General features: G+C 56.7%; 9 protein-coding genes across 23 annotated transcripts; 4 read left to right on the forward strand and 5 right to left on the reverse strand.

Moving 5' to 3' along the window:
• Positions 1 to 3218: 3218 nt before the first annotated feature.
• On the reverse strand, positions 3219 to 11940 carry TRABD (TraB domain containing). 4 transcript variants are annotated; one of them, XM_032644544.1, is made up of 10 exons: positions 11875 to 11940; positions 6868 to 6935; positions 6464 to 6542; positions 5895 to 6061; positions 5560 to 5700; positions 4901 to 5011; positions 4666 to 4805; positions 4249 to 4421; positions 4053 to 4164; positions 3219 to 3932 (listed from the first exon to the last, which is right to left on the reverse strand). In XM_032644544.1, the coding sequence occupies exons 2-10, from the start codon at positions 6898 to 6900 to the stop codon at positions 3755 to 3757; spliced, it is 1134 nt and encodes a 377-aa protein (XP_032500435.1). In that variant the 5' UTR covers positions 6901 to 6935; positions 11875 to 11940; the 3' UTR covers positions 3219 to 3754. The 4 variants fall into 4 exon arrangements, with proteins under 4 accessions (XP_032500435.1, XP_032500432.1, XP_032500434.1 ...); XM_032644543.1 differs by lacking the exon at positions 11875 to 11940 and adding an exon at positions 7597 to 11559 and having other exon boundaries at positions 3713 to 3932; positions 6868 to 7459; XM_032644542.1 differs by lacking the exon at positions 11875 to 11940 and adding an exon at positions 7283 to 11559 and having other exon boundaries at positions 3713 to 3932.
• Positions 11941 to 16269: 4329 nt separating this feature from the next.
• Positions 16270 to 24745, reverse strand: PANX2 (pannexin 2). Its single transcript, XM_032644540.1, has 3 exons — positions 24527 to 24745; positions 17076 to 18506; positions 16270 to 16723 (listed from the first exon to the last, which is right to left on the reverse strand). Exons 1-3 carry the CDS (start codon positions 24720 to 24722, stop codon positions 16401 to 16403), a joined length of 1950 nt encoding a protein of 649 aa, XP_032500431.1. The 5' UTR covers positions 24723 to 24745; the 3' UTR covers positions 16270 to 16400.
• Positions 24746 to 29684: 4939 nt separating this feature from the next.
• On the reverse strand, positions 29685 to 74317 carry MOV10L1 (Mov10 like RISC complex RNA helicase 1). The gene is made up of 26 exons (XM_032644147.1): positions 74221 to 74317; positions 72409 to 72593; positions 67483 to 67645; positions 66096 to 66208; positions 65486 to 65673; positions 62405 to 62548; positions 61909 to 62153; positions 61412 to 61523; positions 59913 to 60107; positions 56109 to 56223; positions 52322 to 52499; positions 51956 to 52026; positions 48787 to 48878; positions 39234 to 39292; positions 38683 to 38780; positions 38181 to 38289; positions 37743 to 37912; positions 37096 to 37242; positions 36505 to 36626; positions 36229 to 36328; positions 35958 to 36122; positions 34453 to 34626; positions 31925 to 32074; positions 31063 to 31170; positions 30370 to 30507; positions 29685 to 30278 (listed from the first exon to the last, which is right to left on the reverse strand). Exons 1-26 carry the CDS (start codon positions 74315 to 74317, stop codon positions 30183 to 30185), a joined length of 3534 nt encoding a protein of 1177 aa, XP_032500038.1. The 3' UTR covers positions 29685 to 30182.
• A 4111-nt stretch (positions 74318 to 78428) lies between these two features.
• On the forward strand, positions 78429 to 98717 carry MLC1 (modulator of VRAC current 1). 4 transcript variants are annotated; one of them, XM_032647085.1, is made up of 12 exons: positions 78429 to 78501; positions 78756 to 78924; positions 80361 to 80450; positions 81789 to 81842; positions 82085 to 82186; positions 87400 to 87498; positions 87868 to 87939; positions 88773 to 88889; positions 90823 to 90879; positions 91514 to 91636; positions 95708 to 95857; positions 97385 to 98717. In XM_032647085.1, exons 2-12 carry the CDS (start codon positions 78760 to 78762, stop codon positions 97463 to 97465), a joined length of 1110 nt encoding a protein of 369 aa, XP_032502976.1. In that variant the 5' UTR covers positions 78429 to 78501; positions 78756 to 78759; the 3' UTR covers positions 97466 to 98717. The 4 variants fall into 4 exon arrangements, with proteins under 4 accessions (XP_032502976.1, XP_032502977.1, XP_032502978.1 ...); XM_032647086.1 differs by having other exon boundaries at positions 97391 to 98717; XM_032647087.1 differs by lacking the exon at positions 80361 to 80450.
• Positions 98718 to 99498: 781 nt separating this feature from the next.
• Positions 99499 to 174510, forward strand: TTLL8 (tubulin tyrosine ligase like 8). The gene is given in 16 exon segments (XM_032645318.1): positions 99499 to 99865; positions 100135 to 100233; positions 107695 to 107786; positions 111200 to 111338; positions 111987 to 112060; positions 113892 to 114020; positions 114893 to 115007; positions 116583 to 116708; positions 123636 to 123822; positions 135122 to 135270; positions 136404 to 136647; positions 138649 to 139084; positions 139556 to 139842; positions 139844 to 140048; positions 162759 to 162786; positions 174466 to 174510. Coding segments are annotated over 14 exon segments (2607 nt in total). The 3' UTR covers positions 140007 to 140048; positions 162759 to 162786; positions 174466 to 174510.
• On the forward strand, positions 158950 to 179599 carry IL17REL (interleukin 17 receptor E like). Its single transcript, XM_032647084.1, has 16 exons — positions 158950 to 159051; positions 162759 to 162786; positions 174466 to 174615; positions 174786 to 174895; positions 175170 to 175284; positions 175526 to 175570; positions 175827 to 175963; positions 176097 to 176168; positions 176250 to 176304; positions 176827 to 176990; positions 177059 to 177103; positions 177390 to 177447; positions 177615 to 177772; positions 177963 to 178043; positions 178238 to 178295; positions 179507 to 179599. The coding sequence occupies exons 1-16, from the start codon at positions 158950 to 158952 to the stop codon at positions 179530 to 179532; spliced, it is 1404 nt and encodes a 467-aa protein (XP_032502975.1). The 3' UTR covers positions 179533 to 179599.
• An 18824-nt stretch (positions 179600 to 198423) lies between these two features.
• PIM3 (Pim-3 proto-oncogene, serine/threonine kinase) lies at positions 198424 to 201493 on the reverse strand. Its single transcript, XM_032647066.1, has 6 exons — positions 201130 to 201493; positions 200914 to 201023; positions 200775 to 200825; positions 200319 to 200688; positions 199628 to 199804; positions 198424 to 199548 (listed from the first exon to the last, which is right to left on the reverse strand). Exons 1-6 carry the CDS (start codon positions 201212 to 201214, stop codon positions 199361 to 199363), a joined length of 981 nt encoding a protein of 326 aa, XP_032502957.1. The 5' UTR covers positions 201215 to 201493; the 3' UTR covers positions 198424 to 199360.
• A 28307-nt stretch (positions 201494 to 229800) lies between these two features.
• CRELD2 (cysteine rich with EGF like domains 2) lies at positions 229801 to 238004 on the reverse strand. Its single transcript, XM_032644879.1, is given in 12 exon segments — positions 229801 to 230079; positions 231324 to 231376; positions 231378 to 231468; positions 231895 to 231990; positions 233002 to 233085; positions 234022 to 234117; positions 235487 to 235529; positions 235531 to 235664; positions 236299 to 236390; positions 236697 to 236801; positions 237326 to 237393; positions 237732 to 238004. Coding segments are annotated over 12 exon segments (1035 nt in total). The 5' UTR covers positions 237855 to 238004; the 3' UTR covers positions 229801 to 230029.
• Positions 238005 to 238257: 253 nt separating this feature from the next.
• On the forward strand, positions 238258 to 247645 carry ALG12 (ALG12 alpha-1,6-mannosyltransferase). Of its 9 annotated transcripts, XM_032644873.1 has the most exons (12): positions 238318 to 238381; positions 239041 to 239125; positions 239512 to 239683; positions 240704 to 241041; positions 241115 to 241247; positions 242608 to 242781; positions 243390 to 243584; positions 244051 to 244154; positions 244724 to 244947; positions 245427 to 245596; positions 245685 to 245760; positions 245837 to 247645. In XM_032644873.1, exons 4-12 carry the CDS (start codon positions 240874 to 240876, stop codon positions 246066 to 246068), a joined length of 1476 nt encoding a protein of 491 aa, XP_032500764.1. In that variant the 5' UTR covers positions 238318 to 238381; positions 239041 to 239125; positions 239512 to 239683; positions 240704 to 240873; the 3' UTR covers positions 246069 to 247645. The 9 variants fall into 9 exon arrangements, with proteins under 9 accessions (XP_032500760.1, XP_032500768.1, XP_032500769.1 ...); XM_032644874.1 differs by lacking the exon at positions 239041 to 239125 and having other exon boundaries at positions 238320 to 238381; XM_032644875.1 differs by lacking the exon at positions 239512 to 239683 and having other exon boundaries at positions 238332 to 238381.
• The last annotated feature ends 2530 nt before the right edge of the window (positions 247646 to 250175 follow it).

Here is a 250175-nt window from a genome sequence, read left to right on the forward strand (position 1 = left end):
GAGCTTGGCCCCTTCCTGGCCCCTCCCTGCAAAGAAGACTCAGCCGACAGCCAGGCTGGCCTAGGCCCTGGGGGTGGCAGTGCGAGTGCGCAGCCTGCTAGAGCGCAGGGCCGGTCCACGGTCGTCCAGCGCGTGCCTGAGTCGGCCCCGGTGCGCTCCGGCCTCGGTGTGTTGAGGTTGGTCTGGTCACCATCGCTGTACCACCAGCTGGCGCGTGAGGGCTCGCGGCTGCAGCTGGCAGAGGTGTGGGCCACCGGCGCAGGGCGTTCAGCCATGGGGCGTGTGGTGCAGCGTGCTGAAGCCACGGCCCTCCCGGTTGTGGACACCTCCGGAGCCCTGGAACGTGTACCCTGTACGGTGTGGGCCGTGGCACTGCAGCCCTTCAGCTGCACCCCCGTCCTGGATCCTGGCCATCTGGGCCCCCCGGCAGGTGGTCCGGGAGGAACATCCTTTCCCGGAGAGCGGAGGCTGGCAGAAGTAGGCTGAGAAGTTGGGGACTCTGGGGTCCCAACCTCCTCCCCAGCCCCTAGCCCGGGAAGCACGTCAGCACACCATCATGCTTGTGGGCAGGGGGGTGGTACGAAAGCCCCCAGCCCTCCCAGGCACTCACCTGCGGCCCTGAGTACAGGCTGAGAGGCAGAGCCAATAAAACCGGTCTCCCTGGTCCACGCGGAAGCTGGCACAGCGGACCCGCAGCGAGTGGTTGCCCACGTCCCGCAGATCCACCGTCAGCTCGCTGTGCAGGCCGGGCTGGGAGGTCAGGCCCAAGATGTGTTCCAGCCCCGGCCAGCGGTCTCCCAGGCTCAGGCTCAACAAGGCCCCGGGGCCCTGGCTGCACGGCCTTCCTACCTCCCCAGTCTCCAAAGCCCTCTTTGTACTCCTGCCGGCACCTCTCAAATTCCAGCAGCCTCTCCCCGCCCGTCTCAACTCTGAATCACCGTCCAACCACTGTCTGCACGCTTGTCACAGAACCTGGGGTGGGGCGAGGACGTCAGCGCCTCCCGTGCTGGCTGGGCCTGGCTGGGTCGGAGGGGCCTGCCCCTCCACGGTCCAGGCGGGAGGGATGTCCGCTCTCCCCTAAGCACTCTTTATGTTTGAGAAATGAAACCTTGCTGTTTTTCTGCTTGTCAGTGTAATACAAGCTTGCATTGGAATACATTAACATTCTCAGAAATAGGGTGGGGATTCACAGTAACTCCCCAGGCCTCAGGCCTCAGGCTTCAATTTAACGGATGTTATTTTATACTTAACTTGTATCCTGGGCATCTTTGTTCCCTTGGAAGTAGACTTCTCCTCTCCTTTCCTGACTGTAGCCAGCGCCCAGAGAGCAGCTCTGTTCCAGGTGCAGGTGTCTGAGGATGGCCTCTGGCCTGGCCCGGCCCTTCCCTCCCAACAGCCCACGGTAACATCTGTTTTTGCCAAAGTGATACACGAACTGCAGGCTGCTCTCCTGGACGGGGCACTGGCTCCTCTGGCTGGCTGGCGTACACACCTCTGGGGCCCTCTGGTTCTCCACCCAGATCTGAGAGCAGCCCCTCCCTGGGGAAGACTTGGGCCAGGAGGGGTCAGAGTTCTCCGGGTGACCAGACCCAGAACCCGAGAAGGGCCCGTGGACGGTCCAGCAGGTGACTTACAACCTTGGTCCTGGCAGACGCGCAGCCACTGTCCTCTCGCCTTGGGCCACACCTGCCTCAGGCCTCTTCCCTTCTGGAAGCGGCTGGCCTTCAGGCTCCTAGCACTTGCCGGCCCCCAGCCCTCCGTCAGACCCTCGATTCCTCCCGCCGCCCCTGGACCCACCTCTCCCTGTGGGTCCAACATGGCCTTCACCTGCTGCCCTAGGAGGGTCTGCCTTGGCTTCCCCGCCTCCCTCGCTCGGCCCAGCTGGCCCCCGCTAACACCAGCCTGGAGGGGGCCTGGTCCTTGCCTGCCCCTCCCCCAGGCTGTTTAGGGCAGCTACCCAGGTGGGTCCTCACGGGGAGTCGCCTGTGGGTGACAGCTCCGAGGCCACCCAGCCATTACGCACTGGGCCCCTTCCACTCCCCCACACCCGGCCAGACCCTGGGGTCCCAGCAGGACCGCCTGGACCTGTGGAGAGAAGACCCCGGGCAGAGGGAAGCTCAGTAGCCCCTGGAGCCCCTGGCCCACCATTGGCCCGCCACCCACTCCTACCAGCCTTTGAAAATGTGCCTCAGAGCTGGCCCACGGCAGAGGCACAGAAGAGCCCCGAGACTCAGCGCAGGGCAGGCGGCCATGCTTCCTGGGGGGCAAACACCGTGGAGAAGCGCCACCCCGCCGGCCTCCTGCCGTGCCCCCGGGGCGGCCCACACGCCTCTCCATGCCCACTGTCGCCTTTCTGGGCAGATGTGAGCCGCCGGTCCCCACTGAGTTTTGTTCAAGCTGCTGGGCTCGCTCCCACCTCCTCCCCTCCGGCATGCCAGGGTGGGGGGCTGGGCAGGGAGGGGAGCCCCAGGGTGCGGACTAGAAGGGAGGGCAGGGGTCCACAAGGGATGGGTGGGTGCCACCAGCATCCTGATGCCCTTCCCCACCCTCCCTGTCACTTGAGTCCCATCCCCGCACATTTCACAAAGCCGGCTTCCAAAATTAGATTTTATTTCAGTCTCTAAGGGACGTGTACACGAGCGTGTGAATGACAAGGACATGGCCCAGCCCAAGGCTCCTCGGGCCAGATTGTGGCCATGGCTTTCACCTGATTTAGACACTGAGTCAACACAGACACAACCAAACGTGGCCCTAGGCCCCTGGCGGGATGCACAGGTGCTACGTCGAAAACAGGTGACCAGGACACGACGCAAACAGGTGATGACCGGGGTCAAGTGCTGTATGGGGCCAGCTCGACCTTGGGCCCAGCTGCACCCAAGGCGGTTCCTGTGCAAACTGGCAGGCCCTGGTGGATAGCTGCCAGCCATCCACTGAGGGTCGGGGTGACCCCCAGGTCCCACCACTAGCTGCACAGGAAGCAGGTTCAACCACCTGCAGGCCAGGCAGGCTCCACCCCGAGAGGGCGGCGGCCCTGCAGCCCCCACGGCTGGAGGTAGACCACGGGGGCAGCTGGACGGGCAGCCTGGCTGCCCATGGCCGAAACTGACCCTCGCCACACCCCTGTCTTCCTGGGACCGAGACTCCAAGAGAAAGGTGTTCTCTTTGTCCCAACCAGATTTAAGGCTAATATTTCCTGACATTTGCTTCGGTTTGTTTTAAGTTAAAAATACCTGAGTAGAAAAGTTTCAGACACTTTTAAAAGCCAGAAATGCACAACCTCTGTAGGCACAGCCATTGCTGGCGCTCACCCGGGGCCGCCGCCCCCTCAGGGGGCGCCAAGGAGCCACGCGAAGGGCTGCACGGGCCAAGCTGCCCTTCCCCGGGGTGCTGGCCCGGCACCCCCGCGAGGCGCCCCCTGCGACGCGGAGAGAAGGCACAGTGAGGTAGGGGCTGGCCGGCTGCGGCCCACCGCGCCTCACCCCTCCCCCGCCAGCTCATCCCGGGCCGGTGAACTTCCCAGGGGCCGCAGGGAGGGAGTGGAGGGGGGCTGCTGGGAAGCCCGAGCTCAGACAGTGAAATAATTCTTTATTTGGGCGGGTTGGGAGAGGGCAGGTGAGGCTAGGCCGGACCCCCATGGGGGGTGGCACCCAGGAGCTCCTCAGGCGGCCGGCCCCCCCCCGGTGCCCCTCGGCCGTGTCGCAGGAGCAGCCGCGGGCGGCCCCCTGGACGGACGTGGTGGCTCCCTCTGTCCTTCCTACTTGTGCGGCCAGGCCTCGGAGGCCCTCTGCAGGCAGTACTGGGCGGCAGGCAGTGACAAGACCAGGCTGCTGACACGGCGCCCCATCCAGTACAGGCCGTAGCCCAGGAGGCCCAGGAAGGCGGCCTTCGCGGCCAGCCAGGACACTCTGCCGCAGACGGACGGCGGGGGGACGCTGGGGAAGGGAGGGCGGGCTGGGCCTGGCTGGGGACGCACGATCCCCCAGCCCCCAGCCCAGCTCCACGTGGGAGGGGTGGGGTGGGGCGGGACGGAGGGCTGGGCGGGCGGCACTCACGTCATTATCTCCTGGATGTTGAGGTCGGTGGTCCAGTTCTTCTCGATGCCGGGGACGTGGCCCATGCCCACGACGCCCACCACCACGGAGGGGACGCACTTCCTGGGCTCGGCTGCGGCGGGGAGAGACGCATCAGCACCGCCCACCCGACTGGCCCCGGCGGGTCCCCAGCGACTACCCCGCAGCCCGTCCTCACCGTCAGAGGCACGGGGTAGCTCCAGGCGCCGGGCCGCCTGCCTCAGCATGTAGGTCAGATAGATGTCCCGCTCAGACACGATGGTGCGGTGCAGGTCGGGGAACTCGCCGATCATCTCGGCCATCATCTGCTCCAGTAGGTCCTTCTGCTTGCAGCGCTCCACGTCATCCTTGCTGCGGGAGAAGGGCGTGCCGCCAGCCCGGGGGATGGCTGACCCAGGGCGGGGGCCTCGCACCTTCTGTCTGGGATCCTGGCAGGAGGAAGGGCTGGGGAGGCCCTTTGAGAGGAGGCTCCACCCGAGAATGAGAGGAGCGTGCCGCGTGGCGGTCTGGGCCAGGCCAGGTGTGGACCGAGTGCTCTGTGGGTATCTCAGGCCACTGGTCAACGTTCCCGGGCCGGGAGGCCGAGGGGCCCTACCTGATAGGGTCCGACAGGAAACACAGGCCCCAGGCCAGCTTGATCTTCTGCCAGAAAGAGAGGGCGGCGATGGCCCTCTTGAAGGTGACGGGGATAGGCCGGTCGCCCAGGTGGAACTTGCAGAAAGGCACCTTGCTGGCCTGGGCAGAGGCTGGGTGTTGGCGGGGGAGCCTCAGGCCCCGGATAGCTCCCAAGCGCCGAGCCCCCTCCGCCCCCCGGCCGGGCCCGGGCCCACCTCCTTGAAAGCCTCCCTGAACTCGCCGCCAGGGGCCATGCCCAGCTGCTCGGTGATGTGGGCGGACACCTTCAGCAGTAGCGTCTGCATGAGTCCCGACAGGACCCCGTTCTGCAGGGAGAGGCCCGCTCAGCGGCGCGCAGCCGCACACGAGGTGCCTGCGGCCCTGCGGGAGGCCCGCCCTGTGCTCGGGAGGGGCGAGGGCCAAGCGGACGTCCAGCAGGGCCGCATGGTGGGCGCCTCAGCCACGGTGCGCGCTCACAGGCCCCTCCCGGCCCTTCAGACGACCTTCCCAGAGCAGGCCCACCGCAGGCCGTGCAGTCTCAGACCGGCTGCCTGGCCTCTGCCCCACGGGTGCCCCCTTTCCCCCCTCACCCCTCCAGGCCAGACCCCCAGCTCCTCTGCCCACATCCCCCTTGGGGCACCTGTCAGTGTGAGTGGACTTGGGTCCTGGGTCCAGAGCCCCTGAGCGAGGCACACTGGGGTCGCAGCTCTGGGCCACCTGACACGCTGAGGCCCCGCCCCCGCCCCTGGTGACCTGCCAGGGTCCCTGACCAGCTCCTCCCTTGGGGCTGGGGCCTCAGCCGCCTCTCCTCACTGTCCCTCGGGCCAGGGTGAAGGGCCCCGGACCAGAGTCCCCACGGGGCGGGCACGCGCACCTGCCTGACAGCCTGCTGCAGCTTCTCCAGGCTGATCTCCTTGGCCTCACGCAGCAGTGTGTGCTCGTCCATCTTCAGCATGGACACGCGGTACTGGCACAGCTCGACCACCACCACGTCAGGCTGCACCTCCCGTATGGTCTGCGACGGACATGCCAGCTCACCGCGGGCCCCACGGGCAGAGCCACGCCGGACCCGGAGGCCCACCCCCAGGTCGACCCCACCGCCACTCAGCCGCCGTGGAGACGGCTCGGTGCCGGAAGTAACTACGGCGGGAGGGACGGCCCGGGTCTGCGTGTCCTGCCGCAGCAGCAGTGGCGGCTCACGGGCCTCACCTTCGCCACGTCCTTCTTGCTGTCGTCGCTGAAGTGGGCCGTGCCCACCACGTACACGCGGCTCCCGTCCTCGGCCACCAGCTCGGTCACCGTGCGCGGCAGGTTGGGCCGCTCTTGCCGCCTCTTCAGCTTCATCTCCAGGAGCAGGTGGAAAGCGTCCACGTCGGCTGCAGGGACAGCAAGGCCCGGCTTGGGGCCATCCTCCCACACGGGCAGCCTGGGCCTCCGGGGCGCAGGGACGGGGGTCCGTGCTGCCCCGCGGAACGCGGACGCACGTGGGGGCCTTTCTGGGCCTCGAGCCACTGGTACTTGCTCACCAGGACGTGCGGCCAGGCCCCACACCAAGGGGAGCCCCCAGGCCGCCGAGGGGCCCAGGACGGGGTGGGGGGCTGTGCAGGGCACCCGGCCTCCCCACCTGAGGAGGGGGCTCCTGCCACAGCCCTGCTCGCGCTCAAGAGCCCCCCCGCCACCCCCCCAGGGTGGGCTGGGGCCCCTGGTCCACCACAGGCTCTGGAGATCACCCAGCCCAAGACCCTCCCGCCTGGCACGGTGACCCAGGGAGCACGCACACAGGTTCTGGGGCTCTCCGGGGAGCACCCTGGGCACCACCTCCGAACCCCCTGAAGTCACGATGGGCTCTGTGCTGGCCTGCGGAGGGAAGGGGAGTGTTCGAGCAGCGGCGCTCGCCTCTCCGGGGCTTGCCGGGACTCGTGCGGTTGCTCCATCAAGCCCCAGAGCCTGTCAGCTGTGTTCCCCCCAGACAATCTCCTCACAGGTGGCCCACCCTCAGGGCACCCTGCCCCGGGCCCCTCGGCTGACTAGCAACATCCCAGGAAGACCAGTGAAGGGCTTCTCTGCACAGAGGCCAGAGGGACCCCAGGGAACCTCATAGGGGGGAGCCCCACTCTCCGCGGGGCCGCCCCGCCCCCCGCCCCCGCCCTCGCTTCCTGGCCCCCCGGCCCAGGGCTCTGACCTCGCGAAGGGGCTGTTCGTCCTGCCCCTCCATGGCGGGCGGTGGCTACCGGCACCGACGAGTGAAGCCTGAGGAAACACAGGAGCCGCGTCCTCACCTGGAGCCCCGGGGCTGGGCACGGGGGTCAGTGCCCCGTGGTGCTGCGTCCATCGGGAATGATCCGTGGGCAGGACCTCGGCCCCGGGCACAGGGGATCTCGGGATCTGCGGTGCGGGGCTGAGAGCAGGCTGGGGACACCCGGGCGGCGAGCGTGAGTCGCCCGAGAGCAGGATGTGCCGCCCGGTCCCCCGCTCGCCCAGCAGGGGGTTACCCCCGGGGGCAGCCGGCCAGACCTGGGGGCCTCCTCTTTGACTTTGGAATACAACACAAATTATAAAATTCCCTAAAAAGACAAAACCAGGCGGCAGAAGGGAACCTGTGTGCTGGGCTGGCGCGGAAGGCGGTGCGGCTGCAGCCCTGCTTTCAGGAGCCACGTGTGGCGACAATACGTGTCACCAGCAGCATCACACAGGCGTCGGCACAGACTCAGGAGGGGCAGGGGGAGGGATGGCGAACAGCACAGGTGTGTCGGCGTCACTGAGAACCGAGACTTCTTCTGGTTGAAGAAAAGAGGCACAAACTCGAAGAAGCTGAGCTAGGAGCCGAGCCCCCGAGGTCACGTGGGAGCCGCTTGTGCTGTCCCTTCCGGAGGGGAGACGGGGTGCAGGAGCCCAGCGAGGCTGTTCTCACCAGAGGGAAGATCCCCGCTGGGCCCGGGACACGGTGTCCTGGACATCCGCCACACGGACTTCACCCGAACCTCCCAAGGTCCTGCCGGAAACTCAAAGCAGAGTCTGACAGAGCCTCCGGTTCCAGCTCTGAGTTTAGAGCCGGGGTCTGGCCACCAAAGGACAGGGGGCTTGGCACCCGCGGGAGAACCTGACAGATGACTGGAGGCCGTCCCGTGAGGAACGAGTCTAATTTGGTTTCAGTCGTGGGTGCCCTATCGTGGGTTTTTAGAGTCCGTGTCTGTCACACGTGAACCGACGGGACGTGCCGGGAGGCCCCATGCGGGCCGTGGGACACCCCCGGGGCGCCTGTCAGTTTCACTGTTGCACTTTCACAACAAAGAGGAAAAACAAATAATAAATCCACACGATGCTAGGTCAAGTTCCTTCCCCCTCGCCCCGCCTGTACCCGTGACCCTGAGCCCAGCCCTAACCCGGGCTCTGTTTCCAGCCCGCTTGGAGCTCCGCTTCCTCGCCTGCGGCCGGCAGGACCGGCTCGGGCAGGTGGCTCAGCGCAGGGGCAGCCCATCCCGAGGACGAGGACGGCTATGCTTTCTGGAAGAAATGAGGTTGGGGGAAGGGTCTGGAAGAGAAACTGGCTCAGGACCAGAAGGGGGCAGGCCCGCCAGCGGAGAAGGGCGGCAGGCAGAGCCATGGGCCTCCGCACGGGGCAGGGGAGCCGGCTCTGGGGTCTGAGCCCAGCCTGGGCCCCCGGGCGCCCCGCCATCGGGGAAGGAGCCACAGCACGGGGGCGCCCGGTCCCCACGGGCGGCGGCTCACCCAGCCTCACCACTCCCAGGGCCTCCTCCTTCCCACTTCACAGACGAAAGCGCTCCACTGATGCAAGGCACCGACCGAAATAGAAACAGGAAGCTGTGTCTGCTGCCGGGCTGGGGCCCGCCTGCCTCTCAGGTTCCCGAGCGGGCCCAGGAGAGCGTCCCCCCGGTCCGCTTCACACAGGCTGCCAAAGTACTAGAGAAACTTCTCAAGGAAGCGTCCAGGGCCGTCCTGGGAAGCCTGTGTGACAGGCGGTAAGAGGAGGGCCACCGAGGCCTCAGCCTCCCTCCCACAGGGGTGGGGGTCACAGGTCTGGGTCGGCCTTGCCCTTGCCCTCCCTGCACTTGGCCTGGCCAGGCCAGGCCAGACTCACTCTGTCCCCAGGGGGCAGACGAGCCTTGAGCCCCGAGATGGCTGGGCCACCAACCGCAGCACCAGGACCCAGGTCCCCTCGAGCTCGCTGGGGTGGGTGCCTGGCCTGGGAGGGGTCAGGCAGGAAGGCCACCGAGGCCCCTTCAGGGCCAAGAGCCTGTGATTCTGAGAAGCGTCTCTGATGTTATCACATGCACACCCTTCCCAATATCCCGGTTTCCTGCAACCTCAGCCAGGGTCCCTGCTGATACCCTTGTAGGACGTATCAGTAAGTTCAGTGGGTCATCAATCCCTCCACCCCTAGGGAGCCCCGCACACCGTGATGCATTTCCAAATATTAACGGCTGGGATCCGAGCCTCTCTAAATATCTACGGGAGGGGAGCAAAGGGCCCAACGCCATAGAACCCTGGACCCGGCCTCCATCTCCCACACCCGCAGGCTGTGTTTCTGGCCACAAAATCTCTGGACGACGGGTCCTGGCTGCTCATCACACCACCACAGGCTGCAGCGACCAGCAGACCCCAGGCTAACACCTCGTGGGGAGATCGACGTGCCCCCTCCTAAACCCAGTCTCCAGCGCCCAGCTCCCACCAGCCAGCACAGCCCCAGGGAGCCCGGAACCAGGCTTCCGCCCGGCAACCTGGCCACGCCGCGGCCACCAACGCCGAGACCCTGGGGAGCCCGGCACAAAGGAGACCCTTCTGCCCAATTCAGGTGCTCACCCCACCAACAGGCGTCACTGCTGAGCCGGACTGTCCACGGAGCACGGCCTGGGGAGGCATCAGGCTCAGTGGCAGGAAAGGCCTCCTGAGCCTGGCCACCAGAGGCCAGCCCTCTAGGCGGCTGCCAGCACCTGTCCCGCGGGGGACGGCCACAGGGTCGGCCAGATCTCTGGCTGCTGCTTGGCGCGGCACGGCCTTGGGCAAGTCGTTCCAACCCGCCAGGCTCTTAGCTCCTGCCTTTAGGGCCGAGGTGGTTAGAACAGCCACCCAGCCACCCACGAGCAGCGCCACACTGAGATGTCACCTCAGCTTCCCTCTGCTGGGGCATGAAGAGAACCAGCCACCTGGTTTCAGGAGACTCGTCCACAGAGAGGGACACCACCCTTATCTGGCTCCACGCAGATGACAGCGCCACCCACGCGCTTCCAGGAAAACGAACTCCAAATCCGAGGGAATCCCTGACCCCCGTGAGGACCTCTCTTGTCGGGTTCACCAGAGAATGCACCTGCTCACAGGGCAGGGAGAGCCCCACTTGCATTAGGGACCCCCAGGGAACGTGTCAAGGTGCTCTTGTTGGATGGGGTGTTAGCGTAGGAAACGGTTTGCTGGGTGCCCCTGGCAGGACAGACCTGAGGACACCGGACAGTGCAGGCTGCGTGGCAGGCCACGGGCTCCCGTCTGCCCAGCCCAGGCAGCTGTCCCCTTCCAGGGACGGCTATGGACTGAATTGTGTCCCCTCATAGTTTGAAGCCCTAACCCCAGTGGGGGTGAAATTGGGAGGCAGGGACTTTGAGAGATGGTGAGGGTTGGGTGAGGTCATGAGGCTGTGCCCCAGGATGGGATCAGAGCCTTCCTGGGAAGAGACCCGGGAGAGCTGCCCAGTGAGGATACAGCGAGAAGGCAGCTGTCTGGAGGCCAGGAAGAAAGACCCCTCACCAGCTACCAAATCAGCCAGCACCTTGATCTTGACTTTTCCGTCTCCAGAACTGTGAGAAAACCGTTAAGCCCCCTTCAGTGGTATGTTGTCATGATTGCGGAGCAGACTGAGACAGCCATGCTCTCTCGTTCACCCCTCTAAAAATTAGGAAGCCAGAAACTGCCTCCCAGACCAAGAGCTTACCAGCACCAGATGGAGTTCCCAGAAAAAAACATCTCCCAACCAACCCACTGGGCCTGCTCACAAAGCCAAAGGTTCCAAACTGGACAGACTAGCGGGCTGGAGGCCTGGGAGGCAGCAGGGTGCGGCCCAAAGCCCTGACCCCCTACATCCATCCCCACTTCTGAAGTCTGGGCACCCTGGCCACCGGAGACCCTCCTGGGTCTGGCAGGCTCTGCTTTATGGAGGTGTGGCTGAGGGTAGGATGGGGGTAGAGGGCACATGCCAACTCACACCTGAGCCGGAGGCCTACCACACCCGGCCAACCCTCTTGGAAGCCGGACTCTACCCAGTGCTGGGTCCCCACACTGACCTCCACTGCAGGGCCCGCCCACCGTGCCAGGCCCTCTCCTGGCTGCAGCATCACCTCCGTCCTGTAAGGCTGACCAGTGGCCCCAAGGTCAGGGCTCCCTCCCAGCCACACAAGGGGGGCAACAGCGGCAAAAGGGAGAGGCCCAGGGAGAGTGGAGCCTGCACAGGAGCGCGCCGAGCTGGTGGCCCGGACATCTTCCTCTCCGGGGGACCCCGAAAGCCAGGAGTACTCAGCCTGGAAACCACCAGTCTCCTGAGGAGGCTGCCCTGACGCCCAAAGTCAGCCGAGGACTTCTGAGCGAGTTCCTCGCTGAAGGGTGCGCTTTGCTTTCCTTTCTCGGGACAGTTTTCACAAAGACACATACGTGAACTCTGGTGCTTTGTGGCACGTAGATTATGTATCAATATAGCTCTTCACAGAAACAAGGTAAGTAAAGACCTACAAGGCCTCGGAAGTTTGGTCTCCTTTGCCCATATGGCAGCCCTGCTTGCTCGGCTTGAAGGGCAGAGGCCTGCGGCACGCAGAAGGACCCAGGGTCTCCACTGAGACCCTGCCGCCGCCGTCTGGGGAGGAGGGGACCCTGCCCCTCACGCCCGGTCCCCCGCCCCCGACTCCGGCCGACCCCGCCCCCGGCCCCGACCCCCGACTCCGGGCCCCGCCCCCCGGCCCCGCCTCCGGCCTGCAACCATCCGAGCCCTCGAACCCTCGCGGTCGACTCCGGCCCCGCGCGCACTCCTCGGAGATCGGGGCTGATCCTTCCGGCCCGAGACCTCACGCTTGGGAGCTGGCTGGGCCCGGCCCGATGCGGGGCAGCATCCGACCTGGACCGCGGGCTGACCTCGACCCGCCGGGGCTCCCGCGCGCCGCCCCCCGCCCCAGGCCCGTGCCGCGCGGCGTACCAAGGCGGGGCGGCGCTCCTCAGCCGGCCTCCATGCGGCTCGTCGCTCCACCAGACGGGGCGGACCGCGGCCGCGGGGCGGGCCGGCCGGACGGGCCGGGGCCGGAGGGCCGGGCGGAGCGCGGCATGCCGGGAAGCGTAGTTCCGCGCGCCTTCGGCCCGCCCTTGCAGCGAGCCCGTGGACTACAGTTCCCAGGGGGCCGCGCGCGAGCAGCCGCGGACTTCACTTCCCAGGAGGCCGCGCGCGAGAAAGCCCCGCCCCTCCCCTTCCCGCCTCCAGCGTCGGGATTCGAGGACTCAAGCGGCGTCTAAGAACCCGGGTTCGAGTCTCAGGCCTGCCTCCCGACTGGGGCGGCGTTGCGAAGCGCTCCAAAGTTCTCTGGCCGCATCTCCCGGTCAGCAAAAGGGGGTTGACGTTCATATGGCCTGCTGTGATACAGAACCGTCAATCCCGCCCGAAGGGGTCAGCGATAGTGCAACGCGAGGAGCAGAGAGTTCGGGTCGTGGATTGCACCCATGTGAGCACCTGGGCCACCCCTCGGCCTGGCGGCTGGGGTCCGGGGAGGCGCGGGCGGGGGCGGTGGGACGGCTGGAGGGGAGGGGGGCACAGGGTGGGGGCGGGGCCCCAGGGTGACGGATAGCCCCGTCTGGCCCGGGCCTGGTCTGGGCCTGCCGGGCCGGCCCACCAGCGGTCCGAGCTGGGCGCCGGGCTTCCCCTCAGGTTCCAGGAAGGGGGTGCTGGCCCAGCCCTGCTGTCCCGCACAGGGTCCGGGTTCCCACATTCTGAGCCTGGGGGTGGCCCTCCTGCAGGCTGGCTGACGTGGGAGGTGATGCCCCGTCCAGTCTCATGCGGGGCAGGCTCCTGTCGGCAGGCGGGGCTCTGTGAGGCGAGAGGCTCTGGGTTGACGTTTATCTGCCCGGCTCGTGGTCCAGGACCCCTGTCCCGCCCTCTCGGTCTGGTTCCTACTGTTCATCTCCTTTGTGCTGGCACAGATCGCTTCTGCCCGCCCCCCACCTTGGCCACCCACACAGGAGAGCTGGAGTGAGCGCAATGTTGTCCCCTCGGGGCACCTGCCCCAGGACCTAGAGCCAGTCTGGCTGAGATGTCCATGCTGGGCTGTGTAATGGAGAGAGGCCTGGGTTCCAGGCCTGGCTGTCTGGGGTGGGGTCTGAGCTTCTCCCACAGCCCCTCCTCTTGGGAGAGGGAAGGCACCTCTACCTGCCCTGCCCGGGGCTGGAGGGAAGGAGCAAGGAGGCAGGTGGAGGGTGTGTCAAAGGAATGCTGATGCCCACGGTGCGCCCTCTGCCCCCTCCGGGCAAGGTGGCATCCCTGGCATCTGCAGGAAGAGGTCTGCTTCTGTGGGACGCTGACTCCCTTCTGTTCCCCAGGGCAGTGGGTCAGTTCACACACCAAGGAGCAGGCCTCTGGAGGAGACTGGTCTGAAATGTCCTGCTGGGCCTTGGCTCAGGGGGCAGGGCTGGGCACAGCAGTCCCGCCGAAGACAGAGACCGGGGGCGGGGTGGGGCTCAGTGGCTGGTGTGCCTTAGCCCCACCTGGACACGTGTGCATGAGGAACTTCTGTGGACTCAGCGCACGGCCAGGCAGCGCGCCCCGCAGGTCTCTGGGAATGTCTCCACTCTGAGCAGAGCCCCTGAGTGTGCATGGGCAGGGGTGGGGAGCCGGTCTGGGCTCCAGCCCTGCTCAGGGATTGCCGGGGGGCCCGTGGCAAACACTGCTGCCTGAGGTGAGTGGGAATTGGACTCCTGGGTGGGCACAGCAGCCCCTACCCCTGCAGGGTCACCTTGGCCCCAGTGCCTGGCTCACCACCACCACAGAGCTGGCTGCCCATGTGGGACCGAGGGGCCAGGGGCTCATCCCACCCTGCAGGACCTGGTCCGCCTGCCTGGGTCCTGTGGGGTCCCTTCCCCAGATGAGTGGAAATGGTGACTGCCAGCCCAAGAGGCAGCTGGCCATATGACCTGGGATGCTGGGCTGGGGAGAGTGTCCTGACCCGGGTGAGGGTGAGTGCTTTCTGGGGACAGGGGGTATGAATTGTACCGTTTTGCCATCTGGGGCCGCGCTGACCCTGGAGAGACTGCCACTCCCAGAGTCAGCCAATTCCTAGAGACAACAAACAGTTTCACAAGCAAACCAGCCACCCACAGCCCCAGATCATCCCTCCTCTACGAGGTGCACTATGTCCTCGGGGCCACCCTCTGCCTGCCCCAATCACCTGGGTAGCCCCTCCGCCCTGAGCCCCCCGAGATTATTCACGCTGGCCGGTCCTGAGCCTGCTCACCCGGCCTCACACCTCTCCCTGCGGAAACCCAGTGAAGGCTCCTGCCCACGTGTCCCCTCTCCCTGCCTCCTGACCAGCCCTGGGGCCCCCTCCTCTTGGGACCTGTGATAAACTGTCTTTGCAGTGGCAGTCGTCTCCTGATCTCTTGGCTTCACCATGCCTGAGTGATGATAAAAACCTACATCTAAAACCCAAGTTGGGGGACTTCCCTGGTGGCGCAGTGGTTCAGAATCCGCCTGCCAGTGCAGGGGACACGGGTTCGAGCCCTGGTCCGGGAAGATCCCACATGCCGCGGAGCAACTAAGCCTGTGCGCCACAACTACTAAGCCTGTGCTCTGTAGATCCCGCAAACCACAACTACTGAGCCCGCGCGCCTAGAGCCCGTGCTCCGCAACAAGAGAAGCCACTGCAACGAGAAGCCCGCGCACCGCAACCAGAGGAAGCCCACACGCAGCCAAAAAGAAATAAATTTATAAAAAACAAAAACAAAAACACCCAAGTTGGGATGCAGCCCTGGATGATGGATCGGCTGCACTCCCGGGAAGCCCAGCCTGCCCAGCTCAAGGCTGCTCCAGGGAGGGGCCTGTGGAGGGGCTTCGAGGAGGCCAGACCAGTCAGGCCTCCACAGGGTGCAGCAGGTGGTCCCACCCCGATCTCGCCTGAGCCCCCTTGTGATTGAGGCCCGCAGCCCACCTGGTCTAGCCCCCAGGGGTTTCTGGCCCAGCTGCCCCAGCTACCTGCCTCCAAGGAGCCTCTCTTCAGACCCTCGGGGTCTCCTGCTGTGGCCTGTGGGGTGTGTGACTCCTTGGTGCACGCCCCGGGGCCAGCCTCATCCCCACCTGCATCCTGGGCCTGGTGAGGAAAGCACCCCCGCGCCTGCGATCCCCATGACATGAACACCTCCAGAGCACATCAGGGGCACCCCTTCCAGGAAGCCCTCCTGAGTCCTGCCAGTTCTTGCTATTCCCCCCAAGTGTACCTGGCAGCCCCTGCCCTCAAGCATCTGATGGGGGGGCCGGCTTCCTGGGAGGGCGCACTCCATCTCCACTGAGTCTGTGAATCACCCCGTGGCCCAGCATGCACGCACGTTAGCTGGAGACCACGGTGTGTCAACCGCACGAGGACTGTGTGTTCTCGTTCAGCTGTGGATGCAGCAGGGCCCCCAGGCGACCTGGAGGGCATCGGGGCGCCTCCCACGGCCCTGCCGCCCCCCCGCCCCCAGCACCTCCACCCCGTGCAGGTTGGGTGGAGGCCCTGGACACAGGAGGCCTCAGCTGGACCACAGGCCTCCGGCAGGATGGACCACTCAGGACTCAGGGGTATCAGAATAATCTTTATTGATATGCTCGGTGCTACCTTGTTAATACTGTCACGTTGTCGCCGTGGCTGAGGTAATAGGGGTGGCCCCGCCCAGCGCCGGCCCTGGGCTCCCACGGAAGCGTCGTGGACCCTCGGGCGGGGCGGGGGGGGGTGCTGATGGCCTTGGAGGGGACGTGGTTATTGCGTTGGATTCCTGCCCTCGCTGGCATGCTGGCGCCCTCGCCCAGCCTCACCCGTGCGCACTCACGCACACACTCGCACGCTTACCGCTAATGCACACACCCACTGGCACGCTGGCGCCCTCGCTCTCTCTTCCGCACGCTCCCACACTCACACACACACAACATCCTTTGTTTTGAATGCGTCTGAAGCCTCCTGGTAATAAATATACTCGCTAGTTACAGTAATCATAGTAAAATACAGGTTTGTCGGGATACGAGGAGAAAGTGCACGTTGACCTTTGGAGGGTGGCCCCTCCCACCGAGGGCTCCCGCTCCCTGCAGGGGGCAGCCCTGAGGTGCCACCACCCCCAGCTCTCTCCTGAGTTGTCCTGCCACTGCCCAGCCCCTCATGGGGCCAAAATCAACTAAAAAAATAAATTCTTCATTTCACAGCCGAGCGCCTGATGCAGGGGGCGGGGGGGGGGGGGCGGTGTGTGGCTCTGGGCCTTTCTGGCCACGGGCTCTACGGGCGGGGGTCACGGCCAGCCCCTGGCCCAGCCAGCGCCCCGACGGTGCCATCTGAGGGGCCGGGTAGGCGAGGTGCTGAGCCCCGTGGCATGCGGACAGGAGGCCAGGGTGCGGGCGGTGCCGGGCGAAGCAGAGGCCGCGTCCACAAGGGCGCCGGGGGCAGTGGCGCACTGCAGTCATGCAGGGGGGCCTGCGACGGCCTGGGCAGCCCTGTCCCCTCAGAACTCCACAGCACTCACTGCTGTCCTTGTCTCCTCAAAGGTGGCAATGAGGATCTGCTGTGGGGGAGGGATGGTGAGGAGGCTGCCCACATCCGGGGTCGCTCGGGGGGCCACGTCCTCCTCCTCCCGTGCCTCATACAGGGTGCTGATATGCAGCAGCGGGCGGGTGGTGTTGCGGCTCAGGACGGCGAGGGGGTCAGGCTTGCCCAGGCTGGCTGGCGACAGAGGGGCCGTGGCGGGGGCGGCGGAGGGCGAGCAGATGTGAAACGGGCCCCCCGAGGGCAGCGCGGCCCGGGCTGGCTCCGTGGGGAGCGGCGCATCTGCAAACAGCCCAGAGCACAGAGCCTCTGCAGGCGCCTCTCCCCACCCGCTGCCCCCCCTCCTCCCGCCTGGCCCGCTCAGGCTCTGAAGCTCCCGCACACAGCGGCCGGCCTGGGGGGGCTCCGGCCGCCCCAGGAGCACAGCGCCCGTTTCCAGAACCTTCTTCAGGTGCCGCGCAACCTTACCGTGTGTCCCCGCCAGCCCTTCATCCCGTGTGCTTCACAGGGCCCTCGAGTGAGGGTCCCGCCTGTCGTCACCCCGGCAGCTGGCTCCCCTGCCCACCCCCTGCTTCCACCCAGCTGGTTCAGTCCTTAACCCCTTTCACACCCCTCCAGCCCTGCCCGTCCCTACCTGTGGTGGGTGCCGCGGTCAGGCCCAGCCCGCACTCCCCTGCCTGGGACAGGAAGCCTCCTTCCTGGCTCCGGGAGGCTGGCAGGGCGGCAGGCATGGCCTCGGCCTTGGACTTCTTGGTGCCCAGGATGTAGGGATGCACGTCCAGGGAGAAGTGGCGGGCATGCTTCTTGTCGGGGGGCGGGCCCGTGTCGCCCCCGCCACCCTTATAATGGTGCGCGGCGCGTGCGCCCGCGTCCAGCAGCGGCGCAATCAGCGTGTCGGTGGCCGTCTTGCGGCGCACGGGCTTGGGCTTCTCGGCCTTGCTGTTCTCCACGCGCATGATGGCCAGAGGCTCCTTGAAGGGCTGGGGCAGCGGGTTGCTGGTGGGGATCCACTTCATCTTCTTGCGGGGCCGCTTGACCACGGGCGGCTCAGCGGCGCCCTCGGGCTCGGCGGGGTTGGCGCTGGGGTCCACGGTCTGCACGCCCTCGTCGCGCACGGTGGGCGTGGCGTCGTGGTTGGACTGCGCAAGCGCGGCCAGCAGCTGCCGCACCACGTTGTCGTACATGAGGTCGCTCTCGTTGGTAATGAAGTCCAGCCGGTTGAGCGACTTGATGTGGTCGCGGTTCTCGTTGCAGAACATGGCCAGGATGTTGATGTCGCAGAACTGCGAGCGGCGCCACTGCCGGCGGGTCTTGATGCCCACCTTGTGCAGCTTGTCGAAGATGAAGTTGCTCTTGCGGAAGATGAAGAGGTGGATGAGGTTGACGAGGATGATGAGGTTCATGGAGCAGAGCAGCACGATGTCCACGCCCGCCACGATGCGCTGCAGCTGCACAGACGGCAGCTTGCAGGTGACACGCACGGCCGGGCCGCCACCCGGGGCCGCGCCCAGCGCGCAGGTGAACTCATTCTGCTTCTGGGTGGCGTAGTAGGTGCACAGGTAGGAGATGGGCGCCACGCTGAGCAGCAGGATGAGCAGGTGCCGCGCCAGGTAGAGTTTGGCCAGGAAGTTGCTGCGGCCGCGGCGCTCCAGGTACTTCTCGAACAGGTTCTGCTCGGGGCTCTTCTCCTTCTCCGCGTTCTCGATGATCTCACGCCGCTCGCGCTCCGTGATGCCGGGCCCCTTGGACTGGATCTGCTTCTCGATCTTGGGCGCGCGGCCCTCGGCGGCCCTGTGGTAGCAGTTGTCGATCTCCTGCAGCAGGAAGTTGAGCTCGGAGGTGAGGCGCGTGGACGCCAGGAACTCCCAGCCCAGCGCGGGCACGTACATGATGGCCGCGAAGGCCAGCAGCGAGTAGGGTAGCAGCTTGTGCTCAAACAGCGACGGCCATAGGCTGGCGTCCACGCCGGGCAGCGCGTCCCGCAGCTCCGTCCAGCAGTAGCCGCGGGCGTACAGCGCCTGGTCGCGGGTGAAGTTGTGCGGCGTGTAGCAGTAAATGGGCTCCTCTGGGGGCAGAGAGGAGAGCGGGCTGGGGGCGAGCCGGGCATCGGACCCCTCCCGCCTGCCCCGCGCTGAGCCCCCTTCCGCACATCTCAGCGTGGTGGCGTGCGTCTCCCCCCGGGTACCCTGCCCCCCACGTACTGCAGTCAGCTGTGGCACAGACAGAGGTGGGTTGGAGGTGGAGGGTACGGCCGTGCCCACCCCGCCCTGGGGGGCCGACCTGCACTTGGAACCTCAGGCCCCCCTCCGAGTGCCATAACGTCCCCATGTGCACACAGGGACGAGTCCTAGAGAGGGCGGCACAGGCCACACCACTCAGCTGGGGCTTCTCTTCCAGTGGCACAGCTGGACCAGCCCCCAGCCTGGCACTGCCACGGGCTCCATCTTGAGAAGGGCAGGTGTCCTGGCCGGGTCCTACCTACCCAGAGCCGGTTATGGTGGCACATCTAAGGAACAGCAAAAGTGGCCCTGCCTGCTCTTGAGAGTTGAGGAGTGTCCCCCCAAGACCCACTGTCCTGGGGAAGGGCAGGCCTGGGGTCCCCGGACACTTGGGTGGGCAGGGGCAGCCACCCCGGGGATCCGACAGGAAGGATTCACCATCCAGCCCACAATGTCACGCAGGAAAAACGGTCGTCACTGAGCTGTCTCCCCCAGGTAAGGACAGGTGCCAACCAACAGCGGAGAACGTGGGACGCTGTCCCCACCCACCCTGCCCTCCAGCCGGGCCTCCCGTTGAATGCTTCTCAGAGGGAAGAGCTTGGCCGGCTCGGAGCCGTGCTCAGGGCAGGCGTCACCGTTCACAGCCCCTGAAGGCGGGGCCGCTCGGCTGTCAGGCCAGGCTCCAGTCCTCGTCACCACAGACTGGGCACGTGTGCCCTCTTGCAAGTGGCAGAGCCCGGGCGCCCGCCCAGAGCGCAGCGTCCCACTGACAGGAGGTCACTGCCCCCAGCCCGACCACAGCTAGCATACATGCCAGCCCGCCCTAGCCTGGACCCTCCCTCGCGCCCCGAAGAACGGCCCCCAGGGCGGGTCTGCCGAGTCTCCCTCCGCTCCAGCTTATGGCCCTCACCCCACGAGGCTTGAGACCAGGAAGCAGCGGGGACCAACGCACCTCTCTGTCTGTCTGTCTGTGCAGGCCCCTCCCAAGGCCTGCCCCACGTTAAGCCCGGCCTTTGAGGTTACTGCTGGTGCCTCGCAGGGGCCGAGGGGGCCAGCTACACATCTGGGCACAGAGACCCCCCAAGTGTCTTCGGTCCCAGCGCACGGAGGTCACCTGGCCTCTTACATACGCAGAGCCCCAGCCATTGCCACCAGCGTGGCAGCCCCGCACCGTCCTGAGGGTTGAGGGGGGCTTGAGGTGGGCCTCAGGGTCACCGGAGTGGGGCCCACAGCTCGTTCCAGGTGGTGTGGTCCAACGGCCACGGCAGCAGGACCTGGGGCTCCACGTGGCAGGCACTGGGGAGTCACGGAGGGCTGGGGGCAGGAGTGACGGGCGGTGAGCTCTGCTCGGCTGTGGTGGCGAGGCCAGGGGCTCCGTGAGGAGGCTGTGCCGTGGGCACACGAGGGACAGGCTTGGCCGAGGATGGGGCTGGGTCAGGAAACGCTGGTACCCACATCCCAAGGCCCCTGACAAGGACACAGGTTTGGGGCCCTAGCGGTGAGTTGGGCTCAGAGAACGTGGAAAAGGCACAGGATCCCCCCTCGTGGTTGAGAAGACAGCATTTTATTCACTTGCTTTTTGTCCTCACAGCCAACTCCAGGCCAAGGAAGGGCAGACGCTCTTCTCTGGGGGAAAAGGACGGCGGGGAGAGGTCCCTGGGACCCCCCCCAGGGCCCTGGTCCAGGCCCCAGGGGAACTGGGAGGGTGCCGCGGCTCTGGGGCACGGAGGGGGCCTGTCCCCTGGCCGTGAGTGCTGCAGGCACAGGGGAGCTGGGTCACCCGTGGATGGAAGCAGGGCCCCCATGGGTCCCCACATCCTCTCACGTCTGCCACGGCCCCCTGGCTGCTGGGAGGGGAGGAGGGATGAGCCCTGGCTCAGGAGAGGCCCAGCTCCAGGGCCTCTCGGGCTCTACACCGGGGTCTCTGTCTTTCCCTGACCTGCAAAGCAGGTCCAACAGCCTAGCAGAGACCGGATGTGTCATGCCGGTGCCTCAGGACACACGTGTGCAGTGACCCTGGCCTGGAAGAGCTGTGGCCACATGTCCTGACTTGAGCTGCATGCAGGGGCCTGGGTGCTGGGCCGGACTCTGGTTGGGGGCGAGGGCGACCGCTGAGCCAAGGGGCCTGGGCACCGGGCGCTCAAACACTGCGGTGCCAGCACGGGTGTCCGACAGGGACCCGCAGACCCAGCCAGCTCGCCCAGGGCACCTTTCCTGAGGATGGCACTGTGTGGACTCCGGACCCGAGCGCCCCTGGCTATGCCCCGAGAGGACACCGGGGCCAGGGCCCTCGCAGCCCCGGGTGCTCCCAGAGACCCCGTCGCGGAGCGCGCGGGGCCGACTGCGCTGCCGTGGAGAACATCGAGCCAGAGCAGCAGCCAGGGCTTGCGAGGCCGCTTCGGGGAAGGAGCCGCGTGTGCGATTCTGAATTCGCTTGCAATCCCGGGGCTGCTCCCGGTCCCCAGGCCAAGCCCAGCCCTCGACAGCGTCCCCTCCCAGCGCGAGCGCCCCCAGTTCCCTTGGAGACCCTGCCTGACTGAGGGTAGAAGAGGCACACCCGTTACAGGCATCTCGGAGATGTCGAGGGTTTGGTCCCAGACGCCCGCGATAAAGCAAGGATCTACAACGAAGCAGGTCACACGAATTCTTTTCTCCCCCAGCGCGTATGAAAGCACTGTTTATACTCCACTGTGGTCTATGTCTACACGCTACGCGTATGTCTAAAACCACGTGCGTACCTTGATTAAAACACTTTATTGCTAAAAAATGCTATCCACCGTCCGAGCCTTCAGCGAGTCGTAATCGTTTCGCAATAGTAATATCAAAGATCACTGCTCACAGGTCACCGTAACAAATGTATTAATAAGGAAAAAGTTTGAAATATTGTGAGAATTACCAAATTATGGCACAGAGACACGAACTGAGCAAATTGCTGTTGGAAAAAATGGCACCAGGAGACCTGCTCGTCGCAGGTTGTCACAAACCTTCAAATCGTGAGAAACGCAGTATCTGCGAAGCACGATGAAACGAGGTCTGCCTGCGTTTGGCTATTTTAGGAAAAAGCAGCTGTTGGTCCCCCCCTTCCCAGGGCCCACATAACATCTGGAGAAGCCGGTAGCCCTTCAACGCCCCGCTCCCCCGCCATCCTCCTCTGTTGGCCGCGCGCCTGGCTGACCCTCCATCCACCACCGAACGGGTCTGCACAGCGCGGGTGTCTGTGGAGCCACCGGGGCCTTCCCGCCACCTGCCACCCTCCAGCCCGGGGATGCGCACAGGCCCCGGCGTCCAGGAAGGTCCCCGCCGGGCCCATCTCCTCACCATGAGCCCAACGGCCAGCATGTGCTTGCTTGCCCACGTGTCACCAACAGGCAGACACGTCGGACCCCCGCCCCCTGCGCCAGGGCACCAGGTGAGGATCTGGGGCGCTGGGTGGGCTGGTGGGGGTGAGCGCCGGGTCCCCTCGAGCTGAGCCGGGCTCCGATGGATGGGACGTGGATCCTTCCAGCAGTGGCAGGACATACTCTGGGCTCGGAACCTGAAGATGGATGGTGACCCCAGTGCTGAGAGGACGGGTCGGGTGTGCTCCTGCCTGGGGGCGGGGGGATGCAGCTGGAGGGGCCTCCAGCGCCCTTGAGGGTCAGAGCTTCTGACCTTGCTTCCTCTTGCCCCCCTTTGGTCCACTGCAGTGGTCCCCTACTGTCCTCAGATCTGGAGAAGGGACCCGGGGACGATTCTGAGCTCTGTGAGGAGCGCCAGGCAGACGGACCCTGATCCAGGAGAGCAGGAGAGGCAGCCGCCACTGCCCCGAACCGCGGTGGGAGCAAGGGGACTCCGCGGCCTCAGTCACTCAGCAGCGGGAGAGCTTGTGAAGCCACCGCCACCCCCCATTTGCTCTGTGACCTGGAACAGGATTACCATGGGGCAAACCTGGGCCCCGCGCGCCAGACGTGCTCCACCGAGTGGATTTTTGGGTCGCGGGGTTGCTGGGCCGCAGGACCGGCACCCGCCTGCCCTGGCTCAGAAGGCCTGCCTCACCCTCGCTAGGGAGGCACCGGGCCCCTCCCGACCAGCATCGGGCCCAGGAGTGTCCCCAGACACACGCAGGTGGGTGTGAAAGGGCAGGCGGCAAGGGAGGCCAAGGGCACCGCCAGGAGCAGAGATGAAGGACACACTCGGGGAGACCCAGCAGCCCAGCCTGGCTGGATGCAGAGGTGCTGAGGCCCCCCCACGTGGGGGGAGCTGGTTCACAGCAGGATATCAAGGTGGGGGCCCTGTCCACAGGAGGTCGCCTGACGGCGACTGAGTCCTCAGCCTGCCCCACCATGTGCATCTGGAGTGGGTAGGATTGTTCCCCCAAAAGATGTTCTAGCCCCAAGCCCTGGTCCCTGTGAATGTGACCTTGTTTGGAAAGAGTCTTTGCAGATGTGATCAAGTTGAGATGAGTCACGCTGGATCAAGGGGGCCCCAATCCAATGACTGGTGTCCTCATAAGAGGAGGGAAATTTGGACAGACACCCAGGAGGAGGTGTGAAAATGCAGGCAGAGATCAGGTGATGCGGCCACAATGAAGCCAAGGAAGGCGCAGGACTGTGGAGCCTCCAGAACTGGAAAGGCAAGGAGGGACTCTCCCTGGGGCTTCGGGAGCATGGCCTGCCCACACCTGGATTTTGGGCTTTGGGCCTCTGCACTGTGAGACGATAAGGCTCTAGCATTTGGAGTCACAAGCTTGTGCTAATGTGTCAAGGCTGCCCCAGGAGACACCTGTGCACAGCCTGACTTCCCCCCCAGGCTCCTGGGGAGCGTGCTGACGCCGGGAGTGCCCCCCCCGGGGTGGGATGAGGCAGTCTGGACAACGTCCACCCTCATGCCACAGGGACCCCTAACGGGTGAGTCCTTTGTGCAAGGAAGCCTGTCCCACGTCCCTCAGGGGAGAGGCGCCCTCCGTGCCACGGGCCGATGGGCCTGCGAAGGGGCCTCCCTGGACATCTGGGCCCTGAGACCGCTTGCCAGCCAGACCCTGCGTGGGGGGCCGTTTCCCGTCTCCAGCCGCCCACCCACCTGCCGCGTGTGGAACCCTTGGGCCCCCGGGAGCCCACTCCTCCTTCCTTGCCTCAACTGGGGTCACCTCTCCTTAGGAGGCCCTCAGGTGCTCCCCAAATGCACTGAATAATCAGGACCACGTCTGTTGACGGCACCTTCAACCTCTCATCCCGTCCACGCTGCCGTGGTCACTGCCCTTGTCCGATTTCTTCTTCTACCTGCATCCAGCCTCACAGGCGCTGGGCCTGCTGCTGAGGCCAGGAGGGTCCACTGCCCACCAATGCCTGCTGCTCCTCCAGGCCCTGCCTGCCCTGGGGAGCCTCTGCCCAAGACCTGCCCAGGCTCCAGTGCCCCCCCCCACACCAGCCGACCAGAATCTGCCCACTTCTCAGGGTCTTCATCCCACCACCTGCCCCAGAACCCTGCCCAGAGGCCGTGCTTTGGTGTCCACTGTCCCATCACCTGTAACTTCCTTTCTTGGTCCCCACCTGGCCACTCCTCCTTCCCTCAGACCCTGCCCACTCCCCCTTCTGGTCGCCCCTCTTCCACACCAGACCCCACATCTCCTTGATGCCTGGAACCGCCGGGTCCGCCAGGTGTGAGCCCACGGAAGGTAAATTCAATACATCGGAAGAGAGGGGTCAGGGAGGCAGCCCCAGCGACCGGCGATACATGCAAGGGTGGGGGAGTGTTGAGGGTCTGCGGGGAGACCCCGGGGCACCGCCCACACGGCCGGCCCCAGTGGGGAGGCCCGCGGTGGCGGCTGGCGCAGCGAGGGTGGCCCGGGAGGGCACGCGCCCCTCCCGCCGCGCGCCTCCGGCCTCACCTGCGAAGTTCTTGGTGAAGACCAGGGTGACCAGCAGGATGGGGACCAGCACGGTGCCGATGGTGACCACGCGATCGAACGGCAGCTCCAGCTTGAGCTGCAGCAGCAGCGCGGCCAGGGCGCCCGCCTTGTCGTCCTGCGCGCCGGGCAGGATCAGCTCGCGCAGCTTCTCGCCGGCCAGCAGCGCCGTCGCCATGTCCGCGGACGGCTCCAGGAGGTGTGCATGGGGGGGCGCGGGGGACCCGGGGCGCGGGGCCCGCGGTGGGGGGCGGGGGGCGCTCCGCCGCCTCCCCCCGGTCAGGGGTCGGGCCGCCCGGGCCGGCGCGGGCTGCGGGGGGCGCAGGGGCCGCCGCCCCGCCTCGGCTGCAGCCCCGGACGCGGCCCCCGGCGCTTCTTTCCGGCGGGGGCGGCGCGGGAACCCCGCCCCGAGCGGCGGGCGGCGGCTGCGGTCCCGCCGCGGGAGGGGGGCTGTTTACCTGCGGCGTCGCGCGGCGTGGCTCCGCCCCCCCCGCCCCCCCCCCCCCCACCCCCGCACGCAGATGCGGCGCCGGTGATGACTTGGCAAAAAATATTTAAATAAAATGAATGAACAATGGTTCTTCCTCTTCCTCAGGGCAGGGAGGAGAGGGAGGCCGAGTGGGGGGGCTCCCCTCGCCCGAGGGTCGGCGGTGGCTGCACGCGGCGGAGATGCGGTGGGGCCGGCCGCGTCCTGGGCTCCCGTCTTCCAGCCCCGCGTCCGGGAGCCGCCCCGCGGAGAGGGGTTCCTCCCTCGTCCGCCTCCCGCACCCGCTCTCTGCTCTCTACCGAAGCCTGGCCGCCACCGTGGGCGCTGAGGCTCCCACCCACCCGGGCTGCTGCGGACGCAGACGGGGGACTGCCGCCCCCCACGCAGGGCAGCCGGCCGGCGGACGCTGCGGGGCGTCTCCTCACGGCCTGTGCACTGCAGCCGTCGCCCCGGTGCCCTCCCTCCCACCCCGCGTCACCTCCACGCGGTCCCGCGGCCTCTCTAGCCCTGCACCTCCTCCCCATCACCCCATCCGTTTGCCTTGGGCAATGGCATTCTCCCGGTCGGCCTGTGCCCACATCTTCCTGACCTTTACCCCCTCCGCTCCGACACCCCCGTGCCCACCTTCAGGCACCACCCCTCTCGCACCCTCCTGGGTTCGGTCTCTGGCGCAGAGCCCAGCTGCCACCTTCATGCAGACTGCCTGCAAGACTCGCTGTATCACCTCTTTTTCTTTCATAAAAGGTCCCCATCCCACTGTAATAGGATCTACACGTGCTCTTTGTAAAATATTTAGTATAGCTGGAGTTTCAACTTCACTCAGTAATTCAATCCGGGGTTTCCCTGGTGGCGCACGTGCTGAGAGTCCGCCTGCCGATGCAGGGGACACGGGTTCGTGCCCCGGTCCAGGATGATCTATTTAGGCTGCGCCGGGTCTTAGTTGCAGCATGCACGCGGAATCCAGTTCCCTCACCAGGAATGGAACCCGGGCTTCCTGCATTGGGAGAGCGGACTCTTAGCCACTGGACCGCCAGGGAAGTCCGGGGGTCGCTGTGCTTTTGAAGACTCACCAGCGTTTCTGAGCGACGCCCACCCGTTCTACCTGTGTACTGCTCACTGAGGGAGTCGGGCTGCTTCCATTCCCAACAACCCGGACACCTCCAGTCAGGGGCTGGCCTCTCCCCTGCAGCAGCACGTTTCCGTGATCCCACATGCTGTTGGAGGTCCCCCACATTCTCCTTTTCCCTTATTTAATGACTTAGGTATTCATGGCCTTTCCTTTTCCGAATACATTTTGGAGGATGGGGAAGGTGGAAGTCTGCGCTGCCTTAGGCTGTTCCATGCATGGACAGGGCGCATCCCTCCGTTTACTTACACCTTCTGTGCCTCCTGTAACAGAATCATTATTTCTCTGTAACGTCTTGTTGGTTCTTCAGGCTACTTCCAAGACACCCTGTAGTAGTTCCGCTGTAAACAGCCGCCACTTTCTGAGGTGTATTTCAGTTGGTTAGTCTGGTTAGGAGAAAAACCGCTGGTCTCCACGTGCTCTCAGAATTGGCAAGTGGCTATGGCAGGTGGCAGAGTTGCCACTGGAGCACAGCGGGTGCGCGGCGGATGCTGGCAGGACGAGCGCACGGGACCCAAAGGACAGAGGGCGCAGCTGGAGCTGGCGGCCCTGCACCCCTACCCCATTACGGCAGCCCCTCTGACGCTGTCCTCATCTCAGAGAGGGGCCTGGGTGGGGAGGTGACACCTGGACAGGGGTTCTGATCTGGCAGAGGCTCCGAGCTCCACCCTCCCTGCCGCTTGGGCAGGGGTGGACAGCAGGGGCTGCTCCGGTCCTCACCCCCGGCCAGCCCAGACTGGGAGGCTACTCTCCCCAAATCCTGTCTCTGGGGCAGGATGGCATTAGGGGAGCAGCCTGCCCTTTCTCGTGCTGATCCATTGACATGTGGCTTTTGACACATGGAAGGGCTTTGGAAGCTTGAGGGACATTACTACAGTAAAACCTTCATTCTCATCTCTATTTAGGTGACGATTTATCAGCTCGCATATCAATGAAGACGAAAAATAGGAAGAAAGCCTAACGCTCGAACCATGTCTTATCACTTGGGCGAACCCCAAGTAATGTTCGCCCTTGAAGACGGGCGGCTCAACTGACGCATTTCCAATTCTACTTTCACGTTCAGTTACGAAAATTTGCAATGTCTGTGCATCATGTTGATTGAGTACGTACCTAACGATTCTGAGAACACAGAGGAAGTTCTTGTTCCCAGGTCTGGCCTCAGGGTCTCACAGATTAGGACAAACGACCCTCTCGATGTACTGCAGGTATTTTGTCTGGGAGCAGCCGAGGGTGCTGGATAGGACAGGCCATGGCACAACACGGCGGAGGGTCATCTCACCCCACACTTGGACAGCAGGTGGGCTGGGAGCTCTGCCCCACCGGCCCCCTCACTCTGGAGACTGGAGCCACCGCCCTGGGGTGCCCAGACACCTGGTGGAGGAAGTGGAGCTGGTGAGCTGGTCCACTCGAGTCCTGTGGCACTTCTGTTGGCCCTTTGTTGGCCAGAGCTCTCAGCTGGCTGGCCCCGCGAGGCTGGGTGGGGAGGCGGGTCACAGCCCACCGTGTGCCCGGGAGAACAGACCCTCTGCGACGCCATAACTTTCAACCCAGCACATTCTGCACTGGGGTGCAGTTCTGCGGGAAGGAGGAATAACATGACGCTTACAGCTGTGAAAGGACAGCTTGCTGGGGTCCTTTTCCAGTGGACGAGGGCGAGCGTCAAATTGCAATGGCATTTTGAATCTGCCGGAGATGCTGAAAAGGCTGCTGGAACTGTTCTACTTTAAAATGGCAACAGTTACAACACGCTGGGCATGAGCAACTTTAAAAGATGAAGAAGCAGCTTGGGTAACTTACAAACGGGCGGGACACACAATTTCCAAGTTTCACTTAGGGGATCTCTGTGCAGCCACACCTGCCCACGGTGCTTTTTTTTTTTTTTTTTTGGCTGTGTGGGGTCTTCGTTGCTGCACGCAGGCTTTCTCTAGTTGCGACGAGCGGGGGCTACTCTTTGTTGCAGTGCGTGGGCTTCTCATTGAGGTGGCTTCTCTTGTTGTGGAGCACGGGCTCTAGGCACGCAGGCTTCAGGAGTCGTGGCACACGGGCTCAGGAGTTGTGGCTCACGGGCTCCAGAGCACAGGCTCTGTAGGTGTGGCACACGGGCTTAGTTGCTCCACGGCTTGTGGTATCTTCCCGGACCAGGGCTCAAACCCATGTCCCCTGCATTGGCAGGCAGATTCTTAACCACTGCGCCACCAGGCAAGTCCCCTGTGGCGCCTCTTACCTCTGCTTCACGAGGTGTCCATGCTGGTCTAGGTGGCTCGGCCTCCCACAGACTGACCCTTGGAGGGCAGGCACCATGCGCTTCTGCCCACAGGCAGCAGACGTCCCTGCTTGGGCACCGGCCCCCATCCCCATCCAAAGGTCACATGGGGGCTCCTGCCTGTTCTGGCCCAGCCAGGCTGCGCAGTGCCCTCCTGCCCTTGGCACACAGGTGTGCCCCGAGTACTGCCGCCCCAGAGACACCTCTGGGTCCCTGCTGAGGTGTCCCCGGCCCGCCCAGCCCCTTACTGCCTGCAGCCCCTGCCGCTCCTGCCCTGGCACGTGGGGGTGACCAAATCCCGCTACCCGCCACGGAGGATGGAGGGTGGGACCCAGCCACGTGTGCTCAGCCAACACTGGTTCTCCCCCCACCCCCGGAATTTCTAGGTCTCCACTGTCACCGGTTGGTGTCAGAGGCCCGGCTCCCAAGACCCTGCTCTGGAGAGGGTGGCACGGCAAAGCAAGGTGTGCTGGACTGGGACTCGGCCACGGAGAAGACCAAGGGGGGCAGAGCCAGGTGGCAAGTGGGCAGGAGGTGCAGACCAAGGGGGTTCAGTGGGACTGACTTCCACTCAGACTCTGCCAGGTGGGGCTCGAGGCTGCTCAGAGTGACCTGGCAACCGTCCTGGCAGCCCATGCATGCGGTCAAGGCCAAAACCTTCTCATGTCCTGACGAGCTACTGGCTCTGTTTCTGAACCCAGACATTCCCCCACCAACTGACCCACAGCAGCCATTTGTGGTGTGTCCGCAGTTAGGAGAGCCCAACCCCAGGCCCGGGGGCCCCTGTGGGCTCCGGGCTGAGCCACTGGAGCCTCAACTTCCCCACCTGTGAGCCAAGAGACGGCATTTCCAGTGCTCACAGCTGCCGACAAAGGGACAAGGCCCTGAGGAGCAGGGGCGGGGGCAGCCCGTCACGGGGGGTGCTAGGGTCCTGGGATGGCCTTGGGAACCCTGGTGCAGACACTGTCTGCCCTGTCCCTCCCGCCACGCCCTCCACCTCTGCAGCACCCACGGGAAGGTCTCTGTGGCCCTGCCTGTGGCCTCCAAAGGCTCGGATACAGGCCCCGCCCAGCTGCATCAGGATGCAGGGCGGGGAGGATGCTGACCCCCACCCCTGCCCTGCCGGCCCAGCCCTGGGCAAAGAGCCCCGGAGCCCCCAGGCTTCACACAGCTGGCGTGTGAACTGAACGTGGCTCAAGGGCCTGGAGGCCATGTGAAAGCCTGACCGCCAACCCCAATATTGGATGCGGAGGCCACACAAGTGTCCCACTCAAGCATTTATTTCGGTGACAGCTGCAGAGACTGCCCAGGGGTGGGCACAGGCTGCGTGCAGAGCTGACAGCAGCGAGAGCAGACGTCAGACCAGGGGCCCCAGGCCCGTGGCCACGGCTGGAAACTAGGCAGGCTGCAGCCCAGATGGCGTCCCTCGGGGTGTGGAATGTGGCCTCCGGCCACTGCTTCTCAGCAGGGGCTCTGCTGGGCAGAGAGGGGCAGCCGCACACCCGGCCATGGCAGCAGACTTGGAAATGCGGGGTCCAGTGAGTGGGGTCCCCATGACAGCTCAGGCTCACACTCAGGGACCACCGCGGCGGGGGGGGGCTGGCGGCCCCCTCTTCCCGGGGTGGTCTTACGAGGGGCACTGAAGTTTGCTCATTAAGCTGTGAAAGGAAGGAAGCGCTGACCCCAAATGTCATCCCAGGACCGGGTGGAGGGTGGCTGCAGCCCAGAGGCAGGACCCGCAGGGGCAGGAGACGGGCAGCGCTCACTCCTGCAGGGGCTGCAGCTCGGGCGGCAGGTTGCATCCCGTGTAAACCCCATTCGTGATGCTGTACTCCAGCAAAGCCCCAAAACACGGATCCTGATGACACACAAAGGGGCGGGGCTCGTACCTGACAGCCATCCCGCTGCCCCCCTGGGCCCCTCTCCCTGAGCCCTGGGCCCCAGCTCACCCTGACAAGAACATGAGGATTTCCCACCACAATCAGCAAGGCTTTGGGTCTGGTGATTGCCACATTAAATCTTTTTGAGTCGGCCAAGAATCCCAAAAAATATCTATCATCTTCAAATATGTCTTCATTTGATCGCACCTAAGAAACCCAGAGATGGATAAAAATAGTGTTTAAAATTTTTCGGTGTGGAAAGAAACTCAATATATAAAAAGCATTTAAAAACGTTCAACGTCAGTATGACTCCATCTGTGGTCACAGAAGAGAAAGGCAGTGGGTGAGGAGCAGGCCTCCCGGCGTTCTGCCTACAGCCAAGGGGGCACTCCACACGCCAAGGGGTGACCTCCGGGGCGGGGCTTGAGGCAACGCTGCTTTTCCTCCTACCTGAACTCCCCAACCTGCCAGCAGTTAACACGCACTGTCCATAAAGGGAATTTTAAAGAGAAGAACAGACTTCCGAGAGCCGAGCCAACCTTCCCGGCCCGCAGGCTCCTTGCCAATCCCGCCCCTTCAACATCCCAGCCCTCCTTCTCCAACATTTAACTACTTCTTCCTGGGTTTCTGTACTTCGTTTTTTTTTTAAGAAGAACGCCCTACAGTTAACTGCTCAAGATGATGGTGCAAGGCCCCTCCTGCCCCCGGGAGGCCCCGCACAGCAGCCAGCCTGGCGCAGGCCCCTGGGACGGGGGTACCTACAGTTGACATGATGATAACCAGATACTCTTGCCCTTGAAACTCCTCCACGGATCCAACCTTTATATCCATCAGATCAACATTTTGCAAAAGAATTCTGATTTTCTCCACCTTTGAAGGAGATGAGATCAAAGATAAAATTTCACAAATCTGACCATTTCTTTACATATTACAGCATAAGCTGAACGTTAACCACTGAGCCCCATGGCCTTTCAACCCCTGACCTCGGCTCATCAACTCTAAGCCGCTCACGGCACAAACGCCGATCTCAGGTGGGGTGTACGGGGCCGGGCAGCACCTCCCAGGAGCAGGGCTTTGCGTCAAGAGGCGAGGACTCCCTGTGCTGAGAGTGGGGGTGGGTCCAGAGCGCCTCCTGGGGTTGGCGGGGAGAGAGCGCCATCCAGAGGATCCCACCCCCGGGGCCTGAGTGGTTATGACAGGAACCAGGCTGTGTGGCCAAAACAGGAAAGCCAGGAGGAAGAGGACGAGGGGGACGGTCCTGAAGGGGGGGGCAGCTGATGAGCTGAGCAAGACTGGGGGTGTGTGAAGGTCTCCAGAGGTGCTAGTAAAGGAGAAGCAACTTGAAATGGTGAGAAGGACAAAAGCTCAGCTCCCGCCAGCACAAGGGGCTGGAGGGTGCGGGCCAGAGGTGGCTCCCTCAGCACCCAGGGGACGGGCCTTCTCACACGCAGTGACCGCATGCGCGCCGAGGTGAGATCACCACGTGTCCCCAGCCCCCGCCCCCCACCCCGTTTGGGGCACAGGCACAGCGGCTGTACAGATGCAGAGAGAGCCGTGTCCACCTTCATTCCTCAGACCCCACAGACAGGAAGGCGCAGAGGAGCTGGCTGGGGCAGACCCACACCTGCTTCCGGTAAGGCGTGATCACGCCGATGTCGCCAGCGGACACCTGGCTGGAGGTGCTTCTGGCCAGCAGGCAGCAGTAGCGCATGACCTGGACGGCCTCGGCAGGGTTGAACCACGATGGGCTTCGCCCCTCTCGAGCTTCCTCGCCCTGAGTTAGCAGGAAGACAAGAGAATGGCACGTCCATCACAAAAACGTCATTTTCTCGACAGGAGCTTGTGAAGGGTCTATGAACTAGGGAGAAGTCAGGGTGGGGACTCAGCAGAGACAGACGAGCACTGCTCTCGTGCAGACTTGTGGTCCAGCAGGACAGACGGATGCTCAGCAGTAAGGACTCGCTCTGGATGCACAGATGCCAGGGGAGGAGGGTTGGCTGGGCGTGTCTCTGAACTGGGACCCCACCCCCTGCCAAAATGCCCGTGCGTCCTGGCAAGAGCAGACCTCGTGGCCTGGGGGAGGCGGCCGGCCGGCTGATACCTACGTGGCCACAAGTTTTTAAAAGCAGAATTTACAGGCCCTTGTTCTTGATCAGAGCCTAGTACACTCAGAAGTAAAATATAGGTCACCCAAACATCCATAACCATGTGGAAACACACTTCTTTAGAACTCCTGGGTCAAAAGGGAAAATAAAGTCTCAAGCGCCTCGAAAGACACGAAGACGCGCGTGGAAGGGCAGAGCTGGGGGGCGTGGCCACCCGAGCCCCTGCGAGGAGCACAGGGGCCACGAGCCCGCCTCGTGGGAACTACAACAAGCGAAGGAAAGGTGAGCAAGTCAGCGAGGGGAGGAGCAGAGATAAAGCTGAGACGAATGAAGCAGAAAACAGGTGAGAATAAAGTCCAAAGCTGGTTTTCCAATTAGATCAAAGGCTGCTGCCTCTCCTGTAACAGGCCAGACGGTCAGAATCTGAGGCTTGGGTGCAGCCACGCTGCCCACTCAGCCCTGCCGTCTGGGCGCAGGTTCCCGGCTCCCGGCCGCACTTCCTTTAGGACAAGACCCCAGTTACCTTGGGCCCAGCCCCACTTGGGCACTCCGGGGGCGCAGTTGCCCCCTCGACTGGGCCCCTCTGTGAGATGCCCTGGGCTGGGGACAGAGCAGTGAGGCAGACGGGGGTCTTTCTGGAGCTCTGGGGGAGGGGCTGACGAGGGGAGCATACAGGTGACACCTGGAAGTCTCATTCCAGGGATGGAGTGCCCTGTGGGGGTGCGAGGGCCCTGGCAGTGCTGCAGCCTCGAAACAACGGACGACAATGCCCTTTGCTCCAACGGTGGGAGTGGACCCCGCTGTTCCCTGCAACCCAGCCCCAGAGGCCTCACCCTCATTTTCTTCTGGGGGCCCAGAATGGAGCCAGTACACAGTCAGGCCCCAAGAAATACCCACTAAATAAGGTAACCTTTCTGGACTCTGTCCTTTTCACAGCGAGCACCTCCGTCTCCACAGCTCCATGGTAGGTTATCCAGTGGACCTGGAGTCTCCATTTCCTTCTACACAATGCTTTTGCACATTTACCACTCCCTTCTACACCCAGTTTTTGTCGCGAATGAGCCTATTGTGACCCTTATGTAGTTTGCAGGAAACACATGGGTTGCTGTGGGCAGAGCTGACCTCTCCTCAAGGCCAGTCCCTCCACTGGGAGCGTGGGTGCTCTCGGGTGGACCTCCCCTTCTTGGCTGACTGCTCTGCTGCCCCCACCGCGTCTGCTTTGCTGCCCCTGAAACCTGGGGAAGCCTTCGAGCAGAGGCTGGCGGAGCGGCATTCCTGGAGGGGCCTCGTGCCAAGCGACCACGCTGGTCTCCCCACAGGGCCCCCTCTTCCTCCAACTCGCCCCCATCCAGAGGATGGGCACCCCAAGCCACACCTGGACACACGAGCCCACCGCTGACACAGCGGGTCAAGCTAAACGTCGAGGGGCCGAGTGCTGTCCCCGGGAAGGCAGGCTGCTGAGAGGACGGGCAGACACCACTCCAGCCCCAATTCTGCAGGAGAGTTTGGCGAGGGAGGGGCTCACGCCAAACCTGACTTCGGCTTCTAACCACCAACCTCCCAGTACAAACTCCCTGGTTTTAGTGAGCGCTACCGGGCGTCTAACACCTCCCTCTGGGGACCCCCCACCCAGTGAGGCCCTGGGGGAGGGCAGGCTCTGTCCCCAGGATTGGTCCTCCCCCTCGACACCATCGAATCACAGGGGGAAGGGGTGGGGCGGTGGCAGGAGCTTCCCCAGGTCTGCTCACCTCCCAGCCCCCGATCGACCCGTCAACTCCCTCAGGATGCCCCCCTTGGGCCATCCCCCCTCCGGGGCCTTCTGTGCAGCCACCCGAGTGCCGAGGGGCTGGTCCTGTGGGGGCAGAGCCCCTTCCTCACTGGCTTTTCTGCCCCGGGACCAGCAGGGAGCAAGCCCACCACAAGCTCTCAGGAAATGCCGGGTTAATGATGCTGGGTTAACGACCAGATTCAACATGGTAACCAGGAGACGTGTAACCGTAGGTAGCACTGAGGGGTCGCCCTCCTGCCGAGCCCGGCCCACACTCACCCTCACTCCGTGGAAGATGAGGGGGAAGCCCTTCCTGGGTAACTTCTCCCAGCCCAGCAAGGAGGTCACCACCCTGGGGTCTGCGCAGACTTCCAGCTCTTGGTGGTAGAACAGTCTGGATGGTAGGGCCAGCAGAGCTGAGTGGGACCTGTAGTTCTTCACGAGCTTCGTCACCTGCAGGTAGGAAGCAGGGGCAGGTCCAGGGCCAAAGCTAGCACGCGCACCCGACGTGCCTCCAGGGGAAAGGTGCGTGGTCACCTCAAATCACACCCGGGCGGCCCTGCCTGTGACGCCCGCCCCCGTCACCTCCACTGGACTTGGAAGCGCTCTTGGCACCTCCACCTCGGACGACTGGGCTCTGACAGAAAAGAACAGGAGAGAAAGTGTCCCTGTGTGGGGCTGCAGGCTGTCTGCAAGCTGCACCCTGATTCCCTGTGTCGCGATCCCGGCCGTTAGAGCAGCCCGGGGAGCCTGGTCCTGGCTTGGCTGCGGTGGGAGCCGGGCCCTGGGCCCCGAGGTAGGATGGCTACCCACAGCCAGCTCCCCGAGGCGCCGGGGGACGAAGCACCAAGACGGGGAGCAAGGACAGCTTTGTTTCCTGCCTCCAACTGGCCAGGAAGTTCACCCTAGTCTTTCCTTTTTCCTGGGGTGAGAAGGCCAGAGGCCCAGGACTCTCCTGTTGACAAACTTCAACTCAGTCACCAAGACAGGTCCAGCCTCTGAGACACTAAAGCCCAAACCTGACTCAGCAGCACGGCTTCTCCCTGGGCCGCGCCGGGCCCCGCGGTGCTGGCCTGGACACCTGCCTGCCGCCCCATCCGCCCTGTGCCCACGTGCCCTCTCTGTTCTCCAGGGGGAAAGGGCCCGGGGCTGACAATCTGGAACATGGAATAGGCCCCAGGCAGTTGCCCTGACCATCTGCCCACGATCACCGTACCTGGCTTGCTGTTCAAAGTCTAGAGGGGAACCTCTCCTTGTCTCTATACTGGGGGAGCCCAGAGGATAATGTTATTGGCTCACCTCAACAGGGGACCCCATGGACACAAAGCTCCCGAGCTCCAGGGTGCTGGGGGCTCCTGAAATGCAGACCCTGAGGCCCATCCCTCTGTGTCATCAGAGGTCGGCTGAGAAACCAGGGACTGGCACTTCCACCAGTACCTCGGGAGACCGCAGACACGCTGCCTTCTCTTCCAGGTAAACTTCCAGAGCTCCCTCTCGTTTCCCACAGTGACACAGACTGAAGCTCTCTTACTGAGGGGCTGGCGCTGCCTGCAAGGGCCGGCCCCCCAGGGAGCCCCTCAGCAAGCCCTGGAAGCAGTTCCTGAGTTCCTGGGACCGTGGAGTTGGTGAAAGTGCCTCAGGTGCACTTTGGGGGTGGTGGCAGAAGGAGGGTGGGCTGCTTGGGCCCTGCCCCTGGGTGTGGCTCAGGGGACACAGGGTGGTGAGCTCCCCCGTGGGCCCCTCTGCTCGAGTCCCACCAAGAAGCACGTGGGGTCCAAGCTCACCAACAAGGGGTTGTAGGCACCACAGGCTCCAAAAGCATCTTCGTCTCGCAGATATGCTGGTCGGGACATCAGTCTCTCCAGCATAGAGATGTGCAGCCCATAGGCCGTGGCAAGTCTGGACTTGATGACCGGTCCGAGCTGCATGGGGTCTCCGGCCAGGATGATCTGTGACACGAACGGGATGGCTCTCGGCATCTGTCTCACGAGCGAGTCCCCTGGTGTGTGGCGCGCAGGGGCCAAGGTTGGGGCGACTACAGCGCGTGAGCCTCACCTGGCCGCTGACGTCTGAGACCAGCCCCAGGGGGATGAGGCACTCGGGCTCACTCGCCTGGCCCGCTTCGTCCACAAACACGTGCGTGAAGTGTCCGACTCTAGAGAAGGCACATTCCCGGGGTCACTCTTGTCCATGTGTCCTGCCCAGCAAGGCCTCGCCTCGCTGCTGGGGCGCCTGCCCCCCTGCTCCAGCCCCCACCCCCGGGTACCTCCCGACTCTCCGCGAACACGCCACCTCCTCCCCGCCTCTGCCCGGGAAGCCCCGAGAGCCCACCTCAACCCTATCTGGTAGAAGAGCCCCGCGCTGCTGCACGTGGTGACGACCACCCTGAAGCGAGAGGCCTTCCAGATGTCCTCCCCATCTCTGCAGTACGGCCTGATGGTCTCTGTGATGCTCTGTGAGGGGCAGGCCACCTGCCAGGTTACTGAGCATTTCTTTCAACTGGACGTAATCACAGAGCTGAATGGAATTCTAAATGGTAACCTCATCCTGCAGCCACTTCTTAGTTGTGACTCAGTACTGACTTAAGATTGTTTTTGATATCAAAATGTCTTATGTTTTCCTATCAATTTAGTCCATGTTTTACAGACTCTAGAACCACGAATATAACAGTGAATCCTGCAGCTCCTTCCCCAAAACAACCACATACATTTTCTAGATTCAATCTCTTTTGTTAACCAAACTGGGAGCTTTTATAGTAAACCAACAGAACCAAAAAGCAACTGTACCTTTGGGGAAAAATAAGAGAGTAGCATCAGCGTTTAACATAGCTGGGAACGCCCAGGACGTCACTAAACCTTCAGGAAGGAAACAGTCCTCGTGCTCTGCTGTGGTGCTGGGACAAGGTCGGGGGAGGACGCTCACCTCCTTGAACCTGCAGGTGGCGTTCACACGGACCATGGTGCCCAGCCGCAGTGCCTGGCTCTCGTGCAGCCGCAGGCACACAAGGTCGGCCGCGCTGTTGGAGGGTGCGCACACCAGGATCCGACTGTCCGGCAGAGCGTGGAAGACCTTCCCCAGGACACACGGGAGGCAAAAGGGGACGGGTCAGCGGCCAGTGCCAAGCCCACCCGTGAGGGCTCCTGACGTGGACTTGCTGCATGGGCCCACGTCACCCCTCACGCGTCTGAGCCTGGCCCTGCCACTGTGTGCAGGTGGTGCAGTCCCCGTCTCCCAGACCCTAAACTTCCCGGGCCTGGGTACCCACGGGCGACCCGAGTCCCCAGCGACGCAGGACACTGAACACAAACAATGTCCACAGCTCAATTTAAATCTCGATGGAGGCGCCAGACACTTGTGCAGTTTCTATTCTGAAGTGGAGCAATTCCTGTCTAAACCTAGGAAATGAGCTCTTAAAGTCCTATAGCCACATAACAAACTTTGCTAAATATGAAACAACTGGGATTTTTCAAACTCTTTCCAACGTTCTGATCTATGGTTTAAACCGATGCTTCCGGATGACAGGAGCACACAGCTCTGTTTACGGCGACCCCGTCCCCACCCACCATTACCTGTAAAACAGCCTCTATGATGGTCACCGTCTTCCCAGTCCCAGGAGGCCCGAAGAGCACGTAGGGGATCGGGCGGCAGTCTCCACTCAGAATCCTCCTCACCGCCAACTTCTGGTTTTCGTTCAGCAGGGGGTTGAAAAACTCCTCTCTCGCTTTCGGGGCTCCGCTGACTGCATCCAAAGGGAGAGACAGGGTCGGCGGAGGTCGCGGCCGGTCCCCTCACGACCCGTCCCAGCGTCACTCGCTTCGGGACAGTCGGCTGAGAGCAAAAGCACAGGCCACTCCGCCCGCTCCCCGCGTCACCTGTGCAGTGTCACCAAGGTGTTAAGAGTGGTTGTTAACAGGTGGACAAGAGCAGCCCACCATCAGGAGGGTCAGAACACTGCCCGAGATCCCCCCACCAAGTCCTGCAGGAGCTGGCTTGGTCCCCAGACTCACCCAGCCTGCCTGTCTCTGTGGCGAAGGCCCACGGCCCTGGTGTGTCCTGGGCACCCGCTCGCTGCTCCTCTGGGGTGTGCTTAGTTGGGTCCTTCAAGGTTTTCCTATTCTAGAAAAATCATGCAGAAAAATGGCTTAAAAAGAAAGCTTTGGGACTTCCCTGGTGGCACAGTGGTTAAGAATCCGCCTGCCAATGCAGGGGACACAGGTTCAATCCCTGGTCCGGGAAGATCCCACATGCTGCAGAGCAGCTAAGCCCGTGCGCCACAACTACTGAGCCTGTGCTCTAGAACCCGTGTGCCACAACTACTGAGCCCGCGTGACACAACTACTGAAGCCCGTGCACCTAGAACCCGTGCTCCACAACAAGAGAAGCCACTGCAATGAGAAGCCCGCACACTGCAAGGAAGAGCAGCCCCCGCTCGCTGCAACTAGAGGAAGCCCGTGTGCAGCAACGAAGACCCAGCACAGCCATAAAAATAAAAAATAAATAAAGCAATACCTTGGAGGTGGGCTGTCCGTGGTTTTTGATGTCTTGTGCGTGTTTCCAATCCCATGTCACTTGGGGAGACTGTAAAATGATTTCTTCTGGAAACAACACTTTTAGAACAAGAAAAAGCGAGAAGGTAGACATTACTGAAAAGCTTAAGAAAGATGAATAGAGGCAGCTCGTCCTGAAGAAATTCATGTCTGTGTATTCCTCTCCTCTCTGGCCCTGTGCACTGCTTCTCACCTACAGCATAGTGCCAGCACCGCATATTCTTGACAACAAAGCCATTTACTTGTCTATTTGTAAGTACAAAAATGAGTTACATTTAGGGGGGAAAGCAGAGTGCAATCATTTTATTTTTAATAACTTAAGCATGCTATTTCTACGTAGCTGAAATTTTAAGAAAACACTGAACGTCCCCAATAGAAAGGAAAACACTGGGTATCACATAGTTTTACTTCTAATGTATGAATGAAGAGACTGTGGTTTAGACAAAATTTTACGTGATGCTTCTAAAAATACTCTGGGAAGATGTAACACCGTCATTCCACAAAAGTTAATACCTTTTACGCCCAAGTGGACAACTTGTTCAAGTGCAAAGTGACACCGTCTGCTGGTGGTCCTGTGGGAGAGAGTGATGTGGGTCAGCACCCTGGGACCCTTAAGAAACACTCACATGAGACCAGGCTGGAGGAACCAGCAGGAGTTTTACGAGAAAACTCTCAACACCTGTCAGGACAGCAGGGATACCTTCCTTTCTGGGAATATTCCTGTTTTAATGTATAAAATGGACAAGTAGAAAAAAGAGGAAATACAGCCTGTGAAGTGTCAGAGCTGCATCAATAGGAAAATAACTTTGATGGTAAAGATTCACTCCTGTGAAATTTACTCAGAACCACAGTAAAAAAATAAACTGAAGCATGTTAAAAATGCTAAGTATTGGGGCTTCCCTTGTGGTGCAGTGGTTAAGAATCCGCCTGCCAATGCAGGGGACATGGGTTTGAGCCCTGGTCCGGGGAGATCCCACATGCTGCAGAGCAACTAAGCCCACGAGCCACAACTACTGAAGCCCACGCGCCTAGAGCCCACGCTCTGCAACAAGAGAAGCCACCGCAATGAGAAGCTCGCGCACTGCAACGAAGCGTAGGCCCCACTCGCCGCAACTAGAGAAAGCCCGTGCGTAGCAACAAAGACCCAACGCAGCCAAAACTAAATAAATTAAATAAATTAAAAAATTATTAGACAAGCAAAACAGCAGGAAAATAAGAAGCATCCTCATGGGAAAAGTTAAAAGAAACAGACCCAGAAATGAACTAGACACTCAATTAGCATACAAGAAGTTCAAAACAGTTGTTATAAATACATTTAAGATTTAAAGATGGACATAATGGTTGAGCAGACGGGGAATCTCTATAGAAAAGACCCAACACAGCCAAAAATAAGATTAAAAAAAAATTTTAAGTTTATTAGAGCAAAAATTGATTCGAGTCAGGCAGTAAAGCATCCCATTAGCAGACAGAAGAGCTCTGAGGAGATGTTCAAAATGAAAGACGTCTATAGGTAGAAGGGACCAGGGACAGGAGTGATTTAGGCCAAAAGGCGGGTTGGGGCAAAGGTCACTGTCCTTGAGGGGAAGGCAGGGGTCATTCAGGGAGACGACCCCCCAGCGCTAATCAGGGGGTTCCTGGCTGACTGGTTCACAATTCCATTTCTGGGACAGCCAAGACTGCAATTCAGTAAAACCTCAGTTTGGTGACGTGGGGCTTAGTATAAGCGACTCCACTGTGGGCCTGTTCTCCATTTTTTTTTTTTTTTTTTTGGCTTTGCCGCACGTCAAACGGGATTTTAGTTCCCTGATCGGGGATAGAACCCCTGTGCCCACTACAGTGGAAGCGTGGAGTCTTAACCACTGGACCGCCAGGTAAGTCCCTGTTCTCTTGTATTTTAACACAACAAAAAGAACAAAAAATGGAAAATAAAATTCCACCTTCAATGGAACAAGATGACCAAAGCTCCAAAGCACAAAAGAAGAGAATGCTCGGAAAGGAGCATCTGGCCTCGAACAAGCAAAGGCACGAGAGCTGGTTCAAGCCACCTCAGAACTCCGGCCACAGGTGGATTTCCGGATTTCCGGAAAATGCAGGTCACCGTCAGGACCCGCTCCCACAGCGCAGCGTTCTGTGGGCGTGTACGGGAGCCTCACCTGCAGGGCCCCAGGCTCCTGGCAGCCCCATCACCCCTGGGATACAATAAACTCCTCTCAAGAGGAGCAGCAACGAGAAAAGATCCTCCTAGGACTTAGCAAGGCTGTGACTCCAAGAAAGAAAAGACAACTTAAAGCAGATGAATTAAAGAGGAAGAAACCTTCCAGTGGGAAGTCACCATAACAAAGACTCTAAAACGCCTGAGGCAACCAGATGTCCCGCCAACTTGCAGCCCAGCACCTTACCCCTAAGAGCGTGAAACAGCGTGAAAACAGGAGCCAAACGTTCCCAGGAAACCCTTGGAGCACATTACGGGAGGAAGTCACCACACAGAACACCACGTTTTTCATCTTAGGCCTATAAGAAAGGTTCGACAGAAAGTTATCCAGTCGAAATATCCATCTCCTGAATAGGCTGAACAAAAAATTATTATCTCAAGAAATGCCAAAAAGGAAATGAATGTAATAGCTCAGAATAGAAACTGACCCTTAAAATTCCTTAACACAATTAATCGGAAGGACAGCAAGACACTAGATGGTAAAATACCAGCAGTATTTACTAAAACAAAAAACAAGACAAAGACACGGAGATGCAAGCCACGAGAGAAAAGTAAAGCAGCTGGGTGGGAGCTAACACGACAGACAAGGATTCCAAAGGAGGACAAAGAACAGAAAGAAAAGAGGACTTAAAGGAAACTCTCCTAGACCCCATACGGCAAAGATGACAATTCTCCCTGTTTTTACCATCATGGTACAAAGATGTAAGAATGTTTATTGCTTCACTGTCTGTGACAGGAAGAAGCTTAGAGCCTAAAGGTCCAGCAGGGATAATAAAGACCAGAGCAAAACCCAACGGACTGGGAGTACCCTGGTGGCCCAGTGGTTAGGACATGGGCTTTCACTGCCGTAGACCCGGGTTCGATCCCTGGTTGGGGAACTAAGACCCCACCAGCCACGCAGTGCAGCCAAAAAAACCCCCCAAAAACCCGACAGACTAGAGACAGAAACACACGAGAGAATACTGATGAGGCTGGAAGTCCATCCTTCAATGAGATCAGTAAAGCCGACAAAGCTCTAGCCAAACTGACAGGAAAAGAAAGGGCAGACGTGTTGCCAGTCCTGGGAACGAGAGTGGTAACGTCAGCAAAGACTCTACAAACACTAAACGAACAATAAGGAAATATCATGAGCAATTTCACACAAATACATTAGATAACGCAGATGAAACGCACAAATCCGTAAAGACACACACACTACCAGAGTCCACGTGGCAAGAAACTAAGGTTCTTAATCTCCTAAAGAAACTGAATTTGTAGTCAGGAAGCTTCCCACAGAGAAAACTTCAGATCTAGAAGGTTTTGCTGGTAAATTCTACCAAGCATTTAAGGAAGAACTGATGAAAGTCATATTTTAAGGCAAGACAAGAAAAATTTTTCTTTTTTTTTTTTTTTTTTTTGCGGTAGGCGGCCCTCTCACTCTTGTGGCCTCTCCCGTTGTGGAGCACAGGCTCTGGACGCGCAGGCCCAGCGGCCATGGCTCACGGGCCCAGCCGCTCCGCGGCACGTGGGATCCTCCCAGACCGGGACACGAACCCGTGTCCCCTGCATCGGCAGGCAGACTCTCAACAACTGCGCCACCAGGGAAGCCCGAGACAAGAAAAATTTAAACACAAACTTGTTCTCTGCCCTTTGGCTTCCTCCCTCCCCACTAGTGTGTACCTGCATCTGCGTTACGTGTTAACCTGACCTCCCCCATGGCAGAAATACCTGCTCAACCAAAGACTGATTTTTCTCCTTCTGGAGCCAGCCATGTAACTCCTTAGAAGATAACATTCCTTTCTCAGTCCTGTGAGGGGTCACGGTAACCCACCACTCACCTTGTACACGTGCAGACATCTTTGGTGGACTTTACGGACAAGGCCAATGTGTCGTTTCCCTTAAAGACAGTGATTGGTGCAGAACAGACAGGTCAGACGACCTGGGGAGACTCTGGGCTGCAGTGAATGGCAGTTCTCAGCTTAAATACCTATGACCTTATTAGTGTTACCAGCTCTATTACCTGTATTCTTCCTATTCTTCCTAACAACAAGATTATTGCTTCCTGCATTACCAAATGTGTGACTGAGCCCCCGATAAAAATAATGACGACTAGGTGACCTGAAACAATTGACCAAATACATAGTTCCATAAGCTCAATGACTGCAGCAGAGTAACTCTAGATGTGGGAAGAAGCAACCAGAGGGAACCATTTCCTGGACCACAAATGACTAGAGCGACAGGCGGTCCGGAGGCTTTGGGCTATACTGTTAGCAGGGCCTAGTCCAGCACACTGAGGGCCCAGCAATGAAATCCCCATCTGAGCTGGGAGTGAGCATTCCTAGCACCATGGGACAGAACGGTCGCTAAGTGCCTCCCAAACCTCGGCTGAAATTAAGACTGAAAGGGAGGGGGCTGTAACATAAAAAATGTTGTCCACCCTCCAGTTCTCCAAGAATCAAGTCGCTAACCACTGCACAGTACATCCCCAAAGGAATTCAGGGACGATAAGGATGAAGCATTTGTGCTCTGGGAAAACTGGCAGAACTGGTCCCCAGATAGTTAGATATTTTCAGGAGAAAATTTATAAACCCAGTATTCTGCTTCTTCCCATGTTTAGAAAAGCACTAAAACCATTAGCTAAGGCATCTGTTCCGTGTGAATTGCAGTGACCTCCCACCAAGCTGTGTGCTTGGTTGCACGCACCCCTTCAAAATCACACCTATACTGGTCTCCTCCCTACCTCTTGGGAACAGTCCTCAGAGCTTCTGAAAGACTGTCCCCCAGGTTATAATCCTCAGGTTAGCTCAAATAAAATTCTTCATTTGTCTTAGATTGACTACTGATTAATATTTTTGTCAACATAAGTAATACCCATTCTACACAAACTGTCCCAGAAAATGGAAGAGGAGGTGACACCTTCCAACTTACTGTGCGGCCAGTGTTACCTCGTACCAAAATCAGAAAAAGATACTTCAAGAAACTAAAGACCAATATTCCTCATGAACATAGACGAAAAAATTAATACAATTTTAGAAAATCAGATCTAACAATATATAAAAGGAAATTACGGCCAAGCAGCGTTTATTCTAAGAATGCAAAGTTGATTTTACAATCAATGTAACTATCTTAATAGACCAAAGCTGAAAACCCACATGATCATCTCAATAGATATAGAAAAAGCATTTGACAAAATCCCATATCCATTTTTGATTAAATAAATCTCAGCAAACTAGGAGTCTATCTCCTTAACCTGACATGGCCAGATACAAAAACCTGCAGCCCACACAGCACTAGATGGTTCAAGAGTGAACGCTACTGGCCTCAGATCAGGAAAAAGGCAAGGACGCCACTTCCCGCCACTTCCTACTTAACACCATTCTGGAGGCTCTAGCCAGTGCGAGGCGAGAAAAAACAAGATGCATCCAGATGAGAAAGGAAGCAGCAAAACTGTCTTTACTTGAATACATGATTTTACTCTATACACAGAAGATCCTATGTAATCTGTAAAAAGCTACTAGAACTATCAAGTGAGTTTAGCAAGCTGGCAGGATACAAGATTAATATACAAACATCAATTGCATTTAAAGAGTCAGGGACAAATTTGACAAAAGATATACAAAACCTGTACAGTGAAAAGTACAAAGCACTGCCTAAAGAAATGAAAAATTGCCTAACTAGATGGAGAGATATACCATTTCCAAGGGTTAGAAAACTCAATATTAAGCTGTCAATTCTCCGAATACCACTCAGCCATAAAGAGTGAAGTAATGCCACTTACAGTAACATGGATGGACCCAGAGATTATCGTACTAAGTGAAGTCAGACAGACAATGACAAATATTATTTGATATCACTTATATGTGGAACCTAAAAAGTAATACAAATGAATTTATTTACCAAAAACAGAAACAGACTCACAGACATAGAAAACAAACTTATGGTTACCAAAAGGGAGAGGGGAGAAGGATAAATTAGGAGTTTGGGATTAACAAATACATACTACTATATACATAAAACAGACAGCCAACAAGGACCTACTGTATAGCACAGGGAACTATGTCGAGTATCTTCTAATAACCTATAAAGGAGAAGAATCTGAAAAAAATATAAACTGTATATAACAGAATCACCTTGCCGTACACCTGAAACTAAAACAATATTGTAAATCAGCTATACTTCAATTAAAAAAAAAAAGATGTCAATTCTCCCTTAAGTGGACCTAAAGAGTCAATGTCGTCCTGATCAGAATCTCAAGAGGCTTTTTGTAGAAACCGACAGGCGGATTCTAAAATCCACATGGGAATACCGAAGATCTGGAACAGCTACAACTCTGCAAGAGAGGGACACAGTGGAGGCCGTGCCCTCCCAGATTTCAAGACTTATCACAAAGGCACAGTGACCGAGACTCTGTGGTGTAGGCTGCAAGACTGACAGACGCACCAGTGGAGCAGAATGGACAGCTTAGGGATAGATCCACATGCGTAGGCCAATTGGCTTTCTTTTCTTTTCTTTTTTTTTGGTTTTTATAAACCTTTAAGTATTTTAATATATGTATTTTAATTGGAGTATAATTGCTTTACAATGTTGTGTTAGTTTCTCCTGCAGAACAAAGTGAATCAGCTATATGTATACATATATCCCCTCAACTGGTTTTCAAAAAGGTGAAAGGGTCACTCACTGGACAAAGGACAGTCTGTCTTTTCAACAAATGGTGCTGGGACAACTGGACAGCCCCTGCCAAATCAATCCATACCTTGCATCACTTGTAAAAATTAACTTGAAACAGATCACAGCCCTAAATGTAAAACTTAAAGCTGCAAAATTTCTAGAGAAAAATGTAGGAGAAAATCTTTGTGACCTTGAGTTTGGCAGACTTCTTAAATGCGTCACCAAAAGCATGATCCATGAAAGAATAACCGATAAACTGAATGTCATCAAAATTAAGAATTCCTGCTCTTCAAAAGGCACTGCTAAAAATGAAAATACAAGCCACAGTCTGAGAAAATATTTGCAAAAAACATACCTGATAAAGGACTTGTACTGAGAATATGTGAACAACCCTGAAAACTCAACAATAAAGCAAACGATACAGAACCACAGACCTGAGCGGGCACCTTCACGAAGGCCGAGTGCCGGCCAGCGAGCGGAGGAGGCGCTCGGCGTCGGTCATCACAGCAAGGTGAGCCCTCACTGCACACCGAGCCTGAGGAGGAACCACCGAGCACCCCAGGGGCTGTGCACGTGGGGAGCACGGTGGGAACACAAGCAGTGCAGCCACTTGAGGAGAGTCTGGCGGTGTCTCAGGAAGCTCAGTGTACACCTGCTGCCGTGTGCAGCCATGGCACTGCCAGGCGCTTACCCAAGAGAAATCAAAATGCCTGTCCACACGGATGTTTACAGCAGCTTCACTTCTAACAGCCAGATCTGCAAACAACCCAGCGTCCACCCACAGATGCCTGGATTAGTAACCTTGGGTATGTTCTTATAATGGAGCATTACTCAGTCATAGAAAGGAATGAATTCATGCAAAAGCAAGGCTGAATCTCAAAGTAATTAAGCTGAGTGAAAGATGCCAGGCAAAAAGGAGTAGGTCCTCACGTAAATGCTACAAAATGCAAACTAATGTGTGGTGCTTGGGAGCTGGGGCGCGGAGAAGGAAGACAAGGGCAGCAGGAAACCCCTGCGGTGCCAGACCTGCCTGCCGTCTTCACCGTGAAGCCCGTTTCACGGGGCACAAATGCCAGCACCGCCAAGCCGCACGCTTTAAACAGGCATAGATTACTTTACGTTCACTACCTCTCAGTAAGCCTACTTTCTAAAAAAGGAAAAATGCCTGCACGTAGCATAAAGGTGCAGCCGTCCGCCCGTCCAGAGGGCCCGGCCTCTTGGCTCTGTCCCTCCTGCTGCACTGCGGTGCCGCCCAGTCCTTCCGTTTGTCAAAATAAGTGGTAAATACAGATTTTTTAAAGTGTGAAATCGCTTGATTTTGAGTAACTTAATGCAAAACCACCAAAAACTTATGTGGGGTGAGCAAACCCTCTGTGCGGAAGCAGCAGCCACTGGCCCTCGTTCCCGCCTCGCTCCCCACTTGGACGGCTGCAGACAGCATCCCCTCTGAACTCAGATTCCGACATCCTGCCTCGACCTCAACTTCCTGTCTTTCCAACACTCTGGGTCAGGAAACTGCCCGGTGGTCTTCAGCCCCACGGCCCTCTGGCTTCTTCCTAGGCTCACGCCCCACGGCGCATCCGTCCGCCCACCTGCCCGTGTCCTTCCGTCGGGCGGCTCTTGCACCGACTGCAGCAGTGTTTCCTCTGCCCCCGCCCCCGCCCCAGGTCCACATCCTCTTCTTTCTCTGCAAACATCCTCACCTCACGTCCTAGAGCGACAAGGAGCCCTTACAAATTCCCACTCACCATCGGCTCCCATCTCATGTGTGCCCAGCACAATGGAGGACGTGTGCCTTTGCCAAAGACCACAGCCTCGGCCCGGGTCCGGAGCCCGCGACCCCATGCGTCACTCCTGCTGCCTGGTCGCCACACCCACCTCACTGGCTTCACACGAGCGGTGCTGGCTCCTCTCACTGTCAGCAGCAAACCAGGCAAGGCCGCCCGGACCCTGGGCGCCTCCTCCTCACTCATCTCTCTGTCCTGCCTTCTCTGCTTTCCCAGCCAAACACCCTTCTGAAGGGCCAACTCCACGCCTGCACCATCCATTCACCTACAACACCTTCCAACCTGGCTGCAGCCCAAACACTGAAAGAGTTCTTAAACAAAACACAAGAAGCACTAGTATACAAAAACCCTGATAAATCCCACTATCTTAAAACTACCACCTTCTGTTACTCAAAAGATATTTTAAGAAAGTGAAAAGACAAGTAACAAACCCAGAGACGCTGTCTGTAACAGGTGTATCTAAGAATAGTCTAGCATAAAGGATACAGAAAGGACAGCTACAAATAATTTAAAAAATCAAATTATAGTAATAAAAGACATGAGGAAGCATTTCACAGATGAAGGAATTTTACAGCCAATAAACAGGGGGACTCTTGACCTTAGAAGTAGTCAAAGAAACACACATCAAGACCATAGCGAGACACAGCTCACACCTACCAGGCGGGCACACGCCGAGGATTTCACATCAGGTTTCGGGAGGGCATTACAGACCCTGAGCCTGTGGGGCACTTCTGCCACCACGTGTACAGCTGGAACATTAGCATCCCCCAAACCCCGAGCCCACCCCGAAGTGCGCAGCCAAGAAAACCTGGGGGTGGGTGTGCACGAGGAGACAGCGGGTGTCCACAGTAGCCGCCAGAGCGCGGGCAGCGCTGTGCCCACCGGCAGGAGGGCAGACACGTGCCCGGTGGGGCACAAGGAGACTGCGGACACAGCCCGCAGACCTTGTGTCAGCAAACCCACAGCTCCAGACCACAGGCGGCAAGTGCAAAACAGCTGCAACTAACGCAAACACTTGCCCGCTTGTGTGTCTGTGTGCAAACACACCAACTTCTGTTTTAAAAAGTAAAGGAGAGAGAAACACAAAATCCCAGCTAATGGTGGGGGCTTGGTGGAGGAGGGGGAGAGACAGCTGGTGGTGGTGCCCCCGCCTCGTGACACGTGACGAGTGAGGTGGAGGAGGAGCGGCTGGTGGTGACGGCATGTGAGGGACCACGGATTCTCACTAAGATCCAAAAAGGAACCGACATGCAAACGCTTACCAAACAGCTGGTGACAAAGCTGTGACCAGAGGCATGTGACACGGGTGCAGGGAGCCCGCTCACAACCCACGAGCACGCATGCCGCCCCCTAGGTATCAAGGGACCGAGGAAGGTGAGACAGCTGCCCACCCAGAAGGAAGAGGCTCTGGAAGCGTTACCTGTTGTATGTAAATTCCACATCCATAGGTTCAGAGTTATATGCTTGTTCAAACTCTGGATTAAGTTTAAGGGTTACATCTTCTTCATGAATCTAAAAATAAAACAATCATTTCCTTTTTATACTACGTACTTGATTTCTTGGGACAATCTCCTATTCACGCTCAGCAACTCATCATGAAGCATTCAGCCTACAGATCTGAGCTGAAATGAGTACAAGATGATGGGAAAGGACTCAGTCACCACACTGTTCCGCCCCCGCCCCCAGCAGCACACCTGCCGACGCTTCCGCCGGGCGTGCGGGCTCGCGAACACAGGGTGTGCAAGACAGGTCGCCACCTCTGAAGGAGACACATGATCGACCGCAAAGAGCAGGGGGTGCCGGCCATGAGCCCCCCTCCCCCATCAGGACAGGGAAGCAGACATTCAGGGACCCTCCAGCCAAAGCTAGGTCCTGCATAAGAATCCTCAGAGGCGCAGGAAGGAAACCCCACGCTGAGAGGAGCTGAGACAGGACGGAACACTAGGCAGCGGGGCCTCCCAAGAGCTGGGGGCCAGCAAGGGCAGAGGCTGCGACGTGAGGCTCACAGTACCCCCTGCTCCCGGCAGAAGCAAACACAAGCCCCTTAAAAGGAAAGCAAGCCCAGCACAGGGTCCTGGGTTTCCCAGAGTTAAGACAAATGAAAATGAATCTGTAATCACAGACCATCAGGCACACAAGGAAACCACCAGCAGTGAGGACTGACTTGAATTGCTATCAACAGATTGAGGCCCCAAGGACATCATCTACTGATGCTATCATTTACAGAAATTTGAAAAACCATGCAAAAAAAAAACCTGGGAAAACCAAGATAAGCAAGCATAAGATAACATAAAACTACACAACAGGGCAGCTTTCATGAGTCAAATAGCATTTAGAAACAAAAACTCTGCTTATGGAGCTAAACTCGGAGAGAAGGGAACAAGCGACCTGTTTGCTCCCAGCAGACAGGGAGGCCCTCTGCAGAGGTGCGGGTGGGCCAGGGGCAGTGCTGGCTCAGCTCAAGGAACCTTCCATCCCCCCCCCCCCCCGCTCCCCGAAGCACCACGCTCTGCCTGCCCCACCATCCGGGGGCGCTCCTGAGGGCCCCGGTGCCTTCATGGCACCCAGGCCACTGCGCTGGCCACGGGGTTCCGGAGAATCACAGAAAGCAACGGCCAAGACCCGAGACAGGACAGCTTTAGCGGGCACCCATCACTCAGGAGCGGCCAGCTTCACGGACGGTCCCGCGGGAAGGTCGGCAGGGCAGCTTCAGCTCTGGACTCGCCAGCCTGGGAGTCGGGCCAAGGGGGCCTCACCCCTGAGATCGCTGGTCCTGCTTCTTCTGAGGTTTTAGTGCACAGGGCAGTCCTAAGGGCACAACTGGTCTACTCTCTGGAAGCTGAGATGGTCACTTGGCCATTCTGGGCTACTCACACCCTTGCCAACAGCTAGGGGGTCTCACGCTGGGGAGGGTGATGGGCCCTCTAGCTGAGGCTGAGTGGCTCCTGCCCTGCAGTGGAGGGGGCACCCGGCCAGGCCACCTGTCACCAAGGAGAGTGAGCTCCTGCCCCAGGAAATCCCGGCTCTGCTTTCACAGGCGACAAGAGCTGCAGCTGTGGCCATCTTTCTACAAACACCCCGAAAACCCCCTACCCACACCCGCCCCCCCCCGTGCTCTCCCTCCCTTCCCAGACGTGGGCCCTTGTGGCCATGGTCACGGGCCCTGAGCACTACCCGAGCAGCACAGGGACAGGCGCGTCCCGAGACGGGGCCTTGGCCCTGTGCGGGGAGTGCTGAGAGAGGGACGTGGGACTGCGCCCTCGGGGGGTGAGGGCCTTGTCTGCAGAACTGGGTCAGTGCAGGACGTCAGGCAGGAGCAAGACGCTTCTGAAGGGAGAGAGTGACGTGGATGCCTGTGCGGGCAGGGAGGCTTCCGGTGCCCAGGACACACGCCCTCCAGGGCGGCGACTTACTCTGGGTAAACCACAACACGCGAGGCCTAAGAGGCTCGCCTGACCTTCAGGCCTGGTCCAGCGGCCTGGGGCATGGGGACAGCGCATCCTGTCTCGAGGGTGGTGGGAGCATCCGCGTCCAGGCTTCTCTGACTCGGTGGGAGCAACACTACCATGAGGCCAGGCGGGGGCACACTACTGCCGCGGACCAGCCTGCACCCCGACCTTGTTCTCCAGGCGCAGCTCGCCCACCTGAGAGGCCCACTCGACTCAAAACACCACCTCTTCTGCTTCTATCGGCCCCAGCGGGCTCGTGTGATGCTGTGGTCCTGGCTGGCGCCCCGGCAGCCCGTACGGCGAGGTCTGCGGAGTCCGAGTCCCCAGCCTGGAACGGCGGCCCCTGCGATGTGCTCACGGCCTCTTCTCTCGCCTTTCCCAGCCTGGAGCGGCCGCCCCTGTGATGTGCTCACAGCTTCTCGCCTTTGGAGACGCTTTCTGGGCCCTTTCCACTAACAACATCTTTGCTGTCTTTTACGGTGATCAGATGCCACTTCCTCGTCTTCTCGAGGAGATGAACGAGTCTCCACACTGGCTTATTCATGCCCGTCTTCCCCTCGTCCCCGGGGGCACATCGCCTGCTGCCCCAGAGAGGGCCCGGCCCCACCCTCGGGGGAGACTCTGCTGGTCCTCGTACCCCCCAACCCCGGCTCGGGGCTTCGGTGCCCCAGTTCCCACATCAGGCAGCATGCGGGCTCCGTGGGTCCCTCCACGCGGCCCCCGAGCTCTGTCCCTGCGCTGTGCCCGGCAGGGAGCAGGGAGAGTAGCTGGAGAAGCCCTGGCCGCGCTCAGAGCCGCATGGGCACGGGGCCTTAGACCAACACAGCCTTCCCCGTGGAGACACCAGAGCGTTCAATGCGTAGGTGTGTTTTTCCTTCACAGGCTCTCTCTCCTAGAACATGTTCAGAACGCCGAATCTGACTAAATGCACGCCTTATATGTGATGTACTCAACAGGTAAGTGTGTTTCACACGGCTGAAACTGATGTCTTTACACATCACATTTATTTAAATATTCATTTGATCCTCAAATTTTCCAAAATACCATCAACACCAGGGGACCCCCACCCCGAGCTGAGGCAGGAAGTTTACCTCTGCAACCGCTGGGCTAGCCCAACATGAACTAACTGTGGCCTCTCACCTCAGTCACATAGCCGATGTACTCGATGACGTGTCCGCTGTACTCTTGAGTTTTTAAAATCAGTTTATCACCTAGTTAAAAAACATTACCTCGTGTAAAACTACAAAATCAATAAGTTTTTTTTGCTGTACTGTAAAATCAAACACTCTGAAGAAGTGGAGTAAGACAAAAACATTACTGGGATCAACAGCTTAAAATCACGTCAGTGTGAAGAGAGAGAGGCTGGCCAAGTTCTGAGTGAAATTATAACCCAAAGCAAAGAAAATCAGTGTGACTACTGCGTTGCCAGTTAAAAACATTCTTCTTCCTGACTGTGGTTCAATGTTTCTAGTCCATCTAGGAAAACATGACACGTAACAAACCTACCTGTGTAAAGAGAAGGTCTACTTTCAGCTAATCCTGGGACCTCCAGAACCAGCAAGTCCCCGTTTCTTTTCAAGGTGACCCCACTCATACTATACTCTTTCAGTTCTATTTCTGCATGAATCTCCTCAAGCCAGAGCAAAGTTGAAAACTTCTCCTTGTGATTTGACACGTTCAAAAGCTGAAAAAGAAGCCAGCAAGTTAGCGAGTGCTGAGGACCACTCCACACACACCCACATCAGGAAGCCAGCAGCTCTGGGGTGGGTAAGTCCCACGGACAGACGAAACAGCCTTCAAACACTGACGACTGGGCAGCTCAGGGCAGTGGCCCTGAGATGGGGAACCATCTGAGTGAAGCCCCAACCGCCCAGCTCCTATCAGACAGAGCCTCCAAGCTCTGCTCAGAGCGAGCCCGGGGCAGACCTGTGAGCCCTCCACCGTGCAGAGGTCAGCACACGAGCGTGAGAAACCACATCGGATAGGGAGATGCACGTGATGGGAGCAGAACGGGGCTCCTCAGCCTCGGCACTTCTGACACCGGGGTGGACCGGTCTCTGGGGCAGGGCTGTCCCGGGCACTGCACAGTGTTTAGCAGCATCTCTGGCCTCCACCCACTAGATGCTGTTCACACTCTCAGTCGTGACAACCAAAAATGTCTCCTGGGAGGAAAGTTCACCTCTTGAGAACCACTGGGTTGGAGGTAACAAATCCCAGAACTCACACAGGGCTGAGAATGCTGTGGGTCCCACCAGCCCAAATGGAAAGGCTTCGGATAAAGGGGCACTGGGTAGAGTACTCAGAAGAAATCAGCCCTATATTAGAAACAACTCTGGTCCCTCCTAACAAGACTTCTTTTTTTGTGGTACGCGGGCCTCTCACTGCTGTGGCCTCTCCCGTTGCGGAGCACAGGCTCCGGACGCACAGGCCCAGCAGCCACGGCCCACGGGTCCAGCCGCCCCGCGGCACTCGGGACCCTCCTGGACGGGGGCACAAACCCACGTCCCCTGCATAAGCAGGTGGACCCCCAACCACTGTGCCACCAGGGAAGCCCCTAACAAGGCTTTAAAGCCAGGCTTAAAAGTATCTGGCCATTTCCAAGTAACTTAAGTGCATCCCAGAACAAAGTTCAAAAATATTTTCAAGAACAGAAAAATATGAAATACCCAACAAGGTAAAATCCAGAATGTTTAGTGTCCAAACAAAGATGGCCAGGCACGGAACTAAGCACAAGCTACAACCCATAATGAGGAGGAAAACCTATCAACAGAGACAGAACCAAAAATGACACCTGTGATGTAACCAGTATCACAAGAACATTAAAACACTTGTTGTAACTGTACTACATACATTCAAAAAGTTGAGGAAAAAAAAACTGAAGAAAACAAAGGTGAGGAAAGACTAAGCATATTAAGTAGAGACAGAAAATATAAAAAAAGAACCTAATTGAACTTGTGGATATAACATCAACAATGTCTGATAATATCAACAATGTCTGACATAAAAAAATACTGGGGCTTCCCTGGTGGCACAGTGGTTGAGGGTCTGCCTGCCGATGCAGGGGACACGGGTTCGTGCCCCGGTCCGGGAGGATCCCACGTGCCGTGGAGCGGCTGGGCCCGTGAGCCATGGCCGCTGAGCCTGCGCGTCCGGAGCCTGTGCTCCGCAACGGCAGAGGCCACAGCAGTGAGAGGACTACATACTGCAAAAAAAAAAAGCAAAACAAAAAAAACACTGGATGGGACTGCACACTGCAAAAGAAAAAATCAGTGAACTCGAAGACACAGCAACAGAAACTACTCAGAATGAAACACAGAGGAAAAGAGACCGAAGAGAAATGAACGGAGCAGCCGTGAGCTGTGGGGCAACTTCACGTGGCCTCATACACATGTAATGGGAACGTGGAGAGCGGGGCAGAAAGAATACTTGAAGACGGAATGGCCAAGAACTTTGAAATTTGAGAAAAACCGTAAATTCACTTTCTCCAGTAAGCTCAAAAAACCCAAGCCAAGGAACGTGAAGAAAACTACAGCAACTCACACTGTAAATTAAATTCCTTAAAACTAGTGAAAAAAAGAAAATCCTAAGAGGAGCTAGAAAAAAACAGACTCTGTGCAAAAGAACCAAGGTGAGAAGGAAAGCAGAGCCCCCGGAGAAACGCCAGGAGGGAGGACGTCTCTGCAGCGCCTGCCCAGAGGTCAAGACCGGGCGAGACCCGCAAGGCTGACAGACCAACCACTGCAGGGGATGCTCAGGTCCCCCAGAAGGATGGGAGGAGCCCCAGGAAGGGGACCTGCGTCGGGAGGCGGTTACAAGGGCACAGGAAGTCAGGAAGTACTGGGGTGACACATGCGTGAATTAAAGAATCACAAAGGGGCAAGTACTCTGGAACCTTAGACCATACAGCACCTTTTCATGACCATTACTATCATACTCTTACGAATGCTAAAGACACCCACTTTCTTCTGGTAACTGCTACGCTCACGAGGAGATCCCTTCCCGGCACCCAGGCTGCGTTACAGGAGAGGTGCAGGCATGCTTCCGGCACACGATGGTCCTGGAAGCTGCATTCACATCGGCCTCAATTTCTCAGCCCCGAAGTTCTTCTCTAAGGTGTTTTAGGGCTGGTTTGCTGCTCCGGCCTCAGTTCAGGCCCTGCAACCATCACTGCCACAACTGCCTGGCGGATCTCCCCGCTTTCAACCCACAGTCCTGCCCACATACCCTCCTTGGTGCTGCTCCATCTGTGTGGTCGTGCCGTCCCTGGACAGTGCCCAGTGCCCCTGCGGCACCCTCCCCGCTGCAGGACGCCAGTGTGACCCTGGGGTGGGGCACCTCGGGCCGGTGGCACAGGCAGCATCGCAGCACCAGCACCGGGGGCAGCTTCTGGCCCAGCCCTGCCGCGGGCCCAAGGCCCAGCAGACAGACGACTCTGTCCATCAGTCCCAGGGCAGGCGTGCTCCTCGGTGCCACCCAGCTTCCTCCCAAGCCTCCTTTCCTCTCCGCCTGCCACCCCAGCTCTCCCAGATCAGGGCTCCCTCACCCTCCACAAATCTCTGGCGAGCCCCAAGTCTCCCTCCAGCCACCATCCAGTCTCCTCCCTCCTTGCCCTGATGCAGCACAGGCCCCAGCCCTCACTCCACGCACCCACTCCTCAGGCAGCAGACACCCAAACCCTCGGGAAAGTGCCCTCCTGGAAAGGGGCCGCGCTCCGCCATCGCTGCCAGCGGAACAGACACTCTCCCTCCCTCCCTGGACCCCTGCCTCAGCCTTGCTCAGCGCTGCCCCTGCCCTTGGCCTCCTCTGGCAGGTCCACCCCTTCTCACAGCTCTGACCACCACCTGCCACAGCGGGCAGGCTCAGACCAGGCCTCCCCCAGCGGATCTGAAACAGCCCCACCAGGGAGGGTGACAAGGAGACGACCTGCCAGAGGAGCCCTACGGGAGGCCTGGCCTCCTCCTCCCCCACTGGTCTGTGTGGCTATAGGCCTTTTCCCGGTTCCCCTGCTTAGCTGCTCAGAGCTCTGTCACAAATGGAAAGCTGCTGGGAGGCTCGGCCACGGGGTAGAAGAGAGGCCGGGATGGGGGAGCAGGGGGTCCCCCCACCCCCGCTTTGCCCCCAGCCCCCAAAGTCCCGACAATCTGCAAAGGGACACAGTGATGGGCCCCGCCGCTCCCGGGGTGAACACAGCCCACACCAGGGCTGAACCCAACAAAGGTTCACCCTGAGTTTGTTCAGAAAACAACTCGAGTGTGGTGAAGAATCAGTACTTCACGTGAGACACTTTTCCTACCTCTGCGAGTAGCGGCTGAAAGGTCAGGATGTCGATTTTCTGCCCCACGCATTCTTTAAGCCTGTCTGGTATCGGGTACTGCGGGAGAAAACTCGGAAGCTGTCGTCTCAGGTTCCTTAAAAGGAGATTCGCAAGTTAGAAACAACCCTTCAGCACCAGGTACTTCACCCCAGACGTTTCCACTTAAACATCCTTTCCTATTTCAGGAAGACAGAGGTTCAATCACCAAAAACAACTGGTACGTGAACTGCTGGCCTCAGGCAGTGGTTTGCAAAGTGCTGTTTAGCTTTGGGGCCGCTCTCCCGGGAGCTGCTTTGCCTCCAGCAGAAGAACATGCCAAACTCCCAAAAGCCCCTGGGACCAGTGAGCTTGAAAACACTGTTTCCAAGCTTCCAATAAGCTCAACTCTTATGCTTTATTTTTTTCCTTCCAGTTTCACGGACGTGTAACTGCCGACAGCACTGTAGACATTTAAGGTGGGCAGCATAATGATCTAACTTACATGCATCATGAAATAATGACCACGGTAAGTGTAGTGACCACCCACCTTCTCACATGGATACAAAACTAAAGAGAGAAAAAACGATCTCCTTGTGACGGGAACGCCCAGGATCACTCTCTTGACACCTTCCACGTATAACATACAGCCGTCCGTGTTCATTACATGTGTCACGCTGTACATTATATCCCTAGTACTTATTCATCTTATAGCTGGAGATTTGTACCTTCTGACCCCCTTCATCCAATTCCCCCCGCCAAACCCCACCTCCGGTGACCACAAATCTCATCTCTTTTTCTGTAAGCTTGTTTTTGAAGTATAATCGATCTACAACACTGTTATTCCCTATTACACAACACGGTGATTTGATATTTCTGTACATTTCAAAATGATCATCACAGTAAGCATAGTTACGATGTTGCCACGCAAATATATTACCTTGTTATTGGCTATATTCCCCACGATGTGCATAGCCATCTATCCCTCCATCTATCCGTCATCATCTATTCATCCATCCACTCATCCGTCTATGGTTATTGAGGTTGCTGCTCTCTTAAGTTCAAATGCATTTTTAACAACCCTGCATTTTTACTCTCCTCCCATCATGATTATTGTTTTTTTTTTTTAATTATTTTTTATTTTTGGCTGTGTTGGGTCTTTGTTGCTACATGTGGGCTTTCTCCAGCTGCGGAAAGCAGGGGCTACTCTTTGTTGTGGTGCACAAGCTTCTCATTACGGTGGCTTCTCTTGTTGCGGAGCATGGGCTCTAGGTGCGCGGGCTTCAGTAGATGTGGCTCACAGGCTTTAGGGCACAGGCTCAGTAGTTGTGGCGCATGGGCTTCGTTGCTCCGCGGCTGTGGGATCTTCCTGTAGCAGGGCTCAAACCCGTGTCCCCTGCATTGGCAGGTGGATTCTTAACCACTGCGCCACCAGGGAAGCCCCATGATTATTGCTTTTGACATCATATTTGACATCTTTTTGTTCTGTGTATTCCTAAACTCCTTATTGCGGATATATATGATTTTACTACTTTTGTCTTTCAACCTTATTACTAGCCTTATACGAGGCTGGCTTTACTACCTTTACTGTATATTTCCCTTTTCCTATAAGCCTTTTCTTTCGTAATTTTTATGTATGTAGTTGTGGTCTTTTCTTTTTGGCTAAAAGAAGTCCCTTTATCATTTCTGGTAAAGCTGGTTTGGTGACTCTGAATTCTTTCAGCTTTTGCTTGTCTGTAAAGCTTTTAATTTCTCCATCAAATCTGAATGAGAGCCTTGCTGGGTAGAATATTCTTGGGTGTAGGTTTTTCCCTTTCATCACTTTAAATATATCATGCTACTCCCTTCTAGCCTGCAGAGTTTCTGCTGAAAAGTCAGCGGATTGTCTTATAGGAGTTCCCTTGTACCTAATGTGCTGCTTTTAATGTCCTCTATCTTTAATTTTTGCCTTTTTAATTACAATGGGTCTTAGCATGGTCTTCTTTGGGTTGATCCTGTTTGGGACTCTCTGCGTCCTGGACCTGGATGTCTTGTTTCCTTTCCCAGGTTAGGGAAGTTTTCAGCTGTTATGTCTTCATGTATGTTCTCTGCCCCTTTCCCTCTCTCTTCTCCTCTGGGACCCATTTGATGGTGTCCCAGTGCTCTCTCTTTTTTTTCTAAATATAGATTACTTGCATTTTCTTTTTTTAAATTTATTTTTGGCTGTGTTGTGTCTTCGTTGCGGTGCGCAGGCTTCTCATTGCAGTGGCTTCTCTTGTTGCGGAGCACGGGCTCCAGGCATGCAGGCTTCAGTAGTTGTGGCATGCAGGCTCAGTAGCTGTGGCTTGCGGGCTCTAGAGTGCAGGCTCAGTAGTTGTGGCGCACGGGCTTAGCTGCTCTGCGGCATGTGGGATCTTCCCGGACCAGGGATCGGATCAATGTCCCCTGCATTGGCAGGCGGATTCTTAACCACTGTGCCACCAGGGAAGTCCTGAGTGTTCGCTTTAGGGACGCTCCTGTACAGTGACAATGTATTAATGTTCAATGGGGAAAAACTTACCAGAGGATTAAATACTTGGGCTGTTGCTCTATTTCACTCCTCTAGTTAAGCCAAACTGTAATGGGAAAGCCGCTTGGTGCACCACTAAACGACAGCCAGAGGTTCTTAAAAGCTCCTGTAACTGGAGTCCAGCCATGTGGACCTGCCGCCCACAGGCCACGTGCCTTCTTGCTCCTGTGTTCAGGTTCCATCCCTAGAGCCACTCAACTACTGTTTACACGCCCAATGACTGTTCTTACTGATCGCTGTTGACTGCTCAGTGCCAGAAATGGCACGTGTGGGGCGGGGGGGGCTAGCACTTTACAAATGAAACTAAGGCTCAGAGAGGTTGAGAAACTGGCCTGAGATGGCACAGCTTCTGGGTGGCAGTGCTGGGATTCAAACAATGGTCTAACCCCAAAGGTCAATAAGCACACAATACTTGAACAGATTTCCCTTCAGCCCACGAATTAGTGGAAGCCCACAGCACCTTACCTTCAATTGTTCCCAGGTCAGATGTGATCTGAGATTCAGGACTTCCCACCACAGAAAAACAGCATGTGCCATCCCAGTGAGTTCTGGGCAGCAGCTGAGGGGGCGTGTCCACACGACTAAGTCGTGGAATGTTCTCCAGCCTATAGGTCATGATTTTTTGGCACCTAACTTAAAAAAGCAGAATCTGCTTTCCAGAGCTTTTGGGATTTATAACTGGAGACGAGAAAGCGTGGACGCGCGGCACTTTCTCCAGACGACACCCCAGATACAGTCAGGTCGTCCCCAAGCCCCCAGCCACGCGTCACTAGCAGATTACATGCTTTTTCTTAATTTCATTTTTCAAAGGTGTCACATCTTCAGATGGGCTTCAAACAGCCAAGCAACCCTCCTGCCCTCGACAAGCGACACTCGGGTGCTGTGAATGGCCCTCGAAAGCCATGCCAACCACGTCTCACTGACCCCTCGCTGCTTGGTGCCCTGGGTGCCCACGTGGGACACGGGCTGTCTCGGGAGGTGGGCGGGCTGGGCTGATGGGAACACGAAAGGTGGCAGGAGCCGAGGGCAAGGGTCAAATCACATCCTGCACTGTGAGTCACCTTGAGACTAGCTGGGGTGCTGCAGCCCCCACCGCCCCCACCGCCCTCACAGCGTGTCCCCAGGACAATGGTGGGCGCTGGGCCTCAGCTGCACCCCTTTATCCAGGATGTCCACCTCCCTCCGACAACAGCAGCTACGTGCATCCCTCACACCGTGAGCCCAAGATCTGGGCTTGCATTGTCGTCTGCTCATGGTACCTTTTCTGCATGGTCACGACAACTGTAGTTTTGGTGGAAGCTAACACTTGGGAACTTTTAGACTTCTTCCATGAAAAGGGTTCTCGGACAGCTATCAGTGATTCCTCCTCACTTACGACGTTCACTTCAAGGAATCGCCCGATTATGAAATTGGAGAAGCAAAGCAGAAGGAGCTCCTTGCAGCGGCCAGAATTCCTGGAGAAACAAGACACAGTTTAGTGTGAGTCGTAAGTAATAGAGGCAGGTTCAACACAATCTCCCTTCGTTCACACAGGGAAAGTCACAGAGCTAGCAAACCAGTCACCCTTAGCTTTTTTATTATTAATTTAAAATTAATTTATTTCTTTATTTTTTTCTGTGTTGGGTCTTCGTTGCTGTGCGTGGGCTTTCTCTAGTTGTGGCGAGCGGTGGCTACCCTTCGTTGTGGTGCATGGGTTTCTCATTGCGGTGGCTTCTGTTGTTGCAGAGCACGGGTTCTAGGCGCACGGGCTTCAGTAGCCGTGGCACGAGGGCTCAGTAGTTGTGGTGCACGGGCTTAGTTGCTCCGCGGCACGTGGGATCTTCCCGGACCAGGGCTTGAACCCGTGTCTCCTGCACTGGCAGGTGGATTCTTAACCACTGTGCCACCAGGTAAGCCCACCCTTAGCTTTTAATAATTCTTTTAGAGGGAAAAAATGGACGTTCTAAAATAAGCAATGCTAACATTTTCCCAAGCTAAAATCACACACTTGAAATGGTATTGTCTGTAATTCTCACGCTTAAGAATGGAAACAATATTTCTAGTACTCCCAAGTTTAAATCAGAGCTGTGTAACGTGACCAGAGACACCACCTCCCACTCTGCCTTCTGCCCACTTTCCGCTGCTGCTCGAGTCCCGGCCCCACTGTCACATGTTATGGAGGCACCACGGGGGCTGCATCACCAACCACTGACTCGAGGACTGCCCTTGGCTCAAAGCGTCACCCGTGGCGTGAAGCAAGGCGCTGATTTAATCAGAGCCACCCTCTGACAAATTTTAAATCACCAAGTGTAGATGAGATGAGGGAGGGGAGAAGGACTGCACCAAAGCACCCAGCTGACAGGGGACCAGCAGGCAGAGCCGGGGGTTCTGGACACGGGGAAGGAGGCAGGAGAGGGAAGGGCCCACGAGGGCTCGGGAGCCTGTGTCTGGCTGGGCTGCCTGGGTGGAGGGAGAAGGGCAGGCAGGTCTCAGGGCCGAGCTGAGGCCAGGCCTGGGGAGCAGCAGCAGGGGCCTCGGGGCCCCAGCTTCCCAAGGCTGTGGGGGCTTGGCCGTGCCCGTCCTCTGTAGTCAGGAGTCAGCGGGGGTACCCTTACTCAAGCCACTTTCTCCACTAGCGCTTTTCCTTGTGATTTCGTCCCATCAAAATAGTTACCCATACTTTTTACATCCAACCTATAAGTACCATAAGTGAAACCGAACAAGACAAACGTGCAGATGCCTGCGAAGTCAACTCCCTCCATACCCTCCAGCCACGTACTTTGCATCACAGGTAACCACGATCAGGGTTTTTCCACCTGGAGGGATGAGCCCACCAGGTTCGGGCTTCTGTGACACATCCTTCTCCTTTTCTCCTTTACAGGCATAGTCATCTGGGAGATGAAATTTAAATCCAAAATTAGACCAAACGTGAACTGTTCTGACAGTGGTGGTGCCGGTGGAAGGGACTATCGCACACAGACGAGTGGCCGAAGCCCCCGACAGGTGAGCGACAGGCAAGGGGGCTGCAGGCATCCTCTTCCTCATTTAGAATCATTGCAGGAAGCAGCTCGTGTAAAGCACGAAGCAGCTCGTGTAAAGCACGCCGGGCATTTCTCCAGCTGTTTTAGCCCCAAGTATCAGAGAAGGGTCCAGACCAAAGAGCCCACAGGGTAAACACTGCCACTAGCCTGCCCAGACCCTGGAGCAGCTGCACCAGCTCCCGGACCCGACAGGGCTCGCGCAGCTGATCCAATGGCAAACAGCTGAAACGTCTACCTGGAGAGGCTTCTCTGTTGTTCACCAGACTGCTCTCCAATGTCTGATAGGTTTTGTTTTTCCTGCAGCTGTCTAATGAGTTAATATTTTCATCCGCAAAATTCTTCTCCTTCTCAGGAACGGAAACAAGAGACACTTCGGGGCACGTCTGGATTTTATCCAGCATCTGAAATCTGAACTGTTTAGCTTTATCCCAGCCACCCAACTTGCAGCTGACTAAGTTTTGAGGAATGTCTCCTTTATTCCTGGAAAAGGAAAATTAGCCATGAACAGAGATAGGATTTCTAAAGCTAAAATACTGTTACCATAAAACAGAATTCAGTGTAACTAGTGAATGGCAATTGCAAATACTTTTATGAGTATAAGTAAAAAGGCTATTTCAGGGTGGAAAATCTAGAAAGATATACATAACGGAAAAACAAGCAAGCAAAATAAAATCGGTTCTACAGAAATTCTTAAATCACAGTTTGTACTTCTGTTTGAGTGGCAAACTTACTCTATCCAGATCACCACATTTTTGCTTTCTCCTTCTTTCAGCGTTCCAAAATTTGTCATCCTCGTGACTTCAATGTCACCTTTGTTTTTCAGTAAAAGGGCTCCACAGGCCTCGTCAGCAGCCTCCTGGACCGCAGAGGTGCCCCTGGATAAAGCAGCCACAGGACAGTGTCGGGGTCAGCGTGGGCGGGCGGTGTGTCCTGAGGCCCCACCTGCCTTCCCTGCCCTTCCGGGCCGCACCAACCACAGGGCGAGGGGATAAGGGGCCAACCCCAAAGAGGCGACCAAGTAAGGATGACACTTAGAACTTCTGAGTAAGACAGCAGATCACCCTGAAGAAGAAACAAGCCCTGCTGAATCCAGAGGAGAGGAGGGCCCTGGTGGGAGCTCTGGGGATCTGAGAACACGGGCGGCCTTCGCCAGCTGTGCACCCCCCGAGCCCCGGGACTCCTCGCCCCCGCACCCCCCAGCCCTGGTCACAGAGGGAAGGGTGTTCAGTGCTCCTCCCCAGACCCTCCCCAGCTGCCGCAAGGGGCTTTGCTCGTCAGGGACCCGCTACTAAGCTTTCGTTGGAAAAAGAGTGTGGCTTCAAAATATTTGAAACTAATTAAATGAGAATTTTTATCTTTAGAAAATGAGCAGATTCCACCCTCCCGTGAGGAGGACCATTCGTCCCCCTCTGTCCTCCTGACGCTGCCATGAAGCCCGGGCGCTGTGCCCACCGCTCACCCTCAGCTCCTTCCTGCCCTCCCTGACCCTCCCGTAGTGCCATCTGGAAACAGGCTCCTTCACACCTGGTCCCTGTGCACTCACCCACCCAGAGACACCCTCCACCACAGCAGCCACGCCCTCTCAGCCAGCCCCCCTTAACTCTCTGCTGGCCACACGGCCCTGCCCGCCCCCCACTCCCCACCTTCCTCTCCTCATCCACACGGCCAGGGCCGCCCCGAGATCGGACAGCCATGCCTCAGCCCCCGCCTGGGGCGGCCATGGGAGCGGTCATCTGTCCTGGCAGACGGCCAGCCGTAGCGGCTTACGGGCAGGCAGGGGAGCACCAAGACGGGAGTCAGGAGCCCCCTGTGGGTTCTGGGCGGAACCCACCCGGAGCCTGGAGGGGGGATGCTGGACGCCGCTACAGGCCTGGCCCGGAGGAGTGCAGGTCCCTGCTTTGCACACGACACTTCGCTGTCCTTCAGACCCTTGAGCGGGCAGCCGGACGGTGCGTCCGAGTGCAGGGCAGCATCCTCCACTTGGGGCCAACGCCGTGGAGCTGGGACCAGGACGGGAGGAAACCACGGTCAGGATGTAGTACAGGGACCACAGCATACAGGGCATCTGCTGGGCGGACAGGATGCGGGGCCTGACTGCTTACCGGGCCAGCGACCCCTCCACCGCTCACCCCAGCCCCGCACTGACGGGGGGACGATGAGGGGCTGCACAGGAGCTGGGGATGGCTCACGGCCAGTGTCTGCAAATGAAGGTGTGACGACTTCCCTGGCCCCGTGAAGACGGCTGCTCGAGGCAGACGCGTGGAGCTCAGGGGAAGGGCCCGACTGGTCACCCTTACGGGGACCAGCTCCCCTCACTGGAGGGGCCAGAGTCCACTGCAGCCGGGCCACCAGGGGAGGCTCACCCGAAGCTCACCGCCCACTGCCAGGGAGCCCCCCGCTCCTGCCCCCACCCACTCCATTTGGCAGACGCGGGTCCTCTGGAAACACGGTGAGTCACAGAGCAGGTTAAGGGAAGTGCTGCGAAGAATCAGACAGACAGGGCAACAGGGACCCAGACTCCCTTCCGACGAACACGCCGGCCCTGCGGATGAGATGGCAGCTGCTTCTCTTGGATGGCCAGCTTGCACCAGTCCTGGCTGCCCTCCCACGATCCGCCCCTGCCCACGGCCATCAGGAGCCCAGTTAACTGTGCTGTGAAGACAACGATCAGGAAGCCCGCGTCCCAACAACACGGAGCTCTCTTAAAGTGGCAGAAGGTTCCGAGTGACGATACCCAATGTGGGCAGGGCCGACGGCCAGCAGGATCACAGAGCCAGCAGGGAGCCGAGGCCCCGGTTCGGCCTCCAAGATCCCGGCACAGATGCCTGGCAAACAAGCGCCTGCTTGGCCTCACATCCTCACATCCCTGGGCCCATCAGACGGACTGAAGCCAGAACTCCCGGGCCTCCTGGGCCTTCCCGGTGGAGGGGGCAAGGGTATGCATCTCCCGCACTTCGCTGTTCCAAGGACGGGCAGAGTCATTCTCCAAAAGGAGAGCAGGTCCCGTGGGGCAGGAGGCCGTGTCCACCAGACAGCCTGGTCACGGCAGGGCCCACCTCACCATGTTCCCCTTCTGCCCACACCCCGCCCCCAGCACATCCCTCCCAGCTGTGCCAGGCAGCTCAGTCCTCCTGAGATGGGGCTCCCCTGCCTGCCTGTCCTGTGGCTCATGAGACACTCCTCCCTGCAAGCAATCTGCTCCGCTGAGAAGATCAGACAATAAACAGAATGACTTCAGAAACCACGTAACGAGCTCCCTAAGACGAGCACTACGGAGAGAGCAGCAGAGACGGGGCGGGAGCTCGGGAGGCCTGCCGTGCTGCATAAACACGCGTGTTGGAGGCACGAAGTCACGGGCGCACAGAAGGAAGAGCCAGATACAGGAAATTCAGTAATTTTAAGAACCGACCAGGACTTCCCCGGTGGTCCAGTGAGTAAGACTCCACGTTCCCAATGCAGAGGGTCCGGGTTCGATCCCTGGTTGGGGAACTAGGTACTGCATGCGTGACGCAACTGGCATAGCCAAAATAAAACAAAGAACTGACCACGTCCAACGTGTTCTACAAAATGCCAACATGTGAAAGAACACAACACACAAAGCCCACGAAAATATGGAGATCATCACCATGAGCTCCAGGATCGAGAGGCAGCCTCTCACTCAGCCTTCAGGCAGCTGTGAGGACCCCCAGCCCCCAGGAGGGCTCTCCCTCCAGCCCCGCCAGCTCAGGGCCTGGACGGTCTGCTACCTGCCTTGTTCAACCGGCTCTCAGACGCACCCCAGGCCCCCGCCCCCTGAGCCGCCGCCTCCTCACCGCCTCTGCACTGGGGTCACGCACAGGGCCCTCCACGTGTAGCACGACTGGCTGCTCTCCACCACCACTGCGCTGACCACGTCGTGCCTCTGTGGCACGTAGCCTTCCGGGAGCTTCAGGGAGTCCAGGGAGAAAAAGATGTAGTCGTTGATCACCCCGTTCCTCCCACAGAGGCTGGACACGCAGACCTGCAAGCACAGCACCAGACGCTGGCAGTGTGCACGGGGCTGCCGCAGCCAGTGAGGCTCAGGCCTGGTCTCGGAGGAGGAGCAATGCCCCCAGCGGGACCGGCCAGGCAGGGAGCAGGGCCCAGCACACACCTCCACCCGCAACCTCAATTCCCTCCTCTGTTCCAGTCCCCACTCCCCAGACCACAGCCGTCGCTACGAGCGAGGGCAGAGCCCACACCCCACTCCACGCATCCCCACCATCAGACGCTTTAACACTCCTCGTCCCTTCGCGACCTAGAATTTAACTATGTGAGTGTGCAGGCCGGCCGCCGGTGACCTCGGTTAAGACATCAGGGTCTTCTCTGCCCGAGACGGACCCTCATTTATCCTGACCTCCCATCGCACCCAGGACCCCGGGCCGCTCGAGGCTCAGCACCTACCCGGTCCACGCGCTTGTACCTCAGTGGCTTCACCGAGATGGCCTCACTGCTCCACGTGCCCGGCCGGATCCAGTACTCGGCCTCCACCCAGTCCCCCTTGCAAGGCTTGAAACCTCCAAGGCAGGGAAACCGGGCATGTTACTTGGTGATGCAACATCAAAGTGTACAATTCACTCTGCAGTTATGTTTCTGCTCTGAGACACACATGACTGGTTGAGAAAGGTGCTCTCTGTTCCTGTTAGGAACCAGCGTATCCACCTGGATTCTTTTCCAGATTTACCCACGCCAACGAAGCAGAGGCTGTTACAGGCCAACCTGTCTTCCTGCCTACAAGGCAAGGGCAGGGGACCTGGTCTGCACAGTCTCTGGACCCCATCTGATTTCAGATACTCCCCAAAGTTCAAACAAAGAAAAACATAACGAAGTGTCATCAACAACTGCAACCAAGTGGGCAGAACGGCAGCCCTCTACCCACAGCCCTGGCCCCAGGAGGTCCGGGTGCATGTGGCACTCCTCTGCCAGCTCCTTGCAGACACTGTGAGTGCCCTCCCCATCAGGGACACCCAGGGAGCACGGTGACACAGGGAGATGTGCTCACACCTGAGGCCTGGGTGGCTACGGGTATCCCAGCTCAGGAGAGGGAGCCCCTCGGTGTGCCAGGGAGCTGGTAGGGTGGCCGGGAAAGCGGGGAAACGGCAGGGGCAGTGACGTGAGGTGGCAGCCAAGCCGTCCTGACGTGAAGCGGGGAGAGAGTGGTCTGGACAGGTTGGGCGTGGCGCGCGGTGTAGCCACAACCGGTGATAACCTTTTGGTTGTTTCGTAATAAACATTTTTGCAGCAGTTAAGCTCAAAAAACAACAGTGCCTAATGAAATATGGAGTTTGTTTCTCAAGAATGCTGGTGACGAGCACACAGCAGCCCAACCACCTGCGGACACTGCTACGCAGCAGCGGCACAAAGCCACTGGAGGCAAAGCTCCTGAAGCACCAGCTTCCAGGTCGGTGGGTGCTTTAGGCAGACTGACAGACGCACAAAGGCAACCCAGCTACAGAGCACCCACAGCAAAGCCACTGCTCAAACAAACAGACCAGAAGGGAAAGGGCCAGCAAGGCTGGCTGGTCCATACAGGGCAGGCCTGGGGGCAGAGCAGGGGGGCATCTGGGGTAAAGAGCTCCAGCCTCAGGGTGGGGTGGGATGTCAGAGGCCTGGGATGAGATCCAGACAGGAGGAACCAGATGTTGGGCAGAGGCTTTAAGGGCAACACTCTGAGGACCTGGCAGATGAAAACCGGTCCCTGGTCCATCACAAATCTCGTTATGAACATTAAAAAAAAAAAAACCCCACAAAACCTAATTTTAAACATGAAGCAGAAACGCATCCCGTGTACCTTCACACACACTCTCCAGGGAGAAGTACGTGGTCTGGTTGATGTAGCCGGCGCCGTCCATCAGCGAGGTCACGCAGCCGACCAGCACTCGGGTGCTGGAGTCGGAGAGCCCTCTGCCGTGGCTCTTGCTGTTGTCTTCCCATTTATCTGAGACGGCTTCCACCTGCAAGACAGGCAAACTGCTACTTAAGACATACTGAGGACTCCAAGGAAAGCAAACCTCTGGCCAAGACCCCCTTATGAACACTGAGGCAAAAATCCTCAATGAAATACTGGCAAACTGAATGCAGCTGCATAAGAAACGCCCCCACCACGATGGAGGGGGGTTTACCCCAGAATGCAAACGTGGTTCAACAAATGAAAATCAGTCAGTACCATCCAGCACACTGGTAGAACAAAGGAAAAAATATATGATCATCTCAGCTGATACAGAAAAAGCATCTGACATAACTCAACACCTTTACACGATAAAAACACTCAATCCAATAGAAAGAGACTGGAACTTCCTCAATAGGATAAAGGCCACGTGTGAAAAACCCACAGCTCACATGACACTCAGTGGTGAGAGACTGAAAGCTTTCCCCCGAGGATAAGGAACAAGGCAAGGATGCCTGTTTTCACCACTTCTGTTCAACATAATACTGGAAGTCCCAGCCAGAGCAATTAGGCAAGAAGAAGAAATTTTAATATCCAAATTGGAAAGGAAGAAGTAAATTATCTATTTATAGATGACATGATCTTACAGAAAACGCTAAAAAATCTACAAAACACCTCTTAGAGCTAATAAATGAATTCAGCAAAGTTCCAGCATATGAAATCAATATACAAAAATCAGTCGTATTTCTATACACTTGCAATGAACAATTTAAAAAAGGCAACTGAGAAAACAATTCCATTTATGATAGCATCAAAAAGAATAAAACACTTAGGAATAAATTTAACCAAGGAGGTGGAAGACCTGTACACTGAAAACTATAAAATGTGGCTGCAAGCAGTCAGAGAAGACACAAATAAATGGAAACACATCTCACGTTCACGGATTAACATTAAGACATCAATACTACCCAAAGTGATCTATGGATTCAATGCAATCTCTATCAAAATCCCAATGATATTTTTTGCAGAAATAGAAAAACCCATCCCAGAATTCATATGGAATCTCGAGTAATGCTGAATAGCCAAAGCAATCTTGAAAAGGAAGAGCAAAGTTGGAGGACTCACACTTTTTGATTTCAAAACTTACTACGAGGGCTTCCCTGGTGGTGCAGTGGTTAACAATCCACCTGCCAATGCAGGGGACATGGGTTCAAGCCCTGGTCCGGAAGATCCCACATGCCGCAGAGCAACTCAGCCCATGCGCCACAGCGACTGAGCCAGCGCTCTAGAGCCTGCGAGCCACAACTACTGAGCCCACGTGCCACAACTACCGAAGCCCACACACCTAGAGCCCGTGCTCCACAACGAGAAGCCACCACAATGAGAAGCGCATGCACTGCAACAAAGAGTAGCCCCTGCTCGCCGCAACCAGAGAAAAGCCCACGCGCAGCAACAAAGACTGAATGCAGCCAAAAAAAAAAAAAAAAAAGTAAAAAACAAAACAAAAACAAAACAAAAAAACCCAAAAAAACTTACTAAAAAGCTACAGTAATTAAAAGAGTATAAAGACGGACAAAATACCAATGAAATAAAGAGCCCAGAAATAAACCCTCACATATCCGGTCAAAGGTGCCAACAAAGGTGCCAGGACCCTTCAAGAGGGAAAAGGTCTTCTCAAAAAACGGTGGTGGGAGAACTGGCTCTCAGCGTGCAAAAGAATGAAGTCAAACCCTCATCCAATACCATATTCAAAAATTAATTCAAAAATGGGTCAGACTTAAATTTAAGAACTAAAACTATAAAACCCTTAGAAGAAATCACAGGAGAAAATCTTCATGATCTTGGATTAGTTAATGACTTTTTTAAGTGTGACATCAAAGGCATAGGCTATTAAAAAAGGATAAATTGTACTCCATCAAAATTTAAAACTTTGGTGCATCAAAGGATATTATTGATATTAAGAAAAAGTTTAAAAATTCACAGAATGGGAGGAAATATTTGTAAACCACATATCTGATATGGGATTAATATCCAGAATATATAAAAAAACTTCTACAACTCAACAAGAAAATAAACAACCTGATTAAAATATAAGCGAAAGAACTGAAAAGACATTTCTCCAAAGAAGATATATAAATGACCAATAAGCACATGAAAAGATGCTCAACATCACTAATTATTAGGGAAATATAAATCAAAACCACAAGAAAACACCCCTTCACATCCACTAGAGTGGCTACTATCAAAAAATGGGAAAATAATTCACCTTGGTGGAGATGTGGAGAAACTGGAACCCCTGTGCTGCCGGCGGGAATGCAAAATGGTGCAGCCACTGGGGAAATTTTGGCGTACCCTCAAAAAGTTAAGTATGGGATTACCATATGAGCATGCAATTCTACTCCAAGGTATAGACCCAAAAGAATTGAAAACTGGGACTCAGTAAGGTGCTTTTCACAGCAGCATTATCCACAACAGCCAGAAAGTAGAAACAACGCAAGTGCCCATAAACAGGTGAGTGGAGAAACAAAATGTAATCTATGCATACAATGGAATATTATTTAGCCATAGTAAGGAATGAAGTTCTGATACATGTTACACGGATATGCCTTGAAAATATTATGCTAAGTCTAATACGGCAGACACAAAAGGACTAATATCATACGATTCCACTTACGTGAGGTACCCAGGATAGTCAAATTTATAGAGACAGAAAGTAGAATAGTGGATTACTGTTTAATGGGTATAGAGTTTATATTTGGGATGATGAAAAGTTATGAAAATAGACAGTGGGTATGAGCGCACAACAACATGAATGTACTTAGTGCCACTGAATGGCATTAAAAAATTTAAATTAAAATTAATTTTATGTTATGCGTATTTTACCACAATAAAAAAACCTGAATAAAAAATGAGCAAACAAATCCAGAGGGTAGAGCGAATGAGCCAATTCCACAACTTTCAGAAAGGAAGTCAGTTAAAACTGTTAAATGTTGGTAAATCAAGTGATTCAAGCATCTTCCAGAAGAGCTAAAAACAAACAAGGCAAGTACTTGGCCTGCAGAGTCCAAGTGCAGGTGGAGAGCAAGGAGGAAGCGTCTGTTCCTCGTTGGCGGCACGTTCCCGGCCACAGCGGCCCTGCAGGCCCTTCAGCCACCACACAGACGTTCTACATTCGCGCCGTCCAATTTGGTGCCACCAGCTACGTTCAGTGCTTGAAATGTGGCTCGTGAAACTGAGGAATTAATTCTAAATTTTATTTAATTTTAATAAATTTCAATTTAAATAGCCACACATGGCTGGTAGGTGGCATTTACTAAAATGTAATGGTAACAAAGTATGTCTTGACCATTTTAAAAAGTAGTGGAGCTCAGTAAATTTGCAAGATACCAAATTACATAACAAAAAAAAATCAACAGATTTCCTAGAGGGAAAGAAAAAGATTAATTTGAAAATACAAAGAAAAATTATATTGATAATGGAACAAAAACATTACAATTCTCAAAAATAAACTTCACAAGGAATCTGCAGAACTGAAGTGAACAAAAGAACACAAAGGAAGGCTTAAATAAGTGGACGGACATAATTTGTAGCTGGAGAAGACCTGCTATGATCCACACGTCGCTTGACCTAAATGGATCCACACACTTAGCGCTGGTCTGGGTGAGTCTGAGCCCAGGAGGAGAAATGGCAGGATTACTCTAACGTTTATCTACAGTGAGGGGAGAGCCCAGAGAAGTCCATCCACAAAGAAGAGGAAGAGAGAAAACAGCCTGCCACCTGAGGACACAACCGTGCCACGTGGGCCACGTGCAGGCATCAGAACCGACAGGGAACCGACAGGGTCCAGGCGGGGTCCCAGGCAGATGGGATTCTGGTGTGTGAGAAAGGGACCTTCCCACTCAGTAGGAAACAGGGGACCACTCAGCGGATGACTGGTGCGCTACCGGGGAAGAAACGTCTGGCTCCTTCTTTCAGTCTGTACATCCAGTAAGTTCCAGGTAAATTAAACATTTAGATGTCCATAAACAATTTTCACAGGAAAACCTGAGTGCGTGTCGAATGAAAAGTGGGAAAAGCCTCTCTAAGGATTCGTACAGAGCCCGAGAGCCACATGGAAAAGACAGACACGTTAACTACATAAAATGAGACTTTATAAAACAAAGTCAAAAGATGATCTTGGGGGGAAACATTTGCAACACTTTCATATAATAATTTTGCTTAAAAAAGTCTAATTTCCAAAATGTAGAAAGTTTAATTTTAAAAAGTTGAACCCAACAAAAAAATGACAAAAGGACACTAAAATAACTCATAGAAAAAATGTGAAAATTTAATCTACTTTAAGGCTTAAGTGCAAATTAAAATTATAAGATCCCTTTTCAAAGTGATTGGTGCAGATTTCGAAGATCAATAACGTCCACATCCTTTTGCCAACGTGGGTAACAAGTGTCTCATCCTGCCCCTGAGTGTGATTAGTGCAGCGTTACTGAAGGATAATTTGATGATAACCATTAAAACGTTAAATGTGCACATACTCTCTAACTAACAATTATACTTCCAGGAAATCAGAGCACAAAAACACAATTTTTTTAAAGAAACAGTTGCTGAATAGTAGAGTTCATTAATTATCTTGGCTAGCTGGATAACAAAGTATCCAAATAGTTATTTTTAACAATACTTTTTAAAAAGACTAGAAAAGTGGATACAGAAGTGGTAACAGTGTTTCTCTCCACGGCATAAAGCTACAGGTTGTCTCTGACAGGTAACTGAAGAGGAGGACAGCGGCGTGAAGCCCAAGGTGTAGAGAGGCTTCCTCATGAACTCAGGCCTTACCCGGATTGCTTTCAGTCCGTTCGACACCTTATTTTCTTCCACAACCGCAATAACTTCCTGTCCAACATTTAGAAGCACTTTGCTAGTCAAAGCCTCATTGGAGAAGTAGATCAAATCATCAATCATGCCATAATCGCTGCAGTACCTTGTCACGACACCCTGGACAGTTTTCAACTTGGTGTCACCTAAGACGGGTAAACAAAGAGGTTATATTGACCACAAATCAAGTGCACACTACAGTTAAGCCCCCCAGAGCATCCGTGGGGCTAGGAGCCCTGTGGGCTGAGAACCTCCCTGGAGACTGGGGTGCTCAGAAAGCAGGGTTTTAGAGGCAGACTACCCAGGTTCCTCCCAGGGGCACAGGCAGTGGGCTCGGTGGGGAGAGCCCATCTGCATCTGACGGCCAGCTCTTCCCCAGCCATTTGTGGAACCCTGGGCTAGGTCTTTAACCACCCCGTGCCTGTCCTCACTTGTAAAACGGGGACAGTTATGGTCTCTGTCCGAGAGCTGCGTGAGGGTTATTACGTGACAGAAGCGTGCAATGCGTAGACCTCTGAGCGGCTGGCACAGGCCGGGGGCATCGTAAATTGCTGTTAGCGTTATAGCAGCATCAGGGGAGTGGCTACCGTGTATCCTCATCACCGCTGTTATCAATACCACCAGCAGCACGGTCAGGCGATTCCGTGTTATTTCACCAAAGCAGGCGCTGGAAGACGTTCTGGGCCTGGGGGGCAAGTCTGGCGTAGAGCAGGGCCTGCCCTCATCCACTCAAGAGACCCCGGCCAGAACCCGTGCTCCGAGTCCGCACAGCACCTCGTCTGCTCCTTGTCAGACACAGAAGACACCCAAGTGCCCGGGGCACGGCTCAGCCACGGAAGCCCGTGGAAGCCTGGCTGGAACTCCGACAGCTGTTCAAGGGCCACATTTAACAGACAAGATCCGCGCGGACGAACGAAGCGACTTACTCCAGGCGGCAAAGAGGCATTAACAACTCTGGGCAGAGATGGCTTTTAGCGTGCTGCCCTGACAAGTAACTCCACGGCTAACGTTCTGGCTTCTCTTGCGGAGAATTTCGTCTTTTTAGAGGTTAGAGAAGGCAACTAGAGAATCACTAGCCGGCGTTCAAGTCTCAGATGCAAAGAGGAATTGGGAGGAAATGCGAAAAGCCTTGGGGAAAAGCAACTGTGTAATTCTGGGTGCAGGGAGGGACGCTGTGGCAGAAACAGAAGTACGTACAGCTTGTACTTCGGGAAGGTGGGTGCGAAAACAATTTCAAGTAAACAGGAGGAGGATGCCACGAGACTCTAAAATGACAGTTTAAGACAGCCAGATTACACTTTTCAGAGCTGTCGAAGCACACAACCGCAAGGGACACTGACACAGAGAGAACGGGAAGCCGTGCAGGGACGACGTGTCAAGGCGCTCCCGGCGCATGAAAACACAAAGCGGAAACAAGGAGGCACAGACCCCAAAAGCCGTAAAATGCTATTACGTACTGAGAAGGCCTGTTTAAGTTACACTGCAAAGAAGAGATCATCACGGGACAGACACGCCTCAGCTTCGAGTTAGAAAACAAGCAAAAGCTCTCAAATCCCGACCTCGTCACACTAACGCCCTGGGACCCGGCTCGGACCACGCTCCTCCCCCACTCCCGCCCCACCAGGCGCAGGAACCGGGCTTTGAGGGCCTCAGCGGCTCTCACTACGTCACCAGCCGCCCCACCCCCACCTCCGCGCCCGTCCACAGTCCCGGCCCACCGTCTGGCTGGGCGGCCTCAGGGGGCCGCGCGTACCAGCCCTTCCCGCGAGGCACCTTCTGCAAGCTCGGGCCCCGGCGGCCCGGCCTCCTCCTCGGGTTCTTCCGCCCTCCTCCAGAAGAAACCCACCACCTTGCCCGCGAGGCGCAGCATGGCTCGGCCGCTCGTCTCCGCCGCCACGCCCTCCGCCGCCCTAGGCGCCCGCACGCGGCGCGCCGCTCCCGCCGCCCTCAGCCAATGGGGTTGCTGCGCCCGAGCCTGCGCCTGCGCGCCCTCGAGCTTGGCCAGTAGGGTTGTGGCGCCCGCGCCTGCGCCCACGCCTCGTTGAGCTCGGCCAATGGGGGTGTTGCGCGCGCCAAGCCTGTTAGCTGCGGGTGGTTGGCGGTTGCTGACCGTTAGTGCGCGGGGTGGGAGTGACGTCATGCCTGGCGCTCAAGGCGTGCACTGGCGGGCAGGGCTTCGCGCAGATGGGCGGGGCTTCGCCTAGGCCTCCGTCCATCGGGGGAGCGGGGAAGGCAGAGCATCTCACAACTCTGTGCTGTTAGGTGTAGCTTTGGCAGATATGCTTTATCAAGTTGAGGAAGTTCCCTCTGTTCCTATTTTTCTGAGAGTTCTTATCGCGCTTGGGTGTGGAATTTTATCAAATGCTTTTTTCTGTATCTGTTGAAGTGATCATGTCGTTTCAGGGTGTTAATGAGAGTGAATCATTCTGATTGATTTTTCAAATGTTAAGCCACCCGTGCTTTTCTGGGAGCAGTCAACTTGGTCATTGTTTATTATCCTCTTTGTGTATTGATTCAACTTGGTAATGTGTGGTCAAGGGTGGCATCTTTGCTCCTGAGTGATGAAGAAATTTTCACATATTGAGGTGTGGGGAAGTCCTTCTGGCTTATACCTGATTTGGCTTGAACTCTACGCTAACTAGAACAGCCTGCCTTGTGGCCTATCAGACATACATTGTACATCTGCTTTAACAAATTCAATAAATTCGATAGTTAAAGGGCTATTTAAGTTACCAGTGTTGAGCAATATTGCATAAACTTTGGTAATTTCATCTTTTACGGGATTTGTCCATTTCATCCAAGGTGTCAAATTATTAGCATAAATTGTTCACAGTATTTCCTTACCATCCTTTTTATGTCCGTGTGATCCACTGTGATGAACCATCTTTCATGCCTGATGTTGGAAATTTATGTCTACCCTCTTGTCTTCATCAGTCTAGCTACAGGTTTATCAGTTTTATTTGTCTTTTCAGAAAACACCTCTTGGTTTCATTGATTTTTCTCTATTCGTTATTTCCTGTTTTTGTCTTCTTCGTCCTCCCCTACCCCTGCCCCCCTCTACTGCCTCTCTCCTCCTCCTCCACCTCCTTCTTCTTCTACTTTGATTTGTAGTTTTCTAACTTTTTAAGGTAAAAAATTAGATAATGAATTTTGGGACTTTCTTCATTTTTGAGATAAGTGTTTAAAAGTACACATTTCTGTAAGCTCCGACTCAGCTGCATTGTACAAAATTTGACGTGTTGTATTTTCATTTTCCTTCAGTTTCTAATTTCCTTTGTGATTTCTTCTTTGACCCATGGGGTTATTTTAGCGGTATATTGTTTAGTTTCTAAATATTTGAGGATTTTCCAGATACTTTTCTGTTAATAATTTCTAATTTAATGTTGTCATGGTCAGACAATAAAACTTGGATGAATTAATTTAAAAAAATGTATCGAGGCTTTCCTCCTTGTCTCCTTCCACAAATGTTCCACGTGCTGTTGGAAACCAGGGGTATCCTGGTATTGTTGGCTGGGGTCCAATTTAGCTTTGCTGGGCATGTTTTTGTTTTACTGGGTCAGATCCCTCAGTCTGATCGACAGCCTGGGCCTCGCCCCTCCGTAGATGCACAGTGTAATTACAACCCCTTCCTGAGAGGTGGGGAGATACTTGTTCCTTAAATGATACGAAACACTGCTAAGTCCCTGTCTTGGGCTCATTGCTGGGAATACACAAGGAAGTGGGAAAGGCCCTGGGGAGTTATTGGATAAGTGGGGAGAGACGTCCCAGAACAAGAGCGTGCAACACGGGGGCTGGGAGCTGGGCCGGGCTTCCTGCAGGGTGCCAGAGCCAGGGTGACGTGCATGGGAGCTTCCACGTCACAGGGCTGCCCTTCCCATCCAGCAGCCCGAACCTCCCCTGGATTCTGGACTCTTCCACTCCACCTCATCGGCAGATCCACTTGACATCCAACAGACACCTCAGCCCCATCATCAAGACGAAACTCCTGACCTCTGTCTTCTCCATCCCAGGTGAGGCAGCCCCAGCTGCACCGCTCAGGCCGAGAACCTTCCTGTCTCCCGAGCTCCTGCCCTCCTTGCCCCACGTTGCTGGGACGGCAGATCAGGTTGGCTTGTGAAAGTCTATTGAGAATCCTGTCACTTCTCACCACCCCCACCGCTCTACCTCCATCCCCGCCAGGACCTGCTCTCACCTGCTGCCCCGCAGCCTGTGCTCCTCCCAGCTGGACTCTTCTGCCCAGAGCTTCCGAGCAAGTCCATCTCAGAGTCAAAGCCAAGCCTGTCTCCATGTCCACAGGTGCCTCGTCCCTGGAGGCTTCACCTGCACCTTACCTCATGTGATCCTCGTGCCCACCATCCTCCAGCCTTGCCGCCTCAGGGCCTTTGCACCTGCAGCAACTCTGCTCCCTGCCCGCCTCGCCTCCTTCCCAGTGAGGCCTGCCTTGTCTCCCCAGGTAGCACCTTCATCCCCTCCCTGGACTTATTTGCTGTCACAGAGAGAGTCAAGTACGTCACCATAGAACACACCCATTTATTCTTCTTGTGTGCGCCTGTCCCCCCATTAGATTGCGGACTCCATGTGAGAAGGACCGTGGCCTGCCCTGTTCACGTTGCAGATGTTTGCTGAACGGCGAGGTGAATGTTGAAGCATGAGCGGGACCTCGGCAGTGGAAGACAGAGGAAGCGCTCTTGAGGAACCATAGTTTGTGTGAGGGATTGGGGCTTGTTCTAGAAACTAGTGTTGCCACCAGAAACGAGGAAGTTCTTCCCAGGACCCTTTGGGTGGGGTTTGTCCTACGATCTCTAATTCAAGGCAGCTTGTTTGATTTCTTAGAGAACAACTTTGGAAAGTCACAGAAATGGTGAAACCTGCTTAATGCTTTTCTTCAAACAAAGAGAGAAGTGAAGAGTTCCATTGGTCGGACATTTCCTGCTAGTTCCACTTACTGCTTTAAAAGACAGTTAATAAGGAGGTTTGGGAGGTTTTTCAATCTATTTAAAATCCCTTCTTGACTTCACAGTTTGTGAAAATTAATTCTAATCCTTCTTGATTGGTTGATAAACGAAGACAACAGAGCATCCCATGATGGGAAACTAAAGCCTTTGCTCAAGCCTGATGTGGGCTTGTGGTCTGAGGAGCCAGCTTTGCAGAATGCTTTGGTTTGAGCCATTTAAGCGCTCCTGTGAGCACAAAGACTGGTGCTGTAATTGTGGGGCGCCAGTGTCTCTGGGCGAAGTGCCCTCCCGTCCTTTCCCTCTGCTTGGTGAGCAGAAAGAAAGGGCACAGTGGGACCCGGCGCTGCCCACAGGAACCCGCGGGTCAGAATCCCCAGCAGTTCAAGGGCCAGGTCAGCCACGTTGAGCGCAAAAGTGTGTGAGACCGTGTGTTCCTTGTGTGATCACAGGGGATGGAAAAGGGCTGCCGGAAAGGATGGAGAATAAGGCTTTGGATAAAAATGTGTTTGTTTCCAAAACAGGTACCCGGCCCTCCAGCCCGCCAGGATCCTGTGCTTGGTGCAGTTCTGCACTCGGGTACACCTCTTCTTCCGAGATGCCCACCCCAGCGCCTGCAACCTGTCTGCCTCCAGGGGACCTGACGAGGCCCCTCTGCTCCTGGCGGGGTTGGCGCAGGACGGAGCGGAACTCTGGGCCAGCAGTTATACAACCACCAAGAACTTTCCAGGATCCCTCGCTTCATGTCCTCATTGAAATTCAGGAAGCGGTCCTCCTTGCCTGGCTTAAGTGCAGTTCTGCCAGGCTTTTGTCCTGTCTGTGAATAGTTCTTGCTGGACGCCCAAGGCAGGGTGACTCGGTAACAGGAGCCCCTCACCCAGAGGCCGGCGCTCCCACACCAGAACCGCCGCAGAGGTAAGTGTGCAGACGGGAAACCCTCGTGTGGAGCACATCTGTGATCTCTTGTCCAGTTTGGACTTTGGAGTAGCCAGCACATCATGAGACTCATAGATGAAGCTGCCAGTGGAAGTGAAATTGAGGGGGCGGTGGGAGGGCGAAGCGCTTAAAGCCTGAAGTCCTGCTGTGGATCTAGACTGTTCAGGTTTGTTTTCCGGGGAAAGTGATTTTATGCACTCGTGGAATCACCTGCTTATTTTCTTCTTACAGTACTTTTATACAAATGATATCTCTTTTACTGAAAACAACTTAAAAACAAGTATTTATTGAAAATCACTTCTTTGGGAGTCTTTTCAGAGCGATCAGAAGTGAAATTTGTAATCTTATCACAAATAAATAAGTGGCGGTGTGGTGAGTGCAGCGCTGCGGCCGCTAATGTCAGCCTTTGCCCCCCGGCAGCGCCATGGCCCGGGAGGAGCTGGGCTACGACCGGATGCCCCCACTGGAGCGCGGGCGGCCGGATGCGGGGAGCTACGCCCCGGACACCAAGCCCAGTGACCTTCAGCTGTCTTCCAGGCTGCCCCCGTGCTTCAGCCACAAGACGTGGGTCTTCTCCGTGCTGATGGGGGTGAGCAGCTCCGCGCCAGGCCCACGGAGACACCGTCCCCTCCGGGGTCCGCTGCCTGGGTGCTGTTCCCCGATGGCCCGGGGAGGAGCAGCCCCGGGCTACTTCTGCCTCTGAGAGACTCACGGGTGCCGATGTGCTTGTTCGCTCTGCTCTTTGAGTTATTTTCCTCAGCTGGTGAGGCTCTGTCCTGCTGGCCCCGCTGGCCTCTGGGCCGTGGTGGCTCTGTGTCCTGGCAGGGGTCGGACAGCCCAGGGCCCACGCTGAGCCTGCCGGCTCATGTATTGTACCAGGGCGGCCTCCACGACCCTCACCTCCTGGGGGTCTGCAGTGGTGGGGAGGAGGGACCACGCTCGCAGGAGGGGCCTCTGGGGGGTGGACAGCAGGACGGTGCCCTGAGGCAGGAGCCCAGGGCCATGGGACCAGGGAAGGCTGAGGGGCCAGGGGACAGGGCCAGCAGGGAGGAGGGGGCAGGCCTGAGGGCACCTTGCCTGGGGTCCTGGGACATCTCCCTTCCGATATGCTTGGATAAGCACTTGGACTTCAGAAGAAGCCCTTTTGGCCCGAGCGGGCGCGGTCACCTGGGCTGGCCACTGGACGCACCTCTCTGTGGGCGGGAGCTTGGGGGTCAGCGTGCCGGGGGCCGAGGTCCAGGATCCGGGCTGGGGCCTTGCCTCTCCCTGGGCCCCGGGCTCTGTGGGCCAGCTCCGCGGCACCCTGGTGGTCCTGCCCACCCTCTCCCCAGCCGCTACCCTGTGCCACTGAGACGGGAACTCCCACTGTGTGGGTCGAAGAGGACACTCCTCCCTCCAGCCTCCGGGTGGGCGGTGGGCGGCTGGTCAGCCTCCTCTCACTCCCAGGTCCTCGACTCTGTTGCCCGCAGCAGCCCGCGGCCACAGCCCTTGATCCTGCTGCCCTCTTCTCCCTGAGGGGTGCGCCTTGGCCTCCCCCGCCCCCCGGGCCCGCGGGCCCCAGTGCCCCCATTCCATGGGGTGTGCACGGCCCTCTGCCCACACCCGGGTCTGAGTGACCTTATACCAGTGACTTCGACTCCGTCGCCTCACCCTGTGCAGTGAGTTTCCGCCTCTGGTGCCTTGAGCAGGATGGGGTTGTGTGCTCGGCTCTGTGCCTGGACCTGGGGGGCCCCGAGGCCCCTGAAATTGCACATGTGGGGTGAAGGCATTTTCTGGGGAGTGGAGCCGCCATTTCTTGCTTTGAATTTTGACAGAGTCTCCTGTCCCCCAAATAAGTGTAGATCCCATAACCTGCCCTGGGGGAGGGTGGGCGGCTGCCGTCCTGCAGGGAGGAGGTCTGGCGGCATCCAGGCGGGGATGTCGGTGTTGCACAGAGTTAAGCTGCGGTCGGAGGGCTAGTTGCTCAGCCTCCGCGTCTCCAGGCCCGACTGTGTCGTCACCCGCATTTGTGCTGCTGTCTTGCAGAGCTGCCTGCTTGTGACCTCGGGCTTTTCCCTCTACCTGGGAAACGTGTTTCCTTTGGAGATGGATTACCTACGCTGTGCTGCAGGTTCAGTGAGTAGCAGCCCTGTGCCGGCACTGATGTTTGAGGTTACGCACCTGGGTTTTTTGCTCGGAGATTTACCCGTTGCTGTCACCCGCTCCTCATTCAAACTCTCTTCCTGTACTTTGCCCTCGAATAGCATCTGTTGCTTTTGTAAATGATCTATGAGGCAAGTCTGTCTTAGCCCACAGACTCCGGAGCAAGAAACGGCGCTTTGATTTCCAACACGCAGGGGCACGCTGCTCCCGGCTGCCCCATGAGCCGGCAGGGAAGCCCCTCTGTGATTTGGGGGCCACACCTCACCCCTCCCCGAAGCTTGTACCTGCTTCTGGACTCAGAGCCGAGGCCTGGGGAGCCGCCAGTCCTCATGGGGAGACAACCAGTGACTCCCACCAGCTCAAGCACAGGGCACATCCCCTGGGGTTTGGGGGGGCCCTCTCGCCCATCTGCTCTCCTGTTCCAGCCCTGTCAGCATGCCCAAAAGTCTGAAAACACAAGACAGATGCAGCTGCCCTTACCCTGTACCCACCGCCACAGGTTGCCCCGCCTCCACTCCCTTAGAAGAAAGAATTTGACCCGTTTCCTGCCCTTCTCTCTGGAACCTCCTAGGTGGCCCTTTGCTCACCACCGGAGCAGCCCTGGTTGGGGGTCACAGGGACCTCTGACCTCTGACTCAGACGGCTTCAGAGCCACGCTGACCTAGGCCGATGTCCCAGCAAAATCTTCGGTTACGTCCTTCACCCCCAGGGGTGACGGGCTAGGGAGACCAGTCAGGTGGTCCCACTGGGTCCTCCGTCGGTGCCCAGCCCCCATCCGACCCCTCTTGGGCTCGCCGCGCCCCGCCCCCCAGATCCCACTGCAGGGTCTGGGCGGGGAGGTCCTGTTGCTGCAAGAGTGACACCGGCATGGCCCACGGGACCCAGGCTGGCCCCCCAACTCTGCCCCGCCCTGAGCCCAGGCTGGCCCTCTCCCTTGTCCTCGGCTCCGGGGACGCAGTGGGGACCTCTGACGAGGACCCCGGGGGCTCTGGGGCCCCTGAGCGTTTCTGCTCGTTCACAGACAGATGGTTTCCCCTTTCTGCGTGATTCTTACCGAGACGCGCCTGGTCTCGGGCCACAGGAAGCTACATCCGCTTCTAAGCGCGTCCAGCTAGGACAGTCTTCATTTCGGTGTCTTTTTCATCATCAGAACAATTAAAACTCTTTCCAGAATTATTATTTTGAAAGACCAGGACCCTTCAGCGTCGAGAGGGACCACTGCGTCTGATGGAGGGGGACATGTCTCGGGCCATGTGGGTTTTCAGGACACAGAGTGACCAGCAGGGACGCTCACCTGCTCTCTCTTTTCAGTGTATCCCCTCAGCCATAGTGAGCTTTGCTGTCTGGAGGAGAAACGTCAGCGCGGTGAGTCCAGCCTTCTGTCCGCACCCTCTGCAGCCCTGCACCCGCACCGTGGGGCTTCCTTCAACCCCCCTCCCTCTGCCCCCAGGAGGGCGGAGGGGCCCGAGCTCACAGGCCTCCCCGCAGCTGACTCTAGGTGCCCCATCCTTGGGATGGGTGACGAATGCCCGGTTATGTGGTTGAATGTCACTTGGTTTCTTTCTTCACATAAAGGAGAACGAAACCCCTCCTGTCTTGTTTTCCAGATTCCCAACTTCCAGATACTGTTTGTGTCCACGTTTGCTGTCACCACGACGTGTTTGATCTGGTTTGGATGCAAACTTGTACTGAACCCGTCAGCAGTAGATGTGAGTCCCTGGAAAGCCACGTGGGTCCTCCCGGGGTCACAGGAGCCGAGGGCTCTGGTTCCACTGGGTCTGCTGAGCTCTGTGGGCTCGGAGCTGGCGTTAGTGAGCTATCTGCCGGGTAGTTACACTGGAGATGTGTATCGTAGCTCTTGAGTTTGAGAATTTCATTTAGGCTTCCGAAGAAAAGAATTGTCTTTAACGCTTTCACGGATTTCAGCGGACGAATTCACTGATTTTTGTATCTCTTTCACAACAGTTCTTAAACATTAACAGTAATGTAATAACATCTTTCATCAGATCTGCGATACTGCTGACGTAAGTTGCCCTGTTACTTTATGTTCCGTTAAGAAAAATGGAAGAGTCTTGTCATTTAGATTACAGTGCAGCAGAGAAAACATCTCTAGGACACAGGATCTGATCAGAGATACCTCTGCTCTGTGTTCAACACGTTTTCTTTAAGATCGGGAAGAGGAGGTGGTGGCCCGAGGACGTCTCAGCCAGGTGTGTTAGGGCATGCAAAACGGACAGACATGCGGATCTGAAAGGAGCACCTGTGCTGCCATCTTCTGCAGAAGAGACGATTTTCTCCTTTCTTGACGTTTGCATCATTAAGCCCATGTAGCATGGTTGCTGGATGTGAAAATCAATGTAAAACAGTTGTTTGTGCCAGAACCAGAGGTTTTGGAAAATGTTATTTAATTACAGATATCATTTTATAAAGTTCCTGGGAATAAACCTAACAAAAAGTCTGGAGACTCTTGTAGGAAATCATAAAGCCTCGCTGAGAATTACAATGCTTCTTTACCAAAGAAACCCTACGCAGAAGTGGGCGCCTGTCCCATGGGTCCAGAGCAAGTGCGCCTGCAGGCAGGACCCAGCAGGTTTAGGTGGTGACCAAGGGCTGGGGTGGAGCCCCCTTGAAGAACATGTTTGGGGACTCACCCGCACCCCACAGCCGTCCCAGCAGGACAGGAGAGCCGCCCCTGACCAGTCGGCCCAGGCAGCCCCACGTGCGTGGCCGTAGCCCCGGCCCGGAGCACAGCCGTGACCAACCTGGGGGGTCCCTGCCCCCAGCCCGCCCACCACGAAGCCGCGGCCAGTCGTCCCGCAGACACAAGGAGCACACTCTGTACGGAAGGGGACGCGTTCTCTTGGAGTGGCCGGCCAGTCCCAGGGTACGTGAGGAGCCTTGGGAGAAAGTGAAGGGCAGCAGGGGACCACGCGGGCGCTCACCAGCAGGAAGCCACAGCGCCAACGCGCAGCTCGGAGGAGCCACACTTGTAATCAGAGGAGGTCAATGAAAGCCACAGGAGATGCCGTTTCCAGCGTCGGCACGGGCGGGAGCCCCGCGTGTTTCCCTCACGTCCGGCAGCTCCTACGCGCTGCTGCAGGCTCTGTGGAAAAGTCTGGAATTTGCAGGTCCTTTTTGAAGAAGTCCATACACTGGGGAGCCCCATGGCACAAACCCTGGAGAGACACGCACGCATGTGACCAGGCGGTGTGTTCCTAGCAGCCCTGTGGATCGTGGCAAAAACTCCAAACCAAAACAGTTAATCCAACGTCCATTACCTAGGGTGGTGCCCCCCAAGTGCACAAAATGGATGAAGAAATTGTGAAAGATGCATGAAGCTTCATGCTCACAGCCTCCTCTTACTGGATGGCCTCCCCTGGAGCTGGACCTGCATCGTCCCCCAACCCAGGCCCCAGCGCCAGAGCCCGCCGTTAGCCAGACCCTCAGGCTCCTGCCACCTCGAAGGTCCAGCCAGGTCACGTGGAGGACACGAAGCTCGGACACCTAAACACGTAGAAGGACCCCAGGACCACGATGTCAGGACCACCGGTGTCCAAACACAAGGTCACAAATGGTGAAACAGGAAACTGCAGCTGCTCCCCTCCCCTGTCTCCCTGTGGAGCCGGGCGCTGGACTTGAACCTCCGCCCTGGGGACAGCCACGCAGGGCTTCGCTGTAGAGTCTCTGCTCCCTCTTTCCCACCTGCCATCCCTGCCTGGGCTGCTGTGTGTCCGCCGTGGGCCCCGCTTTCTTTAGGGAAGGATCCAGCTCCACGGCCTCCGACGCTCCCCTTCCACAACTGGGCCGATGTGGGCACATGCCTTCAGGGTCCTCGTAGGCCGGGGAGGGGCGTGAGTCCACCTGGATTCAGCTAAGCCCAGGACACACCCTCACCGCCGGCGGGAGGCTGCCAGGTCCCATAGCCTTTCCCGCACTTGGCGTCCCCAACAGCCCCCGTTTTCCCGTCTGGTGACAGTGCTGTGGCTTGCTGTTACCTCAGGTCACGCTCTCTGATCACTAGTACTTTTGAGCCCCTCCTCCTGGGTGTTTGCCCTCTTGGGCTTCCTTCCCGTCCTTGGCTTGTCCTAAATCAGGGGTCTCTTCCTGTGAGCCGCAGCACTTGCGGTCACACCGTGTGTCAAGCTCCCCGCGAGCTGCTCGACGCCATGCTTTGTATTGTGGCTTCGTGACTCCAGTTGTCTTCCTTCTTCAAAGCTGACAGCTCCTATTTCAAATATATTTCAGGATAAGTTTATTGAGTTCCTCAAAAAAATACAGCTGGGATTCTATTACGATTACTTGATGTTTACAGAGTAATTTTGTGAGAAGTGACCTCTTTATTGTGTGGAGTCATCCCACTGAGAGCATAGACCGTCTCTCTACTTACTCACATCATCTCTGTCCTTTGTTAGGGTTGGAAAGTTCCGAGTATTCTTGGTTAGATAATCCCTAGATGATTCACAGATGTGTTGCTAGTATGAATGGCGTCTTATTTATTAAATTATATTTTCAGATGGCTTATTGCTAGTGCAGAGAGAGGCTACTGATTTCCATTTTTTCTTTATTTTGAAATATTTGAGACTGGAAAGAATTTGCACAAATAGTACAGAGCATTCCTGTGTATCCTTCATCCAGTTTCCCCCAATGAGAGCATCTTACATGGTCAGATCAGGAGACTGACATTGGCACATGTTAACTTAGACCTTATTCATATTGTACTGGTCTTTTAAAAAGGATTTTTATAAGTGGACTTTGTGTCTGGAAGCTTTGCTGGACTCGTATCCTCCGAGTTTTCTGTAGGTTATGTTGGTTTCTCTATGTAGGTCACCCTATCGTCTGCAAATAACGACAGTTTAAACGCTCCTGTTCAGTCTAACCCTGTTGTTCCTTTCTCTCTATCGCTTTGGCCAGGACTTCTGCTACCGTGGGACTCTCCGGCTTTTTCCTGATTTTAAATAGGTTGTATCTAAAGAGTTTCCAATAAGTTTTTGGTTTTTTTTTAAAATTTATTTTTGGCTGCTTTGGGTCTTTGCTGCTACTCGTGGGCTTCTCATTGCAGTGGCTTCTCTTGTTGTGGAGCACGGGCTCTAGGTGCGCGGGCTTCAGTAGTTGTGGCTCGCGGGCTCTAGAGCGCAGGCTCAGTAGTTGTGGCTCACGGGCTTAGTCGCTCCGCGGCATGTGGGATCTTCATGGACCAGGGATCGAACCTGTGTCCCCTGCATTGGCAGGTGGATTCTTAACCACTGTGCCACCAGGGAAGTCCCCTTTGTCCGGTTTTAGAACCAGGGTTATACTGGTCTCATAAAATGAACGAGGCAGCCCTCATCTCTTTTGTTTTTTGTAAAACCTTGATATGATAAGAAGTCACTGCTTCTAGAAAGTATGGTAGAACTCACCTGTAACATCATCTCCATCCGGGGCTGTTGGTGAGGGGTGGCCTTCCATTATTGGTGTTAAAGTTTTCTGTCTCTTCCTGTGTCGAATTTTGGGTTTTATATTTTTATCAAAAGTTTATCTATATCGTGCAGGTTTTCGAAATTATTAGTTTAGAGTCGTTCATCTTGCTCACCGTTTTTAATTCAAGCCAAATATTTTAGTAATTTCTCCTTTTCGTTCTGAAATGTAATTTATATCTCTATCGTATCTCTTAGTAGTCTTTTCGAAGAACTGGCTTTGCTCCGTTAACCTCACTTTGTATTTCCGCTTGTCAGTCTCTGCCTAGAACCCTGATGAAACAGACATGTGGGATTATCTTAAAAGGTCACACATTTATTATTGGCTTCTAATATCACTACATTAGGGTCAGAATGTACAACCTATAAGGTATTGATTGTCCAGAATTCACCAGGGTTTGTTTTGTGGCCTAATAGATGGTCAATTTTTGTTAGTGTTACACAAATGCTACAAAAGAATGAAAATTCTATGTTTTATTTTGCATGTACAATTCTGTAGATCCAACTTATTAGTTGCACTTGTTTTTAAATGTAGAATTTTAAAAAATCATCATTGAGGGTATATTGAGGCCAAGAGATCAGGAGACGACTGCCACTGCAAAGACAGTTTATCACAGGTCCCAAGAGGAGGGGGCCCCAGGGCCGGTCAGGAGGCAGGGAGAGGGGACACGTGGGCAGGAGCCTTCACTGGGTTTCCGCAGGGAGAGGTGTGAGGCCGGGTGAGCAGGCTCAGACCTGCCAGCGTGAATAATCTCGGGGGGCTCAGGGCGGAGGGGCTGCCCAGGTGATTGGGGCAGGTCGCGGGAGAGGCCCATAGAGGCTCTCGATTGGTTGGTTTTATTTTATTTTATTATTTTTTTGGCCGCGCTGCATGGGATCTTAGTTTCCCGCCCAAGGATTGAACCTGGCCATGGAAGTGAAAGTGCTGAGTCCTAACCACTGGACTGCCAGGAGATTCCCGATTGGTGGGTTTTATATCACACAGTTAAATCAACTTTGTTGGTGTATTGTCCTGTGGATTTAAACACAGGCATGGATTTCCGTAACTGCCAACGGTCAGGACGTGCATCAGCTCCGTAGCCCCCAACCCCCTGGTGTTTTCTCTTCGGGACAATTATGCACAGAGCTGCTATAAACGTGGGCAGGTTTTGGTGTGAACGTAAGTCTTCATCCCTTTAGAGTAAATACCCAGGAGAGACCAACCACCAAGGAAGGTTGAGATCAGGGCAGACTACAACCCGAGGGCCAAATCCAGCCCTTGAGCCAACAATAATTTAAAATCAAAAATCCACCAACCAACAAACAAAAAGACATACGTGAGTCAGAGCTGTGTGCCCGGCATCTGGCTTTGGACAGAGAAGTTGCCGAGACTTTGAAGAGGCGTCTAAGCCCCTTCGTGGGATTGTCCACGCTTACGGGATGAAAGTGAAGAAGCCGGTTTTACAGACGTATGTGTTCTCCTTTGGCAGATCAATTTCAATCTGATTCTGCTGCTTCTGCTGGAGCTTTTCATGGCAGCCACGGTGATCATCTCTGCGCGGTCCAGCGAGGCGCACTGCAGGCAGAAGGTTGGTCCGGGCTGAGGCACGGCTGCACCGCAGACCCGGCTGTGGAGCGCGGGGCCAACGGCCCCAGGGAGGCAAACCTGGGGATGCAGCACCATCTCCTCCGTAGCCTGATCCTGACCAAGTAACACCACCCCCACCCCCCAGGAGTGTTACACGCAGAGGCCAAGTCCGCCTAAAGTATCACCTTGTAAACTAGGACTTCAGCAATCAAACACATTTTCACATGCAACGAGAAGGTCCGTGTTTGAGCTTTTGCGCTGAAGCCTGGAGATCCAGGAGCGTCTTCCAGATGCTCACATTTCAGACCATCACCCGAGCGACGGCCTGGACGGACGGCCACCCCTGTGATGAGGCTTTGTTTCCTTTCAGGGCTCCATCTCCGAGAGCACCAACATTCTGTATGAAGTGACATTTCCTGCTCGGGTCCTGAAATCCTATTCCGTAAGAAAAGCTTTTCTTTCTCCTTATTTTATTTCATTGTGGGGGGAGTACTAGATAAATATGGTGTAGGCGTGTCCCTGGTACATGAACTGTCCTGGTTGACAGTACACCCCCTTTGACTCTCAATGTGTCCATAAATTATATGTTAATTGTGTTTTCACTCGTTTACGTCCGCTCCAAAATTTTTTAGTCTACTCGTTCTATTACTGAAAGATCTGTTAAAAACCTCCCAACCTGTGGGCATTATCAATTTGTCTTTGTAATTCTGTAGCTTTTCACCATAGAGTTTTGGAGCCTGGGTTTTTAGGTACAGGAAAGTTTAGAATTCCTTCCTTCCTTCATTTTGTTTTTTTTTAATCATCACGAGCAACTCTCTTTAGTAATGGCTTCTGCCATAGAACCTATATTGTTAACTACGTCAGTTACCTCTCGGTTAATATTTTCCCAGTGTATCTTCCCCTCTTCCTCCAGCTCTTCCTGTCCTTACATCTGGGCAGTTTCGGTACAGAGTGTTGGTGCCGTTTGAATTGAGCTGGTTCACTCAGAGCGCAATTCCTGACACTTTCATATTTATTTCTCCATCTTTTTGCTTCCTATTTTCTATGCCTTTTCCCACCTTCCTTTGAATGGGCAGGAGCTTCTTCCTTCCCTTTCCCACGAATTTGGGTTGGAAATATGCGTTTTCGATATTCCCTTGGAGGTTATCCTCAGTGTCTCAGCACGGGGCGCCCTGATGCTCTGCCCTGAACTCACGGGACCCTCCGCACCCCGGCCCCCTTCCAGGGACCCCGGGGAGCCTGCCCGTTCCCCTGGGTGACACTCTCTGCCCCCAGGTCATCGAGGTGATCGCCGGTGTCTCCGCCATCCTTGGAGGGGTCATCGCTCTGAATGTGGATGACGCCATCTCAGGCCCGCACCTTTCGGTGACGTTCTTTTGGATCTTAGTGGCCGTGAGTACACCCTGGGTGGCCCTCATCAGTGTGGCCGACCTTTGAGCTCGGTTTTGGGGCAGTCAGGCTGGAAAGCAGCGGGAGGAGGGGCGGGGGTGGGGAGTGGGCGCTGGTGGGCCGAGCAAGATGCTTCCCAGGTCCTCGTGGGCCCCAGACCAGGGCGATTTGGGAACCGAGGATTAAATGAGTCGGGATGTTAGCTGGTATTATTATTATTATTTTAAACTGGCTTGAGGATGCCAGTACCTCATACAGATGTATTTTTGTAATCATGATACTATTTACTCCCTCAGATTAGCTATTTTTTTAAAATATAAATTTATTTATTTATTATTGGCTGTGTTGGGGCTTCGTTGCTGCGTATGGGCTCTTCTCTAGTTGCGGCGAGCGGGGGCTACTCATTCATTGCGGTGCGCGGTGGCTTCTCTTGTTGCGGAGCACGGGCTCTAAGTGCGGGCTTCAGTAGTTGTGACTCGCGGGCTCTAGAGCGCAGGCTCAGTAGTTGTGGCGCACGGGCTTAGTTGCTCTGCGGCATGTGGGATCTTCCGGGACCAGGGCTCGAACCCGTGTCCCCGCACTGGCAGGCGGATTCTCATCCACTGTGGCACTGGGGACGTGGTAGCTGCCATTAGTATTTTATAATTTTTGTATTAGTTTCCCTGAAAAGTACTCGTTTTATTATTTTATAACATATGACATTCATATTGTTTTATAATACGTTTTAAAATGTAATACATTTGTATTATTTTACACTGAAGACGACTACCGTAAATGCCTAGCACCATACCTGGTGCTTGGTAAGTGCTTACTGACTACACGGTCACTGTTCTAAACATGGGCCTTTCATCCTTTTATAAGTAAGTCCGAGTTGACTTACGTAATTTAATGTTGTTTAGCGTTTAGCTGAAACGCGGCCCGGGGAACACACGGCCCCCAGGCTTCGGCCCCCCTTTGTGCTGCCGGCTGGGTGTGGGCCACACATCTGCTTGGAGCAGCTGCGATGGGCCCCTGCACACCCGAGTTTCCACGTGTCACGTGATGCCCCCAAACCACAGGCTCCTGTGCTTGGTGCTCCCACACCAAGGGCCTGGGCATTTCCTTTTCCTCTGTGGGCGTGTGGATGGGTAACTGGGGCCCGGACACACCTGGGCCCAGCAGGCTGTGCTGGGCTGGGGCGGCGGACCCCTGGGCGCCTGGACCCCCAGCTGGGGGGCAGGTGGATGGCAGGGGGCTGGGCCCAGCACTCAGCAACCTCGAGGAAGCCCTGTGCTCCCCTGAGCCTCCCTCTGCCCGAATCGTGTAGAACTAAATCAAGCTCCTTAAAATAAGTGGGAAAAGGCATTTATTGATTACAAAGGGACAGGAATGCTGGTCCAACGGAGGAGCCCCCAGTGGTCAAACACGGTGGGCAGGGGCGCGGTGTCTCCAGGGGCCCTGAGTCTGATAGCCCAACCGAGCCCGCCAGCGGCCCCCTGGCGCTCCCTCCAGAAATGCGGCATCGTGAAGGCGGCACCGCTGAGCGTCAGCTGAGGCCTCCCCGTCAACGAGGCCAGCGAACTGACAAGAAACATGAAGCGTGATCATCGACTGGGTCCTGAGCTGGGAACAGACCCAGCTGGACCAGGACATCATCGGGACGATTGCAAGTTGGAACACAGACCCTGCCTCGGACAGAGCTGCTGAGTCTGTGTTACGTTTCCCCGGTGCAGTGCTGAATCGAGACGGAGCGGTAGACACGCACACGAGCGTTTGGGGGCGGGTGCCACACCTGAGAGAGCAGGTGTGCGGGTTCCAGGCCGCTCTGCCTCTCTTGCACGGATCCTCGGCTCTCCTGGCGACCAGGATGGCCCGAATCAGAACGGGAGGGTACACGTTTGGGATCTGACTTGCTGGGCTCTCATCTCTGAAGCCTTTCTTTTTCCTTTTCTCTTAGTGTTTTCCAAGTGCCATTGCCAGTCATGTGACGGCAGAGTGTCCCAGCAGATCTCTGGTAGGTGAAGCCCGGCCGGGTTCCAGGCACCCGCGGAGCGACCTGCCGGGCTGGGCGGGGTCGGGGGCGAGCATCTGAGGGGCGTCTGCAGGCTGCAGGCTTGAGGGGCCTTGCGACTGTCCGAGGGCTGGGCCATCTGTGGAAGTAAGCAGAAACGGCCCATTTGGCATAAGAGTCGGGAGAGATTCCTGGGACTCAGCAGAGGCGGCGTCCTGTCCGGCTGTGGATGTCAGACAGTGACAGTCGCTAAACCGGCCCAAGTGAGCTTCCGAGCTGGTGCCGAGCTCAGCCGACACCTGGGCCTGCGTGGCCTCTGGGCCAGGCATGGCTCTCCGACGCGGGAGGGCCTTGGGAGGTCGCAGGAGCAGGTCAGAGGGCACTGGGAGGAGGCCATCAAGTCCTAAGTGCTGTGTTATCAACAGAGCAAATTGCGCCTAGGTCGAGAAAACTTGCGAGACACATGGTGAGCTTTGAATTAACGGGCAAATCGAGCACAGAGACTCAGCAGGTGCCCCAGGCTGGACGCAGACACACGCCAGCTCGTAACTCCCGCTGTGTGATTGCCGGGCCGCACCCTCTGTCCAGGCAGTGGCTCCCAGACCCCGACCTCCCACTCTTGTCTGCTTCCCGCCAGGTGGAGGTGCTGATAGCCATCTGCAGCCTCGCGGCCCCGCTGCTGTTCACGGCCTCGGGGTACCTGTCCTTCAGCGTGATGAGAATCATGGATGTCTTTAAAGATTACCCGCCAGACTTCAAGGTGGGTGTTCTTTTATTTTATTTTAAACTCTATAGAAACACGATGCCGCTGAGCGGCGCTGAGCCGCTGCCCACGTCGGGGCAGATGGCCGGAGCTGGCTTTGCACACGGCCTGACGCGCATGGAGCTGGTTCTGCTAACTTGCTTTTCTCCGTGCACTGAGGCATCCGTGCACCCTTCTCTGATTCCCGTTCTGCCCGGCATCGCTCAGCTGCTTCTGTTCTTCTCCTCTGGGCTGCTCTGCCCTGGGCACCCCCCAGACACCCCTCTTCACAGGCGCCTTACATTTTCTCGGCCCTGTTCCCATCCACTTGCATTTAAGAGTCACCGTTTGTCCAGTTTCATGAGAGACCCCATTGGTTCCTGGGTAAACTGAGGAGAGTGAGGGCCTCCCCTCTACGCGGGCTTCTCGGGGGTCCAGCGTCCTCCCCGCAGGCTCGGGTTCCAGGTGAGGTTAGTTTCAGTATAGACAGTGTTTGCCCCCAAATGTTTATCATGAGAAATTTCAAACATGCGGAAGAGTTGAAAGGTTAATGCAGTAAACACTGAGATTCCCTGGTGGTTTACGTGTGTGTCCGCGTGCGTGTTTATGCTGACGGGTGGGTGGAGCGCACACACGGCCATCGTTTTCCAGAAGCATCTGAAAGCGAGTGGCAGAGGTTTGAGGTGACCCTTTGCCCTTAGGTGCTCTGGCATCTCAACAGTAAGGACAGTCTCCTGCACAGCTGAGGTGGCTGACGTGCTAGGTGACAGCACATTGTCCCCTCAGACCATCCCGAGAAGACGCTTCGTGGGCTGAGGTTCTCAGAGCTGTGAGGGTTGCTCAGTCTCTTTGGATCCGGGACAGTTCCCACTTCTCCCCCAGGACACTGACCTTTCGGAGTCCAGGCCAGTTGTCCGGGAGATGGTCCCGCCTGTGGATCTGTTTGCAGTGGCGTCAGCGGGAGCGAGTCCAGGTGCACTGGTGCTGCCATCCTGGCCGGCTTGCAGCGGCTGCCAGGGTGCCTCTCGGAGGGCAGGCGATCCCTCGCAGGACGGAAGTGCCTGTGGGCAGCACTGAGGGCTGCTCGCGGCCTGGGCCACAGGGGAGGCCGGGGCGCTCACAGCTGCGCCTGCCCGAGAACCCCACGGAGGACGTGTGCTCGTCGTTGGCGGCAGAGCGCTGCACCCTTTGTTCTTTGACGCTCAGGGCGACCCCACCCTGGGCTCCCAGATGCCAGCACATCCTCCTCTCCCGTCAGACGCTTGAGATGGCCTGGGCTCACCTGGTCCTGGTCCTGCCGTGTCTCGCCCTCGACCCTGGAGGGGGCCCGTGTACCCATTCCTGTGGGGGCATCATTACTCCTGAGCCCCGTCAGTGGACAGAGCTGAGAAATGTATGTCCACTTAAAGATCCCTGACATCTATTGCTATTTCCAACTCAAATTTTACATTCTAGGGTTTTTTCCCCCTTAACCTCTGTTATTATATACTTGCATCATTTTTCTCTTAGTCCAAAAATCCTGGTAACATTGAATATAGTTACTGCTTAATTTTGCCTGACAGCTCACACGTGTTCACAATTACAGGACCCATTTTCGACCAGCAGCGCACCTGCTGGGTGAGGGACGGCTCGCTGTACTCGGAGGTACGGTCATGTGCTCTGCGAAGGAAGCCCCTTCTGTGAGCGGTCCTGCTACACAGTCAAGTTTAATGGTTTCTCTTTGTATTCAGTTTTAGGCTCTGATGCTTTTTTCCCTCTCAATAGTATTTTTGAATATATAAAACTTTCACGTGGTTCAAGTCAAACCTCCCCGATTCCTTCTGCAGGTAATCTACAGCGCATATTATTATTTTCCTTCTTTCCTACAAAGCAGGTCACTCTAATCGCGCTTCTACACCTTACCTTTTTTTTTTTAAACTTAATTTCTCCTGGGGGCTCCCGTTTTCCCTCCCACCAACGGTATGAGGGCACCTGCTTCTCCGGAGCTGGGGAGCGTTGCCACGCTGGGCTTTGTAACACAGGTGAGAGACAGGGCCTCGGGTGGGGCCGTTACGCGCATCTCTCTGAAAATGAGTGACCTCTTGCGCGCCTACAGTGCTGCATTTCCCCAGCAACCTCCGTCCGCGTCTCCTGACCGTTTTCTAGTGGGCTTTGAGAACGCTGCGAACACAGGGAGCCCAGTCCTCCGTCAGACACAGAAGATGCAAGCGGCAGCCTCAGCTTGGCAACTGTTTTCACTGCCTGTTGTGATTTTTGTCATGTGGAAACTTTGTTGTCGTCGTTGTTGTTGTTTGTTTTTTCTGCGGTACGCGGGCCTCTCACTGTTGTGGCCTCTCCCGTTGCGGAGCACAGGCTCCGGACGCGCAGGCTCAGCGGCCGTGGCTCACGGGCCCAGCCGCTCCGCGGCATGTGGGATCCTCCCGGACCGGGGCACGAACCCGTGTCCCCTGCATCAGCGGGCGGACTCTCAACCACTGCGCCACCAGGGAAGCCCCGTTGTTGTTTTTACGTAGTTAAATTTGTCAGTATTTTCCTTTGTTGCTTCTAGATTTTAAGTCACAATTAGAAAGGCTCGTACTTGTGTTTCCGCGGGAGTTTAGCCTGGAGTGCAGCACAAGGAGTGGGCCCCATCGGACTTGCCTCAAATGGCTTGTGGTTCAATACTGTTTATTGAAAAGCCCACCTTTTCCTCAGTCATCTGAGACTCTGCCTTTATCACGCACTGAGCTTCGGTCTGTTTGCGTCCGTTTCTGCCCTGACTGTCCCCTCTCGGCCGGTCTGTGCCGCCAGGTGCACCCCGGAGGTTTGCACCAGGCATCGCCACCTGGCCCGCTCGATGCCTCGCGGCCGGCTGCGCTGCGTTTCGGGGCTGACTCACTTCTGTCACTTGCTAGTTCTTCTTTATGAATGCTATTTGTTATTTATTTATTTATTTATGGCTGCGTTGGGTCCTCGCTGTTGCGCGTGGGCCTTCTCTAGCTGCGGTGAGTGGGTGCTACTCTTCATTGCGGTGCGCGGGCTTCTCATGGCCTCATTGCGGCGGCTTCTCTTGCTGTGGAGCACAGGCTCTAGGCACGCAGAGCTTCAGTAGTTGCGGCACGTGGGCTCAGTAGTTGTGGCTTGCAGGCTCAGTGGTTGTGGCGCACAGGCTTAGTTGCTCCGCAGCATGTGGGATCTTCTCGGACCAGGACTCGAACCCATGTCCCCTGTGTTGGCAGGCGGATTCTTAACCACTGCCACCAGGGAAGTCCCTCTATGAATTTTAGAATCACCCTGCCTGGCTCTAGATAGCCAGCCCAATGTTGCATTTTTTAAAAAACTCGACTCACGGTTAAATGTGCATATAAACTTCAGAGCTGTTGAGTCTTTTTGGTTTTTTTCTAACAGTGACATTTCCTGGGCTCTTCTTTGTCTTAACGTCACGTTGTTTTGTATTTCTGAGGCTGGAAGGACACCCCTGCAGTGTGGGGAGGGGCCAGTGCTCTGTGGATGTCCTTGCAGCCACTGGGGCTTCCTCTAGTCCCGGGCAGACCCCTCCTCGCCAGCAGCCAGTGCCGCACCATCCAGCCTCGAGACGGATCTGTCGACCGTGCCTGTGTCCCGCCGCCCCGGAACCTGCCCCTGTCTCTCGTCCGGCTCGGGGCCTCCACAGCAGACCTCCGCCCCATCTGGGCACCCTCGGCGAGGCCACGGGTGGTTTCAGTGGCTCCGCTGTGGACACGAGTGGTTGTTGGGAGGCCTGGACGACTTGACCCGGGCAGCGGCACCATCACCCTGTCGCCCCACGAGGCGGGTCATCTTTGTGTCCCTCTGTTAAACCCAGAGCAGAAGTGATTTCCTCAACTCTCTCTCACTGAGACAGAATGTTCCTGCTCAGGCTGGTGACATAACAGGGCACAGTGGGGTGAGAGCCTGAAACCGCTCCACACAGACTGCGGCAGGGCTCACGGTCTGTGCTTCGGGGCCACGGCCTGGGAAGCCTGTGCACTGCCTCCCTGGGCAGCGGGCCCACGCGGTGGGGCCTGGGGGCGGCTGAGAGCCAAGAGGAGAGGCCCCGGGCTGCTCACCGCCTGTCTCCACCCCCGGCAGTCCTACGACGCGCTTCTGTTGCTACTGATGCTGGAGCTGCTGCTGCAGGCGGGCCTCAACACGGCCACGGTCATCCAGTGCGTGCGCTTCAAGGCGGGCGCATCCTGGGACGCCGCACAGACCGGCCCGCAGGGACGCCCGGCGGGAGAGGTGAGTGGCTTCCAAGCGAGCGTGGCTCCCTGTCCCGTCCCGTCCCGTCCCATGCCAGCGGGGCTGTCTTCCCAGGGCCCTGGGCAAAGCGACGCCCACCTGCGCTGACTTCTTTCAAGACCTGTTGGGTCACTTCGTATTTTTTAAAATGCCCCAGAAAAATCTTGGAAAGGTACAATACGTTATACGCTTTTTAAGCCAGCCAGGCCAACACAAATCCATTTCTGGAAAGGTGTTATGGGCTGAATGCTTCCACTTCTACTCTTACAAATGTAGAAGAGAACTTGGCAAACATCTGCATGGATCACAGACAGAGCTTTCCCTCCTGCGGCTCGTCAGGGTGCCCACTACAGACGTGGCGTCAGCGACCCCTGGCCGGCGGGCTCTGAGGGTCACGCCAGCCCCTCGGCCAGGCTCAAGGCCTCTGCACTTTCCCCAGGCCCTGCCTCTTGTCCCCCACAGCTGAAAGGCTCCTCCCCGTGAGCTGCCCACTGTGGTGCTTTTACTGGGCAAACCTGCCCCCTGTCCTCCAGGTGCACGATGCCCCGTGTACCTGGGAGGCTGCTGCAGGGCCCTCCAGGGCCACCCTGGGTGGACCGGGCGCCCCTCCCGCCCAGCCACCACCCGGGCCCACCCCGTCTCACGTCCTGCTCTGCTGCTCTCCGGCAACACGTCCAGCGCGGCCAGCCTCCCGCCTTCGTCACCCTGTCGCCCCCGAGGCTTCTCCCACCCTTCCCAGGGGATGCACTCCGGCCGTCGGCCCCTCCTCAGCCACCCTACCCGCCCCACCTCTCCCTTCGTTGCACTTCTCATATGGCGTCGTTTGGTTGTTGTTTTTACCCGGTTGTGGTCAGTCCCCGGCGGGGTTGGCTTTGTCCCTGGGTCCCACGTGAGGTCCCCCTGGTTCTGCGTCAGGACGCCAAGGTGCAGTGTCAGGCCAATGAATCCTCCCCCCACGTTCCAGAACTGCCAGTTCTGGGGGCTGAGGGGGTGCTGAGGCGGGCAGCTGTCCTCCCTGTTTGGTGACCGTTGCCTCAAGCGTCCTCCCTCCCCTGTTGTCATGCCCCTGGAGATGCCTTCACAGCCTCCGGGGCCAGGTCAAGACCGCTTCTCTGTGGAGGGTCCAGCCTCTGCCCCCAGGAGGAGCTTGGAGGGACTTAGCCCTGCACCCTGGTGTGTACCACTCCACAGTCAGCAGTATTTACTGAGCACCTGCTGAATGCAGATGCTGCTGTGCCAGGTGCTGGGATGCAGACCCATAGGAAGAGGCCTCACAGGCAGGGGCAGGTTCCACCCGAGCCCCCGGCTCCCCGGCTGTTGGGAGGATGCCCACTCACGGCAGCCTCCCACCCCCCATCCAGAGCCCACCCCGCAGCCCAGCCCCGCCCCTGCGGAGGACATGTGCTCTGGGTCGTGGCCGGAGGTGCCGGGGCTCTGGGACAGCAGAGTAGTGAGAGGGAACTGAGCCTCCTTCCTGCTTCCTGTCGCGTGGGTGGCCCAGGACAAATAACTCTTTGCCTGTCTCAGTCACAGGTGGCCAGAAGCCCCCTGAAGGAGTTTGACAAGGAGAAAGCGTGGAGAGCCGTCATGGTGCAAATGGCCCAGTGACTGCGGACCCAGCTTGTTAACTTAACGCACAGGCGCTAGTCGTCCCTGAGCCGCGACCTTCCAACTCGCCCCTCCCCTTTCGTAGGGCAGGCTGGGCTGCAACGTGGAGTTTTCATTTCTTACGGTAGTTTAAACTTGAAATAGGCAAACGTTGACTATTTTGCGCTGACTGGGGGGGATGGAATCAGTTCAGTGCTCCGGAGGTGGCCTAACCCCAGTGGCACGGGGCCCCCAGGTGAGGGAGGGGCCCACGCTAGAGCTGACTTCTCCAGGCGCTGACATTCGGGCAACCACGGGTCTCTGGGTTCCCGGTCCGACCAGTGACCGGCTGCCGGTGTCTGCTCCTCCAAACCTCGCCCCGCCTCCCTGACCTGCTTTTGTTGAGCACCTACTGTCCGCAGCCAGCAGACACACCTCACTAAGCCGTGCGTGGATCTCATCCATTTCGGCCCTTCTCTTCTTGGGGGCCCAGCCCGCTGAGTGAGCATGGATTCCTTGACGAGGGCAGAGCTGCTTCCGCCCTGTCTCGAGAGCCCGTGGAGCTACTTCCCCCAGAGCCGGGGGTGCAGGGCAGCCCCCACCCCCAATGCGCAGCCTTCCCCACGTGAAACCCACCTGCCTGCGTTTCTGCTCTCTCTATACTTAAACCCAGTCTTTCCGGAAGGGCCCCCGTTCAGTGGCGCTGGTCCATGCACGGGTGTCCTACACGGCCAGTGGAGACCCAGCTCAGCAGCGGTCAGCCTGCACCCGTCCCAAGCCCTCTGTCAACAACACTGGGGCCGCTCAGTGTTCTCTGGGGTAAGGTCCTTGTCCAAGGCTCTGAAAACTGACAGCTCACATCTCCACGTCTCAGTGGCCTCCGTGTCCCGGGCGGGCCAGGAAGACGAATGCCTTGGTCAGGCCCCCAGACAAGCACGGGGGCAGCAAGGTGGCTCTCACCTGCACGCCAGCAGCCCCCACCCAGCCGCAGCCCACGGGGCCACCTCCCCTTCCTGCAGCTCCCCAGCCTGGACGGGAGCCAAGGGGACAGTGCAGGTGTGGCTGATGTCTCCTGGGGGTCCAGAAAGTCTGAGTCTTAGAGCTGGAATGAGGTGCCTGGGGGCTTAACACAGGCCTGCACTTTCTTATTTCAGAGAGAGCTTGAAAAAGCCACACAAATGGGGTTTTAAAAGTGTATAGTCCTGTCTCTGTCGATTTACATTTTTGTGTGATATAGTTTAATACTGAGCAATAAATGCTAACGTCAGTGTGGCCCAGGTGCCTGTTTAACTCTGGGTCTCTGGGTATTTCCGGGCCCAGGTCTGAAACAACTGAGAGGTAAAGCATAGGAGGCGGGTGGGGGCGAGGGCCACCTTTTAATTTATTCATGGTTTATGTTGCCCTGAGCCAGTCTGCAGTGGGATCTGGTGGAGACGGGAAAGGCACTGGGGCCCACCCAGGGGAATGCCCACCACCCCTCACTGAGTGGGCGCAGAACCTCACTTTCAGGTTATCTTGGGAAGTTAGATGCAAAATAAAGATTTTTAAACCAAATAAAGATGACATGTAGATTTGGGAAAGTTACCAGGAGGAAAGGCACTGATGGGGTGGGCGGGTCTTTCCTACTCACCCCTCCCTCCGCAAAGATACTGGACCAGAGACGCAGGATATCTGGGTGGGCTGGGACACTGACCGATGCTGGGAATCCCCGGGGCGGCGGGTCAGGCCCCTCGAGTGACCCTGGGGACACCAGAGCACACTCCCTGGTGGGCTGGGGGCGTTCTGCCCCTGGGGGACATCGGATGTTAGGTGCGGAGGGAGGCCCGAGGTGTGGACCAGAAAGAGGCCCGAGGGTCCCAGGACACAGCCTGCCCTGGACAGCCTGGCTGGTTCCGCAGGGTCGGGGGCCCGGGTGTGGCCCTCGGGTCTTTATGACCTGGGGGGCTCTGACTGCCAGGGCGGGTCTGTGTGACTCTGACACCCGGGGCGGGGCGGGACCGCGTGATCCCAGCCGGGGCGCGCGCCACTCGCTGGCCCTCCTCCCCGCGGACACCATGCCCGGCCCCCGGCGCCCCAGCCCCCGCGCGGGCCGCGGCCGCGCCTCGGACTGCAGCCCCTGCCGGGGGCCCCGCCTGGGTACCCCCGAACGCCGCCTGTGGGACCCCACGGCCCCCGCGCGCCGTCGTCCCCGGAGCCGCACTCTGAGCCACTCCCGCAGCCGCTCCCGCCGCCCCCTGCCGCCCGCGCGCCCGCGCAGCCCCACGCCCAGCGCCGGCCGCCGCCGAGCCGCGCTCCCCGGGCCCAGCTGCCGGCGCCCCGGTGCTACCGCACAGTGCGCCGCGCGGCCCGGGCCCGTCACCCCGGGCAACCGGAGGACGCGGGACGGCGCGACGGGGGGCGAGGGCACGGGCCCCCGCCCGGGTGAGCACGGGGCCAACCGCTCTCCGCCCCTCCGCCTCTGGGATTCTAGACCACCCCCGCGGAGTCCCGGACCTACCCTTCCTTCGGAGCTCCTGACCGCCCCCGCCCTGCTCCAGACCTGCCCAGCCCTACACCTCTGGACCCCGCCTTCGGCCCCCCACCCCGACCCTAGCCTGCGCCCCCCCAACCCCAGACTTCCCCCTCCACCCCCGCCCTGCTCTCGCCCCTCTGAGTTCCCTTCCTCTATCAGCACTGATACCCCCTTGCAGGGGTCCAGGCAGTGGAAGGGAGGAAAGTTGAGGTGCCCGAGGCAGAGGCCGGAATGGAACCGTCTGCGTCATCGGAAGGGGAGCGGAGAGGAGAATCTAGTCAGTATTGTCCTGGGCCCGCCGCCCTGGGTTTCCTGAAAGGGACGGCCAAGCTCAGGCTTGGGGAGGGGGCATCCGTCTGTTCTGTTGATCTGTCTGCCCGTCCTTATTCCGAAGTACCTGCTTTAATTCCAGGAGCCTCGTAATGTCTTAATATTTCTCTGACTTTGTTCTTCAAGATGTGCTCAGGTTTTCTTGGACTTTTGCATTTTTAGAATTGATTGCTAATATAAGCCCCCCCCAACACACACACACACACACACACACACACACACACACACACGAGTCCTGCTGGGATTTTGTGATTCCATTGAATGTGTAGATCAATTGGGGTGAGAATTAACATCTTAATACCCAGACTTCTGACCACGAACATCGGCTCTTTCATTCTTGTCAGTAAGGTTCCCACTTTTAGTTACAGGTGTACAAGACCTTTTGTTAGAATCACTCCCAGATAATCCGTGCTTAATACTGCTGTAGGTGGCATTTTTGAGTTTCATTTTCTAATTGTCTCTAGTGCATAGAAATACAGTTGAATTCATTTTCCTGGCTTGGTGGTTGGTGACCTTGGTAAATACACTACTAACTCATATAATTAGATTTATTACATACACAATCATCACCTGCAGATCTTTTCAGTCTTTATATCTCTTATTTCCTTTTCTTGCGTTATTGCATGGGTTAGCACTTTTGAGTATAATGTTGAATAGATATGATATAGTGGACATCTTTTTTTGTTTACACACTCAGGAGGAAAGTGCTCAGTGTTTCACCATGAAATATGATGTATAAGTTTTTTTAAATTTTTTAAACATGATTTTTTTCACATTTCTTTGACTGTCAAGTTTTCTTTGGCAAATTTATCTAAAATATTGAATTTTCATTTTAGAACCTATTTTATAGTTATAATACAGAGGCCCTAAACTGATCCAGGTTCACCAGGATACCCTTCTCTAAGCCCTAGTGGTTAATATTTTCCCTATAAAATGTACTAGTATCTTTTAATTAAGTTGTCATTCACAAAAATTATAAATTAAACACCTATAAATTCTTGTTGCTATACGTTTTAAAGGAAGTTCCCTTTATTCCTAGTTTACTGAGAGTTTTAAAACAAGTAGTTATTACATTTTATCATATGTTTTCTTCTGCATATTTTTTCCTTTAGTCTATCAAATGATTACCTTATGGATTTTCAAATATTAAACAAACTTTGTATCCCTAAAACAAATACCACATGGTCAAGTGTACTGTTTTATATGTCACTGGATTTGATTTACAAATATTTTAAGATTTTTGTGTCTATTTTTATAAGCAAGATTGGCTTGTAATATTTCTTTCTTTTAAAAAGGTCCTTGTCAGATTTTGGTGTTAAATGTATGACCTCATAAAAAAAACTTGAAAAAGAAAACAAAAGAAAGGGTTGAAAAGGCTTTTCTACTTTCCTCTTTAGTGATAGGGCTTATGTGGGGGTTTTTGGGTTTTTTTTTTTTTTTTTCTGAAATATTTGGACAGGTTGACCTGTAATGCCATCTAGGCCTGGCTTCATTGTGGGAAACATTTTAAATATGGAGTTAATTTGTTTAACAGAAATAGGCCCATCTGGATTTTCTATTTCTTTTATGTCACTTTTGATAAGCAGTGTTGTTTAAGGAAAATGTCCATTTCATATGAATTGCCAAATTATTGACATGTGGATGTTTATAATATCTTTTTTTATTGAAGTATAGTTGATTTACAATGTTGTGTTCATTTCAGGTATACAGCAAAGTGATTCAGATATATATATATATATATATATATATATATATATATATGCTTTTTCAGATTTTTCCATTATAGGTTATTACAAGATATTATTCCCTATGCTATACAGCAGGTCCTTTTTGTGTATTTATTTTGTAGATAGTAGTGTGTATCTGTTAATCCCAAACTCCTAATTTATTCCTCCCCCCACCTTTCTCCTTTGGTAACCATAAGTTTGTTTTCTATATCTGTGAATCTATTTCTGTTTTGTAAGTAAGTTCATTTGTATCATTTTTTTAGATTCCACATATAAATGATATCAAATGATATTTGTCTCTCTCTAGCTGACTTACTTCACTTAATATGATAATCTCTAGGTCCATCCATGTTGCTGCAAATGGCATTATTTCATTCTTTTTTGTGGCTGAGTAATATTTCATTGTATATGTATATATATGTATACCACATCTTCTTTATCCATTCATCTGTTGATGGACATTTAGGTTGCTTCCATGTCTTGGCTACTGTAAATAGTGCTGCCGTGAACATGGGGGTGCGTGTACCTTTTCAAATTAGAGTTTTCGTCTTTTCTAGCTATACACCCAGGAGTGGGATTGCCAGATCATATGGTAACCCTATTTTTAGTTTTTTAAGTAACCTTCATTCTGTTCTCCATAGTGGCTACACCAAGTTACATTCCTACCAACAGTGTAGGAGGGTTCCCTTTCCCCACACCCTTTCCAGCATTTATTATTTGTAGACTTTTTGATGGTGGCCATTCTGACTGGTGTGAGGTGATACCTCATTGTAGTTTTGATTTGCATTTTTCTAGTAATTAGTGATATTGAGCATCTTTTCATGGGCCTATTGCCATTTGTATGTCTTCTTTGGAGAAATGTCTGTTTAGATTTTCTAAATCCCATTTTTTGATTGGGTCGTTTGTTTGGTTGATACTGAGCTGTTTATATATTTTGGAAATTAATCCCTTGTCAGTTGCATCATTTGCAAATTTGTTCTTCCAGTCCATAGGTTGTCTTTTCATTTTGTTTATAGTTTCCTTTGCTGTGCAAAAGCTTTTAAGTTTAATTAGGTACCATTTATTTATTTTTGCTTTTATTTTCATTACTTTAGGAGATGGATCAAAAAAATATCGCTGCAATTTATGTCAAAGAGTGTTCTCCCTATATTTTCCTCTAGGAGTTTTATCCAGTCTTACATTTAAGTCTTTAATCCATTTTGAGTTTATTTTTGTATACGGTATTAGAGAATGTTCTAATTTCATTCTTTTACCTGTAGCTGTCTAGTTTTCTGAGCACCACTTATTGAAGAGGCTGTCTTTTCTCCATTGTATATCCTTGCATCATAGATTAATTGACCATAAGTACATGGGTTTATTTCTGGGCTCTCTATCCATTGATCTATATTACTGTTTTTGTGCCAGTACCATACTGTTCTGATTACTGTAGCTTTGTAGTATAGTCTGAAGTCAGGGAGTGTGATGCTGCCAGCTCCCTTCTTCTTTCTCAAGATTGTTTTGGCTATTCAGGATCTTTTGTGTTTCCATACAAATTTAAAAATTATTTGTTCTAGTTTTGTGAAAAATGCCATTGGTAATTTGGTACGGATTGAATTGAATCTATACATTGCTTTGGCTAGTGCGGTCATTTTAATATATTGATTCTTCCAATCCAAGAACACGGTATATCTTTTCATCTGTTTGTGTCATCTTCAATTTCTTTCATCAGCATCTTATAGTTTTTGGACTACAGGTTTTTTTGCCTGCTTAGATAGGTTTATCCCTAGGTATTTTATTCTTTTCAATGCAATGATAAATGGGATTGTTTTCTTAATTTCTCTTTCTGATCTTTTGTTGTTAGTATATAGAAATGCAACAGATTTCTGTATATTAATTTTGTATCCTACAACTTTGTACTGAATTCACTGATGAGCTCTAGTAGTTTTCTGGTGGCATCTTTAGGATTTTCTACGTATAGTATCATGTTGTCTGCAAACAGTGACAGTTTTACTTCTTCCTTTCCAATTTGGTTCCTTTTCTTTCTTTCTCTTCTCTGATTGCTGTGGCTAGGACTTCCAAAATTATGTTGAATAAAAGTGGTGAGAGTGGGCATCCTTGTCTTGTTCCTGGTCTTAGAGGTAGTGCTTTTCACCACCGAGTATGATGTTAGCTGTGGGTTTGTCATATATGGACTTTATTATGTTAAGGTAGGTTCCCTCTAAGCCTGCTTTCTGGGGAGTTTTCATCATAAATGATGTTGAATTTTGTCAAAAGCCTTTCCTTCATCTATTGAGATGATCACGTGGTTTTTATTCTTCAGTCTGTGAATGTGGTGTATCATGTTGACTGATTTGTGGATATTGAAGAATCCTTGCATCCCTGGGATAAATCCCACTTGATCATGGTGTCATGGTGTATGATCCTTTTAATGTATTGTTGGATTCAGTTTTCTGGTATTTTGTTGAGGATATTTGCATCTATGTTCATCAGTGATATTGGCCTATAATTTTCTTTTTTTGTAGTATCTTTGTCTGGTTTTGGTATCAGGGTGATAGTGGCCTCATAGAATGAGTTTGTAAGTGTTTCTTCCTTTGCAGTTTTTTGGAATAGTTTCAGAAGGATAGGTGTTAACTCTTCTCTAAATGTTTGGTAGAATTTACCTGTGCAGCCATCTGATCCTGGACTTTTGCTGGTTGGGAGTTTTAAAATTACTAATTCAATTTCAATACTGGTAATTGGTCTGTTCGTATTTTCTGTTTCTTCCTGGTTCAGTCTTGGGAGAGTGTACCTTTCTAAGAATTTGTCCATTTCTTCTAGGTTGTCCACTGTATTGGCATAGAGTTGCTTGCAGTAGTCTCTTATGATCCTTTATATTTCTGTGGTGTGGGTTGTAACTTCTCCTTTTTCATTTCTGATTTTATTGATTTGGGCCCTCTTCCTTTTCTTCTTGATGAGTGTAGCTAAAGATTTATCAATTTTGTTTGCCTTTTCAAAGAACCAGCTTTTAGTTTCATTGATCTTTTCCATTGTTTTTTTTTTTAGTCTCTATTTCATTTATTTCTGCTCTGATCTTTATGATTTCTTTCCTTCTACTAACTTCGGGTTTCCTTTGTTCTTCTTTTTCTAGTTGCTTTAGGTGTAAGATTAGGTTGTTTTTTCTTCTTTTTCTAGTTGCTTTATGTGTGAGATTAGGTTGTTTATTTGAGATTTTTCCTGTGTCCTGAGGTAGGCTTGTATCGCTACACCTTCCGTCTTAGAACTGCTTTCGCTATTATGTCTGACAGAGTTTGGATTGTTGCGTTTCCATTTTTATTTGTCTCCAGATATGTTTTAATTTCCTCTTTGATTTCTTCAGTCACTCATTGGTTGTTTAGTAGCATATTGTTTACCCTCCACCTGTTAGTGGTTTTTGCAGTTTTTTTTCTTGTAGTTGATTTCTAGTCTCATAGTGTTGTGGTCAGTCTATTTAAAGGTTTATCAATTTGAAAAAAAATGTTTCAAAGATCCAACTTTTGGTTTTGCTAATTTTCTCTATAGTACATTTGTGGGTTTTCTTAAAAAAATTATTTATTTTTAATCTTGGCTGTGTTGGCTCTTCATTGCTGCACGCAGGCTTTCTCTAGTTGCGGAGAGCGGGGGCTACTCTTCATTGCGGTGCACGGGCTTCTCATTGCAGTGGCTTCTCTTGTTGTGGAGCATAAGCTCTAGGCGCAGGCTCAGTAGTTGTGGCACACGGGCTCAGTAGTTGTGGCGCACGGGCTTAGTTGCTCCACGGCATGTGGGATCTTCCTGGACCAGGGATCGAACCCGTGTCCCCTGCGTTAGCAGGCAGATTCTTAACCACTGTGCCACCAGGGAAGTCCCCCCAAAAACATTTTATTAATGTATCCTCTGGTAATATCTGGTATTGATAATTTGTTTGGGTTTGAATTTGCTGGTAGTTTTCTGGTGATTTCTTTGGGTTTGACTTTGAGGTGATCTTTCTAGTATCTGAGATGGATGCTTCACTGACTGTCCTTAGCCTTTATTATTTTCCACAATTTGCGTCTACAGCTAAAAATCGCTTTATAAACAGAACCTAGCTACAAGATTCGATACTTGGTATTTTAACTCTCATTTAGTTAAGAAACATGCATTACTTTTTATCCCGATCTCCTCTTTGACGCGGGTTATTCAGAAGCACATCTGTGAAATGTGTGTTAATCTCCTGTAGTTACTTTGTCTTCTGATTAAACTCCCTGACTTCACGGCTCTGTGATCAGGGGACATGATCTATGTGGCTACTGTCCCTTTGAAATTGGTTAAGAACATCTCCGTGGTCAATTTTAATAAATGTTCCCTGTGTCCTGGAATGGGCAGGATGGCGGCCACTGAGCGAGGTGTTCTGTGTGCGCGTGAGGTGAGGGTCGGACAGTCGCATTCAATCCTCATCCGCACTGACCTTTGTGGTTGTGTCAGTGACCGAGGGCAGTGCCTGTGACTATCTGCAGCTGAGGCTACTGTGTCCTCCTGGTGGTCCTGCCAGCCCTGCTCTGGTTCGTAACTGACTTTGCCCAGAACCCCCCACGTGTGGAAGCCCTCAGATGCATCTTGGTGTCTGCTTTGTCAGTTGAATGTATTGTATTTTTTTCCCCCGAGTCTAGGGTTTGCCTTCTCGTTTTCTTAGCCGAGGAGAACATTTCAATTTTGATAAAGTCTGATTTGCCCATTTTAGCTTCGATGGTCAGTGCTTTTGTGGAGCACCTCGGACTTGCTGCCTAGCCCGAGGCTCTGAGAGCCCCTCCCGGCTCCTGTGCGCGCTTCCACACTTGCGCCTGTGACCCACGTCCAGTTCCTGTGTGTCCCCAGGTAGGGCTAGGGCTCCCAACTCCGTGTGGACGGGCCACTGCTGCAGCCCCACCCCCGCTCAGGGCCTCGGTGCTCTCCCTTGCCTGCATCAGTTGGCTCCGAGGATGTGGGTCTCTGGGGTCCACGGGGTGGAGGGAGCTGCACGTGGAGCAGGTGGGTGGGTGGCCTGCCTGCCCACCTGGGATGCTCTTTGGACGTCCAGGGACCGTGGGTCCAGGAGGCGTCGGGAGGTCGGATGGTCTGCCGGGGTGTGTACGTTGCAGGAGCATCTGCCCCGTGGAATTCAAGCCACCATCTGGGATGAGATGGCTCAGGGTGGACGGGGAGGTGAAGCACAGATGTCTGCGGTCCAGGCCTGGGCCTGGCCACAGTCAGGGCGTGGGGAGAGAGAAGGGGTGGCAGTGAGGGGAGGAGAGCGGAGCTCAGGGGAGCAGGAACTGGCCGGCTGAGTGTCCAGTGCTGGCAGAGACCTGGACGCAGGGAGTGACCACGGGATTGGCCTGTGCATGTGTGACCTTGGTCCGAGCTTGTCTGTGGCGGAGCCAGCAGACGGGCTGTGGAGAGAGGAGAGACGAGAGGTGGAGGAGGCAGTGGGCAGGGTGCAGGGATGAGGGTTTTCATTGTAATGTTTATATGGATGCTGCTACGCTTGCTGTGTGCTGATGGGAGTCTGCTGGCCAGGGTCCAGAGAGGACCCCAGAGGGGCTGGTGGCCAGAAGGCTGGCCCAGGCAGAGGCTGAGGGCTGACCGAGTGCTGTGGGGGGCTGGACATGGGGATTAGGCTGGTGTCTCCTGAGTCCGAATGTCACTTGTTCGCTCTTCCCTTTGCCTTGATGTCTGTTTCTCTTTTGTAGAATTAAAACGAGGAATTTCCCAAGACTTGATTTCTTCCCCCAAATTAGACAAATACAAAATAGCAAGACAATTAACGGACAAGGCAATCAAGGTAAATGCTCTTTGGGGCTCGGGGGGAGGGGTACTTTTAAGAACAGAAATTTGTTTTGGAATTTGGAGAGTGAGTTCGCTGCCTCTGACGCCCCCCTGCCCATGTGAGGCGGCCCCCGCAGTCCTGGCCCCCGCGTGGAGGCTTCTGCCAGTTACTTTATGTTTCAGCTGTACTTTTGAAATAGGTAATGCTTTCAAAATTCAAAAAACGCAGACACATACACGGTAAAAATCTCTCCTGCAGCCATGCAGTCGTGTGACTGCAGCTGTGGACACACATCCCAGACAAAGGGACAGACTCCTAGTGACTCACAGACCCCCTCCCATCCACTCCCCCCGCCCCAGGCTCCCGGGTGACAGGGTGAGGACACTTGCATGTGAGAGGGGTTTGTGCCCAGGAGAGGAACTCTGGGGCTCGAGTGGGGCAGCTGGCATACCCACCCACTTCCTCAAGGGGGAGGCCTACCTTTCAGCTGAATGGGAGAATTTGGGGGAGATAAAGAAGGAAAAGCGTTCTTCAAATGGGGGCAGGTGGCTCCACGGCTACCACTTTGAGAACGTGATCCTCTGTCCTTATCACGCGTTTGCGTTGCTCAGGCCGGGACAGTGGGGAAGCACTGACAAATCCAACACACATTAACACGTGGAAATGTGCTCATTCCCTTAACTTTCTTCTGAAGCACAGCACACACACGCGAGTGTACAGATCATGAATGCACAGCTCAGGCTGTGATGGGCTGGATGTACCTGGAGAGAGAAGCACAGCACAGGTGACGTATGTAATCAGCATGAACCCCTGCAGACATGACAGCACCTCTGCCCCCTTGGAAGCTGCCTCCCGCCCTAGTTATTCCCAAATCCTGGCAACCACGGATGTGCCCTTTGTGCTTCCTACCACTGTCCTTTCTGGGGCTTCATATAAGTAGAATTTAATTTTCAGATTTTCTTCTGAGACCTTAAAACATATAAACATTCAGGGCTACAAACATCCCACTAAGTACTGCTTTAGCTGCATTTCAAAAGATTTCATTTTGTAGTGTTTTTGATGAGATTCAGTTCAATGTATTTTCTAATTCATATTATTGCTTTTCATTGATTGTGTGTTACTTAAAACTATGGTTCTTAATTTCTAAACTGGTGGCTACTTTTCTGGTTATTTTGTTATTGATTTCTAGTTTGATTGCCTGTGGTTGAGGATGTAATGGGTACAATGTTATTCTGTTGAAATGTGTTCAGACCTGCTTTATACCTAGCATTTTGTTAATTTATATAAAAGTTGATGTAGGGTGCTATATTCACAGCCATCAGGGTAGAGCTTGTTATTTGCGTTGTTGAAGTCTTCTAGCCTTATTGAAATTTTTTGTCTCTGTGTTCTCTAATTTACTGAGAGAAGCATGTTAAATATCCTATTGTAATTGGGGATTTGTCTACTTTGTGTTTCTGCCACTTTTTGCTCTATATAATTTATAGCCATCTTAATGGGTGCAAATGTATCTTTCTGGTGAATTGAATGTTTGCTTTAAATTATGGGATGATTTTCTTTACTTTAGTGATGTTTATTTGTCCCAAAGGCTATTCTGTCTCATATATAGATCCTTTAATTTTTTATCTATCTGTAGGGTTGTGCTTTTGATTTTCTCCTGTAAACAACATAGATTTAGATCTTAAAAAGATATAGTCTGGCACTCTTTACCTTTTAACTGGAGCATTTTGTGTATTTATCTATAATTAAACACTGGTATATTCCCATCGTGTTTCATTCATTTGGTTTGCACTGTCTGCTCAGTTTTCCTCTCCTTTCATGCTTCCTTGTGGACTGACTACTTTTTATTATTCCATTTTCCCTCTCTTATGTTAGAAATCTTGTACTCTTTTTTTTGTCCTTTTGTAGTTCCCTTATGTATTGTCCTGTGCTGACTTACTAAAGTTAATCAGATTTTCTGAAGTCATTCAGTTTGACTCCAGTTAAGGAGCGGATTGGACGCAGCTGGGAGGTCTTGCTGGAGCTGCAGGGCACTGACATTCCTGCTGTTGTCATACTCCCTGCCCGCCTCTCCTCACAGTGGCTCCTGTCGTGGTGCACGGCCCTGTCGAGGGTGAGGCCAGGCTTTGGACTGAGGTTCTGATTAGAAGGGGGCTTGGAGGTCTTTCATGTGGGCGCTGGGACTTGAGCTCTCAGCGTCTGGCCACAAGCCCACACGTTCTTGGCACGTGTTCCCAGTCTTCCCGCTGGGACCCGTGTTAGCCACCAATGCTGCTTTGACAAATCACCATGAATTTAGCCGCTTAAACACACCACGTATTATCCCCTGTGGGTCAGGGGTCCAGGCTGGGTCCTCTGCTCAGTGTCTGTCAAGGGTGAAATGAAGCATCAGCCAGATGGGGTCTCATCTGAAGGCTCAACAGGGGAAGGACCTGCTTCCAAGCTTCCTCAGCTTGTTGGCAGAGTTAATTTCCTTGTGGCACCTTCTTCAAAGCCAGCAGTGGAGAGAGACAGTCTCTGCTGTTTTCAATCTCTGACTTGAGAGGATCCTGGACCCTCTTTTAAGCAGCACACCTGATTAGGTCAGGCCCACCCAGGATAATCTGTCTTTGAAATTCAGAGTCTAATTAGGGACCCTAGTGAGTTTGAGCTGCCTCCCCCTGCTGCCCTGGCCTCCCCTCCTGCCCTCACAAGCTCATGTGGCCCTAAGCTCACTGCTGACCATACCCCTGTTCCCTGCCCCTGCCCTGCAGCTGCTGCCCTCTGACCCTGTCCAACGGTTGTGTTCAGGCTGTGTCCTCAGCAGCATGGGCCCTGGGGCTCCAGCATGACCATCACTCTCCTGCCCCCTGTCCCTCATCTGGGAAGGCAGAGGATGCAAGCTACCAACTCCCTGCCTGGCCCCTGGCAGCTGGCCTCATTCCCACAGTGATGGGCAGAGCCCCCAGCTCCCCTGGTGCTGGCCCTGGGCAGTTCGCACTGCCCCTCCAGCCATTGGTGGGCATTTGTTCCCCCCTCTCCTCTCAAACCTCGAGCAGCTCCCCCACCCCAGGCATGAGGGGCGGTCACCTTTGCAGAGAAAAGAAAGCCACAGAGCACAGGCCCTCGGGCCCTGTCCTGCGTCTCACCTTTCAGACCTGGAGCTGCCCTGAGCTGGGGTCTGAGCCTCAGGAAGCATCGAGGTCCTGGCTGTGCTGTGCCTCCTGGCCTCCACGTTTGGGGCAGCAGGCACACACACGGCGGAGTGGGCCTGCCCGGGGGCTGCCCGGCCCCAACCCGTCGGCCGTCCCAACGCTCCTGGGTGATTTTCTCAGAGCAGAACACAGGTGTCTTCCCGTTGGTGCAGCCTGTGTCATCCTGATAGTAGACTCCTCTTGCAGAGATAAAATTAACTCAATTCTTTAATTTCAAATACACTCTTGCAATTCAAGGAAAAGAAGATCTTCTCCATCTACGGACACTCCCCGGTGATCCGGGCCTCCCTGCGGAGGAAGGGCTGGGTGGAGAAGAGGTTCCACTTTCTGCCCAAGGTCGTCCCGAGTGTCAAAGACGAAGGGGAAGGAGCGCCAGGTAGAGTATCGGAGGTGTCTTGTGTTTCGGTGTGAGAGGTTTGTGTGTATGTCACGAGGACCCAGACGTGAGTCGGTTCTGCGGGTCCTGTGCTGTGGCCTCACCCTTGGGGACGGAGTCACCTCCCGGCCCCCACCCCAGGCGTCCGGGCACTGGCGAGCCCTTTCAAACCCTGGTACTGGTCACTTCTTGGTGTCCCACGGTCCATGCCCAGACCTCCTCCTGTGTCTGGATGGTGTTCATCGTCCTTTAGCGGCCTGGCCCTGACTGTCCCTCCTCTGGCCCCATGCTTGGCCCCTGGCACTGCCCGCTGCACCAGCCCCTGGTCACGGGTCCTCCCTGACCCCACCTGTGCCTGTCCCCTGCTCTGCACAAAGTCTTCATCCTCTTGGCCCCAGGGTCTGCGCTGGGCCCTGTCCCACACGGTGCTTGAGACCCAGCTCACGGCCCTGCCCACGTCCCGGGTCCCCGACCCTGGCACGGCCCCTGGCGGGGGTGCCATGCGGTGGACACCCGAGCCTGACTCGACCCTGCTCCTTTCGGAACCCACGGGGGCACCTGCTCCGCACTGGGCCCCGTCGTGGGCCCGGCTGTGGTCACGCCTTCCCGCCATGATGCACTGACATCTCCTGTGTGTTGTGTTTGCAGAAAACAAACGTGCTGAAGGCAAAGAAAGTCAAGAAGTGGCTTTGGGGAAAACAGACGACATCCACGATGTGATGGTAGGTCCCGTGGGCTCTGGAGGGGCCTCGGCTGATGTTTACCTGCCTTTGTGCTGCGTCCTGCGGGGGGAGATGTGGCAAAGCCATGGTCACGCCCGGCCTCGAGGACATGCGCGCGAGTGCATGCGTGTGCACGTGTGCGTCTGTGTGCCCCGTGTTTCTGAGCGTCCACGTGTGTGCCTCCACGTGTGGGCAGGCAAGCTGGGCCTGTCGTCTGTGGAAACCCTGTGGGACAGGATCAGAACAGCCCCCAGGCGGCGACGGTGGCGGTGGAGTCTGCTGGACGCAGCGCCTGCCTGTGGGGCGGGGCAGCTGCCACAGGGCCCAGCTCCCGGGCCTCGATGCTCCCTGGTGGTAGGTCAGCCATCAGGGATGGGCTCTGCAGAGCTGTGCTGCCCTGGGAGGGCTCTGCTGGCCGGTAACAGAGGGTCACTGCGACTCAAGGGGAGGGAAGAAAGTTAAAACAAGACCAAACAGCGTCCACCGTGAGCAAGCGTGACGCGTTGACCACGCTGAAGAGCTCCTGTCCCTCGTGTGACCCCGTGAACAGAACGAAAAGACGAGCCACTCAGGGAGGTACTTGCAGGGCTTACGAGTTAAAAGATCTGATACTCAGAACATGTGACACGCTCACAGGTCAGGAGCAGATGACGATCCAATAGAAACGGGCAAAGCCCCGACAGGCCGGGGAGCCCATCACTGCAAGTTCCCAGAGCAGATTCCTTTCTGTGAAAGTCGACCGTGAGGCTGGGGGGCCGTCCGCGGGTAGGGGGCGTGGGCAGTCGGCAGGGGTGGGTGCAGGGGGCCGGGCCTGTGCGGGAGCGTCACCTCTGGACCGAAGGCCGTTTCTCACCCCGGGCGCCCGGGGAGCCACCAAGCTGCTGTCTATGCTTCCGTGTACGACGGTTCATCACACAGTGGGACAAATGACACTTACACGGGAAGGTGGCAGCAGGAGCTGTACATGTCACTCTGAGAGCGGGAACGAGGACCAAGGGCTCGAGCCCAGCGTTCAGGGAGCTGGGTGGGTGCGTTTTGGAAGTGGCGTTGGCGGCCTGGGCCCCAGCAGCCCCCTCCCTGCGCCCCCCCAGCAGCAGTGCTGCTGTCGGGTGGGGGGAGCCAGTCCTGCCGGAACACAGGGGTCAAGGTGGATTGACCTGAGTCACGGGGGGCTTAGGTGGTCCTGATATGCTGTCTGTGGACAGTGACCACAAAGGGTGTCCGGGTCATCTCTAGGGGTAGGATTTTGGAGAATCTTTCCCTTTCCTAGTATCTCTTTGTATGGTTAGAAATTTTGACCAAAAACATGCCATTTTGGTAAACACAAAAGCGCAGACACCAAGGACACCCCAGTCACCCACCTGTTTCTCGTCCCGGGCGCCCGGGTGGCCACCAAGCCTGTCTAAACTTCCGTGTACGACGGTTCCTCACACACTGTGACGAATGACAGCTGCTCTCATGGGCCCCTGCGTTCTGAAGGTGCGGGGGCAGCGGAGAAGCCTGTGTCCCGGCGGCCAGGGAGGGGGACTCTCCCAGGTCCACACGTGGTGTGTCCCTGCGGCCGGCAGCTCAGACCTCAGTCGGGGCCCCTGCAGCCCAGACCCCGAAGCCCCCTACCCCTGTGCCATCGGAAGCCCTGTGTGGTAGCTGCTCCCACGTGAGCCCGCAGGAGACCCTCGAGGAACGTGCAAGGCCGCAGTCAGGATGGGAGAGTCACAGAAATCACACACTGCTTCTCACCTAAACCCCGGTTCCTTTAGTCTTGGCGTGTCCCATTGTCAGAGACGTGAGCCCTGGGTGCTAGGTGTGGACAAAGGCTTCTTCTTGCCAGTCCAGGTTGGTAAAAAATGAAACACCGCACTTCCTCTGGACAATCAAAAGGGACATCATTGACTATCACAGTCTGAGCTGCGACCAGATGCTGAATCACTACGGGAAGACGGCGTCCTTCACCACCAAGGTGAGTGGGAGGGCTGGGGGCGCAGGCGGGGCAGCACCCTGCCTCCTGAAATGCCAGTACCTCCGGAGCCGGGAGCGCCACACGGGGACTGGTTCCCTGGGGCCGCCTCTCCAGGACTGGAGCCTCCTGCTGGCCTGGCCCAGCAGCAGAGTCCAGAGCCGCTCCATGCTGCTGCCCTCAAACCGCCCCCCAGAGCCCCTGTGCCCCTCGCCCTGTGTCCCTGGGCGGCCCCAAGCGCACAGGCCAAGCCCAAGACAGGGCAGGTGACGGCTGCCACCGCAGCCCGACCCAGGCTCTGGGCCCTGGAGGGGCTCCGGATCCCAGGGGGGCCGGGCCACCCTCACCTGCGCTGTGACTTCCAACTGCAGGGGGGCATTGCCACACGGGCACTTCCTGCCCTCTCCCCCTTTCAGCCGCCAGCCCCTCCAGGCAGCCGTTCCCCATTTACCCTGAGGGCTGAGGTTAGGGGCGGGGCCAGCCCGGGAGGGACAGGCCTGTGTGTACCCCCTGGGAGCGATTGGGTAAAGGGGCTTCCCTGGCAACAAGGGCACCGTCCCCTAAACCCTCAAGGGTGACAGAGGGGCAGGGACGAAGTGCACGGCCGCCCCCGGGGCTCCCTGTAGGGCTCCGCCCCCCCCCCCCCCCCCCCACTCACCCTCGCCAGGCCTTGGGCCGCTGGTGTCCTTCCGGGCGTGGGCGATGCCTGCGGACGGCCCAGTGGGGCCGGGCGGCTGGGGAGGGGCGGCTCCAGGAGGTGCCCTCCCGGGAGCCCACTGGAGCCAGTGCTGCCCAGCCAGGCCCGTGGGCACTAAGAGTGGTCCAAGCTGGCCTGGCGCGTGGCCGGCGGGCCTGACGTGCCGCTGTCTCTGGAGATCGGGCTGTGCGTGAGCCTGCGGAGCCTGCCGTGGTACGTCCAGGCCAACCCCGACTGCTTCTTCCCACGCTGCTACGGCCTCTGCACCGAGAGCGAGAAGCGAGAGTTCCTGGGTGAGTGGCTGGTGGCCTGGCCGAGGCGCCTGGCATTGAGCGTTGGGCCCGGAAACCCGGCGGGGCCTCTTTCTGGCCCACCTTCCTGCAGGAGGGGCCCCAGGGCTGGGGGTGGGGGTGGGGTGATGGCGGGGGGCCCGGTCCCATCCCAGCACCTGGGACCTCAGCTCTGTTTCACGTGGTAGGAGCCAGTCTAGAAACTTCCATGGGCAGCGTCTGCAAGGCAGGAGGCCAAGTGTCAGCAGCTTGGTTCTGACGGGGCTTCTGGGAGAGACCGGCATGGGGATGGTGCTGGGCCCGGGTCTGGGTGCCTGGGGCACACGGGGACGACCGGCTCTGGGCTGGGGACAAAGGCTGGTCCCTGGTTCGATCTGCCTGGAGGCACAGGAGAGAGAAGGAGATGGTCAGGGCAGGCAGGGGAGGGGGTCGTTCGGGGGGGACCCGTGTTTCCTGAGCGCCCGTCTGGGGGGCTGTAGAGAGCGGCATCTGCCCAGCACCCCTGCCGGCCCTGTGCCCTGACCCCAGGCCGGGGCTCCCAGGAGCCAATGGCCGGCTGCAGGACAAGGCAGGGGCGGGGCGGGGGCAGAGGTGAGAAGCGCAGTGGGGGCAGGGCCGTGAGCAGGGGCCTCGCAAGATGGGGTGCCGGGTGGAGACCCAGAGGAGAGGGGGGCTGAGGGCGGCTGGCTGGGGAGCTCCAGACCAGCCCTGCAGCAGGCAGTGTGCCCGCACGTCCTCGGGCAGGGGGCTGGTGATCTCAGGAGCATGTGTTCTGATGGACGGAGGGGGGTGGGTGAGGGGCCGCGTGGGGGGCTCAGGTTCTGGGTGTTTCCAGGGCAGCAGTAGCTGCCAGGCCGGTGGATGCCCGGAAGGGTGGCCTCAGCTGAGGTGGGGAAGGAGCAGGTTTGGGAGAGAAGTTGCTGGAATATCCAGCTACTTGGGGTGGGGAGCAGCCTCGCCTCCCAGGCCCCTCATGGAGGCGAGCTTCCCCTGGCCGCTGCCCCTGGCATGTGACAGGCGCTCAGAGGCAGCCTGGCTCCAAGCCTGGGTCTGGGGGACCCTGAGCTGCCTCTGCGCTGGTGGATACAGCAGGGCCCCCAGCCACCCACAGTTAGAGCGGTGGGAGACAACATGTCCAGAAAGGTCCGGAGGGGCTCGTGTGATGGGGAGGTTCCCGGTGCTGTCAGCAGGGGGCTCTTCTAGAAGGATCCCTCTGTGCAGGGCTGAGGACACAGGGGCAGGGAGAGGTGGTGACGGTGCCCACAGACCGTGGCCCTGGGGGTGCAGGAGAGGGGCAGGAAACGGGGTGCGTGGATTCTGCCTCTGGGCCTGTAGGCAGGGTGGATGCACAGCTGGGGTGGAGGTCCTGGGGTGGATGAGACTCCCCTCCGCAGAGGAGGGAGGATGAGTGTGGAGGTGGAGGGTGTGGGCAGTGGGGGAGCGCCCGGCCCCCCGAGGGCTCTGAGGCAGGAGTGAGGCCCCCTCACGCAGTGGGATGCCCGGGCAGGGAATGGCTGGCGCTGGCTGAGTTCCCGTCCCCAGCGCAGGCACGGGGGCGAGGCCTTGGTGTCCTTTCAGATGACTTCCGGCGCACGGTGGCCTCCAGCATCCTCAAGTGGGTGGTCAGCCACCAGAACTGCAGCAGGAGCTCACCCAAGGGCTGGAGGGAAGAGGCCGGTGACAGGGACTCCAGCAACAAGCAAGGTGCGTGCCGCCTTGGTGTGGCCAAGGCCATGGCACCCCGGGAGGACGGTGACGGGACGGGCCGTGGAGCTGTGCATCCAGGGTGGGGCTGCAGCTCTGCCCCGACCCCAGTCTCTTCCAGCAGAATGCCATGGGAGTGGCGCTCCTGGGTCATGTCGGGAGTCGTGGGCCACCGTGGGTTTCGGCCTACAAGACCCAAATAAGTCCTTTTTGTTGTTATTCACTTTCACAGAACAGTTTTAGGTCCACAGCGAAGTTGAGCAGGAGGTACAGGTGTCACGTGTACCCTCTGCCCTTTCCTCCCCTGTGTCAACATCCTCCTCCAGATGGTCCATTTGTTATAAGTGATGAACCTACATTGACACGTCATCATCACCCAGACCCCACAGTTTACATCAGGGTTCCCTCTTGGTTTGGACAAATGTATAATGACATGTATCCACTGATGTAGTATCTTTCAGAGTAGTTTCACTGCCCTAAAAATCCTCTGTGGTCAGCCTGTTCATTCCTCCTTCCCCCCAACATCTTATCTTTTTGTTGTCGCCACAGCTTTGCCTTTTCCAAAATGTCATGCAGTTGGAATCATACAGTGTATATGACTCAGACAGGCTTCTTTCACTTACTAATGTGCATTCAAGGTCCCTCCTTAAATCCCTCCTTAAGTCATGCCTTGATAGCTCATTTCTCTTTAGCACCGACTAACATTCCACTGTCTGGATGGAACAGAGTTTGTTCATCCTGTCACCTGTTGAAGGACATCTTGGGTGCTTTCGAGTCTTGGCAGTATGATTAAAGCTGCATACGGGCTCTTGTGCAGCTGTAAGTTTTCAACTCACTTGGTAAATACCAAGGATCACGACTGCTGGATAAGATGGCAAGAGTACGTTTAGTTTGGTAAGAAACTGCCTAACTTGTTCCAAAGTGGTTGCTGCCCCGTTTTGTGCTCGCGCCAGCAATGATGAGCGTTCCTGTTGCTCCACATCCTGGTGAGCATTTGGTGATGTCAGAGCTCTGGACCTCGGCTGTTCTAACAGGTGTGTAGTGGTGTCTCATTGTAGTTTTAATTTGCGTTCCCCTGACAATATATGATGTTAAACATCTTTTAATATACTTATTTGCCATCTGTATATATTCTTTGGTGAGGAGTCTGCTCAGCTTCCCTCCAGTTTTAAATCGGGGTGTTTGTTGTATTGTTGAGTTTTAAGGGTTCTTTGCATATTTTGGGTACCAGTACTTTAGTGTATGTGTCTTTTGCAAATATTTTCTCCAACTTTACAGCTTGTTTTCTAATTCTGTTGATGATGTCTTCCACAGAGCAGAAGTTTTAAATTTCAGTGAAGTCCCACTTATCAATTATTTTTTTCACGGATTGTGCCTTTGGTGTTGTATCTAAAAAGTCGTCGTCATACCCAAGTTCATCTTGGTTTTCTCCTATGTTATCTTCTAGGGGTTTTATAGCTTTGTGTTTTTTTTTGGCCTGCACATATCCATTTGTTCCAGCACCATTTGTTTGAAAAGACTATCTTTGCTCCATTGTATTGCCTTTGTGCCTTAGTCAAAGATCAGTTGACTATATTTGTGTGGGTCTATTTCTGGGCTCTCTATTCCACTGACCTAGTTGTCTCTTTTTCACCAATACCACACTATCTTGATTATTGTAGATTTATTGTAAAGCTCAAATTTAGATGGTGTCAATCTTCTAACTTTGTTCTTCTCCTTCAACATTGTGTTGGCTATTCTGGATTTTTTTGCCTCTCCATATAAACTTTAGAATCAGTTGGTCAATATCCACAAAATAACTTGCTGGGATTTTGATTGGGATTGCTTTGAATCTATAGATCAAGTTGGGAAGAACTGACAGCTTGACAATGAATTTTTTCTATTCACGACCACAGAATATCTCTCCATTAATTTGTTCTTCTTTGATTTAAGTAATCAGAGTTTTGTACTTTTCCTCATATAGATCTTGTACATATTTTGTTAGATTTATTTAATTATGTATTTATTTCATATTTGGAGTGCTAATGTAATGGTACTTTGTTTTTAATTTCAAATTCTAATTATTAATTGCTGGTGTATAGGAAAGTGATTGACCATAACCACTTACTAGTTCCAGAAGTTTTTTTGTTGTTAATTCTTTTAGATTTTCTACCTAGACAATCATGTCATCTCTGAATAAAAACAGTTTTATTTCTTCTTTCCCAATTTGTTTACTTTTAATTTTCTTGTCTTGTTGCATTAGCTGGGATTTCCAGTATGATGTTAAAAAGGAGTGGTGAGAAAGGACATCCTTGCTTTGCTCCTGATTTTAGTAGGAAAGATTCTAGTTTCTCACCATTAAGTATAATGTTAGCTGTAGGTTTTTTGTAGATATTCTTTATCAAGTTGAGGATATTCAACTTGATGTTCTATTCCTAGTTTTGTTTTGTTTTATTTTGTTTTTTTGGTGGTACGTGGGCCTCTCACTGTTGTGGCCTCTCCCGTTGCAGAGCACAGGCTCCGGACACGCAGGCCCAGCGGCCATGGCTCACAGGCCCAGCCGCTCCGCGGCATGTGGAATCCTCCCGGACCAGGGCACGAACCCGTGTCCCCTGCATCGGCAGGCGGACTCTCAACCACTGTGCCACCAGGGAAGCCCCTCTATTCCTAGTTTGTTGAGAGTTTTTATCATAAGTGGATGTTGAATATTATCGAGTGCTTTTTTTGCATCTATTGATATGATCATGTAATATTTCTTCTTTAGCCTGTTGGTATGATGGGTTACATTAATTGATTCTTGAATGCTGAACCCGTTTTGCATACCTGGGATAAATGTGACTTGGTTATGATGTGTAATTCTTTTTATAAATTGTTAGATTTAATTTGCAAATATTTTGTTGAGGATTTTTGCAAGTATGTTCATGAGAGATTTTGGTCAACAGTTTTCTTTTCTTGCGATACCATTGTCTGGTTTTGGTATTAGGGTAATGCTGGCCACAGAGAATGAGTTACAAAGTACTCCCTCTGCTTCTGTCATCTGAAAGAGATTGTAGAGAATTGGTATACATTTTTCCTTAAATGTTTGGTAGAATTCACCTGTGAATCCATCTAGGACTGGTGCCTTCTGTTTTGGAAAGTTATTAACCATTGATTCGATTTCTTTAATAGGTATAGGACTATTCAGATTGTCTATCTCTTCTTCTTTGAGCTTTCGCAGATTGTATATTTCAAAGAATCAGTCCATTTCACCTAGATTATAAAATTCGTCGGCATAAAGTTGTTCATAGTATTCCTTTATTATCCTTTTAATGTTCGTGAGATCTGTAGTGATGTCTCCTCTTAGTTTGATGATATTAGTAATTTATGTCATCCATCCTTTTTTGTTTTTAGTTAACCTGACTAAAGGCTTATTAATTTTATTGATGTGTTCAAAGAACCAGCTTTTGGTTTCACTTATTTTCTCTATTGATTTCCCGTTTTCAATTTCATTGATTTCTGGTCTAAGTTTGTGTTTTTTTCTAATTTATTTATTTTATATTTTTGGCTGTGTTTGGTCTTCGTGGCTGCGCGTGGGCTTTCTCTAGTTGCAGTGAGTGGGGGTTACTCTTTGTTGCGGTGCACAGGCTTCTCACTGCAGTGGCTTCTCTTGTTGTGGAGCAGGGGCTCTAAGCGTGCGAGCTTCAGTAGTTGCGGCACGTGGGCTCAATAGTTGTGGCTCGCGGGCTCTAGAGCACAGGTTCAGTAGTTGCAGCACATGGACTTAGTTGCTCCGTGGCATGTGGGATCTTCCCGGACCAGGGATTGAACCCATGTCCCCTGCTTTGGCAGGCGGATTCTCAACCACTGTGCCACCAGGGAAGTCCCTGGTCTAAGTTTTATTATTTATTTTCTTCTGTTTGAGTTTGATTTGTTCTTCTTTTTCTGGCTTCCTAAGATAACAGCTTAGATAATTAGTTTCAGATCTTTCTTCATTTCTAATATACGCATTCAGTGCTATAAATTCCCCTCTAAGCACTGCTTTCATTGCATCCCACAAATTTTGATGAATTGTATTTTTATTTTCATTCAGTTCTAAATATTTAAAATTTTTCTTGGGATTCTTTTCATTGACTCATGTGTTATCAGATGTATGTTGTTTAGTCTCCACATACTTGAGGAGTTTTCCAGCTATCTGTATCTTCTGATTTCTAGTTTAATCCATTGTGGTCTGAGAGCATATATTTTATGATCTCTGTTCTTTTACATTTGTTAAGGTGTGTTTTATGGCCCCAAAGTGGCCTATTTTGGGAACCGTTCCAAATGAGCTTGAGAAGAATGTGTATTCTGCTGTTGTTGGATGAAGTAGTGTATAGATGTCCATTATATCCAGTTGATTGACGGTGCTGCTAAGTTCACCTACGTCCTTACGGATTTTCTGCCTGCTGGATCTATCCATTTCTGAGAGAGGGGTGTTGAAGTCTCCAACTTTAATAGAGCCCATCTATTTCTCCCTGAAGTTCTATCAGTTTGTGCCTCATGTATTTTGATGCTCTGTTGTTAGGCACATACATGTTAAGTGTTGCTATGTCTTCTTGGTGTATTGACCCCTTCATCGTCATGTAACATTCTTTTCATCCCTGATAGTTTTCCTTGCTCTGAAGTCTGTTCTGTCTGAAATTAATATAGATACTCCTGCTTTCCTTTATTAGTGTTAGCAGGGTATATTTCTCTCCATCCCTTTGCTTTTAATCTATATGTGTCTTCATTTACAGTGGAATTCTTGTTGAAAACACAGTTGGGTCTTATTGTTTGATCACTGTATAATCTCTTTTAATTGATACATTTAATCGTTGACATTTAAAGTGATTATTGATATGGTTGGAGTAACAGCTACCATATTTGTTACTGTTTTCTATTCGTTGCCCTTGTCCTTTGTTCCTATTGTTTTCTACTCTTTTTCTGCCTCTTGTGGTTTTAATTGAGCATTTTGTATGATTTCATTTTCTTTCTCTTCCTAGCATAGCAGATATACACAGATATATATAAATTTTTTTAGTGGTTGTCCTATAGTTTGCAATATACATTTACAATGAATCAAACTGCATTTTCAAGTAACATTGACCACTTTACAGTAATGGGAATATTTTATAACAAAATATTCCTAATTCCTCCCTCCTGTGCCCTGTATCTTTGCTGTCATTTATTTCACTTATCCATAAGCTATAATCTGGATATATTTTTTCTATTTTTATTTTTAATAATAATTATTAAATTATTAAGTTCTGTCAGATCAATTAAGGATTAAAAAAGTAAAGCTTTAATTTTCCCTTTATTTACTCCTCCTCTAATGCTCTTCCTTTCTTTATGTGGATCTGAGTTTCTGATTTATGCCATTTCTTTTCTCTCCTAAGGATTTCTTTCAACATTTCTTGCAAGCCAAGTCTACTGGCAAAAAATCCCCTCTTTTTTTTTTTTTTTTTTTTTTGTCTGATACAGTGCTTTGTAGTCCTGTGATCAGGTCTCAGTCTTTGCTGAGCCTGTGCCCTTGGACTGTGAACTTCACCACCGCTTTTCCTTTTTCCCCCGCTTTGGTGGGATAGGATGGCTAGAGGCGGCGGAGCTGGGTATTTTCCTGCCCCAGCGTTGATTAGGCCCTGATCAAACCCTGGCAGGTCACACTCTGGTGACTGTTTCTCCTGAGGGCAGCCTTGTTAAGAACAGAGTGTTCCTTTCCTCCTCTCCCTGTCAGAAGCACAAGGGGATTTTCTTCCAATACTCACTGTGACCCCCAGGTCAAACTCTTGGAGGTAAAACTGACAAAAGTATGGGGCCCCCTAAAGGTGAGCCTCTAGCAACTTGTCCATTGCAGCAGGTGGGTTTCCTTCCCTGGGGCTGGCTCCCACACAGGTTTCTGCTCTGGTGACTCTCTGTACCCGCCCATCCCTCTCGCCAGTTTGGGGCAGGCTTTTGCCTTGTGACCTCAGTTCTCGGACAGATCTAAGAACAGCTGGTGATTTTCCGGTTTGTTCAGGTTTTCACCTGCTGTTGGGGTGGAGTGGCAGCTTCCAGGCTCCTTACATGCTGGACACCAGAAGTGAATTTTCACTTTAAAATGGTTATTTTTATAGTTTGTGAATTTCACCTCAGCACATTTAAGAAACGCATGTTGTAATCTCCGCAGCAACCGCAAAGCTCGAGCGCTTTCTCCCGGGTCCGTGCTCGCTGGCGGCCGCTGGGTCCATCAGGGCTGCCATCTCAGTGGCTGTGCCTGGGGCTTGTGCAGGTGTCTCCATACACCTTCCAAGCAGCCTTGTCTGCAGGCTCCTGCCCCATAGCCCCACGACAGGGTTCAGCTCTCACCCCATCTCCGCATCCAGCCTGGGGACCGCTGGCTTTGTGTGGGGGGCAGGCCGCCACGTGAGGTGGGTGCCAAGTGCATGAGGTCTGCCTTCACCTGGGCGGGGGCCTCCCTGTGTTCAGTGCTCCCCAGACCAACAGCGATCTTGGCTCACGGGCTCCAGAAGGAGAGGGTGCTGTCTGAGAGGTCGGATGCTCAGAGCCACGAAGCCCACACCTGCTGGGGCTCTGAGAAGTGCCAGACGTACAGGGAGGTGCTCCCCCCAGCCTCCCACAGGGCTGGCAGGCATCGGTGCAGGGCTGTCCACGAATACCTGTTCTTTTCTCACTGAGGACCAAGTATGTGCTCAGAAGCAGAGGTTTTGTGGAGAGCTCATCAGAAGTGCTGTTTCACTCCCACCCGAGGGGCTGAGAGTCTAGTCGGAGGGTGCGGCGGGGAGGGGGCACGGTGCAGTGGGGGGCAGCTTCGGGAGGGGAAAGGTTACCTGCCCAGGCCCAGGTGTGGCGTCCAGGGCGGCTGCCCTGGGGTGGCCTTTGCCTGTGCCCCCAGTGGTGCCACTGCATGGGGGCGGGTGGTGGCCCAGGCCCCACGTGCTTGTTCTTGGGTTTCAGTTCCTGAGAGCACGGGATCGAGGCTCACAGGCCTCTCAGGGCAGCTGGTGGACATCGCGTGCAGGGCGTGCGAGGCCTACCTGGGGCGGCTGGAGCACGAGGACATCGACCTCTCTGAAGACGCCGCCAAGGACCTCACGGAGGACGAGTGGAAGGACCTGACCCAGCAGTACTACAGGCTCATTCAGTAAGAAGCCTGGTCGGCGCCCTCTGGGGCCTGCCCGCTGCTCGCGTTATCCAGGGGACGCCGGGCGGGCTTTAGGGGTTGTCTGGGGACGTTGGCCCCTGGGACGTCTGGGGTGCCTGTCTGGGAGTTGGGGTGCCTTTTGGGGTGCCTGCCCAGGCCCTTGTTGGCTGATAAGAGGATGACACGGCCGGGCGAGCCTGTGGCACCTTGCGCACCCTGCGTGTCCTTTGTGTCATCTGGGGCCACAGCAGCCCTGGGCGTCCCCTTCGCGGCCAGGCTGCCAGGCTGGCTCTGGGTGGTCGGGACCGGCAGGGCCGTTGCTTGGCCCAGGCCTCCTGACTCCACGACCTTCAATTGCCCCCCACTACCCGGGGGCCCTCTGCGGAGGGCTGCGACCTCTCACAGTGGCCGACAGCGAGAAGCTGGGGCAGGAGCGGGCCAGCACCCGCGGCGGGAGCAGCTGTCCGCCGAGGGAACACGGCAGCAAAGCTGGAGCGCTCATTTCGGAGGGTCTGCCTGCAGTGCACACGCACCATCCCGGGGTCGTTTCTGTTGTTTTACTCCTTTCCTTCTTTGGATCAAGTACTTTCTTCTTTACTGGATGTAAATGCGGTAAAGGGCGTGCCACGTGCTGTTGGTATTTGTCCGGGAGGATACAAGTCTGCATATGTGCTCACTGTGTAGCCACCGCCCAGATCAAGATAAAGGACACTCCCAGCCCCCCAGCCCCCCTAGTAACCCTTCCCAGGCAGGACCCCACCAAGGTCACACCTCCTCTGACTCCCGCCACCTCCAGCAATGTTGCTGTGGAATTTCATATTCATGGAATCATACAGGCCGGGCTGTCTCGTTTGTGACTCTTCTGTTCAACACAAGACCTGTGAGATTTATCCAAGTCAGTGCAGAAGCTCATTCTTTTCTGTTGCTGTGCGGAATCCCATCCTTTCAATAGACCACAGAGCCCTTATTCCTTCTGCTGTGGGTGGGCAGGTGGGATGCCACCAGTCTTAAACAATTCCCAAGGTGGCTGTGCAGCTTCATAAGCCAGCCGTGATACGCGTCCACGCGCCCCACTCCCCGCGCCGCGGACAGCCCTCGGCACTCTCACACTTTTTCATTTTCCCTCCCTCGTCGTCTCATCGTGGTCTCAGTTTGCGTTTCTCTGATGACGGATGGTGATGAACATACTTTCATATGCTTACTGGCCATTTGGCTATGTTCTCTCGTGAAGTGCTTATTCAAATCTTTTGATCATTAAAGAGAAAGAGGTTGGTTCTTTGATTTCTAAGAGCTCTCGACATTTTCGTCACCAAGTCCTTTGTTGGAGATGTGCATTAAGCCTACCTTCTCCCGGTGCATGACTTGTCTTTTTACCTTTCAGTGGAATTTCTTGATGAGGTCCACTGTTTTCATTTTTTCCCTATTATGGTAGGTCGAGTGCTGGTTAAGAAATCTTTGACTCTTCAAGGTCATGAAGATGTTCCCCTATGATTTCTTCTATATGTTTTACTGTTTTCCCGTTCACTTTTAGCTTTTCATGATTAATTAATCTTAACTTTTGTGTAAGATAAGAGATGAGGATCAAGGTTCTTTTTTTGTATACAGATATTCACTGTGAATAAAAAATAAACATGAGTTTTGGCGGAACTTGCTTTCAGCCCTGATCAGCACCGATCTGTTTTGGTAACTGTGTCATTTACACCTGAATACGATGCGTATCTGCATTGCTAGGTGGTGTGTTATTAAAAGTGTCAATTAAGTCAAGTTAGTGATTCAAATCTATATTCTTACTGATTATTTCGCCTGCTTGTTCTCTGAGATACTGAGAGAGCCCAGTTAAAATCTCCAACTGTATTTGAGGTATTAATAGACGTAAAGAGGGTATTTCATTACAAAAGAATCCAATCAAAGGAATCAAAGCAGTCTGGACTTGGATGTAGTGAATACCGCATCAGAATATATAAAACAATCACAGAATTAAGAAGAGAAATAGAAATGCAACTGATTTTTGCGTGGTGACTTTGTATTCTGCTACTTTGCTGAATTCATTTATTAGCTGTTCAATTTTTGGGACAAGTTTGAGAAGGACTTGTATTAGTTCTTCTTTAAATGTTTGGTAGATTTCACCAGTAAAGCCATCACGTCTAGGGCATTTCTTTGTTGGGAGAGTTTTGATTACTGATTCAAGCCCCTTAGTTGCTATAGGTCTATTCATATCTTCTGTGTCCTCATGATTTAGTCTTGGTAGGTTTTGTGTTTCTGGAAATTTGTGTATTTCATCTAAGTTATCCAGTTTATTGGTGTACAGCTGTCCATAGTACTCTCTTATAATCTTTTTTTATTTTTGTAAAATCAGTAGTAATGTCCCTAATATCATTTTTCATTTTAGTAACTTGAGTTTTCTCTGTTTTCTCCTTAGTCCATCTAGCTAAAAGTCCATCCACTTTGTTGATCTTTTCAATGAACCAACTTTTGGTTTTATTCATTTTCTCTATTGTTTTTCTATTTTGATTAATTCTGCTCTAATCTTTATTATTTCCTTCCTCCTGCTAGCTTTGGGTTTAGTTTGTTCTTCTTTTTGTAGTTTCTTAAGCTGTAAAGTTAGGTTATTGGTTTGAGATTTTTCTCATTTTTTAATGTAAGCCTTTATAGCTCTACATTTTCCCCTTGGTACTGTTTTCACTACATCCCATAAGTTTTGACATGTGTTTTAATTTTCATTTATCTCTAAGTATTTTCTTTTTTCTTTAAAATTTATTTATTTAGTTAGTTTTGGCTGCACTGGGTCTTCGTTGCGGAGCACAGGCTTCTCATTGTGGTGGCCTGTCTTGTCACGTAGCCGGGGCTCTAGGCACACGGGCTTCAGTAGTTGTGGACACGGGCTCAGTAGTTGTGGCTCTCAGGCTCCAGAACGCAGGCTCAGTAGTTGTGGCACACGGGCTTAGCTGCTTCATGGCATGTGGGAATCTTCCCAGACCAGGGCTTGAACCCATGTCCCCTGCAATGGCAGCTGGATTCTTATCCACTGTGCCACCAGGGAAGTTCCTATCTCTAAGTATTTTCTAATTTCCCTTGTGGTGTCTACTTTTATCCATTGGTTGTTTAAGAAAGTGTTGTTGAATTTCCACAGATTTGTGAATTTTCCGGTTGTACTTCTGTCATTGATTCGTAACTTCATCTCGTTGTGATCAGAGAGGATACTTTGTATGATATCTGTCTTTTAGAACCTATTAGGTGTTAATTTGTGGCCTAATTATGGTCTATGTTGGAGAATGTCTCGTGTGCACTTAGGAACGACGTGTGTGTTGTTGTTGGGTGGAGTGTTCAGTGTGTCTCTGTTAGATTTAGTTGATTTACTGTGTTAAGTCATCTATTTCCTTATCTTCCGTCTTGCTCTTTTATTCGTTATTGAGAGTGTGGGGTATTGAAGTGTCCAGTTATTGTAGAACTGTCTGTTTCTCCCTTCAATTCTGTCAGTTTCTGCTTCATGTATTTTGATGGTCTGTCACTAGATGCATAAATTTTTATAATCATTATGTCTCCTTGCTGAAGAAGCTGTAACCTTTATTAATATATCATGCCCTTCTTTATCTCTGGTAACCTGTTCGACTGCAGATCTGTTTTGTCTGATATTAGTATAGCCACATCTCCTCTCTTTAGTTACTGTTTGCATGGAATATCTTTTCCATCCTTTTACTTTCAGTCTGTTTGTGTCTTTAGATCTAAAGTGAGTCTCTTCTAGACAGCATGTGGTTGGATCATGTGTTTTAATTCATTCTGCAGGTATATGTCTTTTGATTGGAGAGTTTAAACCACTTACATTAAAAATAATAACTGATAAGAAGGGACTTCTTTTTTTTTTTTTACAGCTAAATTTTTAAAAATAAATTTATTTTATTTTTGGCTGCGTTGGGTCTTCGTTGCTGCGTGGGCTTTCTCTAGTTGTGGCGAGCTGGAAACTCTGGAAATCAGGTTCTCCTCCTTCTCCAGGGCTTGCTGTTTCATGTTATTGTTTCTGTTTATTGTTTTTGGTTTTGGTTTTTTTATTTCTGTAGTCTGTCTCTGTGCCTGAGGTGTAAATTTAAGGTCTTCTTAGGTCTTTTCTATGCCTTTCTCTGGGCATGCACAGTCACTGCCTAATTTTCCCTTTATATGCAGTTGTTTTAAAATGTCCTAGTCTTTTAACGTCTGGCTCTCCAAAAGGGAAGAAGAATAAAATTAAGGGGAGGGAAGGGTGCTGGCCCTTTAAATCCCCTGGAAGGCACTTCAGCTGGAGGGGGTGGGGCTTATAACACTGAGGGGCAGGTCCAGCAATAATGGCGGCCTGTCTTATTTGTCTGTACCTCTATCAGCAGGAAGAGCAATCAGTGATCAGAGAGAGCACAGATCCCCAATATCTGGAGGAAAGGGTTCTTTTTTCCGTGCTCTGGCTCCTGCAAGCTGTGTGCAGGCTGCTCCAGAACCCATGCACAGCTGCCTGCCACAGGGGTGGGAGATGGGGAGCTGCTACGGTAATAAGAACTGGTACTGACCAAAATTAACTTCAATTTACTGTCTAAGGCTTCCCTCGGAGGTTGCACACCTTTAGTAGACTCCAGAGTTCCAACACAGTTGCATCAGATTCTGCCAGTGCAATTGTTGTCTAGGTGGGGAGACAGATTCCTGGTGCTTCCTATTCTGCCATCTTCCCAGAATCCTCCTTTCTACACATGTTTTAATTACATGTGAGGTATTTATTATTGCTTTAAATAGTCAGCAATTTTATATTTTTCTACATATTAACCTTTTTAAGGGACCTTCATTCATTTCTGCAGTTTCATTATTATTTTCTTTCATCCTAAAAAACATCTTTCAGTATTTCTTCTAGTGAAGAAATCTTTCATCTTTCAGTATTTCTTTCTAGTATTTCTTCTTGGTTAAGAACTCGCTGATTATTTTCTCTGAAGAAGAAGTAGAATTTTACATTTTTTTTTAAAGTTAAGCATTTTTAAAAATTAATTAATTAATTATTTGGCCGCATTGGGTCTTCACTGCTGCGCGGGCTTTCTCTAGTTGCGGTGAGCAGGGGCTACTCTTCGTTGCGGTGCGCGGGCTTTTCATCGCGGTGGCTTCTCTTGTTGTGGAACACGGGCTCTAGGTGTGTGGGCTTCAGTAGTTGTGGCACGTGGAGTCAGTAGTTGTGGCACACGGGTTTAGTTGCTCCACGCCATGTGGAATCTTCCCGGACTAGGGCTTGAACCCGTGTCCCTTGCATTGGCAGGTGGATTCTTAACCACTGCGCCACCACAGAAGTCCTTACATTCATTTTTTAAATTTTTATTTATTTATTTATTTATGGCTGTGTTGGGTCTTCGTTTCTGTGCGAGGGCTTTCTCTAGTTGTGGCAAGTGGGGGCCACTCTTCATCGTGGTGCGTGGGCCTCTCACTATCTCGGCCTCTCTTGCTGCAGAGCACAGGCTCCAGACGCGCAGGCTCAGTAGTTGTGGCTCACGGGCCCAGTTGCTCCGCAGCATGTGGGATCTTCCCAGACCAGGGCTCGAACCCGTGTCCCCTGCATTGGCAGGCAGATTCTCAACCACTGCGCCACCAGGGAAGCCCCCTTACATTCATTTTTAAAAGATATTTTCACCTGAATAAAATTCTAGCTTTGCAGAGGTTTTTGTTGCTTTTGCATTTTAATATATTATTCTATCATCTTCTGGCTTTCATAATTTTCATTTACAAATCGTCTGTAGTATTGTTTTTGTTCTTTGAAGGTAGTGTCTTTTTATCTGGGTGCTTTAATATCTTCTTTTTATCTTTGGTTTTCAGCAGTTTTCTTCCAATGCTTTTAGGAGCAGTTTTCTTTGTATTTATCTGGCTTTGGGTCTGTGGGACTTATTTTATCTGTTAGTTGGAGCTTCCCATCAAATTTGGAAAATTCTTGGCCATTAATTTTTCCGGTATTGCCTCTGCCCCATTCTTCCTCTAACTTCTGTCTGGATTCCAATTACACATATGTTAGACTGTGTCCCACATGTCTTACACTGGTCTCATCTCTCATCATCATCATGACAGTCTTTCTAATATCTTTGAGTCTAATTCTAAACTATATATTCTCTTCCACTGACCTTGCTATCTTTTACCCTAGTAATAGTACTGTACATTTTTAATTACTGTATATTTATGATTTCATTCATGGTAGAAATAGTCCATTCCCTTTGCTCCCTTTTCCAGAAATTTTCTGTTTATTCTCACATGTGATTCCTTCTAGATTCATTGCCCTGGTAACTAGTGCAGTTTGTCATCTTTTCATGTTTATTAGCCATGTGGATATGCTCTTTTGTGAATTCACTGTTCAAGTTTCTTGCCCATCCTTCTATTGTCTCCCATTCTGTGGCTTTTTTTCATTCTCTTCAAGATGTGTTTTGATAGACTGGAATCATAATAGAGTCCAATTATCTTAGTTTCTCTTCACGATTGATGTTTTATAATACTATTCAAAGAGTCCCTGCTGTTTCCAAGTCATGAATTTATACTCCTATGTTTTCTTCTAAAATATTCATTATTTTACCTTTCATATATTTTTACACATGCCCTTTTGGAGTTGATTTTCGTGTACGGGGTTAGGTAGGTATCAAGATGTATTTTTCCATATGAATATTGGAAATGACTTATAATTTATTGAAAAGTATTTCTTTTCCCACTGTACGGCCTTGTCATAAATCAGAGTAGCATTAATGTAGCTGAAATGGAACTAACCCCTCGATCAGCAAACAGACTGGTCTACTCACAGCAGGACAGTCTTTGCCACCATAAATCTTCGTACTCATACAGGAGGAATCCAATTGTTTCCACTTCTTCCATATACATTTATTGAGTTATAATTTGAATGCCATAGACTCCATTAATTGTAAATGTACAATTCAATGATTTTTAGTAAATTCACAAAGTTGTATAAAACCACAATCCAGTATTAGGACATGTCCATCACCCCATAAAATTCCCTTGTTCCCATCTTCAGTCACTCTTTGTTCACAACCCCAGTCCTCTCCAGCCACTAATCTTTTTCTGTCTCTATGGGTTGTATTTTCTGGTTTTTAATAATACTGAGTCTTCCAATCCATAGATATAGAATGCTTCTCCACTTGTTTAGGACTTTTAAAATGTGTATCAACAATGTTTTATAGTTTTCAGAGTTCAAAATTTATACTTCTCTTGCTAAATGTATTCCTGTATGTTTTATTATTTTTAATACTATTATGAATGGAATTAATTTCTTAATTTTAGGATTTTTGTTGGTAGCACATAAGAATGCAACTGATTTTTGTATATTGATCTTGTAACTGAGAATTTTTGCTGAACTCATTTATTAGTTCTAATAGTTTGCAGTGTGTGTGTGTGTGTGTGTGTGTGTGTGTGTGTTCCTTAGAATTTTCTACATACAGGATATGTCATTGTAGAAAACAATTTTATTTCGTCATTTCCAGTCTTGAGTTCCAGGGACTCAAGGTCGGTCTAACATCCAAAAGTTGATCAGTGCCATATTCTACAACCTTAAAAGGAAGGAAGTTCTGTCAAATGCTACAACGTGGATGGACCTTGAGAACATTATAATGCGCGAAATAAGCGAGACACAAAAAGATAAATAATGTATGATTCCACTCATATGAGGTACTCAGAGTCATCAAAATTACAGAGACAGAAAGTAGAATGGTGGTTGCCAGGGGCCAGGAGTTAATGGGTACAGAGTTTCAGTTTACAAGATGATGGTGGTGATATTTGCACAACGTGAGTGTACTTAATGCCACTAAACTGTACACTTAAAACTATTTAAGGTAGTAAATTTAATGTTATGTGTATTTTACCACAATAAGATTTTTGGGAAAAAAAGTAAATTGGTAAATTTCATCGTGTTTACAGAATAAAGAAGAAAAAACTGTATGGGCATCTCAGTAGATGCAAAACACTGGTGGAATTCAATGTGTCCATGTTAAGTTTTGTTGCTGTTTTTAGCAAACTAGGAAAAGAAAGAAACCTCCTTAATTTGATAACGTTTATCTACAAAAATCCTAAAGCTAATATATTTCTTTTTTTTTTATTTTTATTTTTATTTTTTTAATATATTTCTTAATGGCCATGAACTGAAAGTGTTCCCCTAAAAATCAGAATGAAACAAAAATTCCCATTATCATGACGTCTAGTCAGTATTGAATGAACAATCTGTTAAGTTTAATAGTACAAGAAAAGGAAAGAAAAGGCGTAAAATCAGAAGGGAAGACATAAGACACTTTACTTACTGGTGACCTAATTGTGCACATAGAAAATTTTAACAATCATAAAGAAAGCATCATGATTAAGTCAGTTTAGCAAGATCACTAGGTACCGGGTCAATATACGAAAGTCCACTGTATTTCTGTGTACCATCGCAATCACAAAATGAAACTTACAATAACATCAGAAACCTACAAATATCCAGAAAAAATATGACAAAATACAGGGAAAACCCTAAACTGAAAATTATAAAATTATACAGAGAAATTAAAGACCCAATAAGTATGTGTGTGTATGTGTGTGTGTGTAAAACCACATTCATAAATTAGAAGACTCAGTGGTAGAGAGATGTTTGTTTTTCCCAAGCTAATCTACAGATTCATTGTAATCCCCATCAAAATCCATGCAAGGGTGCTCTCTGGTGGCGCAGTGGTTGGGAGTCCTCCTGCAGATGCAGGGGACACGGGTTCGTGCCCCGGAGCGGCTGGGCCCGTGAGCCATGGCCGCTGAGCCTGCGCATCCGGAGCCTGTGCTCCGCAACGGGAGAGGCCACAGCGGTGAGGGGCCCGTGTACCGCAAAAAAAAAAAAAAAAAAAAAATTTCTTAAATAGTTCTCTAAGAGCACTAATCATAATTTAAAAGTTGATATATTGTACTTTATTGACATTAAGAACTCTGTTTGTCAAAAAACACTACAAAGAGAGTGAAAAGCCAAGCCACAAACTGGAGGAACATATTCACAACACGTATATCCAACAGAGGTCTCGGATCTAGGATGTTTAAAGGACGCCCATAAATCAGTAAGAGAAACAATCCCATTGGAAATGTCACGTGAGAAGACAGCAAATGGCCAATAAGCACATGAAGAGACCCTTAGCATCACTGAATTCATAATTCAAGGGTGAATTAAAACCACAGAGACGCCACTGCACACCCACAAGAAAGGCTGAAAGGTCAGCGGAGATGTGGAGCGCCCGGAGCCTAAATCTGCTGCGGTGCGGGGGGAGGGGAAGGGGGGAGGGGGGCGGGGGTGTCTGGAAATCGGTGTAGCCTGTCTAGAAAAGCCTCAGGCATTTCGTATAAATTGAGGCATCTATGTACCCTACGACCCAGCTCTGCCGTGCTTGGGGCGTTTGTCCAAGAGGAATGAAAACATCTGCGGAGGGTCTTCATTCATAGTCTGGAAGCCACCAGCGGTGTGAAGAACTTGCTGCTGATGCCTGCAACACCACACGTGGCTCTCAACCTCGTTCTGTTGACTGAACGAGCCCCCGGTGTGAAGCTCAATGCCTGGAGGCGTCCACACAGGGGCGGGGAGGACAGGGCAGAGGCAGAGGGGTCTGGCCGACGTGGTCTCCAGGGCAGCATTTTGAGGGGCTGGAAGTGTTTGCATCTGGACCCTGGTGGCACCTGCACGAGAGCACCCGTGCGAGAATGGTCAGCTGTCCCAGCAGGGCTGTGCCCTTGGCTCGAAGTCCCAGGTGTAACCAGTGGGTGGCAGCAGCAGACCCCGCAAGGGCCGCGGTGGCACCTTCCGAGCTAGGGGGCTCGTTAGGGAACCAGAGGGCGGTTAGCTCGGTCTGTCCCCGTTCCTTCCTTGTTGAGGCGCCCGGGGTCCCCACGCGTGGTGTGCGTGTCGTCAGGACCAGAAGGGCAGATGCTGTGTCCCTTTCTTGTCATCAGCATCTGGGGGACGGTGCTTGTTCTCTGGAGATTTTGAGGGTGTCTGGGACGGGGAGCTTGGCCAGGCCTTCACCTCAGGCTGGCGTCCCGCCTCCTCCCGTCTGTCCTCTGACCCCAGGGGGAAGCGACAGTTCTCCTATTGTGAGGCACAAACTCACAGGGGACTCCATCCTGCCCGGATGCCGCTGCAAGGGGCGGAGGCCTTGTTCCGAGCCCCAGGGCTTGGACGCCCTGGGGAGACAGTGGGGACCCTTCACTGAGGGAAGATCAACCCCTGTCTTCTTCCTGAGCCCAAGTTGAAATTGCATTTGCTGGTCTCCTGGGCAGCTCTGCCCCTGGCCGTCAGGCTGGGCTCTCGGGGACCTGCCGCGTTTCTCACGGCATCCGGGCCGGTCTCTGCTGCTGGGCAGGAGGGTTACAGACAGCTCGGGACTCACACCTGCTTCCGCCAGGTCCTGTCTTCTCCCTGGGGTCAGGTAGAGCGTGTGCACCACCAAGGTGGGCCAGGGAGCTCCGGGGGCTCCCCTTCTGTGTGTCCTGTTAGAACCAGGGGGCGAGGCCCCGTCTGACCCGTCACCCACGTTCCCTGCACCAAGGGGGGCTCCTGCTTTCTCACGCCCCAAACTCTGCTCCTCGGTATGGGGCCTCTCCCCCCCATAGGGGACCCCACTCATCGCTTCTCCCCCCCTGTTGCCCCCCCTTCCCAGCAGGTTGGGTACATCATTGTGCACAGACGTCCGTGTCCCAGAAGGCTTTATCCCCACGCCAGGGCCATCCCCGCAGGTGGTGGCAGGTGGCCTCGGAGCCCAGCACAGTGCCCTCTGCTGCAGTCCACCCTCGCGTGGGGTTGCGACGCGGCCCGGGCAGGGCTGGGTCTCCTGGTCCCAGGCTTCAGGGACACACCAGCAATCGAGCTCTGACCGCACGCAGACAGCTGTGCCGTCTGCCTCCCTTATTCCCTTAAGTTACGGTGGCTTCCTGGGGCGGCCACCAGCCACTCTGGCAGTCAAGCCCACGGGACACTAAGCTGGCATCCAGCCCGCGTCAACTGCAGGACCCTGGGTGCTGCCGGCGTGGGCAGCTCGGCTTTCCCACATGGGCCTGCAAGGGCCACCCTGACGTGGGTCCGGCACAAGGACCCTGGCCTTCATGTCCCGGCACCTTTTCTGGGCCCAGGCACAGCGCCCCAGGGTGTCCTCAAATCGGGTGTCCCCACCACCCTACAGGCCACGTTCCCGGGCACCCGTCGGGCGGGCAGGAGGATGTCCTGAGCCTGCCCCTCGCCCTTTCCTCGGGCGGCCACCTGCTGGCACCTGGGCACCGCCCTCAGAGTCTCACGGGCTTTCTGGATTTTGCTTTGTAGCGGCGAGGCGTTCATCTCCAATTCCAGAAATTACTTTTCGCAGTGCCAAGCTCTGCTGAAGAAAATCACCTCTGTGAACCCTCAGACGGAGATCGACGGGCTTCGGAACATCTGGATCGTAAAGCCCGCGGCCAAGTCCCGGGGCCGAGGTGAGTCCCAAGCTGGGCGCCCTGCGGGGACAGCCAGCCGTGGCGGCGGTGGGGCTGGGCTCCAGGCTCCCTAGGGGGCTCAGGACTCGCGGGTCCCGGGGAGCGGGCGTCCCAGTGACCCTGGTCTTTATGGCTGCTGTTCCAAGTTTTGCTAAGTAATTCGGATTAATTAGGAAGTTCCGTCTCTAGTCCTCCGGTAGACTGTCTGTAGTTTTCTTCTTCGTATTTGCTTTGCTCGCCACCTGCTGCAATGGAGCGAGGACTCCGCATCCAGCAGCAGTGGGAGCCTGGGCCCAGAGTGGTTATAAAACCCCCAGAGGCACTGGCCTCTTGCAGGCACATCCTGAGTGCCCTGTGAGCTCTGTCCCGGGACGCCGGTTTTCTACTTCTCCTTGCGTCACGGCTGTGACCGTGCCCTTTTCTTTATTCCTAATGGTGAATACTGTGGGTTCTTCATTTAAAAACAGGATTTCAGGGTGATTTTCCAATCTTATGAGTGTTTCCAAAGAACCAACTTTTGGTTGCATTTTTTCAATTTTCCTGTTCCCGCTTGGTGCTGACTTAAATGCTAAGCTTATTTATTCCCAAACATCCTTGTGCAACAGTAGAAGCTTTCAGGCTATGGAAATGTCCTCAGAATACAGCCTTCCCTGCATCCTCTTGTTTATGTTATATGATGTTCTCTTTTTCCTGAGTATCTAAATAGACCTTACCTTTTGTTTGCATATTCTATTTGCCCCTTGAGTTATTTGAGGGGTTTTATTGTTGCTGTAAACTCATAAGTGGTTACTTGTTTTTTTTTTTTTTGCGATACGCGAGCCTCTCACTGTCGTGGCCTCTCCCGTTGCGGAGCACAGGCTCCGGACGCACAGGCTCAGAGGCCATGGCTCACGGGCCCAGCCGCTCCGCGGCATGTGGGACCCTCCCGGACCGGGGCACGAACCCATGTCCCCTGCATCAGCAGGCGGACTCTCAACCACTGCGCCACCAGGGAAGCCCAAGTGGTTACTTTTTATGTGATTTTTTAAAAAGCTTTATTAATTTGTGAGGGCGGAGCTTTTCCCGCGCAGCCCCCCAGCGCAGGACCACAGGTGTTGTTCTGGGGCCGGGGGCTGAGCGGTGGCCTCTTGCAGACATAGTGTGCCTGAACCACGTGGAGGAGATCCTGGAGCTGGTGGCTACAGACCCACCCCCCGCCAAGGGCAACAAGTGGGTGGTGCAGAAGTACATCGAGACACCGCTGCTCATCTACGACACCAAGTTTGACATCCGCCAGTGGTTCCTGGTCACCGACTGGAACCCGCTGACCATCTGGTTCTACAAGGAGAGCTACCTGCGCTTTTCAACACAGCGCTTCTCCCTGGACAATCTGGACAGGTCAGTGGGGGTCAGCGAGGTGCCATCGAGGGTGGGCTCCCACCAGCACCTGGAGTGCGAGGCAGGTCTCGTGTGCCCGGTGGGGTGCTGTGTCGTGCTCGGGCCTGGGGAGGATACTCGACCTCCCTCTGCAAGGGGCGGGCCCAGGCCTCCTGCCCATCAGAGCCAGTGCCTTGCGCCCCCATGGGGTGTGCATCTTCTCCAGAAAATCCTGAAAGCACCGTCTGCCATGTGCTCGTGGGCACCAGGCACCCTCTGCAGTGGGTGCCACTGCCCCTCTGCTGGGAAGGCTGAGTGGCCGGCCGTGCCCCTCCGCTGACCACACGGGCCGGGCTCGGGGTGCAGCTCTGCTTGCTCTCTCGGTCCCCTCAGCATGTGGAGGGACGGGACAGGTAGGGCTCCTTTGGGAGGCTCCTGGGGAACAGCCCCTCAAATCCTGCAGTAGACCCTGCAGGGCCTTCGCTTTGTGAGCGCCCAGAGCCCTGGGTGGGGATCCTGCAGGCGGGGAAGCTGCTGGAGTGTCTGGGGAGGTGGGGGGCGGCTCCCCGACGAGGCAGCATGTGGGACGTGAGGGTGGCCTGAGGGGTCCTCTGAGGATGACCCCAGCGATGCGGGGTTAGGAGGGGTGAAGACGATGCGAGCAGTACCTGATACAGGGTGCGGGGGGTGCCGGGCAGCAGCTCAGACCTGCAGGAGTGGGTGCCCTGGGGTGGGTGAACCCAGCCCCACCAGGGTCCCAGTGCGGGCAGGCCGGGTGGATGTCAGGACGAGAGCCCACCAGCGAAGTCTTGGGAACGTGCCATTCTCTTGAGGGGATAGCTGCTATCTCTCTTTCCAAATGGAGGGCCTCCGTGGCTCTGTTTTGTGACCACACGCGGGGTGCCCAGCTGGGTGCCTAGGCATCTTGGCGGGGGCTACAGGGGAGCCCGTCAGTATCACGAGGACTGAAGGTTGCTTCACAGAGACCTTGAGGGGGTTCACTGTGCTCAAGCTGGGGGCTGTGACCACACCTGGGGTCACACCTGGCAGGTGACACCTGGGGTCACACCCGGCAGGAGCAGGCAGCTGGGACAAGTGGTCCTGGCCGGCAGCTCAAGGAGCACATTTGTTCCCACCAGGCCAGGAGGGCCTGGAGGGGGGGTCCTGGGCTGACTGGGCAGTGAGAAGCCCACGGAGCCCCTTCCAGCCGGCCCGGCCCTGCCAAGCTGTGAGCTGAGTGTCTGGCAGTTCTCTTACCCTCTCTGAGCCATTTCTCCCTCCGGGGCCATAACCCTCTCCCCAGGCTGACAGGAGATTCTCTGACACTGTTTCTGAACTGTGTCGGCTCCCTAACAGCACTGTTTGCAGCTTCCAAAACTCTTCCGTGTGCCTGTATCTTGTTTCTTGTAACTGTCTTACGGGAGTACAGCTCTCTCATGGTCACAGGTGCGGTCTCACCACCCAGAACAAGATGGCAAATCCCCAGGCCCAAGGACGCGTTTAAATGAAAATGACTTTGAACAGGACCCACGTATTTTATAATCTCCTAGTAGATGCTATTCAATTTAAATGCTGTTTAGAACAATGCCAGCGTATAAACGAATTAATTGAAAATTTCAGTTAGCGAATCCTAGCCTTGGGGGGCTCCGGCTCTCCTCCAGGGACAAGTGGGGAAACAGGCTCAGAGGGTGGTACTTGCTGGAGGCCCCTAGTTGGTGGCCCTGGGCTGGCTGGCTTCTGCCCTGCCCTCCCAGCCCCACCCCATGGTGGTCCCAGGCGGACCGGAGGGCTGTCCTGAGGTTGCCTAGGAGGATTAGGAGAACAGGGAAACCGTCAGAACCCCTCCCGCAGCGGCGCTGTGCCGGGGTCACGGCGCTTGGGGGCAGGGGCTCGGGGGCGGAGCCTCGGGGCGGGGTCTGGGCGGGGCCTCAGGGTGGGGTCCCGGGGCACCCGCTGGGAGGAGAGGAGCCTGCGCACCCGCCCCCCCCCCCCCCCGACCCTGACGGCGGCCTTGCCTCGCAGCGCCATCCACCTGTGCAACAACTCCATCCAGAAGCACCTGAAGAACGACGAGGACCGGAGCCCCCTGCTGCCGGGTCACAACATGTGGACCAGCACCGAGTTCCAGGAGTACCTGCAGAAGAGGGGCCGCGGGGCCGTGTGGGGCAGCGTCATCTACCCGTCCATGAAGAGGGCCATCACCAACACCATGAAGGTGGCCCAGGACCATGTAGACCCGCGGAAGAACAGCTTCGAGCTGTACGGCGCCGACTTCATCCTCGGGTGCGACTTCAAGCCCTGGCTGATCGAGATCAACTCTAGCCCCACCATGCACGCGTCCACGCCGGTCACGGCCCAGCTCTGTGCGCAGGTGCAGGAGGACACCATCAAGGTGGTGGTGGACCGCAAGGTCGACCGAAACTGCGACGTTGGCAACTTCGAGCTGCTGTGGAGACAGGTGAGGGGGGCGGGGTGTCCCTCTCCTGCTGGCCACCTCGGGGTGGCCCCTCCCCACGCCCCGGGACGTCTCACCCAGCTGGCCTTTGCCATCCAGCTTTCCAATCTCTCCTCCCCAGCCAACCCCAACTCTGTGGCCACCTGGCAGGGGGTCCTCTGGCTGGGCTGGCGGGATGTTCGTGGCCTCCAGGCCCCTCTAGGCTGTTCCTTTTCCGACCTGCAGTGTCCTCCGTCCTCCTGGGGTGAATACCCAGCCTTCCTTCAGGGGTCTTTCCAGGGGCCTGCTCCCCCAAGGAGCCCTCCTGCAGGCCAGGCAGCAAAACCCTGCAACCTGGCGCCCCTGGTGGGGGGACCCAGTGGGCAGCCCAGCTGTCGGGAAGTGTGGCCGGGGCTTCTCCCTGAGGCCTTACGCCTGACCGGCAGGCCAGGAAAGGGCCAGCCAGCACCCCTCACCTCATCCTTCCCTCCCCAGCCTGCGGTGGAGCTGCCCCCCTTCCCGGGGTCCGACCTCTTCGTGGAAGGGGTGGGTGTGTGGAAAGCCAAGAAGCAGATGCCGCCCATCTCCAACTTTGACTTTGCATCTCCGCTCTTGGACATTCATCCACCAAGGGAGAGGTGCCCCCCAGCCATGCCACACCTGGCTCCGGGACCACCACAAATGGCTCTCCAGCAAGACTTGAAACTGAAAGACGAAAAGGTACCTCCTTGCACCTTGCCTGTGCTCTAAAAGAGGCTGGCGGAGAGAAGTGCTAAAGTAAAGTGCGGCCACAGGGAGTTTTGGGAAGATAGAGCCCCCCACCTGTACCTTTCAGCACCTAGACAATAAGGCCCTGAGCTCTGCTCTTGCCAGGGCCGAATCAGACAAACACTTGGATCCAAACTTATTAAATGTGCACCCACTGCGTCCCTCCTTCCAAGCGTGAAGACAGTGGAGAGCGCTCAGTTTCAGCTGCCCAGACCATCAGGTAACAGCGCCGTTCTCGTGTCCGTCTGAGCCCTGGGTCTGCTTGGGGCTACCTGCTCTGCGTCCTCCAGGGCAGGCTGGGGCCTCTGGTCCAGCCTGAGCTCAGAGCAGGGTTCAGGGCACCCTGGCCCCATCCTGGTCCCGGCCAGTTGTCGGGATAGTGGGGGTCCTGCAGCAGGACCAGGTGGGTAACAGCCTTCGTCTGTCTCCCCTGTGGGGTGTGGCGCCAATGGGGCGTTGAGTTTGAGGTTTGCATAGGCGCCAAGTGCCGCGGACAGGAGGGGGCCGGCAATCACTGGGCCCTCGCGCTGTTTTCTGAAGCTTCTGATGGAGCGGGCCACACGTGGCCCGGGAGCCTGGCCTGGGCTTGGCCTCCGAGCACAGGTAGACAGGTATGGAGCAGCCCCACTGGCACGGTCTGGCACCCAGCAGTGGCCAAGAGAGTGACACCAGCCAGGGCCACGCCCCCACCTGCTCTGCCCCAGGTGCACCTGTCTCCCTGAACTCACCAGAACACCTGCGCCTGCTGTGCCCACCACCCCCCGGGTTCCCAGTGTGTCTGTCTGTCTGTCTGTCTCCCTGGCACTAACAGCCTCTTTGCCTGTCTGTCTGTCTGTCCCCATGGATTGTAAGCTCATGGGCTGGGCTCTTGGTGCACCCCTGCACCTGGGGCCATGCCCGGCACATAGCAGATGCTCAGTACATGTCTATTGCATCAGCACGTGTGCGGGCCGCCCCCCAGAGTCGCCAGCTCCGGGCACGATGAGCGTGTGCTTTCAGAGCTGGCAGGGCCCTTGGGGGCCACCTCCAGTCCAGCCCGCCATCCTCACCCCATGTCCAATCTGGCACCAAGGTCTGTCAGCCCTACTGCTTAGCGACTTGCCTCTCCATGGGGGCAATTTCCAGGTTTTCTCTGTAATTCACTGTGCAGCTTTCCCCAGGCATCTTCCTAGGAGTGAGTGTCCCCGGGGCGCACACAGCTTCTACCTACATAGGTGTATTAGCTACTGTAACAAAGTACTGCCAACTCGGTGGCTTAAACCGCAGACAGTTTTTCTGAAGGCCAGAAGTCCAAAACCAAGGCGTCGGCAGGGCAGAGCTCTCAGAGCCTGTAGGGAAGAAACTTCCTGTCCCTTCCAGCTTCTGACAACCCCTGGCAGTCCTCGGTGTTCCTTGGCTTACAGACGAGTTACTCCAGTCTCTGCCCTGCTTCACACGGTGTTCCTTTAGTGTGTCACTGTGTCCAGACATCCCTCTTAAAAGGACACCAGTTGTTGGATCGGGTCCCACCCTCCTCTAGTGTGACCTAACCTTACCTTGATTACATCTGCAAATAAGGTCACATTCACAGGTTCCAAGCGGACGTGAACTTGGCGGTGGCGGGGGGCGGGTATTAAACCTGGTGCACTGGGCACTGCAGGCGTGGCCAGAGGGACTGCACTGTGACCGTGGTCACACCGTGGCCACAGTGCGGCCATTGCTCCCATTGTGCCAATACTTGGTGTTGACAGGGCATCTTGTTTGCCTCTGGAGGGAGTGATGGCACTCGTTTGCATTTTCCTCTTTACTAATAACATGGCCTATATTCAGACATGCGTTGGCCAATTAGGGCTCCTGTCCTGAAAAGCACATCTTTTGTCTGATCGACCTTAGAATTGCGCATCTTTTCTGCTGATTTGAAGGGGTGACAGCCATCTGCTCTGGATTCTCCTCCTTTTTCAGTTGATTTGTGTGGAAACACTGTGTCCCACTTTGTGATCTGCCTTTTCACACCTTTATGGTGTCTTTGGATGTAAAGCCACCTTAATTTTAATAAACTCCGATAGGTCAGGCTTTCCCTCGACAGTTGGTCATTTCTATGGCTTGCGGCCTTACCCTGAGGTCGTGAAGCCCTCTTCTAGGAGCATTGCTGTGGCTCATACATTCCAGGCTTGAACGTTCCTGGAGCTGACTTGCACGTGGTGTGAGGAGCCCAACGGCCCCTCCGCTGCTCACCTGCAGGCTGGCACTGTTGCATGTTGGCACCTCTGGACCTTCTGTTCAGCTCCACCGTTTTCTGTCTGCCTTGGGCCAGTGCCACGAGGTCTTCATTACTACAGCTTTGTAGGATGTCTTTATGCTAGTCAGACAAGTCCTATGAGCTTGTTTTTCTTCCTTGAAAATGACTCAGCTGTTCTTGACACCCCTACACCTCCACACAGGTTACAGAATTAGGCTGTCAAGATTCACCAACATAATTTTTTATTAAAATTAAAATTTTTTTATTGCTATTAATCAGTTTGGGGAGAACTGACTTCTTTACATTACTGAGCCTTAGAATATGTGAACATGGTATATCTCTCCATAAATAAATCCTTTAAGATCTTTCAATAAACTCCTAGAATTTTCTTTGTAATGGTCTTGCACTTTTTCTGTTGGATTTAGATATATATTTTTTATTTTTTATTCTACTGTAAATAGTATCAAATTAAAAAAAATTTTTCCTGAAAATTGTGGCTGGTTGATAGAAAGGGAATTGATTTTTACGAATGGATTTTTTTTTAAGTTAATTAATAGTTAATTTTTGGCTGCTTTGGGTCTTCGTTGCTGTGCGCGGGCTTTCTCTCGTTGTGGCGAGCAGGGGTTACTCTTTGTTGCGGTGTGCGGACTCCTCATCGTCGTGGCTTCTCTTGTTGCAGAGCACAGGCTCCAGGCACGCGGGCTTCAGTAGTTGTGGCACACGGACTCAGTAGTTGTGGCTCGCGGGCTCCAGAGCGCAGGCTCAGTAGTTGTGGCGCACGGGCTTAGTTGCTCCGTGGCATGTGGGATCTTCCCGGGCCAGGGCTCGAACCTGTGTCCCCTGCGCTGGCAGGTGGATTCCTAACCACTGCGCCACCAGGGAAGCCCTATGAATGGATTCTGTGAAAATCCATCTGGCTGTCGTTTCTATCAATTCATTAATATATTTGAAGATTCTTTTGGTTTCTCGCATACAGTTATATCAACTAATTTGTTTTCCTTTCCTTGCAATCATTATACCTTTCATATCTTTTTCTTACCTTTTTGACTGTCTAGGACCTTGCTTATTCATTCATTTTCCCATCCCATTGGATCTCAGGTGCGTACATTCTGATTAGTCATAATTCTTGGTTCGTGACGTAGTTCCATTGTTTGTCCTTGCATGGCCTACTTTTTTTCGGATCGTTTTAGTAGTGTAAATAGAACTTGCACACAGGTTCTAATTTGATTTTTAATGTGGCTAAAGTTATCAATCTTTTTCTTCTAGTCAGTGCTACTTTGTCTTAAGAAATTTTTCTTTACCCTGAGGTTTAAAAGATTGTTTACCTACATTTACTACTAAGAGTTTTACATTTTGGGGCTTACTTGGTGGCACAGTGGTTAAGAATCCGCCTGCCAATGCAGGGGACATGGGTTTGAGCCCTGGTCCAGGAAGATCCCACATGGCCCCGTGTGCCACAGCGACTGAGCCTGCTCTCTAGAGCCCGCGAGCCACAACTACTGAGCCCACGTGCCACAACTACTGAAGCCCGCACGCCTAGAGCCCCTGCTCTGCAACAAGAGAAGCCACCACAATGAGAAGCCCAAGCACCGCAACAAAGAGTAGCCCCCGCTCGCCACAACTAGAGAAAGCCCGCACGCAGCAACGAAGACCCAGTGCAGCCAAAAATAAATAAATAAAATAATTTTTTTTTTTAAAAAAAGAGTTTTAAATTTTGTTTTTGACATAAATGTCCTAATCCATTTGGAGTTGACTTTTGTATATGGTGTGAGTTAGGAATCGAATTTTATTTTTGTTCACGTAGAAAAATTTTTCAGTTATTTTTTGAAAAATTTATTTCTATGCCCCTGTGAACTGGTATCCCACCTGTGTGTATGTGTGGGTCTATTTCTGGAGTCTCTATTCTGTTCCACTGGTGAGTTTGCCCCCCTGCACCAGTGCCACACCGCCTGTTGCGTCTGGTAGGGCAAGTTGCCTCTCTCTGCTTATCTTCATAAGGGTCTTGGTCCTTCCTGACCTCATTCTTTTCTATATAAATGTCATAATTGTTTTATCAAGTTCAACAAAAAAAATCCTATTGATATTTTGGTTGGATTTGCATTGACTCCGTGGATCAATTTGGGGGAAATGGATAAATTAATGAAATCATATCTTTCTACCCATGAACATGACATATCTCTCCATTTACTTAGATCTACTTTAAATTTTAGAATTTTCCCATCAGAGATCACAGACATCTTTTATTAGATTTATTTTTCTCACTTGGTATTCAGATACTATCGCACATGGTGTCATCTCTATATATAAATTTTTGCATTGTTTGCTGCTGTCATATAGAATGAAACTGACTTCTATATATTAATTTTCTATCTGCCACATTTCTAAACTCTCCCATTATTCCTAAAAATGTGTATGTATCTTCTTTTGAGTTTCTATGTAAATAATTATATCCTGTGTAAATTGCTTTATATCTTCCACTCCAACCTTCTTGCCCCTGTGGTCTTGTCTTACTGTACTGGCTGGAACCTTCTACACAATGCTGGGCACCATTGTTGAATTTCTGATATTAAAGAGAATGCTTCTAACATTTCTCATCTATAATGACATTTTCTGTAGGTCTTAATAAAGCTATAAATACAATACATACATATAAATGTATAGATACTCTAGCACGTTAAAGTAGTTTCTTTCTAATCCTTGCCAGGAATTTTTATTACAAATGTGTAGTGAATTTTCTCAACAATTTTTTTTTGCATCTCTGAGACTATCTTAAGTTTTTCCTTCTTTGTACTATTAAAGTGATAAATAACATCAATAGATTTTTCTTTTTCTAAGAAGTTGCTTGTAGCACTTAACATCAATCCGTTTTTGAATGTTAAAACAACCTTGCATTCCAGGAATGAACCTAAGTTGGTTTGATGTTGAGTGTGGTACATGTCCGGATGTGGTTTCTTGCATGCAGTTAAAATTGGTTCTCAACCACAGTTTATTTACATACTACTGTGGATAGACATTTACGTACTACTGTGGATAGACATTTACATACTACTGTGGATAGACATTTACCTACTACTGTGGATAGACATTTACGTACTACTGTGGATAGACATTTACGTACTACTGTGGATAGGCATTTACGTACTACTGTGGATAGACATTTACGTACTACTGTGGATAGACATTTACGTACTACTGTGGATAGACATTTACGTACTACTGTGGATAGGCATTTACGTACTACTGTGGATAGGCATTTACGTACTACTGTGGATAGGCATTTACGTACTACTGTGGATAGACATTTACGTACTACTGTGGATAGGCATTTACGTACTACTGTGGATAGACATTTACGTACTACTGTGGATAGACATTTACCTACTGCTGTGGATAGACATTTACGTACTACTGTGGATAGACATTTACGTACTACTGTGGATAGACATTTACCTACTACTGTGGATAGACATTTACGTACTACTGTGGATAGACATTTACCTACGACTGTGGATAGACATTTACATACTACTGTGGATAGACATTTACCTACGACTGTGGATAGACATTTACCTACTACTGTGGATAGGCATTTACCTACTACTGTGGATAGACATTTACCTACTACTGTGGATAGACATTTACATTGTTTCTAGTTCAACTATTACAAATAGTGCTGTTGTGAGCACTCCTGGATTTGGTGGACGTGTGGACACCTTTCTGTAGGAATGGAGTTGCTGGGCCATGCATTCAGCTTTGGTAGCCACTCCCAAGGAATTTCCCAGAGTGACTGTGTCAGTGTAAATTCCACCACAGTGTACGAGTCTTCCAGTGACTGCACGCTCTTACCAACACTAGATATTCTCTGTCCTTTTATTTTAGCCATTCTAGTAGATGTGCGGTGGGTTCACATGACAGTTTCAATTTGCATTTATCTGATGACTGAAGAAATTCAGCACCTTTTCATATCAACAGTCCATTTCAACATACTCTTGCAAGGTACCTTTTTTGTATTTGGGCAGGTTTTCCTGTTCCCTATTCCTGTCAACTTGTAGGAGTTCCTTATATATTCTGGATACAAGTCCTTCGGTGGGTATATGTATTAAAGATAACTTCTCTCATTCTATGATTTGCCTTTTACTCTGAATAGTATCTTTTGGTGCACATACGTTATTTATTTCAGTGTATGCCAATATCAATTTCTCTTTTATGATTAGCGTTTATGTTTTCTGTTTGTGAAATCTTTGCCTACCCCAGAGTCATAAAGATAGTCACTTCTGTTTTCTTCTTAAAGTTGTATGGTTTCACATTTAGAGCTATGTTCCATCTGGAACTGTTTCCGGGTGTGGTGTGATGTAGGAGTTAAGACACAGTTTTTGTACAGACGTTCAGCTGATGCAGTGCAGTGCATTGAAGACACTACGTCCTCTTCGCTGCGTTGTACCGTTGTCACAAGACAGGTGACTAGGTATGTTTTTTCTGTTTGGACTCTACACTCCCCATTTTTCTATGCTCCTGTCTTTATTAAGTCAGGTTTTTGCAGCAGTAATGCTGCATAACAAAGACAACCCCTCCCCAACCTCAGAGGTACTTATTCATCAAGCCTCTGTTTCTCACACATCTCCAGGTCAGCTGTGGCAATGTTGGGTTCTACCAGGAAGGCTGAGCCAGGCTCCAGGCTGCAGGTTGGGCTGAGATCCACCTCACGTGTCTCCCCTTCTGGGGCCAGTGGTTCCCCAGTCATCACCTTCACGAGGCAGAGGTGTCAGCACGAGAGGGCAAGTCAAAAGGGGGAGGCATCTGAAAGCTTCTACTCACATCACATCTGCCCAAACTCAAGTTGGTGGGCGACGAAGGACACTCGTCAGTGGGGTGGGAGGAGCGGAGTAAATATGTTCTGAACGATAATCAAATATAAAACAGTGTGATCTCCGGGTCACCCGCGTTCACTTACCTTCTGAAAACAAACTACGCTCACCGCCGCAACCCCCCCCAAAAAAAGTCTCCACGGTCGTAGAACCAGACTCTGAGTCTGGGATCTTGTGATTCGCCATCATTCCTCTTTACCTGGATAACTGTGAACCAGAAAAACAAGTTGCCAAGTCTGGGATTTGCTTTCCCTTCCTTACGAGCTGTGAGCTTAGCTGTGGCTGTTGCATGGAGGCTGCCAGAAGACACGCGACTCCTGGGTCAGAGATGAAGGACGTCGTGAGCGCCAGCTGATCTGGGACGCACTGTGGCCCAGGCGGATGGCGCACGCACAGCGGCCCGTGTCACGGTGGGGGAGCAGTGAGCTTGGGATACTTGCTGCCTTTTCAGGAAGCTCTTTGTCCTGGAGGGAGACATTACCTCACCCTGAGACGTGGCCCAAGTGAAGGGTGGTCAGGGCCTTGCATGGATGGAGCGCACCTCGAAGGACACGTAGGAGGGCACGAGAGACCGAGGGCTGTCTCTCCCAACACGAGGTACCTGCGTGCACGCGTGCTCTTGAGCACACACGCACGGACACACACACACGCGCACGTGTGCACGGACACACACATGGACGCAACACAGGGTAGCTGGTCCACAGCACCCTGGATCCCCCCCGGCAAACACTGCCCCCTTCCTGGGGGCCATGACTGTGCTCCTTAATCCATTTTCAGCGAGTCTTGGCTCTGCCCCGAGAGGCCCTTTTCTCGTCGTCCTCGGCCGTATACGAAGGAGAATGTGGGGGACACGTTCCCCTTGGAGGCTGGCCGTTTCGTCCGCGGCTTGTGGCCTTAGGAAGCGGGGCTCTCAGGTCCTCACAGCACAAACGGGTGCTGCCTCTCTTGGCCCAGGCTGGCGGTCCTTCTGCTAACGTAACCCTTCTCCCCAAAAGCTGTGCTTCCATCCCGCCAACTCTGTGTACCAAAATCCACTCCCACGTTCGTCTTCAAGATACGTCCTTCTCTCCACCAGCGCTGGGACTCTGGGACCAGACCCACAGCCTCCCCAGGAGCCTCCTGTCCAGCCGAGGGCAACTGCCAGCCCCTTCCGAGCGCCTGGCAGAGGGCAAGGCGGCCGCCGGCAGCCTGGTCAGAGGCTGAGCCCCTGGAGGCCTTTCTTCCCGTAAGCGTCTCGATTTTGTCTGTTGCTGGATTGAGATGAGAACCTGGTCCACGTCGAGGCTCTGCGGGCTCAGTGTTTCTCCACCTCCTCCTGGAGGGCCACCTTCCCACCCTCAGGTCCTAATGTCCCCACGCCCGGCCAGTCACAGGGAGGGACAGGAACACAGCTGGTCTGGGGCTGTCCTCTCCTGGGGCCCACGCGGGTCCAGGGAGGTGACTCGGCCGGCTTAGGTGCTTTCTGCTCATAGGAGCCAAGGTTACTCCCGACGCCACTCCAGACGATGTCCGGGTCCGCTCAGGGCACACGCCGGCTTTCGAGGGTCCCTCCAGGAGGGCGCCTGGCTGTGCCACGCTGGGCACGCGTGACCCTCCAGCCAGTCTCCCTGCCGTGTGCAGCGTCACTGTGGTTGACGTCTGCCTCGGTCTTGGTGCCCGTGGGAGAGGGCGAGAGGGTCAACCTCCTGTGGCCGCTCTTCGCGCCCCACCCCCACCACTTCCCAAGCCAACACCACCTATTAGGGCCTCTCTCAGTTTCAGGGACCCCTGTGCGTGCCTGAGTGGGTCTGTGCTGTGGTGACCGCGCGCGGCGCTCATCTCGGAGTGAAGCAATGCGTGATGGTCACGCGGCTGTGGCCCTGAGGGTCCCGCAGGACTAGCGCTTGCTTCCAGGCTACCGGCTGTGTTCAGGCCAGAACCGCAGGCTCCTCAGCCGCGAGCCAGCAGCTGCCCAGGGCGAGTTTGTCTCTTGACAGCTGGGCAGCACGCCAGCGCTTGCCGCCTTCACCGCACCGTGTGCAGGTGAGAGCAGGTCACCTGGCCCGGCCCAGCCAGCAGCACGGGAAGGGCACTCTGCACCAGAGGCTGTTCTCAGCCCTTCGCATTTCTATACGTGTGTCAGGATCAGCCTGTCCTCCTCAAGGGAAAGCAAAAGAGAAAGAGACAGACAGAGAGAAGGGAGGGAGGGAGGGAGAAGGGGAGGGAGGAAAAGCTGCCAGGACTCTGATTGGGATCGCCTTGAATCTGCAGAGGGGAGAACTGACATCTCATTATACTGTCTTTCAAATCAAAAGCATGATCTACTCTACTTAGTTAGGGCGTCTTGATTTTCTCTGGATTGTGGCTTGTGGCTTTTCAGGTAGAGGTCTGGCACATCCTTCACTAGATGTTTTTTTCTGGTTATTGGTGGTTTTGAACGCCACAGTGAATAATATCTCTTTTGACACAATGTTCTTAAGGCACAACTTACAAATGGTAAGGACAGGTCTCCAGCAGACACGGTGCGACGTGTTTGCCTTCATGACCACCACCCGGATGGAGAGAGGGGACATTTCTCTACAGAAAGTTCCCCGTGCCCCTTCGCACCCTGTCCTCCGGCCATGCGATGACCACGCTCTGACTTCAATCAGCCCAGGCTGCCGGGCCGCACGGGGACCCACACGGTACGTGCTCGCCTGTGTCCGGCCTCTTTGGCCTCGGGCAGCCACGCTGAGGGCACCTGTGTGCACGTTTTCCTCGCCGAGCAGCGTCCAGGCTTGAGTGTGCTGATGGGAGGGTGGGTTGCTTCCCGCTGGGGACTGTCACAAATGGAGGTGCCCCATCACTCCAAGAGCAAGCCTCCACGGACCTGTGCATCGTTTCTCCCGGGTTTGTACCCGGGAGTGGATTGCGGGTGGCGGGGGACGCTTAGATTTTGCTTTAGAAGGAAGTACCAGCAGCCTTCTACGGTGTTTGCGGTGTCTCCACCCCAGCAGATCATGGGAGTCCTGACTGAGCCACAGCCCCGCCACCACTCGGCATCGTAAACGTCGTATTTTTAGCCATTCTGGTAGGTGCGTTCTACTTTGTGTTTCCCTGGTGACTAAGTCATGCTTTATGTTTACTGGCCGTTCAGATGCCTTCGCTGTGAAGTGCCTGTTGAAATCTTTTACCCATTTTAAAATTAGGTCGTGTGTCCTTTTGTTATTTATTTGTAGTGGTTTTTAGATAATCTTTATATTTGTTTCTCAGATATGTGTACGGGTAATACTTTCTCCCCGTCTGCGGTTTACCTTTTCACTTTCTTAGTGACACCTTTTGGGTAGAAATATTTTATAAAGGGCAATTGATCGCTTTTCCTTTTGTGGCTAGCACTTTTGGTATCCGGCCTAAATAACTTTGCTTCCCCAACGGTCATGAAGATGTTCCCGTATATTTCCTCCTAGAAGCTTTACGGTTTTGACGTTCACATGTGGTCTCTGATCCACCCTGAGTTTAGGTTTTGCGCGTGGCGTCAAGTCTGTTTGCGTTCATCTGGACGTCCAGCTGACCGCCCCCCACCATTATCGAAAATTACTCGCCTTCTCCCGTTCGCTTGCTTTGGCATCTTTGTCAAGATAGACTCTCCAGAATGATTCTGGTTCTCTGTTCTGTTCCATCGATCGTTTGCTTATCCTTGTACCGATACCACAATTAAGTCTTAATTAGTGCAGTTTTGAAATAAGTTTTGAAAAGCGACAGGTAAGTTCTCCAACACTGTTTCCTGCCCAGGATCTCCTGGACTGTTCCGTCTTTTGAATTTCCATTTAAATTTTATTTATTTAATTTTTATTTTATGGTCTGGCCGCGCCACATGGCATGGTGGAATCTTAGTTCCCTGACCAGGGATCGAACCATGCCCCCTGCCTGGAGGCACGGAGTCTTAACCACTGGACCGCCAGGGAAGTCCTCTATTTAAATTTTAGAATCAGCCTGTGGATTTCTAGAGGTAGCCTGGCGGGATTTTGATGGGGATCGGGTCAAAGCTATCCATCATTTCAGGGAGAATTGACGCCCTTACCACACTGAGACTCCCAATCTACGTGCAGGATGTATCTCGACATTTATTTAGGTATTCTTTACTTTTTCTAAGCAATAGTTTTAGCATGGGTTTTTTCATCAAATGTATTGCTATGTATTTTTGGTACTTTTATACATACATATATATATATATTTGTTTGTTTGTTTGTTTTTTGCGGTACGCAGGCCTCTCACTGTTGTGGCCTCTCCCGTTGCGGAGCACAGGCTCCGGACGCGCAGGCTCAGCGGCCATGGCTCACGGACCCAGCCGCTCCGCGGCACGTGGGATCTTCCCGGACCGGGGCACGAACCCGTGTCCCCGGCATTGGCAGGCGGACTCTCAACCACTGCGCCACCAGGGAAGCCCCGAGTTTGACTTATTTTTTTTTTAAGAGTCCACATATGAGTGATATAAATGGTGTTTTAAATTTTATTTTCCACTTATTTGTGCTGATGTGTAGAATATCCCCATGGCTTTTGCACGCTGACCCTGTAGCCCACAGCGCTGGCGAGTTGACCTCCGGGTCCCACTAGCTTGCAGATGCCTTGGATTTTCTATGCAATCCCATCACCTTGAATGACGTGTATCCTCCTTTCTTTCTGGTCTCTCCGCCTTGTCCCTGTTCCTGCCTCACTGCGCTAGCCGGAACCTCGGGAGGGAGGGGGGCAGGAGTCAGTTGCAAGGTTTCCGCAAATACACGCTCTCAGATCGAAGACATTCCGCTATTCCTTGCTTGCCGAGAGGTGTTTTCTTTCTCTGTTTATCATGAATGACATAGAATTTCTCACTGTTTCCCCTGAATCTAACGAGATGGTCGTATTATTCTGTTCATGTGAGTGGCACCAACTGATGCAGGAATGGGAAGCGGACCTTGTCTTCCTTCATTATCTTTCTAACGTCTGCAGAATGAGAGATGACGTGTCGCTTTGACTCCTAATATTGCCCCCGCCCCCCCACCCGGCCCCCGCCGCCCTCAGTCTCACCACCGTCTGTCACTTTATCCAGCTTCTCAGAGAACCAGGCTTAGGCTTTGTTCAACTTCCTATTTGTTCACTTTTGCTCTTACATTTGTTATTTGGGTTTGTTCTTTTTCTAACCTCTTGAGCTAGATGGTTGGTTCTTAACTTTCAGCATTTCTTCTTTTCAATACGTACATTTAAGGATGACATTTTCCCTTTATTTTCTACTTTAACTGCATCTGAAAATGTTTGAAATGCAGTATTTTGGGTATTATTCAGATCGGTATTTTCTAATTTTCATTACAGTTATTTCTTTGATCTCTAAGTTATTTAGAAATTGGTCTCCTATAAATACATTTGCATCAGATTTTGTGATTAGCTTGTATTTTCTTGTTAGCAGAATCATATTTGATTGGAGTGGTGTCACTTCAACACCCAGACACTTGCTGTGAGTTACTGCATGTCGTCAGTGCTCACGGTGCCTGAAAATACTGTGTGTTCCACGATTACTGGGTGTCAGAAGTGGGGCTGAGCTTGTGTATTGTGTCTTTCAGATCTCTTATATCTTTCTGATATTTCTGGTCTGTGCGCCCCATCAATTACCAAGCCAAGTAGGGTGACAATCTTTGGGATGAATCACCTTCTTACAATCCTGCCAATTTTTACTTTATATTTCTTCAGACTCTGTTTTATTTTGGTTAGAATTTTCCAAGTATATCTCTTCCTTTCAGTCATTCTCTAATCTTACGTTTTAGATATTCCTCTGCGTAAAATGTGATTTTTTCTTTCTTTAAAGTGAAAGTGGGTTTATTCGGGGAGACGCGCACTGCATAGACAGAGTGTGGTCCGTCTCAGAAGGCGAGAGCAGCCAAAATTTAAATTCAGGTTGACCACCCTCTTTTAAACGGCGCATTTAACACTTGCATTTTGTGTGATCATATATACACACAGATACATGGATCCTGCACGACAGGTTACTCCAGACAACAAATACCTGTTATCCCACATATTTCTGAGGGTCAGGGACCCAACAGGGCCTTAACCTTGAGGTACTGGCTCAAGGTCTCACAGCAGCAGGCAAGACATTGGCAGAGGACCCACTCCCATGGCGGCTCACGCACACGGTGAGGGGTGGAGGCCTCACCTCCTCCCCATGTGGACCCTCCAGGGGGCTGCCTGAGCGACCTCACCGCGGGCAGAGCGTCCTCAGAACAAGGGGTTCAGGACCCACCCCTGGAGACACGCTTCTGTGGCCCGGCCTGAGAAGTCAGGCTCCACCACCTCCGCTGTGTTCTGCCGGCCAGGCGGCCCGTCCTGATATGACGCGGGAGGGGCCCGCCCATGGGGCGTCTCGGGGCCTTACGACCACAGCACCTCTCATCTGATTGCGTTTGATTTCTGTCTGTTCCCCTCCCTCTCAGGTCCCGCTTTCTCTTTGTTCTGACCTTATTGTCAGTAACTGTTTTGTCATTTCGCTTTTTCCTTCTTCTCGTTGGAGGTTACACACTCTGTCCCTGGCCTTTTAGTGGCTGCCTAGAAATTGCTCGTTGCTCACTGAGCTTATCGATGTCCGCAGTGTGAGAAAATCATACTTTTACCCGCACCCAGACAGTACAGTGACCTTCAGTCTCGGAGACACTGGACGTGAGCGTCGTGTGTTCAGACCACGCAGCTCGCTCTTCCGCCCGCACCCTCCCCGCATCTCAGGCTTCCGATACGGGAGCTCTTCTTCACTTTCTCTTTTGCACACTTATCTTGAGAGCGACGGGCTCTCTGCCGTGGGAGTCCTGCCGTTTTCTCTCAGCATCTTTCTGCTGTCTTGGCTTTCACCGCCGCGCTCAGAGATGCTCAGCCAAGTCCGCGGCTTTCCAAAAGTGAGCTGTCTTAACTGCGGGCGCCATTGGCGACTGTTTTAGTAAGACGGGTCTGGGTGTGGGATTTTTATTTTTATTTATTCAAACTGGGAATCTTTGGACATCTTTACTCTCCCACTCGTGTCATTAATCGTTTATGAGAAACTTCCAGCCTCTCACTTTATGTACTGCCTCCACCCCATCCTCTCTGTCCCGGCCTTTGGAGCTCAGGTGTGACATTGCTCACACCTTCGCTGCCCCTCAGCCCGTATCACTCCCGTTCAACGTCTGTGCTGCCCTCGGCACAGTCTCCTCATTTGTCTTCCAGTTCATTCTGTCCTTAACAGTGTCTAGAGCCCTATGAATCCCATCCATTGAAACTTTAACTTTAGTTATTATAGTTTCATTTTTTAGAAACTCTACTTTTCAGTAAAGTTGGTTATTCTTTATAGTTCCTTTCCTTTGCCTAAAACCTCTAAATTGTATGACGTTACACAGTCAGCTTACATTCTGTGTCGGATAATTCTAACAGGTGAAGTCTTTGGTCATGTCTGTGCTGCGGTTTTGGCCGGCACGCTCACATTTTATTAGAGAAGGATCAGTTTCTTTCAAACATTAGTTGTGGGGATTATTCGCACTCCTTCCAGAATGCAGGTGAGCCCCTCGGAGGGTGGTGTTTGCCCCAGGCCCCTCATCTCCCGCCTCCCGAGGAAAGCCGCCCGCGTGGCCCTAAAATCATAGCCTGATGCTTTGTGCCCTCCCCGCCATGCCTGCAGCCCAGGGATAAGAAGTCGTCACTCAGACCCATTGGGGACTAGCTCGGGACTCCAATTTCTCTGGGATTTCCACCCACATTGCCCAGCACCAAGACCACGCCTCGCACTCCCTGGGGCAGGGAAGGTGTGTTTTGGGCTCACCCGTGCACCCGGGGTGTAACCTTTTGGGCTTGCTGCTTCTTTGAGGGGTGGGGTGTCTCTCACCCCTCTTGGGGGTGGCCTTCTGCCCCCGCACCCCTAAAGCCTTGGCAACTCGAGCCTCGAGGGGTGCTGGCCCGGAAAGCCTCTGAAGGAAGGGCTTCCCCGCAGCCGCGACCTGATTACCCCTTGCTTTTTGCCAGCTTTCGTTGCTTCTAAGATGTTTTTCATGTTCTATGCTCAGGCTGGGTGCTTTTCCCCAGAAGGGCTGGTCTGGATCCCAGAGCACCAATTCCTGAGCGGACACCCCATCCGCTTTGGTGATGTCCCCCGTCCCCGGTGCACCTTAGGCCTCACCCCCTCCTCCTTCACCCCCACGATGCATGGCTCTCCTGCTTCTCAGCCCCTCACGCCAGCCCCTAACCGACGGCTCAGCCCCTCCTGCCTGCCTCATGCCGCCCCTCTGCCGCAGGGGCCTGGCCCTTCCTCAGCTTGGCGCGGGCCCAGGGCTCTGTCCCCGTCCAGCCCTACGCTAGGCCTGTTTAGGCCTGGGGTGCGTTGGTGGGCAAAGCACTGCCGGCAGAGCTGCCCCCTTGGCAACAGAGCCTGCTCACCCCTGAAGATTTGGCCTCCCCACCCTGTGCCCAGGCCTCCGGTCTCCCACACCCTCATACGCCACGCAGGCCCTGGCGTGTCCTGCGGGTCAGGCTGGCCCCAGGACCCGGGGAAGGCCCCACTCCTGGGCTCTGGCTCAGCCTCCGCTCAAGGGTCCAGGAAGCTGTGGGCTGCTTTGCATAGGCGCCGGGTGGCCCCCACTCCTGCCCACCCCACCCCAGACCCTCCCGGACCCCGGGCAGGAGTGACGCAGCCCAGGGCACTGGCAGCGGGTGGCTCTGCCAGGCGTGGTGGCTCAGCCCATGGCATTCCTGGGCTGAGCCATTGCTGGCTGGGCACTGCCCTGGGCCCAGGCCCACCGCCCGGGCTGTGCTCACTCCCCCTGACTGGGATTGCGCCCCCTTGGGGGTGGAGTAGGATAAGCAGGGCCAAGGGGACCTCAACGCTCGGCTTTGAGTGGAGGTCTGGGCTTTTCTGGGAGCTGGGGAAAGCCGGGTGGGTTCTGTGTGGGATCAGGTAGGCTTGGGAGCCAGCTGGGACGGAACTGCCCATCCAGGTGCACGCCTTGCAGGGGGGAGGGCCGCCGCAGGGTGGGCGAGCCCGAGGTGGGCGTGCTGGAGGGAGCACCGTCTCAGGGACCAGTGAACGTGGCCAGAACGAGGTCTTGGGGCAGCAGGCATGGTTTTGGGTACCAGTGGGCCTGGTCTGGGGTGGTGGACATGATTTCATGCACTGATGGATGCAGTCTGTGGGCTGGTGGGTGGCCTCAGTGGGCGTGGTCTGGGGCAGGTGGGCTCTGTCTGCACAGGTGGGCGTGGTCTGGGGCAGGTGGGCGCGGGCTGGGGCCGTGGACGCGGTTTCCGGGCGGGTGGGCACCGTCTCAGGGCCCTTCTCTCTCTCCCTCTCCCCCAGGGCTGCCAAGGGCCCTCCCAGTGCCGTGCCTAGTGTGCCGTGGCAAACGCCGTCCTGCAGGGTGCCTCCGTCGTGCCCCTCGGCAACGGGCCGGGCGGCGGCCTGTGCACCCCGTGACACCAAGGACCAGGCCCCACGGCCTCCGGTGCGCGGCGTGCTTCTCTGGAAACCTAGACATAGATGAGGGACCTTGTACACAGAGCTATTTTAGCGAAGTTGTGCGGTCTTCACCATGGTATTTCTTGTGGAGCCTCAGTCCCCACCCTCTCCCAGTGCCTGCACCCCATGCCCACCCACATCCCAGGCCCCTCACCCTGCATCCCACGTGCCATACCCACACACCCGTGTCCCCAAACCCACACGTCTCTCCTCACCCCGCAACCGGCACCCCTCAACCCACACCCCTGCCCTGGGCACGTGAGAATGAGAGCCTCCTGGTGTGTGCGGGCTCCCCCGCAAGACACCCCTCCTCTGGAGCCCCTCCCTCCTTGCTGGAGGGCCCCGGCCGGCTCCCCAGCGGCCCCTTGTTCACTCATTGATTCAACAAAAGTCTGGCTGTGCTGGTCCAGGTTCTTTGTACCCAAGAGCCTCCTTTCAGCCTGGGCTGAGCGACGGGGTGAAGGGGGTCCCTGCACTGGGTCAGATCCCCTCAGATTGTACCGCAGGTGGACTTTCGGGCCTCTGGCTCTCAGTGGGCCGTGCAGGCTATGGAGACCAGAGGTGGGGGAGCCCCTGCAGCCTCTCTGGGCTCAGGCTGGGGTGTCCCAACCACCCGAGCCTACAGGGGACAGGGGGCCTGCGAGGGGTCTCGAGGGCCGGTTCTTTGTGGACATTGGGGGCATCTGCAGCCCCCAGCCCTCAGAGACAAGACAGGAGCCCCAGGGGTCAGGGGTCTGTCCCCGCCATGGTTCTTCCCCATGAAGTCACATGGTTGGATTTGCCATCCACATCCGATCACCTGCATCCCCTTGGCACCGGGATGGCGTGTTCAGCACACCAGGTGTGTCACCTGGTGGGTGGGCCTGTCCTGGGGCGGCCCTGGAGAGAGGGCCACTGCGGTGCCTACCGGGCCACATGGGGCCTCTGTGCCGCTCTGGGGAGAGTCACTGAGTGCGGCAGTCCCCACCTGTCCCGTGGGTGATAATAAAGCAGGTTGTGGTGGAGGGCAGCGCCGGGCCGCGCAGCCTGAGCTCCGGCAGCACGTCCTCTCCCGACTTACGCCACCTGGCTGACCTAGGGGCCCAGGGACCTCCTGCAGCTCAACTCAGGGGGGGCCAGAGCAGGGGCGGCGGGAGGACTAGCGCCTGGGCTTCCTGGCCACCCCGAAACACGCCAGCCTGTGGCTGACCGCACCCAGGCCAGGCCCACAGGTGAGCGCTGCCGGGCATACGCCATCCCCATCAGCTCTGCCTCACTGACGCGGCAGAGTGAGGGGTGGTGCCCAGAGCCCTGCGGTGCCCACGCGTGCTCTGGGCCTGGTGGGAGCAGCGGTGAGGTGCAGGCCCGGAGGGAGGGAGGCTGGGCCGTGGGCTCTGCTGCCCGGGCGGGGGTGGGGGTGGGGCCCATGGTCTTGGGTGCTGTCTGCCTGTGGGTCCCGTCCTCTGGTGCTGAAGCTCCATCAGATGTTTCCCAAGTTCGTTCCTGCCTTGGGCCTGAGCCCACTTCACGGAGCACTCGGGTCAGACAAGGGTGCAAGAGACGGGCCGGCAGCCAGGGCAGCTGTGTCTGCACCGGGGCTGCCCCAGGGGCCCGCCTGCCCAGGGTGCCAGCCTGGGATCAGCTCCAGGTCAGCTCCTCTCCACACTTGGGGTGCCCTGTTGTGGTTTCAAGCAGAGCCCCAGCCCCCGGGGCCAGCACAACGGGGGCGGGGGGTCCCCAACTCTCCAGCCGTACACCCTTTTCCATGCCCCCTTCATGGGACAGTGCCCTCCCAGGCCGGAGGTGCTTACACCTGCCCAGAGGGTGCAGGAGGAGGGCTGGACACAGGGAGGATACCAAAGGGCCCCAGAGCCACACCTTGGCTTCTGGGGCCGGACAGGGTGCTGGGAGCCGCTGCCCGGAGACGTCTCCCCTGTCCAGGAAGATCCAAACGGGAAGGAGCAGAGCTCCGCCGCCAGCAGAAGCCAGGCCCCAGAGTTACAGGCCACGGGGTGCTGCCCTCTGGGGTGAGGGATGTCTAGGCAAGGGCTCAGCAAAGGGGGGGCAGCCTCTCACATACAGATGGGTGACGGGGGCACTCGGGGTGTCCCCAGGCTTGCAGGAGTTGGGGCTGGCGCCAGCGGCCCCGGGGGAACAGGCGCCTGGGATGGCTCCCACCCCTCTGCCAGCCCCGCTGAGCTCGACGACCAGGGCCCCTGACCACCTTCCATCCCCCAACCACGGGACGGGGGCCTGAGAGACAGGGGGACACCCGGGAGCCGTGGGGGAGGCAGGCGGCTCCCTGATGGCACAGGCGCGCAGCCAGCCCCAGGGGAACGCGGTTACCTGAGACCCCAGAGCCTCAAAAGTTCCAGGATGTCTCCTTTGACAGCCTGGAAACAGCAGGGAGTCTGGCCAGTGTGAACCTGCAGGAGGAAGCTGCGGGCTGCGGGCTGTGCCCGGCCCACCGGGAGGGGCAGCACCCGCCCCAGGGAGCGAACTCACTCCGGACTCTCTCCTGCTTGTCTCGGGGCTGAGCTGCGGCCAGAGGGCGAGGTGCAGCCACGGGCATCCTGCTAGCCTTGCCTGGCCGTCACTTTGCGTCCAGATGCTGGCTGGGCGAGCCCTCGTCTTCCTCTCCCTGACCTGGAGCGCTTACCAGAGCCTGGCCGTCCCCAGGGTTGCGGAATGCGGCCTCTCCTGTTCCCAGGTGAGCCCTGCCCCCCAGGCTCTCCTCTTGCCCTGGTTCCCCTCGGTGGGCACTAGCTGTTCCCACCCCAGCACAGGCCAGGGAAGCCGTCCTGGGACGGTCGGTGGCGGGGGCCTGGGGGCCTGGGATCCCCACGAGGTGGTGGCCTGACCCCGCAGCGCCGCTCTGGGAAACGTCTGCCAGGAGCCTGAGGGGCAGGGGCGCTGACGCACCTGTGACCTGTCCCTCTCCGAGGAGCCACGTGGTGGGGGGCAGCCCGAGAGCCCCTCCTGCGTTCACAGACCCCGATTAGTCACCCAGGGCGGCGTCCGCGCTTGTGTGGATGCCCCGCTAAGGAAACGCCGTGGGTACCAAGCTCATCCTGGGCGGGAAGGAGCCGCGGGGCCGGGAGGCAGCTCAGAAGTCGTGGTGTCCCGGAACTTTCACTGTCCCTGGGAGGCGTCCCATCCGGCAGCACCTGCCCACAGAGTGTGCCCGCGTCCCGGGAGGTCCCCCGGTGCGAGACTGGCGGCCGGCCCGCTGGGACGGCTGGGGAGCACCTGCTGTGTGCACTCCTCCAAGTGTGGCCACAGCAGGGACCTGCGGAAACGCACCTGAAGCAAGATTAGGTGGTGGTGACTGCTGAGCACGGAGTAGCCTGGCGTGAGGGCTCATGGGCCTCTCAGGGGCAGTGGCCGGGGACACGGGGACACCTGGCTCCCAGTCAGGAGGAAAGGCAGCTCCACAAGGCCTGCGAGAGTGTCCAGCAGAGGTTCCAGGGAGCTCACGGATAGAGAGAGCGGGCTTGGGTGGCCGGGGGTCAGGCTGGGCTCAGATCCGAGGTGCAGGGACCCATGGTGGGGGTGGAGGTCCGTCTGGCTCCTGGTGGGAGCAGGTGGGTGCAGAGGAAAGAGCTGAGCCCAGGTGGGAGGGGTGGTGGCCTGGACCATCCCTACGGAGATGGAGAACGGGACGGGGCCACTTTGGGGTGTACTTTGGGGGTAGAGCTGGCAGGGCAGGGGACCCTTGACCTTGAGGGAAGGAGAAATCCAAGATGGACCTTAAAGTGTAACTGTAGCCCCTGGGCCGATGGAGGAGATGTTTCCTGTGACGGGGTCTGGCGAGCAAGGGTTCAGGGAGGAAACTCGTTTTTGAAATACGGGATTTGAGAAGCCCGTCAGACGTGAGAACTGGCGTTGGTGCAGCTGGGTGTGGGATGGGCCGCCCCGTGGTGGGATGGGCCCGGATGTGGGGCGGGCAGCGAGGAGGGGAGGGACCCCGGCAGAAGGAGGAGGGCCATGCCAGGGGAGGGAGGCAAGGAGGGAGGGTCCCCCGCCCCGCCACTGCCCCCCACGGGAACGGCCAGGCCTGGGCCCCACTTTGCACTTGGCCGTGGAGCTCCAGCCACCGTGGCACCCGGCTGGGGCCGTGGGATTACAGGAGGAGGGCGGAGGAGCAGGGGACGCGGAGAGCCCGCGAGGCCTGGGGGCTGCTGGCAGCCAAGGGAGGGGGTCGGAGAGGGGGAGTCACAGCTCGGGAGGAGGGGTCTGAACGGGAGGGGCTCCAGAGGCCCAGGGCGGCGGGCGGGGCTGCCTCTGTGGGGCGAAGCCAGAGGACCGCTGGCACGGCTGGTGCCCCCCGCACCTGCATGTAGACCACTGCAGCCCATCGTGCCCCTAGGAGGGCTGTTCTGGGCCTTGGCAGGTCTTCAGTCACGGCACAGGGTGGGGCGGACAGGAGCAGATGACCGCAGGGTGCCTCAGGGCGGAGTGGGGCAGACGGAAGGGACCCCTCCTGCAGCATGCAGGGCCCCACCCTCCACACCCAGTGGAGCCGCAGGGTCAGGGCCCAGACCCCACCCTCGGGTCCCTCCCCACAGACCCCACCCCCATGCCCGCCCCCCTGGGAAGCCCCGGGAAGCCCGACGGAAAACCCCAGAGGCGGGGAGGGGGAGGTGGGGCGACCACTTCTCCCTCCCGGCCCCGCCCCACAAAGGGCCCCAGGGCCCCGGGCCAGCTTCTGCCGGGTCCCCACCCCCAGCTCCCAAGATACCAGGGTCCCTGGGCGCCGGAACCCACAGGTGCTCTCTGACCTCGACCTTTGCCCCTGCTGGTCCCCAAGGCAGGAGAGGGGTTGCGGGCACCGAAGGGCCAACTGCTAGACCGCACCCACCCCCGCTCCGCTGGAAACCCAGGGGCCACGGCTGCGTGGTCCTCAGGTACAGGGGCAGCAGGAGGTCCCCAGTGGGCGGGCAGTGACCCTGGGCCAGGATGCAGCTGCCCTCTAGCTCCTGCCAGCTTGGGAGGGGGCTGGGCTCGGGCCACAGGACAGAGGATGCCAGGGGGTGGCTCCAGGCATCCGGGGCCGTGTCAGGGAGGGAGGGTGGGTGGGCGAGGACCCAAGCCACTGCCCCTTTGTCCACTCAGGGCTGCGGCCCAGGCCCAGCTGCTGCCCTGCCCTCTGCCCACCTGCCCAGTCACCTTCTGGGCGCGGCACCCAGGTGGGTGCAGCCCCTTAGTCCAGCAGAGCCCTCCTGCCACCCTGGGCCGGCCCCGGAGTCAAGCCCCTCACCCGTGAGGGCCGTGGGCAGGGCCGCAGGTCGCCTCCGTGGGGTTTGTGCGTCTGGAGGCCTAAGGGGGCGAGTCGGCGTCTCTGGGAGATATCGTGGTCAGAAGACAGGGTGGACGCGGGGTGACAGTTAAAAGGCTGGAGCGGAAAGGCACCTGGGTGGAAACGGGCGAATCCCGGAGTCTGGGGCTCGCCCAAGAGTGACACCCACTTACGCGAGATGTTAACATCGGGCGTCACTGGGTAAACCTCAGCGCTATCTTTGCAACTTTTCTATAAATCTAAAATTATTCCAAAATGAAAAGGCTATTTAGAAAGGGGGGTGGAGCTGGAGCTGGACCCACCAGTAGTGCCTGCCCTGCAAACCCCAGGGACAGGAGCAGACCCCCTTCGCTCCTCCGCCTCCCCACTTGTGCCGGCGGGGTCTCTACCTCGGGCCCCCAGCTGTCGTTACTCCCTGGGCGCCCCCAGAGGGCCCCCACCGCGGCTGAGCCCGGGCCCAGGGCAGCGACCCTACTGGCTTGTATTCCGCCGCTTCGGGTGCCCGTCCCCGGGCTCCCAGAACTCTGCTTGCCGACCCCATCCTCCCAAGCTTACCGTGGAGCCCCTCAGCCCACCCACCAAAGTGGGGTCCACGGGCACGGCCTTGGCGCCTTCCCCTACCCACCCTGTCTGAGCCTGGTCCCTGGTCCCTGGTCCCGACCCCTCAGGAAGCCGACAGTCCAGCGGGAGAGGCAGTGTGCATGGGCTAATCCCTGCCCTTCCCCGACGGTCCCCAGGCCAGACCCAGCGAGGCCACCCCCGGCAGAGTCACAGCTCTCACCCTCCTGACCGCTCGGTTATCGTCCCCCACACTTTTCAACAGCTGACGTTAAATGTCATTTTCTAACGTCGTGCGGCTGCCCCGGCTCAGGAGGCAGCTCCTCTGAGGCCGGGATCGTTGCCCATTTTCTTTTCTTCCTGAAGCCCAGCACCCACCCAGCACGGGCCCAAGGGGGCTGGGGGAGCTGCGGATGCCAGCACGGGAAGTCGGTGCGGTCAGGGGGTGGGGGGTCTGAAGGTGCACGGGGTCCAGGTCACACCGGGGCGGGGCCCGGGGTGGGCGGGGGACAAGAGGCAGCCAAGCTGACCTCCCACCCCTCTCACTGTTCTGTCCACAGGGCTTCGCCTGCAAGAGCCGCGTAAACCGTGAGTACAGCTCAGGCCGAGGGGGACTCGCTGCCCTTCTGCTCCTCGTCACCCTGCCCTCCCGGGAGCCAGGTCTGCCTGGCGGCCGGGGTCTCCCTCCTGTGCAGGAAGAGCTGCCGCCACTGCCACCGCCCCTCCCCTAGCAGAGCGCCGCCCCGCTTCCCTGCCCACCGCCTGGTGCAGGAGGGCAAGCGCCCTGTCAAGCCCGGTCGTGGGCTTGCTGGATGTGGGAATCGTGCGTTCCTGTTTTCATGGAATTCATTGCTTTGCAATAAATTTCTCACATCACACTTTTTCATTTTTTCCCACTGTAAAATGATATCCCATTTAAAAAATAGCTTTATTGTCTTTGCAGACACTGTATTTCATTAAAAGGGGCATAAGAGATGCAAAATATATACGGCAGAAAGTGCAAATAATCTAGCTCCAAAGCCCCCATATAGACATAAATATTGTTTACATTAGGAAAACATTATTCTAGACACTTTTGTAGGCAAATATACTGTTTGTGGGATAAACATAACAAATATTTTATAGAGGTGAAATTGCCTTATGCCGTGTAAACTAAGTGCTTTATTTAATTTGACTTGACTGTAATAGGAAAAACGAAAGAAATGGTTAAACTTTAAATGTTTCTTCACCTCAAGAGGTGTTGTCTCCTCGAGGACCCCTGCAAGGTTAAGGAGTGAGATTATGACACAGGCTGCTGAGCCCCGAGCCGGGGACACGCCCCCACCCCAGGCAACGTCCCCTGTCACCGGTTTGTCCGACCAGTGGTCAGCGGTTGTGGGGTGTCGAACAGCACCAACTCGGCGGCAGTTCTGTCCCTGGACTCTCCCCGGAGGGTGAGAAGCCCGAGGCCACCCTGGCATTTCTGCCGAGGGGCCTGCGGGGTTCTCCTCCACCCCAGGCCATCCCTCGTCCAAGCCGGGCTCCGTGATGCCCGTTCTCCCATCTGATCTGACCTCAGTCACCTCTGCCTTCCATCACCTGCTTCCATTCATTTTTCTCTTTCTCAACGGCTTTTGCCATGATGATCTCAACTGTTCCAAGCCAGCAATTTAATTTCCAGCCACGTCTCCTGATTCCTGCGTCCTCACTGTACTTGTTTGTCCTGAAATGGGGTCGTCTGGCTCCTTGACTGGTCCTCGGCGGGCACGGCTCCGCTGAGCCTCCTGCCGTGTGATCCCCTGTCGGATCCCTTGTGTCACTGAAGCTGTGTCCTTGTCACAGTGGAGGTGCCTGAGGGAGAGTCCCCTCTATTCCTCCGGGACGTTTCCTTCCCTCCCACGTTCTGTGTTCCTTTTCCCCTCCTTTCTTCCATGTCTTTCCTCTCCTCCATCCTTATTTTAATATTTCCTACACTCCGTCTGACATGCTTTCCATCCTGGTCACACTTCGGCAGCGCCCTACAGACCCCTGGTTACTCGGGCTGGCTTCTCACTCTCTTTTGACCGCAGGTCCATGGTGTTTCCCCCACGGAGCTGTGTGCGAGGGCTAGGTGTCAGGACGGCCCCGGGCCTGGCTGGGGAGACGGGGAACTCGGCAGGCGGGTCCTGGGGGCCGGGGAGAGGTGTGGGGAGGGGCCCTCGGCTTCTGGGGAGCCCTGGGGCCTCCGCAGTCTCGTCCCTCCCACTCCTTACCCCGCACGCCAGTCAGTCGGAGCGGTGACAATACAGGACACCCACCCGGCCTCCTTCTCTCCGGACTCGGGGGAGAGGGGGCTTGTCAAGAATTCCGAGGCTGAGTCATCCCACTAGCAGGGCTTCTGGGGAGCGGGGTCGCCAGGCAAGGAGACACCACGGCATCTGGGGTGATGCTCTGGCCTGTGTCCGTGTGCTTTGCCTGCTGCGGGGGCCGTTCTCTGGCTCTGTGCCATCTGTGGGTTCTGGTAGTTATGGGGGAGGGATTTCGTGAGGCCACAGCTTCCCCACCCCCACTCCCGTCTCAGTCTGTGTGTCTCTGATGACGCTGAGACCCGTGTGGTCTCCCCCTGTGCCTGACCCACCCTGGGCCAGCGTGCCCTGGGCCACCGTGTGGGGGTGGTCACCCCGCATCACAGAGAGTCCTTCCACTTTCTCAGTCTCAACCTCATGGTGTGAGTCACAGGTTTCAGTTTTGATGCAGCCATGTTTACAAGCCTCCCCCTTCATGGATTTTGTGGATATGGGGGGGGGGGGGTCTTTTAAGAAAGTCTTCCCAATCCTGAGGTCAGAGAGATTTTCTCCCTGTATTTCCTATATTTCTGTATTAAAGTTTTCTTTCTCAGATTTAGGTCTTTGATTCATCTAGAATGTATCTCCGTGTATGGTGTGAGGTAGGAACCCACCTGTGATCTTTTGCTACCTGGAAATCCGGCTGTGGCCGCACCATGTACTGGACGCCCCCCACCCCGTCAGATTTCCACGCTGTGTGCACGGTTCCCTGACCCGCCCCTATCCCTGAGCGGGGTCACACTGTCTGAGTCCATATGGAGCTCAGGTAGATACTGATTTCTGGTGGGGCAAGCCCCTCTGGTTCCTTTCTTTCCTAAATTGTCCCTGGAGATGATGGTGTGGTGTAGCTTCCCTGAATCCTCAGACCCAAGAGCAAGGAGGATGTAAAACAGAAGTGGGGTCCACGCTCCCAGACCCCAGAGACGAGCCCCAGAGCCCCAGGCGGGAGCATCAGCGGGGTCTGTGCAGCAGGGAGTGGAGGGGTGTCTGAACCCCACAGACGGTGAGAATCGCCGGGGAGCACACACCCCCCTGAGGGGCTGCCCACCACTGCGGCAGGTGGGTGCAGGGACCCCTTGGGAGACGGCCCTGCACAGAGAAGCTCGGAGTGGCATCAAGGACAACAGAGGCAAGAAAAGAGGAGCTTCAGGTACGAAGGCAAGGGGGGAAAGAGCTGAGAAACTCAACAGCGATCCACCCTATTTTTAAACACTACCCAAAAGTGACAGCAGAGGGAGCTCTGCGCAGTCAGGAAAGCAGACCAAGTCTGCTAAGAGCTCTGGGAAACTGAATTCACGTAAATGTGGGCAACGGAAGACTGTCAAGGGCAAGTTCCAGACAAGTTATGATAATTGAAAAGAAAAGAAGGAATGGAATGATGTGCCGACGGGCAAAGGAAGTGCACCAGAAGAGCATCCTCAAACCCACAAGCGTGACAGTTCATTTCAAAATGGCTTAGAATATTCAAGAAAATGATACGTTAAAGAACGACGTGAACAAAAATTAGAAACGTTCGGAAACGAGGTGACTAGAAATAAAGGAAAAAATCATCGTATCAATGAAGACTGCATTGGAAGCAGTGAATAGACCCAATATTAAATGCCTTGAGAGAAATAGCAGGTGAAAAGGAGATTTTTTTTAAAAATCAAAAAGCAATGTCCTACTGTATAGCACAGGGAACTAACTATTCAACATTCTGTGATAAATCATAATGGAAAAGAATACTTTAAAAAAAGAATGTATCTATACGTATAACTGAATCACTTTGCTATCCAGCGGAAATTAACACAACATTGTAAATCAACTCTACTTCAACTTAAAAAAAGAATACGAGTAAAACTTGAAAGGAAAAAAATCAAAAAGAAATGTAAAAAGAGATAAAATGATGTGTGAATAGTGGTAAATGTTACAGATAGTCAAAGAATGTCCGGAAGGCAGATGATATGAGACCCTAAAGAAAACCAAAGCAGCAGAACAAACACGAAAAACTACAGTTCAAGGAGAACAAACATTTTTTTCTTGACAGTAGATATTGAAAAGGCAAACCATGACCCCGAGAATACCAGTCCTGGATACCACATCAAAAGTTATTCTAGTAGAATGGCTGGATTTTAAAGGGAAAGAGAAAAATCTTTGGGCCTCTCGGCAAAAAGAGCTTTACAATTGATAATGGAAAGAAAAGTATATCAGACTTTTCAAAGAGCGACATTTTAACGCTAGAAGAAAATGGACAGCAAAACTATAATGCAGCTATGGTGCATATAGACACAATACTGTATTATAATCACCAAACTTGCTAAGAGGCTAGATTTTAATTATTCCACAAAAGAAGAAACGATAATTATGTCACTTGATGGGGTGCCTTTGCTACAATGACAATTATTATTACAACATATAAATGCATCAAATCAACATGCCGTACTCCTTCGATTTACACAATGTTATACGTCAAATATGTTTCCATAAAAGAAAACTGACCTTCATGTATAAAGGTACAACAGGCGGGGACTCACGGACTATTGTCCCATGGCCCCTCCTGGGGACTCTCCGGGAGAACGAGCCTCAGGCAGCTAGACTGCAGGAGGGTCAGATCAGAAATGGGTGAGAATTTAATACAGGGCTATTCGCAAAGCTCAGACTACCTGTGGAAAAGGAGACAGTGCGGTATTCACAGCTGTACGCTGATGGTGTAAAAATGCGGAGAGACTGAGAAAAGTCTATGCAAAGGCACGTTTCTGCTGTTTCCAGTCACCCCGATGGTTCGTGCTGTGACCCAGACTCGTGTACGGCGTGTGCAGTACAGCAAATGACAGTTAGGACATATTTTCATTCTATCCTCTCCTGTGTTCTTGAGAATCAAGCATGGAAGAAAGGAGATGCAGATGTCATGTAGAAAAGGTGCTGTAAAACCTTTACTCTGAATTGGTAACCTAAGTATGACCTCATGAGGTATTGCTTTAAATACGTTGCAGCTCCGTCCACAGAAAAATCCTAGAAACAACGACCAACTCATAGTCATGAGCCTCCCTAGTGCTGTGGCCTTGAAATACCATTTTTCACCAAAATAAACCAGGCAGGGCTTCGGAGAGAAGTGACTGATTTCCAGTCTGGGGCAGAAAATGTACATCTTGTCATTCCAGATGGAGGAAGCTCTCAAAGGCGGTGGTGACAGGTCTGCAGTACATGGAGGCCAGAAGGAGCTCCCACCGGCCAAGAGGTATTGTTTGAGCTTCAAAAAAGAGTAAGCACTGCAATGAGTTGCAGCCCATACTTAAACCCATGCATTCTTAGCGGTACTGTTTAAAAAAAAAAAAAAAAGAATTGTTCGTCTCTGTGGATGACAGGGAACCAACTCATCTTGAAGATTGGGTAAATAAAGGGAAGGAATCAAGCCTTGATCGTGCCTTTCTTCTACAAATGCTCCCTTGGAACAATTACTCCAGCTAATAAATGGAAGCAAAACAACAGAATTATCATATCACCATTTTGCGTCTCCCAGTGAATTGAGCGTCCGTGACAGCTGGCATTAAACATGGCCAAGGTCCAGACAGGACACGAAGGCATTCAACACCAGGTCTATTCCCACCAGAGACTCAACCCTGAGCCCTTCAAACCTTCAATCGGAATTTTTGATTGTAAGCTTCCTGAAAATTTCAGCAGGCATTTTCCGGTGTGTGTATTTTTCAACACCACCAAGCAATTAACTCAGCTCTGACACCGTCTACCTGGAGAGAGCCTCAGTTCCCACAGGTGAAGGGCTCAGTCCCACAAGACACCCCCACTTCGGGTGCCAGTCAAAACTCCAGGTGTCACCAGTACTTCTGAGTGACCGGCTATAAACTGGAGACTCCCGCCACCTGCTCCTCAGTTTCAATTAATTTGCTTGAGTGGCTCACAGAACCCAGAGAAACATTTTACCTACTAAATTACCGGTTTATTATCAAAGGATATAAGTCAGGAAAAGCCAGATGGAGGAGACGCCCAGGGCGAGGCATGGGGAAGGATGAGGAGTGTCCATGCGCTCTGACTTGTCATTTCCCCGTGTTCATCAACCCAGAAGCTCTCCGAACCTGTCCTTTTGGGTTTTTATGCAGGTTTCATTACAGAGGCATGGTTGATTAAATCATTGGCCATTGGTGATTGAACTCAACCTCCAGCCCCTCTCCCCTCCCCAGAGGTCTGGGGGGTGGGACTGAAAGTTCCAACCCTCTAATCCCATGGTTAGTTCCCCTGGCAACCAGCCCCCATCCTTAGGTGCTTCTAAAAATCACCTCATTAACGAACTACTGTGTGGTTGAAACAGGTTTGTTACAGATAACAAAAGACACCTTTATCACTCATCATTTAGGGAACTCCAAGAGCTTTAGGAGTTGTGTACCAGAAATGGGGACCAAGACCAAATATATATAGTTCTTAATATAAATCACAATATCACACGTTTTGCTTGGAATTGTTGAATTTATTGACCAATTTGAGTCAGAAATGACATCTTATCCGAGGTGAGTCTTCTAACCATGAACATGGTATGCCTTTCCATCTTTGAGGAAGTTAGGTCTTCCTCAAAGTATTTATTTATGCCCTTCAGAGGTTGAAGGATCCATGAATGGGTTCCTTATTTTATCACATTTTCTAGTTGGTGTTTGTTGGTGTAAAGCAATGCTAGTTTTGTATATTAATCTCGTATCCACACATTTGTTATACTTTCTTTGTTATTTCTAGTAGATTTCCCACTGAGTCTCTTAAGTTTTTGTATATAGATAATCACATACTCTGCAAATAATAACAGTTTATAACCTACGTTTGTTTTTGTCCTTATGGAAGTGGCTCAAATCTCCAGGACAATGTTGAATGGGGAACCACTGTCTTAGTCCTGATATTAAATAGCAATGATTCCCAAAAACGTACCATTAAGTATTAGGTTTATTGGGCGTTTGGAGGAGATGCCCTCCATCTAGACAAGGAAGTGTCTCTTTTCCTAGTTTGATAAACCTTCTTTCATCATGGGTAGGTGTTAAACTTTATGAAAATTTTCTGTGTCTATAAATATACTCATACAGTTTTCCTCCTTTAATCTTTTTAATGAGGTGATAGATTGTCTAATGTTGACCACACCTGCAGTCCTAAAACAACTCCTATCTGGTCATGTTTAATATATTATTAAATCAATTTGCTAAAACGTTATTTAGGATTTTGCAGCTATATTCGTAAGCGGGGTCAGCTTATACTTTTACTTTTGTGTAAGCCTTAGAAAATTTAACCATCATCTCAGATATTGCCTCTGCCCCATCCTCTCCTTTCCTTCTGGAACCTCGATGGACACACCTCAGGCATTTCACTTCTTTCTTCCTATTTCTCAGTCTCCCTTCTGCGTTTTCCATCCTTTGTCTCTTTGCTGATTTCTTCTGTATCATCCGCTGTGATCTTTCTCCCACTAATTCTCTCTTCAGTGATGTCCAACCTGCTCTCCAAACCATGTATTGCTTTTTAATTTGTTTCTGTGGGTTTTGTTCCCAGAACTTCTATTTGTTTCTTTCAAACGTGCTAGGTCCCTCTTTATAGTTTTTTTCCCTGCACATATTTTCAATACTATCCTTTCAGCAGGTTGGTCTGCAGTCTGTGTCCGACCTGTTGTAGCACTCCGTGGACCCGTCCATGGCATGTCTCTGCTGGTTCTTTCTCTTGGTGCTTTGTTTCCCCAGCAACTTTGTTTATCACTAAATATATCTGCTCCAGGGAATTCCCCGGCGGTCCAGTGGTTAGGGCTCCGTGCTTTCACTGCCGAGGGCCCAGGTTTGATCCCTGGTTGGGGAACTAAAATCCCACAAGCCACGGGGTGTGGCCAAAAAAAAAAAAATGTCTGCTCCATGCCCCTGAGAAATGATGCCTTCCCCACAGCCTAGGATGTAGGCGCCTTCCCCCAGACCAGGTTCCCCTTTGTTTCTGAGTGGCACCCAGGAGTGACATGTGACTATCAGGACCATTTCTAACTAAGTCATAGATTGAAGTCTCTTGGATCTTCCTGGGGGTGCAGACCAGGGCCGGGACCCAGCACCCAGGCCCACGGAGGCTGTGGGCTCTCCAGGAAGCTCCACTGCCCCTGCCCTCCCACCACGCCCCAGGATTCGGGGAGGGGGCAGGTTTCTCCTGATTCCCATCACCGTGACGGAGCAGCCCTGGGATCCCCTGGTCTGGGCCGCACACTTGGAGCCCTCAGCGTCCGGGCTGGGAGACGCCCAGGAACGCGGCTTCCTGTGCTCTGCGTCCCTCTGCCCTTCCTCAGGGTTTATACTGATGATCCTGATTCTTTCTCAGCTCTCACAGGTTTTTGGTTTTTTTTTTTTTGCGGTACGCGGGCCTCTCCCGTCGCGGAGCACAGGCTCCGGACGCGCAGGCTCAGCGGTCATGGCTCACGGGCCCAGCCGCTCCGCGGCACGTGGGATCTTCCCGGACCGGGGCACGAACCCGCGTCCCCTGCATCGGCAGGCGGACTCTCAACCACTGCGCCACCAGGGAAGCCCTCTCACAGGTTTTTAGAAGTTTTTTTACATGTATATTTTTTTCTCCAGCATTGTTAGTTGTTTTCAGTAGAAATGGTCCAAACAGCGTGGGCTACCATAGGGTGGGAAATGGAACTTGCAACTTGTTTTTAAACAGACAGGAGTCCTTCTTTCTCCTGCTGCCCTCCCAGCATGAATTTAAATTCACCACCGTGTTCTACCCATTCCTGTGTTCACTTCGTAACCCACTTCTTCCTTTTGAGTTCATATTTCTCCGTTTTAAAATACAGCTGTCAGGTCTTCTTTTAGGAAGCCTCTCTAAACAAGACCAAATATATTTACTTCTCCGTAAGTATTTATGATGAGTTTTGGGTTCACAATTCTTTCCACACAGTAGCAATGAATTATTTTCCCCATTATTTTGAACCAGAAATAATTTAGTGTTTCTGCCTCACTTTTTTTTTTTTTTTTTTTGGCCGCGCTGCATGGCTTGCAGTATCTTAGTTCCCCAGGGATTGAACCCCAGCCCCTGCAGTGGAAGCGTGGAGCACTAACCACTGGAACGCCAGGGAAGTCCCCTGCCTCACTTTCTTCTATATACTCTCTCCTGTTTTGTGAGCTTAATTTGGGACAAGAGCCTGTTCTTATTTTTATTCATTTATTTACAACAAGCCACTTCTCCTTCGCATCCATTATACTTAACTATGTATTTCCTCATTTCCCATGGTCACCATGCTCTTCTATGGCTCTACCTTTTTTTTTGGCTCTGATCCTTTCCTTGCTTGGCTGGAAGGTCTTTGTTTTTTTCCAGAAAAGGTCAAAAGTTGCAGACTTCTCACTTTCTGCACAGAAGAGGAAGTTTTCACACACATGAGAGAGAATTCTAAAGCACAATCGCTTCTTTTGAGAGGGCTGCACACCGAGCTCTAAGGATGACCCTCAGAGCAAGGAAGCGTCAGGCTTGGGGACACAGTCCTCCTCGCCGCCACGTTACGTGACTAACCCACCGGGCTTGACCACTAGCCCCTGTGGCCAGACAGGGACTCAGCTGCCTCCTGCAGGTGACCTCTCCTCCGATTCCAGCCACTGCCCTGGGGTGCTGTCCCCCTCTGAGTCATCCATCTGACCCCACACCTTAGGTACATCAGCTCCAAGATGACAGTGGGCGAAGGATGCAGTTGGGGGCCAGGCTGGGGGCAGGCCATCATTTAGATCTTCCACCAACGGGGAAGATTTTATCACCAACACTGTTTAGAACTGCCAGAGCATGTTGATAAAAAAAAGGCAGCCAACTACTCGCTGGCTTTATTATTTTTTAAACCTCCATCAGTCTGGGGGGAGGACGGTGGAAGCCTGCGGCCCCTCCCCCAGTCCGCCCCTCCTGCACTGAGGACAGACAGGCACCCACTTTATATTGTGCTGTTGGTTTCCTTATCATTGAATTTGGAAAGTTCTTTATAGATTCTGAACACGAGTTCCTTAGCAGGTTCATGATTTGCAAATATTTCCCCCCAATCTCTGACTTATCTTTTCACTCCTTACCAGGGTCTTTCAAAGAGCAGAAGTTTTAAAGTTTGGTGAAATCCAATTTATTCATTTTTTTCTCTTATGGGTCACGGTTTCAGTGTTGTATCTAAGAATTTTTTGCCTTACCTAAGGTCACAGAGATTTTTATTGAATAAAAATGTGTTTTCTTTTAAAAGTTTTATAGTTTTAGGTTTTACATTGAGGTTGACAGTCCATTTTAGGTGAACTTTGCATGTTGTGAAAGGTGTGGACGGAAGCGCATTGTTTGCCTGGGGACACCCAGTTGATCCAGCACCATTTGCTGAAAAGACTACCCTTTTCCCGCTGAGTGCCCAGCATGTTTGCTGAGAATCAGTCGTGCATATGTGGGCAGGGATAGGATGCTAGGCGGGCGGGGCTTGTTTCTCAGTCCTGCAGGGTCTTTGTCCCCATCATCTTCTCACTTGCGTTGCTGCCAAAAAGAATTCTGCGCCTTCCTTACCTCGGTTCCTCTGCACATCACATGTCTTTTTTCCTCTGGTGGCTTTTACAGTTTTCTCTTTACCGCTGGCTTTGAGCAAACTGATCCTGGTGTGCCGTGTAATTTCTTCATATTTCTTATCATTCTTCAGGCTTCTTGGATCTGTGAGTTTATAGTTCTCACCAAGTTTGAAAATTTTCTATCATTTTTTCAAGTTTGTTTTCATTTCCCCATTCCCCCTAACCACACATACATTAGGTCACTTGAAGTTGTCCTACAGCTCCCCAGTGCTCTGTTCTATTATTTCCTCACCACTGTCACCACCACCTTCACCATCATCATCACCATCATCGCCACTGTTACCATCATCATTATCACCTCATCATCACCACATAATCATCATCATCACCATCACCATCATCACCACCATCATCACCACCATCACCATCATCACCATCACCATCACCATCACCATCACCATCATCACCATCACCACCATCATCACCACCATCACCATCATCACCATCACCATCACCATCACCATCGCCATCATCACCATCACCACCATCACCATCGTCACCATGATCACCATCACCACCATCATCATCACCACCATCACCACCATCACCACCATCACCATCACCATCGTCACCATGATCACCATCACCACCATCATCATCACCACCATCACCACCATCACCACCATCACCATCACCATCGTCACCATGATCACCATCATCATCACCACCATCACCATCACCATCATCACCACCATCACCACCATCACCATCACCATCATCATCGTCACCATCATCACCATCACCATCGCCATCATGATCGTCACCATCATCATCGCCATCATGATCGTCACCATCATCACCATCATCATCGCCATCGTTGCTATCATTGTCATCGTCGCCGTCATCGTCAACACACCTTCACCATCGCCACAATCCCTCTCCATCTACTTTTGGATGTTTTCTATTGCTATGTCAAGTTCTCCAGTGTTTTTTTTTTCCAATGGCTAATCTGTTATTAAACCAGCTGTTGTATTTTTCATCTCAGGCACTGTAGTTTTCATCCCTAAAAGTTGGATTTGGGTTTTTTTTTTTTAATATCTTTCATGTCTAACAGGTGGAATACAGTTACGGTAACTGTTTGAATGTTCCTGTCTACTAATCCTGTCGCCCATCTTTGTTGTCCGTGGGACCCGCCAGCTTGCCGAGGGGGGCTCCTCTGCCCCCTTGCTGGCCAGGCGGGGGCCCACTCCTGGCGCCCAGTGGCCATCTCTGAGCATGGCTCAGGGTGGCCCACCACTCACCGGGGGCCTGGTTCCCTGACTGCACTGGGGCAAGTAGGGAGGACTCTCCCCGCGACTGTGTAGCCCCAGAGCACCCCTCCTCCCCCCCACCCCACCACCCGAAGAGCCTTACCCAGGCCCTGGGAACCGTGGTACTCACCCTCCTTCTCCCCTCCCCAGGAAATGTTTTCAACAGCTTCTGCCGCAAGCCCCCCACGTCCATGTCCGGGTCCGTCCTGGAGGCCCTGACCCTCTCCACTGCCATGAAGTGTGCCCCCCGCGACGGCTGCTCCCTGCTCCTGCGCGTCAAGGCCTCTCTCACGCTGCATGGTGACCATGATGGTGGTGACACCCAGGAAGTGGGGTGGTGGGCTCAGGGCTCCTTTAATCCCCGTGACAAGAGGTGGGTGGGGTGGGCCAGGGAGACCCTGCTAACTGCCCTTCACAGAGGAGGGGAGGGAAGGGCTCTGACAGCCCTGCCGGCCCCTCCCTCCACCCAGAGGGCCTGCGGGGCCTGGAGGCCTGCTCCATGAGCCTGGACACCCAGGAGACACAGTGCCAGAGCGTGCGGGTCCCCAGGGCCTCCCGCCGGCTGCAGGTGGGGCAGCAGGTGAGACTAGGGTCTGACCCGGACTTGCGGGTCCAGCCCCAAGCCGGTGCCGGGCAGCTGCACCTGTCCCCTGGCCTGCTCCCGGCTGCCCTCCCCTCCTGGCCACCTGATCCATAGACCGTCCTGGGGCTCTGCCACCCCAGGCCCAAGGAATGGGTGCCCCTCCTCCTCTGCCCCAGACCCTGGGTTCCAGCTGTGCGGTGTGGAACTGGCCTGGCCAGGGGTGGGCGGACAGAGGTCCCAGCTCCACCAGTTCCCACCCGCCCCTGCCCAGCTCCAGGTGCACTTTGACTGCTTTGAGGTGAGCGTGGCCCAGAGCCTCTACGTCACCCTGAGGACTGTCCCCCACTTCTGCGGGGTCCAGCTGGACCAGCGGTACCATGTGGAAGGTGGGCCGGCGCGGGCACAGCTGCCATCCAGCTTCCCGGGACTGATTCAGGGTGGGACTCACCCAGGGCAGGGGGCAGGGCCCCACGCTGGACGGCTCCCAGCAATGCATTTGGCTTAATTCAGCGTCTCCGTTTCCCTGGAGAGGAAGGCCTTCTGGAAACCCCAGGGACAGAGGCCCAGCTGGGGGGCGGCCCCTGGTGCAGAGCGGGCTGGGCCCAACACTGCCTCTGTCGTTCGCAGACTGCGCAGACGAGGACGTAGGGAGGAACGTGCCCGACTGCTTTGGTGAGGCCCCCTCCCCGGGTGGGACCTGGGCCCCATGGCTCCTGGGAAGACTCTCAGGTGGTGGCAGGCACCCACGGGCCTCCCACTGGGATCTTCTGCCCTCCCCACTCGGGAAATCATGATGGGTCCTCAGGTGGGCGACTCCCAAAATACCTGGGTCTGGCAGGGGTCACCACCTGGAGGCTGTCAGCACAACGGAGCCCTGTGCCTGGTGACCTCTGGCCCCAGCGTGACCTCACCTGCTTCCCTTCTACAGCTGGGAAGCTCTCCTACTCGGTGGACCGCAGCCGCAAGGTCATTCTGGTACAGGTGCCAGAGTCAGGGGGCCCCGACTACTACGTGCGGCTCTGCCTCAAGTGGTTCACCTGCGAAGACGCGGGCGCCCCAGTGCGAGTGAGCCCCGCCCCGGCCCCGGCCCCGCCCCCGGCCCAGCCCCAGCCCCACCCCACCCCAGCCCCGCCCCAGCCCCGCCCCCGCTTCTGGTCCTCGCTTGCCGCCCGCCCACGGTGCCTTCACTCCCCTGCAGGTGACAGCGAACGGGGTCTCCCGGAGGGTCTCTCTGCCCTACAAACAAGAGTTGTCGTGCCTGTGCCTTGAGGTCAGTAAGGATGTGGCCTTGACAGCCGGGAGTGGACAAAAGGATGGGCAGACCCTGCGCTGACCCCAGTCCCTCCCGCAGGGCTGGTCTGCGACGCCTGACGCCGTGCGGATCCAGACCTGCCCCTTCGAAGATGGCAAGTGCCCTGTGGTGCCGGGGGAAGGAGGGGGGAGCGAGGAGAGAAGGGTGGGAGATGGGCGGGTCAGAGGTGCCCAGCAGGGTAGGGGCTGGCCTGTCCAGCAGGGACGGCTGACTCGAGCGGGGGTGAGACGGGGTGCGGGGGGCAGGCCCAGCCTCAGCCCTTGAGCCTTCTTCGGACGGCAGGCAGCCAAGTGTGTTCCGGGCAAGCCCTCCAAGGCGGCAGAGCCTGCGTGTGGACGTGAGCGTGCAGGAGAGCGCGTGTCAGCCGGTGCACTAGCACGCACGTGTCGCAGCCAGGCCACCTGGAAGAGCCCAGGCTGCCGGGAGGGGCTCCCGGAGGGGTGCGGGGTGCTCACAGAACACACACACAGACTCGGGTCAGGCCCAGAGCCCCCGAGAGAAGGCACCTGGGTCCTGGGCCAGCCCGATGGTTACTCTAGCAGGTGCTCAGTCCTGTGGCCCACGGGCGGCTGGGGTAGCGCCAGCTGATGCCAGCCCTGGGGGAGGGTCCCTGCAGACACGGAGACACTGTGGGACGCCATCCACTACCACCCGGGGAGCCAGGAGCTGAGTTGGGAGCCTGCCTGTCCCATGAGTGGCCGTGTGAGTCTGTGCTGGCGCCCAGGGCCAGGGCCCCAGTGCCTGGAACTGGAGCAGTCCGGCCGGCCCGCAAACAGCAGGGTGAGTGCCCCCCAGGCAGGGATGGGGCGGGGATGGGCGGCCAGGGCCCTGACCTGAGCGCCCCTCAGGTGCAGTACCCTCTTGTGGACACCCAGCCCCAGCTCTGCCTGAAGGTGAGTGGGCCAGTCCGCAGCCCGCCTCGTGCACTACCAGGGCTTGGGGAGGGGGCCCAGGAGCCAGGGGAGGGGCCCGCAGCCACATATCCCCCTGTGCCTTGCCCAGCCCTGGGGTCCAGCTACTCAGTGGCCCCTCTGACCCCCTCCTGGTCCCATGGGGGCGGGGCGGGGGGAGTGTAACCAGTCCCAGAGGGCCACGAAGGAGGCCCGCCTGTCCCGGCCCCCCCACCCGCCCCCCGTCCCTGCACACGCGGCCACACCCCGTCCCTCGGCCTCCCTGCAGTTCTCCACGAGCCTGGGCTTCCTGGTGAGGTGCCCTTTTGAGCAGCTGCGCTTCCCAGGTGAGCCCCCCGCAGGGCGGGAGGGAGGCTGGCTGGGGCCGTTGCAGGGCGGCCGCAGCAAAGAAGGTCCTTTGCTTGTGTAAATGCCTCTTGGTCGGGCGGACAAGACGACAGGGTGCTGGTCACTTGTGGGGTGGCGTGCTGGGCCTCACCCCTGCCCCCCGCAGCCTGGAAGATGACTGTCCAGCTGGCACCCGCTCCGGGCCACCTCCGGGTGGCCTTCTTCTCGCCCAGCCCTGCCCACTTCCAGGTGTGCCTGTGTCACCGAGGGAAGACGTGGCCCCCCGCGTGCCGCCGGGTGCTCCAGGCCACCCCCATCCCTGCGGTGAGCTGGGTGTGGTGGGCACCGTCTTGGAGACCTGGGGGGGGAGTGTGCTGACCCTTCAGTTCCTCGGAGTCCCCAAGCCAGCCCTGGCGGGGAGGGTGCTGAGAGGGCTGACTTGAGGGCTCCGCAGGGACGCAGAGGAGCCGGGTTTGCACCCCCGCTGCCCGTGACCTACCCCTCCCCCACCCAGGGTGACCCCACAGAGGACCCTGCCGTGGCCTTTGTGGATATTCCCGGGGACCAGGCCTGCGCACCCGGCACCTGCATCCAGGTGGGTGGTGCTGTCCTGCCCACCTCCTCCACTCCCAGACCTCAGGGGAGCCCCCGCCTCCCCAGAGCTGCCCTGGGGGACCCTCCAGCTACACAGTCCCTCCAGCCAGTGCCTCTGCGGAATGCGGGCGGGGCTCAGGGAGCGGCTGCTGGCTGTGCTGACCCGCTCTCGCTGCCTTCGAACCCGGCCTGCAGGGCAGAAGGACCGACATCCAGTTCTCCGCCCCCCAGCAGCTGTGCGACCTCCAGTGCGGTGAGCGCCGGGCCCAGGCCTCAGCCAGAGGGGGCAGGGAGGACAGGCCCTCGGGGGGCTGCAAGAGGCAAGGGCTGGACCCCAGACTGGCCCCGGGAGCCCCGTCTCCCGTGTTGGAGTGGGGGCGGGGCGCACGGTACAGGAGACTGGGGCTCGGCAGGCGACAGAGGGGCCCCCCGCCTCGGAGTCAGGCCCGGCCCCGCCCTGACTTGGGCGGTCAAGCCCGCCCCAGAGCCTCCAAGCACCCAGCCGGGTCCCACGGTGCCAGGTGCGCTGCGTCTCCTCCCTGACTGCTCCGACCCCAATCAGGGCTCCGGTTCCAACTGTGCGGGAACACGATGTCCCCAGCCCACCCTTCGCCCAGGGCCTGGGTGTGGCCCAGCAGGGTGGCTCCTGCCCGGGGGTCGGGGGTGGGGGGCAGTTGGGGGGAGAGGTGGGAGGGGTGACACCAGCGCAGGGTGAGTGACGAGCAGGCACAGCCACCTGCAAGCACAGAACCTCTCCTGGTAGCTGTGGAGAGTGGACACCCCGGTCGCGGGGGGAGCATTCCGGCGCCCAGGGCTCTCGCGGCCCTTTCTGCACATGGGCAGCTGGGTAGGTCTTGAATGGCCTCTGAACTCAGCTAAGTCACAGCAGTTCCAGGGCAGCCCCAGTCCTGCCCGCCTTCCCCCGGGAAATGCCCCGGGGCCCGCGGAGGCTCCTCACGCCTGTATCCCCCAACTGCCCCCGACTCCCTGACCCAGCAGAGCTTTTCAGCCGAGTCTGGGTCCCATTCCCCAGCAAAGGTCACCTCCAGCAGATCACAGGTCAAAGGGGCGATGGTCACCCCTAGGGGCCTCATGTCTGGACTGGGGCTCTAATACCTGCCAGCCGGGTGGCCCGGTGGCTGGCCTGGGGCCACGGCTGGAGCCCCAGTGTTATGCTGGGCGAGTCCCAGGAAGCAGTGAGAGTGACTGGGCCCAGCTCAAGTGGTGGGCACCTGGGGGGCATACTGCCCTTGGGGTCTGGGCGGACTCCCCCGGAGACGGGACACTTGCCTGCCGCGCGGGCACTGGCTTGGCTGCACTGGGCAGTGCACCCTGAGCGACTGGGGTCTCGGACCCCTCTCCTGCCTTCCACCGCACAGGCAGGGCTGGGCTGGGGGCGGCTGTGCCCCCAGACGAGGGTGGCACTGGGCCACCTGAGCCAGCCCCCCATTCCTGTCTCCCCAGCGGCCACCCAGGGGACAGCAGCCTGAGGCCAGGTGTCTCACCAGGAAGAAGCAAGTGCCGGGGCCTGACTGCTGGGATGCGGTGAGTGGCGGCTCGCGCCTGGGCACGCCAAGCCTCTGACTGTGAAGGCTGGGCCTCAGAGCAGGCGGTGGGTCTCACCTGGCCCCAGACCATGCCACCTATGTGCCTCAGCTCTCCAGAGGCCTGCGGCTCCCGCGGGCCCTTGGGCCATGCCGGGGCTTCCAGTCAAAGGACCTCCAGCCCCTCTGAGCCCCCCGAGTGGGGTCCAAGAGAACGGCTGGGTGGGATGCGCCCTTCCCCGGGTGGCCCAGCCCCTGACCTGCCCCATCGCAGCGTGGTCCTGCTCCCTCTGGACAACCGGGGGCACGGCCTGCACCTCTGGTCCTGAGGACAGTGCTCTTTGAAGTACAGAGTGTGGCCGCGCCCCTTCTGTAGTTGGGCGGGTCTGGGGCCGGGACATGCCCACAATGGCTGGGCTCCACATACCTCCCGAGCTGTGTCTGGAGTCACCTCCACGAGACCACGGGGCATCCAGGCCCCGCCCTGGATGTCAGCTGCGCTGTGTCTGCGCCCCTACACCCAGGCCCTGGCTGGGCTGTCCCTCCTTCAGCCGGACACAGTCCACCGGGCCTTCTCCTATCCCTCTCTCAATGGGGCCTGCTGCCCCCAGCCGACTAGGGGGGCAGGCAAAGCCAGCATGGCCCCTCGCTCAGTAAACACTTGTCCACCTGGCTCGCCTCTTTCCTTGAGGACAGAGATGGGGTCTGCAGGGCAAGGTGGCCCTTAGGGTGGGGTTGGGAGGACCACGGGCCTGGGTATACCTCCTAAAACGGGATGGAGGTCAGGACTGCAGCTGGGGCGAGGGTGGAGCCACGGACACGGGTGGAGCCTGCCGCCCTCCGCCACGTACAGCCCCGCCTGTGTCGCAGGACATCCCCAGGCTAGGAACGCCAACAGCCCGACAGCCGCCCCCGTGGGTGGGGGGAGAGTGGCGCCCACGGGTGGGTCAGGGCCACCCCGTGCCCACTCAGCCCGCAGGCCCGCCCCCTGACAGTTGGCAGGGGCTGCACCACCCCTCGAGCCCCAGGCTCCCACTCCCCTACCCCAGCCAGGCCCGGTCCCCTGCCCAAGGGCCCTGTGGAGACCCCTGTCTGCCCCAGGTGTCCCCTCCCCATCAAGGCACCCGGGAGGGTGGGGGACCAAGGTCCCAGCTCTGGCTGGGGCCCCCTCTCCCCGTCCCACAAGCTCCTGCTTCCCATGCCTGGACCATCCAGGGGTCCCCTGGTCCATGCACAGACCCCAGCGGGACCCAGGGCCACCCCAGGAATCCTTGCCGCCTGGAGGTGGGATGGCGGACTTGCTGGCGGGGGTTGCGGGGAACTGACCGGATGCAGGCTCCCCCAAGACTCCTCAGCAGCCCTGGCCACCCCAGATGGCAGAAACAGAGGCCCACACAGAGGCAGCGGCCGTGCTCCTCTCCAGGACTAAGGGTGTGGAGGGCTACAGGGGACGGGGAGGGGAGGGACACGCTCTGGTCCCAGCTGCCCCACTGTCCAGTGTGTGGGGCACCAAGTGGGCCACCACTTGGTGGCGGCACTCAGCACCCGCTTCTGAGCTGGACCTTACATCCCGCCTCCACATCAGGATCTGGAACCACACCCAGAGCCCCATGGCCCAGCAGGCCCACTGCCTTGGCCATGGACCAAGTAAGACTGGCCCCCCCGCCCGCCAAGCGGGAAACCCCATCCTCACCCCTGCCCCGGAGAAAGGTGCTGATGCACTCAGGCCCCGGACGAGGGAGGACTAGGGTCACCCCCGCCAGGGCCCACAGCTTAACTGGACGAGCCTTTGGACATCTGTGTACCTCATTCATTCCTTAAGCAGGTACTGAGCACCCACTGGGTGCCACCCTGTCCCAGCACTAATAGCACACAGCACTGGCCCCGGAGCGGGGGAAATACCTGGGTCTGCCCTGAACTGCGGGGCTTCTCAGGTCAGGATTTTCAGCCCTAAACCCCAGGCACACAGGGCCATCGGCCACCCTACCTGGAGCGGACCTTTGCCTGGGGAAGACAGACCACAAACAGCTGAATATGTAACTTATAACGGGGTGCCCAGTGCCAGTGCGAGAAGAAGGGGCCCAGGAAAGCAAATAGGAAGTGTGGAAGGGCTGCCATTTAGAGGAGTGTGGTCCCGGCAACGCGTGAGTCTGGTTCTAGCAGGATGGACAGGTGAGGGGCTGTGGCAGGCAGGTGCGGCCATGGGGTGCCCTGGCTTGGATACGGGGGTACGAGTCAAATAGACCAACGTTCCTCAGTGTCTGGAGGTGGGGCTCCATGGGCTGGGATGGAAATGTAGCAGCAGGAGCTGGTGTTTGCACGTGGTAAGTTTGAGCTGCCTCTGTTCGCCAGTGCTTTTGTAGGGCCTTCTGGGTGTCACTCCCTCAGTGAACAAAACAGACACAGATCCCTGCCCAAGGCAGAGAAGAGAGGCATAAACATTAAAAAAAAAAAAAAAAAGAGTAAATTATCTAGGACATAAAAGGTTTATTCAGAAAGAAAAATTGGAGCAGGTTAAGGGAAGGAGATGGTCTTGGGGGCAGAGTGGCAGGCTGGGTCTCACGCCAAGACGGGAAGGAGATGGAGCTGGTGGACCAACAGTTAAAACCCAGTAAGTCGGACTTCCCTGGTGGCGCAGTGGTTAAGAATCTGCCTGCCAATGCGGGGGACACGGGTTCGAGCCCTGGCCCGGGAAGATCCCACATGCCACGGAGCAACTAAGCCTGTGCGCCACAACTACTGAGCCTGTGCTCTAGAGCCCGCAAGCACAGCTACTGAGCCCACGAGTCACAACTCCAGAAGCCCACGTGCCTAGAGCCCGTGCTCCGCAACAAGAGAAGCCACCACAGTGAGAAGCCCCCGCACCGCAACAAAGACCCACCGCAGCCAAAAATAAATAAATAAAATAAATAAATTTATTTAAAAACCCCAAAAACCCAGTGAGTCCTTCCACAAGGGTAGAAAGGGATGAAACAGCTTTATTATTGGATGAGCATTAAGAGACTGCAAAGACAAAAACCTCACCCTTTATATGATCCAGGCAGGTACAACCCATTCCATACATGATCTCAGGAAAAATAACTGTCCTCGAGCCTATTTTGTGTGATAATAACACAGCCGCCCCAGCTTCTTTGATTCCTGTTTGCATGGAACGTCTTATTCCATCCTTTTACTTTCAACCTCTTTGTGTCTTTGTATGTAAAGTGAGTTTCTTGTACACAGCAAGCGTACAAAGGTGGATCGCCTTTGCCAATCTCTGTCTTTTAATTGGAGAGTTTAACCCATTTAAAGTTTTTAAAATATATATTTTATTTACTTATTTATTTTTGGCTGCGTAGGGTCTTCGTTGCTGCGTGCAGGCTTTCTCTAGTTGCCGTGAGCGGGGGCTACTCTTCGTTGTGGTGCATGGGCTTCTCATTGCAGTGGCTTCTGTGGTTGTGGATCATGGGCTCTAAGTGCATGGGCTTCAGTAGTTGTGGCGCACGGGCTTAGTTGCTCCGTGGCACGTGGGATCTTCCCGGGCCAGGGCTCGAACCCGTGTGCCCTGCATTGGCAGGCAGATCCTTAATGATTGCACCACCAGGGAAGCCCTCCATTTACATTTAAAGTGAATACTGAGGGACTTCCCTGGTGGTCCAGTGGGTAAGACTCTTTGCTCCTAACGTAGGGGGCCTGGGTTCAATCCCTGGTCGGGGAACTAGACCCCACATGCATGCCACAACTGAGTTTGCATGCCACAACAGAGACCCTGCGTGTCGCAACTAAGACCCGGCACAGCCCAAATAAATAAATAAATAAATAAAATTTAAAAAAATAGAGTGAATACTGAAAAGAAAGGACTTACTTCTACCATAGCTATTTGTTTTCTTATATGTCTTACATGGTTTTTGTCCCTCAGTTCTTCTATTACTGCCTTTTTGGGTATTTAGTTGATTTTTTGTGGTGTACTATTTTGATGTCCTTCTTCTTTCCTTTCCTGTATTTTTTCCCCAGTATTTTCTTACTGGTTTCCTTGGGAGTTACAATTAAAATCGTAAACTTATAAAAACCTAGTTTGAATAATACCAATTTGGTTTCAGTAGTAAACACTCTGCTCCTACACATCCACATCCCTCTCCTGTTGTTGTCACAGATTCATCTTCATCTATTGTGTGTCCATTAACATAGATTTATGACTATTGTTTCATGCATTTGCCTTTTAAATCATACGGAAAAAAACAGGAGTTACAAAGCAAAACTGCAATAGTACCAGCTTTTAGCTTCTCCCATGCAGCAACCTTTACTGTATTCTGTACTTTCTCGTGGTTTTGAGTTACTGTCTAGTGTGTTTTCATTCAGCCCCAAGGACTCTCTTTAGCATTTCCAGTAGCGAAGGAAATGAACTCCCTGAACTTTTACTTATCCGGAAACATCTTACTTCCTCCTTCATTTCTGAAAGATAGTTTTGCTGGATATAGAATTCTTGGTTGACAGGTCTTTCTTTTTCTTCAGGACTTCAAATATGTCCTCCCACTGGCTTGTGTTCTCCAAGGCTTCTAATGAGAAGTCTTCTGGAAGTCTTGTTGAGGATTTCCATGGAAAGGCCAGAAGGGCTGCGGCGGCAGAGGCCCCAGCGTGCACACAGTGGGCATAAGGAGAGGCTGGGTGAGGACGCTGGGGGTGTGGGGCGGGGTGGTCAGAGCTGAGGAGGGGAGGAGAGTTTCCAGGAAAGGATCGACTGTCACCAGGCTGCGGGCCAAGCGAGGGGAGCTCTGATCATGGCCATCTGGAGACAGGAACTCACCTTGATGAGATGAGCCCTGGGGGGGAAGCCCGACTGCAGAGGGCTCTCGGAAGGAGGGTGGGGGGACACCCCCTGAGTTTAGTCAGGAAGGAACAAAGAAATGGTCGATGCCTCAGAGTTGCTGGGCTCTGATGTTTTTGGCAGTTAGGGGGGTTTCTAGCTTGCAGGAACGACAACTCGTGTAGGGGGGCGGGCTGCAGCTGCGAACTGGGCTCTGCGCTGAGGAGGGCTGAAGGGCTTGTCCTTGGCTGGTGGTCTCTACCCCTGGAGGTCGAGCAGAGGCCAGGGTTTGGGTGTCCAGCTTGGGCCACCAGAGGAAGGGGAGGCAGCTCGGCAGGCAGGGCGGGGAGACGGGTCCTGGCAGCGGGACCTCCGGACAGCAGCGCCTGGGCCTCGGCGGCATCTGCACCTCTCGGGGCAGCTGTGCGCCCCCACCTCGCCAGCCCCCAGCAACAGGTCCCACATTCAACCCTCTTCCAGCCAAAAAGCGAAGAGCTGTCAGTTCCCGCCGAACCTTCATGAGTACAGCTTCCAATAACATTCTGATGATTTAATGCTATTTTAAACGGCTGCTTATTACTTTGAGGCGATCGACTCTTTTTTTCTAAAACTCTTCGTGTGCACGTTTAAACATACTTTTTCTACCTTTCTCTGGGCGCCACTGAGCACAGCCTTAGGACAGGACACAGTGGGCCGTGGCGGCAGACGCGGACGCGAGTCAGGCTGGGGAGTGGGCCCCAGGTTGGGCGAGCCGAGGGGAAGATGCAGCCTCTGGGCGTGCGGTGTGCGGGGAGGGGGGCGGGGCATTCCGGGGCACATCTGACCCCAGAACTTGGACGCAGCAGTGACCGCTGGGGAGGGCGTGTGTCCAGCCGGCTGGGGAAGAGGCGCTGTGGGTGAAGCAGCCGAGAGCTCGCGGTGAGGGGCGCACCTGCCTCTGCAGCGGGACCAGTGTCACTTGGCGCCTCGGGCGAGGGTTCTCCGCAGCTCTGACCACCCCGGCGCCCGCAGCGCTCCCAGCCCTTGCGCTCCAGGAGCCTCCGGGGATCTGCCGGGTGCGAGCTTCGCGAAGAGCCAGCGGGATGGGCGGGGTGGCGGGGCCGGCCGCTAGGATACCCCGCCCCCAGCCTCCAAGTCTGGTCTCCGCCCCGGTCCCCGCGGCGGGCTGGGGAGGGTCGCGCTTCCTCCGGAGGGCGGCGGCTGGGGCGCAGGTGGGGTGCGGAGAGGGAGCAGCTGCGGGGCGGGCCCGTCGCAGGAGGGAGGCTGCCCCGGGGGACGAGGCTGGGGCTTGGCCTACACGCCCTGGAGGGCGAGGGGCAGGGGCGGCCCCGGGAGGCCTCCGGGAGCCGGGTAGGGGCGGGGGGTTAGGGAGGGGCTGGGGAGCCTGGCTGCCCCCCCGCGGCAGGTTAGGGACGGGGCTCCAGGGCCTGCGTCTTCTGCCCCCCGTCCCGCCCCGCTGTGGCTTTTATCGGGGGGAACATCTTTAAGGACACCTCCCTCGTCTTGGGTTGCAAGGCTCTGTCTCGCCTTTGACCCACCCAGGAGGGACCCCACGACCATCCTCCCGGCTCCCGGGCGCATGCGCCAGACTGTGCGACTGGGTGCCCCGAGAAAGCGCGGCCGTCGCCCCTCGCCCCCGGCAGGAGAACTCGCTGCGAGGAGAAAGCCCGGGCGCGCGTTAAAATGGCCTGAAACATACATTTAAAAAATATTTTGTTCATCTAATTTTTAATTGTCACATAGTAAAATTGACTTTTTAAATTTTAATTTGTATTTTATATTGGAATATAGTTCATTTACAATACTGTGTTAGTTTCAGGTGTACAGCAAAGTGATTCAGTTTATATATATACATTCTTTTTCAGATTCTTTTCCCATATAGTTTATTACAGAATATTGAGTAGAGTTCCCTGTGCTCTACAGTAGGTCCTAGTTATCTATTTTATATATAGTAGTGTGTATATGTTAATCCCAAACTCCTAATTTATCCCCTCCATTAAAAATTGACTTTTTAATTTTGGTGGACAGTTCTCTGAATTTTAACACATGCCGATAGCCGTCACTGTAACAGGTTACAAAACAGTTACATCACCCCGAAACCTACCCCCTGCCATGCCTTTCGGGCACACTTCCTCCACCCATAACCTCTGGCAACCACTGATCTGTTTTCCATGATGGTAGGTTGGTCCTATGGATGGAAACAGATAGAAGGCAGCCTTTGGGGACTGGCCTCTCTCACTCTGTAATGTCTTGCGATTCATCTGGGAGGTTGTGTGAATCAACAGTTTGTTTCTTTCGTGACTCGGTAGTATTCCATGGTCTAGATCACCACGGCCCGTTCATCTGTTCACTCACTGAAAGATGTCTGGGTTGTTTCCAGCTGTTACAAATAAAGTCACTACCAGTATTCATGTACAGGTTTGTGTGTGAACACACATTTTCATTTCTCTAGGACAAACGCCTGAGGTTGGGTTGCTGTTTCCCACGGTAAGCATATAGTTACCTGCATAAGAGACTGAGAAAGCATCTCCCAGAGTGGACGCACCGCTTTGCCTTCCCAGCATCCCCATCCAAGAGTCCCGTTGCTTCACATCCTCGCCAGCACTTGGTATTGTCAGTGTCTCTTCTTTACTCGCTCTGAGAAGCACGCAGTGCTCTCTTATCAAGGTTCTAGTTTGCGATTCTGTCGTGGCTGATGATGCTAAGCGTCTGTTCAAGACCTTTCGCATTTGTAGTCACATCCTTTTTTTTTTTTTGCTACACTGCGTGGCACGCAGGATCTTAGTTCCTTGACCAGGGATCGAACCCATGCCCAAAGTCCCAAGACCTTTCCTATTTATAAATTGTGTTGTTTTCTTAGTGCTGAGTTTTGTGGGGTTTTTTTTTTTTACATCTTTATTGGAGTATAATCGCTCTACAGTGGTGTGTTAGTTTCTGCTTTATAACAAAGTGAATCAGTTATACATGTACATATGTCCCCATATCTCTTCCCTCTTGCGTCTCCCTCCCTCCCACCCTCCCTATCCCACCCCTCTAGGTGTTCACAAAGCACCGAGCTGATCTCCCTGTGTATGGGGTTTTCTTAACTTTTTTTAAACTGTCTTTATTTTTAAATTAATTAATTAATTTATTTTTGGCTGTGTTGGGTCTTCGTTGCTGCCCCCGGGCTTTCTCTAGTTGCGGCGAGCGGGGGCTACTCTTCATTGTGGTGCGTGGGCTTCTCATTGCGGTGGCTTCTTTTGTTGTGGAGCACGGACTCTAGGCACTCGGGCTTCAGTAATTGTGGTATGTGGGCTCAGTAGTTGTGGCTCGCGGGCTCTAGAGCGCAGGCTCAGTAGCTGTGGCGCACGGGCTTAGTTGCTTCGCGGCATGTGGGATCTTCCCAGACCAGGGCTCGAACCCGTGTCCCCTGCATTCTTAACACAGCAACACAAGGGAAGTCCTCAAATTGTTTTAGTTATTCCAGCTTCATTGCCCTTCCATATAAATTCTAGAACTGGCTTGTCTACATCTACAAAATAATCTTGCTGGAATTTTGGCTGGTAACGTGTGAAATCTGTAGATCACTTTGGGGAGAAATGACATTTTTACTATGCTGGGTCTTCAAATCCATGAACATGGTAAGTCTTTCCATTTGTTTAGATCTTTCTGATTTTTCCAACAGCATTTTGTAGTTTTCAGCACACAGATCCTGTACACGTTTTGCTAAACTGACACCTAGACATTTTAATGTCTATTAAATGGGAGCTATTATAAATAGCAACTTTCTTAAAATTTTGGTTTCCAATTATTCACTGCTTATATATAGGAGGAATATGATTGATTTCTTTGTGTTGATCTTGTATCCTGCAACCTTTCTAAACTACTTATTTGTTCTAACAGTTTGGTTCTTTTTTAAAAAATAGATTCCCTGGGATTTTCTACATAGATAATTGTGTTGCTAGAAAAAAGGACAGTTTTATTCTTCCTTTCCAGTTCGTATGCTGTTATTTCCTTTTCTTGGTCTATTGCACTGGCTACAGATTCTAGTACTGTGTTGAATAAGAATGACAAGATGGGCATCCTTGACTCGATGCTGATCTTTGGGGAGAAAGCCTTTCACGGTAAGTCTTCCACAGAGAGTATGATATTAGCTGTAGGATTTTTGTTGATGCTGTTTATCAAGTTACAGAAGTTTGCTAGGTGTGGAAACCTGAATTGACGTTTCTTTTCTTTCAGTGCTCAGAAAAATGTTGTATTACCAATACTTCTTTCTGGTCTCTACGGTTTCTGAAGAGAAGACCAGTCATTCAATTCATAGTTCCTCTATAGGTAATACATAAATTTTCTCTGGCTGCTTTTAAGATTTTTCCTTTGTTTGTAGTTTCCAGCAATTTGATTTTCAAGCGTCTTGGTGTGGATTTCTTTCAGTTTATCCTGGATGGGATTAGCCCTGCTTCTTCAATTGTAAGTTTATATCTTTCACCAAACTTGCAACATTTTCAGTTATTATTTCCTCAAAATATGTTTTCAGCCCCACAGTCTTTCTCCTTTCCTTCTGGGACTCCAGCACCACAAATATAGCCCTTTGTTGTGGTCCCATGGGCCCCTGAGACTCTGTTCAGTTTTTAAATCTTTTTTCTATTTTTCAGATTAATTTCTTTTTTTTTTTTTTTTTTCTGGCCACACCACACAGCTTGTGGGATCTTAGTTCCCTGACCAGTGATTGAACCTGTGCACTCGGCAGTGAAAGCGCTGAGTCCTAACCACTGGACCACCAGGGAATTCCCACAGATTCATTTCTATTGATATATCTTCGAGTTCATTGATTCTTTCCTCTGTCATCTCCATTCTGCTATTGAATCCATCTAGTGAGGGTTTTTTGTTTTGTTTTAGTTATTGAATTTTTCAGTTCCAAAATTTCTATTTGCTTGTTTATATCTTTCTATTTCTTTGCTAAGTCTTTCTATGTTAGTATTTTGTCAAGACTGTTTGCAATTTGTAGTTCAAGTATTTTTATATAATCTGCTTTAACGTCCCTGTCAGATGATTCAAACATCTGTGTCATCCCATCATTGGCGTCTATTGTCTTTTCTTATGTGAGTTGAGATTTTCATGTTCTTCGTATACCAAGCGATTTCAGTTTCTACCCCGGACATTTGAGTATTATGGGTCTCCCCCTGCCCATGGAGAATGTTAGTTTCCTGTGGGCTCTGGTTCCAATGTCCAATCGATATTCAATGCTTGCTGTTCTTATCAGGTCTGGCCCCGTGGGCACCACCTAGTACTCACTCTGAGACCTGGGTGGAGGTCTACCTGTCAGATCAATTTTCCAAGTATTTGATATGCTAATTAGGATCAGATCCATGCACACTCGGATTAGGGGTGACAGCGGGAGTTTAAATTTTAAAGCTTCTGGCGTCATTTCACTGAACCTCTTCCTCTCCATTATTTTCCTGGTACTTTCCACGTACCTGAAGGTTCCCTTTTCCTCCACCAGAAACTATGCACTTCTGCATTTGTGACACATTTGGGGCCAAATGGCAGAACATAGAGGGAAAAAGCTGCTAATACGTGCGTTCAGCAAGGTTCCAGGACCCAAGATCAACATACAAAAACCATCTGCATTTCGATACGTTACCAATGAACGATCCAGAAAGGAAATTGAGATAACAACTCCATTTACAACAGCAATGAAAAGAATACAATGGTTAGGAATAAACTTAACAAAAGGAGAGCAAGACTTGTACACTTGAGACTACAGAGCAATTCTAAGAGAGAGTAAAGAGATCTAAATAAACGGGGAGAAATTCAGTGTTCATGGGTGGGAAGACTCAATACTGTTACGATACACACAGACTGAACAGACCGAATGCAATTTCTATCAAAACGTGCGTGGATTTCTGGGGGGCAGAAATTAGCAATCTGATCATAAAATGTGTATGGAAATGCAAAAGACACAAAATAGCCAAAACAATTTTTTAAAGGAGCAAAGCTGGAGAATTTACAGTTTCCAATTTTAAAACTTACACTAAAGCTACAGTGATAAAGACAGCACGTTTTGCAGTAAGGACTGACATCCAGGTCGATGGAACAGGATTGAGATCCAGAAATAAACGATCAGATGAGTTTTGACAAAGGTGCCACAGCTTTCACTGGGGAAAAGGATACTCTTTTCAACAAATGGTGCTATGGCAATTGGATATCCACATGGGGAAAGAGGAGTTTGGACCCTTACCTCACACCATACACAAAAATTAACTCAAAATGAACCATAAAGCTAAATGTAGGTGCTACAGCCATGAAACTTCTGAAAGGAAACATAAAAGAAAACCTTTGTGCCCTTGAGTAGGTGCAGCAAACACTAAAGACAGGACCCATGGAAAAAACAGACAAATTGGACTTGGTCAAAAGTCAACGTTTTGTGTTTCAAACACCAGCAGTAAGACGGTGAAAACTGGGTTAAATGGTCACAAATCTTATATGTATTAATAATAAAGGACTTGCATTTAGAATCTATAAAGAACACTCACAACTCAGAATACGACATACATTGAAAGTTGTGTGTATTTTACCACAATTCACAAACATATATAAGATTTTAAAGAACAACAATAAGACAAGCAATCCAAGTAAGAAATAGGTCGAAAGTTTGATTAGACATTTAACCAAAGAAGGAGGGGGGAAGCTGGGTATCTTCTTTGGTGCAATGTCTAATCATTAGCTATTAGGAAAATCAAATGGAAACTGAATGCAACACCACTTCACACCCACTAGGATGGCTACAGTCAGAATGAAAGATGATAATGAGCGTTGACAAGGACGTGGAAACATTGGAAGCCTCGCACATTGCTGGTGGGAATGCAAACTGTAGAGCCAACTCCTTCAAAAGTCACATGGAAATTTCCCACATGACCCAGCAATGCCATTCCTAGGTATCTACCTAAAAGAAATGACAATGTACGTGCACACGAAGACATGTACCTGAATGTACATAACAGCCTTATTCGTAAGAGCCAAAATGTGGGGGGAAAAAAGCAAACATCCATCAGCTGGTGAATGGATAAGCAGAACGTGTTCCCTACAATGGAATATGTTTATGGGAACCAACTATGGACGTGTTACGTCACGGATGAACTTCAAAATGCGTGTGCTCAGCGAAAGCCGCCAGATACCAAACGCTACAAGTTGTAGATTCCGTTTATATGAAATGTCCAAAAAAGGCCAGTCTGTGGGACAGAAAGCAGGTGCATGGTTGCCAGGGGCTGGGGTGGGGGACGAGTGACTGCTCGTGGGGAACAAGGGATCATCGAGGGGATGGAAAACGTGCTAAAATCGGACTGTGGTGGTTGCACAACTCGGAAGTTTTACTAAAACCATTGAAGGGTGGGTGGCTCATTGAAGTCGTTGAAAGTGGGTGGACTTCATGGGATGTAAATTACACCTCAATAAAGCTGTTTTAAAAATACTTTTCACAGATTTTATTAGATTTCCATTTAACTCTCTGAGAAATGTTTAAAGTGGCTCAGAGTATTTTTAAGAGGAATTTTGCTTGTTATTAAAAAGGCAGCCAGCTGAAAGGAAGGGCCTGACCCGGACCCTGCCCCCGGGGCTCTACCCTGGCGGAGGCCCCCTCATCACCTCCGCCCCACACAGGTCCTGGAGCGAGCAGGCCCCTCGGGAGGTGAGGGACCCATAGCACCTTGGGGGCCCGGAGGGAGGCTGGGGTACTGTCTAGGGGCGGTGGGGGTGGGCCCCGAGGCGGGGGCAGCTGGCGGCTCTTGGGCGCGGGTGAGAGGGCGGGGGGCGGGGGGGGGGGCAGGGTTGACCAGGACCTCCAGTGGCCGCGCAGAGAAAGGCCTGGTGTGTGCACGGGGCCGGGCGGGGGCGTACCTGGGCGGGCACACCTTGGGGGGCAGTGAGCAGGGCCCCGAAGACAGACACGGCCTGGAGGACCCCAGGGGGGACCCCCACGAGGATGGGCAGGGTGGGCTGCCTGGACAGAGACAAACATGGTGCCAAGGGGCTGGGCCTGCCCCACAAGTGCCACCACCCTGCCCTGGGCTCTGCCCCTCCCTGAGACCCCACCCCCAGGCCAGGGCTCCTCCACTCCATGCTCCAGTGTCCCCAGGGAAGGGACCGTTGCGGTGTGGCCGGGGTGAAAGATGGCATTCACCCTGCCAACCCGACGGTGCACACCTCTGTGTTCCAGGCCCAGCTCGGCCCTTGCTTCTTGCCCCGTGACAGACCCCACTGGCCCCGGGGATCCCCAAACTTCAGTCCCTTTGTGCCCACTAGGGAGTCAGGTACAGGGCAGACAGAACTGCTGGCCCCCAGTGACCACGTGTGGTGAGGAAGGGGACGTAACGTCCCAGGGTGGGGAGGCCAGTGGACCACAGCTCCGAGCCCCCGGCCGCCCCCAGGTCCTGAGATTCCCCTCCCGCACGGCAGCGCAAAGAGAAGTCCTCAGGCCCAGGGCAGGTCAGCACCAGGATGGGACAGGGCCTCCCCTGAAGCACTCATCGGAAGCGGGTGCTGTGGAGGCAGGGGCCTCACTGTGCCTGCGGGGGCGTCCTGGGCACGTGGACAGGGGCCTGGGGAGCCTCCACTCCCCCTCGGGTCTGACTGCCTCTGCCTCCCGAGTCATCGGGGGCCCACCTGCCTCCTGGACTTGGAGGACCCTGAGCCCCCCACGTGCACCTCACGCCCGGGACCCCCCCTCACTCCAGCATACTCACCTCCCCTCAGCCCCCTGCCCCCACCCCCCCTCAGATCTCGGCAGGGCCCTCTGGGAACCCCCACGTCCCATGACCCTGATGCCCTCATGGCTCTTGAGCCCCCTCGGGGGCTGAAGACGGTCCCTACACGTGGGCCAACACGCCTTTGTGCCCTGACACCGTACATGCATGTAACCGCACTGCCACCGCGGCAGGTGGCCGCTGGGCGGTGGGAGCGCTCGGGGGCCAGGACCTTTACTGCCACAGCCTCCTGCCCTCTTCTCTGCCCGGTTCCGGCCTCCTCCTCTGTCACCTCCCAGCCCCCCCGCAGGCGCTGAGTCACAGGGGCTCCCCCACGGGCTGCTGCGGCGTCTGAAGGGAGGGTGCGTCACACAGCGGAGGCAGCTGCGGAACACGGGGGGAGGACACCCCGAGTCTTGGCTCCGGGCTCTGCCTAGATGAGGTCCTGCCCGGGTGCACACACACGTGCCCGTGCCCACGAGCACCCACATGCACAGACCACACAGAGGTGCACACCCACACACACTACATACACGCCCACAGGTACACACAGACGCGCACACTGTCAAGGGCAGACACGCACCCTTTCTGTGGTACCCCTGGGCCTTTCTGGAGGGGAGACAGGTGGCTGCTGAGTGGCCTGCACTGGGCAGGGGCAGAGCTGGGACTCTGGGACCCCACAGCAGCCCCTGACCTGCTCCAGGGCCGGCTCGGGTCACTGGGCGCCTCCTTCGGCCCCTGGGTAGGGGGCACCCCCCCCCCCACTGCTGTGGCCTGTTGAGAAGGATGCGGAGTCAGCCACGGCACCAGGGACCTCGGCAGCCAGCACGCTGAGGTTTGCGGGCCAGCTGCACCCTAACCCTCATCTCTCAGCAGACAGCGCTGCTGCACCCTAACCCTCATCTCTCAGCAGAGAGCGCTGCGACCGGCAGGAGCTTGGGCAGGAAGGCCCAGAGCGGCCCCACGGCTTTGCTCAGGGCTCAGGGCCTCTGAAGCCCCCCACCTCCTTCCCCTCAGCTTACCCACCCCCTTAGCCCACCCAGGTGGAGCAGGCTGTCGGGAGAATCCAGGGCCACTGCAGGAGCGCGTGTGCTGGTGGAGGCTGTGCAGCCCCTCCTGTGTCTGTCCTTTGCTTCCAGCCCTGAGTAAGCTGGGCCTGGGCTCCTCCACCTGCCTCAGGGCCTTTGCATCTGCTGTTCCCCCTGCCAGCGCCCCCTCCCCAGATCTCTGCAGAGCTGCCAGTGCCATCTCTCGGGCCCACTCAGCAGGAAGGCCGACAGCGACCCCTAAGAACCCCACCACCATGTCTCTGTCACATCCCGAAACCATCATGCCCATTTGTCTGGGTCACTGCCCCTCTGGCAGGGGTGAGCCCCTGGGGTCAGGAGTGTCTGCTTCCCTCCAGAGGGAAAGGGCCCTTTGAGGCGGCTTGGGGGAGGCGTGGTGAGCAGAAGCCAGCCGGCAGGGAGGGTCAGGAGGCTTGGGGCGACCCCCTTGGGGTGCTCCACAGGGTGGGGCTGCAGACCCCTCCCCACACTCTCACCAGGATGGGGGTGCCTCTGTGGGGACCCATCAAACGGGCCACGCCGTGATATGAACCCCAGTCCAGACGTCTCCAGGCCCCGTTCCCCCTGCCAAGGTGAGAAGTGGGAGACCAGCAAGCGGCCTGGTGCTTTCAGGCTCACACAGCCTCGGGCAGTGCCCCAGTGGTCCAGGAACCCTGGCTTCCTGGCCGGCCTTGCCCAGGGGGTGGAACCTCCCAGGCTTCCTAGTCACTGGGTCCCAGGACCCAGGGCATCTACAACCCAGAGAGGCCCTGCCACTTGACACCAGCAGGGCCTTCTCACCGTCACAGTCCAGCCCCTTCCCCATAGCCCAGGCTCTGGAGGGGACCTGGGGGCCGCAAGGAATGGGGCAGATGGCTCCTGGGCTGGGCTTGGCCTGGTGCCTCGGGCATCAGCAGCTCTCCTCTCCATCCTTCCAAGGAACTGGCTCAGGTTCCTGCAGGGCTGCCTGGGGTGGGGAAGCCTGAAGGCCCTGGACCAGATGCCAGCCTCCCCAGCAGGTGTACAGGCCCAGTGATGTCAGGTGCCATGCCCACCAAAGGCCTGAGCCTCGTATCAGGGCAGGCGGCCTCCTGGCAGCAGGGTGGGCAGGAGGGGGCCAGAGACCAGGTCAGAGCCAGCCCACCTTTCCGAGCTCTGTGTGTTAGGAAGATGGGGTCCTGCCCTAGGGCACCTCCCCTCCCTAGGTGGGGTGGTCTTCTTGGCTGTTTATGACATTGGGTGGGTCCCTGACCTCCCTGAGCCTCAGTTTCCCTCACCTGACTCATTCAGTGTCGAGTATAGGTGACCTATCCCCAAAAGAGGGGCCCCTCATTCATTCATCCAGGAGCAGGCCCCCATACCACCGCACCCTGGCCGGCACCTGGGAAGGGCTTTCTTGCCGGGACCAGGCCAGGAGGAGGGCCGTAACCAGTGCTGGAGGGGCAGGCCCTGCTCCCCTCCCTGCCCGGACAGGCCTGACTGCCAGGAACCCTTGGGGACCAGGCGGGGGGCAGGCAGAGCGGGGTGTCAACTGTGTAATCGAAGCTCAGGGGTTTGCCAAGGCTGCCTGGAAGTCATGTGCCCAGGGCTCAGGCAGCTCCCCCCGCCCCGCCCCAATCAGAGACCTCTGCAGAGAGGGGACAGACCCACTGAGGAACCCCAGGGCCAGCAAATCAGCTTGGGCCCTGCACCCCTCAGCCACAGCTGCAGGTCAGGGATGAACTGGGCCCAACGAGCTCCTCTCCCTACCCTTGCACTGTGGGCCGGCTGGGCCTGGCCGACACCGTCCCTGCCGCCTGCCGCCTGCCGCCTGCCCAGGACCCCGGGCCCTGCCGCTCACAGGGTGCCCTCCCCGGAGGCCCCCGTGTGCCTCCAGCTCAGTGCGTACCCTGTCCTGCTCCAGCCCGGGCCTGTGACGTGCCAGCGTCCACAGACCCGGGTGCCCTTCCCAGCCGCAGTGCTCAGGGCCAGGGTCACGCAGGCAGGTGATGGCCCCCCAGCCCCTGCCTGTCCAGTCTCCACCGCCCCCGTGGGAGCCACCCAGCCTGTCCCCTTCGGAGAGCACGGGGATTCCCCCAGCCAGGGTCTGGGTGCCCAGAGGGTTGGGTGGGGCTCCCAGGTGGGTTCACTTCCCTTTTCTCAGAAGCCGAGGCACCAAAGCCACGCCAAGGTTTCCTTTTGGGGGCTGCACCGGAGGAAAAAAACAGCGAGGCCCTGACAGCTGTGGCAAGTGGGTTTGGATGTGCCTCCCAGACGCTGCCCCGGAAGCTGGGCCGGCCTCAGGCAGGTAGGTGAGCAGCCCGGAGAGGTGGCCCGCCCACCACCTCATCGCTTGGCCAGCACCCACCGGCCCCCAGGAGGCCTGGCCGGGAGCACAGTGCGGGGTGTACTGTGTCGCTCCTGTGGGCGTGGGCGCCTCCGAGCAGAGGTGCTCGCACCCCCGAGGGCCATAGCGCGTTCGGGTTTCCGGTTTTTTCCGTGATGATTTCGGGGTTCTGTGCAACCCCAAGGAAAGCCCCTGAGGGCTGGAGGTGAGCAAGTGTTTCTAAAGGAGCCTCGATACTAAACGGGTCAAGATATCAGAGGCTGAGTGGAGATGGGGGCTGGCCGGGCAGACACGGTCAGAGCCCCTGGACCAGGGGAGCCCCTGGGACTGGGGCTGCTGGAAGAAGCCTGGGCCTGGCCCAGAAGCTGGCAGCCTCGAGGAGGGCAGGACAGGGGTTGGGGGGTCGGGCGCTCCACGGTCTTCAAGCAGCCTGTCCCCTCTGCTCCAGCCGCAGGCCGTCCACACAGCCGACGGTGCCAGCAGCCTCAAGGCGGGGCTGGGGGTCCTGCCCGCGGGAACAACCCCATCCTGGTCCCAAGAGGCCCTGCGCCAGAGGAGCCCCCTCTCCCAGCCCCAGCCCCCAGCCCCACCGACAGGGCCAGTACTGACTGCCAGGACAGACCCCACCCCGGCAGAGGGGCCCGCAGACACCAGGGGCACCAGTGGCACAGACCATCCCCAGCAAGTGGGTCCCCAATTCCACGAGTCCCTTGCCTTCCCAGCAGGCTGCAGTGCCTGGCGGCTCAGTGGGGGGCGCCTCGCCCTCCCCAAGCCGGACTGGGTCCCACACTAAGGCAAGCTCTGGGAGTGCTCACTGGATGGTCTGGAAGACAGACCGACTGAGGATGGGGGGTAAATGGGCTGGGTGCACCCTCAGCTCGCAAGAGGGGGAGCCGGGATCATGGTGTCACGTGGATCACTGTCACCAGGGTGGGGGGCGGGGGCCCGTCCTCAAGCCTGGGTGCGGGGCCACCGCCCGAGTGCCCCGCTCCGCGGAGAGGCAGGGTGAGCAACGGGGAAGAGCCCCACGGAGCCTGGGAGGACTCGGGCAGTGCTGCCCGGCACCCCACACACTGCGGGGGTCACCCCGGGGAGGCCTGGGGCGCAGCAGCAGCTCCGGGGGGAGGCGCCAGGCCCCAGGCAGGCCACGGACGCCCGCTGACTTCTGAGTGGCCGAGGCCGGAGCCGCACCCCAGCGCCTGCCCACCGGGGGAAAGGCCGACTCCACTTCCTCCAGCTTCGCCTTCCAAAACCTCCTGCCTCTGCTCTAACCTTCGGCCCCCGGACGCCCTTCTGTCCAACTCTGCTCCCAGGGCCCACCAGCAGGCATGAGACACGGGACCTGCGCCGTGGGACCCAGGGACAGGCCTCTAGGGGCTCCAGCACCTGCCCCAGCGCAAGACGCCCAGCACAGGGCTCCCGTGGAGGCGGGGCAGGGCATGGCCAGACGCTCCACGGACTGCCCTTCACACTGCAGCCTGGCCCACGTGTCCACACCTGGACTTGGCTGTGGCTCCCATCCGCCACCTCACCCTGCACCTGTCAGGCCGGGGCCCAACCGCGCCACCTCTGTCCTCCGCACCTGGAACACCTCCCACCCCCTTCCCCTGGCAAACTTCTCCTCGTGCTTCAGAACCCCTTCCAGCCTCTTGGGGCCACTGCCAGACATGGCCCCAGACTCGTGCTGGCAACACCCCCCAGGACCTGGCTCCCTGCTCCTCCCCCCAGGGGCCCCTGAGGGCACAGTGTGTTTCCCACTCCCCTGGGGCAGCAGGGTCCAAACAGGGTAGCAAGAAGGCCAAAAGCTGGGAGGGAAGCGCCTGAGCCCCTCGTGCGGCCACCTCCCCGCCTCGTGCGGCTACCTCCCCACAGGAAATGCAGAGGGAGCTATGCAGGGACCAGAGGTCCCTTCTCCCCAAACCCCTTCTCTTACCCAAGATGACCCAGCCCCGTAAACACAGAATCTCCATTTCATACAAAACAGTTTAATTGAAATACCTGTATAAAAAAATATGATTTCCAGACATCTCACTTTTGAACTGAAAGAAAACCCTATCCGCAGTGCCTACGCACACCGGGATCACACAAACACAACTGCTGAAATAAATTAAAGGCTTGAGACTCTGTCCCCCCACCCCCCAGCCTCCAGAGCCAACAAGCAGACTGTACAAGGTCAATAATTTAAAACCCACCCCCCAAGGGCGCAGAGCCGCAAGGGGGCGGGGTCACCCACTCCCCTTAAATTAGCCACTGTACAAGTCCACCTTCTGACAGACACGGGTAGGATCGGGACCTGGGGTCCACACGCACAGCCGCCCCCTCCTCTGCCCACAGGCCTTGAGGAGCTAGAGCTGCTGGGAGGGAGGAACCTCCACAAATAAATTAAACAATAAATAGCCCTCGTCGGGGTCACACCATAAATAAGACGGCTGCACACGCATCGGGCGGGCCGGGCGGGCCTGCACACGCATCAGGCGGGCGGGCGGGCAGCAAGGCCTGAACGTCGCACTGCTTGTGCACAGACGTGCCCAGACGAACACCGAGACACGAGGGTGGGGGGGGGGGGGCATGATGAGGGACCCCGTGCCCACGTGAGACAAGGCCACAGGACACGGGAGAGCTCCGGTCTCGGGTCAAGCGCCGGCCGTGGGCAGGCAGGACCTGGCTTCGACCAGAGTGTCTTTGGACAGACAGAGCTTGAGAAAACTAAGTCCCGTGAGAGCAGCGTTCGAAAAGGCACTCAAAGCAAAGGAACCGGCCGGTGCCAGAGGCAAAAGTCACCAGGGGTCAGAGGTCACTGCTTTTCGCAAGGAGCAGACAGCCCGGCAGAGCCGGCCCAGCGCAGGGCCCGGGCATAGCGCAGGGGTCCCCTCCGGTTCCCACGGCCAGGGGCAGGCCCTGCTCACAAGCTCTCGCTGCTGGACGTGGTGCTGGCCCCATCGTCCGTGTCCAGGGCGCAGAGCCGCAGATCACAGCTCTCCGGGGTGCCCCCCTCAGCCCCCAGCATCCAGGGGTGGGCAGAGATCTGGTCCAGCGAGGGCCTCTCAGAGGGCCGCAGGGACAGACACCACTGAATGAGCTGCTGGCACTCTGTGGGGGAAGAGGGGGTCAGGACAGGGCCGCCCCGCGACACCTCGCCACCAGTGGCAGGCCCAGCCCCTCAGCGCACCTGGGGAGACCCTCCTGCGGAAGAAGAGGCGGCCCCGAAGAATCTCCTCGTCCTGCTCGAAGGGGATGTCCCCGCAAACCATGTCGTAGAGCAGCACGCCCAGAGACCACACGGTGGCCGAGCGCCCGTGGTAGCGGTGGTAGCGGATCCACTCCGGGGGGCTGTACACGCGGGTGCCTGGGGGACACACGGGGCTTAGCAGACTGGCTGCCGGGTCGGCGCCCCACCAGGCCGGCAGCACACGAACACCGAGACCCCTGGCTCCCAGCTGATCCTCTCCGCGTTGGAGCCGGGGCCCGGTCCTCACCCTGGAAAAACCCCGGCAGGCGTGGCCTCCCCGGGCGCCGGCCGCCCCGCCCCCCCAGCTGGCCCGGCGCGGGAGGCGGGTCACATGAGCGCGGGGTCCGGTTTCACAACAAACAGATGTGAGGTGAGGATACCGGGAAGGAGAGGGGCGGGGAGCCCCGGCTTCCCCGGAACCGCAATGCGGGGATTTCTGCGCGGCGCCCCCGCGTTCCGCACGCGCGCAGGGGAGGCCCGAGGCGGCGCCGGCCAAGAGGAGTCTGGAGTCCGCCCCGCGCCCCAACCTGCCGGACCCAACGGCCCGAGGCCTCGCTCTGGGCAAGCCGGCGCGGCGCGCGGCCCCAACAGTCGCCAGCCCCTCGGCCCTCGCCGCGGGGAGGGCGCTCACCGTCGAAGTCGGTGTAGACGGTGTCGCGGAGTAGCGCACCCGAGCCGAAGTCGATGAGCTTGAGCTCGCCCGAGCGCAGATCCACCAGCAGGTTCTCGTCCTTGATGTCGCGATGCACGACCCCGCAGCCGTGACAGTGGCGCACGGCGGCCAACACCTGCGCGAAGAAGCGGCGCGCCAGGGCCTCGTCGAGCGCGCCCCGCTCCGTGATGAAGTCGAAGAGGTCTTGCGCCGGCTCGGGCCGCTCCAGCACCAGTAGGAAGCCGTCGGACCGCTCGAACCAGTCCAACAGGCGAATGACCCCGCGCGCGCCTCCGGCCGCGCCCACCTTGCGTAGCAGCACCACCTCCAGGGGCACAGCCGCGCCGGCCTAAGGGACACGGCGGTCAGCGCGCTCCGCCCGGCGCCCGCGTCCCCCGCTCCGCCCGGCGCCCCGCGCTCCCCGCCCACACTTACGATGCTGCCCCACTCGGTCACCCGCTCCTTCACCACGTGCTTCACGGCCACCTGGGGGGAAGGGACCAGTGGTCAGGCCCACGCGGACGCAACGACGCGCGCGGGCCGAGAATCCAGGGTGCCGGGCGGCCAGACTCACCGGGAGCCCGTCGGCGATGCGGCTGCCTGCGTAGACCGTGCCGAAGCCGCCGCTGCCCAGCACGGCGCCCACCTGATACACCTTCTCGAAGCTCTCCTTGTCTGCCTTGACTGTGGAGAGCGCACGGGCGGGGTTGGTGCGACCGGGGAGCCCGGCCCCCCGACCCCGGTGGACGCCCAACCTCGGTGCGCGCCCACACCCCCGGCCCCCGCATACCTGGCTGCAGGATTTTCACCGGGAGATGATCCACGCCGCCTGGTCCGCACAGGTGCGCCAAGGAGCCAAACTTGGAGAGCAGCATCGCGGGCGGCGGCCGGGCGCGGGCCCCCGGCCTCCGCGCCGCTTCTCGCCCGGCCCGGCTCCCCGCGCGGTGGAGGACGCGGGAGGACGGCCTCTCCGGGCCGCGCGTAGCCCCGACGCGGACAGCAGGCAGGTGCGCCGGGAGCGCCGGCCTCGGACCGCGGGCCTGTTCGGGCGAGGCCGTCCGCGCGGCGCACTGCCCAGCCAAGCCCCGCGTGAACCACGACGACACGCGCAGCAGGCCGAGCCGTTCACACGCCCGGACCGCCTCGCCCCGGGGTTTTGGGCCGCGGCCGCGCGTATCCCTCCGCGGGGGCGGGCCGAGCTGGGGCCCCGCCCCCTTCCGCCGGGGCCGAGCGGCGGGGGTCGCCTTTGGAACCCGCGTAAGCGGCCGAGGCGACGGCGGGAAGAGGCCGGCGCGCCTTCCGGAGTGGGCGGGGGCGGGCGGGGGGCGCGGCGAACCGCCTGGGACTAGCTGGCGGGAGCGGAGCCGCGGAGGCGCACGGCACGGCGTGGCGCGTCACCTCTCCGCGTTCACACACGCCCCCGCGCACGCGCAGTTCCCGCGCGGGCGGTGGCCCGGGAGTGCGGGGCGGGGCCGTGGGAGCCAATGGGAGCCGGTGTTTGCAAAGGGCACGGGGTCCAGCCAGTGGCGTCGCGCGGACGGGGCGGGGCCCTGGCCGCGCCGGGAAGGTCACCGGCTACACCGGCCCGGCGAGGGCGGCTGAGCCAGGAATGCGGCGGTGGGGTCCCGAGGAGCGGCGGGGTCCGGGAGGCGCCCCCGATACCCCAGGCTGTGCTCGTACCTCCCGGCAGTCCGCGCACCCCGACGCGCCCGTGGCCTGGAGCGGCTGGCACCTCCGCCCCTGGGGGACCCCGCGGGCGACAGCGCCCCGGGCCTCGCAGCCCCCGGGTGGGCTGAGGCTCCACTCTGCCTACCCCGGGCCTTCGTTCTTACCCGGGCTTGACTTCAAAGCCCGCAGCCCGAGGTCCCTCCCTGACTCCGCCTCCCTCCCAGGAACTTTGCCCTGCTGACCCCGTGCCTGGAGAGCCCTCCTCGGCTCTCCACCCACCTGGTTGCCCTCCAGGCCCAGCTGCTGTCCACCTCTACCAGGGAGGCAACCTTGCCCGCCTCTGTCAGAGCCAGAGCCAGACTAGGTCTTCAGGGCCCTCGTCTGGACCTGAGCCTGTCCTCTGCCTTTTGTATAGACTCATCCAAACCCACGGGTTGCCAACCTCAGCCCAAGTCACCGGCCTGAGCAGCTCAGGTGTGAGCAGTCGTCTGCCGGTCCCAGTGGCTGAGCTCAGGACGTCCACTGCTTCCCACAGCCATCCCAGAGAGGGTTGAGGGTTGGGGGAGCCAGGAGGTCAAGGTACTGGTCCTTCTGGCATCGCAGGTACTCCCCGTGGCCCCTGGGGACCAGGCTGGGACCTCATCATGGCATCCACATCCCTGGGCCCATCAGAGGTTACCTTCAGGTGTGACTTCCAAGCATGTGCGCTCACCTGCCTCAGGGGCCCTGGCCAGCCTGCTGGCTCCCTCAGCACACCCAGCCTACCCCAAGTCACATCCCTTAGCTGCCACGGTCACTCTCCCAGGGCAGAGAGTAGACCCTCCACTGGTACAGCTCTTAGGTTTTTATCTTTCTGGAGCTCTGTCCACCGCCCTCCTGCGATGTGGACCCATAAAGGCAGGGCCAGGGCCGGCCGGTTAACCACAGTCCCCAGGCCAGTACAGTGTTCCTCATGGGGTCAGATCCAAGGCAGGATGCCTGCCCCTGAAGTGGAATCCAGGGGCTCTTGTCTTCTTGTGGGTTTTTCCAGGGGACCACTGGATGGTCCTCAGAGGCTTCCTCCTCAGATCAGGCTGCTACAGGTTCCTGGACCCACCTGGACCTAGCCTGTCCTGGGCTAGGAAGGGTGGGAGTGCTGGAGAGCATCCTGGATCTAGGTGTCAAGATGTGACTCTGAGGGCAGTTCCAACTTAGCCGACAGGGGCCAAGGTTCCCGGTGGCCTCCCCTCTGGGCCGCCAGACCTCCCATGTGAACCTGCAGGCCAGTCCTCCTTGGGTGTCCTGGCCTGTGTGCCCAGCTGGTCCCTGGCCTTGAGAGTCAGCCTTGAGAGGCCAGCATCCTGGGGCTGAGGGCCACCCCCTGCACCCCACCAGCTGCAGAGTCTTGATCTGAAGACCCTGAGTCTCCCCAAACTCAGAGCAGGATTCACTCTCCTTCAGGAAGGGGCAGTGTGTGTCCCTCCTCCCCCAGCCCTGAAGCTGGGCTGAGCCACCTGTGGAAGCCCCTGGGGACTCTGGGAGTGGTGAGGGGTTCCCTGCTTAGTCTGGGAGTGGAGGACGGAGGAGGAGGCAGCCTCTTTCCTGAGATGGAGGTTTACTCAGAGCCTTCATCTCGTCCAGACTTGTGTGTTCTGGACTTCTATTGTGTGTGTGTGTGTGTGTGTGTGTGTGTGTGTGTGTCTGTGTGTCCTGCACGGACTGTGAATCCCTGAGGGTCAGAATGGACTTGGACGCCCCTCCCTACCAAGGGCTGTCCTGCAGGGGGGCCTCTTTCAGGCCCAATCTGGCCCAAGGAATAGGCTGGGCAGGGGGCTGGCATCTCTGCCTGTGCAGCCACCCAGGGCCCATGTTTCCTCGGCACTGGGGGCCCCCAGTACCCAAAGTGACCCCGTCTAATGGGCAGGACTCGGGCAAGGTGCTGCCCACCTCCCCCTGCCCTTACCCTGCAGGCAGACATGACCCACCCGTTTCTCAGCTTGGCACATCGAGGCTCTGAGGTGTTCCCCCGGGTGTTCCTCCTTGTACAGGGAGGCAAGGCCAAATCTGAGCCCCAAGGGCCTCTTGCCCTTCTGCCCTGGGCATGGCCCTTGGTCAGTAACCCCAGGCCACCCCTTCCCTGCAGTTCTGATCCACACTCCACTTCCAGCCACACTCCCAGCAGTGCAGGATGTGAAACCCTGCCTGTTTTTTCCTGGTTCCTGGAAGGCCCATCCGGTGGGCCTTAAAAATAGCTCTGGGCCCCACAAGCAGGCCTGGCCCAGGTCAGCAACTTCATGGGCCACAGAGCTGGGGCCACTCCTGCAGACGGCGGGGAGAGGCCCCCAGGAGGAGGGCTCAGCTGAGGTTGAGGCACCAGGCCACCGCACTGACCACAGAGGTCAGGCCCGGTCCCTTGGCCTCCCACCATTCCTTGGCGTGCCCGAGGCTCAGGCCAGCATGTCGTGAGCGCCTCCCTCCATGGGGCCATGCTGCCGAGAGGGGCAGCCTCACAGCGGGGCCAGGTGCCTCTTCAAGTTCCCAGTGGCCTCTCAAGGGAGGTGTTTCCTTAGTGGGGGGAGCAGCTTGGATCTTCCCAGGGGGCTGCACCTCGCCCCACCCTGGAAGCAGCCTACCCCAACCCTGCACAGCCAGCCCCACAAGGTAACCCTGTCCTGCTGGTAGGAGGGGCAGCTGTTGCCATGGTGACTGGAGCCAGGCTATCCTCCCCAGACTGGGGAGGAAGAGGAGGCTGGGCAGCAGATAGCCTTGGCCAGCACCCTGTCTTCCATCCACACACATCCACACTCATGGACACACGCTTACAGACATGCCCACAGAGCTGGGCGTCACAGCAGGGAGCACGGGGGGGCAGGCACTTACTCCGGGTCAGGGCCCTCACACCCCTTGTCCCCGCATGTCAACAACAAAGGCCTCCTCAACTGGCCCCTTTCCAGCTGCCCCTGGACATCCCACAGGTTTGCTCGGCCCAGCCCTGGGCCTCTCCATGCCCCTCACCCCAGGCCATGCCCGGAGGACCCCCGCTTGCTCCTCAACCCTGTCTGTGCTCCCGTGGTCCCCAGGTCTCCCCAGCGCCCGCCGTCAGCACACCATCATCCTGCCTCCAATCCTCCAGGGCCGCTCCAGCCGTCAGGGTCCGTCCCGGTGACTTGGCCCACAGTCACAGCTGTCCCCCTGAGCCCCGTCCAGCCTCCACTCCCACTGCAGGAACCCCTGGCCCGCCGGGCCTGACCCCTCCCCAGCCCATAGGGCCTGGCTCGACAGCACCCAGCTTCACACTAGTGCCACCCCTGCCCCGACCCCAAACTGGGCTCTGGGAGCCCTGGGACCTGGCCCTGCCTGTGTGCCGCATGGAAAACCCCCCACACAGGGCCACAGCCTGGCTGAGGCGGGAGGAGCCTTCCCTCTGGCCTGCTCTCGCCTCCATCCTGGCCTCTCACCCACCGGGGAGGGGAGTCAGCAGAGCCAAGCCAGGGTTTTGCAATGTTCCCCAAAGGCAACTGGGGTAGGGCCTGGGCTGGGGCTGGGGCGTCCCTCAGTGGGAGCTGGTGGCCTGTGGGAACTCTGGTCGCCCCGCCCAGGAGACCCCAGCCTGGCCTGACTCAAGGCCAAGGCTGGCCCAAGTTCAATGGCTGCCATTCCCTCTGGGCACACCCCCTGCTGCCACCGTACAGCATTCACATCTTGAGAGCCGCCCACGGCCTGGCAATGGTCACCTGGACTCTTGGCCAAGGGGACCCCGAAGAACGAACGAGGGAGCACCCGGGCCCAACCCAGGGAAAGGCTGGGGTCCCAGTGGACCTGACCGCAAATGCAGCTGGACTGGAGCACCCAACACTGGCCTTGGGGGTGGCGGCGATGGGAGCGGTGACAACCCATCGGGGACCTGCCTGGGCTGCAGGGGTCCTCTCCTCACCCGGCTTCCGGCCCGGCACTGGGGCCAGGCCCCGGCAGGCTGTGAGCACAGCCTTGGCACTGGCCCAGCTCCCTGGCCACTTTGCTGGGGCCTCACGTCTCTCACCGCCCCCCTGCCTGGGTGTCCTCACCCGTGGGGCTCTGGCCACCCCTGTGCAGGGCTGTGCGGAGGAGCCAGTGAGATGCCTGTGACGTGCTTCTGGGGCGCACAGTACATGCGTGCTACACGCGGCCGTGACGGCTCTAGCTGTTGTCCTGTGCAGAGGCCCCAGATTTCAAAGGGGGAGCCTAGGGGCTCCCTGGGATGGGGATGCCTGGGGCGGGGCCCGGCCGACTCTGGCAGCTCCACCATCTCTGTGCTGAGACCCCAAGGAGCCCAGCCTGGATGGGACTGGGGGAGGGCCGTCCCATCTCATGCCCCCTGCTCACCCCAGAGGCCCAGTCCCCAGGGGGCTGGGGCCGGCAGGGCTGCCCCCTGCAGGGCCCCCGCGCCCCAACCCCAGAAGCAGGTGCAGCCTCTGAGCCCCGGCGGCCTCTATAGATGGTGCCCAGGCGGCTTGGGCTCCTCAGTCCCTGCTGCTGCGGCCCCAGCACAGAGGTGAGGGTGAGGCACAGAAGGGGCCTCGGAGGGTGGTCTCCAAGGAGCCGGAAGCTGGGCCGACCTGCCTGTGTCTGCCTCTGATTTGCATGCGGTGTCCTGCGCTGGGCTCCAGGAGCCATGCAGCCAGTGGGTCCCACACCGGGGCTTCCTGGAGGAGGCCCAGTTCAGCTGAGTCTCCAAGGCCGAACCAGAATGGGGAGGGTGGGGGGGGCATTCAGCCAGGTGGGAGCCACAGAGGGTCAAGGGTTGGGGGTCAGAGCGGCGCAGCTTGCCTTGGAGACCTTGGGGCCCAGGGCCTGCGGCAGGAATGACCTTGTCTTGGGAGAGTTTCATTCAGTCCCAGGGCTGGCCAGGGCCACGCTCAGACCACGCTCAGGCCAGGGAGAGACTGCCTCCTACAGATGGACCCAGGGTCTCCAGAGCACGGCCGGGAGGGCCTGGTCACGGTAAACATGGGATCAGGACGAATAACAGCCTTGGAGACACGCATTTAGTGAATATGTGCCCGTGCTCAGCACACTCACGTACCCCCCGTGCAGCCCTCGGTGGGCCCTGCTTTCACACCATGTCACACAGAGAGAGAGCGGTGGCCTGTGGGGCTGTTGTGGTAGGGAGACAGGGGCCTCGGGGGAAGGATGAGCCCGAGGGCGGTAACTGGCCCCTCCGGGAAGATAGGAGAGTGTCACTGCCAGGGCATGAACCTCGCCCAAGAATGGATCAGGCCTGGAACAAAGCAGAGCAAGACGGATGACGGTTTCGGACCAGCCTTGATCTGGCCCTTCCCTCCCAGCCCCAGGCAGTGCCCACACAGCTCAGAGCCCAAAAGCCTGGGCTCTCCCTTTAATGGACCCCTCTGGGTCCCCTCCTTTAATGGTTCAGAAATAGAGAGCTAGGGGGACTTCCCTGGTGGCGCAGTGGTTAAGGATCCACCTGTCAATGCAGGGGACATGGGTTCGAGCCCTGGCCCGGGAAGATCCCACATGCCATGGAGCAACAAAGCCCGCAAGCCACAACACCTGAGCCCGCGAGCCACAACTGCTGAACCCGCGCGCCCAGAGCCCGTGCTCCACAACAAGAGAAGCCACCGCGATGAGAAGCCCGCGCACCACAACGAAGAGTAAGTAGCTCCCGCTCACTGCGACTAGGGAAATCCCGCGGGCAGCAACAAAGACCCAATGCAGCCCAAAATAAATAAATTTATTAAAAAAAAAAAAAGAAATGGAGAGCTAGGGAAGAGCCCCCCCACACACCTGGGCATTGGCGGCCGGGGTCGGGGGGCGGGGTGGTTAGCGGTTCCAGGGAAGATACAGTGTGGTTCAACTGCTGATGGGGCGCGGTAAGAACTGCACTGGCGAGGGCTGTCTTCACAATGCCCAGCACCCTGCCAGCACACAGCGGTGCACGAGGCTCCCTGGACCCAAGCCTCAGGCGACCCTCTCCTTCCATGCCTGCTGGGAGCAGACCCAGGCCTGCGGGCAGTGGCCAGACCCCAATGGCCATAGCCTGGATGTGCAGCCGGGCCAGGGCAGGGGGCAAGCCTGCCAGACAGGCCCCAGGAGACCTGTGTGGTCTTCCAGACTCTCCCCACTGCAGCACTGGCTGTAGGGACCCAGGTTGGCACCCCCAGCACCAGCCTGTGCAGGGAAGCAAGACGCCCCTGGGCATGTGGATCCAGGACGCAGCAGAGGCAGAGTGCTGCCCACTGGGGAATGTCAACGTTCAGGGGTTGCTGCCCAGGCCTGTGGGGGATGATGGGGAGAGTCTGGTGACCCTGAACCCTGAAGGCCGGAGGCCCTTCCCGGCTCATCGTGAAGTCCTGGTATGGGGGGCGCGTTAAGAGCAGCTAAAGGAGGGGGGTTCAGGGCTGCTGGAGCTCTGGAGCCGCCCCCTGAGTTTAGGCTCCAGCACGGACTGGGGAAGTCCGAGGGCCCACTGAAGCCCTGGGGGTAGCCTGTCCCCGTCTCTGCTCAGGGCTCCCTGGCATCCTTATCCAGGGCCCCGAGCTGGCCTGGGCACAGCATCCCGTTCAGAAGAAGTGGCCAGGCTGGTTTCCAACCTCAGGCCACTTGCCGCTTCCCAGGAAGTGACGGCTCAGGGGGGAGCTCGAGAGCTGCATGGCCTCGGGACGCCCCCAACTCTTGCCTGGCTCATCCCTAAATGCCCCATACTCACTCCCACCAGCTTCTTGGAGGAGGTGGTGGTGCCGTGGGTGCTCCACGGAGCACCAGGAGCCAGGAGGAGCTCCCCGTGGCTGAGCGGCGGGGTCAGGGCCCAGGTAGCAGCCCACCCGTGCGGACACGCAGCGGGCCCCTTGGTGCACGTGTCCCTCTGGCTTGCAGCACCGGCCCCCTCTACCCCCGGGGCCACCCCCTCCGGAGGAAGGAGACCAGTGGGCTGCGGCAGGGTGTGGCCAAGGGCTGGGGACTCCGGACCCACTGTCCGGACAGGAGCCCAAAGCCCAGGAGAGGCCCGCCCCGCCCTGACCGCCGCAGTGGGGCTGAGGGCAGGGCCTCAAAGCCCCTACAGACCTGCCCATTGCAGGGACGGGTGCTCTACCCCAGGGCCCAGGGCCATCTCCCCTCGGGGCAGTGGGCGCCCAGCTCCCTAGAAGACCTGGCGGAGGGGGCAGGAGACAGCAGTGGGAGCGCGCCTGCGGGTGACAGGCGGGGCGGGGACACCACAGGGAGGGGTGGGCACGTTCCTGGGCCACCAGTGGGCCTCGCCCGCCTCAGGGCCATGGAGCCAGTGGGCAGGGCTGCTGAGTCACCACAGAGAACCGGGAAGAATGGAAAGAATTCTGCACTTTTACTCTCTGGCTAGGCTCCCCACCCCCCACGAAATTCCCCATCCCAGGCCACCAGCCTCTCCCGCTTCCCGCTGCCCTGGGCAGGCCTGGCTCCCTGCCTGACCCTGACCTCTGGGCAGCGTTGGCGTCCTGCCAGCTGGGGCCCTGCTGGGCTGGGGTATTCGGTGGACAGGATGCCCACCTGGCCCAGAGAGGGCCCCATACCAGCACCCTCTGCCTCCTTCTGGGGGCCTGGCTTCCCAGGGTCTGAGTGGGCTCAGGAACGGGGTCCTGGGTCAGGCGGCCCCCTGGGGGGGGCTGGGACCCGGGGGTGGGGGGGTTCCAGGCAGAGCCCAGCTTAACATCTGCAAAATGGGGCCTTTGGTCACTCCCCAGCACTGCTGGTGGGGGACGTGATGGGGGGCTGCAGGTGTCTCCACCCCAGCTGGGCCGAGGAGCCTCTGCCCTTGCCCTTCCTGAACCTGTGCCGACTGCCTCCCTCCTACCTCCCAGCTGGGGCCTATGGGGACCCAAGCGACGCCCCATTCTAGCCCTCTGCTCCTCACCACCAGCTCTGTCTCCGCCACCCCCATCTTGGCGGCCCCCCGTGGCTCTCTGGCGGCCTGGCAACCAGGGAGCCGCTGACTCGCAGTTTCGGGGACACACCTGTGCAGGGTTTCGACCCCGCCCTGGGGCCACACGCAGGTGGGCAAGTCAGCTGCACGGGCAGCAGGAGAGCGAGCGGACCCAGGGCCCCCACCGCTGCCCTGGCCCTGGTATCCGTCCTGCCCCACCCGGCCCCCACCCCAGCCCCCAGGCCTGGCCACTTCTCCAGTCCCTCCGAAGCAGCATCTGGAGACCGCTTCTGCGAACACACCACTCCCCACTGAAAACCCTTCCAGGGCTCCCTCTTGCCTGTGGAGAAGAAGCAGAGCCGCTGGCCTCAGTCCTCTCAGCTGTAGGATTGGTATTCAGGGAGCAGCAGCTGCCCCTGGTAGGACTGCGGGGGGGAGGTGCGGGGAGGCACCTGGGCCATGGGCAGGTGGTGGCACCTCGAAGCCCCGTGTGACCTGCTCCTGCCTCTCCCACCTCTGGTGGCATGGAACCCCCTCTGCCAGCCGCCCTTCACTTTCCGGGCGTGGATGCGCGCTGGTCCCCGTGCCGCCCTGGGCCCCCTGGCCGGCGCAGGCTGGGCAAGCCTCATAGTGCCTGCCGTACTGACTGCAGCTCAGGCCTGGGGGGCTTCGGTCCGGCTCCTGGATCCCAGGTACTGGCACCCTTCCTAAAGCAGAGGCCTGTCGTGCGGGGGAGCAGGGCAGGACGTGGAGGGGGTGGCGCGGTGGAGTCTGTCCCGCCAGGACCTGCCCACACAGGCTCTGAGGGCAGAGCCGGGCCATGTGGTCGTCCTCTTGGTCCTCATTTACAGGTGGGGAAACTGAGGTTCGGGGACACAAGTGGCTGGCCAGGCCCCACGTACCAGCTGAGGTTGGGCATGCTGCCCTGCTCACAGGCTAGAAAACCAAGGCTAGGGGTCACCAGGACAGGGGCTGGGGGGACAGGCAGGGGAGCTGGGTGGGCGACCCAGAGCCTAAGGCCGGGCCTGGGCTCACCCAGGGCCAGAGGCCGGGCAGGAGGTGCTGGGGCATCTTCGTAGGCTGGCCCCATGCCAGTCCTTGTGTAAGAACTTGGGGTCAAGGAGGTGGGCAGGGGTGGCCAGGGCAGAGAGGTGGCACCGGCCAGGGCAAGAGTGTCTGGAGTTGTCGAGTCTTGGAGTCGGCGAGGACTGCTGGGCACAGTGCCCGCGGGAAGGAGCCCACAGTGGGGGCAGGAGAGCAGGCTGGGCTGAGCAGTGGCCAGGGGGCCTCGGCGGAGGGTCTGCCCTCCTGCAATCCCACCTGCCGGGACACTGGGGAGCCCAGCAGAGGTGACCCGCCTGCCTGCCTGGGCCCCGAGCCCCTGGGGGAGGCAGGTTGGGGGCCAGCATCAGCTGGCCTGGTGGCTGGTGTCCTGGCACGTGGAGCAGGGCCGCCCATCTGAGCAGCACATGGAGCCCGGCCCTGCCCTCAGTGTGAGTTCAAGGGCTCTGGAGGGCACTGGCCAGACTGCCCTTGGGCCGAGGGGCAGGGGGCAGAGCTGGGTCTCGGCCCCACCCGGTAGCCAGGCCCCAGGCCAAATCTGGCCTCCCTGTGTCTCTGAGTCGTGAACAGGAGAGGAGTGGACGCTGCCTGCCCATCCCCCCCCCCACTGGGCTGGTGCCCTGAGGTGCTACCCATGACGCAGGCTATGGCCTCTGTTCCACCTGCCTCCTGGCTGGGCTCCAGTCCACATACACACGTGTACGCACACACACACACACCTGGAAAGACCAGTTCCACAGGCCGGCTCTTGGCCTGTGTAGGCCAGGCCTGCCCAGACACTGCCCTACCCACCCCCTCCCCGGCCCCAGCCTCGGTTTCCCCACCTGTGAGCTGGGCAGTCCTGCCCACCTGAGGTCCTTGCTAGGCTGGGCGCACAGAGGGGCCTCAAGGTCGGGGGTGGGGGTGGGGAGCGGGAAGAGGCCCCCCCCACCTTCCCCCACCCCTCGGGGCCCTTCCAGGTGGTTGGTACGCACCAGCTGTGCCCCGGAGCTGTGCCACGGAGCTCTCCACCGCGTCAGCACTCAGCCAGCGGCCGGGGACTCCCGGGAGGCGCCTGAAGGTGGTTCCTCAGTTCCTCAGTGGGCGGAGGACTCATCAATGACACAGCTCAGACTGGCCCGCACCCCACTCTGTGCCCCATGCTCCCCTGCGGTTGATGGTGACCACCCACCCCTCCCTGTCGCTGGAGCCATCCGGGCCATCCCCACCCGTGGGGTGCCCCTCTCGACCTCTTAGGACTTCCTGCGTTGTGGCTTCGGCTTGTCCGAGGGGCGCCCAGGAGAGCGCTCTGCGTGAGCCCCCTAAGCCAGCCTGTGGGCTGGAGAGGTGCGATGGGGCGGTGCGCGAGCGGGGTTGGGGAGAGGGGGCGCCAGAAGCGTGCGCAAGCGCTGCTGGGATATCTGTGAGCCCGTGTGCCTGCGAGCAGGATGGCGAGTGCGAAGATGCCTGTGGTCCCCCTGTGTCCTCACGTGGGTGGGCCCACGTGGGTGCTGAGTCAGGATCTGGAAGGGCCCACGTGGACCAGTGTGGACCCTTGTGCCCTGACCAGTGGTCATGTCCTTCATGACCTGCAGCCCTGAGGGCCCCCTCCTCTGGAAAGTCCAAGCAGCCCGGCCGCCCAGGAACTCGGGACCGTCACCCACAAGCCTTCATGTCCAGGCCACACCATGGCACCGGGCAGAAGTGTGGCCACGGAACAGAGGGCCCCGGCGCCAGCCCTGGCAGCCAGCACCCATGGCCTGCACCTGCCCCCAAGACGTGGACCCAACCCAAAGCACCCTGTGACCCATCCTGCCTCCAGGCCATCCTCCCAGCGCCCCCCAGCAGGAAGCCAACCCCCTGCAGCCCGAGGGGCTCTGCTCTCTGGACCTTCTCCCAGGCCTGGGGTGGCTGGTGGGGAGGGTCTCCTGCCCTGGGGAACGTCCAGTCCGGGTGGCGGGAGGGGACGAGGGGGAGCAGGGCCAGAAATCCTGATCTGTGAGGCTGGGGAGTCCCGGGCCGGAGGACTACGGGGGAGACCTGCAGGGCGGTGCGGTCGAAGGGCAGTCGGGGGGCTCATGTCGAGGGGTATAAAGGTCGGTGGGCAGTGCGGGCGTTGGGGGGCGGCTGGGGCCCCGGGGACAGCAGGGGACAGGGCTAGAGGCGGGGCAGGACGCACGGGGCGGAGCAAGGGGGGCTGGGGCGGGGTCGAGGGGCGGCGGGGGTGGGGGAAAGGCCAGAGGGAGGCGAGGGGGCCCTGGGGGTGGGGGAGCTGGGTTTTGGGGTGGGGCCGGAGCAGCGGGAAGTGGGGGTCGCGGCGGGGGCGCCCGGGAACACAATGGGCGCTTGTGTGCCGATGCGGCAGCCGGCGCCCTGAGCGGACACCGCCCTGTTCCGGCCGCACACCGTGTCCTGGGCCGGGCGGCCGCGGCCCCGGGCCAGCGGGGAGGGCGCAGCAGGGCTGGGCACGCGCGGCGGCTGGAGCGTCCCGCCCGCCGGGCTCCCCGCGGCTCCACTGCGGCGGCTCCACTGCGGGCCGCCCCACCAGGCCCTCCGGCTCCTCTCTCAGGGGTGGCCGTGGCCTGTGTCCCTCAGCCCGTGTCCCAGGGCCTGGCCATCCTGGCTCCGTGTGGCAACTGGGCTCAGAGGCCAACCGACCCGGCACAGGGCCCAGCCCAGGTCCGGCGGGCTCGCCCGGCCACTGGGGTCTGCCACCCCGGACTGGCGGGCGGGAGTGGGGGGCGGGGCTTACATGCCCTGTGGGGAGGCGGCCCTGCAGGCTCCGCTGGGAGGGCGTTGTGGGCTGCATCCTGGCCCTGCAGGGGGGCGGGGGTAGGCACAGAGCTGAGCGCCCTCGCTCTTGCTTCACAGACCCAGAGGCAGCTGAGAAAAGAGGAGGCCTGGCCCTCCTAGGCCTCCAGCCATGTTCCCGGAAGCCAGGAGGGAGGGTAGCTGCGCAAGGGTGGAGCCGGCATTGGGCAGAGGGGGTGAGATCTCAGGCCAGTGTGGGTCTGCAGCTGAGGCCCCTCTGCCACGCCCCAACTCCCACCCGCTGCAGGCGAGCGGCTGCAGGACCCAACAGAGCCCTGCAGGGGTCCTGTCCTCGATCTCAGGCCCCACCCTAGACAGGCAACAGCTCTCTAGCTCCCTTGGGAGGCCCCAGGAGAGGGCATTTGCATGACAAATGGGTTCCCCTGGAAGGCTGCTGGGCCCGGGAAGCTGGCGCTCCTGTGTGTGCGCGTGTGTGTCTGCGGACGGCAGGCCGGACCGCGCTCCGCATGGGCTCACAGCGTCCTCCTGCGTTAGGGTGCACAGCTCGGCCGTCCTCGCAGGCCTGCTCACAGAGGCAGCCCCATCTGGGCCACAGAGCCGGGGCCTAGCCCCAGTGGGCTCAGAAGTTTCCTCATCAGTTAGGAAGACCTCACCCAGGCCCCGTGTCCCTATACCCTGGTGGTGGTCCCGCGGCTCGGCAGGACAGGCCACGTCTGCTGTCGGGCCTACAGGGCTGTGAGGCCGGCGAGGGGGATTCTGAGCAGAATGCCCAGGGCTTCCTCCCAGATTCTTGGTCCCCAGCTTCTGGGACGGGCTCGAGGGCGCCAGACCTGGCCAGGTTGGGTAAGGGGAGGTTGGAAGGTGGGGGAGCATGGGCAGGGCGTGGCAGGGCGTGGGGAGACCAAGGTGGGGATGAACCGAGGAACCGGTGATGGTGCCAAGGAACAGGCGAAGGTCAGCCTGGGTCAGACTGGACCGGGGGGTGTCTGGCTGCGGGGAGCGGTGGTTAAATGGGGCTCGCCAGGACCTTCGGGGAGGGCAGGCCTGGCTGTGTTCTGGGGAGGCTGGGCTTGCACTTAGGGTCCAGAGTCTCCTGCTCTCTAAACTCTGTTATTCTGCAGGCCCTCTGGGAGACGTTCAAAAAAGGAAAAGAAGGAACCGTGAAACCTCGCAGAGTCAGGTGCCCAGCATGCCACAGGCATGAACATTTAAGATGCAGAGGGGCTTCCCTGGTGGTGCAGTGGTTAAGAATGCAGGGGACACGGGTTTGAGCCCTGGTCCGGGGAGATCCCACATGACGCGGAGCAACTAAGCCCGTGCGCCACAGCTACTGAGCCTGTGCTCTAGAGCCCGTGAGCCACAACTACTGAGCCCGCGAGCCACAACTACCAAAGCCCGTGCGCCTACAGCCTGTGCTCCGCAACAAGAGAAGCCACCGCAATGAGAAGCCCGCGCATCGCAACGAAGAGTAGCCCCGCTCGCTGCAACTAGAGAAAAGCCCGCGCGCAGCAACAAAGACCCAATGCAGCCAAAAATAAATAAATAAAATAAATAAATTTAAAAAAAAAATAAGGAAAAGAAGGACTTCCCTGGTGGTCCAGTGGTTAAGAGTCTGCGCTTCCACTGCAGGGGGCGTGGGTTTCGATCTCTGTTTGGGGAAGTCCGCGTGCTGCGAAGTGAGGCAAAAAAAAAAAAAAAAAAAAGATAAAGAAGATCTGGTCTTGATTCAGAGGAGAGGAGCCCTCAAGACCAGCTCCACGCATAAAAAGTGAATTCACATGAGTAAGTGGAGCGTAACAAGAAACGGTGAAGTTAAGTTTAATGTTGATCTTATTTAACCCTGTATCTCCGAAATATTATCAACATGTGGTTAGTATAAACAGGCATTAATGAGACAGTTTACATCTTTTCTCCTACCGAAGCCTAAACCGCCTGGGCCTCCCTTATTGCAGGTGGCTCAGTTCTCACCGGCGAGGAGGGGCCCTACGGGTGGTGCCGCTGTGGACCCCTGCTCGGGTTCGGGAGCCTGTTAGAAATGCAGAACGCCAACCGAAAGACTCACTGGCCACCCTGGTGATCCCAGGGCACCTTTGCGTTCCCAAGCCTGGGGCCGGAGGCCTCTTGGTGGTGGGGAGATATACCCAGGAAATGTCTTTTTAAAAAAAATACGTATTTTAACATTTTAATTGTTAAATGTAGCATGCAGAAAAGAGCACAGACTTGTCATGGTCCTTTTTTTTAATATGTTTATTTAATGTTCTAAATAAAGAAAGATTAAACTTAAAAATCACTTTAAAAAAATCACTGTCATGAACGTCACCCTTTATTATAATATTGTGAAGGGCAAGTTTTAACGCAGATGTAAGGGCGGTGACCTCACTGCAGACGCTGAAGCCACACGGTGTTTCGTAGCTCGTGGGGGTGTATTTCGTTCCTACCTGAGTGGTGAAACGCTGCACCAAACTAACTCAGTTGTTTTTATGTTTCATTGTGGTAAAATCTATGTAACATAAAATTTGCCGTTTAACCACTGAGTATACAGCTCAGGGGCATGAAGCACACCCACCTTGGGGCTTCCCTGGTGGCGCAGTGGTTAAGAATCCGCCTGCCAATGCAGGAGACATGGGTTTGAGCCCTGGTCCGGGAAGATCCATGTGCAGCGGAACAACTAAGCCTGTGCACCACAACTACTGAGCCTGTGCTCTAGAACCCACGAGCCACAACTACTGAGCCCGTGAGCCACAACTACTGAAGCCTGTGCACCTAGAGCTCGTGTTCTGCAACGAGAAGCCAGCATGATGACAAGCCCGCGCACTGCAACAAAGAGTAGCCCCCGCTCGCCGCAACTAGAGAAAGCCCGCGCGTAGCAACGAAGACCCAACGAAGCCAAATAAATAAATAAATAAATAAATAAGCTAGGAAATATTACTAAAAAAAAAAAAGAATTCCTTTCCTTTTAAAGGCTGAGTAATATTCCACTGTGTGTAGAGACCGCATTTTTTTAAATCCCTCCATCCACTGATGAACACATGGGCTTCTCCTGTCTTTGTCTGTCGTGAAGGATGCTGCCATGAGCACGGGTGTGCAAGGGTTTGTCAGAGACCCTGCTTTCAGATCTCTGAAAACAGAATCCTGGGTCGTGTGGGACTCGAGCCCATCCTGAGGAACGTCCGTGGTGTTTTCCACGCGGCTGCACCATTTTACAATCCCGTCAGCTGTGTGCACGAGGGTACCATTTTACTACAGGCTGCCAACACTTGGTACTTTCCGTTTCTTTGGTGGCAGCCATCCTGGTGGGCGTGATGTGGCATCTCAGGGGGGTCTTGATCTGCAGTCGCCCCAGGTTGTCACTGCCCGACACCCTCTCCCTGTCTTCACTGTCCTTCTCGCCCAGCTCAGAGCCCTGGACCCCCTGAACGCCCCCTTTCCCCCTCGGCCCCTCTCACGCCCACTACCCCCGACTCAGGGCAGCTGGATGTGGCTGGAGAAACACCCTCCCCGCTGCCCTCCCCTTCTACTCCATCTCCCCCCCTCCCAAACCCTGACCCCCTCTTGTCCTCTGCACCCCTCCCGCCCGCCCTGCGAGCCCCCTCACAGGCCCCTCCGTTCCCCCACCATTAGTCCCCCCACCACGGTGTCCGACAGAGACCTGTGTGGCTTCCACCTCATCCGACAGCCTCTCTGGACCTCCCTCCTGCTGCGCGGGGTGGGCACTGCCCCCTCGCCCGGACACCCTGGTGTCTCCTCTCACACCCGCAGCTGGCTCCACCTTCAACATCATCTTTTGTTGTGTCTCGAGTTACCCCAAACCCTCATGGCCTACAACAACACAGGTTTATTGTCTTATGGCTCCTGTGGGTCTGGAATCCAGGGGTGGCTGTTCCCTCGTGCTGAGCAGGGCTGCGGTCTCATGGGGAGGCTCGACCGTGAAGGCATCGGTGTGGCCAGACCAGGTCCTCGCCGGCGGGGCCGCCTCAGCTCCACACACGTGGGCACCTCCATGGAGTGACTGTCAGAGCCTTAGGAGCCGGCCGCCGGGGGTCCATGCTTGGATGGGAGGGGACAGCACAGGGCAGGAGACTGGGAGGCCGGGATCCAGAATCTGCCTGGTGCTCACCACCCACCCCCCGGTCCTTGTCACCATCCCGTGTCGCCTGGATGACCCCAGTGCCCCTCCCCACTGGCCTCCCCGCCTCTACCCCAGCAGGACAGCCAGGGTGCCTGCGATGACTGAGTCACTGTCCTGCCACTGCTCTGCCCCCAGTCCTCCCAGGGGCCGCTCCACCCCAGCTCCACCTCTGGCTGAAGCCCCTGGCAGCTCCGAAGAAGTGGCCAGTGCTGGGGGGAGGACGGTGCAGCCTCGCAGGATTCCAGCGGGGTATCTTGTAGGGCGGACACAGGGTCTGCATTGACGTTGGTGCCTGGAAACCTGAAGAGTGTCGCGGCCTGTTAGAGCAGGGGCGCGTGGGGCCCTAGTTAGGGCAGGAGACCCACGGACCACAGTGGCCATTACCTCAGCCCCTGAACGTATAACCGGGGGGACATCTGTCCAGCTGGGGCGACCCCTGAACTAGATTCTCAGCCTGTGAGGGAAGAGCTCTCGTGGCGGGCACAGCCAGGTGGAAACTTCACCCCAGCCAAGACGGTAAACAGTGCCACATTCCGGGGACGTGATGTGGCGGAGCCCAGGGCCACCCTGCAGCCCTGAGGTGCAGGTGGTCCCCACCCCAGTCCCATCCAGTCACCACGCTGGCCCTAACCCTAACTCCTGGCAGAGACTGGACGGCTGCAGACTGCCTAGGAGCTGCTGAGCAGTGCGGCGGGGAGGCCAGGGCAGTCGGTAGCCTCTGGTGGGGGTGCATCGCCCCTGATTTGGTGAACGTGCTCTTTGCTGTCCCCATGGAGAAAGAGGACCAGGCACAGCTGTCACGAAGGACTGGCCGTGTGTGCGCTCCAGGCCTGTTCCAGGGCTGTCAAGGCTCCTGCGTTGGTATAATAAGGTCCTGGGACGGGGAACCCTCAGAAAGTCGCACTGTCCCCACGGTGGGAGAGTCACAGCACGGCCCTAGGCTCTGGAGCACGGCCTGCCACCCACAATGGGACCTGGGCGGTGCTGTGCCAGGGTCCACGAACGGGAGCATGAGTGGCCACTCCCGGTGTCGTCTCCCCACCCCCATGTCTATGCTCCTGTCCCTGCAGCTCCAGGCTCTGCAGGTCAGAGATCCTGGTGCCCAAGGAGGCCCAGTCTCTCCAGGGCGCGCAGCGAGGAACACAACCGAGCTGCCCAAGAGCAGCCGGTGGGCCGGCGGCCACCTCGTTGGAGGAGGCGGGCCCCGACCGGCGGGAGGTGGGGCTGCTTTCAACCCCGCCCCAGTGTGACCACCAAGGCCAGACCCCTCAGGGACGGAGGCTTGGGTCAGTGAGGACTCACTGGCCGGACTGTCCCAAAAGAGGGATCCTCGTTAATGGAGAAAACCTTCCGTCCCTGACATGCCTGTGGGTGCTTCCCCGAAGACCTGGGGCAGGAAGCGGGTAGGGGCTGAGGGCTGCAGGCAGGGAGGCCCTGGAAGGTCAGGGTGGCCGTGGGCTATGTGCCCTTCCAGCCACACTGCCCCTACCCACTCCCCAGCCCCCAGGTGGCTGCCGCTTCAGGGGCTCTGCTCTGGGTGTGTGGCTTCAGGGCAGGTACCTGAGGGTGATTTTTAGGGAAAGTGATTTTCAGGGAAAGCATTCAAAACTGCCAGGGTTGCTCACAGGGCTCCCCTGCATCCACGTCTCCCTGGGCCCCCAGGGCCTGAGCCTGGTGGGCGGCGGATGCCTGGCCCCCACGCAGGGGCAGCACCCTCCCTGCCTCCCCTCCCACTGCAACAGCCGGCCCGGACTCCGGTGGGGCCGACTCCAGGTCTGGGGGCTCTGGTGGGTGACGATGGGCCCTCCCATCACCCATCCCTCGGCCCAGGGCGGAGGAGCCTCCAGGGGGCTGCCCCACACCCCTCGGAGCCCAGCCTGGGTCCAGCTGCCCCGGGCAGGGCTCAAGCCTGACGGCCACCCAGCACAAGGCCTGCTGCGTCCTCAGAAGCTACAGGAGCGGCACTGAGGCCGCGTCTCCTCTGCTGCTTGGGAGCGTGACCTGGGGCTTGGGCAGGGGTCAGCAGCGGGACAGTGGTGTCGGGGGAACTCTTACCTGTCTGCTTACCTCTGCGGGCTTTTGGGCAGCCCCCCTGCAGGGGCTGTTACTGAGGGGGCAGATCCAGGCACTGGGACCAGGGATGTCGCTGGTGTCCAGCTGCCCGTGAGGGTCACTCTCCAGGCCTCAGTCCACACCCCGCCGGTCCAGGGCCTGGCATGAACTGGCTCAGTACCCTTCTTTCAATGGTTGAACAAAAGGAAGAACAATGGAAAACGCCAGAACGGCTTGGGTGGTGGTCCAAACACCGTCCTACCAGCAGCCTGAGGACGCGGCAGCATCAGGACGAGGGGAGGGGCAGGGGTTGACCTCCAGGCCCCGACAGATCCCGGCTTGGGGCTGCCCCTCCAGTCCAGGACCCTCCCCCTCTGGACAGCATCGCCTCTTGCCCACCCTCAGGGACACAGGTGGGCACGTGGACAGTGGGAAGGACAGGTGGGCAGGGGATGGCACAAGGGCTATCAGGCACCTGCGTGAAGGCCAGGATTCCAGGGCCCGCCCAGCCTCCCACGGACTCGACGTCCCTCCTCCCTGACTCCCCTGGACACCCACCCCACAGGACTGCGGTCACAGACAGGGCACGAAGCAGGCGGACGAGCCCTGGGCCAGGGAGGGCTGGCGCCATGCTGGGGCGGGGGTGGGGAACGCTCACCCTGCCGCGGTGCTGGCCCGGCTCCCGCCCTGCGCCAGGCACCCTGTGGCACTTCACAGCTGCGCCGGGCTGGGAGACTCACAGGCCAGCTCGGGCCAGCGCCCGCGGGGTGGGCTGCGGGGTGAGCCAGCTGCACCTCCCCCGCTCCTCCAGCAGATGTGCGTCAGAGGTGGGGGGAGGGGTGGGTGCAGCTGCGGTGTCCTGCACATGGGGACGCGGTGACTACGTTGACGACCGGTGCCTGTGTGTCTGCGCCTGTGCGTGTGTGAGAACACGCGTGTGGATGCGTGTGACCGTATGTGCGTGGGTGTGCTCGTGTGAGTGCACACTTGCCCGTGCTGTGGGGGGTCCAGCTCGTGAGCAGCGTGTGAACCACGGGCTGGACTTGGCCTGGGTAGCAGCGACATGGCGACCTTTGACCCCAAGACCCACAGGGCCCCTGGGCAGGGAGGGGCAGTGCGCGGAGGCAGGAGGACACCTTAGGCTGACTAACCCTCCCCCTCAGCCCCTCCTCCCCGACCCTCCTCCCCCACGTCCTGTCCTCTGTGCCCCTTGGGTCTGAGGTCCAAGGATGCCCTCAGGGGCGCCCCTGCTGGCTGTGACCTAACAGAGGCCCCACTCCCACGTGTGTTTCCTGGCTCGTGGCGGCTTGCAGCGTGGGGCTGACCTCTCTGAGGGTTTCCGCATGGGTCTCTGGCTCCAGGGTGGCAGCACTCAGAGGGCCTGGCTGGGCCTGCTGTGCTCCCAGCTCTGCTGGAAGCCGGGCACCCAGGGGTGTTTCTCGGGTGTCCGTCCCTGTGCGACCAGGGTGCACCGTGCAGGAGACAGGTGACCTCCCTGACTACGGGCTGAGATGACAGATTTGCCCCAAAGCTGGAAGCCTGGGCCTCCAGCTCAGAGGGACATATAGACAAGTAGACGGACAGACGAGCAGCTGGTGACGGGCAGAAGCTGCTGAGAATTGCCGGAAGCCGGGCGGGTGGCCGGCGGGTGGCCCGACGGGTCCTGGAAATCCTCGCTTCCTGTTTTTCCAACAAAGGGCCTCTGTCCCTCGGGGAGGTTGCTGGCCAGCAGCAGCGGACGTGCCTTTTCCGTAAACAGGGCTGTTTCCTTTCTCCTCATGGCACAGGAACGGCGGTCTCCAAGCCCCCCATCCCAGCCACGGGCACGACCAGCCACAGGATCCTGTAGGGGAGACGGTCCTGGGACAGGGGCCAACCTGCCACCGTGCGAATGAGGGTTGTGGCTTGACCGGCTTCGATGAGGCCCCCAGAACAGGCAGGGGACAGGAATTCAGTGGTGCCTGCCCCCTGGGACAGGTGGGAGGCCAGAGCAGCCTGGGGTCCACGAGAGCCAGAGTCAGGGTGGGCAGGGGCTGTGCTGAGCCTAGACCCCCTTGGGGTTTGGCAGGGCCCTGTGACCCTCAGGCCCTGACCCAGCAGCCCTGGAAGCAGAAAGGCAGGGCTAAGTCCCCATGGGAGCTGGGTCTCCTGAGAGGTAGCAGCAGGGGCCAGGCCTGGCCTACAGGTGGCTCTCCCTCCAGGCTGGCTGGGAGAGCTGCCCCTCGGTGCTCAGCCAGGTGGACACCACCACGGTGCCTGCTCCCAAATGCGAAAGCTCAAGGGTCAGAGAGGACCTCTGACATGCCCAAGCCCCTGAGTATGGCCCTCGGGAGAAGACCGGGTGTGCTTCCCTCCGCGAGAACGAAGGCCAGGCCAGGCCCCCGCAGGGGAAGGGCTGGAATGTCGGCTCCAGGCCCCTTGGCCGGGTGGCCTCAGGGGGTCACCGACATGGGGACAGAAACAACACCCCCTGGCTGGCCCTGGCTCGGGGAGGACCCCTGAGGGGTGCGGGGCAGCCTCAGCCAGGCGGCGTGAGCGGCCTCACGCGTCCTGGCCGGGCAGCCGGCCAGGAGTCAGTGCCCGGGCATGCGGCCGAGGGGGCCCGTGTGCAGGCGTGTGTGGGTGATTGTGTGCACCCAGGCGGCGGGTGCCTGGACTGGCTTGTGTGAGGGGCTGGTGGGGGTTATTTATAGTGGCTCCGCTGACGAGAGGCGCTATTAATAGTGAGGGTGGCGGGTGAATGAACAATATGCCTCCGGGTGGGGTGGGGGCCGGCGCCACTTCTCTGCCCGAGACACCCGGGGCTGGTACCCCGGCTGCTGGACAAGGGCCACTGTTATCCAGTCAGCAGCTGAGCCGGGGCCTGCGGTTCACCTGGGGCAGCAGGCTGGGGGGGGGCCCAGGCTGATGCCCCGTGCCCTGCTCTCCCAGGGGGCCATTGGCCAGCCACCCTTCACCCCAAGGAGAGACGAGCTGATGCTGGGGAGTGTGAGATGGGAGGGGCAGGGCTAGGAGGGACCAGATGGAGGAGCGGGTGCTTAGATGGGCCCCCGCACCTGGCGTCAGGTGGCAACACGGGAGAGGGTGGACGAGGGGCCGCAGGGGGCTGGAGCCCTCAGCCCCAGCCCTGTGTTCTGTCACCTCATTTCTAGTCCACAACCGGAAGTGGCTTTGACACAGGGTCCCCGCTGACCTCGCAGGTCAACCCCGCCTCCAGCAGGGAGCAGTACATGGGGGCGGGGCAGCAGACCACACCAAGGGATGGGGGGCCGCTGCTCACCCCCGCGTCTGCCCGATTTAGCTTCATTTCTCTTTGACTGTTTTCTGAAACCACAAAGGGATACTCAGCTCCTGGTAAAAAGGTCAGACCTGACCCCAGAAAGGGTGCAGCATGGAGCGGGGCTGCCTGCGGGCCGTCACTTGGATCCCCACTCTCCAGCCTCACGGGGCGGGGCTGCTCCCCTCCTCTCCCGGAGCCCAGTCGGAGGTCCCCCGAGGCGCCCATCGGGAGGGTGGGGCTGTGGTCCAGGGGCCAGGGGCCGGCCGGCCGTAGCTCCCCGGGGAGGGAAAGCTGTGCGGGCGCAGGCCCTGCTGAGACCAGCCCTGGCACGGCCCCCTCCCTCCCCAAGGCAGGGCCTGACCTGAGGTCCTGGAGGACACGGGGGGACGGCAGGGGAATAGACCCTCAGTGCCTGGGACGGGATCTCTACGCCCCGAGAGCCAGTGCGGGTCCGCGGCGCTCATCAGGCCCGAGCCCCTGGGCCCCGCCGGCTCCTTCCGGGGCTGAGACCCCGCGCCGCCGCCCCCCATCGGAGGACGCGGGGACGGATCTGCCGGGCCGCTCACATCTAATTCACCCGCCTGCTTCCGCCCGGCCTGTTTCTTTCGGGAACCCCCCACCCGCGATGACGTCAAGAGGGGCACGAGCATCCCGCCCGCGGCCACCTGGCGCCAAGCGCTTTCCAAGAAGGTCGCGGCCCAGCGCGCACGCGCCGTGCCTACGTCCCCGAAACCTCGGGCTTTACCGTCGGCGTCATCACCCCTGCATCACTACAGCTCCGGGAAGGCGAAAGGGGGTTCCCAGGGCCCGGACGCGCGGGCGGGCCGCGGGCGGACCCCAGCCTTTCCGGCCGCCCTACCGCGGACGCGACGCGCGGGACGATCGCGCCCCTCCCCCGACTTCTCCGGCCCCCGCCACCCTCCGCCCCCACCCCCCCCCCCCCCCCCCCGCGGCCCCTCCCGCGGCCGAAGCCTGGCCGACGCTTCCGGCGCCGCCCCCTTCCCGGCACGGCCGCGCCCCGCTTCCCGCCCGCAGGCCGAGCCCTTCCCCGCCCCGCCGCAGCGCCTGCCCTGCGAGGGCGGACACAGGGGTGGCGGATAACCCTCCCCTTGTCCGGGAGGTTAGTGGGGGGGGCAAGGCATGACGGGTCGGGCCTGGAGGGAGGCGGGGAGGGGAGCTGGGGAAGGGGTGCCCCTGTCCACGCCCTCTTAGGCGCCGGGTCTCCCGAAGGGCTGAGCTGCCCAGAGGGTCCTCTGCTCCCTCGCGCCCAAGTCCGGAGCAGGGACACTGAAGCCCACGGGCCGCCCCTCTCTAAGAAGGTGGGCGCCCCGCACTGCACACGCCCCGTCAGGCCAGTGGTGTGGAGCCAGCCAGCCTGGCGTCTGGGATGACCCCAGCACAATGAGGGCTTTGAGGACCCTGAACTGGGAGGGGGCGTGTGGCCTGAACAGCAGCCTGTCCCCAGAGAGGCCCAAGGCTGGTCCCACCCAGCCCCAGCATGGAGCCGTCTGCCCCCCTGGCTGCTCCCAGGACCGAGGCCTTCTGTGCTCCCCGCCCTCTACCCCTGCCCAGGATTCCAGTGCCCCCTCTGCATGGTCCCTGAGGTGCCCCCATCCCGGGGGTCCATCGGGCTGGCTGTGGAGTCCCTCCCCACCCCTAGGCCTGCCTGTCTGCAAGACCCTGGCACCGCCGGATGGGGATGAAGAGCAGAGGCAGGAGAGCCCAGCAGTACCTGGGGGGCTAGAGGGCAGAGCCAGCGGGGTCTGGGAAGGCAGCTGGGGTGAACATCTGTGAGCCGGAGCAGTGGCTGAGGAGGCCCCAGGAGCCAGCCCTATTCCAGGCCCCCGGCGGGTGGTCAGTGAGCAGCCCAGGAAGGATCACCCACAGAGGCTGGCCCTGGGCCGGGGCACCTCAGGGAGCCGGTGTAGTGGAGTTGGGGAGGGGCAGCCCCCCACTTCCACTGTGGGCCTCACACAGGGACACAGGCGTGAGAAGGGCAGCAGGCTCTAGGCAGGCGCCAGGGTTTGGGGCCTGGCGATGGGGCGGGGGGGAAGGTAAGGCCTGTGCCCAGCTGCTGGGACCTCACCCTTGGGCGCGGGACAGGTGTGAGGCCTGGCGGACGCAGCCATCTGGAGGGGAAAGGCAGCCTGCCCGGGCTCCCGCGGGCCCCGCTGCCAGTGGGAGAGGCTGTCACAGGATGGAGGGTGACGGGGGTGGTGGCGCCTGGTCGTCAGGGGCCGGTGCGTGCAGCTTCCGTGAGCGGCAGGGCTGAAGCTGGGCCAAGGGCCAGAGGCACCTGAGGTCATGGTTGACAGAGCACTGTGTTCCCAGGGGACTGGACTGGCGGCCGGAGGAGGAGAAGCCACGGGTGCGTGACCAGGAGGCCCCCGTGAAAGGTCGTGACCCTTGCCCCGTCTCCAGGCCCGAGGCAGGCTTCAGACCCAGAACCCCCACTGAAGGGCAGGCTGGGTCCCCAGTAGGCGGAGTCCTGCCACATCGGCACACCTACCCCTGCCCTTCGCTGGACCCCGTAACTGAGCACACGGAGGAGAGATGCCAAGCATTTGAGGACTGCTAGACACGGGTGATGGCTGGCACCTGGAGGCCCACAGCGTCCTCACGGCCCCCCAGGCCACGAGGGCTCTGCAGCCCGCAGTCACCTGGACCGGCTGCCCATCCTCCCAATCAACAGACCCGTGCTGAGCAGGCCAGGTGACCAGGAAGTGGCAAACACACTGGGGCCTTTGTAGGACACGTGCGCTCTAGGGAGAGGTGGGCCCCGCGCAGGGGCAGAGGCCTGGGGCCCCCCAAAGCAAGGTGCGTGCCACCATGAAGGAGGACGCGCAGGTCTGGAGGCTTCAGGTTCTGGAGCAGTACGTCCGGGGCTCGGGCTCTGCTCCAATGCCCAGGGCCCCTAACGGCCCCCAGCTGGACGCAGCACAGAGCAGGAAGGCTGCAGCACGGTGTCCCTGCCGCTGCATTTAATCCATCCCGGGGGCAGAGGCGTGGGTGGCTGAAGGGGAGGCCCTCCACGCGACCCCGGGGGCCAGAGCGGCAGGTGGTCTGCAGGCCGTGGCTCCCCCCGGGAGAGGGGGCACCTGGCCACGGGCTGCGGCCGTCGTCTCCCCAGAGGCCGACGCTTGGGGCTGGGTGTCCTGGGCTCTGGCTGGTGCCGAGCAGGATCCCTGGTCTCTACCCCGCTTGAGCCAGAAACCCCGTTACCCCCGTGAGACGAGTGTCCCCAGACATGGCCTGTGTCCCCGGCGCCACCCATTGAGAACCGCTGGCTTCCAAAGCGTTTGATCCTGTGACACAGGCTCCCACGTCAGACCAAGGGACCCACTTTACAGCAAAGCCAGGACCGCGGGCACTCAGGCACCACACTTCCAGAAGCTCCTAACCCACGGTGCACAACAGCCTGCTGAGGACCAGGTGGACGGCCACGCTCTGTGGGGAGGGAAGCCACCCCAGGACCTGCGTGTGGTGCGCACCTGGGCCCAGGTGCCGAGGGCGGGTGGGAGCAGCCCCGGGAGTCTGGGCCTCCAGGGCCCGCAGAGCCGAGGTCCTGGCTCCCTCAAGGGATGCGGCAGAGTGCCCCCGCTGGGCTGCCAGGAACCTCGTGCAGGGCCCCGTGGGCGAGCAGAAGTGCCACCGGGGCACGGTCCTTGACCCTGACTGGCAGGACGGCATTGCACGCCATGACCCTGAGGAGGTGTGCGGAGGGGTCCCTGCAGTGTGGGGACCGTGGAGGGCGCTGTGACTCACTGCCCCGGCAGCCCCGTCCATTCCTGTCCCGGGGCAGCACCCGAGGTGGGATGAGGGAGCAGAGGCGCGGCCCTTGCTGGAACCGGGTCACTCCAGCGGCCAGGGGTCCGGGCTCCCGGGGCGGGGGGGCCTCTGAGGTGTGACGTTCCGGCTCTGTCCCAGCCCTGCCCCAGCCCCGCTTCCTTCTACTCCCTGGACCTCCTGGTCCAGGGCTAGCACCCCACCCCCCGGCCGTCCAGAACCGAGGGGCCCGGGGTGGTCCCACAGCGCCACCTGCTGGCCGCACCCGCCCCTCCGGCCCCGGGCCCAGTGGCTGATCCACCGAGGGGGCTGGACCTGTCCATCTGCTTGGCCAGAGGGGAGGACGCAGGACTTGGGCAGGGGTCACCGCCAAGTCACCCCCCCCGCCCCGCCCCAGGCGGAGCCAGAGCCTCTGAAAGGACAGCATCGTTCAAGCCCCCGCGCCCACATCCCCACACCCTTGCACGTGGACGCCCAGCCACGGTAGTCCGGGGACCCTGCCTGCACCCTGAGCCCCTAGCCCGGCCTGGTGCGGCCCTACTGGGGGCGAGTCCCCCTCCTGCCCGATCCGCAGCGCCCACCTCCGCTTTGTCCGGCCCAGCTCCCGAGCTGGGAGTATCCTCCCGCTTACAGATGAGAAAGCCGAGACTGGGGGTGTTCCACCACTGACTCCAGACCTCGGGCTCAGAGGGGGCCAGGATCCCCTGCTGGGTGCAGAGACACGGCCCTGGGGAGCGGTGGGGGCTCACAGAAGGGTGCAATGTGGGCAAGGGGCTAGGGCCGACCTCTGAGGGTGACAGCTGGGCAGAGACCCCGTGGAGGGAGGGAGCGGTCGGAGCAGGTTCCTCCCCCGTGTCCCCAGCAGGAGGGACAAAAGTGCAAAGGCTCTGGGGTGGGACCGTGCATGGCGCTTTCAAGGAACCAGGTCAGCCTGACTTGCGCTGCCCTAGTGGGGCGGGGGCAGGGTTGGGGGGCCTGAGCGGGGGTCCCAGAGCAGAACGACGTGAGGGCCAAGGGAGCCCCCTGGGCTGTGGCCGCAGCTGCCGTCAGCACAGAGGTGCCCAGTGGCCTCATCCCTCTCCAAGCCACCCAGGGCCAGTAGTGCCCAATAGTGGAGGTGGTCTACCAGCAGGAAGGCAGCGTAGGGGCCGGGTATGGGACCCCTCGGGCCCCATGGGCCAGCGTAGTGGTCGCAGGGGAGCCAGCTGCAGGGCTCAAGCCGGGGTCCAGCTTTCGAGTGTCCAAAGCAGCGGGGCCCATCCCCTCCCCACTGCCAAGTGACTCTCCGGCCCCCTCAGGACACCTACTGATGCCACCTGTAGGGCGGATGGGGCAATGGCACCCACAGAGCTCCGGTGGGGGGAGGGCAGCCACCCAGGTGACCCTACTGTGTGTGGGGGGACAGTGCCACCCAGGGACCGTGAGCTCGGTCCCAGGGCCTGCAGTGAGGACGGGGGCCATCCGGTTCCAGCCAGAGAGGGGGTCAGTTCCCCAGTGCAGTCACGAGGCCCCACCCGCGGGATGGCTTTGGCACCTGAGCCTGGGCCCCACATGCAGGGCCTGAGCCGGGCAGGGACCACCCGCCCAGGGTGCTGCCCCCCCCAGCTGACAGGGAAGGCTTCCCCTCTCTCCCGCTCCTGGGAGCCTTCTAGCCGCGCCTCCCTGAGGCGCCCCAGGCCAGAGGCCTCCCTCTCCTCGTCCACCCACTGGTCAGCACCTCCACCGCACCTGGCCACACCCACCTGACATGCATCCGCAGGGCCCCAGCCCACACGGCTTCCTGGAAGCCCCCAAACTGCAGGCTCCCCAGGGACCCCCGTCCCCTCACCTCCGTCTGGCCCCTCGCTGCCCTCCACACGCAGCCGTCACCTCCATCACCCCCGCTGGTGGCCGCGCCCTCCCATGTGCCCTGCCCCTCGGCCTGCACCGCCGTGTCCATCTCCAAGAGGACTGTGTCAGCTTGATGACTGGCCATCCCCCAGTGTGGACCCCCCAGGCCTGGACCAGACAACAGCAGCCTGGAACCCGTGCTGCTCGTTGGCCTTGCTGAGCCCACTGGACTCCACGCCCCCTCTAGGGATTCGGGCCCCCTAACCTCAGGCCTGGCACTGGAAGCTCCACCTCCGCCATGGCAGAGACGAGAGACCGGGGAGAGCCCGGGGTGCACTGGGGTGTGGCCAGCGCCTGCGGCCCTTGGGTGCTGTGGTCGCCCCTTCCCAGTAGGGACCCCTGAGGGAGAGTCCCACCTGCAGGTGCCCTGTCCCAGTGCCCAGGTGAGAGGGCCCAGCTCAGGCTCGGAGAGCACAGGTGCAGCAAGGGGACAGATGGATGGTCACTGGCGCCAGGACAGTGGGAGACGTTTACAGGGATGACGTGAGGCCTGGCGGGGGCGGGGGGGACAGGAGGCCAGAGGGGCTGGGGGAGCATGAGTGAGGGGAATGGGTGGGATGGTGGCCACTGGGCAATCACCGGGGGGCAGCCCTAGGGGGCTGGAGCGGAAGCCATGGTCTGACCGCCACACGGACTGGTGGGAACGGGCTGGGGCTGGGCTGCGGGGGGTCCATGCAGCCTTCTTCCCACGTGACGACCTGGCCCTGGGGCTCACGACTGAGGTTTTCTCCAGCTTAGCCCCCAGGGTCCCTGGCGACACTCACTCTAGCGGCCCAAAGGTGGGGCCCTGAAACTCACCCAGTTAAGGTTCTGATGGTGCTTGCAAGCCTGGGGGGTGGTGGCAGGAGCCCCTTGGGGACAGCCTGGCTGTGCTGCCTCAAAAACCCCCGCAGGCCTGGGGGCTCCAGCAGGACGGGGCAAACTCCATTCTAAAGGTCCACACGCTTCCAAGGAGAAAAACGCACACCTGTTGTCTGCCCAACTACCTTCAGTGGCCAATTTTATTATAAAGAACGGTATCAAAATATACAAATCTGTTTAAGAACAACCAAGAAATGCAGCTTTAAGGGTCAAATAAGCATCAGCCGTTTCAATGGAAGCAGCTTCCCCTGGAGCGACGGTGGTGACATGAAGGGCCACGTCCAGGAGACAGTCTGAATAATTTAAAGGAAGGGTGTGACTTCCGACGTGGATGCACATCATAAATCTTCATGGGACGGCAGCTGTGTTGGGCTTGCTTCTGTGACTTCTGTCAGAAAGCAAACAGATCGGTCCGTAAAATCCTAGCACGAAAGGTCCTGAGGACGCGGCCACAAGGCAGGCGCTGGGCCGTGGTAACGTGTGGACACGCTGCCCATGGCCATGGGGTGGCTCCAGGCTCCCTCTGGATACAGCAGCCCCAAGCACCCCACGGCTGGGGTGTCCCGACGGCACCCCAGAGCCGCCACACCGCTGTGGGAGAGACGGGCGATGGGAGCCGATGAGGTGCCCCCAGAACCAGCTGGGACGAGACAACAGCCTGCGTGATGTGTGGGGACAGACAGTGCGTGGCTGCGGCCCCTCCGCGGCCCTCGCTGACTGTCAGGCCCCTCGGTTCCTACAGGGCGTCTACGTGTGGATTAGCTTCTCTTTATCCTGCCGGGACCCAGGGAGCTTCTGGAGCCTCAGCCGTCTTACTGCTTTGGGAAAACTCCTCAGCCATTGTCTTTTTTAACGTGGCTTCTTTCCCGTTCTCCTTGTTGTTCTAGAACTTGTATGAGATGACTGTGGAAGAACTGTGTCCCCCCCAAAGAAGACAGGTTGGCATCCTAATCCCCGGTGCCTGTGAACGTGACCCTACTTGGAAATAGAGTCCCTGCAGGTGCGCAGGTTAAGAACTCACTGGAGTGGGCCCTGACCCAATGGCTGGTGTCCCTATAAGTAGAGGGAACTTCAGACACAGGCTCCAGGGAGAAGGCCATGTGACAAACAGAGGCAGAGGCTGGAGGGACGCCAAGAGTGACAGCCACCAGAGCCAGAAGAGGCAGGAAGGATGCTCCCCGACAGGCTTCAGGGGGAGGCAGCCCTGCCGACACCTTGATCTCAGACATCCAGCCTCCAGGGACTGGGAGACAACGCGCCTCTGGGGTTGAAGCCGCCGGGTCTGTGGCGCTTTGTCACGGCTCCCAGGAGCCCCCGTGGAGCCGTCTGCCCCTCCCGCCACCTCCCTGCCCATGTCTCAGGCAGACCCGGGGGCTGCTCAGCTGGTGGCCCCATCTGCTGACCTTCCTTTGTGTCCTCCCTCCATCCATACAAGAGGGAGTCCCCTGGGGCTATCGTCCCCATAGAGGACTTTACGCTCTTGTCTTCCAGGAACCCCGGCTCCCATCATCCCAGGGCCACTTTTTGTGTAAATTTCTTAACTTGGGGGACAGGTGGCAGCGCACCCAGGCCCCGCGGCCAAGGGCAAAGGGCAGAGGGCAGAGGGTGGCCGTGGGGTGAGCAGTCACTCACCGGCCCCCGCCGGCCCCGTCTGCACACAGATGTCCTCGGCCTCCCGAAGCCCTCGGGCACACGCAGACGAAGCTCCCAGGTGTGTTGTAGCAGTTTTCATTCCTCCTCAGACAGGGCCTTTCCGCCAGCGAGCACTCGTCAATGTCTAAATAAACACATTCCACTGACCAGGTGACTTCGTTCAGCAAACATGCACATTGGGGATCGAGGGATTCACACGTCGTGATTCCCTCACACACAGAAAGCGCAGAGATGGAACCATCCCATTAGAGAAAGGAGACAGAGGGGAGGATTTAACAGGAGCCCCAGAGCCAGGCCGTCGGGGGCGGGAAGAAGAGACGGTCCAGGCAAACGTGAGGGCGGGAGCCCGGTGGTTCTCCACCCGGGGTTCCAAGCCGGGCTTGACTGTCGAGGTGGATGCCCAGACGGAGCCTGCAGGGCCCTTGCTCGGCCCCCACCCCCATGGGCGCGTGAGAATCGGAGTCTGCAGCCCAGGGTCCCGTCCCCACCAGCGCGCATGGCCTCTGGAAGGTTCCCGCCCCCGGAGTTGAACGCAGATGCGCCCGCTGACCTGCGCACTGGCCGCTCTCTTTCGAGTAGCCGGGGAGGCACTCCTTACACTGTCCAGGACCCTCCCCTGTGCAGCCCACGCAGGTAGAATCACACTCTGGAAACAAGAGGGGAGGGAGATGACGACATGAGACCCCCATCCTGTGGGCAAAGTGCGACCCGAAACCACACACAAGATGGTGGAGGCTCTGCGGCCGGGAGAGCCCAGTGTCCCCATCCCGGGGGCGCTGGGGAGCAGACAGCGTGGGCTTGAGGCAAAGTGCACACTTGCTGCGATTGACCGATTGACCATTGGTCCTGTGTTGCTGAGGGACCTCGGTGCAGGCCGGGCTGCGGGAGCAGCAGTGATGGGCCCCTCCATGACCTCTGTCACGGGAAGGATGGGGGGCAGCATCTTCTCTCAAACAAAACCCGCCTCCAGCTGTGACATTGCTAGGAGCTTGGTGCCAACAACGGCAGAGAACGTGTGATGCTTTGGGGGGCGTCTCATTGAAGCTGTGTGTCCACAAACATGGGACAGGACGGCATGGCCGCGGACACGGTGAGGGGGCAACGCGGGGGGGAAGGCGAGGAATCGGCACCACCTTTCAACCTTTCGGGGGCTGGGTGGCCCTAAAATCCACATTCCCTTGAACTGACCAACTCGGAAACTCATCCAAAGAAAATAACGAAGAATGTAAAAGCTTTTCCTACAGGGGTTTTAAAGTTTGTAACTGTGGGAAACCGTGTATGACAAATATTCAATGATACAGATTGCTGAAGAAAACCGTGAAATCACAGCATGCTCCAAGATAATTAACACGACGTACAGAAATGTGACGTGCAAAGGCGGTCACGATACTGTTGAATGAAAAGCAGACAGGTAGCGAGGCGCTGCTCAGATCAGCACTGCCCCGACCGGCCTGCCAGGGCCCTCCCCAGGGACTGGATGCTTGCCAACTTCTTTCAAACTTATCTGAATTCTCTGATTCTTCTTCAGGAAACATCTATCACTTGTGTGCCACCTTCAATGTTTTAAGTAGGCAGAGCATACAGGGGTCCTGCGGGCACACCACAAACATCTCGGGGGAAGGCGTGCTGCAGCGGGCAGGCCGGGCGGCGCGCTCACCCTGGCACACGAACGAGCCGTTGAGGTTCTCGCAGTATTGCTGCTCCTCGCAGGGGGCCGGCTCTGCCGTGCATTCGTCCACATCTGGAGAGGACGGCACAGCTGTGGGCGGCAGCCGCGCCCCGACCGCTGGCCAGAGGGACCGCCGTGGGGAGACACACGGTCAGTCATCCTCGGGGGCCTCCGTGTGCAGGTGGGGACCAGCGGCTGACCCGTGAGTGCTTCCCCGGGGCCTCGGTGAAGCTCCAAGGCGGGGCTGGGGGGCGGGCACCACCCTCCCATTCAATTTGGGACGTGAGGCTCCCGACTTGCCTGAAGCTGAGCAGCTGTGAGAATGAGACCAAAACCGAGGCCCTGGCGGGAGGACGGCAGCCTGGTGGCCACCCACCCCAACCCGCCGTCCCCGCCAGCACCTGGGCCTGCATGGACTCGGGCAGGGCCGAGATGCTGGCGGCCGGGCTGTAGGGCTGCAGCTCGAGAAGACACCCCGGGAACAGGCGGGGCCCCAGCTGGCTGGGCACGGTGGACAGGGAGAGCCACGCGCCACGGCTAGGGCCTCCAGACCGAGGGGCCGTGCAGAGGTCCACCACAGTCAGAGGCTGCCCACGCCCTGCGTGTCCACTTGCCGGCCAGAGCCCCCCACCCCACGTCTGTCCTCTTTTATGAAACCAGGGCCCGAGGACACACGATTGCGCCTAAGTCCCAGGCTTCCCTCCCGGGCCCTGAGCCAACAGGACCACCGGGGGCACCTGACGGCAAGGAAGGGGGACAGGGGCCACCTTCCCAGCCCAGAGTCCAAGGCCACAGAGGGGCCTCACATGAGCAACCAGCCCACAGGCAGGCAAGCCCAGCTCCACGCTGTGGCCCGTTACAATGCAGCCTGGAACGTCAGAGGCCGCTTCCCCACGAGTAAGAAGGGGGCAGGGGGCAGGAGTGGGGTGTCCTGAGGGTAGCTGGGGGCTGCGCAGATGCCACGAGAGAGTGGGGGGAAGGGTGGGGGAGGGCAGCCGCCAGCCTCACCTACGCAGGCGTCGTCCTCCCGTGCCCAGCCCACTTCGCACTGGCCGCAGTCTCTGTTGGTAGGGCCCGTGCACGTCTTGCAGGACTCGTCACAGGCTGGAAGGCAGAGGTGGGACGGCCGTCAGTAGGTGGGGATCCCGTCTCAGGAGTGAACTCGATGCAAAGGGCGTTTCGGAAGTTAGGAGCTGACATTCATAGGGTGAAAACAAAAACCGCAAACCAGCAAAAAATCCGAGCGGAGCAAGATACATTCAACGACAGAGAAACTCGTGTGATTCACAACATCCCTGACCTTAAGGAGAGAAGAGAACACACGGGGATTTCCATGCCCAGGGGTGATAAAATTCTCAGCAAACAAGGACTCCAGAGGAATTGCTCGTAACCTGGCAGAGGTAGCCTCCCAAATGCTGGAGCCCACACCCAGCTGGGTGTGTGCATGCCGCCCGCCAACACGCGTGGACGTTCTGGGCCCGGGAAAGGCCGGGGGGTAGGAATCGGAGGGGCTGGCCTCCCAGGCACCCAGCACATTCTCCACGGGGATGCCCAAGGGAGCGCAGCCTCACCGCCAGCCCTGACGGGAGAATTCAACACGACTGCTGACGCCCAAAAGGTCTTCCTGTACATCAGTGACAACCAACAAGAAAACACATCGAGACAGGGTGCGCCTCGTGGCTTCCTCCCTGGACTTACACATCTACACCCCGTCAGAGGACGCCATCCTGGGCTGACGCAGCCTCACGAGCAGGGCATGGGTCTCCCCAACCACAAGGGAGAAGCGTGCCATCACAGCCGAGAAGGCTCCATCCGTGCAACCCCACGGCCCATCTCAGAACTCACGGGGGCGCCCAGAACGACAGCCAGGGCACCTCTGAAGACCCAGGTGGGAGAGCCCACCTTACCCGACACCAGGGTGACCAAGACGGCGCGTCCTCTACACAGGGACCTGGGGCCAGGAGGTCACACTGTGTGGCCTCCGCTGTCCCGGTTCTCACCTGGGCCACCTCCCCACCCTGCTGGTGCCCTGACGTGGCCAGACTCGGCCCTGCCTCTGCTCACTCCGAGACCCTAAGCCTGAGTGACAGCGGGGACACCAGCCTCTGATCCCCGAGTTGCGCCCAAGGACACCCGAGCCTCCTGCTGGGACAGCCGCGAGGAGAGCAAAGCTCGGGCCAGACACTCCAGGTGCAGGTCCGGGGCCCCGGGACCGGCGTGGACGTCACAGAGCTGGAGGTGCCACACTGTCCACCCTCTGAGCCCTTCTCCAGAAGGACATCACGGGTAAGCAACTCAAACGTCCCTCCTGGGGCTTGTTTGGGGACAGGAAGTGAGACCATCCCCGGCTGCTGGTCCTGTCATGTCCCTTCTTTACGTCGTACAAGGGCCCACGCCTTCCCCCTCAGCTCCCAGAAGCCTGGGTCAGCGGTCACCGGGTCCCCCTCCCATCTACACAGGCAGCTCCGGGTACCTGAGCAGATGCTGTGCGTCTCGTTCCTCAGTGAGTTGAAGTAAGCCGTCCATGCAGTCGGCGCACAGCGGTCCCCGGTACCCCGGGTGGCACTGGCACGACCCGTCGCCCTGTCTGCTGCCGTCTCCGCTGCAGTGGCCGTTCCCGCTGCAGGGCCGCTCGGACCCACCCTGGCAGGCTGCGGGGACCCCGAGCCCGCTCAGAGCGCAGCCCGCGACACATTCATAAAAACAGCTCTCTGCGTCTCGCTGAAACCCCAGCCCTGCTTCACCCCTTCTGTCTGGGAGCATAGGAGCCCCACACTGGCGAGGTGTCTGGAGGAGGCATCGGCTTGCCTCACGCGGGACACGGGGCCAAGGACGGGACAGTGAGGGCCCGCGCTGTGACGCCACACTGGCGGGACAGGCTGGGGAAGCCTCGGCCAGGGTGGGGCCTGAGCGCCAGCATCGTGCCCCATGCCCAGTTGATCCACGTGAACATTCTGGTGACGCCTGGGCGGCAGCCGTGGCTTCACTCAGTCTCTCACCCCCGGAGGCTGGACGCCCCTGGCCCCGGCCTCTCACACAGGCTTCGCTGCTTATGGACCACCTCCCCGCACCCAGAGGGCGGCACCCAGGTGGGCGACCAGGGGTTCTGTGGAGCCCTGAATTAGGAGCATACTTGGGACCAGATACCCAGAGGCGAAGATCGCTGCAGCTGGTAGGAGGCTGCACAGGGCCCACGTTCCCACCCGAGCTCCTGCCCAGCCGGGAATCACGACAGGGCTAACCGGAAACACACAGGACGCGCACGAGTCCCCGCAGAAAACTCACCCAGGCAGTCTGGCCCGTAAGTTCCTGGAGCACAACAAACTTTCAGTGTTTTCACACAAAACCATTCAAATAAGTCAGGATACTTCTTCTTCCTGAGGATTTTAAAAAGTGTTCAATAAATCTCACGCGGCAGATTTCCTCAAAACAGAAACACAGTTGAACACATAACGTGCTTCTGAGTATCATGGGATCTGGGAGACGAGGGTCTGGGTGCCAAAAGGCTCTTCCAGCTGACACCCTCGTCTGGATGGTCGCGCTTTGGTGATAAGGATGGGAACACGGGTACGGAAGAAAACAGGTGTGTGGAAACCCCTACTATTCTTGTAGCTTTTTAAACCTGACATCATTTCAAAGGCCAGGAGTCGCTGGCACTGGTCCCCGGGGACGCAGGCACTCACAGCCACCAGGTCTCCAGAAGCCCCTCGTGCTCCTCCAGCAGCTGGTTGCACTCGAAGTCGCTGGGCCCACACAGGCCCTCCATGATCTCCAGCAGGCGGACCTCGCTGAAACACAAGGCCGTCAGCACAGCGAGGCCGGGGCAAGGGGCACCTCAGCGGTCAGCGTCCATTCCCCAGGGATGTCCCGAGGCCCCACCTGCGGCCAGGCCACGACTACAGTGGCACTTCAGTGAAAAAAGACCCTCAGCAAACACCCAACTGGGGCCGGGGGTAGAGAACTAAACATGGAGTGTGGGGCTGGTCAGGGAGGCCTGTCCGTGCTCACGGTGGGACTTCGGGTGTGGGGTGTGCCAGGGGAAGCCCTGCAATTGGGGCCGGAGGAGGCCGGAGCTCGGGGGCGGGGGCAGGAGGGATTTACCCCACCTATGTTTTTAAGAAACCACCGTGTCTGCCGAGTGGAGGCCGAGCGGGACAAGTGTGCGAGCCAAAAGGCCAGCCAGGAACCAGTGTGCCAGCCCCAGGCAAGGACAGGTGACAAGCCCCAAGAGACGCTCTGTGTCTGTCAACGCTCCCAGGAACACGTCAGGCACCAAAGGCAGGCGCTGGGCCAGTAAGAGCAGGGCGCCCACCTGAATTCATACTTGGACAGCGTCTTTTCCTCCCAAGCCGTGTTTCCACCACCAAAAGTTCTTCTTTGCTGTGTCCACCCATTCCCTGCGGGGAGACGGCCCGCACAGAGCTCAGCACTGCTGCCTCACCCCGTCCATGGTGAGGTGACCGGTCTATGGTGGGGTGACCACAGTTCATGGTGGGGTGACCCAGTCCATGGTGGAATGACCCCAGATTCATGGTGGGATGGCCCAGTCCATGGTGGGGGCAACCCTGGGTCCCTGGTATGGTGACCACAGTTCACGGAGGGGGTAACCCCAGTAGATGGCGGGACAACCCTAGTCCATGGGGGGGTGACCCTGGTCCATGGCGGGGAGACCGCGGCCAGACCCCTGGCCTCGTGTCCCCGCGGGGTGATCGGCCCACCTGGTTGAACTTGTCCACCAGCTCCCGGCATCGCTTGCAGGGCGTCGGCTTCTTGGTGGCCTCGCCGGGCGACAGCAGCGTCAGAAGCAGCAGCCCCAGCACGGCCGGGGCCGGCGGGCGCATGGCTGGCCGACGTGGACAGCGCTGCGGAACGCGGCCGCACGGGCACTGGCCGAGGTCCAGCGGGAACCGGCCGAGCGCTCCGGCCTCCGGCCGCCCACCGGCTCCGAAGAGCCGGCCGTTCCCGGGGCTACTTGACGGCGCCGGCCGGGGCCCCGCCCCGCGCCAGCCTTTCCATCGCTATTGGTCGGCTCGGCCCACACCGTCCCCATGTGGCCCAATCCGGGCTCGCCACGAGAGGCGACCAATAGGAAGGCCCCGGGTCAGCGTCCAGCCGGGACGCCGGGTTGGGCACAGGGGGCGTGGAGATCCGAGCCCGCCCCTCGCGCCGGCTTCTCCCCTGCACCGCCCGCGGCGGCCATCTTTACTCCGGTCAGAGAGGGCGCCCGCCGCGACGGCAGCCGGGGTTTAGTGGCCATGTTAGGTTCGGGCAAGGGCGTCGCCTCTATTCTCGGTTTCCGCCACCCAACTTCCGGCTGAGGGCAGCCCAGGCGGACGCGCTTCGAGGGACCGCGCCGTGGGCCGGCGAGGTCAGCGTGCGCGGCTGGGGCTCTTGGGACGGGATGCGGGGACCCCGGGCCGGCGCTCTCGCGGTGCTCCTTGGGCCTCACCGTGCGTGGCCACGCGGGACGACCGTTGGGCTCCTCACCTGGGGGCAGTCTCCTCACCTAGGGTTGGGGCTCGTTGCCCGGGGCCTGATGAGTGTGTTTCTGGGGTTCCAGACATCTGCATTTCCCCACGTGCCCGAGGCAATTGGCACTGGAACCCGTGGTTTAAGTTAGGAAGAACGAAAGTGGGCATTACCTGGTTTCTAGTAGGACAGAACTGCCAGAAGGAAGCAGTACAAATGATAGAGTTTTCTCTGGCCGAATTTGTACCAGTTCCTTTGTGTTTCCAGCCAGGGATTAATAACGTGAGCATCTGACTTGACCAGTTTCAGTAGAGACCTTAGAATCCGAATAGACGGGGACAAGAAGCCCTTTGCACCTAATCTGAGGGGTCACCATCCTATAAACTACGTGTTTTAAAGGCGCGGCCTGTCTTGGCCTGTGGGTGCCTCAGATTAACAACCCGAACAGCTGCAAGCACGTGCGTCTGCTCAGCGTCTCGGGCCCGGTGGGGGTTGACCATGGTTTCTGTACTTGCTTATGTCCTGTTTGTCTCCTCGTGGTCCCGGGTGGGCATGCAGGGTGCCGCTAGCGCCTTCCAACGTCAGCTGCTTTGCCGGTTGGTTTCTGCCGTTGGTCATCGGCACAGAGCACACTCTCATCTGGGTGAGAAGCTCCTGGGGCCCGGAGCGGGGTTTGGGCCCACAGCTCGTGAAGTAACAGAGTCTAGATCTTCCCGCAGGGGAACCTCCTCTGGGCAGAGGTGTGGAGTGGGGTGTGCAGGGACTGGCCTGGGACAGCTGTGAGCCCGAGCGAGGTCCCTGCCACGGAGCACCTGTGCAGCTGCTCCAACCGCCTGGCCTTAGAGATGCTTCCTAGTTCTTTAGACTCTTTTTTCCTCTCGAACAGTAAGAGAACAGAGAGTAGTATATGAACGTTCCGTGGTCTCTTCGGCTTCACTGGAAATTAAAGCGTGAACGTTTCTTTAATGAAAATGTAAACTGGTGTGATGAGATCCACGCTTAGTTTTTATGAATTTCTTCTTCAAGTAGTTTATTGAGCACCTGCTATGCGCCAGGCTGTGCTGATACAGCAGTGAGTCAGCCCTGCCCTCAGGCTGTGAGCCCAGTAGGGGAGACAGATGGCCCCTGTGATGACCAGAGTCCATCCTTGCTGAGGTTACAGTGGGCAGCGGGGGACAGAAAAATCCCGCCCTTACATCTGGTAAGAGAAAAGTTCTGTTTCTTCCCTGGGAACTGCACGTTATTTTGGTAATTCTTAATTCTTAGAGCCCTTTGACCCCCTTACTTCCCTCACCTCACCACCATATCCGACAGGATTCCTGTTCCCCCAGTTGTTGATTCCCCACTTGCTATCTTAGGAGAGTACAGACTTCATACCTCTCCCTCGAACCAAAAAGTAGTTTTAGCAAACAGTAAGCACCGTGGTTCTCTCCTTTCACTTCTTGCCCTTCTGGTTTTGATCAAATAAAAGCAAACCTGTTTTCAGACAAGCCAGAAAGAGGAAGAGTTTGCCATCTTCCTTCCCTCGCCAGATTGAAAGATGGAGGTCTTCCATGAGTAGGAACTGCCCCAGACACTTCCATGGTTTTCTCAGGAAGCTTCGTGGCATGGGGTGCCCCCCAAAATGCCGTTGGTGTTTGGGTGGCCCATTGCAGGCACATCTGTCTGCATCCCCACCCTCCCAGGAACACACTCTTGCTTTCTGCCATATCCACGAGTTTGTGCTCATGACCAGCGTGGTGCTCCCCGGGGCTCTAAGAGGCTCAGGGGGTGAAGTTCAGAACACAGCAGGTGGGTGTCCGCGGCCCTGTCTCACCATCCTTGGGGTGCAGGGCTTTGCTGGTGCCCCGAGCCCTGCGCCTCACCTCCTCTCCTCTCGTGGCTGTCCCTCTGCAGTTCTCCAGGCGCACCCCTCCCGCCCTTCTACTTCACAGCCTCCCGGCCCGTCTCCCTCGGCCAGTACCGTGCGGGCCGAGCCCAGCTTGTTCCTAACTCTCCGGCCAGATTTCAGCTTCTCGAGCACGGGGGTCGTCCTGCTGCCCTCCAGCGCCGGGCTGGCCCAGGGCCCGGCTGCACAGTGGACTAAAGTCGGGTCCTGCCACTCAGGTCTTTCTTCCTGGAAAAGTATTCACACAACTTAAAGCGTAAGAAGGCTGGTTAAAGTACGAAAGCTTCTCTGGCGTGATTTTTCTTTCAGCGTTCTATTTTGATGTGTTTTCAGATTACAGAAGCTGCAGCAGTTCAAAGGATTCCCATTCCCTCCAAACACATTTCCCAGGTGTTAACTCGAGTGTGAGTTTTGAAGCTTGGGGACCTGCGACTCTGTTCTCTCAAAACGATTCGAGTGGCGGTGCCGACGGTGGATGAAGGTCCGTGAGGCTGACGTGCAGAATGGCCGGGAAGAGGCCGTCGGGCCTGGGCGAGCAGCGCCGGCTCCTGGGGCTGCTGGTGGTGGTAGCCGCTGTCCACCTGGTTGCCTGCCCCTACACCAAAGTGGAGGAGAGCTTCAACCTGCAGGCCATGCACGACCTGCTCTACCACCGGCTGGATGTGGAGAAGGTGAGTTCCCGCCCAAGCCGTGCATCGACCCCCGCTTCCTGGGGCCTCTGCTGACCTGCCCTTCTCCCCGCAGTTTGACCATCTCGAGTTCCCTGGCGTGGTCCCCAGGACGTTCCTCGGGCCGCTGGTGATCGCGGCACTCTCCGGCCCCGCCGTTTACGTGCTTTCGCTCTTGGAAACGTCCAAGTTCTATTCTCAGCTAGTAGGTAAGGGGGTCTTCAAACGGGGACGGGGTGGAGAACTGCAGTGTTGTCAGAGGGTCTCAGTCACCCAGGTTGAGGGTCCCTCGTGCAGGAGGGTCCACCTGTTGGAATCTCGGCCACTCGGCAGAAGGACTCAGAGTGGGGACAGCGTCAGCCCCGCCGGGCTGTGACCTCGTGACTGCAGTGGGGGCCGAGCCCCGTCCCCCGAGCAGAAGCAGCACGTTTCCCAGCTGAGTCAAACACATCTCACGGCTGGTTGGTCCGGCCTGTATGGAGAGCTTTAAGAATTGCACATTCCTGGGGAAGAAGCAGTTCTGCTTCTTGAAAGATGAGGAAACGGAAATCCACCCTCGCTCTAGGCTCTTGTGGTCACATGGTGGGGGCCAGGAAGCCTTGGACGGGAGAGTTGGGGGCCACGTCTGAGCATCAGGTCCTTGGTAAACGTGGCCCTGGAGGTATCGGCCAGGTGGCGGGGCCGCTGGGGTCGGTGCCGGGCTGTCGTCCTGATGCTCCTGGCCTGCCCAGCGGCTGACTGCCACAGGCCCCCGCCTTGGGATCCGGGGGCCAGGGTCTAGGCTGTCCGTCTTCCACGGCCAGCCCATTTTTTGGACAGTTTCAAAAGTTTAATAAACAATGTGACAGGACACGAAATGTGGCCCACCACACTCAAAATTAAAAGAATTCAGTTAATAGTGAGTGAAACACAAAATGAACAAATTCACCTAATGCTAGTTTCAGTGAAAAATATACTGTCACTTTAACATATTTTAGTCTCATTCGTTTTACGTGTCTGTTTTTTTAAATTGAGTGTAGCTGTTCGCAGTATGGCGTTGTATCAGATGTACAGCAAAGTGATTCCGTTATGTGTATATTTTTCAGGTTCTTTTCATTATGGGTTATTATAAGATACTGAATATAGTTCCGTGTGTTATACAGTGTATCTTTGTTAATTATCTGTTTTATATCCAGTAGCGTGTATCTGTTGATCCCAAACTCCTAATTTATCCCTCTCCTCCTTCCTTTTTGGTAACCATACGTCTATTCTCTGCGTCTGTGAGTCTGTTTCTGTTGTGTATATAGGTTCATTCGTGTCACGTTTTAGATTCCACACGTAAGTGAGTCCATGTGGTATTTGTCCTCCTCTGTGCGACTGACTTCACTTAATTTGATTACCTCTGGGTTCCTCCACGTTGCTGCAGTGGCATGGTTTCCTCCGCTATGGCTGAGTACTATTCTGCTGTGTACACCCAGCCCGTTTTTAGTACCGAAGGCAGCTCCCCTCCCTCAGGGCCATTTCGAGACCCGGTGGTCGCTGAGGGCCCCGCCTCGCCGCTGTCGCACACACGGCGCCCTCTCTGTTCAGTCAGGGCCGTCCTTGGACTTGGCGTGATCTTTGGACTCTGGACTTTACAAAAAGAAGTGAGGCGGCAGTTTGGGGCCACGGTGGCCACGCTGTTCTGCTGTGTGACGGCCTCGCAGTTCCACCTGATGTTCTACTGCACGCGGACACTCCCCAACGTGCTGGCCCTGCCTGTGGGTATGTAGCCACCCGGCCGGCCTGCCCGGGGGGTCCCTCCGAGGCGTCTGCCCATCGAAAGCTGCTCCCCACCAGGCGTCTCAGAAACCCTGCGAGGGGAGCAGGGCCCTGTCCTCGGTGCTGGACTGAGGCCCGGCTGCCAGGGCTCGGCTTCTCTTGAGCAGGGCCGGAGCTGGAGCTGGTCCGCGGAGCTGGGAGGAGGGCAAGCCGCGTGTGGGGCCGGTGCGGACGCTCCGGGAGCCTCGGGAGGCCGAGTGCGGGGAGCAGGGACCTTGGAGGGACGGGGCGGGAGAGGCAGCCAGCAGCAGGAGAGGGGAGGAGGCGGCCGAGGTTGGCGCTGGCCGTGCGAGCGCGAGGCTGAGGAGGAGGCGGGAAGCGGCATGGACGCCGGCGTCTGGGGCCGTCTGGGGCCATCTGGCCTGCGGAAGTGCCTCGGGCTATGTCACAGCACAGGACGCGGGCCGGGGGAGGGGGGGGCTGTCACGGTGCAGCCTCGGGCCCGCGTTGGTGGGTCTGGTTCTGAGAGGTGCTAGCTGTCTTCTGGAGGGTTCTGTGTGGCTTTCTCGAGGGAGGAGTAAGCGGCCTGCCTCTTGGCCTGTGCCTTACAGTCCTGCTAGCCCTCGCAGCCTGGCTGCAGCAGAGGTGGACGCGCTTCGTCCGGCTCTCGGCCTTCGCCATCCTGGTCCTCAGAGCCGAGCTGAGCCTGCTCCTGGGCCTGGCGCTGCTGCTGCCGCTCTGCCTGCGGAAGGTCTCGGTGGCCCGGGCCCTGCGCTGCGCCGTGCCGGCTGGGATCCTCTGCTTAGGTGAGTCGGGTCACCGCGGCTGCGCTGTCGGGGGCCTGTGCTTTCTTTGTCTTGTTTTATGGAGACAAAATTTGGGAGGTTTTCTTATTTTTGTTTTTCGTTAAATGAAATTACCTTCACCTTCAGTGGTGGTAAAATGTCTCGGTGCAGGTCCCTGGCTGCTCTGCCCAAGGGTCCCCCACCCCCTGCTGCCCGGGGCCTCCATCGGGGGCTCTTCTCCTTGTGTGTCTCAGCCAGGCCAGGCGGCCACGAGGGACCTGCTTGAAGAGGCTCGTTCGGGGGTAGGTCCCGACGCCTCAGCTCCTTTACGTGAAGCTGCTGGTAGCTCCTGGTTTCTGTGCTGACGGGCCTGCGTCTCGGGAACATATACCTGTGACCAGGACTCCGCAGCTGCCGTTCAGCCAGCTGCGTCGAGATCCGAGCTTCCCAAGTGGCCGTGTTCTTTCCTGAGGTCTTCTTTTCTTAGGGCTGACGGTGGCCGTGGACTCCTATTTTTGGCGCTATCTCGTATGGCCAGAAGGAAAGGTGCTCTGGTACAACACCGTCCTGAACAAAAGTTCCAACTGGGGCGTATCCTTCCAGTGTCTGCACAATGGCCCACGGGGCGGGGCTGTGCCGTGAGCCACTCTCCTCCTGTGTCCGCACCTGATGGAGCACGGCAGCTGCTGCAGCGCCAGCACTGGCGCCTTCTTCCCCGTAGTCCGGGCCTCCCCTGGCCCAGTGGCCGCCACCCGTTGTCTGTAGCCGAGGTGTCTCCTTTGTCCTCGTGGTGATCTGCTTTTCTTTCACATTTTATTCTGGAGTAGTTAAACGCACGCAAATAGAATACTGAGTCCCGAGTGGGCCCATCACTCTGGGACAGTCTGTTTTTATGGTGAAAAATGGAGGGAAAAGTTAAAGAACTCTGCACAGCCGCACTCGCCATCCACGGCCAGGCTCTGGCACCGACACCCGAGTCCCAGCCTCTGTCCGCGTGTTGAAGCGGTCACGCCGTGGCCCGAGGCGCGGGGGTCCCGGGTGTTGCAGGCAGGGGCGCCGTCAGGGCTGCATCTCCCGCACGCTCCTGGCTCCCGCCTGAGCTCGGCCCGGGGACGGGCAGCTGTGGCTGGCGCGTGGCCTCCTTAACCCTCCTGCCGCAGACCTCGCCGCTGCTCTGGTACTTCTACTCGGCCCTGCCACGCGGCCTGGGCTGCAGCCTGCTCTTCGTGCCCCTGGGCGCCGTGGACAGAAGGGCCCTGGCACTGCTCCTGCCGGCGCTGGGCTTCGTGGCTCTGTACTCGCTTCTCCCGCACAAGGAGCTGCGCTTCATCATCTATGCCTTCCCCGTGCTCAATATCGTGGCCGCCAGGGGCTGCGCCCGTGTGTGAGTGCCACCACCGAGACGCTGCTGCCTGGGCTTCCCTGGGGGCGGTTTACCGGGTCACAAAGGGGAAGATGCTTAGGGTAAACCAATGTGTTTAACTGGGCACCTGGCCAGGCTTTGGTCAAGGGTCCAGCCCTAGTCTACAGAGCCCGCAACTGGCCTGTAAAGGACAGATGCCGAGTGCCTCGCTCCGTGGGCTCCGCGGTCCTGCCTGCGCACTGTGACAGCGGCCTCATCCCGTCCGCTTCAGCTACGCGCAGGCAGCGCGGTATTTGGCCCGGAGGCTACGCTCTGACCCAAGTAATGACGTGGGATGCTTGAAAATGTAATCTGAGTTTTAAAATGGCATCTGGGTGGAATTTCAGAGAGACAGTGTCACGTCTGTCGCTTGGTGATGACTCTCGCTCAGTGACAGCGGGCGGCGGGCTTCTGCTCTGCTGCTGCCGCTGCCTTCCCGCAAGGGGCACTGCTCTTTACAGGCTGAGTAACTATAAGAAGTCCTGGCTGTGTAAGGTGGGGTCCCTCCTCGTGATAGGACACCTCGTGGTGAACGCCACATACTCGGCCACAGGCCTGTACGTGTCCCACTTCAACTACCCTGGCGGCGTGGCGATGCAGAGGCTGCACGAGCTGGTGCCCTCCCGCACAGGTAGGCGCTCGGCCCCCCGCTACCGGCTGCGGCTCTGGCCAGAGGTGCCGGATTCGCAGCGCTAACCGAGCAGACGCGGTTTCCACAGATGTCGTTGTGCACATCGATGTGGCCGCTGCCCAGACAGGTGTGTCCCGGTTTTTGGAAGTCAACAGTGCCTGGAGGTACGTCCTCGTCTCGTGCACGGGCGCCCGGGGCCGCCACGGACCCCGCAGTGCACAGCCTTGCTCTCGTTTGCAGGTACGAGAAGAGAGAGGACGTGCAGCCCGGCTCCGAGCGCATGCTGGCCTACACGCACCTCCTCGTGGAGGCCGCCCCCGCGCAGCTGGCCCCCTACCGGGACACGCACCGGGTGCTGGCCAGCGTCCCAGGCACGACCGGTCTGAGCCTCAACCTGAGCCGGCTGCCCCCCTTTGACGTGAACCTACAGACCAAGCTGGTGCTTCTGGAGAGGCTTCTCGGGCCTTCCTGAGGAGGAGCCAGAGGCCCTCCAGAAACATCGGCAGGACGAGACGGGAAACGCGCAGAGGACCACGGGGGTGCCCTCAGGGGGGCGCGTCCACAGCCACAGCTGGGGCACCCACGTCCATGCTGCCCGCCGCTTGTGAGAACGAGGGGCCTGGCACCCCCGCCAGGGTGACGGTGGGTGGGATGCCGTTTACCGTCCAGACCGCAGTGGGATGTGGATCTTGCCCGCGGAGCTGCTTCTGGGCAGCAGGCTGTGGCCTCTCGGCCCCTGAAAAGTCGTCCCCCTGGGGCAGCGTAACCGCAGAAACTCAGCACCCAGCCCTCGGGGCGGGGCCTCCTTTGTGGTCTCAGCCGTTTCCATTTCAGATGAGGCTTTAGGAGATAAACTCCTTCAAAAAGAGTGAGAGTCAAATTGTAAATGTCTTCTTATTGTTGATCTCAGGTGATGCTGCCACAGACTGCTTCCACCTGCGTTTGGTTTAAGTGATTTGGGCACTTTCCCACTTTGCTCAGTGTTTACTGAGTTCCTGACACGTGTCTGACTTCACCAGGCACTGAAGACGATGCCCACACACCGTGCACATGCGCGCACACGCTACACACGTGTGCGGAGACGCAGGCTGTCTTTCCTGAGCCATTCCAGAGGGAGTTTCCTGCACCTGGCCTCCGGCCTGAGTGCCTCGGAAGGAGGTGGCGCTTCCTGACCTTTAGTTACTGTTTCTCCCACCGAAGCTGACTAGCAGGCTGTGCGGGCCCCTCCCCAAACCTCCCCGACACAGCGCCCACTGGTGATTCCTGCTGCGGCCGCCCGCCACTCAGCAGGCGCCCGCCTTCCCCCGTTGCCTGTTTCTCGTGAGCGTTCGTTACTTACCTGTCATCGGCAGTTCTCAGTGTTTAGATGTGGCCCCCAGTCGTCAGCCGGCACGCGTGGACTGCTGCCGGATCCCGATGGGCCGTGAGCTGCCCTGTCGGTTGCCTTGGTGTTCAAACTGCAGATACCCCTGGGGGGGGGGGGGGCTGTCAAGCCGTGCTGTCCCGGCTGCCTGCCGCGTCGCTAAGGTTTTGAGCACTTCCCTGCCTCCTGGCACAAGGAGTCCCACCCAGGCTCCTCGGGCCTCTCTGTCTCCACCCTGGAGTCGGCCGTTTGGAGGGCCCAGGCTCCTCCCGGCGGGGACTGGTTTCAGAGACCGATATCTTGGGTGCACGGCGCGCTCACTGCCATCAGGATGCCCGTGTTTCTAGGCCCTTTCTTCGGAGACGGAGGACAGGCACGCCTGCACGCGGGCACACGCTGCACGTGCACAGGCGTGAGAGGTCACAGCACCACGCTGACCCCTCCAGTTCCACCCCATCTCTGCGGGCGTCTGTTTGCCTCCCTCATGCCACGTCTGCATGTCCTGTCCCTGCAGTGAGAGTCCTGACCCCGACAGCATCAACGTACGTTTGACCCGTGTCAAGGGACACCGACCCCCACGCAGTCGGAAGTCCGCATATAACCTTTGACTCCCCCCACCCCTGCCAAGGCTTAATTACTAATAGCTCCTGTTGAGTGGAAGATTTACCCATAACACGAACGGTCGATGACACATATCTATATGTTACATGTCAGATGCTGTATTCTTTCAATTATGTAAGCTACAGAAAAGAAAATGTTAATTAAGAAAATCATAGGGGGACTTCCCTGGCGGTCCAGTGGTTAAGACTCTGCCTTCCAGTGCAGGGGGTGCAGGTTCGATCCCTGGTCGGGGAGCTGAGATCCCACATGCCTCGGGGCCAAAAAACCAAAAACATAAAACAAGCAATATTGTATCAAATTCAGTTAAAAAAAAAAAGAAATCATAGGGAATTCCCTGGCGGTCCAGTGGTTAGGGCTCTGCGCTTCCACTGCTGGGGGCCTGGGTTTGATCCCCGATCGGGTAACTAAGATCCTGCAAGCTGTGCGGTGGGCCAAAAAAGAAAAAAAAGAAAATCAAAAAAGAAAATATTTATAGTACTGTATTTATCAACAGCATGAGTTTTCGTCATGTTTCCAAGATGAATAGTCAGTACCTACATCATTATTGTCTTAGACGATACGAAAGGCTGTAGATGTTACACGTATAACGAATACTAGACATCAATAATGAAAAGGTAATGTGAAAAAGAAGTTCACGTTTATTTACAGGTACAATGATGTGTGCATTGATAACGAAGCAGCAGCAACATGGCTGCTTTATGGTTGCCTACTGTGATCGATGCGGTCACTCCCGGGTAGCCCGGCCTATACACTAATGGGTGGGTCGTCGTAAAATTTTTATGACATATAGTATTGCAGTCATATTCATACTACAGTATTGGGAACATTGTTACATTAAAAAAACCCTAGGATGATAGACTGCTCACAGTTTGTCCAATGACGAGTCAGGGAGGGAGGGAGACTACCTAATTCTTTGAAAGCAAAGTTATAGAAACCACATTGTTAATTTTATACTTAGTATCACTCAGCTTACGCCTGTGTGAGGATGCACTGTCCACTTCAATGTGTGTCGTACACGGTGTACAGCTGTTAGATTTTCACATCGAGGCACACAACAGAGAGGTCTCAACCGCAGCGTGATGACTGTGTACTGTGCGTTAGGCGGAGGTGGGTCGTCACAGGTCTTCATCCCCCTGGTCCTCACGCTGAGGCTGGGGAGGAGGAAGCGGAGCGGAGGTCTTGCTGTCTCGGGCGGCAGAGCCGTGGGGGGTGGAAGCAGGGGAGGCCGGTGCACTCGGTGAACTTGGCAGAACTGCCGACTTATTTGCTTTCTCATTTCTCTAGAGTGTTTCTGTCTACTACCAATCCTTCCACCGTTTGCTTTAGCTTCAGTACCCGTATCACGGAAGGGCCCATATTGTAAAACAAGTCAAAAGTCGTCTTGACTCATTGGAACTGTTCTGCCAGGCAGTCTGATGTCAGTTTGTTTCCTGGCGCTGCTGCTTCTGCACCTGTCTCATCGTCTGCCTCTAGCTCAGGAGCCCTCGTCTATCTCCATCAGGTCGTCTTCTGTGGGTTCCTCCGGTGTGCTGCCTAGTAGCCCTTGAATTTTTTTTTTTTTTTTTAGACTGTGCCACGTGGCTTGTGGAATCTTAGCTCCCCAACCAGGGATCGAACCCAGGCCCCTTGTAGTGGAAGCTCGGAGTCCTAACCACTGGACTACCGGGGAAGTCCCAGTCCTTTAATTTCTTGAAGACCCATATCTCGGAACCGTTCACCCCCCCGCGCCCACTTTATTTGCCAAACCCACAATCTCATGATTCCCTTGATTGATTTATTTATTTTTGGCTGTGTTGGGTCTTTGTTGCTGTGCGTGGGGTTTCTCTAGCTGCGGTGCGTGGGCTTCTCATTGCAGCAGCTTCTTGTTGTGGAGCATGGGCTCTAGGCGTGTGGGCTTCAGTAGCTGTGCCATGTGGGCTCAGTAGTTGTGCCTCACGGGCTCTAGAGTGCAGTTGTGGCACGTGGGCTTAGTTGCTCCGCGGCATGTGGGATCTTCCCGGATCAGGGCTCGAACCCGTGTCCTCTTCACTGGCAGGCGGATTCTTAACCACTGCACCACCAGGGAAGCCCCCCATGATTTCCTTGATTGAGTGTGTCATAAATCCTGTGAAGTCACGCACAGCATCTGGACAGTTTTCTCCAGCAGGAATGTATTGTTGTGGGCTTGATGGCTCTCACGGCTTTTTTTTTTTTTTTTTTTTTTTTAATAACAACGATCGCATCCTCAGTGGTAAGATCCTCCCAGACTCTCACGACGTTCTCTGTGTCAGGGTTCTCTTCCATAGCGTTGACGATCCTTTCCACACAGTGTCGTGTGTAATGAGCCTTAAAGGTCCTATGGCCCCCTGACCTAGAGACTGAATAGAGACATTGTGTCTGGGGGCAAGCAGACCACTTCAGCACTTCAGCGCCTTCGGTGTTGAACTCATGGGGTTCTGGGCGGGCAGGCGCGTTGCCCAGTATCAAAAGAACTGTAAAAGGCGGTCTCTTCCTGACAAGGTGCTTCCTGAATTCAGGGACAAGGAATCGATGGAACCAATCCAGAAAGAGTGTTCTGGTTGCCCAGGCCCTTGTGATGTCCAATCAAAAGACTGG

The sequence above is a fragment of the Phocoena sinus genome, chromosome 10, assembly GCF_008692025.1.
Source record: "Phocoena sinus isolate mPhoSin1 chromosome 10, mPhoSin1.pri, whole genome shotgun sequence".
NCBI lineage: Eukaryota > Metazoa > Chordata > Mammalia > Artiodactyla > Phocoenidae > Phocoena > Phocoena sinus.

Excerpts from the sequence above, each read along its gene's own strand:
- TRABD (XM_032644541.1), bottom strand. The coding sequence starts at position 6,900 with ATGGAGGGGCAGGACGAACAGCCCCTTCGCGAG. Across the intron at positions 5,701-5,894 it reads GCAAGAAGGACGTGGCGAAG|ACCATACGGGAGGTGCAGCC; the intron begins GTGAGGCCCGTG and ends TGTCCGTCGCAG. Across the intron at positions 4,422-4,665 it reads TTCCTGTCGGACCCTATCAG|CAAGGATGACGTGGAGCGCT; the intron begins GTAGGGCCCCTC and ends CTTCTCCCGCAG.
- PANX2 (XM_032644540.1), bottom strand. The coding sequence starts at position 24,722 with ATGGCGACGGCGCTGCTGGCCGGCGAGAAGCTGCGCGAGCTGATCCTG. Across the intron at positions 18,507-24,526 it reads CTTCACCAAGAACTTCGCAG|AGGAGCCCATTTACTGCTAC; the intron begins GTGAGGCCGGAG and ends CTCTGCCCCCAG. Across the intron at positions 16,724-17,075 it reads GACCGCGGCACCCACCACAG|ATGCGCCGCTCCCCACGGAG; the intron begins GTAGGGACGGGC and ends GGCTGTTTGCAG.
- MOV10L1 (XM_032644147.1), bottom strand. The coding sequence starts at position 74,317 with ATGCTGCGCCTCGCGGGCAAGGTGGTGGGTTTCTTCTGGAGGAGGGCG. Across the intron at positions 38,781-39,233 it reads TGTCCACTTGGGCGTAAAAG|TGTTGTTTCCAGAAGAAATC; the intron begins GTATTAACTTTT and ends TTGTTCTAAAAG. Across the intron at positions 36,123-36,228 it reads TCTCAGACGTCAGCGGCCAG|ATCATCCTGGCCGGAGACCC; the intron begins GTGAGGCTCACG and ends TTCGTGTCACAG.
- MLC1 (XM_032647085.1), top strand. The coding sequence starts at position 78,760 with ATGGCCCGGGAGGAGCTGGGCTACGACCGGATGCCCCCACTGGAGCGC. Across the intron at positions 90,880-91,513 it reads AGTGTCCCAGCAGATCTCTG|GTGGAGGTGCTGATAGCCAT; the intron begins GTAGGTGAAGCC and ends GCTTCCCGCCAG. Across the intron at positions 91,637-95,707 it reads ATTACCCGCCAGACTTCAAG|TCCTACGACGCGCTTCTGTT; the intron begins GTGGGTGTTCTT and ends CACCCCCGGCAG.
- IL17REL (XM_032647084.1), top strand. The coding sequence starts at position 158,950 with ATGCTGGCTGGGCGAGCCCTCGTCTTCCTCTCCCTGACCTGGAGCGCT. Across the intron at positions 175,285-175,525 it reads CCAGCGGTACCATGTGGAAG|ACTGCGCAGACGAGGACGTA; the intron begins GTGGGCCGGCGC and ends TGTCGTTCGCAG. Across the intron at positions 176,305-176,826 it reads GACCTGCCCCTTCGAAGATG|ACACGGAGACACTGTGGGAC; the intron begins GCAAGTGCCCTG and ends GGGTCCCTGCAG.
- PIM3 (XM_032647066.1), bottom strand. The coding sequence starts at position 201,214 with ATGCTGCTCTCCAAGTTTGGCTCCTTGGCGCACCTGTGCGGACCAGGC. Across the intron at positions 200,689-200,774 it reads TGACCGAGTGGGGCAGCATC|GCCGGCGCGGCTGTGCCCCT; the intron begins GTAAGTGTGGGC and ends CGTGTCCCTTAG. Across the intron at positions 199,805-200,318 it reads CGTCTACACCGACTTCGACG|GCACCCGCGTGTACAGCCCC; the intron begins GTGAGCGCCCTC and ends TGTGTCCCCCAG.
- ALG12 (XM_032644869.1), top strand. The coding sequence starts at position 240,874 with ATGGCCGGGAAGAGGCCGTCGGGCCTGGGCGAGCAGCGCCGGCTCCTG. Across the intron at positions 241,248-242,607 it reads GTTCTATTCTCAGCTAGTAG|TCAGGGCCGTCCTTGGACTT; the intron begins GTAAGGGGGTCT and ends CTCTCTGTTCAG. Across the intron at positions 243,585-244,050 it reads GGCTGGGATCCTCTGCTTAG|GGCTGACGGTGGCCGTGGAC; the intron begins GTGAGTCGGGTC and ends TTCTTTTCTTAG.